The sequence below is a fragment of the Chanodichthys erythropterus genome, chromosome 24, assembly GCF_024489055.1.
Source record: "Chanodichthys erythropterus isolate Z2021 chromosome 24, ASM2448905v1, whole genome shotgun sequence".
NCBI classification, from domain to species: Eukaryota; Metazoa; Chordata; class Actinopteri; order Cypriniformes; family Xenocyprididae; genus Chanodichthys; species Chanodichthys erythropterus.
This window is the reverse complement of record NC_090244.1, coordinates 19,659,114-19,947,471: the sequence shown is the minus strand read 5'-3', so window position 1 is coordinate 19,947,471 and position 288,358 is coordinate 19,659,114. Positions and strand designations below refer to the sequence as shown.

The window sequence follows — 288,358 nt, the reverse complement described above, 5'->3', positions numbered from 1 at the left end:
TCCTCCAGGACGACATCATGGAGCAGGTGGATGTTAGAGACCTTGCGCTTCTCCACCTTCCGTTTGGGGATGCCCCACAGATGCTCAATAGGGTTTAGGTCTGGGGACATGCTTGGCCAGTCCATCACCTTTACCCTCAGCTTCTTTAGCAAGGCAGTGGTCCTCTTGGAGGTGTGTTTGGGGTCGTTATCATGTTGGAATATTGCCCTGCGGCCCAGTCTCTGCTCATTCATGGTTCCCTCAATGAACTGTAGCTCCCCAGACCATGACACTCCCACCACCATGCTTGACTGTAGGCAAGACACACTTGTCTTTGTACTCCTCACCTGGTTGCCGCCACACACGCTTGACACCATCTGAACCAAATAAGTTTGTCTTGGTCTCATCAGACCACAGGACATGGTTCCAGTAATCCTTAGTCTGCTTGTCTTCAGCAAACTGTTTGCGGGCTTTCTTGTGCATCATCTTTAGAAGAGGCTTCCTTCTGGGACGACAGCCATGCAGACCAATTTGATGCAGTGTGGGGCGTATGGTCTGAGCACTGACAGACTGACCCCCCACCCCTTCAACCTCTGCAGCAATGCTGGCAGCACTCATACGTCTATTTCCCAAACACAACCTCTGGATATGACGCTGAGCACGTGCAACTTCTTTGGTCGACCATGGTGAGGCCTGTTCTGAGTGTAACCTGTCCTGTTAAACCGCTGTATGGTCTTGGCTAGGGCTGGGCGATGTATCGAATGCTTTTGTCACGATATGTATCGCCGTCGATATTGAACGCGATATTGCGTGTCTTATCAGTGATCTACGGCTCTGTCCATTAATGCCGCTCCATTTGAAAGCAGGTGATGGCGATTTAGCGGTAATCAGGGAACCGGCTTTACTGAAGAAATGCGCATGACAAAAGCATTCGATACATCGCCCAGCCCTAGTCTTGGCCACCGAGCTGCAGCTCAGTTTCAGGGTCTTGGCAATCTTCTTATAGCCTACGCCATCTTAATGTAGAGCAACAATTCTTTTTTTCAGATCCTCAGAGAGTTCTTTGCCATGAGGTGCCATGTTGAACTTCGAGTGACCAGTATGAGAGAGTGAGAGCGATAACACCAAATTGAACACACCTGCTCCCCATTCACACCTGAGACCTTGTAACACTAACAAGTCACATGACACCGGGGAGAGAAAATGACTAATTGGGCCCAATTTGGACATTTTCACTTAGGGGTGTACTCACTTTTGTGGCCAGCGGTTTAGACATTAATGGCTGTGTGTTGAGTTATTTTGAGGGGACAGCAAATTTACACTGTTATACAAGCTGTACACTCACTATCTTACATTGTAGCATTTTTTTTTTTTTTTTTTTACACATTTCTGTTCTTTTTCATTTATAAAGTTGTGGTAATTTGGCCTTGTGGCACCTCAAAACTATGCCATTCTAACGGTTTTCGGTGACACAGCATGACATCTCCTTTTGTCCCTCGTGTGCCCTTTAAACGAGGAATGTAAACAAGCCAAGATTAAAGTCTGCAAAGTTCCCACGATTCCACGCATACCTGCGGCGCACAAAACTTCCCCATTAGAATACCTAGCATACCTGAGTCTGACACCAAACCCAGCCGGTCTACACAGAGAGAGAGCGAGAGAGAGCAAAGCAGTCTCACTGAGAGTACTGGACCACACCTGCTCTTAATGCACTTAAAATAACAGTAACACCCCACACAGTTTCTATAAATACATATCTGAAGAAACCTCAAACATTACAATCCAAGACACTTCATGACCCAATCTTAGATACTTAAACCCTTCCAAAATCCAAAAAGACTGAATAAACATGGTGATGTAATCAGAGCAGCTTATACTTCACAGAAAGTTTTAATGTCTTTTTTCTTGGAAGTTTGTGATGCAACAGCAGGTAATTCCCTATAAATTAACTCTCATCATTACGTTCCACCAACGCACAAGGAGAATCGTTCCATTCACAAATGTGGACAAACAGCAATCACAACATTTCTGAGCTCAAAGGGATCCGCCCACCGCGCTTATGTGACTCTGAGCCGCACACTAACATTTAGCTCAGAATATATTTGAGGAAGACAAGGTGACTCACCTGTACTGAATTTCACCTGGAAGGTAAGTTTACACTGCCATTTCCCTGAAATACAGCATGTCATTAGGATTGGAGAGTTTTCTAAAACTAAAGCCTTCTAAAATTGAATGAAGTCAAGCACAAAGGTGAGGTGAGGCCTAAAACAGATGTGTTTTTAAAAATGATATTGTTCTGGGAGACTTAATGGAGTTCTGAGTAATGTTTCATTTAAATATCAACTTTGTCTTAGAAGTTTATCTTAAAATTTCTTGAGAGAAAATACAACAGACACAAATGAGACATACAGTATGATTGCAGAGCTAATATTAAATCAATGTGGAATTTGATTAGAAAGTTCAAATTGAAATGTTTGACGTATGATATTAGATTTTGGTATCTTGGCAAATCTGAGCACAGTTTGAGATCCTGCCAGGGGCCAGTTGCATAAACTTAGCCACTATGTTAAGACCAGTGTTGGGGAAAGATACTTTTAAAAGTAATGCATTACAATATCACGTTACTTAGTTACTTTTTATGGAAAGTAATGTTACATTACTTTGGCATTACTTTTTCTCACCTGGGCTGGGCTTGCTTGTTTGTTTTTTAATAACAAATTAAAAAAAGTTATATTTTTGTCAAATGTTAAGGTCCTTTCAGACCAAATGTGAAATGAATAAGCCTCAGGCTGAAGGAAATACATATTTGCCTGTACAGTAAAGATGCAGATCAAACAAACCATTGGCAAATAAAGTGAGAATAAATACATAAAGTATATTTGTGTAATTTAATATATTTAATTACAGGTTTCTGTATAATGTAAATGAATGGGAAAAAAGTAACTTGCGTTACTTATTTGAAAAAGTAGCTTAGCTATTTTGTTGTAAATTGAAAAAGTAATGCGTTACTTTACTAGTTACTTGAAAAAGTAATCTGATTACTTAACTCAAGTTACTTGTAATGTGTCACCCCCAACATTGGTTAAGACTCGGTCTTAAGAACTAGTTTGACCAACTATCAGTTAGACAAGAGGTAATCTTACTTTTCCGACTCAAATTAGACCAATCTACTTTCTTATGTAACTCACTTTAAAAAAAAGTTAGGACTAGTCTTGAAGAAAACATTTAAGGCCACAGCTGAGATCTTTTCTGAAACTTCAGAGGAAACATGTGACATTATTAGGATCTTTTGCTCAAGAAAGAAAGAAAGAAAGAAAGAAAGAAAGAAGCAGAAGACTTGATTTGCTCTCCATCTGATCTTATTGTTTTCTAGGAGAAACAATGTAGTTATTAAAGAAATCTTACAATTTTGTTTATAAATAAAATGTCTTTATATTACAGAGCCAATACAGTCAACTCGGTGCTAAATAGAGATATTGTTATACTTAATAAAATTATATAAAACTATAGTATATAAAATATGCTCTCTCTCTAATGTACACACACACTACCAGTCAAAAGTTTGGAAACATTACTATTTTTATTGCTTATGAATTAAGTCTCTTATGCTCAATAAGGCTGCATTTATTTCATAATAAATACAGAAAAAAACAACAATATTGTGAAATATTATTATAATTTAAAATTATACTTTTCTATTTTAATATACTTTAAAATATTATTTATTTCTGTGATGCAAAGCTGAATTTTCAGCATTGTTACTCCAGTCTTCAGTGTCACATGATCCTTCAGAAATCATTCTAATATGCTGATTTGATACTCAGTTATTATCAATGCTGAAAACAGTTGTGTTGCTTAATATTTTTTTGGAACCTGTGATAATTTTTTCAGGATTCACTGATGAATAAAAGGTTAAAAAGAACAGCATTTATTCAAAAAATGAATCTGTTCTAACAATATAAATCTTTACTATCCCTTTTTTATCAATTTAACAAATCCGTGCTGAATAAAAGTATTAATTTCTTAAAAAAAAGAAAAAAGAAAAAAAAATTACTGACCCCAAACTTTTGTACAGTAGTGTGTATTGTTACAAAAGATTTCCATTTTAAATAAATACTGATATTTTTAAACTTTTTATTCATCAAAAGTATCACAGGTTAAAAAATAATATTAAGCAGTTCAACTGTTTCCAACATTGATAATAAATCAGCATATTACAATGATTTCTGAAGGATCATGTGACACTGAAGACTGAAGTAATGATGCTGACAATTCAGTTTTGCATCACAGAAATAAATTATATTTTAATGTATATTAAAATAGAAAAGCATAATTTTAAATTGTAATAATATTTCACAATGTTATTGTTTTGTTTTTTTTTGTATTTATTATGACATAAATGCAGCCTTAATGAACATAATTGAACATCTAAAATAGTAATGCTTCCAAACTTCTGGTAGTATAAATATAAATAATATATATAATTATATTATATATAATTTATATTTATTTTTTAAAAATAATAAATAATATTATTAAATCCACCTGATACATATTAATGTTGACAGATATGGTGACCATCATCCCTCAGTTTTAGCATTTATATTCTGTAGGAAAGTTGACATCTTTGAAAGCAACCGATATAATTAATAATAATGTGGATACTGGCATAAATGTAATGTAACCTGACCATAACATTTCCTTTGTCCTCAGGTGATCACTAGTGACTGCTGTTAGTTAAAATTCTCATTCGAGAAGATCTATTCAGTATTTCTCATGATGGCAGGTAATTAATAACAATACACACATAAATTAAGGTAAAGATAATAATATAAAAGGAATTTGATATAAAATACAGTATCATGTGCATATGATACATGTTTCCATGATGGGTAATCCCTGAAATGCAAATGCAAATAAAATGCAAAATAAAAAACAAATTGCTCTATGGGGGAAAATGAGCTTGATTAATAATGCATCCGTGTTTCTTTTATATTTCCTCTTATTACAGACCATGGTATGCCCTGCACTGGGTCAGAAGCCAACTTTTGCATGAATGGAGGAACATGCTTTAAAATACCTTCTGTGTCCACACCCACCTGTGTGTAAGTGTCTTCACGAACAGAAAATCTATTGTTTTATCACTTCATCGTTTAGCATACCTTTTTAATGAAGTGTTTTGCTTGAAAACCTTTCCCTGTCATGCAGCTGCAGTGCGAACTATGAGGGCAGCAGATGTGAGCAGTACCAGCTGTTCAGTTTCTCACACAGCAGTGAAGAGAAGGGCATGATGGCCGCTGTGGTCATCATGGTCCTCCTCATTTTAGTGGTGCTTGGTGTGGTCATCTATTACATCTACAAGTGAGTCACGCGCGCTTTTGACACTGTTATCAACATAACAAAGACACGCAGGATAGATTACCACAGAAAACTATTTCTCGTCCCTCTACTGATTACTGTAATGAATTTACAACGGAAATCGAGATAATTTAAAGTAATATCACACGAGCAGGCCGCGAGTAATCAGTGCTGATACTGCGCGTGCGATATTGCTTGCTTTTATCAGCAGTTTTGTAAACATATATAAAATATTGAATAACTTACATTTTGTCATAATATCACTAGTTGCTTGCACCGTTTTTGCTCCGCCAACGAAAGTTGTTCCAAACGAAGCCACAGCAGAATTGTTTGATTCGTTGGTTGAACGAATCGTTTGAGTGAACGAATCAGCACGTGGCACTTAAACGGTTAAGTTAGTTCACCCAAAAATGAAAATTCTGTCATTTATTACTCACCCTCATGCCGTTCCACACCCGTAGGACTTTGGAACACAAATTAAGACATTTTTGTTGAAGTCCGATGGCTCAGCGAGGCGCATAGCCAGCATGACATTTCCTCTCTCAAGATCCATTAATGTACTAAAAACATATTTTAATCAGTTCACGTGAGTACAGTGGTTCAATATGAATATTATAAAGCGACGAAAATATTTTTGGTGTGCCAAAAGAACAAAATAACCACTTATATAGTGATGGCCGATTTCAAAACACTGCTTCAGGAAGCAGTAATGAATCAGCGTGTCGAATCATGATTCGGATCGCGTGTCAAACCGCCAAACTGCTGAAATCACGTGACTTTGGCGCTCCGAAGCGCTGATTCGACACAAAAGATTCATAACGCTAATTTGAAATCGGCCATCACTATATAAGTCGTTATTTTGTTTTTTGTGGCGCATCAAAAATATTCTTGTCGCTTTATAATATTAATATTGAACCACTGTACTCACATGAACTGATTCAAATATGTTTTTAGTACATTAATGGATCTTGAGAGAGGAACTGTCATTGCTGGCTATGAAGGCCTCACTGAGCCATCGGATTTCAATAGAAATATCTTATTTTGTGTTCTGAAGATGAACGCACGTCTTACTGGTGTGGAACGACATGAGGGTGAGTAATAAATGACATTATTTTCATTTTTGCGTGAACTTACCCTTTAAAATGGAAGTGGATGTGCCAATTTGTACTTTAACAAATATGTTTCAAAAGTATAGCCACATGCATGCTAACAGGAGTGTTTGGAAAAAAGATAACATTTTAGTGTGGAAAAAAACCCAACAACAAACCTTTTTAAAGTTCGTAAAGATGATGGGTAGGCCTATCGAAACCTCGAAAATGAAAAGCAAGACGAAATTATTTTTTGTGGTAATCCTTGTTTTCCTCATGGAATAAAAAAATATTCTCAGAATTGCAAGTTCATATCTCGCAATTCAGACTTTTTTCCCCTCAGAATTGTACGTAAACTCACAATTGCAAATTATAAAATCCGAACTGAGAGCTATAAACTCAAAATTCTGAGGGGAAAAAAGTCTGAATTGTGAGATAAAAAGGCACAATTATCTTTTTTTATTTTTCTTATTTCATGGCACAAACAAGCTCATTTAAACCCCAAAAACCTGCAAGAAGTAACAGTTCTCTTTACTATCCATTTATTCCCAGAATAAAGAAAAATACCCGGAGCCAACCAAAACCTGAGGAGTACTACAGAGTCAAATCAAACACGAATTCTGCTCAAACGGTGTGAACTCGACATTGGATTTGATGTTGCGGACCTAGTAACATCGCCCCCTTGTGGAAGCCTTGAACTCAATGTGAAAATGTGTCAAATTGCACACAAAATATCTTTCTTAATGTTTATACATTTTGTAAATACTTCTGTCAGTTAAAACATCTTTATTTAAATACGTAAAAAAGGATGCACATTCTAGAAACAAACTGCATGTCAGCTGCTCAATGGAAAGCAATACATTTCAAAAGCAGCATCCTTAAGCATAGATTTTTCATTTTAATTAGATATAGAAGACTTAATATTATTTAATATACTGGTCACATGTGCCATGTACATATACTATTTTTACAATGTGCTGTTTTTGTGTTGGCTGAAACTTTGAAAATTTTGTCTCTTAAAGGGATAGTTCACCCAAACAATGAAAATTGTCACCATTTTTTCACCCTCATGTTGTTCCAAACCTGTATGAATTTCTTTCTTCTGCTGAACACAAAAGAAGATATTTTGAAGAATATGGGTAACCAAACAGTTGTGGACCTCGATGACTTCCATAATACTTATAATAACTTAATTTTTGGATGAACTATCCCTTTAAATTCTACTAGATTAAACTGAAATTCCTTCATCCTGTTTAAATGTACTCATATCATATAAGCATGCTACTCATATTTCTGCAGTATGTAGTATGTACACTGTGCACAGTATGCAGGTTTTCTGTATGAAAGTTGTACTGTGCAATATACAACAGTGCAATGGGCATGTATCCCACAATGCAATGTGATTCCAGTGAAATGTACTGATGAATGAACCAGATGGATTTAAATTAACTGCAATTTTCCCAGCACTTTCTTGTCTCACTAATAAATCTAACTGTTAAATGTAAACATACTTTTAGATGAACTTCAATTCAAAATAAAAAAAATATTTCAAATCATGTGTGCAAACATGAAGCCTGTTTTATTTTACATTAAGCGAGCTGATCAAGTTGTCTTAGTCATGTCAATTTGTTTCTATGAAACAAAAGTTAAATGTGTCCAGAATTGTTATCATAGTTTTAATGACAATTATATAAATATCAGGGGGGCATTAGGTGGGGTAAAATGCCCCCATAGGTGTCAAAACTATTTGCTTTATACATTTACAGCAAAATCTACTACTACTATTACCACCACAACTGAAATAAATCAGTTATTAAGTCTTAACCACAACCAATAATTATGAATTACAAAATTATAATAAACTATTTGAAAAGTATTGATAGCTGATGCTAGCTAACTAGCTGATGCTAACTTGAGGTAATTTTCTAAATATAAAGTCTAAATATTTTTATTCAACCACCTAGTTAGATTACATTTGATGTAAAAACAAAGGATTTGATGTTCAGAACAAAGTAACTACAGTAAATATACTTTAATTATGAGATACTTCTTCATCACTCTTGTCAAAGTACAATAGTCCATAGCAACAACAAAGATGTATCTTGACTCCATCTAATGGTTATTTTGGGAAGCAGAATGTGTTTACATAGGCCTATATTTTCATTGTCATTAAAAACTATCAGTGTTAATGTTTTCAGGTTTCTGAGACAATAGTAAAGAGCAACAGAAGCTGACATTTCAACATTCACAACTTTTTTGTATTACAAGCTGAATACTCAACATGTTTTCTTCAGTCTCAGCACACGCAAGCTCAGCTCTCAAGTAGTCTACGGAAGACCAACCAATAACCAATCACATCGCGAGAGAGATCACGTTCTAGCTAAAGTTCTAAATTCTTCATTATGACGAAATTGGGATTTGAAGAAGAAATCACCCACATGGTGTCCAATGGTGGTGGTTTTCAATCCTACATTTTCTCTGTCTCTCTTATCTGACACACTTTGTTCAGTTCATGGAGTATTTATTAAAGCGTTAGGACCAGGATTGGTCTTATGGTCTTATGTGATCGTATGGATACCAGCAGTGAAGATCAATAGAAGACCAACAAACAGTAGTGAAGAAGACCAACACAGCAGTGAAGATCAATAGAAGACCAACAAACAGCAGTGAAGACCAAGAGAAGACCAACAAACAGCAGTGAAGACCAAGAGAAGACCAACAAACAGCAGTGAAGACCAAGAGAAGACCAACAAACAGCAGTGAAGACCAATAGAAGACCAACACAGCAGTGAAGATCAATAGAAGACCAACAAACAGCAGTGAAGACCAATAGAAGGCCAAAACAGCAGTGAAGATCAATAGAAGACCAACAAACAGCAGTGAAGACCAAGAGAAGGCCAAAACAGCAGTGAAGATCAATAGAAGACCAACAAACAGCAGTGAAGACCAAGAGAAGACCAACAAACAACAATGAAGACCAAGAGAAGACCAACAAACAGCAGTGAAGACCAAGAGAAGACCAACAAACAGCAGTGAAGACCAAGAGAAGACCGACAAACAGCAGTGAAGACCAAGAGAAGACCAACAAACAGCAGTGAAGATCAATAGAAGACCAAAACAGCAGTGAAGATCAATAGAAGACCAACAAACAGCAGTGAAGACCAAGAGAAGACCAACAAACAGCAGTGAAGACCAAGAGAAGACCAACAAACAGCAGTGAAGATCAATAGAAGACCAAAACAGCAGTGAAGATCAATAGAAGACCAACAAACAGCTGTGAAGACCAAGAGAAGACCAACAAACAGCAGTGAAGACCAAGAGAAGACCAACAAACAGCAGTGAAGATCAATAGAAGACCAACAAACAGCTGTGAAGACCAAGAGAAGACCAACAAACAGCAGTGAAGACCAAGAGAAGACCAACAAACAGCAGTGAAGATCAATAGAAGACCAACAAACAGCAGTGAAGACCAATAGAAGACCAACAAACAGTAGTGAAGAAGACCAACAAACAGCAGTGAAGATCAACAGAAGACCAACAAACAGCAGTGAAGATCAATAGAAGACCAACAAACAGCAGTGAAGACCAATAGAAGACCAACAAACAGCAGTGAAGACCAATAGAAGACCGACAAACAGCAGTGAAGACCAAAAGAAGACCAACAAACAGCAGTGAAGACCAATAGAAGACCAACAAACAGCAGTGAAGATCAATAGAAGACCAACAAACAGCAGTGAAGACCAATAGAAGACCAACAAACAGCAGTGAAGATCAACAGAAGACCAACAAACAGCAGTGAAGATCAATAGAAGACCAACAAACAGCAGTGAAGACCAATAGAAGACCAACAAACAGTAGTGAAGAAGACCAACAAACAGCAGTGAAGATCAACAGAAGACCAACAAACAGCAGTGAAGACCAATAGAAGACCAACAAACAGCAGTGAAGACCAATAGAAGACCAACAAACAGCAGTGAAGACCAATAGAAGACCAACAAACAGCAGTGAAGACCAATAGAAGACCAACAAACAGCATTGAAGATCAATAGAAGACCAACAAACAGCAGTGAAGGTCAACAGAAGACCAACAAACAGCAGTGAAAATCAATAGAAGACCAACAAACAGCAGTGAAGACCAATAGAAGACCAACAAACAGCAGTGAAGACCAAGAGAAGACCAACAAACAGCAGTGAAGATCAATAGAAGACCAAAACAGCAGTGAAGATCAATAGAAGACCAACAAACAGCAATGAAGACCAAGAGAAGACCAACAAACAGCAGTGAAGACCAAGAGAAGACCAACAAACAGCAGTGAAGACCAATAGAAGGCCAAAACAGCAGTGAAGATCAATAGAAGACCAACAAACAGCAGTGAAGACCAAGAGAAGACCAACAAACAGCAGTGAAGACCAAGAGAAGACCAACAAACAGCAGTAAAGATCAACAGAAGACCAACAAACAGCAGTGAAGATCAATAGAAGACCAACAAACAGCAGTGAAGACCAATAGAAGACCAACAAACAGCAATGAAGACCAATAGAAGACCAACAAACAGCAGTGAAGATCAATAGAAGACCAATAAACAGCAGTGAAGACCAATAGAAGACCAACAAACAGTAGTGAAGAAGACCAACAAACAGCAGTGAAGATCAACAGAAGACCAACAAACAGCAGTGAAGATCAATAGAAGACCAACAAACAGCAGTGAAGATCAACAGAAGACCAACAAACAGCAGTGAAGATCAATAGAAGACCAACAAACAGCAGTGAAGACCAATAGAAGACCAACAAACAGCAGTGAAGACCAATAGAAGACCAACATACAGCAGTGAAGACCAATAGAAGACCAACAAACAGCAGTGAAGACCAATAGAAGACCAAAAAACAGCTGTTAACACCAATAGAAGACCAACAAACAGCTGTGAAGACCAATAGAAGACCAACAAACAGCAGTGAAGACCAATAGAAGACCAACAAACAGCTGTGAAGACCAATAGAAGACCAACAAACAGCTGTGAAGACCAATAGAAGACCAACAAACAGCTGTGAAGACCAATAGAAGACCAACAAACTGCAGTGAAGACCAAGAGAAGACCAACAAACAGCAGTGAAGACCAAGAGAAGACCAACAAACAGCAGTGAAGATCAATAGAAGACCAACAAACAGCAGTGAAGACCAATAGAAGACCAACAAACAGCTGTGAAGACCAATAGAAGACCAACAAACAGCAGTGAAGACCAATAGAAGACCAACAAACAGCAGTGAAGACCAATAGAAGATCACCAGAAGACCAAGAAGAGTTTTCTCAGAGGGTGATGGAGGGTCTTTGTGTTCTGCTTTGTCATGGGATAAGTGTTGTGGATGGTGGGGGAGGTGTCCCTCCACGCCATAACTATGGGAATGACCCTTGGTGTCAGGTGGCGTGGTGCCCTCAGTCCCTTTGACCAGGTGAAGCACTCTTACTCTTAAAGCGAAACCCTGCTTTATATCTCTCACAGCAGTGAAGATCAATAGTGTAAGCTTTGCTAGGTGGGTGTCGGATGGGGTCCACTTCAGCTTCTTGTGGGTTGTAGATGCAAGCACGGGAAGGGGCAGGCCAAGCCCCTACCTGGCTGTGGTGAGTTGGACGTGGGCCAAGGTGATGCTCACTGCAGAGTCAAATCAATGTATCCAGCTCAACCTCTGTGGACTTAATGGGTGGAGCTTAACCTATTTAGGTTTAAGGTGTGGTGTGGAAATCCACCCATTACGTCTAGAGAGTGAATGAATAATGTTTGGTGCTGTGTGTGTGTGTGTGTGTGTGTGTGTGAGAGAGAGAGAGAGAGAGAGAGTGTGTGTTTCCAAAGTCTGTTGTCAAAGCGGTTGGGTAGCTATAATTACATTCCAGAAATGGGAGCGTTTAGCGGAAGTTCTACCCGGAAGACTCTAATGCACGTCATTGCTCATATTCTAACCAATCATTACACGTCACCTGAGTATATAAGTTCTGTTCCCACCCACTATCGTGTTCGCAGATACCATCGCCGGCGTTCAGTTCGCAGTTGACGTTCCTCACGACGCATGTACAGGACTATAATTGTGATTATCTAAATATTCACACAGACAATGTTAGCGGTAGTCCGATGTACTACAATGTGAAAACGTTTATTTTAGATGGGATATAATGCTGCAGCGTCATTTAAGTACACGTTAGCCTATCACTTTGAACATTCATTGAAGCGGTCGCACTATGAGAGTGATCGTATTCACCGTCTCAAATTTCAGAATGTGCAGGTCCACCCGCGGATTCCATTTTCGAATTTCGTTTCAGCAATATCAAAGGGCCTAGCTATCATCAAAGCAATCTTCAACATTCTCTCGTCATCACTGCAACAGCCACTTCATCCCAGTGATAAGTATTTCCATCGTTTTATGCATTTTGATGTCGTTGGGTGCAGGCCCGGATTAAGAACACATTGGGCCCTGAGGCTATAGCAACACCAAGGGCCCCCTTTCATATGATTGCCAAGCCACAGTGTCTTGTACCACAAGAATTTTTTTTTTTATTGTTATTATTTTTATATTTTTACAAATTTCATTTTATCAAATCATTTTATATAAGCACAAGCACACTAAATATTCCATGCTATTTTACATATTTTAAAATATATTTAACATATAAAATATTTAACATATTTTGAAATTGTATTGCATATATTGCTGAAACAATAATTCTTTCCTCTTATTAACACAAAATAAACTATTTTGAAGAACGTGGGTAACCAAACAGTTGATGGTCCCCAGTGATTTCCACATTTTATATATATTTTTTTCCTACTATGGAAATGAATGGGGACCAGCAACTGTTTGGTTACCCACATTCTTCAAAATAGTTTATTTTGTGTTCAACAGAAGAAAGAAACTCATTCAGGTTGAAAACAACTTGAAAGTGAGTATGATGACAGGATTTTAATTTTTGGGGTGAACTATCCCTTTAAGGACAAGGGTCCGCATGCTAACTATTAGGATGCTGTCACTTTAAGACGTGCACGCGTCCCATTTTCTCAACTCTCTTCAGACATAACCAACTTTGTTTATGTAAACCTTTTGTGTATTTGACAGTATTATAGCGCAATCAGACGTGAAACATGAAGTCCAGTAGTCAGGTGCTGTTTGACAGGCTTAAGTGTGTGTGCACGCTTCGGGTGTATGGGGTCAGAAAAAGCGCATCTCAGAACAGCACACGAATGACATGTTTAACTGGCAGGGCTTTAAAGCACATGCAAATAAAGAACTTTTGTGATTGCGAATAAGTGCAGTGTCCCGTGAGTAACTCTACCGCTGTGTTAACATGTGATGTGAATGTGTCGAGGTCGAGTTGTACGGATGCGGCACCAGAACTGCAACTGATAGAATGTGCTTCAAGGGCAGATAGTGGAGACAAGTCACTCGACATTGGTGTTCGTCAAAAAACAGTAGGAAAGTTAATTCGGGATTTTTACACGGGTGATGATGATGAGAGAAAAACACTGACATTGTGAATTCAAACGGCAATAAAATCAATCGACTCGTAAACTGTAAATGTTGAAAACACCTTACGTTTTCATGAGAAACAATTACTATCCGAATAGGGCTTAACTCGTTATAAGAATAATAACTTGCTGCAGCTGCTATCTCACCTTCTTCAGCGTGTAAAGCACACAGATCGGCGACGGTGTCGGTGGGTGAAGATAATTGTGAGCTGCCGCTGCGCGCGGGGTCTTCCACTGGCTCGGATGTTTTATGTGAACCGAAGAAGTTAGTTTTGGTATTTTTGCTGTAAGATTTGCATCCCTTTTTCTCCCTTTCAAGCTTATTTTTCCTTTTTTGCGCACCACTTTTTTAATCATTTGAACACCAGCGAGGCTGAAAAAGCAATAAAGGCCAATTTTCTAGTCTACATGCGATAGCATAACGCAAAGAGGCGTTTCCCGATGTCATGGCACGAATTGTAAAGTGATTTTGATTGGACGATGATTTATCAGTCAGGCACATTTTCCAATCATTTTTTCTTGTTATTTTATTAGACACAAATCAACCACCTATGACTTGTCAATCTCATTTCCTACAGCCAATCAGGGGCCCCCTCTACCCGCGGGCCCTGGGGCTTCAGCCCCACCTAGCCCTTATGTTAATCCGGCCCTGGTTGGGTGTATAATCATACTCTTTTGCTCTTTACATACATCAGCAGAGCCGTACAGTGCAGTAGCACGCATTTGTTTGAGACGGAACGGTGCTCGTTCGCATTGTTACATTCATAGCATGTCGTAATGATCGCATGAAAGCGGAGTTGGACTCGTTGTCTAACAGCAGAAAGAACGACAAGCTTGGGTATGCATGGCGCATAGTGTCGAGTGTCTTCCCTTGTAACATTAGAGGCAGAACATCATTATTTATGTCCCGCGTGGTAATAAGGCTATGTCATATACTGTATATAAAAAATTACCTGTACGTGTTACTTTCTGCAGTTAAAGTCTCCGTCTATGTCCTGTGTGATCAGCTTCATGCACGTGCACCAGATTTTCTTTGTGAAAAAAGGGACAGTCGATTTCATTCCATAGTTATTGCGTTATCTTTCTGCGACTAACGTCATATATCGTGATATGACAAATCAAGATTATTTGAATAACCCTTTTCGGAAAGTAACCTAATTCTAGAACATTTAGGGTGATTTAAGTGAAATAAAGGGTATTGACATATTGACATATTTCAGGTAAGTATTCAGATCCAGGAAATGATTAGTGTAAATAACACTGCATAGTCTTTACTCTATTAAATGAATTCAATTTACCTGTGCTAAAGGCACAATCTCGGCGCGGAATCGCGGGCGCGATTGCAACAAGAGACCGATTTCAGTGCCACATGCGAGTCCCAGCCTGCATTTCCAGGAATAGGAACGTCAAATCATTCTACTGAAGTAGGCCTACTTGCAAGTGCTTAAATACTACTCATACAGGTAAGTTTATTTTATGAATCAAAACTGAGGTAACGCATCGCTGTTTAACTTGGTCTAACGTTACACTATCACATTAAATTGCACTTGAGTGTTAAAGTTGTAGACTGCTATTCTATTAGTCTGTTGACCGTAAGCAAGATCAACAGCATGATATTCTAACATTCCATCGTGTTGAGCTATCTATGGTGTTGAGCTACATAACATTAATTCATCTCGTGTACTTTTGCTCACCTGTCTATTAATGTGCTTGAGCGGCATCTGTTGAGTCGAGTTAGTCGCAAAGCTGCTGCATTTCGTAAACGCCATGCTGACGTTATCGCTCCAATTCTTATTCCAAGTTTGCTTGCCATGTTCCATAGTGTTGGATGAAACAGCGTGCCACTAGACATCACGCAGCTGTCAATACCATAGACTGGTCAATACCTGTTTCCACGGTTACTATCAAAGACTATAGAATAACACAAGTCGTGTCACTCGTTTTGTTTTGAATGGGAGAAAGTGTATTGCGCAATATGGCGGAATATGTCCCGCCTTCTAAATAAGGTCCAATCGCTGACTGCTAAAGTCATAATGTCACAGCAGCGCCAGAAGCACCGGTTTCTATAGAAACGGTCAAACGCGCGCCTCAGAAAGGAGGCACGAGACGCGCATTTAGGTCTGCGGCTGTCGACATACGGAAGCTGTAAGCTTTAAAGTCTCGTTCTCACTTCTGAGATTCCCGCTACAAGCTCGCAAATACGTGACGGCTCGTGAAAGTAAACCGTTCGTTTTGCTTAATTTTAATAAAGTGATAACCTGAAGAAAGCCTGCAGTATTTCTATTGGAATATTAAAAAAAAAAAAAAAATCTTAACATTGACAAATCATGTAACACTAAGCCTACTAATTTTCATAAATACACATGGTGAAATAAAAAGGTATAAAATGATATGTAAAGTCTATAATAATTTGAAAGAAATCTTTTAATAGGTTATGATATTTGTTTGTGATGTTATGTTGGATTTATTGTGCATTAGCCACTTATAATATGCTGGGGCGGTCAGTTGAGCAACAAGTTTGCAGCATATCTCAATTCTTAAACAATGCGTTCGGTGTCCTTGTGTCCTTCCGAGTTCGTTCTTTCAAGGTCGCTGGCAAGACCGGACTCCACAAGAACGCAAGTCTGCAACTCTGTGGCCTGAGAGGCATTTCAAAGATGGCCACCGAGTTAAATGACTGTCTTAAAGGGACTTATTACTTCGCAGTAAGATCGAATGCGTGGAACCCCTATAATGATACACATCAGTTTTCTTCACGTTACCTAAGCCATATGCACTGTGCGTACAAGGACATTTGACATAAATCTGCATGTACGTGTCTATCCAGGCAAAAATAGATGCATAGTGAAAGCAATCCATCTGTAACGTGTGCGCACACAGAATAGCGCGTAAACTGACAGGACCTAAACGTGCAACTATGCTATCCTTGTGTCATAACTTGTGGGTGCGCACATCGCGACATATCTAAAGTTATATATTGTGCTGCCTACTACACATCGACATCAGAGTTACTGTGCTCCGTAGGCTACTCCGCACCTGCCTGGTCATAAGCATTTCACTTGTGCTCATTGTGCCCCTTCTGTGCAGGGCACTCCTGAATACCTCTTTTCTAAAGTATTGAACAACGATGCTCATGGTGTTATACTTTTGCAAAGGTTTGCTAGCTTCAGCCAGGTTTAGCATTGTCAAGTAAAGTGCTTCCCTTTCACAAGGGCATCGTACAACAAGGTTTCTCAATCTTTATCTGCCCCATGCATTAAGTATTCTTGTACTTATGTCATGTCAAACTTAATTTCTTTGGGGGTTCTCTTAGCAGGTTCTGACAGTTAGACAAAGTTCTCTCTGCTTAGTTCTATCTAGCTGGGGGCGGGAGTCACGCCTAAGCATATTGAATGAGTCTTTCCTATAGAAAACATATATACCTTTTCATTATTTACTTAAAATGACTCATGCTCATTCACTCATTGTAATCACATTACGTCGTTTATTGGTTGCTAGTTACTAGCGGTGGTGTCATTGTTTTCTACTTTATCTTCAGCTTCGGTCTTCACAAATGTGTAGCCTACCTTTTATATCATTGGCTTATTGCCTTACATAGAATATATCACAGTATCATACTAAATTGCCTATTATTGCTTTGACTCTTAGCATTATAGGTATATTGTTGTTATCAGGCTTACTGTTGACATCTCATTAAATCGCCTATCATTGCCTTACATTGTATGGCCTCTCATTGCATTCACATTTGATGGCAATCATAACTTTTAGCTACATGGAATATTGTTGCTATAACATTAAAGGTTTAATATAATGGCCATCATGACAGGTCGTCGCCATCGGGCATATCGTTGCCATCGGCCATCGGGCATATCGTTGCCATCGGCCATCGGGCATATCGTTGCCATCGGGCATATCGTTGCCATCGGGCATATCGTTGCCATCGGGCATATCGTTGCCATCGGGCAAATTGTTTGCATCGGGCATATCGTTGCCATCGGCCATCGGGCATATAGTTGCCATTGGGCATATCGCTGCCATCACATCAAATGGCTTATTACCTCACATTAAATGGCTTTCATTTTGCATCGAATGGCATATCGTGGTTCTACATATATCTTCATATAATTAAAACCTGTCATGGCCACCAGGTAGTCTGTTTTATGTAACTCCAAGGTCTTCTCGAATTGGCCTATATTGACTTTTCAAGGTACAGGACCTTTGCAGTCTTTACATGTAAATCAGATTAACGTAGCCTCACTTCATATCCTTATCAGTCAATATTATTCATTATGTATGCCATTTATTCGTCATAATTTAATACTAGTACATTACTAATGCAAACTACTGGTGGTGGTGGTTTCATACGATTTAATATCACTCGTTATGATTTCCCTATACTCACTCAGGGTCAAGTGAACGCTATCTCTATGGACCATGGTCCTCATATGCAGTCTTCTAGTATCGCAGACTAACTTGTCTTTCTGACCATAGCATCAAATCACTATTCACATCACTGGTATTCTTTTGTTAATCTAGGATTACCAAGGTAATGTTTATAACAAGCATTAGGTAAGGTTATAGCTTATCATAAAATCCTATATTTAAATCTTCTGTGGTAAGTATCCTATTGAGACAAACTACCTGTTACGGCGTCAGTTTCTATTCCTACTATTTACATCTATATGGCTTGCTTTATTCGGCATATCAGGGTATCTCATTCATCCACTCTGTCTTCCCCTCACTATGGCCTGTCGCGGCATCATACATGATCTACATGACATGTTTATACGCTGACCTATCGGCCTACTTTGCTTTCATGCTCGACCTAATGTGGCAATGTTATGGGCTATGCGGCATTCTTGACATCCTTAAAGCTATGACATAATGATTCTTTCTGTTAATGATTAAACATTCATTAATGTCTGTGCATTCATTATCTCTTTCTCTTTGGTAATATTTAGGAACGTATTCAAAGAATCCTCCAACTGGTGCGTATTTCATTCACATTCCCAGTTCTTTTGGGGGTAGGCTCCGCCCCTGCCTTCATCTTCAGGCAGGATCTGCAAACGTCTGCTACCCTCCGGATTGTACTATGGACGGGGCCTACGCCAAAGAACTTTATCATTTGTTTGATATTTACATTCATACTGTTGAATAAATTGTATTTATACGTTTCTTTGCTTCCCGAGTCTTTCTGGTAGAACTGTCTTTACAAGGCTGCGTTCCCAAACATCCACCTCCGACAGCAAGATAACCTGACTGTGTTTATTGCGTTTCATCAATGGTGTCTACTGACTGCAGCAACATTTATTTTTCTTTCTGATATTTGGCACCAGTTTCTCCAAGAGACTCACTGGATGGAAACAGTGCTATATTCGCAAAAGTTTTATGCGATATTCCAAATATTAAATTTACAACCTTGGATGGAAACATAAAGGGAACAATAATAACAAACGATAGTAATAGTAATAATAACAAAAACAGCAAAAGTAATAGCAACAAAGTAACTTAATAATAACAACAAACATAATACAGTAAAAACAACTGAAAAAATAAAAACAAAAAAGTAGGCCTAATAACAACAAAAACAACTATAATAACATCAATAATAATATTAGATACGTCAGATACGTCTATTTAATGTGCATGTTTACATCTGGAAGACATTTTTTTTTTTTAGAGCGTTTGCTCATCTGCAATATGTCTACAGGACGTTTCCGTCAGATGTCAAATAGACGTTTAGACGTAAAATGTCTTTAAGAGGTTTATGATTTAGAATGTATGTAAAACTGACATCTTAAAGACGTCTATCAGATATAAACAGCAGATGCTTTCCAGATGAAGTGATCTTTAACAGACATCTTGCAGACGTACATGGAAACGTCCTATAGACTCTGAAAAATCTTCAAGACGTAAACACGCACATTAAATAGATGTCTCAGAGATGTACGTGTGCTATCATGGGAACAAAAAGAGAATAACAACTATTATAAAGAATAAAAATGGCGGTGATTGTTGGTGAGTAATTCACAAACAGTTGATGACTATAATACTTAAAATGATTTAACTGCTAAACTAGTTGTGCATACATGTGACAAATTAACCTTTTGTATATTAATTCATATTGACCAATAACTATAGATTCTATGTAAACTCTATAATCTAGTATAGGCCTATAAACTAATGAGTTAAAAAAGAAGCTGAATTTATTTAAAAAATATACAAGAAATCCATTGCTTGTTTTATGTCTGTTTAACTTATTAAAGTAACCTTTCCTTTGACTACTTGTTGTTTTCTGACTGAATTGGTAATAGAGAGAATATCGAAAGTCAAATGAACTTAGTTTGACTTGCCAAATGATGAAAGTGATGAAAGTGCTGCCATCTAGTGGTGACCACTAGCATGACCTATTACTAGCTCTATCTATCTATCTATCTATCTATCTATCTATCTATCTATCTATCTATCTAACCCATTAATAAATGTGATGAATCACCATATTGTGAGCACTGCATGCCGAATGTAGAAGGAAAATGAAAAGATCAGATAAGGAGGCCGTCATAAAGGTTTCTATAATACTTTTTTATTCATTCAGCATATAAGACAGTTCACATATGTATAAAAGCTATCAAAATGAGCACTTGGCACAAATGTTCAATTAAAACTGAAGCATGGACACACCTCAGCATTGTAAACAAAGAAGCATCCTGATGTTCACCACAAATATCTCAAAAGGACTACAAAAGTAACAGTGCCATCAAGCAGACGCGATATCTTCGTCCCTGGCCTTGTCAAATGTTTGTGCAATCTTGAGCGCGGTGGTATTGAGCCCCACTGATTGCATGTTAGTGATGATGGTCACCACCACCCCCTGTGGAGGAAGCAGCTTCTGATTGGTGGGCTGCTCTCTCTCTCTGGGCAATACCAGCAGGACGCTACTCGCACCCACAGCGCCCCCTGTGTGCGAGACGTAATGTCTGCGGTTGCGGCACTGCCCGTATTTCTGCTGTTTCTCCACGACCAGCCAGCCCTGGGCGTACAGTCCGTCTTTGTCCCACGATGCCTCTGTTTTGTCCACCGGTGCCCATATGGCTTTGGCTGTGTGGGGTTTGAGGAAGCCAGGAAGCAGCCCGTCTGTGTTCTTCAGTTCGGCCATCTGATAGCTGTAGAGCAGAGCGTTACCGAAGACCAGAAGGTCACTCACAGTGGAGAGAAATCCACCTCCAGCCCATTTGTACGAATTGTCCACATAGGGGCAGTTCACAACACGGCCCTTTTTGTTTAAGTGGTAGAATCTGCAGAAAACAGGGAAGGTGGTATATAGGTCAGTGATAAATAAGAGTGTTTAAGAAAAAGAAGAGGAAAAATCCTTTAGAAATTGCCATTGGGCAAATCAAAATGTTGGTTTTAAAATGATTTTGAAAAACTTTTATACCATTTTCAAAACAACTTTTAAATAATAACTCTAAAAACATCATGTGGTGTAACCATCAATTAAAAAATAATTATATATTTTCTTTACACCTTCAATACGTCAGTGTACACATCTTAATTAGCCTATTATTTTCCCAAAAAGTTTTAAAATATATATATTTTTTAGGGTAAAACATTTTTATTTACAATTAATATAATTATTTATTCATAAATATCAATACTTTTTTGGGAAGTCGCACCACATGACATTTTGCAGCCTGAAAAAATTTTGTCTTATTTGTAAAGAGGTCAAATTATCTGATATTTTAAGAGAATTGCTAACCTTGACACTTGTCTTCTCTATGATATCATTTCCTGTTTTACTTTTTTTTTCTCTTCATGTTGCTTGCTACACATTTTAGTATTATTTTTATACTATTATAGTATTTTTTTAACATTTTCAATAATATTTGTTTTTTAGATTTATTTTTTTGCCATTTTTGCCTTTATTATGATAGGACAATATGTAGACAGGAAGTGAAGTGGAAGAGAGAGAGGGGGACAGGATCAGGAAAGCTCCACGAGCCAGGACTCGAACTCGGGTCTATCGGCACCAACATATTTAGAATGATATTTTAATAAAGTTCTGATATTTGTATTTTATTTTATTTGAGATTTATTTCAATTACCAAAAACTATTTTTAATAGTTTTAGTTAACAATAATGTCACTGTTCCATATGACTTGGTTGTATCAAATGGTGATTTGGCAAGCAAAATATTTTTTTTAAATATTCTATTTACTGCAGTTTTTAACTTTTTCTTTTTAACATTTATTTATGTGTAGATTTGTATCACCCTAACATTTCAGATTTTTCTCAACCCAGCGAATTTTTAAGTATAGGTGTGTTCACGCCATGTCGGAATTACCGTAATTACAAGATTCCGACCACATCCTCGTTGAACCTCGTTGAACGTTGAATAATTACAACTTGTAAACTCCAAGAGCTTGTACCACCTGACAGCTGCAGATTAATTTGTGTGGCGTGAACGCAGCATGTGTTTGAATTGTAATGCCTCTTTTACCTCGAGCGGTTGTATATGATTGGGTCGTTTTCGTCTGGTAAGGTGTTAAGCATGCCCAGCTCACGAAACATCTTCATCATGTGGTCGAGGAAGCGCTGATTTGCTGCTCTCTCCACCACGGCACTCAGCAGGGTGAAAGCATGCGTGGAATACAGGAATGTAGAACCTACAGGGGTCATATAGGAGAGAATAAGGTCAAATTACAACATCTGCAGACAATATTGACATGTGCACCAATAATGTGATTATTTACAACAATCAGAGTAAGGACTTAATTGCAGTAAGATGTAACTTCCCTTCACTTCCCTTTACATGTAATTTTCATTATTCGCTAATAATTATGGTTATTTTACCGCCATTATTCACATACCCCAACGCACAGCATAAGTGATCAACTTACATACAGTCGGTGTGTTACTGGCCATAGTTTAAATCATCTGTCAAATATAAAACACATTTCTATGGCCATGTGTTATACACATTACATGTGTTATGTCCATCTGGCCAATCCAATCAGAACATAATCGACCAATAACAACAGACTGGGCCATCTGACCAATCATAGAAGAGTAGACCAATCACAACATGCTGCATTCAACACATCGTAAATACCGTATTCTCAAGGTGACAACATGTGGCGTTCTATTCGGAGCTGTTCACGTCCTTGGACTGGGATTTATGTGTTTCTATGGTAACATTATCAATACCTAACTAATCTGCAATGGACAGGTGGTACAGGTAGAAGCCCATCTTAAGAACGGTAATTACAACATGGCGTGAATGCACCTACAGACTGGGTCAACTAACCAATCAGAGCAGAGTATACAATACAAAACAAACTGTTCCATCTGACCGATCAGAGCAGAGTAGACTCTCAGAAAGGAGGGGTTTAGAGAGACTAAATCCTTTTTCTAAACGTTTCAGACACTGTGAGAAAAGAGGTGATTCTGTAATATATATTATGAGAAAATTAGTGTTTTTTGACATTGGATGCATATAAAGCTATTGTAGTATACCTCCAAAACAACATTAGGAACCTTTAAATAAAATAAAAAAACAAAATTTGCATTTTGCAGTTATGGATACCACAATTATGTCCTTAATCGCATCAATTTGAACAAAGTATTGTGTTTACTTGAGGTAAAGTTTTAAGGAAATATTGCCTAAATCTCATTATAAATTCAATCGACCCTTCACTAGTTTGATTGACAAGTGATCTAACCAATCATAACTCCGAATCCGCCATTTTGTCCAACAAAGCAGTCAGGAGTTTAACCTCGGTGGACTTGAACTAGAAAAATGGTGTGCATTGACTCCTTTCCGCATTTGAAACAACATTCCTTCTGATGTTCATTCATGATTATCTGATGCTATAAATTAACTAGTAGGAAGAGATGATCGGTTCAAGAGCCGCTTGAGCTGAGGCGCTACAGCGATCTGTCACGACACATTAAAGAACCACAAAAACGTTTTTTTATTGTTCGAATTTCTTAAAGGTGCCCTAGAATAAAAAATGGAATTTATATTGGCATAGTTAAATAACAAGAGTTCATTACATGGAAATGACATACAGTGAGTCTCAAACTCCATTGTTTCCTCCTTCTTGTGTAAATCTCATTTGTTTAAAAGACCTCCGAAGAACAGGCGAATCTCAACATAACACCGACTGTTACGTAACAGTCGGGATCATTAATATGTACACCCCCAATATTTGCATATGCCAGCCCATGTTCCCAACATTATGAAAGGCATTAGACAAGAGCAGCCAGTAAAGTCAGGGAGCAGGCGAATTAAAGGGGTGGCGCGCTGCCAAAATCAGTGTATAGTTAATGATGCCCCAAAATAGGCAGTTAAAAAAAATAATAAAAAATAATCTATGGGGTATTTTGAGCTGAACCTTCACAGACACATTCAGGGGACACCTAAGACTTATATTACATCTTGTAAAAAAACGTTCGATGGCACCTTAACAAATTACACAGTTTGAAAGCTGGGACTTTGTTTAATATCATAAGTAACCTGCTCTGTCTTGTCTGTCGACGTGTTGTCAGTGTCCTCTTTGCTCCGCAATGTATTTTTCACTGCGTGTGGTGTGAGAGCGCCATGGCTTGTCTGAACAAAGCAACAGTAACTAAGGGGGGGTGTCAATACACACCATTTTTCAAGTTCAAGTTCACCGAGGTTAATCTTCTAACTCCTGACTGCTTTGTCAGACAAAATGGTGGATCCGGTATTATGATTGGTTAGATCGCTTGTCAATCAAACTCCCGGCGAAGGGTCAATTGCATCATGAGGGAGCATGTAAATGTAGTCAATGTCCATCAAGATAGTCAAGATATTTTGCTAAACTTCTCATTTTGAGAAGTCAGGTTTGAAATGCCATGAGTTACTAAATGATTCCTTTAAAAAGATGAAGATTTCAAGGCAAGATGCTCTAAAAATAAACCAGAATCATCTAAAATCAGGCATCATCACACATTACCAGCACTTTGTTCTGTGTGGAATGAAAGCATACCTGGTTTAAATATCAGAGGATCGTCTTTGAACAAGTCCAAAGCCTGGATGACATTCTCAAAGTTGTCTTTGAGGTAGTACTCCTCCTGCTCAAACTCTTTCTTTTTCTTTTTGCTTTTAGCGCTGTTGTCCTCCGCTTTCGGCTTCTCTTTGTTTTCAGCTGAGCCCTTCTCTTCTTTCTTCTCCAGGGGCTTCAGAAGGCGCTTTGCTTTCTCCTTGTCCTCTCTCACTTTTTTGGCATCTTTTTCATAGTGACGGATGCCACTCAAGTGAGACAGGAGCATCCGAGGTGTTATTGTGACCTGGTTTAAGGATGAAGGGAAGAATGTTAAGCCAAACCAAATTCATTATTAATACATTATTATATATTGTTTATCAGGGAGAGGGGCAACGTCGGTCCTGGAGTGCCACAAGCTCCAGCCCCAATCAAACACACCTGAACAAGCTAATCAACGTCTTCAGGATTACTAAGGCTGTCTGAAATCGCCTACTATACCCTTAAATAGGGCACTATTTGAGGGGACATCCATTTGTAGTGATGTCCAAAATCATAGTGGATGTTCTCGAGTGCACTCATTCAATCCCACAATGCACTGCAATAATGAATGTACAACCGATGCATACCCATAATGCACTGTTGAATGAATTCCCCCGTCTGACCAGAAGATGGCGCCCAGACACAGCCTAAGTGTACAAGGCAGCTGAGCTTTTTATTAGGGTTGGAGATAAACTCCAGGACCAACGTTGCCCAACCCAAGCATACATTTTCATAAGTAAACTGAGTAATAATTTGCATAAATTAAATTATTTTTAAAATAAATTTAATTAAAAACCTCTTTTCTACTCACATTCTCTCCTTCGAATTCCTTCTGTGGGAACTCAGGGACGTATTTTTGGACGGGGGCATCTAGATCAATCTTGCCCTCCTCCCAGAGTCTGGCGACGGCCGCTGCGGTCAGAGGTTTACTGATGCTGGCGATTCTCATCACAGTGTCGGGACCACAAGGCACTCTGTTCTCCAGATCTGCATAGCCAACGCCTCAGAGAGAACATACACAGCCAGGGTTCACAAAACAGTCTTCAAAGTTTTCATTTTAAGCACATGCAGAGGAAGACTTCCTACCTTCACACCAAACGTGGCTGCCATCCACTGAGACTCCAATAACCATCCCAGGAGCTCCAACTTCATCCTGAAAAATTATTTGACTTATCTGTAGGCCATTCTGCTCTATAAACTTTAACATTTTGAAAATAATATTACTAATATTAATAAATATATATCATATTGTATATAAATGAACATTGATTGACACTTTACTATCCCATGAGGCCACAGGAGAGGATTTGTTTATGGCAGTGAAGCGACGCAACTGACGCTGGGAGGTCACGTGATAAGGGCAACATGGCGAAAGATTTTACGTACTACACACATTTATACAACATAGAAATTACTATTTTAGTGGTCACAAAGTAATTACTCATTCAAAATAAGTATCAAGAGAGTATGCAATTTCAGACACAGCCATATTGTCAAAAGAAAAAAGGAAAAAAAGGGGGTGGGTACTTAATAAATTCACTAGTAGTTGATTGTGAGAAATGTGTGGTGTTTATGCGGGCTAAATGATTGTAGGCGTCTGACGTCATATGTCTTTCACCAGAAGATGAAGTTATGACAGATTTGATATTTATTTAGAAAATAGATTAGACTTCAAAAGAATATTTTTAATACAATAGCATTATACATATGGGTCAATGACGTGACGGGTCATTTTTTTGTCCAAAGGCGTTCATAACAATATAAAAAACATAGAAAAAAATATAACTAGAACTTTTTTATTGAATCCAAAAGGTTTTAATTATATTTTTCTACATATAAAGGTATTTTAAAGATTTTGAAGTGTCAAAAGGTTATTCGGTTTAACCGTCCAAAGGCTAATACAGCCATTTCATTTGTGATTAAAATATCTTAAAAATGTAATAAATGGATATATTTTTTTATTCTGGCATGATTTTATAACATCATATATCAAAATAGTGCAAAATGGTATTAAAATTATGTGTATGTGTAGAAAGAATGTCCGGAAAAATTTATTTCATTGATGTCATTTGGAGTAACCAATATAAAGGGACCATTTTCGATCAAGTCATGCGATCAATATCATGTGACAGGATGTGACATCATTCAGACACCTGCAAAGGACCACAATGTCATGAAGCAAAGTAACTAACTTTGAAAATTAATGTTTTCACTTGCTCATACGCATGTCCCGAAACATCAAGTCATTCGGTACAACCGCTATCAAACATGGAAAATGTTGTAATATTTTAAAAACTTGTACTAAATATAAAATGTTTGATTATCCTTTTGCTAGATATCAGACTGTTAGCATTGTTTGAAAATTTCATCATTCGGTAAAACCAAAATTTTGGTTAAACCGAATGACTTTTTTGGTTACAAATTTTGTCCATCTTGTAAAAAATGACAAAAGCAGTGTTAATTGATTATAAAAACCACTTAATCTCATTGTTAACACTTAATAAAACTTCAAAATTAATTGTTTTTTTAATCTTTTAAAAACTTTATTCGTCAATGACCCATATATCTACAGTAATAAATAGAATATATACATAATTATATTTGTTAATAAAACATTATTTCATAACATATTTAAACATACCAATCAATAAAATATATAGTTTATAAATATAACTGAATAAACTGATTAAATAAAGATTGAGAAATACAAATAATATGAAAAATGTTTTTAATATTTACAATATATTATAAATATCACACTATTTGTGTTTTTTATATAATATAAAATATAAATATTACATTATCAATATTACAGATATTAAATAATAAACTTTAAAGTTTGTCAAATATATGCCAAAGTACAGCAGAGCTTGTTGACAATGTAATGTTCATCATACTAAAAACTAAATGAAAAATAAATGACATTACAACCATAACGTATTGTGTAAATGAAGTGTGGTCCTGATACCTGTACCTTTATCCGCTGCAGCAGGTCTCTGCTGGCTTCAACAGCAGCTCTATACTTCTGAGCTCCGTCTGTCTTCTGTACGCTACATTCACAGTGTTCAGAGGCAGAATCTCGATACTTCAAGCCCAGAGCCAGAACAAACCCCGTCCCGACGCCGAACATCCATAAGGCCGTGTGTCGGGTGCTGTAGGACGGGATGACAGGTCTTCTGCGCGTTGAAATCAATCTCTTCATCAGCTGATCTCTGAACTTCACTCTGGATGTCAACAAAGACACAAAGGGCTCGGATTTCTGAACACTGTATTTACATTTTTGGCATATGAGACCCCGTGATAAACACAGTAACCGAGACATGACTGTTTTACGAGTAATGATAATAATAATATAAGGGAAAAGTGATAAAATAGTTTATAGAAAGAGAACAGCAAAGAGTTCCCGTATGAAGCGGCGACAGACAGCTGACCAACCGACTATTTTACAGAATAAAAGTCCATCACTTTTAATATGTTGTTATTATATTTAAAATGAACAGATTTGAATTTACATGCAAAAATAATTTAATATTTATTTTTTAAAGTATGTAATTAAATGTAAAATCAATTTAGTTTATGTACAGCACATTGACAAACTCGTGATTTTAAAGGGTTAGTTCACCCAAAAATGAAAGTAATGTCATTTATTACTCACCCTCATGCCGTTCCACACCCGTAAGACCTTCGCTAAACATCGTAACGCAAATTAAGATATTTTGGTTGAAATCCGATGGCTTAGTGAGGCCTGCATAGCCAGCAATGACATTTCCTCTCTCAAGATCCATTAATGTACTAAAAACATATTTGAATCAGTTCATGTGAGTTCAGTGGTTCAATATTAATATTATAAAGTGACAAGAATATTTTTGGTGCGGCAAAAAACAAAACAAAATAACGACTTATTTAGTGATGGCCGATTTTAAAACACTGCTTCAGGAAGCTTCGGAGCACAAATGAATCAGTGTATCGAATCAGCAATCCAGAGCGCCAAAGTCACCATTTCAGCAGTTTGACACACGATCCGATTCATGATTCGATACACTGATTCATAACGCTCCGAAGCTTCCTGAAGCAGTGTTTTGAAATCAGCCATCACTAAATAAGTCGTTATTTTGCCTTTTTTGCGCACCAAAAATATTCTCGTCGCTTTATAATATTAATATTGAACCACTGTACTCACATGAACTGATTTAAATATGTTTTTAGTACATTAATGGATCTTGAGAGAGGAAATGTCATCGCTCCCTATGGAAGCCTCACGGAGCCATCGGATTTCAACAAAAATATCTTAATGTGTGTTCTGAAGATGAACGAAGGTCTTACGGGTGTGGAACAGCATGGGGGTGAGTAATAAATGACATTATTTTTATTTTTGGGTGAACTAACACTTTAATTTTTATTTTAGTTAAATATAAATTTCACAGGTCTTCCTGCCTGCGTGTGAATTTCTGTTATTTTTCTCGATCGGATAGTGAAGGAAATTGGAGCAAATTTCCAATTTTTTTCCCCCATAAAAATAAGCTATCGTACTCCACTTTTTACATTTTTTTTACAGTTAGAATGAACAGGGAAGAACAAAATACGTATACAACATCCATGAGACGTAAAGGTCTTTTAATTTGAAAACTGTAGAGGCATTGAAAACCAACTTCTGATTGGCTCATATTTCAGCCGTTAGCCAATCAGATGTGTGAATTCTGTTCCGACAGCATTAGAGCTGCTGTCAACAACAACAAACAACGGACTGTTGAGTTGAGAGCAGCTGCTGCTTGGACAGTTTCAGGACAAATATTAATAAATATGCCACATAACACAGCCTACAGGCAGTTTAGTGAACTCTAGTTCATTGTTTTGGGGTTATTAACAAAACCAATCACTTAACAAATCGCTTTGTATTATAAAACGACCGCCGGAACCCACATGCTCATGTTTTCTGCTCCAATGAATTCTGAATTATTCATTAATTTTGTATGACTTACCTCTGACCTTTCACAATATCTGTGTTTTAAGGACCAGCTCACCTTGCCAGGAGCTCCGGAACGCATGACCGTGTTCAGAACAGAATACATGGAAAAGTCACAATATTTTAATTAATTTTTCTATACACTCAGTGGATTCTTCGAGCATTCAATTTCCCAAGATATGCTGAAATAGTCAAGCAAGACCCTGCATCTGTCCAGCTCTAGGTTTATTGACAGTTTGAAATAGCTGCAGTCAAAACACTGATAAGCCCTAAAAACATCACCTTGACATGATCATGAAACACCACTGCAAACAGCACATGTTGCATAAGTTTTAACTGCACAGTCTGGTTTTGAAATCATGCGGTTTTAACACACAGAACACATTCTGTTGGTTCACGTCCTGAATTGTGACATGCCACACCTTCCAACTGCCAGTGCCAAGACGATGCAATTAAAATCTTCCAGTGGGATATTTATGCAACAGAAGCTGCGAATGTCTGGTGGTACTTTGGCCTATAAAGAGGACTTATAATTTTTAACTTAAGTCCAGAATGTGTCTGAAGTTTCAGCTCAAAATACCCCACAGATTATAGCTTGTCAAATTCGCCCCTATTTGGGTGTGAGCAAAAACACGTTTTTTGTGTGTCCCTTTAAATGCAAATGAGCTCCCGGCCGCTTTCCAGAAGAGGGCGGAGCTTTAACAGCTCGCGCTTCAGTTGCTCAACAACAACAAAGCAGGAGAATCTCATGCAGCCAAAATGAGGATTTTCAGTAAAGGTGTTCAGCCTTACATTGTTCAAACTGGAGTTGGACACTGATGGAGAGACTCAGGAAGAAGTTACAATGAAACTGGACATTTCTGAATGGTTAGTGGATAAATTTATGTAGCTGCTGTGGAGTTGAAGCAACTCATCGACTAGCATGTGCCGTCATGTTAATCTTTTGTGCAAATCCAGACCCTCGTTTGTGAAGCAGTCTAAAATGACGGCATGGTAACAACACTTTACTACAACTCGCCCCCTTTGTCGTGTGTTCTCGGGGGCGGGGTTTATGTAAATTTTGGGGGTTGTGATGTCACCAACCCGAAAAGAAGCTCATTGTAGTCCTACCAGCCGTTTACTGTAGTCCTTAAACAGCGAATTCTGTAAAAGAAAATATCTCCCTATGCACTGAACTTTGAGCGTCGTAACTTTGCAGATGTTGTTTATGCTCTAACAGAAACATTACACACTATTTCTCACTTTAACTAATCAAACACCCCTTTAAATTTTTCCCATAGCAACTAAAAAAAAAAAAAAAGTCTTTAAAAGTGTTTTAAGCAATGAATCAAGCCAACGAGCTACAAAGTGAATCATAACATTACAAACTTTTATTTGAACAAAAATGTGAAAATCAGATAAAATACAAAAAGGTACAAAACAGTGTAATTAATGGCTTTAAGTGAGGAAAAGAACCACAATCCCATAAAGCATTGCAAATTAATTTAATTAAAAATGCTGTTTTTCTTAAACTACTCATTTAAAAATGTTGAGTATATGTATAGAAGTAATACATTAAGTTTATTGCAAAATATGCAAATGTATTCAAACGTTTAAGTTTTTTTCCCCCTTCATTTAAAGGGTTAATTAACCAAAAAATGAAAATTCTGTCATTAATTACTCACCTTCATGTCGTTCCACACCTGTAAGATCTGTAAGATTCAGAACACAAATTAAGATATTTTTGATAAAATCCAATGGCTCATTGAAGCCTCCATTGACAGCAAGATAATTAACACTTTCAGATGCCCAGAAAACTACTAAAGACATATTTAAAACAGGTCATGTGACTACAGTGGTTCAACCTTAATGTTATGAAGAGACAAGAATACTTTTTGTACTCCATAAAAAACAAAATGACTTTATTCAACAATATCTTGTGATGGGTGATTTCAAAACACTTCTTCATGAAGCTTCGAAGCTTTACGAATCTTTTGTTTCGAATCAGTGGTTCAGAGCGTGAATCAAACTGCCAAAGTCATGTGAAACATTGAAAATTTGAAACACTTATGACGTAACAAAGCCTGATTATATCATTTGCTTGTTTCAACTCTCCGATTGGTGGAAACTTCTGTACAGCATCATGGGTAATGTAGTTTTTCACCAGGAATTCTGCCGTTGAAGAATTATTTTAAAAATAAGTTGACGCCTTTATGAGAAGCAAGTATCATCGATTAACAACCTCATAGCTCACATTTCCCTATGGAGAAACATTTTTTACTTCTGGACTGTAGACTGTATTGCCATAATAAGAAAATAAGGCTATAGTAAATATATAAAGGCTAACAGAGAACAACATTCAGAGCAGAAGTGCAGCTATTTACTCCTCAAAAACAGACCCCAGGCTTTAGAAAATGTCAAATGGAGTGGTTTTATTTATTTTAGCTTTGTACATTTATGTATGACATACATTTAATACATCACATTTAAAATGTCTAAAATGAACGAGGCACAACCAAATATGATTTCATCATATTTTTCGAATTCAAAATGAGGACATTTTGAACCACATGGTTTTTTCGGCGTAAGCGAACTCAGAGCGTTTGCAAATAATGTTGCCTGACATCCTGAAGCAAAATGGGAAGAAAACAAAAATAAATAAAAGTTTGAGTGTAAATAAGTCCCTTTAGGGCTAGATATTGGCACAGAGAATGATATCCAAATTAGAAAGTGTACATAGTTAATCATAAACCTCTATAAGCTACACACTGCTAGACATCTGCCTTCACAGTAGCACCAGTATACACAGGACAACCTAATCCCATGTACACTATAAAAGAAAACCTTTCAATTTCATTTCAACTTGGCTTTAGACTCGACCGTGTCCACTAGAACCGTTATGTGCATATATTGAATTAAGTGCAACTGCTGCTAACTTTGTTTCATTTGTGCACAATCAGAATAAAATTAACATGTACCATGATATTACATAAAAAATAAAATAAAATACAAGGAAAACTAAAGCTTTTGTAACAAATGGCACATGTTATTCAATCTGATAATTGTCAGGACGGGAAAAAAACAAAAAACAAAAAAACAACCAATACAAAATGCAGACATCATCATCATCATCATCATCATTATGTGACCAGGATTCACATGTTATTCAGCTCCAATAGAGTCTGTTCCAACATCTGGTTCATATCGAGGTTCTCTTCTTTAGCATGTGAGAGTTTTTCTGTTAGAACATCAAGTGAAAGACACGTTAATATCAGTGCAAAGCATTTAGGGAATAACATGCAGTGGATACCTGGAGCATGTTCATTCAAAAACGGCAGGCATAACTGTCAGACTCTTCACTGCCTATAACCAGTGTGGGGGAAAGTTACTTTTAAAAGTAAGGCGTTACAATATTTTGCTACTCCCTTTAAAAAAAAAAAAATAAATAAAAAAATAAAAAAAGTAACTAATTGGATTACTTAGTTACTTTTTCCTCACCTGGGCTGCTTGTTTGTTTGTTTTTTTACCCCAGAAGTTCAATTTTTGGCCTCGTCATGAATAAGCCTCAGGCTGAAGGAAATGCAAAATCACGCCTGTACAGTAGAGGGCGCAGCTCAAACCTTTTAATTGTAATGCTTTACCCCCAACACTGCCTATAACAGACTTCACACACTCAATTCATGCTTTCATTTAAATAACCATAGCAGAGTACATTATATATATTTATATACACACACCGATATACATGTGTTAATACTGTATATAATTCTCTAACACAGTTAAAGAGTGCTGACTCTTGCATAAAGCAAAAGGCATTAAATGACATCCTGATTAAAGTGGTAACCATCCATTATCCAAATGCTGCCTTCAAGTCCTTCTGGGACGAGTTCGTAAGTTATAATTATGATTTTGGTTGCACTAAAAGACACTTTGGTCAATTTCTCTTTCACTGAATGACAAATTCAGGACTTTTTTCCCCCTCTACAATGAAGAGCAAAGACAAATCTGTAATTTATATAATATAAATATTACATTTATCAATTATTATTGGTGCTTTATTATACTGTTTTTGCTATTTAATATTTTTGTTGAAATTATACTTTTACACAGAGTTCTTTAAATAGAATTCAAATAGATTTTTTGAAACATAAATGTATTTACTGTCACTTAATTGAATGCATCCTTGATGAATAAAGGTATTAATTTCTTCTACTGTTTTTACAGTAATTTTGTTCAAATAAATGTAGTTTTGGTGAATTATTCCAAAGTTTTGTCTGGTAGAGTGTTTGTTTATAATTATTAAAATGTGCATAAAAGTGACAGATCAACATTTATTTTTTGTTAATCTTTTGTTATTTTGTAAATATGATCTTTTCAACATGACTTGAAGGCAGCAAAAGTGTAACTTTGTTACAAAAACATTTCTTGAACTTTCAAATCACATCAGCATTCACTTTAGACACCATTTGGTGATAAAACAAACAAAAGTCCACACTAGTTTTAGTCGTCATTCAAGGCCATTCTTAGCTCATTAGAGAGAAGGCGGTTTTTCTCGAGTTGCTGGTAGAGACGGTCTACAGGAGCGGGCAACGCAGCAGGTTAAGACAAGAGAGAGAGAAACAGAGAAAGAAAAGAGTGAAGAAGAAATGAGAACAGCTGGAGGGATTAGTTAGTAACATTTCACTCAGACTGAAACCAACCTGGGAGGAGGTGTTTGTGATGGGATCAGACAGCAGGGACCGCTAGGTTTGTGTAAGAGCTCATGTATCCACTAGCAGGGCTCGACAATAAGGACGGCCCAGTTTAACAGAACAGTCATACAGTGTTGTGTGGTTGTTGGTGAACAGATGAAATTGTCAAAAAAAATGACCTGAGACAGTCTTGGAAGTGCCAAACAAATTATTAATCCAAAGTAGCAAAGTAATAACACTCCATCCATCCATCATTCTAACTCATTTAAAACACATTTATCTTCTTAGTGTGTTGAATAAGGAAATATCAAAAACATTCTGGGTGGAGGGTCCCGAGGACTGCAGTTGAGAAGCACTACTATATAGTGTGTATATTATACCAGTGTTCCTCAACCGGAAATTATGAGCATGCAACATCGTAGTTACATTGTCAATTAAGCCATGAAATTACCAAAAAATACCAACGATTTACATAACTGGCGTGTCATGCGTTAGCTGGGAAGGATTTGCATGCAGGTATGATGTTTATTCTATTCATCAGGATCAGTGTCCATATGTCTTATTAACAGTTCATGTTAATGTATTTGCCTTGGTAACTAGTTTCAGTAAGCTTCATTTTCACTTTGGGCTATTTTTTTTATTTTTTTGATGACTGTAGTGGCTCATGTAGTGGCTTATACTGTTTGTTCATCAGTGTAAGTGATATTCTTACAGTGTACAGTCAAACCAAAATTTATTCAGACACCTTGAACATTTCATATAGTTTTTTTTTTTTTTTTTTTAAAAAAAGGTAATAAAATATGACAAGATCTCAGAGTTAAACTGTGTCAGAAAACAATTAAGCAAAACATGGTCAGGTCAAAGTGTCTGAATAACTATTGGTTCCAAATTTGTATTAATTTTACTGGTAGTCCACCGTAAGAAGTAGTTTTGGGTATAATGTGTCACAGTTTACTTTATCCTTACTTACATAAATGAACTAAAGTGTCCTGCAGCCACTAGTAAAAATATATCAAACACATCTGAATAATTTTTGGTTTGACTGTCTGTGCATGTTAAATAAAGTGGTACTTCTTTCTAATAAATACTTCAAATTCCTAAAAATTTGGGTCGTGGGTTAATGACCATAGGAAAATGTGTGTCCCATGTCCAAACCTGTTGAGAACCACTGTACTATACTATAGCAGCTATTATTGCAAATTAAAATAACTACTAAAATTAATAAACTACTTATTGTAAGAAAACATAAAAATGTAATGTAAATGAAAACATTTTCACAAATGAAAACCCTAATAAAATTTCTTTAAATGTAACATTTAATGGATTTTTTTTAATACTGCATAAAATATGTTGCTAAAACATACCATTAATACATTTCTGTGGTAGGCCCAGTGAAAATGCCAGCAGAAGGAAAAACCTTATTGTTGATCCATAACAAGGACGGGATGAGATTCAACCTATTAGAGTCTAAACTCTCCTACCTCAGTAGAACATGTAAACAGCAGATTAGGAGATTTGAGCCGAATGTCAGAAAACAAAGACAATTTCTGTCTTGACTACTAATTCTAATTTCAAGTTAAAATTCAGTTTTATTGTTCAGTGACACCTAGTCAATTGTTAATTTACATACAAAAGGTTCAATTAAATCTTGAAATATTGTAAATTCTTTATTAAGTTGTATGTGCAACAAAGTATTTGAAAATTGTTAATGTTTTGGAAATAAATCTGTTTCATTTTTTAAAGTTGTGTTCAAAATAATGTGATACGGATCATATTGTGAAACCAGTATCGTGACCTATCGAATCGTGAGATGAGTCTCTCTTTACACCCCTAATAAATAAATAAATAAATATATATATTATATTACCGTCAAAATTATAGGGCTGTCAAAATAACGTTAAAAAACATTAATGTTAAAAAAAATAACACAGATCAATCCATTCCGTATTGACCTTTGCACCTGGAGTCGTTCTCGTGCGCGAGCTCTTTCAAAGTAAGCACCGTCTTTGCACTCTCTCTACCTCACACATAATAATCTAAATCAACTGACACAATGCTAAAAGTTCGTAAGACCGAATCCATGTTTCACTGACATAAACCACACTTTCAGTAAACAAAAAGAAAATCCTATCCAGTGGTGAAGTGTTTTCTGTGATGACAAACCTTTTACGATAGATTCGCACGCAACGCGTCAACGTCCGCTAATGTCCAATTCGCGACCTAATGAACATTCATTTTAATGAATCATGACAACAACTGATCTGTCCACAAGGTCTATAATGAATCATTTACTTGAACAACTCTGAAATTTAGCAAGAGTGGTTAGTAAAATTAGCCTTAATAATCCACAGTATTTTCAGGTTATTTATGTGTAGTAAATTAGGCCTACCTATAAAATCAGTTAGTTTAGACTGGAGTGAGGTGAAACCAGAACAAAGCAAGTTGTTGTTAGTGAGGTGCATTCAATTGTATATGGTAGAAAATTATATTATTAGTTAATATAACTTCTAAATGCTACTTTTTAATACTTTTCAGGTTTAGCAAAAAAGCATCTTCTCTTACAAAGCTATAAAATCACTTTTTTTTTTGCAAAGAGGGCAAGAAAGAATTACAGTGAGAGTGTCGGGTACTTTATTGTCAGTATTGTGCTTGCAGATCACGTGGGTAGGGCATTTTTTACTGTTTGTGTGGATGACCATGTCTGTCACCACCGAAGACCATTTTTGACCAGGGAAAAACCCTGCATTGATTCATTTGAATTGAAATATGTAATACTTTCACAGCAAAAATTATGTATGCAATTAATTTAGATATAATTAATCACAGAGTATGTAATTAATTAGATTAAAATGTTTTAATCGATTGACAGCCCTAATATATATATATATTAAAAATTCCCCACTTTCTGTGGGATTTTTCTGTAAAATCATGAAATATTAAAGATATATCTATTATATATCTAACACTGTTCTTGTTCAGCAGAAAGTGGGAAATTTGTTTAAAATATCATTAATACCCATTTTCTAACGATTGTATAACTGTTTTTAAAGCATTATGAGCAGCTAACATGATATTTTCATCTTCAGATGTGGCTCAGACCTGCTCTCTTAATGCAAGTCTATGAGATCTCTCATTTAACATGTACATTTTGGTTTAGGGATACTTTCAAAACCCCAACCCAAAGTATTAGCGATGCCAGCTCACGAAACCTATTTTTCCTGAACGGTGAGAATAGGTTTATTGTCACAGGTTAAAGTTGCGGTCGACGCATTATCTTTTTTTAAAAGTTTACTACAAGTGCAGTACAAGCCCGACAGGTTATCATGCGGTTTAATGAACAGATGTTAAAACAGAAGCGACCGTCATCTACTTCCATGACAAAACTTGATTAGAAACCCACAGAAATTTGAATAGTAGGAGAGAATGAATTTGCCTGATATGTAAATATACAGAAACCAACTTGCAGAGCTCTAGGAACGTTCCCCACATGAAAAGACATCGGCTTTATTAAACACTTGAGGAACAGAACCTGGCTTTCACCTCTCTGAATGTCCATAACATCTCATATAATAACCATAGAGGACGTCTACCAACGCTTCTGACTTTATTAGAGCCACAGCAATAAAAGCACATAGAAATGAAAAGGAAGAACAAAACAGGGAAAAAAAAGAAGGTTTACATAGTTTTACATAAAGATTCTGTACAATAAGAGATGGGCAACAAAACACAATGATCGATGAAGGGTGGGAAGCATATAAGAGGGATGAGAGGAAAAGAAAGGCTGGAAAGAGCAGAGTGATGTCGTTCAGCCAGCGGGAGGCGTCTTTGATGAACAATTTATCTGCACAAGGGGGAAGAAGTAAAAAATGTAGTGATGGAAGGGACAGAGAAAACTACAAAACACAAGAAAAGGGAAGAAACCACCACACACTGGAGCCACAATGCTTACCGTCCGAAAGGGACGAGGGATATTTATTATAAAGAGCCTCCCGTTAATCTCTGATAGAGTTAGAAACGTACGCTGAATCGCCATAGAGGGGAGCCACACAACCACACGGCTGTCTTACCAAGCAGCACACGCTCCTAAAGAACTACTACATAGTGACACGACATCTAACATGATGTCGACAGATGAGATCAGAAGCCACTGGGCCTGTCTTCTGAACAGAAGGAGACCTTGTTAGTAGATGAATTTTACACCAGAGGAGAGAAAACACCACAAACACACACAGGAAGCCACCAAGCATGAAACGCTTCCCACTGTACAACTGTGGTACATTTCTGAATATACATCACATGCTTTGTTAAGACTTCACAGTACTGCCAACAGGGCTGGGTGATATAGTGAATCTTTAGAGGCATTTCATATTATTCGGTTTGTGTTATATTAAGCAACATCCTAAATATTATTTTAAGATAGTAAAATGGCTTAAAGGGTTGGTTCACCCATTCATGTCGTTCCACATACGCAAGACCTTCGTTCATCTTTAGAACACAAATTAAGATATTTTTGATGAAATCCGAGAGCTTTCTGGCCTCCGATAGGCTATAAGACTATTAATCAAGGCCCAGAAATGTAGTAAAGACATTGTTAAAATAGTCCATTTGACTACAGTGGTTCATCCTTAATGTTATGAAGCGATGAGAATACTTTTTGTGCGCGAAAATAAATAATGAATTTATTCAATTTCTTCTGTTCTGTGTCGCATGCGTGTGATGCCGACCAATAATGAGCCAGCATTCTGACATAGAAGCCGGAAGCGCCAGAGACAGAAGAAATTGTTGAATAAAGTCTGTTTTTTACGCATAAAAAGTATTCTCGTCACTTGATAACATTAAGGTTGAACCACTGTAGTATCATGGACTTTTTAACAATGTCTTTACTACATTTTTTGGACCTTGAAAGTGCTAATTGTGTTGCTATCTATGGGGCTCTCGGATTTGATCAAAATTATCTTAATTTGTGTACCGAAGACAACGAAGGTCTTACGGGTGTGGAACGACATGAAGGCGAGTAATAAATGACAAATGTTATTTTTGGGTGAACTAACCCTTTAAGTATGAGATTAGATGGGTGACTTAAGACAGCAACAATATCAGAAAGTCTGATTCATTTTCATGAATCAGTACTTTTTTAGTGAATCTGTTTGAACAGATTCTGATTCTGTGATTACATTGTCACAGAAATCCCAATGTTTTCGCAAAAAAACAAAAACCTACCGTTCAAACGTTTGGGGTCGGTAATATATTTTTTTATGAAAGAAGTCTTTTATTCTCACCAAAGCTGCATTTATTTGATCAAAAATACAGTAAAACAGTAATATTGTGAAATATTGTCATCATTTAAAACAAAGACTATAGAATAACACAAGACGTGTCACCCATACTGTTTTGAATGGGAAAAAGTGTAACGCGCAATATGGCGGAATAAGTCCCGCTTTCTAAATAAGAGCCAATCGCCGATTGGTAAAGTAATCACGTCACTTCAGCGGCCGTTAGAAGCTCCGGTTCCTATAGAAACAGTCATGTGTGCAAAAGACGTGCATTTAGGACTCTGCATTCGCTTGATCCAGCCTGAAAAATACATTTTTTTCCTCATGATTCATGCATTTAGAAACAAAATTTATGAGACCGTTGTTGTCAGATTTTATTTGTGATTTCAAATATGAAAGCTTGGCAAACAGCTTTGGAGAATTTGATGTTTCCCCATTTAAAGAGATAGGAGATGCTCTCGAATGCCCGAGAGGCGTTTCAAAGATGGCGGCCAAGTGAAATGACTTGTCTTATAGGGACTTTGTTTAAAACCACGGTTTTAAACTTGGTTTTCTTCTAATTATTATAATCAATGTTGAGAACAGTTGTGCTGCTTAATACTTTTGTGGACCGTGATAGATTTCTCTTCTTTTTTTTTCTCTCTCTCAGGATTCTTTGAATTTGAATGTAAAAAAAAAAAAAAAAAAGCAAATTTTTAACATTCCTAGCTGAATAAATGTATTAATTAAAAAAAATAATAATAAATTTAAATTAATAAATCGTGCTGACCCCAAACATTTAACCGGCAGTGTCTATAGATAAAAGCATATTAATATGCTTGCTATATTGATATTTAAAAAAAAGAATATTTATTCTGTGAATTTCTACATGTTAAATATTACTATATAATTTAATACAAATATATATATATATAAAAAAGTTAAAATATTTAAATACTCATATAAACACAACATAAATATATAAACTTTTAAAAGCTATATTGCCCAGCCCAAGTACTGACCAACAAAAGTTTAACCAAAGATTTGAGATAGTTAGGAGTCGCCATTTTCTGGCAAGATTATTTTGAATAAAGTGACAATAGTTATGAATTCAAAAAACAAAACTCCTATACACTGACTCTACAAGCAATGGCCACAACAATTTTACACAAGGAAGAATTTGCAATAAGCAAACGACTTGACACATAAAATACCTATAACACGGACCATGTGTCTTGTAGAGTTACAGAGATAGCAGAGTATTTAAACAGAAGAAAGAGTCATAGTGTGTGAACTGAAGGTACAACACCTTATTTAGAGAGGGGGATTATGGGTAATGTGGGAGGGGAGGGGCACAGGCACAGGCAGAGACCGCAGATGAATTACATTGAAGTCATGTCGTTGAGAGCGTGGTCCAGCTCCTCGCTGATGGCTTTGTACTTGAGTTTCTGGGAATATAACTCATCTATCGGGTTTGATGGAGGGGAGGACAGAGGAGGGTGGACAGGAAGAAGTGGAAGGGGTATAAAAACAGGTGCAGGAGTGAAGCATCCAGTCCAGCGGCAAGACAGGCCCCAATGAACGGAGAGACAGACAGCGAGAGAGTGATGTGAAGAGTGTGGAGGGAAAACAGAAAATAAAGTTAACGAGGAATGGAAAGGAACTGAAACAAGACGCATTCGTCAGAGCCACTCGCTCACAGGTCACCTGTCTCGACTAGCGAAAATTAACATTTCGCCTTTATTTTCTCACTCATGTCATTCAAAACCTGTATGACTTTTTCCCATCAGTGGAAAACAAACATTGGAAAATGCCCAGAATGCTCGTTTCCTGCACGCCGTAGTTCCCAAACCTCATTTAACTCAAATATGGCTTGTCTAGATGTAATTGGTTTCAGAGTTTCATGTCATTGATGTCTTGAACAGTGTTAATTTTGACAGCAAATTTTAATATAGTTTTAGTCATAGTCTTTTGACTAAAATGCCATTTAGTTTTAGTCATATTTTAGCCATCGGAAATTGTTTTAGTTTTAGTCGACTAAAATCTAATTAGGTTAAAGGTGCCCTAGAACATTCTTTCACAAGATGTAATATAAGTCTAAGGTGTCCCCTAAATGTGTGTGAAGTTTCAGCTCAAAATACCCCATAGATTTTTTTTAAATTAATTTTTTTAACTACCTATTTTGAGGCATCATTAACTATGCACCGATTCAGGCTGCGGCCCCTTTAATTCTCGTGCTCCCCACCCCCCGAGCTTGCGCTTGCCTCAAACAGCATAAACAGTTTACACAGCTAAAATAACCCTCAAAATGGATCTTTACAAAGTGTTTGTCATGCAGCATGTCTAATCGCGTAAGTATGGTATTTATTTGGATGTTTACATTTGATTCTGAATGAGTTTGATAGTGCTCCGTGGCTAAAGCTAACATTACACACTGTTGGAGAGATTTATAAAGAATGAAGTTGTGTTTATGAATTATACAGACTGCAAGCATTTAAAAATGAAAATAGCGACGGCTCCTTTCCGTGAATACAGTAAGAAACGATGGTAACTTTAACCACATTTAACAGTACATTAGCAACATGCTAACGAAACATTTAGAAAGAATTTACAAATATCACTAAAAATATTATGCTATCATAGATCATGTCAGTTATTATTGCTCCATCTGCCATTTTTCGCTGCTGTTCTTGTTTGCTTACCTAGTCTGATGATTCAGCTGTGCACAGATCCAGATGTTAATACTGGCTGCCCTTGTCTAATGCCTTGAACATGAGCTGGCATAGGCAAATATTGGGGGCGTACATATTAATGATCCCGACTGTTACATTACAGTCTGTGTTATGTTGAGATTCGCCTGTTCTTCGGAGGTCTTTTGAACAAATGAGATTTACATAAGGAGGAAACAATGGAGTTTGAAACTCACTGTATGTCATTTCCATGTACTAAACTCTTGTTATTCAACTATGCCAAGATAAATTCAATTTTTTATTTTAGGGCACCTTTAAATTGTAATGCATTAAGCATTTCTCTAACAATACACAGACCCAATACACTGATAGGTGAATCTGATATTCTCCAAACTATTTATGTTCACCTAACTGCACTTTGCTCACCAAAGCGGACGGTTTTTGACCGTTCAAGTGCAAAAACACACGAAAGACTACAATTTAGTATTTTTCAGGGATTGACACACTTATCATTGAAGTACTATTATAGTTTTCGTTTAGATTTGATTTTTAGTTTTTCTGCTTTTATTGTAAATTTAGTTAAAACACAAATTACTAAAACTTATGTCTGTTTGTTTTTGCTTTTAAATGTCTAAGTTTTTATTTCTATTTGTTATTTTAATACCTCAGGTTAAGCTAAAGCTTAGAAACTAGATGAAATAAAATAAGTTTACATTTGTATATATATTTTTTTATTTCAGTTAACGCTTATTTGAAGTAATGAAGATTTCTTTGGTTTTAGGTTTAGTTAACTATATTCAATATATTTTACAAGTATAAGGTTTATTAATGTGTCAAATAATGTTCTTAGATACAGTATTTTACTATGAATTAAATAGAAGTTAAATACAGTATTATATATGTATTAAATACAATTATTATTGTGTAAACAAAATAATAAATAGATAAATAAATAATAATTATAAACCATCCCGAAATGCACTGGTCGAGCCTTTAGAGTGCGCAACAGCGCCGCTTTTCCCATGATTAGATCAGCACATTACACTTCAAATGTGCGCATCTTCCACACACGACAGCAGTCCTGACTGGATATCTTCCCAAATCGTCCCTCGCTTTCATTTTCGTCTCATTTTTATTCATTGACGAAAATTAGAGTAGATTTAAGTCAGTTTTAGTCATTCAAAACGCATTTTTATTTAGTCATCGTCTCATTTTAGTCCGTGAAAAAACTGATGAAAATGATTCGTCTTGAACGCTTTATGTAGTGCACAAGTTATGTACGCTAATGTTTTTTTAAAAATCTATGATCACCAAGACTGCATTTACTTGATCAAAAACAATAAAACACTAGTATTGTGAAAATAACTTTTCTTTTTTACTTTGTCATAATGCAATTTATTCCTGTGATGGAAAAGCTGAATTTTCAGTATCATCACTCCAGTCTTCAGATCCTTCAGGAATCATTCTAATATGATGATTTGCTTTTTTTTTCTTTTTTCTCAGGATTCTTTGATTAATACAAAGTTCATTTATTAATTTAAAATAGAAATCTTTTGTAACATTTTTACAATGTTTTTACTGTCACTTTTGATTCATTTAATGAATCCTTGCTGCATATGAGTATTAATTTCCTTAACAGACCACAAACTTTTGAACTTTTAGTGTAAATGTTTGTTTATGGTGCTTTTATTGTATATTATGGGAGTTCAACAGCATCATTTCCCATTATGGAAAAAGTGCACTGTGGGAATTTGTTTGTGAAACATCATTCATGCTCCACAGAAGAAAATGAAATCAAACAGGTTTGGAACGACATGAAGGTGAGAAAATGACATTTTTAATTTCTGGATGAACTATTCCTGTTAAGGTTCTTACTAATGCCTCCCTGTCCAGGAATTTGTATTATCACAGATACATTAACAAAGTGCAAACACATCTGTATAATTATGAAAATGAACTTGTGCTTGTGTAAATCTAAACGAGTAGAACAGTAGAAGGCTATTTAACTGCAGGCTCATAAAAGCCTAATAAAGTTGCATGTAATTGGATCGGTGTCACCTTACAAGACAATGTGAAGTCTGTGTGTGGATCTGCTCAATGAAAAGAAGTAATGCTTAATTGTGTGACTGAACCGATAAGGAAGCTGAAAGAAAGCCAGTGGGGCAGGAGGTTTGAGGAACAGCATGATGACAGAGAAATAAAAGGCTGAAAGCTTTATGACCTGAAGCGAAAGCGGCTTCTCCCTGAATACTTCACAATCACACGAATGAATGATAATTCAGGGGCTGAAATGACACTGTATGAGAGCATGAGTGAATAAAAGTCGTACCTTCAAGATCATCAATGGTCTTCTCAAGCTTGGCGACTGACCTCTCAGCGAACTCAGCACGGGTCTCGGCCTGCAGCAAACAAAAACGTTGCCCTGAACCAAGAGTAATTTCTAGCCAATAATATATTTAAATGCACTGAACAGAACAGGGAGACAATACTAGCCTCCCCTGGAGAGAAGGATGATAAAGAAGTTTGTACCTCCTTCAGTTTGTCAGTAAGGACCTTGATCTCCTCCTCATATTTGTCTTCCTTCTGTGAGTACTGCAGACATCACAAGAACGACAAACGTCACGACAAACCAGCACACATGACCACTTCACATTATACGAGCGCTTCGCTCAATAACACACTTAGGCTTTTTGTTACTGTACATAATATCCATATCTGATCTCTAGGACTGACTGCTTACACTGTCATTTTGTAAATGACAATCATGGACAGCATAGGTAACACTCAATTATATCTACTTTGGTTGTATCAGCAAAACATTTAAGAGTAGCCATCATCGTAGAAATAAATAATTGATAATGATAATAATAATAATAATAATAATAATAATAAATGTTTTAATAATCGAATTAATAATATTAATTATAATTATTATGGTTTGATAATAGTTATTACCACTATTATTAAAAACACAAAATAATTACTATTATTAAGTTAAAACGCTATTATTAAAACATCAAATTACATTTTTTAAAATAAATAAATACATAAATAAATAATGCTAATTATTATGTTTTAATAATAATTATTACCACTTATTAAAATAAATGTAATTACTATTATTAAATAAAAACACCATTATTAAAACAAATTACTAATATTTTTAATAATAATAATAAAATGATAATTATTAAAGTTTGATAATAGTTATTACTACCACTATTATTATTAAAAACAAATATAATTACTATTAAATAAAAACGCTATTAAAACATAAAATTAACAATATTTTAATAATAATAATTATGAAATTATAATTATTAAGGTTTGATAATAGTAATTATATTTGTGTTTTTAATAATAATGGTAGTAATAACTATTAAATAAAAACGCTTTTAAAACAATAATAAAAAAATAAAAAATAAATAAATTACCAATATATTTAATAATAATAATAATAATAATTATAATAATGTTATTATTATTATTATGGTTTGATAATAGTTATTACTACCACTATTATTAAAAACACAACAAATATAATTACTATTATTAAATAAAAACGCTATTATTAAAACATCAAATTACTCATATTTTTAATGATAGTAAATAATGCTAATTATGGTTTGATAATAATAATAATAATAATTTATTAAAACAAATACAATTATTATTAAATATTATTATTATTATTATTATTATTATTATTATTATTATTATTAATAATAAAAACGCTATTATTAAAAACAAATTACTAATATTTTTATCAATCATAATTATTATTATTACAAAATCATCATCAACAAAAACAACAAATATAATTACTATTAATTATTATTTAATAATTATATTTGTTGTTTTTTAATAATAGTAAGTGCTATTAAAACATCAAATTACTAATATTTTTTAATAATAATAATAATAATAATAATAATAATAATAATATATTATTTAATAGTAATATATTTAATATTTTGTATAAAGTTATAATTATAAAAAATATATATAAATACTATTTAATACTAATAATAATAATAATTATAATAATAATTAATAATAGTAATGTTTTTATAAAACAATCATTTTGTAATAATAATAATAATAATAATAATAATAGCTATTAAAACAAATTACTTATTACAATTATTATTTTATTTGATTGATTTACTTAAATCTTTAAGTTAATACAAAGAACTATAACAATAACAATATCGACAAAGATGTAGTTCTAAATATCGTTCTAAATATAAAAATAGCAGAGTTCACAACACAAATATAAATGATGACGTCACAGAGAAACAATATCGTTGGAATCACTTTCAGAAGGATTTTTTAGCCAATCTGAATCCACTAGACTTTAAAGAGCTCGAGAATTTAACACAGCGGACGACAAAACAAGTGCGCGCATAGAACGATAAACAGAACGATATCGTCCGCTGGTGTGGACGCCAATATAGTTATCGTTCTTGGAGTGAAGGGGCCTTTACACTTCCTGCTGAAAAAGACCCTGGTCTTTAGCTGGTCACCAGCATATGCTGTGTTCTAGATGCTGGTGCCTCCACTAGGCTTCTGAACCAGCTTAACCAGATTTCACCATTAACAAGATTTTCTTGGTCAACCAGAAAGCTTAAAAAAAGGCTATGCTGATGCACCAGCTAGACCAGCAGAAAAGCATTAGAAATCAGAAAATTAAGCTGATATTTTCAGCAAAGGATGTAACCCTCTGCTAAGAGGCTCATTTTGCAGACAAAGATGGATTGTGACACATAAAGACACTGGTAATCCCGGTTTGTTCAGGAGGAGGGGTGGATGGTGTGCCCGGGGCAGCAGCAGCAGCACACCTACCTTCTCAGCCTGGGCTTCCAGGGACTTCAAGTTGTTGGTCACAGTTTTCAACTCTTCCTCAAGCTCAGAGCATTTGCTGGTGTTTTACACACACAACGCAGAGGAGAGGAGGAAGGTGAAGATGAGGAGTGGGAACAAGAGGAGGAAAGGTACATTGAGAAGAGGAGGAGAACCAGAAGCAGGTTGGAAATATTGACATCAGGGAACCGGAAAAGAGGAGGAACAAAAGAAACAAAACCCAAAAAAATCAATCAAAACTGGGGTGGAGGACAACGGGAGACCGAAATAACACAGCAGGAATGTGCTGTGATGATCTGCTGCATGCAAATTGCTACACCTTACAAGAAGTGTTCGAGTAGCAGCATTCCTGCTAAGTTAGAAGGGCGTGAAACCAAAAGCTTTACAAACAAACAAAAAGATGGACCAAATCAGGTAGCAAGCAGGGTGCACGCACTCAGGTGGGACAGTTAGGTGTATGCGACCTAATGAGTCATGTGCAGTACCTGGTTTTCTGATGCCTTTAATGACTTATAGGTTTGGTCCAACACTCGAACCTCATCCTGTAATCTTCGAACGCGTCTGTTAGTGTGTGCAGGGGAAGGCCATTCCAAACGCAGGCCACATGCAAGTTAACAGTGCATGCAAAAATAAAACATTATAAAAGACAACCAAAACAAAAACAGGAATGTGAGGCAGGTATTAGCCAACAGCAAAATGGGAGTAAAATTCTTAAGGGACGTACACACAGGACACAATCTTGACAGTAACTGTCGGTATGTGCGTCAGATGCACACTTCAGAATCTCAGCAGAAGTAGACAGTCATCCAGGTATTTTTCGTCAGCTGCTTTATGAATACTTTGTGCTCTGACATACTACTTATTTGATGTACTATATAGTGGATTTCAACAGTTACCAATGGGTTGAAGGTCCAAACTGCAGTTTCAATGCAGCTTCAAAGGGCTATACACGATCCCAGATGAGGAATAAGGGTCTTATCTAGTGAAACGATTGGTCATAAAAAAAAACAAATTTAAAACAATAAAAAAAAAAAAAATGTATATTGAGTTATATAGTTAAAAAGTTATATAGTGTTATATAGTGAGATAGTACCATGGTAGGGCGAAAAACTCAACATCGTTGTTTTACCTTTTTTTCGTAACGGACATTTGACTTGGTCTTTGCACATTCGCTTTGTAGACACTGGATTGGACCAATCCAACATGATTACATAATGCGTGGCGCATCGCAGAGCTAGTGTAAAATTAGCATTTGTGGTTAAAAAGTATATACTTTTTTTTTAGAAAATGACCGTTCATTTCATTAGATAAGACCCTTATTCTTTGGCTGGTATCGTTTAAAGCCCTTTAAAGCTGCACTGAAACTGCAATTTCGACCTTCAACCTGTTGGTTGCCACTGAAGTCCACTATATGGAGAAAAATCCTGGAATGTTTTCCTCAAAAACCTTAATTTCTTTTCGACTGAAGAATTGTAAATTATCAGACAATTTTAATTCTAAAGTGAACTAATCTAATGGACCAATCAGAAAAAGCAGGGGGCGGGACGGACGGTTTTGAATTTGACTGTGCGGTTAAAAATTGGTTTGGGCGGGTGGACCAGTTTGGCGGTTTTCAAAGTAAATTATAAGTTACTGGTTAATAAACAAAACTGAAGTGTGCATGTACTCCATAAAATCAGTCATGACGTTACTAAAACAGGCCCACCGCAGAGTTCGCTGGCACTGACGTCGCTGATGAGCACGCACTTTTAGCCAATCAGCGATCAGGTTTATCATGATAACTTTCAGCTATATATTCAAATGATCGCTATTCCAAAGTGGCATAAATATACAGTTGTGTCGACAGTAAAGAGTGGGAGTGTGACCTAACTCTCCAAACATGGATTACACCTGTGGTGGGAGATGACTCGAAGGCTCTTTATAAATATAGCCAACTCTGAGAGCAGTTGAATGACTTAATTGAAATCGAATATGGAATTATGACTACTGTCCATCGTCATGTGCACACTGGCCTGATCAGGACATCTGCAGTTGTCCCAGTTAGACAACTGCTGAAAGAGGGTCAAGTCAACAATTAATCAGTTTTGGCTGTGCAAAGTTCTGCGTTATGTTCAACAATAGCCGCTTTTCCACTGTCGGGCCAGGGCTAACAGCGTGCCGGGCTGGGCCACAGACCTTAGGCACAGAGGCCAAAATAAAGTTGCGTTTCCACTGTCGGTCCGCTAGCTCCGCAGCGCTGATCTAAAAACCGCCCTTAAACACACCTCCCTTGATCAAACGTCACACAACCCAACCCATTTCAGCGTGTAGACCATCACCTGACTAAGATTAGCTCCACCTTTCACCTGGACCACGTCTCAAGCCCCAGCTGGCCCGCTTTGGACCAAGGTTTTCGGCGGGCTGAAAAACCCATGCCTTTGGCACAGAGGAAGCACCGAAGAGACACGATCAAGCCCCGGAAGTGACAGTGGAAACGCGACCGGCCCTGGCACACACTAGCACACCCGCCTTTGGCCCGGCAGTGGAAACGCGGCTATTGTGTACTTCAAGAAAGACACACTAGCTCTGTTTAAAAACTTAAAGTGCATTATTATTATTATTATTATTGTCACTAATTTTCTGAACACGAATGTCACATTTTCGGCTTTTAAGTGTGCGTGTGAGGTTTAAAATCTGTTAATTTCTTGACTGCAAATATTTGACATACTTAATAGTTTCTACTTGTTTGGGTAGAAACATTTTTGCCATTTGCTAAATTTTCTTTTACTGTGTTTGCCATGTTTTGATCCGTTTTCCTGTTGTATTGTTCTCTTGGAAGGAGAATTGATTCATTTTTATAATTTAATTATGTCATCATTATTTAGTTTTAAGGAGTAAATGGTACTCTAACAACTTGGTTGTCATAAACCATAGAATTCAATCGCATTCTTTTGGCAGTGAATGATTTGGGCGGGTTTGAGCGAGCTTTTGGGCTGGAAATTGTTGACCCGATCTGGCAACACTTAACATTTATCTGACGTCAGAAGAGGTTCTTATTACAATTGACTGTTTGACAGAGAAACCAATGTTTTATTAGGGCTGGGTGATATATCGCATGAGATTGTCATGCGCATTTCGACAGTAAAGCCGGTTCCCTGATTACCGCTAAATCGCCATCACCTGCTTTCAAATGAAGCGGCATTTAATAGACAGAGCCGTAGATCACCGACAAGCTACACAATATCGTGTTCATTATCGAAGGGGATTCATCTGCGATAATGAACGTGATATTGCATAGCTTGTCAGTGATCTACGGCTCTGTCTATTAAATGCCGCTCCATTTGAAAGCAGGTGATGGCGATTTAGCGGTAATCAGGGAACCGGCTTTACTGACGAAATGCGCGTGACAATCGCATGCGATATATCGCCCAGCCCTAGTTTTTATTATTATTAAAAACTTTTTTTTAGCGACTGCATTTTGCATTCTTTTACTTCAGAAAAGTAAAAAGGTTAGCTAGCTAGTTAGCATCATATGAATGTGTCCTGTGTGTATGCGTCCTGACATAAAATCTGTGAAGTTGTGTGAGTGTGTGAAGAGAGTCGGGCACATGCATATTGAATATGAATATGTATATGTATAGGTTTGTGCAGACATGCAAGAGGCTGCGGGAAAGCTTCGTACCCCTCATTCAGCTCGGCACGTTCCTCTGTGCGCTCCAGCTCAGCCTCAACGATCACCAGCTTACGGGCCACCTGCACACACACGCCAGATCATGGGACAATTACACACTTGTACTTGTAGCCAATTAAAGAATGAAAAGTACACTTTCTACATATTAAACAAAAAAGACAAAACCAAAACACAAAGACAAAATGAAAACAAAACAAAAACATGAAAAACAAAACAAAAAATCCTCAAAGCTATATTTAATCAGATTACAAAATACAACTAATCTTTCTTAGAACTGCAAGCATCTGCTTGCTCACACTTTAAGTGTGAAAGGTCATGTGACAAGGCAGGAAGTCATTTGTTTCTTTTTTTCCTGTGTGTGCACTGAGGAAACCTGCCTCCTCGTATTTGCGGTCGGCCTCCTCAGCGATGTGCTTGGCCTCCTTGAGCTGGATCTCCTGTATCTCCATCTTCTCCTCATCCTTCAGAGCTCTGTTCTCAATGACCTTCATGCCTCTGGAAGGAGGAAACAAGAAATGAAGTGAAAGGAAGAAAGAAATCTCTCTATGACTCAATCTGGATCGATAACTCGCCACAAATTACATTCACAGCCGCCAACATGTCTGCAGCCAAGCTCTGCTAAATCATTGTCTTTGATTTCAGAGTTTTCTTGAGCTGTTGGTTTCTAAACCCATGTTTTCTCATAATGTCAGAACAGTCACTGTCAGAACAGATGAATGGGATGGAAAAAGCACTTAAGAGCTAGACCAGGTCTCGGTACAGAGTGGTTCTATGCAGGCGCACTGCGCCGGAGACAGAGGGCCTCTTGTGTGGGCAAACAAAGGAAGGGAAACGCAGCCTAGTGCCTCTACAAATTGCTGTTTATTCAGAAACCCACTGGCTCTACGCAAACAGCTCACGTCACTTGTTTAGGCCAAAAAAAGCATCACACAATGACAACCATCTGCAATAACCTTGATTTTATACTATATGCAGAGGCATTTCAAGATAGACCGATAGACAGATAAACTACGAAGTTACTACTCATGTCGGCTCGTGGTCGTGGTGATTAAATTACACGGACTTCCCTCAGCGCGCACACTAGCAGTCTTTATGCAGGGCACCAGATGTGCGGTGCAGGCTAGGAAGTGGCAGCATGTTGTCTTTTCAATAGCAATACAGCGGTGGAGCCCTTGCACACAGTAACCACAGTTAGTGCGAGAGGGGGAGGGACGGGGTGTGGACCAGATCAACTGACTTGTTCTGCTTAAGTGAATCAGGTTGACAGTCCTTTAGAATGCCACACTTGATTGCTTTGTACTCTACAACACCACTGTATGCTATAGCTCTGCGTACACACATAATGTATAGGGCCGGGCAGTATGGACCAACTCTTATGACATGGCCATACGTAATTACTAATTACCATGATAATGATATGCAGTATATCACGAAATATAGTTTAATTTTTTTTTTTAATTTGGACAATCCAGATTGTTAAAGCTGCAGTCCATAAGTTTTGCCTCTTTGTCGCCATCTCTGTTTGAAACCTGCAACTGCAGTTATTTGCGGAATTATCTTTACGTGCGTTGTGCATCGGCACGGCTCCTCAGCGCGGATTAATCTAATATTTGCCGTCAGTCACCACATCGGTGTGGATGCGGTGCTGCCAATGATGATTAAAACTAACAATCGCTTAACTCTGATCATGCCAAACCATGCAAATTATTATTACTGTTATACTTCGTTCTCAAATTGTTAATGTTAACAACATCAGCATTGCGTGAATTACCTGTAGATTTAAATTTCTGTAGCCACTCCACAGTCCAAAGTCTTTTACTTTTGACTACGGGTGAATCTCCAGTTGTGACTGACAATTGTCATTTGGACCGTTCTGGATTACAATCCGCCATTAAAATGATAAGTTTAATAACTCCAGCTGCTGTGAGAAAAGTCTATAAATGATCCGTCATCCTCACATACGATATAGCCTACTAGCTGGGACTCCTTCATGTAAACAGATGTGACTTAATGACGCAAAGACGAAAGCCCACCAGTACCACTCGAAACTATTACAAGCTTACTGTTGTGAATTAGCCTAAGGTAAGGAGATAGTTTTGAACACTGGCTGGTTATGTACTTGATTTTGGATGATTTTTAACCAAAAAAGTTACAGACTGCAGCTTTAAATTGAAGTATTGAAAGGTTATTCATTTAAATTCCTTTGATTTCTGTTTGTACTTTGGACAAGATGAGATTCATTACAAATTAAATATGTCTGACATGAGCTAGGGCTGGGCAATATAGGCAAAGAGTCATACCTGTATTTTTTGGCTAAATGGCGATATGTGGTATATATCTCAGTATTTTCTATATGTTTCTATTTGCATTTAGAAAAAAAAAAAAATCTTATTTAACATCCTACCTAATGTTGTTCAACAAACAATATTCATATTGAAGGCTGTTAAAACAAAAATAGTGAATGTAACCATGTAGTCTGTTATATGTGTGCAAAAAGGTGAAAATTACATTACAATCTAACATTGTTACATTACAATCTAAAATTAAAAATAATCCTTTTTTAAGCAGAAGTTAAATTCACTATACTAAAAATGAAAATAAAAACAAAAGCACACACTAATTAGCCATATTAGCCTATATTTTGATTACCCCATTACAATAGTCACTTTACAGTTACTGCTATAATAAAAATACACTAACTTGTAGGTTTAAAATTCTGCATATGGCACATATGTTGTTCAACAACAAATATTTTAGCAAAATGTATATTTTAGTCAGAATTATGGCGATCCTATTGCGCTCCGTCTGTTTGGCGCGTACGCGCATGGCGGTGCTCGTTCATGGAAGTCTATGAAGTTTAGAGGAGATTCGCTAGCAGAAGGCTTGTCCACTACTGGCATCAAAATGGAAATATTTGCATGACTATCTAACATTTACAGATGGAGAATATACCTATGAAATTCAAGTTATGCGCTGAGGAAAACACCACATCTCAAACAAATTAAAAAGCACGAGTATCTGTCAGTCTCAAAGCATCGGAGCAAGCCACTTTAAACTATACGTGTTAACTATATATCTTAGTCTTAAGAGTTACTTTTAAAGCCTTAAATATTAAGCATGTCTCATGTTTATGACAAATTGTATTATGCATTTCCTCTGCAGCAGCTCACTTTCCGCCTCTTTTTATTTTTTAGATGTGCTCGTATCAATGAGCATGAGCTTCACATTAAACACTCAAGTTAAAAAATAAATAAAGAGAGAGAGAGAGAGAGAGAGAGAGAGAGAGAGAGAGAGAGAGAGAGAGAGAGAGAGTGTGTGTGAGTAAATTAAAATTAATTTGGATTCACCCCAGTGACTTAAATAATTTGAATCATTCACCAAAGAGATTTCTTCAGTGATTCATTCAAAGATCCAGAATGAGTGATCCATTCATTAGGTTTGCTTTGTTCACAAATGAAATGCTACGTTCATTTGGTTTGCTTACAAATGAGTTTCTACGTTCACACGGTTTTCTACGTTCACACGGTTTTCTACGTTCACAAAGGAGATTCCATAATCATTCAATTCCATTCACAAAAGAGATCCCGTGATCATTCGATTCACTCACAAACATGATACTGCATTCATTCACTCACTATCGAGATACAGCGTTCATTCAATTCACTCAAACACAATATGGTGTTCATTCGGTTCAGTTCCTTCACAAACAAGATATGGTGTTCATTTGGTTCACTCACAAATGCAATATTGGCTGCATCCGAAATTGCATACTTCCCTACTATATTAGTAGGTGAAAATCAGTATGTGACAAAAGAATTATGTCCGAATTCACAGTACTCATTAAAGAGTAGGAAAGCACCCGGACGAACTACTACTTCCAGCGAGATTCTTAAAGGTGCCCTAGAACTTCTTTTTAAAAGATGTAATATAAGTCTAAGGTGTCTCCTGAATGTGTCTGTGAAGTTTCAGCTCAAAATACCCCATAGATTTTTTTTAATTCATTTTTTTAACTGCCTATTTTGGGGCATCATTAACTATGCACCGATTCAGGGTGCGGCCCCTTTAAATTCTCGTGCTCCCCGCCCCCCGAGCTCGCGCTTGCCTTAAACAGCATAAACAGTTTACACAGCTAATATAACCCTCAAAATGGATCTTTACAAGATGTTCGTTGCGCATGCTGCTTGCGTACATCGGATCATGTGAGTATAGTATTTATTTGGATGTATTACATTTGATTCTGAATGAGTTTGAGGCTGTGCTCCGTGGCTAACGGCTAATGCTACACTGTTGGAGAGATTTATAAAGAATGAAGTTGTGTTTATGAATTATACAGACTGCAAGTGTTTAATAATTAAAAATAGCGACAGCTCTTGTCTCCGTGAATACAGTAAGAAACGATGGTAACTTTAACCACATTTAACAGTACATTAGCAACATGCTAACGAAACATTTAGAAAGACAATTTACAAATATCACTAAAAATATCATGATATCATGGATCATGTCAGTTATTATTGCTCCATCTGCCATTTTTCACTGTTGTTCTTGCTTGCTTACCTAGTCTGATGATTCAGCTGTGCACATCCAGACGTTAATACTGGCTGCCCTTGATCATGGGCTGGCATATGCAAATATTTGGGGCGTAACATATTACATATTGTTCACGGGAGAAGATTTGTGAATGGCAGTGAAGTGACGCAACTGACACTGGTAGGTCACATGATAATGATAAGGCAAATGTATGTACGGATAACATTCATGCTAGACACTCATCTCATACTACATAGAACATACTTTAGCAGTCAGAGTAATTACTTATTTAAAATGAGTATCTACTCAGAGTATGCGATTTTTTTCCATAGTGTTCATTCGGTTCGCTCACAAATGTGATACGGCATTTATTCGATTCAATTAATTCACAAATGAGATACGCCGTTCCTTCGGTTTGGTTTGTTCCCAAACGATCGATCCAGAATGTGTAATCCATTAATTGGGTTTGGTTCATTCACGAATAAAATACTCTGTTCACAAACACAATACAGCATTCATTTGGTTCTGTTTGCTCACAAACGAGATTCCGCGTTTATCAAGACGTTTTGATGAGTGCGGCTCCAAGTCAACATTCAGACTCAAAGATGCAGATTTGTCCAATTGGTGCAACAAATGAAATGGTCCTCAGCTCACATTTAAAATGTTTTATGCTATATTCAACCTTCAAAAGGCAAGAAAGAAGTGCTTCAGAAAGGAGACACTTCAATGAAAAGCAAGCAAGAATGATTCACTCAAGTTCTGCACAGCAATAACCTTGCAAATATATCTACATCTAACAGATTTCATCTACAGTATTTCACCACACAACGGTATAGACTGCACTATTCCATGCTTTCTGTAAAGCGGGTGTCAAGAGTGCTGTACTAACCTCTCGCTCTCATCGGCAGCCTTCTCGGCCTCCTCCAGCTTCTGCAGGGCAGTGGCCAAACGCTCCTGTGCGCGATCCAACTCCTCCTCAACCAGCTGGATACGTCTGTTCAGGGAAGCTACATCACCCTCAGCCTTAAAGAGCACAGAGGAACTGCTATAAGTGCTCAAGATCAGACAAAACTCCAAGATGTTCACACACAATTCACATAGACAGTGACACCCAAACCCCACAAATGCTGACCTATCCCATTCAGTGTAAAGAACTTGTCAGGCTTGCATTTGTAAGTATTCAGTAGGGAGGCACGATGTGTCGTCCAATAATCGGTATAGGGCGATATTTTCACTATCAGCCACCGTCTAATTGTTTAAAAACAGTCTATAATCAGGGCCTGTATATCAAAAGGGGGCAGAAAATGTGTAACTCAAATTAACAAATTAGGGCCGTCTATGGGAAAATGCAAAATTGTGACATTAAAGCAGGCTGTACTTGATCCTATAAATCACCCATAGTTCAAGCTAGGGTTGCTAGGTCCGCAGTTTTCCCCTACACCAAACATTATTTGTAACATGCATCCCATCCAATGTTTTATCAAATATATTTGACTCTAAAATTGGTATAAAATGAAAGCCATGTGTCTAACCAAATTTGAAGTTGATATCACAAAAATTGAAGTTCTTATGAGATTTTGTTTAGGCGCTGTACCAAAAATAGAGTCGCCGACATGCTATTGAATATTTTTAATACATTCTCCTGCAACAAATTTATCAAGTTCAAAACAATCAGATACGGAACCGTGAGACTCAGATATTTCCAACGATATGCGTTGTCAAGATTAGAAAAGGTTTTGATTCTAAATTAGTTAAATTTTGTAATCCGAAACCTGAAACCACCCATTATGGGAGGAGCTCGCGAAAGGATATCTGCAGATATCATACTGAATAACTGGCTATTGGTATCAGCAGACAAATTTAGTATTGGTGCATCTCTAGTATCTAGCGTAGGTTGTGATGACAATGTAATTTGGTGCTACTCTATACTCACTAGCTTTCATTAAGACCTACTGAGACGGAGCATTCCTTCGGCTGTGGTCGCACACACCATATAACACGTAATGCTAATGGATGAGACAGGACTAGGCCATCAGATCATTACCGAGCCTTCGGGACAACGTTAACAGGCTGCGGGAGGGAGTCCCGATGGACCTACATGGATTACACTGTCAAAGACCAAACACACACGACCAGTGGAGAACTGCAGGCTGCTCCTGCTAACTGGCAAATACAGAAGCTGGACCATTTCAAATATAATTTAGCTGACTGCAGTGAAACTCAATTCTGCTTTATGAAGCTTGTGCATTTAAGCAGCAACATTTTGTTGTAGTAAGGCCTCCTAAGGCAGTGGTTGGCTGTGGTATACAGAAATTGGTATGCAGTTATGTTCTCACAATGCTAAATGCGAATAATAAAACACAATTAACTATAGCCTCGTTTCCACCGAAATTACCCAGAACAATTCGTCCAAGGAACTTTTTTTTCCCCCTCAGACCTGTTGCTGTCTGCGTTTCCATCGCGGTCTAAAGTACCGTGAAGATTAGTCCGGTGATGTAGAACTGCGTGCGACTTTCCAGTTCCCGTTGGATTTCGTCCTCCACACATACGCTTAATAAAGACTGAACCTCGTCGTCGAGCCATCGGTCGTATTTTTAAACACTATTGTTGATTCGAATAGCAAACAACTCTTACTGCATGCGCCACAACAGACTTTTAAAATTGCTGCATGGAGTCAACCAATCAAAATGCTGTGTGAACTCAATCAGCAGGTTCAGCACCCAAGTCCCATCCCCGAAAGTCCCTGAAGTACTACCTCGTGAGCAGGGACTTTCTGAGGGGGAAATTTTTACCTGGAACTTCATTTAGACCCTGGTTCCTGTGGTCGAAACACACCGAGAACCACCCCAAAGTCCTCAAAGTTCCTTGGGAAAGTACTTGCGGTGGAATCGCGGCTTATATTATTCATGCATAGTAAGGATAATAGAATATATAGGAATTTTTTGCACATATTTTGCAATGTGACCAATTCCCAAAACTAATGACTCTGAGTCAGTTGTTTTAATGAAGAGTTCAAAAAGACAAACTGACGGTTTGAATTAGTCTGAAATACTAACTTACAGCATTAGCGGATACAGAATTACTTCAATACACAAGCAAGAGATTAACATTATGTTTTGGGAAAATAAATTGCACCTAAGTCGCACAGGGTTAAAAAAACTAAACATAAATTGCATTAGTTTATGTATGCGTCACACTTTATTATTAAATTCAGAAATAATAAATGTATTTTTTTTTTTTTTTTTAATTGTTAAAAAAAGATATTTTTAAGAATAACCAAACAATTAAGGGGCACCATTGACTTCCATAGTATTTTTATGTTCCCATATTATGGAAGTCAATGATGTCCATATTCTTCAAAATATATTCTTTTGTGTTCAGCACAAGAAAGAAATTCAAACAGGTTTGGAAGAACTTGAGTGAGACAAAATTTTAATATGTTTTGGGTGAACTATCCCTTTAAGTCCCAGCCCACAGATAGGCAAAGGCCTGCCACTATAGGGAGCTACATAGGGCAAAGTACATGTTATATTGTCAGCTGAGATATGAAAAACTAGAAAGCAACACAGATAACCTTGACGGACAGCATTGAACGTATACATTTTCCTTCTAGGGCCCAGAGACTCAAACATTCTCATTTAGATAAGATTGAGACTAATTATTAATGCCAAGCTACTACAAGAAACAAGAGCTGTGACTTTATTTCTGCACAACTAAGGTGAGTCCCACAGTATATGACAATGCAGACTGGCCATATAAGGGAAACCGTGCAAATGGCTCTTCATCAGATGTCCATGCAGAGCCTGAGGCAGCAACACCGCCGGTTCATTACGATAAAACCACTACATAAACAGTTCCAGGATCACTACTAAACTGCTGTTGGCTATTAGCCTAAAATGATTGCACTCTGGATCAATGTAAATGGTCATCAAACAAGGACCCATTCAGAGCAGAAGCCTACAACTTGCTTAACTAACTGGATTATAACCTGACTCTCCAATTACAACAGTCAACAAGAGACTGAAAACAGTCATGTACAGGGATGTCATCAGCAATCTCAAAGTTTTGGGTGAAAACAACACGGTCTTTGTTGTTTAAACGTCCTGTTTCAAGAAGTCCGAATCATTTCTGCGAATCGATTCTTTCGAGTGGTTCGATTCAAAGAGCCGGTTCCAAAACGTCTTACTAATTATTTTCTGACTCTCAGACTTAATTGCCATTTTTTTTATATTAATTTTTATTAATAAGGGTTTTTAAGTCCCTGTTCAGTTTATAGCAGCTATAAGTCAAACATTATTATAATTTGCACTGAAAGCCAAATTTGAAGCTATTGATACGATATTGAACAAATCTAAAAATTATTTCTAAAATGAATTAAATCTCTTGGCTTAAAGTTTTTGCTATTTATTAAATGTATTTATATAAAAATATGTTTGTTTTGTTGCACGATGACAACGTCAATTCACACCAAGTTCACTCATCATTTGGCTCACTGGGAATCGATCATGTTCGAACCAAATGATTCCCGTCCATTAATTCGCTTTATTATGAACCGGACCGGTCCAAAACAGACAAATCTCGCAGTGAATCAATGAAATATGTTTTCGAAGGTTTTCAGTCCAATTGGTGAATCATTAAGACTAAATTTGTGGACAGGTTCAACTGATTCATAAACGAGATCCGACTCAAAAACACGACTCGTTCGGATACGAGTTGGACATCGTTATTCAGTTTACATGCGTCAGTCTATAATCACATTGGCAAACATTTAATTCGCGTCTCCCACTTGTTATAAGTCTTATCTTTTAAATTATATAAAAAAGGTCGTGATGCACATATTGCGTTTAACTGGCTTGCAAACATCGCGCAGAGGGCGTCTGAGAAATTCCGCTACGTTAATAAAGCACATCACTGTGCGCACTTCTATCATATCCGCTCTCTGCGCGACTGTCCAAATTCACTTATTCCCGTCGGAACGCCTGGAACGCGCGTGACGCTACACTGCAGCGCGTCGCATTTCATCACATGCACTTCATACTTGATATAATTTGACATTCTTACTGTTTCTCTGGCTTTCCTCTCGAGCGCCAAGTCCCTCTGCAGTTTCTCCGCTTTCTCTTCAGCACCGTCTGCTTGATCTTGCAAGAGTTTTATTTTCCGTTTGACTGCTTCCAGCGATGTACCCGCCATTATTTACCTAAATAACCCCTAAAAGCCTCGTATTTCAACGCGTTTCCTTAAGTGCACAGCTCAGAGACGCTGCTGCCCCTGATCTGTGTGTGTGCGCGAGGACGCGGAGCGACGTTTACAGATCACACCGGAAGTAACAATGTTTTCATAGGCGAGCCTCAAACGACGTCATTACCACAAACTAGGGCTTATCTGATCAAACGGTATTTCCATGTGAGACATGCAAGAGGTGAAATCTGTTTAATGTGTTAACACATATTTGTGTTACTTAATTAAAGGCGCAGGTTATTCTAAAGTCATCTGGAGGATATAAGACACAGTGACAGACGCCACCTGCTGCACACCTGAATGAGTTAATCAGCAGCCTGATGGTTCACTGATGGGATGCTGCTGCTGAAACTGAGCTGCTAAATATGGAACGGCTTCTAGAGGAGGGGGTGCACCGTTATGGGCCTCCAATCTATTTGTTTTGTCCTGTTGCGCCCTCTATAGGGATCATATTGGAAGTCATCGACCAGAGCTGAAGCTGTTGTATTCTTGTCTAAACTATTTGATATTGTAATACATTTTTAAGTGACAAAAATAATATTATAATAAAGTATCATATATATATATATGTATATATATATATATATATATATATATATATATATATATATATATATATATATATATATATATATATATATATATATATATATTGTTTCAAAATATATTCATATTTTTATTTGAAACTTTACAACTAAATTTCACACTCTAAGTGTAGTTCTAATAAGGCTACCTGAATATATATATACAATGTTGTCAAAACTTTGGATATTTGCAAAAAAAAAAAAATATATATATATATATATCAGTGGAGTTCTGAAATGAGGAGGCACATTTTTTATTTATTTATGAATCAATGTAAATTCATGTGCATTACTCTTACCGTTGACACATCTTCCTTGTTAAATGATCATTACTTTAGAATAGAAAAAAAAGAAACCAAATACAATTCTATTTTGTAATTTTACATTAACAATGTATTGTAATGTTCTGTTTATCAAAACCAAGTCAATCTCATCTAGTGTTTTAAGCATTTCTACATTCATTCCAAAATAATAACTAAAGGCAATAATAATTTAAACAACATATTTTTATTTGTATATTGATGTTTTTCTTTTTAATTGTAAACTTAGGCTATTTTGGATCATCAGTCATGCTCCGTAAACACCGTCTGTCTCAGACACAAATTGTATTTTTAATTTCACCAAGCTAATTGCATTAAAAACCTGCAGTCATCATGTTTTGAGTCCATTTCAAGTTTGATTTTGACGTAACATAAAGTAGCGATATCTAACTGGGTGATCTGTTTACTTACTTTTCAATTAGTCTTCCCATTGACGCCATCATTTGTTCATTCAAACTGATCCGCGGAATGCGCACGTCAACGAGAGGCGGGATTGCCAATGGAGACATTGCCTCCTCTCACGTGACTTTCCCCCATTCATTCTCAATTACCCCCCACAAAACCCACCACACAGGGAGGCATGACTCCTGCTGTAACTTCACCTGCGGGTGTCGCTGTTGGGCAGTGTTCCTTAAGAAATACGAGTGACTTGCGCTCTTTTTAATGTCATAATTTGTAATATTTGTGTTGTTTTATTTTCTCATCCTATTTTTTTTGAGGAGGCACTGCATGGCTTTTAGGGGTTATTTAGGTAAATAATGGCGGGTACATCGCTGGAAGCAGTCAAACGGAAAATAAAACTCTTGCAAGATCAAGCAGACGGTGCTGAAGAGAAAGCGGAGAATATACAGTCAATATATTTTTACTAGTGGGTGCAGGACTCTATAGTTCATTTATGTAAGTAATGACATATAACTATAGAGTCCTGCACCCACTAGTAAAAATATATTGACTGTATATTCAACTGTTGACTAAAAGCTTAAGTTTAATTGATCCCAAGCTTAGGTTACAACCTGTAGTCACATTTTCAACCATTTTCAATTTAATAGCATAGGCTACTAATATATATATATATATATATATATATATATATATATATATATATATATATAAAATCTCATATAATGATTATATATATATATATATATATATATATATATATATATATATATATAAAATCTCATATAATGATTATATATATATATATATATATATATATATATATATATATATATATATATATATATATATATATATATATATATATGTGTGTTTATAATAATATCTTAGTATAAATTTCGCGCTCTTGGTGTAGTTCTGTGATTGTACAAGAGGGGGAGTCCTAGTGCGCACTATCCAAGACCACAGTGAAAAAAGTATTTTCACCAAACAAAACTGAGTGAAAATGTTTTACGATTTTACTGCTCACAAATAACATATTTCAATGAACTTAATTTTATTTGAGATATCTCTCTTAATTATTGAATCAACGAAACAAAACGACTCGGGTTCAAATGATTCTTTGAAGCTTGATGCTCGGAGCACGATCATGCAAAGCTATGCAAATCAATAGGCCTGCTTGACTAGACTTTGGATTATCTACTCATGCAATACTCGCAATACAGTTTAGTTTTGAATCTAAATGAATACATTTAAAAACAAAGACTTCCAGTCTTTCTCGAGGGCAGAGCCCAAGGAGTTGAGCTGAGTCCTGACCATATAAAGCAGTAGGCTAAATATAACAGCCAGTCTGCTCTCTCTCTCTCTCTCTCTTTCTCTCTTCTGTCTTGGAATGCACGTCTTGTAATTTAAATCGCGACTCGTTTATGTTTGCTCACCCATAACACCCCATGTTTGGTCAGAGGTATGCGGATTGTGTTTATATTACCATGCCATAGGCGACTGTTTGACCTTATAGATTACGATTATTATGTCACTCATACAGTGCACGGGCTCAAAACATAATTGAGAAGTTTCCTAAGTGCAACCTGGGTCCGAAAACAATATCCACAACCATCTTCAAATATGATAAATGACAGACATGCTTTGGGCCTAAAAAGTGGCATGCCAAAAGTGTGAGGAAAAGATGCGTGATGGCGGTGAAGCTCCATATACTCACATCTGCGGCTTTCTTCTCAGCCAGCTCCAGTTTCTCCTGGGCATCTTTAAGAGCCTCGGAATATTTGTCGAGCTCATCCTCAGTGCCCTTCAGTTTCTTCTGCAGTGCTATGAGGTCATCCTCAAGCTGCGCGTGTTTGAGTGATTGATTGACAGCAGTGAAGAGCGGGAAGCAGAGTGCGCGCGTGGTGTGGCGGCAAAGAGACCGACAGAGAAAGAGACGGAAAGAAAGAAAAGTTAGGAAGATTCAGACAGGAACACACAGGACAATACCTTGGTTGCGACTTCGTCGGCGGTCAGGAGCTTCTCCTCGACGCTCTGGTACTCCTCAAGCACTTTATCACGCTCGTCCTCGGTTACGCGCAACCTCTTTTCCAACTGAATTAGTTCATCTTCTAACTACACATGCATAAATGACAGTTTTCATAACAAATGAGGTAAACTTTTATTACAAATGCTATTAAAACACTAAATATGTCTACTTCAAATACTAAACATGCTATATAACCTTTCGTGATCTGATATAGAGCTCAAAATATAGGCTAGGCTACTTTTTGTGATAGGCAGAGGATTAAAGTGTCAGTAATATCTGCCTGAAGAGTTTTGAGAAACATTTTAAAGGGAAACACAAGGTTTTAACTTTGAAATGACTACACTGTTAAAAAAAGATCTCAAAAACTGTTGACTGAAAGCTTAAGTTTAAGTGATCCCAAGCTGGACTACAACCTGTAGTCACACATTTTTAACCATACTAATAATGAAAATCTTGTTGAAACATTGAAAACTAAATAAATTCGAGTAGAAATTACAGAAATATTACTTATGGACTTTATATCACAAGGGTTAATGAATGAATGGCTGCATATAACCTACATTTCCCTTCATTATATGAATGACAAAATGGGGAGTCAGTAATTATTACGGTAACACTAAGTAGATAACATTTTAACTGACAATGAAATTTTACACTTCTTCCGTTGCTAATCCACTCAGGCGCAGTAATAATCCGTTTATCAAGTAGCCTAGCGCACGAGACCGACGCGTGCGCGTTATGGATAACTTTTTAAAGTCCTCATTAAAACCGCAGACCTGTTTGCTCCTGTCCTCCGCTGCCTTTTTGTCTCCCTCAGCCTGCTCAGCTCTGTCCAAGGCATTCTCCTTGTCGAGCTTGAGCATTTGCATCTTCTTCTTAATGGCATCCATGGCTGCTTATGGGTTGTTCAGCTGAAACAGATAAATTTCCACAGAGGAGTGACGGTCAGAAGCGCTTGGGACTGAACGCAGAGCTGGAGTGCGAGCGCCCGCTCCTGTGCGCGCTCTCAAATACGTACTTTCACGGGAGGGGTTACTGAATTCCTCTGGACATTCAATACTTTTTTGGAAACAGCCGCATTGGCCTGCTTCTCCATGCCCCGTGTATTTTTTATGGATCTGTGTGGCGATTCGCTGCTGCTCGACATTTGACCGTTTATATGCCTATATAAGGGGTGTGATGGGCAAGGCGAACTCCTTGAGACGTCTTCATACTGAGCGCAACGGAATGGAACAGAACGCACGCAGTCTTCGACGTGACGCTCTGTTATAAAAACGCAACGCTCATGGTGACTTCCATTGGATGCATTTTTATTTTGAAGGGTTCACTTAAAAGAAAAAATGTCGCTTATGACTATAGTATAATATATCATACATTAAATAGAAAGAAAGAGTTTTAAGAAATACATCAGATGGTACACATAAATCAAATGAAAATTATTTTTTATTTTTTATAATTAGAAAGAATTTATTTAGGCATTTATTGCTATTTTTAATTTCTGTGGCATGTTTGCCACTTTCAGTGGCATTTTTAACCTCGATGACCTGAGGTTATTCCAAGGGTATTGCCCCTGTAATAGGGCCTACTGTATGTTATTTGGGATAAAAGGTCCATCAACCTCAAGAAAAGTGTTGGATCAAGAAAAAAACTCATATTCTCACAATTCTGGGCCACTTCATACTGATAAGGTGTCATTATCTCATCATAACTCCGATGATAAGCTTTATCAGAACTCAAACATGCCTTTGCTTCAACACTTCTTCACTATATGAATTTACAAAAACTCTGCATGGGCTTAAAATGTCATTAACAGACTCAGCTACATGCCTTTATGTATCCCATGATAGATGCAAGAGGAGCTTCAGTTTGTTTCTTTGGGATATTGAGTGGACTGACATCTCTCTGTTATCCTTCAGTCTGTCCTTCTCCTCCTTACAAGCTTCTCAGAGTATTTTTAGGGCAGTCTTAGTGCCCATGCACCTGGTCCAGTCTGTATATTTCAAATTTCAAAACACTTAGACAAGTGGTCAAACATAATGTGATAATTCCCTAAAATAACCCCAGTCCTATAATACCCAGTTGTCTTGCACTAGTTCTGCTCTCTTGTAATTGTATTGAATAGCACAAAGTTGTTCTTGGAGTTTTCATGAAAGGTTTGATGCCATCTATTCACCCCCCAAATGTTGTTGTAATTCTATTTTGCCTGTGTTTTGATCTGGACATTGTGTACTCTTTCAGAAGATGCGTAATATCCCTACCATGTAACAGTCAAAACACGGATTGCCATGTTTTTTGACATGATTCTGTCAATGGCGGGGAAAGAGTCTTATGTTTATGACAGAAAGAGTCTTATGTTTATGACAGACAGACCCCTATTATGTCACTTCCTGTTATCATTTACATCACAGTGTAACACCGTGTCCTAACCAGACGCGATGTGATGCTGCGACACACTTAAAAAGGCATCTTTTCCATGTTAATCTGAGTTTTTGTCCTAACCAGCCTGAAACAACAAAACAATGTATGGCAATGATAATATCAGGTACTGTTTATGTGCTTTATTTAATGTTAAAAGTGACTAATGTGAGTTTGAATATCATTTTGTGTTCCCAGCTTTTTAGCTGCAATGAAAACAACACAGGCTAATTCACCTCAGATCTTGAAAATAAATAAATGGGCACAAAAGAACGTTCGAACTTTCAACTCAATGCGAACAAACAATTGTATTCTATGACAAAGATTGTTTCAGTCACTCCGTATGTACTTTAAATGTTTAAATTGTGTAATATTTATGAATTTTACTATGTACTAACTTATTTCATCGTGTCTGCTGTGCTCTTGCCGAGAGAGCCCGCCCACACTCTCTTCTGATTGGCTGTGGTTTTTGATTGATTTTATCGCTTCAAATTGTCGCGTCACGTCTAGTGTGACAGTCAAATTACTTATTGCTGGAATCTTATCGCATCACATCTGGTTAGGACATGGTGTAAGAGCTTCAAAAAACTTAGTTTTTTCCATTTAATGAGGTTTGTGGTGATGGATTCGGTGCAGCTTATAATATAAACAAGCTCAAAAGATCTATGGGTAAATATCTTTATCAAATAAGTAATGACATAAATACCTCTGAGGCTTGTAAACATGCAGATCCACAAACACAATTAGGAAATTTTGGATCATTAGAGGGAGAAAGACAATAGTTTGTATTTTGGAAAACAAATATCTTAGAAGATTGGAAATGCAGTCCATCTGAAAATATTGCCCACCATATGGTTGGTCGTTTGTCAAGTAACTCATTGAGACAGACTAAAATGATTTTCTCAAACTTTTCCCACTAGAAAAAAAGTTTCTGACAGTGTGAACTGATACTTGGCTGGATACTTGTCTTTGTTCAGCTCTTGTTAAACACTGTTTATATGCGGATCATTTTGGATTAGTCCACAATCCTCCATAGTACAAATTTATAGTGACAAGCTGGGTAGAGATGAGAGTGGAAGTGTTATCTGAGACCCTATTCAGCTTTCTCCAATCCAACTAATACAAATCAGACAGTTCATATTTGAAGAAATATGCACAAATGAACATGATTATCTTATTGTTTCTCCCATCTGTTCTAGCCTATAAAGACACAGACAAGTACCAGGGATGATAAGGAAAGTTGGAGTTCCTGTTGAAAGAATATTGTTTATGTCTTCTTGTTTTTGTTTTCCTCAGGGTTTCTGATGGTTTGTCATCTCTGGTGATCTTGTACCATAACAGACCCATTGGTTTTATGACACATGCTGGAGTAATAGTGCTGGCATCAGATGCATGTTTATCTAAAGCGCTGGTCCCTCGGGATGTGACTTTAGCTGGGGAACACTGTCCTTTCCCAAACAGAGAGCAAGAACTATAAAATACACAGAGGAGAAAAGTGGATAATTGTGTGATTTGGCTTTCTTTCAATAATGCATAAAATTATAAATGTTTACCGAAACTAAATTTGATTTGTAGATAGAATTACAAGGTGACGAAGTGAGCAAACAGAACAGTCATGATAACATTTCTGTTATAAAAAATTAACTAACATGCATTAACATTTGTCTTTTACAAAGTCTAAATTTATCAAATTCAGAATCTTCAGTATCTCCTTCAGGCTCTACTAATGACTGTCCGGAAGGGGAGTCACACTTCCTATGTCTACTGAGGATTATGGAATGAAAGGCAGAGGAAACCGGAGAAGCTGACAAGAACAAGAGTCCTTCTGCATCTTCATACTTACATATAGAACCTAACATCAAATGTTAAACTGTATTTTAAGCTGTTGGCCAAATTAAGCAAGTCATTTCAGGATCTTTTTATATGAGCCAACACATTTTCATGTTTAACTTTAGTGGTTGCTATAGAAAACATGACTATTGCTATTTCTTACATATGAGTTTGAGTATTGAACTACAGTGCATCACTCATCCCACACCATTTGTGTGATAGCTCAAATCATGTGGCTAGAGATGTATTACCTTTCTAAGTAATGTATGCCTGGTGGCATAATCCCAAAGACTAAATATCATTCTGAGACTTTTGACCCGTAAGCAACCACCCCCAACACCCTAGCAACTGGATAGCAATACCCTAGCAACCACCTCTTGAGGCTCTGGCAACCACCCAGAAAAACCTAGTAACAGCCTAGCAACCATCAAGCAATGCCCTAACAACAACCCCAGAACACCCATACACCCTTTAAGTAACTGCTAATCAATGCTTTAGCAACCACCAGGAACTCCCTGGCAACTGCATAGCAACCACCTAGCATTCCCTATTAACCACCAAGAAAATCTTGCATCTGCCTATTAATCACGCAGAACATCCTAGTAACTAGCAACTCCCAAATAACCATTCATCACAGCCTTGCAACTACCAATCAACACCTCAGCAACCATCAAGTACCCTGGTAACTGTCTAGAAACTTGTAACCACCCAGAAACTTGCAACCACCTAGAACACCCTAGCAACACCTTAGCAACCACCAATGACCCTGGCAAATGCCTAGCAACATCCTAGTAACCACCTAACATGCCTTTGCAAACATCCAGAAACACCCAACAACATCCAAATTGCATACCCTAGCTACCACCAGAACACCATAACAACCAAACAAGTAAGGCACTAGCAACCATAAAAACTTATCACCTAGCAACCACCAAGAACACTATGAAACCTAGCAACTACCCAGTACACTGTAGCAACACACTAGCAACCACACAGAACATTCTAGCAACTGCTTAGTAAACAACAACCACCCAGAACGCCACAGAAACCAACTACCAGATCCCTAGCAACCACCCAGAACACCCTAGCAACACCTTAGCAACCACACAGAATATCCTAGTAACTGCTTAGCAACCACCCAGAGCCCCACAGAAACCAACCACCAGTGCCATAGCAACCACCCAGAATATCCTAGTAACTGCTTAGCAACCACCCAGAACACCCCAGAAACCAACTACCAGTGCTCTAGCAACCACCCAGAACACCATAGCAATACATTAGCAACCACAGAACATTCTTGCAACTGCTTAACAACCAGCAACCATCCAGAACACCCCAGAAACCAACTACCAGTGCCCTAGCAACCACTCAGAACAACCTAGCAACACCTTAGCAACCACATAGAACATCCTAGCAACTGCTTATGCAACCAGTAACATCCCAGAACACATCGACCTAGCAACCACCCAGAACATGCCAGAAACCACCTAGTTCCCACACAGAACACCCTAACAACCCCCAGAACATTATAGTAGTCCCCTGGGATTGGGAACTTACATCACTCTGACATTATAGTGGTGATATTTGCATGGGCAAGTACCACTCACTTTTTCCTCAGAAAATGAAAAAAAAAAAATGTAGACACAATGAAAAAAAGAAATGAAATATTATGAAAAAAGGTCTCCACTAAACTAATCTAAACTAATCCACATACAACCGCATGACCCTCACTTTATCTGTTTTTTTCCCTTGCGGCAGGAACCAGCGAAACACCCCAGAGAATGCATTCTCAATGTCAAATGGGACCTTCTAAGCCTCTCAGAAGTCTCTTGCCCCCTCTGATACCATCTGAGGAGCTCTGGGAAATTGCAGTGTATATATAGATAGATAGGATTAACCAGTACCATGCTGGGGTAAATTCATTCTAGACAGCAAATGTTGGTGAGAGGCAGAGGAGCAACTTGACCCAACCGCAACTTGAGTCTCCGACACACACATATCAAGGGGGTGATGACATGCACACATAGACTCGCTTCCACTCTGTCATGCCAGTGAAATCAAACCCTGACATAGTTATCGCTGGAGGAATGACCACACACATGTGCATTTAATAACCAGCTCATGTATCGCTTACAATAAGGTTTCACCAACCCAGGTTGAGTTAGTATACAACATATTGTATATGACATTAACAGCTAGTTTAGCAAAAAATGACAATTCTGTCCACATCTATTCACTCTCCTTTTATTGGAAATGGAAACCCATACAATTTTTCTTTTCCCATGGAACACAAATGGAGTTATTCATTCATATTCAGCGATATATGTTGGAACCAGAGACTGATTCAGAAGAAGAGGAAGAGCAAATTATTCAGGATTGTCTGCAAGTCAATGTATCAGAATAGTAATGCGTTTTATGTATCGCTCTCAACAACATCAGATATATAACGGTAATTAATATGATTAGCCTTCTGCTTGACTATGCTATCAAACAGCTAATAATGTAATGCTAATATTACACAAACCATATTCCCATTCGCCATCTCAGAGTCAGTCAGCTGCCTTCTAAAAATCAGCATCCTTACAAATGCTTTTAACATCATAGAAAGTCAGTGGAGAAAAGCCCTGCCCGCATGTTGACGGGATTGGTTAAATGTTTGTGGCAAAACGCGCAAATAACCACTCATCACAGCCTTGCAACTGCCAATCAACACCTCAGCAGCCATCAAGTACCCTGGTAACTCTCTAGAAACATCTTAGTAACCACCTAACATGCCTTTGCAACCATCCAGAACCGCATAGTATCCAAGTAGCATAACCTTAGAAACCACACATAATACTCTAACAACCACCTCATGAGGTCCTGTCAACTATCTAGAAAAACCTAGTATCTGCCCACCAAGCAACCACCCAGAACAACCTAGCAACCACCAAGCAATGCCCTAACAACAACCCAGAACAAACTTGCAAATGATAAGCAACTGCTAATCAATGCCTTCGCAACCACCAAAAACTCATTGTCAACTGTCTAGCAACTACGCAGTAAGAATTAACATCTGCCTATTAACCACCCACAACATCCTACCAACTGCCCAGCAATTCCATAACAACCACCCAGCAACTGCTGATTAACACCTCAGCTACCACCAAGAACCCTGGAAAATTCATAGCAACATCATAGTAACCACCTAACATGCCTTTGCAACCATCCAGAAACACCCAACAACATCCAAATTGCATACCCTAGCTACAACCAGAACACCCTAACAATCAAACAAGTAAGGCACTAGCAACCGTAAAAATGTATCACCTAGCAACCACCAAGAACACTGTATGAAACCTAGCAACCACCCAGAACACCCTAGCAACACCTTAACAACCACACAAAACATCCTAGCAACAGCTTAGGAACCAGCAACCACCAATGACCCTGGCAAATGCCTAGCAACATCCTAGTAACCACCTAACATGCCTTTGCAAACATCCAGAAACATCCAAATTGCATACCCTAGCTACGACCAGAACACCATAACAACTAAACAAGGCACTAGCAACCATAAAAACTTATCACCTAGCAACCACCAAGAACACTGTATGAAACCTAGCAACCACCCAGAACACCATAGCAACACCCTAGCAACCACACAGAACATCCTAGCAACTGCTTAGTAAACATCAACCACCCAGAACGCCACAGAAACCAACTACCAGTTCCCTAGCAACCACCCAGAACACCCTAGCAACACCCTAGCAACCACACAGAACATCCTAGCAACTGCTAGTAAACATCAACCACCCAGAACGCCACAGAAACCAACAACTGCGTTTTTGAAACTGTCTTTGGTACACTGCAGTTTTAAGGAGAAAATACCCAGCAATGCCGCTGACTGATGAATTTGTACATGGTTTGTCTTGAAGCATATTAAAAAAACCACATAGACATATAAACAACATTAAAACTTGATTTTCACCACAGGGGAACTTTAAGAATTTGTTCCCATGACTCAATTCATATCCTTGTTTTAGCACATTGTACCGAACTGTTCCCTCATTTAAAGGTGCGGTAGGCGATATTTCAAAAATACTGTTGGATCCCAAACAAACACACCCCTCTCTTTATTGCTCCGCCTCCAAAACTCACCCTCCACTCCTAACCACCCTGTCTCGCACAGCAGCTCCAGATAATCAATGACACTCAAACCCAGTGTTACTCACGTGTGGAGCGGAATCAAGCAGCCTCCGTGTCTGTTTTCAGACCATCCCGCTTAGCTCTTTCCAGTGCTGAAAAGCTTTTCTAATATTAACGGGTCCTAAAGATCTTGCCCAGTCATAACCCCTCATTCCAGTGATAGTCTTCCGAGATTTTCTTCAAATCTCCCTCTTGCTCGTTCTCTCTCCTCGACCGTCATACTAATTCTAAGTGGCCAGTTGCAGCTTTCATGTGGTTAACTACTACTGTATATAATGACTGTTGTCCAAGGTAGCCAAATTACTAAATAACAGAAATGTTTTTCTTGAATCACTGCAATACAAAAACCAACAGGCCAATCAAACCACATTAAGGATAAAAGACTCACAAAGATGGACTTGTGGAGAGAGGCGATCCCTTTATGGGATATCTACTTAATAAACCCTGGCATAAGGGGTCTCATGTTTAAGCTGTTGGTATCCATTAAGGAGACGTGCAGCATTTCGCTTCCACAAGCTGTTTGAGAGAGATCAGAGATGAGGTGCTCTCTGGGAGAAATACCTGGTGGGCTCAGGCAGATTTTCGCACTGAGTGCCAGAGCATTTCTACTGTAAGGTCTACGTGACTACAGCCCAAGGCAGAGATGAGTATGATAGGGGAGGATTCTTTTATTATTTGGCACTGATCTTAAATTGTTCCTAAACCCTGCCAGCAGTCTCACTGTCCGCAGTCCACACACAGTCGGCAGCTTCCTTCTAAATCAGGAAATTTAAAATTCTTAAACCAAGCTCCTAGTTATTTCCCCACAGCAATTTAAAGTAGAGAATTGTGTTGAATTTGATTAAAATATGTAGGTTTTTGCGTTTTGTGTGGTTCATAGTGCAGTTTAGACACTTCTGGAGTGTTTGGCTTCGCATACTGAATGGGATATTACAACAAAATCACATTAAATATTATAAAAAATTAAATGAGTGACCACTGAAAATTGTTAAAGAGCAGTTGATTCGTTTGGTATTTGCATGTTGCTCAGCTAACAACTTAATACTCCTAATAAGCAGAAAAAAACAATTTCTCACAGCCAATTTCATTGGTCAATTCAATCACAGTCACTGGACAAATTCAGACTGTTTTTTTTTAATTGATACTTTTTAAAAATGCTTGCATTTACAATCACATTTCCCTTCATTTTCTGAACCGTTTTTATTTGTTTGTTTTGTCGTCACAATACATTCTGGAATTGTTGCATTCCTAAAAAGAAAATGAAGTCTTATAGACTAGCACAATTTTACTGACTGCTTTAGAACTGACTTTGTGTCATGTGCGTAGATAAATCCTAACATTATGGAAGAAATAGCTGCGAGTTCTGCCAAGGGAAGTCTGTGCGAAAATGACACCAAAAATGCCCGTCTTGTCCTCTGACCATAATGTATCTATCACAGCTTTCATTTTATTCTTCATTATGATGTAGCAAGACAGTATTTCACATGAACAGCCTTTAAATTACCAAGCAGACAGTCACTTCGCAGATACATGTCTCTTACAATCATTTTAAGCTGTTGGCCAAATTGTTATCTGTCAGCAAAGCAACTCCCTGGATATAAAAATGGAGAGGAAAATAAGCAGACAAACTCCTCTGCATTTCACGTCATTCATGATAATGTGAAAAACAAGCAGCTTTGGCAATGGAATGTGATTCATTTGAGAGCTTTCTTTTTTTTTTTTTTAATTCTGTTTGATGCGGGCGGCAGCCATAATGGTTGAATAGTTGCGGGCTAGTGAGGGTTCCTCCCTATGAAGTGTTTGTTTGTGTTCCACTAACACAGATGGAGAAAACTCCAGCCGTATCGCATGCAAGACAGACCACCATGATCTTGCCAGAAAGATGAATTCAGACGAAAGATGACGACGATTATTCTCCTCAAGTATCTTAAAAGATACCTTGATAACTTGAAAAGAAAAAAGTTAAAAAGACTAAAAATCAAATGTTACTTGTCAATCGACAAACTTAGCTATGAAATCAGCATAGTTCTCCAGAGTTAAACACTTGGACTCTATTGGGAAGGAGTCAACAAAGCAACTATGGATAATTTGCTTTACTTTGCATCCTCAAGATAAGAGATTCCATGACAGCATCAAGGCCGGATGAAGACAAGGAATTCTCCTGCACTGATGTGCCTCATTTGGGAGGTTCGCTGATTCAAGACAATGTTTTCAAGCTGTTCTAGTGATAAACTGCACTAAACTCTTCCCATCTATCTATCTATCTATCTATCTATCTATCTATCTATCTATCTATCTATCTATCTATCTATCTATCTATCTATCTATCTATCTATCTATCTATCTATCTAGTCATAACAGCAGAACAATCCGGTCTGAAGCCAGAAATAGATGCTTGAACGGCTTGGTTCCTCTTGTGAAATTGACAATGAGGCAATTGAGCATGTATGTTAGTGTACGTAGCTTGGCATTGACAGATCTCCATCAATATTTGTCCATTTTTTCCATTCCTGGATGTCAGTAGGTGAAAACTTTCCATGTCTGCAGTTGAAGCAAATCTTCCCATATATGGAGCTGGGTGCTTAGAGCTGACATGATGAGTTCTTATGTTGAGTTTACGGCTTCCTAAATAGTTTGGTTTCCATTTCACTGAGCCATAAAACCTCTGGGTATGTGCTCATCTTCATTATTGACCATGCGTCTTATTCATTTCACCCAGTCAGGACAAATCAAATAGGGCTAAATGAGGAGACGGGATGGTTTACCTGAGGATACATGCATTTTTGAAGTAGCTCTTTACTGACTTGTCTGTCGCAAAATCAAGTGTGCTGCCTACTGTGCCTTGACAGTATTCTAAGGCGTCATCTGGCATGATAATGCTCTAAAAGTTTGCATCTTTACATCATTAGATCACATGTATATTTCATGGGGAATGCAATCCAAGAATGCACTGCGATTAATTTTTTAGTTGACGAATTAGCCAAGAGAAATGTTGAATGTTGGAATTCAATATTGAAAAAAAACATTAATGCGACTGTAATTTGTATGCATTGCACTTATTAGTCCTAACACACTAACACTTAGCAACATGCTAACACCAAACTTCATTGGAATACTATTGGTTCTCTTGCAGATTTTTCATGAAAAGTGCAATTTGTATGCATTGCACATTAGCGCTAACACACTAACACTTACCAAAATGCTAACACCAAACTTTATTGGAAGACCGTTGGCTCGATCTCCTGCAGATTTGTTCATGAAGAGTGTGATTTGTATGCATTACACATATTAGCACTAACACATTAACTTAGCAACATGCTTACACCAAACTTCATTGGAATACTATCGGTTCTCCTGCAGATTTTTCATGAAAAGTGCAATTTGTATGCATTGCACATTAACGCTAACACACTAACACTTAGCAACATGCTAACACCAAACTTTATTGGAAGACCGTTGGCTCGATCTCCTGCAGATTTGTTCATGAAGAGTGTGATTTGTGTGCATTACACATATTAGCACTAACACATTAACTTTATTCAAATGCTAAGAGCATACTGGACGCAAACTGTATTGAACACATTACACATTAGCAAATTAGCACTAACACATTAACTTTAACAACATACTAACACTAAACTCTTTAGGGATATATTGTTGATACTCCCATTACTTATCATGGAGAGTGCCATTTGTGAATGAATTACCTTCAGTGATAACATATCTAAGTAGCATGCTAATGCCAAATTCTCTTAAAATTTATTGAAAAATCTCTTGTGAACTTATTAAGAGTGCCATCTGTGTGAAAAATCCTCAAAAATACATCTTCCAAACGAAAACATGCACATCTGACAACTTCATGGTGTGGTTTTGAGTGAGTGAAACACACACTTACTTGGACACACAGACAAAATGTGTTAACGGTGACTTTGCGTCACAACTGCAAGTTGTTTTGAGTGAGACATACCAAAGGAACCCACACCTCTTGACAAGCTGTCTACTCACCCCAGATCAGGCCCCCGTGACCCTGTCAGTATTTGTTCAGATGTTGTGACTGTTCTCGCGTCAGTCTCAGTGTGGGGTTCACACTTCCTGTCAGGGAGTTGGAAGAAATGGGAGAGAGGCCAAGATCAGCCAGAGGAATTCATCTAAGATCAACTCCTCTGCTGACTGTACTGAACTTAGTCATAAAATCTGATGCTAAGCCTGTGATGTTTTATGAAAACTGGCAAGATATGTTAACAGTCAGCAGTGTGGTTTATAATATCTCCTCAAAGCTTTGAGGAGGAAAACCTCGTTGTGAAAGAGATGAAAGAGGATGTCTGATGATGAAAGTCTGAAAATCAAGGGTCAGATTCTTTGAAAGATCTCCAATCAGATAGGGGAACATGGGTAACATTTATCTTTGATAGAATGGAAGACAATAAAAAAGAATAGAAGAAAGTAAAATGAATTCACTGAAGCAATTTATTGGGGTATTCATACCTGCAAAACCTGTTTTGAACTGTTGGTTCATCCTCAACAAAATTCTGATCTTGCTATTAATTTGTCATTTAACTGATGTTTTGAGGCAGAAATGGGCTTACATACATTTAACTGTATTTATTTGGGATTTGAACCTACAACCTTCCATCAAGAGCACAATGATAATGAATTACTTGAACCTACAGCCTTTCAGTTTCCAGCCCAGAGCTTCAACCATGACCCCAACCAGCTTGCTATTGACACTGCTATTTAAACATAAAATATTGAAGCTCTGGGGTGTCAAGGCTCATACAGTATAATCCAGACTTCAACAGCGATAATTTCGGATTCTGCCTTTGACTGAAAGCAACATGTTCTCTAACCTGCTGTTCGGTCCCTGCAGGCTCATTTGACTCCTCTCAAAAGTGGGCCATTTGTCGAAACGAGAGATCTATTTCCTCTGCATATTTCCAGAAACTCAGCAAGCCCTTGTTCACTGCTGTTTATTCAGCTTTAGTAGCTTTTGGGTGGGGAAAGCCACAGCAGTGAGACTGAGAAGGAAAGAAAATGCTTACGGCAGGCCTTTTCTTCTGCTGAAAGATGTGGCTTCTTTTCTTGGCAAAAACCTTTTGGATTGGGAGGTTTCCTTTCTTAAAGCGAGACAGTAAGGTGTTGCATTACACCAAAGGTTCCAGACTAGCACTTATGAACAAACCGTGCACTATCGCTGCCAACATCTCTAAGCTTTTGTCTCTGGTACTTCTCAAAGTGCTGATCTACCTAACTCAGACCATCCATGCGGGTCAGACTAAATATTCCTGAATGACCAACAAACCAACAAACCTTCAACCATACATTATAATGTTGTGATGTGATGGCTAAATACACTTGTAGCATTTAAACTGACCAATGCTATTTGTGAGGTGTTGAAAGGCGAATATGCTGGTCCATAAAATGTTTGTGAGGACAGTTTGATGTGCCATTCTGAGATGACATGAAGACTGGAGGGTGTGTTCAGATGATTGAAAGCTTTCTTCAAACCAGTGCCAGGTTTAGGGTGCTAAAAGACGCTAGCTCCTCACCCCAAGTATTTGGTGTCTAGCATGAGCTCGAATCCTGATATATCAGTGGCATCACTGCTGACTCAGAAATGCTGACACCTAGTCACACCACGGTTAGTGGAACAGCATGGATGCTTCCTTAATATCCGATAGCCGACAGCAGAAATCAGACCACGGTTATAAAATGTTTTAAGGTGGTGGACCACTTCAAGATTAATACGACAAGTTGGGACCACTGGTAGCAGGAAGTGTGGCAAATACAAATGACTGACGTTGTCCGTTGCACAAAAAGGTACCTTACGAAACTGACAGACTTCTGAGGCAGCGTAATGGTTTAATGATTAGAGAGAGCTTCAGTGATAACTAAGCAAATATTTAATTACTAATTTCTCGCTAGAAATAACAGTGGGGAAAAAGTGGGAAAAGTTGTCAAAAATGTACATTTTCACACAAACTGACCACCAAACGCAACTTTCAGATGCAATTCATTAGTTTAACTGTCACAGACAGTTAGTGGAATGCACAGGATTGTGGAATATCAAAGGATCCATCTATGCTGCCTATCTCAGTAGACAGGAAGTGAAGCTATCACTGGATTTGGATTTACCTTGATGCCTTCCTAGCTTGGAATTCAGCATTTTTAAAGGGTTAGTTCACCCAAAAATGAAAATAATGTCATTTATTACTCACCCTCATGCCGTTCCACACCTGTAAAACCTTTGTTCATCTTCAGAACACAAATTAAGATATTTTTGTTGAAATCCGATGGCTCAGTGAGGCCTGCATAGGGAGCAATGATATTTCCTCTCTCAAGATCCATTAATGTACTAAAAACATATTTAAATCAGTTCATGTGAGTACAGTGGCTCAATATTAATATTATAAAGCAACAAGAATATTTTTGAAAAAAACTAAATAACGACTTATATAGTGATGGCCGATTTCAAAACACTGCTTCATGAAGCATCGGAGCATAAATTAATCAGCGTATCGAATCATGATTCGGATCGCGTGTCAAACCGCCAAACTGCTGACATCACGTGACTTTGGCGCTCCGAACCACTGATTCGACACAAAAGATTAACAAAGGTCTTATGGCAGAATTATGAGAGAATTTTCATTTTTGGGTGAACTAACCTTTTAAGCTTTCTGACACAGGTATTACCATCCCTTGGTGTGAATGCTAATATTGTTATAATTATAATTATTTTATTCTTGGTGTGATCGGATCTTTACTCCAGTCTGTGTCTGTACCGATCTGTCTGCTCATCTCCATCTCTCCTTTTCTACAGCTCACATGTTTTCAGCGGGACGGTGTCCCAGTGGGCCCCTGAGGCAGGTCAGTGGGTCGGCCGTCTCAGCTGATCCATAGACCAGTGGTTATTAATGGGATCCTCAGACCAAACGTCCCCCACAGGTGCAGACACCGGGCTGCAAAAACAAATAATACATATGTTCCCTGCGGTTCCTCAAGGGCAGTTTGGAGAAAGTAGAACCAGACATGAAGAGTGTGAAAAGACAGGTATTTATATGCATTCTGTGATATTTAGACCAGAAGAACTGAAAGCTATGGAAATGAACTCATAAATGTTCATTAACTGTACCTGTTATTTTAGTATCACTGAGATACTATTATTGTTTTTATTAATATTTTCAGTTAGATTTTGTTTTAATATTTTCACAGTTTCATTTTAATTTTCATTAAAATTTTTGTAATTTTTTTTTTTATAATATAAGTTTATTCATTTTTTATTTCAGTTTTAGTTATTTTAGTACATCAGGTTAAACTAAATGAAAATGAGAAATGTTGCCTTGTTTATCTGGTTGAATTAAGTTTTAAGTAAGTTTTTTGTACATACATAAAAAAATGTTTGTTACAAGTTTATGAGTTTCAAACCTATTTTATTTACTTGAAAGTTAATGCATGAAATTAAGTTTGATATTTAGTGTAATGATTTGGTCAGATCTCTAACCCAAAGTATAAGCAACAGTAATAGTGATGCTAAACTTAGCAAATGCTGCTATAACACATGAGAGCACCCTGTATTTGGAAATGCTCTCTAATGACCTCTCACAGGAGATCTCAGACAATAAGCAGCATCCCATGAGTCGCGCTCCTCAGGGATGACACCACAAGGAAATTGGGCAACCCCTTTCACGAACGAGCCTAAAATAGTCATGTGTACAGTCCGGATCATTCCACCTCGCCTGCTGAGTTTACTCTCAAAACACGCACCTCTCCAAGCAGATTTCTTCTCGTCTACACAAAGAAGACTGACTGTGTTTAAAAGGCAGTTCTTGCTGACATTATTCATGTGATCTCATTCATGTCGTTGTCTAACAGGATCTTTCACCATTCAGAATTGATCTGAACTTGAATTATTTTAAAATGCAGGATGCAGAATGTAATTCAAATTGAAGGAATAAGAAATGGAATGAAATTGATATATTTTATATATATATATATATATATATATATATATATATATATATATATATATATATATATATATATATACTATATTGCCAAAAGTTTTGGGATGCCTGCCTGTACATGCACATGAACTTTAATGACATCCCATTCTTAATCCGTAGGGTTTAATATGGAGTCTGCCCACCCTTTGCAGCTATAACAGCTTCAACTCTTCTGGGAAGGCTTTCCACAAGGTTTAGGAGTGTGTTTATGGGAATTTCTGACCATTCTTCTAGAAGCGCATTTGTGAGGTCAGGCAGTGATGTTGGCGAGAAGGCCCGGCTCACAGTCTCCGCTCTAATTCATCCCAAAGGTGTTCTGTCGGGTTGAAGTCAGGAATCTGTGCAGGCCAATCAAGTTCCTCCACACCAAACTCACTCATCCATGTCTTTATGGACCTTGCTTTGTGCACTGGTGCGCAGTCATGTTGGAACAGGAAAGGGCCATCCCCAAACTGTTCCCACAAAGTTGGGAGCACGAAATTGTCCAAAATGTCTTGGTATACTGAAGCATTAAGAGTTCCTTTCAATGGAACTAAGGGGCCAAGCCCAACCCCTGAAAATGAAGTTTGGAGGTCTGTAGCTATTGACACTGCAAAAAGTCGGCAACTTCTGCGCACTGAGAGCCTCAGCATGCGCTGACCCCGCTCTGTGATTTTAAGTGGCCTATCACTTCAAGGCTGAGTTGCTGTTGTTCCCAATTGCTTTCACTTTGTTATGATACCACTATAGGTTATGATACACGGGGCAACTTTTTGAGCAACGTTGCTTGGGCACTTTCCCATTGAGAATGAGCAACAAATTTATATCTGGATACGTTAGATCGGTTGAGAAAAATATATTTTTACGCTAGTAAGTTGTCATGCGTCAACCCAAAACAGGGAATTTACCTCATATATTGCTTATAATAATATCAACAACTGTCCAAAATAATGCATGTAAGCTGCAATTAAGCCACTGAATGTTTTCAGTTAAATACTAAAAAGACGGGGTTAATTTAACGTCTGTAGTAGCTTAGGCTGTAGGGCATATGGCACATGAATGTAGCTTTTATTGCGATTGACACGGGTTCGAATCCGCCTTTTGCTGAACTCGCTCTTCTCCCTTTTTCTGCCACAAATCAGATCAGAAAGGCATTTATTTTTAATAAAAATGAAGAAAATATTTGAAAAGTTGAAATAAAGTGCCTATAAGTGTTTATAATAAGGTATTTATTGGGTTGGCAATAGATTTGCTCCTCTCTGATTAGTTGCTGCCAACTGTCTGTTGCCCTAATTAGTTGCCCTGTGTCTCATCAGGTTGCCCGTTGATGGCAACATTGCCCAGCAATATTGTTCAAAAAGTTGCCACATGTATCATCACCTTAACAGTTGACCGTGGAATATTTAGTAGTGAGGAAATTTCACGAATGGACTTATTGCACAGGTGGCAACCTATCACGGTACCACTCTTGAATTCACTGAGCGACCCATTCTTTCACAAATGTTTGTAGAAGCAGTCTGCATATCTAGGGCTACATTCACACTGCAGGCTGAAACGACCCAATTCAGATTTTTTTGCCCCTATGCGACCTGTATCTGATCTTTTCATGACAGTCTGAACGACACAGATCCGATCTTTTCAAATGTAACCCAGGCCACTTGGGTATGTGGTCCTGAATCCGATACGTATCCGATCTTTTGAAATGCGACCTCCGTCTGAACGGCCAGACCACATGTATCCGACCCGTACGTCATTGATACGCTACAAATAGTAGGCGGGAACGAGAAGATAAACAACAACCATGGCGGACGATGCTGCTGAGACCAGTCAATGGAAGGGAAGCGAGGTCACAGATTTAATTAATATTTGGGGTGACAGCTCTATTCAGGCCAAACTCGAGGGCTCTTATCGGAACCGGGCGGTTTACGAAAACATTTCCAGCAAAATGGCCGAGTGTGGTTACAGACGATCCTGGCTCCAATGCCAGCGAAAAATAAAAAGCCTCCAAGCCAAATAGAAGGAGGTTAAAGCCTGGAACAAACGAAGTGGCCGTCTACTTCAGCAAACAACAAGTGACGTCGTTGACCGTTGCGTACTCTTCTGCGCATGCGGGTCACTTTTGGGTCATTTCACGTTCACACAGGAGATCACAAAAGGTCGCATTTAATTGAAAATGTGAACGGCCTTGCAAAAAAATCGAATTTTTTCAAAAAATCGGAATTGAGCATTAAGCCCTGCAGTGTGAACGTAGCCTAGGTGCTTGATTTTATACACCTGTGGCCATGGAAGTGATTGGAACACCTGAATTCAATGATTTGGAGGGGTGTCCCAATACTTTTGGCAATATATTATATACACACATACATTTTAATAATCTATTTAATTTAATAGTAAGAAACATTACATGATATCAATAATCAACATTTGAATATATATTTACAGTACAGTCCAAAAGTTTGGAACCACTAAGATTTTTAATGTTTTTAAAAGAAGTTTCGTCTGCTCACCAAGGCTACATTTATTTAATTAAAAATATTATAAAACATATTGTGAAATATTATTACAATTTAAAATAACTGTGTACTATTTAAATATATTTGACAAAGAAATTTATTCCTGTGATCAAAGCTGAATTTTCAGCATCGTTACTCCAGTCTTCAGTGTCACATGATCCTTCAGAAATCATTCTAATATGCTGATTTGCTGCTCAATAAACATTTATGATTATTTTCAATGTTGAAAATAGTTGTGTACTTTTTTTTTTCAGGATTCCTTGATGAATAGAAAGTTCAAAAGAACAGCATTTATCTGAAATACAAAGCTTCTGTAGCATTATACACTACCGTTCAAAAGTTTGGGGTCAGTAAGAATTTTAATTTTAATTTTTTTGAAAAGAAATTAATACTTTTATTCAGCAAGGATGCATTAAATCAATCAAAAGTGGCATTAAAGACATTTATAATGTTACAAAAGATTAGATTTCAGATAAACACTGTTCTTTTGAACTTTCTATTCATCAAATAATCCTAAAAAAATATTGTACACAAATATTTTGTACAATTGTACACATTAAATGTTTCTTGAGCAGCAGATCAGCATATTAGAATGATTTCTGAAGGATCATGTGACACTGAAGACTGGAGTAATGATGCTGAAAATTCAGCTTTGCATCACAGGAATAAATTACTTTGTGAAATATATTCAAATAGAAAACAGTCATTTTAAATTGTAATAATATTTCACAATATTACTGTTTTTTACTGTATTTTTAATTAAATAAATGTAGCCTTGGTAAGCAGACGAAACTTCTTTTAAAAACATTAAAAATCTTAGTGGTTCCAAACTTTTGGACTGTATATATAAAATTTATACCACTGGTTCTCGAATCTGATTGGCTGAGATCCGGTTTTCTATTGATAACAGCACTCCTACCTTTTCACCATTTGTATCACTCCGCTTGAAGAGACTGTCATGGCTGGCGAGCAAATCCACCGTATTTTTACAAATACTACACTTGTAGTACCACGAACTGAGTTTTTTAGGCGAGAATGTAGTTGTTTAGACCTGAAATATGTGACTCATATTTAATCATAGTGCCTATTTTACAGTTTGTTTAGACATTTCAGGAGATGCAAGCTCCAGGCGGTCAGCGGCCGTGCAGTGCTCGTGTACCCGCCGAGAACAGCTTAATCCGGAACAGTGCTTCATCATATAATTACAATTTTATATTAAATTTCATTAAAACTTTAAATAACATTTTAAAAATACATAACTAAAATAAAAAATATTTAAAAAACAGTGGATATTTCATCACAATGTCATACAAAAACATTCTACATATCAAGAAATAAGTCATAAACCTGTGTTGAACTGCAGTGAAGTAAATTATTCTTCCTGTCATTCCACTTTCAAATCCTGTATACAGCATGTGTGGCCAGTTTAATTCAAATTCACAAATTCTGTTTGTTCTCTAAGGTAGTGTGTGTTTTAGATTAGCACAAACAGCTACAGAAATTCATTAACAATGGAAATATGGCACAAAGCAAACTAATGTGGGCTATATTTCATTCCAAGTCAAGAGTGTTGCTTAAAATTAGTCAAACAGCTGTGACAACAATGTCCCCCCCCTCCTTTTTTTTTCTTTTCTTTGAGAGAAATTCCACTTGCAGGCCTAATGTGATGTTAAGATTACTGGAAAATAAAACCACCATGCACTTGAGTTATCATGAATACCTGAACAACTCACAGCAGACGGCTGATCTTCACACAGGTTTGTTTTGCAATTAAAAAAGTGAGGACATTCCATAGACGTAATGGTTTTTATACTGTAAAAACTGTACATTCTATCCCCCTACACTACCCATCACAGAAAACATTCTGCATTTTTACATTTTTAATAAAACTTTGTTTAGCATGTTTTTAAAGCTATTTTTTGTGTTGTAATACCCCCATATGTCATTATTACCCATGTCATTATACAAATTTGTCCTCATAAATCACATAAACGCGTACAAACACACACACACACACACACACACACACACACACACACACACACACACACACACACACACACACACACACATTTTAATTGAAAAAAAAAAGCCTTAGATCGCAAATTTAAAGTTTGACACACTTTAACTGCCATTCCATTGTCTAAACCCCCACTTACACTAGTTAAGTGGCGTTTTAAAATGAAAACGATCCTCGTCTACACTGGTGTTTCCACATTTTAGAAACGATCTCCGTCTACACTACACGGCTGAAAACGCATGTCACATGACCGTTCATGCACACTGGGCATGCGCGTACCTGTTTAAACAGTTGCCTCCTGCATGTAGGTAGTATTGAAATATTCAAAGTTTAACTGCACAATAGCTGCTAAAAATGACAACAAAGCCAGCAAAGATTGCAGTTCAGTCTCCATGTTATTGTTTACACGGTCGTCAAGGATACGCAGAGCGAATGTAGGCAGCCACGCCATCGCTTTCAAAAGTCTCTGTTTTGGTCCGTTCATACTGAAATGCAACCTCAGCATTTTTAAACTAAAGACACCGGCGTAGTGTAAACAACAGGTGTAGGTCGGTAACTGGGGCCGAAATTTCACACATAATTGTTAAAGGAACACTCCACTTTTTTTGAAAATAGGCTACTTTTCCAACTCCCCTAGAGTTAAACAGTTGAGTTTTACCGTTTTCGAATCCATTCAGCCGATCTCCGGTTCTGGCGGTACCACTTTTAGCATAGCTTAGCATAGTTCATTGAATCTGATTAGACCGTTAGCATCGCGCTTAAAAATGACCAAAGAGTTTTGATATTTTTCCTATTTAAAACTTGACTCTTCTGTAGTTACATCGTGTACTAAGACCAATGGAAAATAAAAAGCCCCTGTGAGCCCCTGCTTGCACAGGGTGCGTGCCTTGCAACCATGGAGACGTTTGTGAGAGACGCTGCGCAATATCATTGCGCCTGCTGCAGCCATGATACGGCAGCAAAGTTCCTTGATTATTACGCCTGAATGAGAGTATAGTTCCTAGCCATATCAGCCTAGCAAATCGCAACTTTTCATTTTCCGTCGGTCTTAGTACACAAGGTAACTACGGATAAGTTTTGCTACGGTTACGCCTGTCGTTTACACTACGCGTCATTTTTGAACCTCGAAAATGGAGACTTTCGAAAATGCTGCAGAGCCCGTTTTAAGGCTGATTTAAGGTGCATTCCCGCGGCCTCGTAATTCCTGTAGTTACAAGATTCTAGCTTGTAAAAAGCATTCACGTCCTTGTAGAGCTCGTAATTACAGCTTGTAAGCTGGGAGTTTTCTGAAAGCTCCCAGATGTACCACGTGGCCGCTGTACCACCTGACCGCTGCAGATTGATTTATTAGGTGTTGATAGTGGTGCCATGGAAATGCATAATTCCCAGTCCAAGGACCAAAAGGACGTGAACAGCTACAAATATAACATTACGTGTTGTCATTTCAAGATTCTGGTAAATATGAGGTGATGTGAATGCAGCTTTATACTTCTGCGTCGAGTGTACGCCGTAGTTACGGCTTAGGCTGTGCGTAGCATCAAAGACTATAGAGTAACACAAGACGTGTCACTCGTATTGTTTTGAATGGGAGAAAGTGTAACGCGCAATATGGCGGAATAAGTCCCACCTTCTAAAGCCAAGAGCCAATCGCCGACTGGTAAAGTCACGCGTCACTTCAGCGGCCGTTAGAATCACCGGTTTCTATAGAAACAGTCAGACGCTCGCCTCCGAAGAGACGCGCATTTAGGTCTGCGCGTGCGCATTAGCTTGATCCAGCCTGAAAAAAATAGTTTTTTTTGTCATGATTCGAGCGTTTAGAAACTAAATTTATGAGTCAGTTGTTGTTAGATTTCATTGGTGATTTCAAATATCAAATTTAATCGTAAGGTTGACGAACAGTTTTGGAGAATTTAATGTTTCCCCATTCAAAGAGATAGGAGCTGCATGATGCCCAGGATGCCCGAGAGGCGTTTCAAAGATGGCCGCCGAGTGAAATGACTTGTCTTAAAGTGACTTTGGTAGCATAGGACGTAGCCTGACGTGCACCTCTTCAAAAATGTAACAACGTGTCAATTCTATGCGGACCGCAAGCGCTCTGATTGGTCTGCTAGAACCCCTCCCTCGGGTCAAAATACTGGCGCGGAGCACTCGGAGAAGAGCGAGCACTTTCAACTTCACTATGAATGAAAAAAATAGGCTAAGTACTCTGTTTCAGGACACATGAAGTCAAACTGCAACAAAAAACATTACCTATTTGCCGCTTCTGTTTGTAAGATTCTCTGACAACGTACATGACGAGCTGCTTCTTCTTTGGCTTTTGTCTTGATACTCAACATGACCGCGGACACCGCCTCCTAGTGGTCTGCATGTACGTCGACGCGGACAACGACGCAGAAGTATAAATGAAAACAGACGCATACGGCGCAGAGGCTCCGACGTAGGTCCGAAGTATAAACAAAGTCCCTTTAAGACAAGTCCTTTCACTCGGCGGCCATCTTTGAAACGCCTCTCGGGCATCCTGGGCATCATGCAGCTCCTATCTCTTTGAATGGGGAAACATCAGATTCTCCAAAACTGTTCATCAGCCTTACGATTTAATTTGATATTTGAAATCACCAATGAAATCTAACAACAACCGACTCATAAATTTAGTTTCTAAACGCTCGAATCATGACAAAAAAACTATATTTTTTTCAGGCTAGATCAAGCTCATGCGCAGACCTAAATGAGCGTCTCTTTGGAGGCGCGCGTCTGACTGTTTCTATAGAAACCGGTGATTCTAACGGCCGCTGAAGTGACGCAATGACTTTACCAGTCGGCGATTGGCTCTTATTTAGAAGGCGGGACTTATTCCGCCATATTGCGCGTTACACTTTCTCCCATTCAAAACAATAAGAGTGACACGTCTTGTGTTATTCTATAGTCTTTGGTATAAATCAGCCTTTAGTTTGAAAACGCTGAGGTTGCATTTCAGAACGGACCAAAATGGAGACTTTTGAAATGGTGGCTGCCCACGTTCGCACTTCGTATCCTTGATGACCGTGTAAACAATAACAGGGAGACTGAACTGCAATCTTTGCTGGCTTTGTTGTCATTTTGTGCAGTTAAACTTTGCATTTTTTTTTTAATACTGCAGCTACCTACATGCATAAGGCAACGCAGGAATGGTCATGTGACATGCGTTTACAGTTGTGTAGTGTAGACAGAGATCGTTTCTGAAAAGCTGTGGAAATGGCAGTGTAGACGAGTATTGTTTTCATTTTAAAACAAAAATGCACTAGTGTAAACGGTGGCTGAGAAACACATTTTTACTCAATGAATATTACAACACTTCGTTATAAGCAGCTTCATGAGCTGTAAGATAGACAGAAATGCGACCGCTGCCCTCTCAATACCAGCGCCATTCCTGTGGTACGACTACAACTAAACCAAGCCTCTGATTTCACAAAAATGTGTCCTGCTAATAGGAAACAGACTAAATGTGATGCTCATGCTAACACTAAACAACAGACATAAACAATAATTAACTGAGAAGATTTTTACAGACTACTTTTATAAAGAGTAGGTCTATAATATTTTTGTCTGACTGGAGACAAAGCATTCGCAACAAGATACAGACTTGTTAACTATTGTTAAATTTCTAATTTTGAATGATTTCACATGAAAAGGTTAATGCTGAAACTGGAGAAATCATATTTTCCCACCTCAGACCGAAAATAACTGGCCATTTATTGGAGGAGCTTCAAAGTAAAAAAAATATGGGTTTTTCAATTAGCCTACTTAAAAAGTGCTTTACAGTTCATCTTGCTTCATGCAAGAATGTGGGTTTCTGTGTGCAACCCTCCGAGTTCACACAGAGTTCGCGTCAAGGTTTCCCATCATGCCTCAGTGAGTCACCATGAAATAAAAATGGACAATACTTTTTCTTCTGGAATATTGCAGTATTTGTGTCCTCATAATCAAAAAACATCCCATTTCTCTTCTCTGATGACGAACTGTGAGATGCATAAGTGTAGAAAAACCTTTCTAAAAAGTACCTGCTAAACATTTTTCTCAAGAGTGTTTGATTAAATCCCATTCAAAAGCCAAAACAAACACCCTCCTTTTTCCAGCAGCTTAATATATGATGTTCATTAGACAAGTCGTTTGGACTTCCTCTGGCCTTAATACCTAGAATGGGAACACATGAATGCTAATAGAACAAGACTAAATAATGCATGTATATGTTTTAGTCTCTCCTGATATCAGCAATATCATTTGAGTGTCATATTCCAGTGAAATCCATTAGGCTATTATTATTATATTTACGTTAATTCTACTTTATATTCTTCCATTTTGCTCGAACATACTGTTCTCTTATAGTTCACTGTCTGGAGTCGAAGCAAAAACTGCCACATGTCCTTTTTTGGTCACACAGACTGTAATTTGGCCATCCGCAATAATTCCCAGAATGACCGTGACCGCAACACATAAAGGAGCAACAGCGACACCTAACGGACAGAATGTCTCACATCTAGATCTACACAAACAGCGTCAAACATCCATTATTAATACTGCAGGACATATATTAATGAAATAAGATTCAGAAAATGTAAGAGAAAGGATGTGAATATATTTCAGTGACTAAATGTTTATAATCGTCGAGCATTTAGCGAACACTTGGATATAATTACTCTGTCCACATGAAAAGAGAAAAGCGACAGATTTAGTCTGTTTCGGTGGAGAATCACATTAAAAATACACAAGGTCACATTTATAGACGCATTTTAAACTTACCACAGCTGGTCTTCTATGGAGTTTCTTTTGTGTCTTTTTTATTCAAACAAACATATTGTGTTTGAGAGTAAAACTAATCATTTTGTAATTAAAAAATATATATATTGCAAAAAAAGTCTTCTTAAGGTTCAAAAATAAAAAGTTGATAACAGAATTATTTGCAGTGCGTGTAAATCTTTAAAAACCTTTATTTTTTTTTGCACTTCGAGAACTTTTCATCCCAAACCCACACATTTTGCTTTCTTTTCTGCTGAAAAAGAAAAAGAAACTCCATAGTCTTCACAGCAGTCTAGACGAAAATGCAAAGGTTTTTAGTCTAGGATATGCTAAATCTAAAGAAAGGTCCGTGGATGGTTGCCAGGGGTTTTCTTTTTTCCCTTTTTTTGTCATGTTTAAAGATCCAGTTACACTTGAAAAACATTGGTAAAATTAATTCATATAAAAGCCTAATATGTATTATTTGCATTTATTTTTCAAGCTAATTTATTAATGCTATCAATGCTGTTTTATTAGCATTACTATATTATATATATATAGAATAGAAGTTTCGTCTGCTCACCAAGGCTGCATTTATTTAAGTAAAAATACAGTAAAAACAGTAATATTGAGAAATATTACAATTTAAAATAACTGTTTTCTTTTTGAATATGTTTTAAAATGTAATTTATTCCTGTAAAGCTGAATTTTCAGCATCATTACTCCAGTCTTCAGTGTCACATGATCCTTCAGAAATCATTCTAATATGCTGATTTGCTGCTCAATAAACATTTATGATTATTTTCAGTGTTGAAAACAGTTGTATACTTTTTCTATTCATCAAGGAATCCTGAAAAAAAAGTTCAAAAGAACAGCATTTATCTGAAATACAAAGCTTCTGTAGCATTATACACTACCGTTCAAAAGTTTGGGGTCAGTAAGAATTTTTATTTTTATTTTTGAAAAGAAATTAAAATTTTTATTCAGCAAGGATGCATTAAATCGATCAAAAGTGACAGTAAATATATTTATAATGTTACAAAAGATTAGATTTCAAATAAACAGTGTTCTTTTGAACTTTCTATTCATCAAATAATCCTGAAAAAAAATATTGTACACAAATATTTTGTACAATTATACACATTAAATGTTTCTTGAGCAGCAAATCAGCATATTAGAATGATTTCTGAAGGATCATGTGACACTGAAGACTGGAGTAACGATGATGAAAATTCAGCTTTGATCACAGGAATAAATTACTTTGTGAAATATATTCAAATAGAAAACAGTTATTTTAAATTGTAATAATATTTCACAATATTACTGTTTTTACTGTATTTTTAATTAAATAAATGCAGCCTTGGTGAGCAGACGAAACTTCTTTTAAAAACATTAACAATCTTACCCATCCCAAACTTTTTACTGGTAGTGTGTATATATATATTACACTAAAAATGTATTTAAAAACAAAAACATGCATAAAAAATGCTTTCACAAATTATAGTTTGTTGAAACTCTTTATTTTCAGGGCAATACAAAAAATACTTTCGTGACCAGATAAATATTATACATACAGCATTTTAATGTTCATTATTATTATTAATATTAATGTCACTATGTCAGTTGATTAAAGAAAGCCCTAACTCTATTTCAAAAGAAGGCGATAGTTCTTGCTGTTTTCTTCGGCTCCACTGAAAGACACCACATGTTCAACCACATATTGCAATATCTTCATTATAGCTATAACTTGAAGTAAACAAAAAACAAAACTTCATACATGGTGATTTATTGAAACGAAAAGCAAAATAACCTTGTACTTTTTTGGGACATTTTAATATCCTTTTTCACGTGGATAAGCTGAAAGCAGTCAGTGCTGATATAACGAATCACGTACTTCCTTTTCCTACTCGTGGTTTGTTAATTTGTTGTGAAGCTATACATCTAAAACGTCTAAAGACTTCATTGTACGGCAGTATAGCGGCCTGCCAAGGCAAGTGCATCTTTAGGCTTCAGTAGGTACAATATTGCAGAACAGAACCAAATAGCCGCCCAATGGACATTAGATTTAGTCGCCACATGCGGCTTAGACTGGAAACAACGCTGTACACACCCAAAGCTAGTTTGAACAGGACAAAGGACATCTGCTTCACTCATCTGCTTTATCGCTCAGTATTGGTATCTGAGACACTTTAAATCCAGATCAGTGGAGTGAAATCTGGTCCACAAGCAGCATAAAAGAGCGACTTGCACACTGAGCTACTGAAGAAGTCAGAATAAGGCACTATGACACAATGCAGTCCAGATCTGAAGAGTCACAACAGTCAGTTCTCATCTTTTAAGTGCCGCACATTATTCTACGCAATGCAACAAGAAATAAAACAGGAAGTACACCCTCTTAAAAGACTCCACTGTGATTTTCTTACCAAAAACATACACAAAGTACACGTTAAGCAGAGAGACATGTTATTAGCAGGTAAGACTACACTGACGAAGCCACTGAATCCTATAAAGCTACTCATGTGCCGTTTCCTGCTGAGTTCCTAACAGCCATGCAAGCACAATCTCAAACAGGAAGTAGATTTTGAGATGGATCTATTGCAAGTGTGAGCGTATCCATGTTTTATAAGAACAGTGATATTTGGAAGTACAACACTGAGATTCTGGCTGCATTCAGAATGGAATACGAGCGCTCTGCATACTGCACAGTATATACTGTACGCTGTCTACTATAGCATGTGAAACAGTCTGGATTATTAATATTAAATGATACACATTTAAAACGGTAGTATGCTACATTGTCGTCACATGACCTGTTTGGCACATTTTTTAAAACACCTTTTGTGTAAATGTTACTTCTTACGTGGCTCTAGAGTAGTGTTGTTAAAAGTATTGACTTTGATACCAAGTCAGTACTGAAATTTTAAAATGTGACATTTTAAGCAGATTCTTAAACACCTCTGATTGGCCGTTGTGTTCACGCACTCATCAGATACGTCTGTGATTGGCTACAATAGAGGGCGTCTACCAGCGGACCGGTCCTGCTTTCAAAGGCTCCCGTGTGTATCCGTGTAAGCGCTCGATGAAGAGCGTCATTGGTGTCCATTTACAACATGTTTTTGAATCATTGATCACGGTAGCCAATCACAGACATATCTGATGAGCGTGTAAACACAATAGCCAATCAGAGGTGTTTACGAATCTGCTCAACAGCGCTAAAGCATCACATTTTTAACATTTCAGTACTGACTTGGTATCGAAGTTGGTACTTTTGACAACACTACTCTAGGGCTGGGCAACTCTGGCCCTCGAGATCCGTGTTGCCAAGTCTGCGGTTTTCCCAGTGGAACTGGGGATACTTTTAAGCTGTTGCCGCAGGTTAATTTTTTTCCGCTGGTTTATTTCCACCCCCATATGTACAATTTCGGCACTCCAACACTCTCAAAACATCCCCAGGCATACAAATTCAATAGATAATTCGGCCGCCCAATGGAGAAAATCAAACTACTTTTGTTGCGCAGACCCTGCTTGAGTTCTGCTTTCCTGCAGAGTTTAGATCCAACCTTGATCAAACTAACCTGCCTGTAGCTTTCTAGTAATCCTTTCTAGTAATGTCTTAAAGGAACACTCCACTTTTTTTGAAAATAGGTTCATTTTCCAACTCCCATAGAGTTAAACAGTTGATTTTTACCGTTTTTGAATCCATTCAGCCAATCTCCAGGTCTGGTGGTAACACTTGTAGCATAGCTTAGCATAGTTCATTGAATCTGATAAGACCGTTAGCATCTCGCTCAAAAATGACCAAAAAGTTTCAATATTTTTCCTATTTAATAGCCATATCGGCCTAGAAAATCGCAACTTTTCATTTTCCGTCGGTCTTAGTACACGATGTAACTACAGAAGAGTCAAGTTTTAAATGGGAAAAATATCAAAACTCTTTGGTCATTTTTATTCTTTATGCTAAAAGTGGTACCGCCAGAACCGGAGATCGGCTGAATGGATTAAAAAACGGTAAAACTCAACTAGGGGAGTTGGAAAATGAGCCTATTTTTTTTAAAAAAAGTGGAGTGTTCCTTTAAGACATTGATTAGCTTGTTCAGATGGGTTTTATTAAGGTTGGAACTAAACTCTGCAGGAAAATGGATCTCGAGGGCCAGAGTTGCCCAGCCCTGCTCTAGATGCAGGTTATGATCGGAATGAATCAGGGCCGTAATCACCATAGACATTGAGGGGGACAAGTCCCCGCCCCCTTAATAATTAGAAATGGCAAAACTGTCCCCCCAATATTTGAAATTCTTGCACTGCTCTACTGCACTTCATTACACAGATCTCTGTATGTTGTTAGGATGACAAAAAGATTACATGACAAAGGTTACAAAAAGTTTTTAAGTCTCAGCAGTCTAACAGTGCACGTCAATGTCAAAATGATTGAGATGGCCAATCAAATCAAAGTAGGCGGGGTTTAGTGTTACTGTGAATTCCAGCTTGAAGCGTTAGTTTAATGTTGAAAGAGAGTGAGGTAAATAGCGAAACATTTAATACTGTTTTGCGACTGAAATGTTAAAAGACCGACAGTAACATCAAGTGATGCAAACTACTCAACTTTTTTCTCAAATATGGCTGTTTTGAATTGAAAATATGCATTTACGCGATTCATGTAATTCCTAACCAAGTGTGACAAGACATCAAGCATACATGTGTGCATATTTTAATGCAAATAGTCCAAAAATTATTTTTCAACTAGAATTAGAACTAGAATTTCCTTCACTGTTCTGTTTATATATGCTTTTTTTAAAAATTGGTCCCCCCAAATGTTCGAGACATGGTTACGGCCTTGGAATGAATTGCTAGCATTTTGCATACTACACACTTCATAGTATGCAATATATACTGCCTACTTTTTTTTTTAAATAGTATGCTAAATATTGTGCAGTATGCAAACACATTTTTCACATTTTTGCCCAATTTCGTGCAAAAAATTCAGAAATTTTGTCGCATATAAAAGATATGCACTATGCCATTTCAAATTCAGCCAAAATTGAGACTTTACTATTACTTTTTGTTCATTCATTACACTGGAAATTAAAAAAAAAGAAAAAAAAGAGGGATATATTGTTCCACAGAGTGTACTGTTTCCATAATGCACATTTCAGTAAATATAGTAGGTCATTTGGTTCCAATGCAGAAAATTTGCATACTGTGCAAAGTATGCAAACTGCAGAAATAGTATGAGAAGTATGCTATACTGAACATAGCTTTTGTGTTTCGCCAAACCTTGTTCCTGTCCACCTGACTAAAGGTGTATTCATGCCATGTTGGAATTACCGTAATTACGAGATTCCGACTTGTAAAAAGCGTAAACTCTGACTTGTACTACCTGACTGCTGCAGATTAATTTTGGTGTTGATAGTGTTGAATTAGTCCGAGGATGTGCTCAGAGTAGAACATCATGGGTTGACATCTCATAATTACGGTAATTATGACATGGCGTAAATGCAAAATAAGTTTAGACATACAGAGGAATCATGGGAAATGTAGTCATAAGATCTGGGCTGATGTACAGTATGAAGAGAGGAATGAATGAAACTATTCGCATGAATTTAAAGAGCTGAAAGACATGATACTTCCAAATTTTTATCCAACTTCCAACTAAACTAAAAAGTTCTGCTATCAATAAATAACACGACAAAGCGCACCGGTACATTCTTTCCTTATAATAACTACTTATAATTCATAACCTTACTAACATAATACATGTCTAGAGTGGGATATGAATAAATCGAGCAGTGCATTCTAGAGGCGTTCGAAGCTTATTGTCACATGTGAGTCAGAACTCAAGCAAATAATGAAAGCTTATGGTCTGACATCATACTTCATAGGTGCAAAGTAAATTTTGTCTGGTTTTCGGCTGCTAGCTTCAGATTTTAATAGTTTCACATTGTTTGCATTATAAAACATGATGTACTGACATTAGTTATTGAGATTCTTATGGTAAATTATCGCCAAGCAGCGGGATACAATTGATACATAAAACACAGTCACACGCACACACACACACACACTCAAACATACCTCTAACAAGTGCTTTAAACCTTAATACATGACTAAAAAAAACAAGAACAGAAAATATTAGCCCTATGTAAGAGGAAATGCGTTCATACCCCAACATACAGCCAATCAGTGGCGCTAGTCCCATGTGAACCAATCACATGTAACTTCAACAAATCACCTGACAGTTACACAACCAATGACGTGTGACATCTCTACCCCTTCATGTGAGGAGCAGCCAATCATTTGTAACAATCATGATCTGATGATAATCACGGCCAGTCAGACGTCAGACAAGAAGTGTTCAACTCTGGTCTTCTCGCAGTTCGCTGGGCAGAAACTTGTATTGCTGCTGTCGGATGTGGGCGAGTTTCTTCCGGGCTTCCTCTAACTCCCTCTCCTTTCTTAGCATCTCCTCCTGTGCTGCAATGATCTGGAAATAATGCAAAACAATTACTCACTGAATGGGCATCATTCATAAAAAATGAGTAGAACAAATTTCCGCGTAAATCATTTGTAAAACAATCCTTGTGTAAAGTGTTGCACTGCAACATAATTTAAAGGGGAACTATAATGATACCCCACAGATCATTTATTATAGCTTGTCACATTTGTCCCTATTTGGGTGCGAGCAAAAACATGCTGTTATTGTGTGTGTCCCTTTAAATGCAAATGAGCTGCTGCTCCCGACCCGCTTTCCAGAAGAGGGCGGAGCTTTAACAGCTTGCGCTTCGGTTGCTCAACAACAACAAAGCAGGAGAATCTCGCGCAGCCAAAATGACGATTGTCAGTAACTGTGTTCAGCCTTATATTGTTCAAACCGAAGTGGGACTCTAAAATTTCCTCGCCCCCTTTGTTGCATGTTCTTGGGGGCAGGGTTTATGTAAATTTTATGTTAGTGATGTCATAATGAACTTAAATAGTAATCAACTACCCCTTTAAAAACAATGTATATAAAATTCCTTCTGCTCATGTTTTATGAAAAAATGTGACATGAATGAGAATGCACATGAATGCAAAAAATGTGCTACACTACCTATATTTTCATCCAAAGATGCGAATTTAACTTGTGCGCAAATTTAGAATTTCGCATTAAAACATTTGCGTATAAAACATTGTTTCCATCCAGTGAGTCGAAGATAACAAAATCGTCACTTCCTGATAAACTGGTGCTAAATATCACTAAGAAAAATGGAAGTAGCTGTACTACTTTGTATAATTATTTTCATATATAATAAATTATTTGCACTTCAGAGCACGCAGACGAAACAATAAACGCTGTCATGTTTGTGAACGCTTCTGGAAGGGACGATTATACCGAATCACTTTTACGACAGACTTTGCACAGGCATTACAGAATGACCAAAACAGCATTTCGGATGCTGTTCAACGAGATCGGTCTGCTGGTTGGTCTGGTTATGCCTTCCCATTGCAAAATCAAGTTTTTTTTTTTTATGCGTATCAAGGAATTTATTCGGTAAAAGTGTTTCCATCATAGTTCATGCATGTTTTTGTATCGCAAACATTTTTTATCTAACTCGTTTGAGCACATACCTTAATGCGCATTTTTAGAATTTATGCACATCTTGGCGTTTCTATCCAGCGTTTTTTATGCAATATCCCAAAATGCGCATAAAAATAGGTGGATGGAAACATAGCCACTGCAATTACAACGAATTTATTAGGGCCCGAGTGCCGATGGTGTGAGGACCCTATTGTAATTGCTTCTCCGAATTGAATCGCATTTTTTAGGGCCTAAAAATACCATAGTCTGATAAGGGTTTCAGAATTAGGTGTGGCAAAATGGCTCGATAGCGCCACCTACACAATTTCACTTAAGCGTCCTTCACGCTACGTTTCACGGACAAGTATAAAATTCGGTAGACACATGTAACAGCCAAATACCTACAAAAAAGAAGAAACATCCTAAAACATGCTAGCAACACTTAGCTGAGTGCTAAAGCATGCTATAATCATCATGAAACAGGACGTTGTTGTAACTCAAGCATACAATGTCCAATCTGCCTCAAACTTCACATTTGATAATAGTCCTGTCCGATTTCAAAACACACCTTCATGAAGCTTCGGAACGTTATGAATCTTTTGTGTCGAATCAGCGGTTCGGAGCGCCAAAGTCACGTGATTTCAGCAGTTTGGCTGTTTGACACGCGGTCCAAATCATGATTCGACACAAAAGATTCATAACACTCCGAAGCTTCCTGAAGCAGTGTTTTGAAATTAGCCATCACTATATAAGTCGTTATTTTGTTTTTTTGGCGCACCAAAAATATTCTCGTCGCTTTATAATATTAATATTGAACCACTGTACTCACATGAACTGATTTAAATATGTTTTTAGTACATTTATGGATCTTGAGAGAGGAAGTGTCATTGCTGGCTATGCATTCCTCACTGAGCCATCGGATTTCAACCAAAATATCTTAATTTGCGTTCCAAAGATTAAAGAAGGTCTTACGGTTGTGGAACGACATGAGGGTGAGTAATAAATGACAGAAATTTCCTTTTTTGGGTGAACTAACCCTTTAATGTGACATGGATGCGCGCGAACGCAACTGATAATTTTGTTTTGCAAAAATTATTTACACAAATTCATTTGGCTTTTGTTGCTTGAATACAACAAATGCGGATGAATACAATGTACGCAAGGATAGTTTACATCAATTATTTTCTCTTGTATCTCTGATCAATGCTTCTGTTTGTTTCAATCACGAATGAAACAATTTACTTAAGAATCGTTTTACAAACAATGTGCACAGAAATTCATGTTCATGAATGAGGGCCAGTGTTTGTATACAATGTTAAAGTCTGAAATCTAAAAACTGATCTCAAATCAGTCCTGCGGATTGTTTTAAACCAGTTTTCTTATGTGAAGCCAGCCAAATAGTTTGTGGCACAATGATGCATAAATAACGCTTACATATTACAGCTTAAAATGCCAGGGAATGTTTTTCCTTCCAGATTTTTTCCTTTTCCAAATTAATTTTTCCTTCAAGTCCTGTCTCAGTGATAGGGAGAAAACATTTCATATTCTTTAGTGGAACATGTAATTTTAGCATAACTGTGCTGCAAAAAAGTGAGACTGGATCTGCAATAAGCATCCACTTATTTTCCAAAGAGAGAGTGACATTTTTGTGGATTTAAGGAATGGCATGGATGGATCAAGGCCTGACCTTCTGAAGAAGGACTGACTCAGTGCAAAAAGCTACTTTTTGTTGTGCTGGCAATGATTCCAGGGTTCATGCACACACTCACGCCATCCACTCAACGGGATTTCTCAGATGTTCCGAATATTGCAGTGCCCTCTCAAGATGAAGACAAGACATGAAGGCATACTGGGAGGAAGGAAGCTTTGAACAGGCAGACACGCAGTCTTTAATTAATGTGCATCTGGCCTGGGATGAAACGTGAAAATAAGCTGTTTGCGGATACAGCAGCCCAGTGTATGATGCCAGCTGTGGACGCTTGGTACAAACCCACAGCTTTCAAATCCCGCTGATGTCTTTGTAGATCCATAATGCAGTTCCAAATGTCAAATCTCTTTTTAACCCCCTGGAGTCTGAGGCTGATTTGGGGTCTGGAGAAGTTTTGACATGCCCTGACATTTGTGCTTTTTTCAGTTGTTCATAAACATATTAATGACAAAAGTGTCATTACACTGTATTCAGCACAAACTAGGCTACAATAATATGTGAGGAACATGTATGTACATGTTTGTGTTTTTGAAGGAATAACGTTTATGCGTGGTCATTGAAAGAACAAAAAACTTAAGTCCCTGAAATAAGGCCAAAAAAAATAATATTAAATCTGTGTTCACAAGACTTCTGGGTATTGGATGTTGTAGACTAGAGCTTTTGCTTCAAAATGAGGTAAAAATTATGCTGCCTGCTTGTTCATATAAAACAATAGAGAGATTTAAATTTTCTAAAACATCTTTGGTCAAGAAACACAGTATGCGTGGAGGCGTGAATCATCATGAATAATGGGCCATTCTCACCTGAGAATACAAAAGAATCACATAATAATGACCTGAAATGACTTGCATATTAATGAGGCCTTTCAGTCTGGTAGGCTGTGAAAAACCCCTCTGTTGATCATGTCTCAAAGCTCATCATAATGTAAATCAAACATACAGAAAAAACAGCAATACTGTGAAATATTATTACAATTCAAAATAATGGTATTCTATTATATTCTTTAAAATATAATGTATTTCTGTGATGTAAAGTGTCTGAACAGTTATGTTACCTCTATGGCATTTCATATAGGCTTTTAGCTTAAAAGCATGCACATTTGGAGAAATACTGATGGATTCTCATATGTTTCTCAATTTTCTATACAGAGGAGTAATATTTGTTCAGGATTTATTGTCATTACTATGAGCGCTGGATACTGTGTTTTCAGTTCATACTTGCAGCCGGAGGGCGCTCTGTGCACCTTTAGTCCACAAATGCCAATGCTAAAGAAGAATAGGCAATCCAGGAACTAACCGAACTAACAGAGGCCAGAGATCGCTAACTATGGCTATTCAAAACACTTTTCAAGACAATAAATACACGATTGAGATGATGAATGCATGTATTGACTGAATTTGTGTCTGAATAGCGCTCCCTCCGTGGGCATGGCCGCATTAGCGGATGATGAGCTGAATCACGGACTTCTGACATGGCTCTCTTTTCATACAGATTACATAAACACAGAAGGTTTGTTTTCGATTTGACTTACATGATTTAAAACCTGACATTTCAACGTTTTTTAAGACATAAGTCTAATTTTTTTGTGATTAGTATTCACTAAGTTACAGTTCATTTTCTAAGAACTATCAGATTGGACTTCGTTCAGAGGGAGACGAGAGATCACGCATCATGTTAGTTTTCTTTATTTTGCAAAAGCACAACATTTTGTTTTTACTCTGAGTGTACACAAATAAAAGAAGACATTCCACAGATTAAAATGGTGTATAACTCTTAATTGTATGTGCAACATTGACAGAGTATTTTGAGTCTCTTTCACACTGGTAAGAAAAAAAACGCGGTGGTATCGCCGGCGATACCCTCAGACCTCAAGAGTGTTAATAGAGTGGCATCACTTCGGAAGTAAAGGAATATTCAAAAACTGTTGGAGACAAAAAGATTCATACTGTGTGAACATGAGAAGAAGCCTCACCTGAGCGATTCCTCCTACGAATTTCGTTTTAACCACAACACTGTTGTCTTCGGCTTTATCGAAGGCTGCTTTCTGCGCCGCCTTCACCAGGTTGTCAGACGCTCTCTTGACTGCGTTACCAGCAGCCTGTGCAAACACAACGTTTTTACTGAACAGACTACAACTTAGTAGTGGTTTTCCAAAACCACTAACTTTTTAAGCAAATGGTTTCAAGATGATTTTTAGTAGATGAAGTTCCCCTAACACATATGCCTCTAAATTCGAACTAGCCACAAATACTTTAGTTTTTTTTTTTTAGCTTAGGTCTCATTTTTTTGTATACAAGTGATTATAACCTGTAATCTCCTCATGGCCTCTGAGTCCTGGTCAGCTTTGACTTTACAGGCCACCAGCAGCTGGGCTGTGGAAGCCGCCACCTGTTTGGCAGAGGAAATGAGCTTCTCTTCGCTGGCGTGACCCTGGACTGAAGCGTTAGCGGCCTCACACAGGTTACTGGTGGCGGCCGCAACCATCCGGGCCTACAAGAGAGAAGAATTCCAATTAATAATGTCATTTATCTGATGTGTTTTTTTTTGTTTTTTTTTAAAGTGACTAACAGTAAATCTATTTCAACTTACTGCTGATATTAGACCCTGGGACCACTGGCCGTCATCTACTGCATTGGCAGGGATGGAGCCCACCTACATGAAATATCAAAGATTAAAAAGGAGCAGTGTTATTTCAGTATCATTTATACAATAATAGTAAAATGTATTATTAATATGTAGAATTTGCTTTTATTTTTATTTGTTCACTAAGGTGGCTCCCCGAAAACGAATAGTTCCCCTAAGACCGTTATCCTGGTTGCATTCGCACTGCCAGTAGGAACTCTGAAGAGACGTAAGCTGCGCTTGTTGTTTTGACTTTTATTTTGACGCCGCTGAGAACACCAGAGCCTTAGCAGCACACAGCACTCACGTTCTCAGTCTTCATTAGTTTACAACTGTCTAACAGCCTGTCTAATATCTATATTATTAGATATAATTGTTATACAAAGAAAGAACACAGTATATGAAAAAGTACTAGCGTTTGCCATGTGGTTGATGTCCAATGTCGCTAGCTGAGCAGAAATACATAATCATGTTTTGTGTGGTCCCCTCAAAGTTGTGTTGGATTTTCTCCTTAAAGGATTAGTCCACTTTTAAATAAAATTTTCTTGAAAATTTACTCTCCCCCATGTCATCCAAAATGTCCATGTCTTCCATGTCTACAGTCGAAAAGAAATTCAAGTTTTTGATGAAAACATTCCAGGTTTTTTTCTCCATATAGTAGACTTCAATGGGCACAAAACAGTTGAAGGTCAAAATTAGTTTCACTGCAGCTTCAAATTGTTCTACACGATCCCAGAAAAAATGGAAAATTATATAAGTTTTAACCATAAATGCTCATCTTGAACTAGCTCTCTTCTTCTTCTTCTTCTCTATTTGAATTCCAGCAGTGTAGACACTGCTAAGTGTATTACTGCCCTCCACAGGTCAAAGTTTGAGCTAATTTTTATATGCAATATGCTTGTTCAATAGTATATAACAATTAGCTCAAACTTTGACCTGTGGAGGGCAGCAATACACTTAGCAGTTTCTACACTGCTGGAATTCTAATAGAGGAGAAGAAGAAGAGAGCTAGTTCAAGATGAGCATTTCTGGTTAAAACTTATATAATTTTCCATTTTTTTCAGAAAATGAGTGATGGTTTCACTAGATAAGACCCTTATTGCTCATCTGGGATCGTGTAGAACAATTTTTGTAGCTGCAGTGAAACTCATTTTGACCTTCAACTGTTTGGTGCCCATTGAAGTCCACTATAAGGAGAATAATCCTGGAATGTTTTATCAAAAACTTTAATTTCTTTTCCATTGAAGAAAGAAAGACATTGACATCTTGGATGACATGAGGGTGAGTAAATTATCAGGAAAAGTTTATTTAAAAGTGGACTAATTCTTTAACTCTAGAGGTCCATCTATCATTGTTTTCCATGTTCACAGAGTTAGTTTGTGGAGTAAATATATAGTCGAGAAACTGTGCGTGTACACAGCTTTTAAAAAAGTAGGAGCTAATGTAGTTCCCCCAAAAGGAGTTTCTAGTTTCTGCGGTGTGAACACAACAAAATCCGGGTACTTCAGCCAATAGTTCTAGAAACTATGAAAAGTGCGAAAGCCCCTAGTAATGCTCTGTTTAGTTGAACGAAACTACACAGCAAAATCCCAAGAGTTAAATCAACTCTGATCAGATTACATTTGGTTACCCTCTCAGATTACCCTCTCTACTTGGTGTTAAAGTAACACTTAAGCAGAGTTAAAGTTAATGAGATAATTAAGTGATTAATTACATTATGATTGAACATTAGTGATGAACACCTGCTGTTAACAAGCAGAATCACTGAGGAGAAACACAAGAACTACAACTGACTTCAGCCACAATCTTAGATGAACTCAACTGAAGATAAAAGACATTAAATCTCTCAAGATCTGATTAAACAACTCCACAAACAGCATATTATCTCTTTAAATTTAACTCTGAGGATTTTGCTGTGTATGAAGCCCCTCCTTCTGAAAAGCACAAATGTGTTCTGATTGGTTGGCTGGACCAGTGTGTTGTGATTGGTCAACCACTTCACGCATTTCAGAAATGTCACTCCCATTACCATATCTAAGCTACGAATGCACCTCAACCAGGCCACGCCCTTTTCTTTTACATATGCATTGGGAAATAATGATTTAAATGAGGAATTTTGTGACGTTTTTGTTCCCGGAAGGAAACTCAAGACTACGATCGAGGCGTTTCAGGGAGTTCAGAGTTCATTTAGAATAACTCCATTTGGAGTGACTTTGTGCTTTGTAACTTTGCTCATTATTTGAATTAACAAAAACATTTTATTTATAGTTTTTATTAACAATAACAATACTGAAAAAAGAAAAAAAAGTGATAACTCTTGATTTTAGTACCTTGCCCTGTGCTACAAGCTCTCTCTGAGCGGCCGAAGCAGATTTGACCAGAGCACTGGTTGCTGCAGCAATAGATTTCGCTGCTTCCAGGATCTGCTCCTCAAAGTCCAGAGACTCATCGGCTTGCTGCAAAAATAAGAAAGGAAGAGATGTAATAAACTGTGGATTGTCAATTTTAATAACTGTAATGAACACTCTTAGCTCACTGCTGGTTGACATAGCTAGTCATGAAACCATTATAATAAAGTTAAATTTTAATAAAGAAGAAACGCATTAGCTATGCTAATAGATGGGCAAGAAGCCTCTCACCAAACCCTTACTTCAGCAGAATGAATACTGCAAAAACAGCACAAGTATTATGGTAATATTCTATTTGGAACATACCCTTTATTTCACCATGTTCTTAATAGAATACTAGCCTAATGCATACTGTACAGTGATAAATGTTTCAAACAGAAGTATGCCACAGTATGTGAAAATACAGTTAAAAGTTTAAAGTCTGATTACATAGTGATTAGAGATGTTGAAAAACGTACTTATAGTACATTTATTAAATTGTAAATGACTGGTTACATTAAATGCAATGTTGGATATAGTACCCATTCAGTGCGCTCTTGTTATATACTGAACCATTTATGAAAATTTGGTCATTCTTTGCATACTGCACACAGTATACTACATACTGCATTAATAGTATGGGTAGTATGGCAGTATGCTATTCCAAACACAGCCAAGGCAATGAAAGGGAGAAGATGAGATGTACAGTAGACAAAGTGATCTGAGGGTGACACCTTGTGGCCCAGAGATGACACTTCTTAGGTTCACTATGTTCAGAATCAACAGCGTCAAAAGAAACTGCACAATTCTAACGGACCTAAGACAAACCCTTGTGTGCCACCATCGAAAATCGATCTGTCAGCCACAAAAACACACACACACACACACACACACGTTCATGAACAAGTCATAAACAGAACACACACAAGTCTGGAGACAGAGCAGGACACTGTAGGAATATGTTTGATATATAGTTGGACAGAATAACAACCTAATATATCAAACATATCAAACAGAGCCCTGCAGAAAGGCTTCCAGGTCTACCTCACCTCCAGAACATGGGGAAAGAGAGGAGAGGATAGAAGAAAACAAGAGAGCAGGGCATGCCGGGATAGCAGGGAAAAGACAAGGATGTATAGAAGGGGGAGGGCTAAAGAGGGAAGTGAGGAATGAAGAAAGATCAGGGGAAATAGTGAAAAACGCTCCAGGGGTGATTATAAACACCAGTGACACTGTATCCTAACGTATTGAATTTCAACCTGACTATAAAACTTAAAAAAAAAAAAAAAAAAAAACATGTAACAGTGAACAAGCATGTTCATGTGACCAAAACCAGTTCAGAATGAGTCTTGGGGTGTGATGCAGAGCTTCTAATGTGAGGTAGAAATGTGAGACAAAATGTGAAATGGGGTTTATCAAAGTATTTAAAGGGTAACGTAATGAAAAATACACAATGAATGTCTGAATGGACTGAAGGTGACAACATTACAGAGACTCCTGTTAATTCTTCCTTCCATATATACCTGTTCTGATTAACACAACACAGTAAGACAGACAAATCGAAAGAGAGAACGAGAGACAGACAGACTGACAGAATGACAGACAGAATGTAGATATGACAGCTAGATAGACATATCACTAAAGAGACAGACTGAATGATATGTAGATAGATAGACAGAAGGATAGACAGAAAGACAGACAGATAGACAGAAGGATAGACAGATGATAGATAGACAGATAGATAGATAGATATAGATAGATAGATAAAGTACACAGACAGATAGATAGATAGATAGATAGATAGTCTGTCAGACAGACAGACAGACAGATAGATAGACAGATAGATAGATAGACAGACAGATATAGTACACAGACAGACAGACAGACAGACAGACAGATAGATAGATATAGTACACAGACAGACAGACAGACAGACAGATAGATAGATAGATAGATATAGTACACAGACAGACAGACAGACAGACAGACAGACAGACAGACAGATAGATAGATAGATAGATAGATAGATAGATAGATAGATAAATAGATAGACAGTACACAGACAGAGACAGACAGACAAATAGATAGATAGATGGACAGATAGATAGATAGAGATAGATAGATAGATAGATATAGTACACAGACAGACAGACATATAGACAGACAAATAGATAGATAGATAGATAGACAGATAGATAGACAGATAGACAGATAGATAGACAGATAGATAGATAGATAGATAGATAGATAGACAGACAGACAAACAAATAGATAGATAGATATAGTACACAGACAGACAGACAGACAGACAGACAGATAGATAGATAGATAGATATAGTACACAGACAGACAGACAGACAGACAGATAGATAGATAGACAGACAGACAGATAGATAGACAGATAGATAGACATACGTGTGGATGTGCCACAGCCTGAGAGACAGCAGGTGAATGTGTGTAATGTGTGTGTCTGACCTCAGTGTGATTCCCTACCGTCCACCACAGTGACCCTCCGTACATGTGTGTGTATATTTGTTTAACCACTGTGGTAACAAATGTTCAGACATGTTCTATTGTGTTACACTGTTAATTTAAGTTTAAGTTATGTTGTAATATTTGATAGCATTATAATATTTTATATTTTCTTCTATTATACAGATGTTTTTATTATTGTTATATGTATGCTTTGGCAATATTGTATTATTTACAGTCATGCCAATAAAGCAATTTTGAATTTGAATTTGATAGACAGATAGATAGATATAGTACACAGACAGACAGACAGACAGACAGACAGACAGACAGACAGATAGATAGATAGATAGATAGATAGATAGATAGATAGATAGATAGAGACAGACAGACAGACAGACAGACAAACAAATAGATAGATATAGTACACAGACAGACAGACAGACAGACAGACAGACAGACAGACAGACAGACAGACAGACAGACAGACAGATAGGTAGATAGATAGACAGATAGATAGATATAGTACACAGACAGACAGACACAGACAGACAGACACAGACAGACAGACAGACAGACAGATAGATAGATATAGTACACAGACAGACAGACAGACAGATAGATAGTCTGTCAGACAGACAGACAGACAAATAGATAGATAGATAGATAGATAGATAGATAGACAGACAAACAAATAGATAGATAGATAGACAGATAGATAGATATAGTACACAGACAGACAGACAGACTGATAGATAGACAGACAGACAGACTAATAGATAGATATATAGATAGTCTGTCAGACAGACAGACAGATAGATAGATATAGTACACAGACAGACAAATAGATAGATAGATAGATAGATAGATAGATAGATAGATAGATAGATAGATAGATAGATAGACAGACAGACAAATAGATAGATAGATAGATAGATATAGTACACAGACAGACAGACAGACTGATAGATAGACAGACAGACAGACAGACAGACAGACAGACAGACTAATAGATAGATATATAAATAGTCTGTCAGACAGACAGACAGACAGACAGATAGATATAGTACACAGACAGACAGACAAATAGATAGATATATAGACAGATAGATAGATAGATGGATGGATAGTCTGTCAGACAGACAGATAGATAGATAGATATAGTACACAGACAGACAGACAGACAGACAGACAGACAGACAGACAGACAGACAGACAGACAGACAGATAGACAGATAGATAGATAGATAGATAGATAGATAGATAGATAGATAGATAGATAGATAGATAGATAGATAGATATAGTACACAGACCACATACCGTATAGAAATACCGTATAAAGATAGACTGACAGAGACAGATAGAAAATGATAATAAACAGATAGACAAATCAGTGGAGAGAGACAGGCATATAGATAGAAAGACAAATACACAAGACAGACAGACAGAACTAACCACAGTTAGACAGACCAATAGACAGATTAACAACAGACAGATAGAATGATAGACAGACAGTTTTTGGTCTGTGGCAGTAAACGTTGAGTTTGCTTTCTGATTTTGCTACAGACTCACTGACACACCCAAGGATTTCAGCTCTGAAAGGCAAAATGTGGATGAATGTTTTTATTTTAGGTGAAAAGCATCACTGACAGCTGAACTATAATACAGATGGATGGAACAATAAAAGAGCTTCGGGGAAAATCGTTTCTCCAAAGTGCTGAACTTGGAGATGAGTTTCAGACTGACTGACTAAAAGTTCAGCACGCTCTAAAACGAAACTTCAAAATACTGAATAATTGAGATACAAGATGAATCACAGAAAACCAAACAAACCAAAAGCCATTCAGACGATCACTAAGTTCAGCGCTCACTAGACTTCAAAATACCAAACTGTTAATGTACAAGACAAATATAACCACAAAAAACCCAAACAAAGAGCTACACAGATATAAAACACCACATCCTGAAGTCTTGAGGTCCTAAAATTACAAAAAAAAAACCATCACATCCCCTGAATACAAAATAAGAATGAAACATTCCCGTAGCCTTCGGTGGAAGTGATCTGACACAGTTGTTTTGGCAAGCTGATCACGGCAGTGTATGTGTGTTTGGATTCAGAAGATGGATGGAAGGATACCTTTGGTTTGGCTCTGGGCTTCAGCTGCTCCAGTTTCTTGGCCGCGGCCTCGATGGACGCAGCAGCACCAAGGAGCTCCGTCTCCGCTATCACCGTGGGGTCTTCTGGGTCCACCCACTCTGAACCTGAGAGGATGTATAAACAAAGTCAGCATGACCTTCGTTTTCAATTCACTTACCATATGCATAATACACATGCATGGAAAGAGTGAACACATGATTTAAAAAATAAATAAAATCATGCAATGGGGATTTGAACAAATAACCTCCTGTATGGAAAATTCACATGCCACCACAAGACCCTTACAAAAATCACCATGAGAACTTTCCATCGTTACTACAGTAGTTGTTTCAGTAGTTATGTCTCAGAAACCATCGACGAATATGCCTGGCTGGCACATATTTCACTTCAAAATCAAAAGAAAGTAACTAAAATTATATTTTGATAAAAAAAAAAATTAATCCTACTTTTATTAAAGCCCCAAAATGTACAGTGTCCAAGTCTCAATAACAAAAAATAATAATATAAATGAAATTAAATCCACCCATGTTTAGTAGTAGACTATAGTTGTATAATCTAATGAGAATCACCACATGGGAATAAAAAAAGAATAAAAAAAAAAAAAAAAGAAAAACATCAGGACAATTATGGAGGAAAATGTACTTAAAGTGTTAGTTCACCCAAAAATGAATAATTTGTCATTTATCACTCACCCTCATGTCGTTCCACACCTGTAAGACCTTTGTTCATCTTCAGAACACAAATTAAGATATTTTTGATAAAATCCGATGGCTCAGTGAGGCCTGCATTGACAGCAAGATAATTAACACTTTCAGATGCCCAGAAAGCTACTAAAGACAAATTTAAAACAGGTCATGTGGCTAAAGTGGTTCAACCTTAATGTTACGAAGCGACAAGAATACTTTCTGTGCGCCAAAAAAAACCTAAATAACGACTTTATTCAACAATATCTAGTGATGGGCGATTTCAAAACACTGCTTCATGAAGCTTTACGAATCTTTTGTTTCGAATCAGTGGTTCAGAGTGTGAATCAAACTGCCAAAGTCACGCCCCCCAGTGGTGAACCATTGACATTTCGAAACACTTATGACGTAACGAAGCCTCGTTTACTGAAATAACATGAGTTTGATACACGCTCCGAACCACTGATTCGAAACAAAAGATTCGTAAAGCTTCATGAAGCAGTGTTTTGAAATCACCCATCACTAGATATTATTCAATAAAGTCGTTATTTTGTTTTTTGGTGCACAAAAAGTATTCTCATCACTTTATAACATTAAGGTTGAACTACTGTAGTCACATGAACTGTTTTAAATATGTCTTTAGTAACTTTCTGGACATTGAAAGTGTTAAAGGAACACTCCACTTTTTTTGAAAATAGGCTCATTGTCCAACTCCCCTAGAGTTAAACAGTTGAGTTTTACCGTTTTCGAATCCATTCAGCCGATCTCCGGTTCTGGCGGTACCACTTTTAGCATAGCTTAGCATAGTTCATTGAATCTGATTAGACCGTTAGCATCGTGCTTAAAAATGACCAAAGAGTTTTGATATTTTTCCTATTTAAAACTTGACTCTTCTGTAGTTAAATCGTGTACTAAGACCGACAGAAAATGAAAAGTTGTGATTTTCTAGGCTGATATGGCTAGGAACTATACTCTCATACTGGTGTAATAATCAAGGAACTTTGCTGCCGTATCATGGCTGCAGCAGTGCAATGATATTACGCAGCGTCTCTCACAAACGTCTCCATGGTTGCAAGGCACGTTCCCTGTGTAAGCAGGGGCTCACGGGCGCTGCGTAATATCATTGCACTGCTGCAGCCATGATACGGCAGCAAAGTTCCTTGATTATTACGCCTGAGTGAGAGTATAGTTCCTAGCCATATCAGCCTAGAAAATCACAACTTTTCATTTTCCGTCGGTCTTAGTACACGATTTAACTACAGAAGAGTCAAGTTTTAAATAGGAAAAATATCAAAACTCTTTGGTCATTTTTAAGCACGATGCTAACGGTCTAATCAGATTCAATGAACTATGCTAAGCTATGCTAAAAGTGGTACCGCCAGACCCGGAGATCGGCTGAATGGATTCGAAAACGGTAAAACTCAACTGTTTAACTCTAGGGGAGTAGGAAAATGAGCCTATTTTCAAAAGAAGTGGAGTGTTCCTTTAATTATCTTGCTGGGAACAGAGGCCTCACTGAACCATCGGATTTCATCAAAAATATCTTAATTTGTGTTCTGAAGATAAACAAAGGTCTTACGGGTGTGGAACGACATGAGGGCAAGTAATTAATGACATTTTCATTTTTGGGAGAACTAACCCTTTAATTGTCATAAAAAGGTAGAAAAATAGATCATTAAAAAAATCAGAAAAACATCAGAAAATGGTCAGGTGATCATACTGGATCTTTTAATGGACCACAGCTGAAGCCTGTAATGGATTCTAAGTCTTGCTTTAGACAAATTTTTAAATACAAAAGGAACAAAAGAGGAAACCCAAGAAAACAAAATGGGGCCCAAGACAAAGCCCTGAGGGACGCCACCACAACTTTAAAAACACACTGAAGAAACAAGCGCAACGAATGTTTGAAGCGAAATCCCAGACCATTTATCATTTTCTTGCCAAATATATATTTTTTTCTTTTTATTTCATTTTATATATTATGCTAAAAAAGATGGTCACCATGGAAAGTTTTGGTAAGGGCAGCAGTTTTTTTTTACTGTATGATACCCTTAATTACTCAAGGTAAACACTGTTCTTAGTGCTGACTGACAGGTTATTACAATCACAGTCATTAATTGTCTAGATGAACGTGCACATCTTTATGTTAATAGCCATTTATGGAGCAAATATGCTTTGCAATACATTCTCTCCTTTACCATCATTTAAGAGGCACTAAAAGACGTCTGCTTTGTTCAAACAGCTTGTGAAAACAGATGGCAAGAATGTGTTTGAGGATTATGTTAAACCTGAGGGAATTCAATTCTATCCCTTCTTCTCTTTTCTCTCACACTATAACTCATTGTAAGTGTGTGTGTGTGTGTGCCCATGCCGGTCAGTTACTCAAGTCTGTATGTGTGTGGCCTGAAACTGGAGAAAAACAACACTGTGTATATCATACTCACCTCCATCTGTGGCAGAAAAGGAAAAAACAACAAAGCAGTGTTATAGAAAAGAGCACCATCAGCCCAATGCACAAATTCAGCTCAATTGACCTGCAGTGTACCTCTCAAGTGCATATGCCATTACCATGAGATTTGTGCTCACGGAAAGCTCAGCGGAACACGAAAACCCGTCATTCAAAAAATTTTATATATTTGATTTCCTTCATTATAATAGCCGAAATTGCCTGTTAGTTTGTTTAATTGCAAGGCCTTCAATTGTTTGTTTCCATATCTGTTAGAGTGTGCTCACCTTTCATGGCTTCAGCAGTCTGGATGAGCTCCGTGACGGAGCCCGCCACTTTCTTGGACAGTGTGACCAAATGCTGTTTCTGTTCGGCCGTGGGTTTCTGCAGGACCTGTGTGGAGTAAACAGACAAGGTTAATCACAGAACACATGCACAAACACATCCTGTAAAAACTGTCGGCGCGGCCACTCACGAGCAGGACGTGTTCGAGCAAGTCGATGTATCCGGTGGTACACTCGATGCCGTAGAGCAGAGCTTTATTCCTCACATCCTCGCCCACTTCTGGGTGGTACGCGGCTTGCTGCAAGACACCAATACAAATTTATGGAATCTGCAGAATTTTGGAGCTAATCTGTAGTTTTATCTGACTTTGTGGACTGAAGAAAATGCAAAACATCATGACAACACTAGAGGGCGCAATTTAGGAGTCAAAAGTAGGTTAGTGCTTAATGACATTGAGAAATAGAGCATTGATTGTACATGGAGCAAAACAATGTGTGTGTATATAAACATATTTTGTTGGAATTCAATCGTTTATGGATTACCAACATACAGCTGATCAGCATGCAGTGAGATTGTGTTTGTGTGAGTGGGCATATGTGTGTGCGATGGTGGATAAACACCTTGCAGGTGGTCAACATGTCGGAGATGGCTTTGCGGCTCAGGTTGGCAGTGGATATCACGTCCTCCTGCTGAGCAGAGTTGCCTGCTGCCACTGCTTTGGCCGTCGCTACGGTGATGCCCTTGGTCATGCGGATGAACTCTTCTGGGGTGGTGGATTTCTCCGGAACGTCCTTGGACTGGAAAACCTTGAAAACAGATGATGCAATAGTCGGGCAAAGGAAGAAATATTTCAAACATATCTATTTCTCTTTATTGAATCTTACATTTTTAGAATCAGGGCCGGTTTTCTGTGCACTAATACAGCCCTGATGGTCATTTGATAAAAAGATGACTAAACCAGAAGATAAAATTGCTTTCCTGTATCGCTATCTCAATCAGTGTCTGATAAGTGGAGTAGGGACGCCCATGGGAGAAGGAGAACGAGGAGCAGGTGGAGAACAGGCAAATGCTCACATGGTATATTACTCTGTATTACCAGTTCATATCACAGATGGATGGGTTTTTACCTCTGTCTGAGCTAAAACTAATTAAGCTGGACCTAATTGGTACTAATTTACAGCCAGATTGTAATTCAAGTTGATTGTATTAGCATATCTTAATTAGAATCAAAATGAACATGACATAACCGACATTTCCAATATATTAACTAGTCTCAAGTGCTTAAAAGATGTTCACACAAAAATGGATTTACTCATCCTTGTGTTGTTCCAAACCTGAATGACTCTCTTTTTTGGGGTGGAACACAAAACGAGATATTTTGAAAAAACATCTCAGTGTTTTGTTTTGTAAATATAAATTCAATGGCGTCAATTGTTGTTTGTTCAAAATTACTTCTTTTGTGTCGACAGAATAAAGTCATTAATGCAGGTTTTGAATGGCAAAATGACAGAATTTTCCTTTTTGAGTGTCTATTTACACTAAGTGCAAATAGCGTTTCTTGTTGGCAAATGCTATTTACACTAGCTCCGCCCACCAATATCTGGTTGGGCCACTTAAGTTTTTAAAAATACGCACAAAACTCAATGTCTTCAGTGGCGCAGCAGTAACGATTAAAGGATTAGTTCACTTCCAAATAAAATTTTCCTGATAATTTACTCACCCCCATGTCATCCAAGATGTTCGTGTCTTTCTTTCTTCAGTCGAAAAGAAATTAAGGTTTTTGATGAAAACATTCCAGGATTATTCTCCTTATAGTGGACTTCAATGGCCTCCAAACGGTTGAAGGACAAAATTACAATTTACAGCAATCCCAGATGAGAAATAAGGGTTTTTTTCTAGAGAAACCATCGCTCATTATCTAAAAATAAAAATTTAAATTTTATACGTTTTAACCATAAATGCTCATCTTGAACTAGCTCTCTTCTTCTCTATTTGAATTCTGGCAGTGTAGACACTGCTAAGTGTATTACTGCCCTCCACAGGTCAAAGTTTGAACTTATTGTCACATACAATATGCTAGTGCAAGTATATAACAATTAGTTCAAACTTTGACCTGTGGAGGGCAGTAATACACTTAGCAGTGTCTACACTGCTGGAATTCTAATAGAGAAGAAGAATAAAGCTAGCTCAAGATGAGCATTTATTGTTAAAAGAAAATGATTTTTAAGAAAATGGCCGATCGTTTCTCTACATAAGACCCTTATTTCTCGTCTGGGATCATGTAAAACACTTTAAAGCTGCACTGAAATGGCTTCAACCGTTTGGAGGCCATTGAAGTCCACTATATGGAGAAAAATACTGGAATGTTTTCATCAAAAACCTTAATTTCTTTTTGACTGAAGAAAGAAAGACATGAACATCTTGACATGGGGGTGAGTAAATTATCAGGAAATTTTAATTTGAAAGTGAACTAATCCTTTAAGGCTTGCAGACCTGGCTTTTAACGTGATTGACGCAGATTAGAATCTGCCTTTTGCCAAGCTCGCATTTACTTTCAATAAATATGATAATAATGTTCTAAAAGTGGAAATAAACTGTGAGCGAGTGTTTAATAATATTAAAAGTGTTTATTGGGTAGGATTAGAGGAAGGTGTAGGGTTTTTATTCCCCCAATAAGGCAGCATCCATTTAATAATTTTAATAAATTTACACTTTATGATATTATTGCATCCTGTTAATGTACAATAATACTGAGGTGCAAATAGTATCTGCCAATATAAAGTATAGATAGCATCTTTTCTCTTATTGCAAAGAACTGATACTTTTACATGCTGTAAATAGAATATCGCTATTTGCACTTAGTGTAAATAGCTTATCGCTAAGAAAATGCTGCTATTGTCACTTAGTGTAAATAGAATATATTGCTATTTTCACTTAGTGTAAATAACATCTACAGCTATTTGCACTTAGTGTAAATAGCATATATCGCTAAGAGAATATGATATTTTGATTTAGTGTAAAAAAATAGTATAATAAAAGTATAATAGTAGAAAAACTGATACTTTTACATGGTGTAAACAGAATCTATCTCTATTTTCACCTAGTGTAAATAGCATCTACAGCTATTGTCACTTAGTGCAAATAGCCGCTAGGGCTGGGTATCGTTCAAAAATTTTCGATACCGAGACGATACCGATACCTTGACTTCGATACCGATACCTAAACGATACCTTTTTCGATACCAATTTTATAAAATCTGTTTAAACAAGATTACATAACCTCAAAAAAAAAATATTTGGTTTTATATTTTAATTTTGTTGACTTTTTCAGACTCAAAGACTCATCTCCTGAGCCACTGCGGGGAATAAAAAAAGCACAAATTAACAAAATTTACCCAACACAATAAATCAGTGCAAATAGTTTTAATAAAGTTTAGTTTTCAATGCAAAAATTCAGTATGTGAGGCTCTTTTTAAATCACTCAGCAATTGTTCTTCTTCAAAAAATTAATTATTATTAACAAGATCAAAGCGGAAGTAAGAGTGACGCAAGTTCGTTGAAATAAGAGTTCTGTGTCTTTATTAAACAGCGTTCCGCTGTTTCTGCAGGCAGTGCTACACTTTTGTTTTCTGTTAACAGTATTATCTGTTCGTGAACCGGCTGCTCACATAAACAGCCGTTTCTCACCCGTCCATTCGGAGATAAACTGAAAACGAAACCGTTGATTCACTTGCCCTCTCGCACATAGGGTCTCTCTTGCGCGTATAGTTTTATATATTTAGATATAAACAATAATGTAGCGCAACGTTACTTGCTCCTCAACGAGACAGCGAAAGCATTTCTCCGCCCCTCTAAGTTACTCGGCTCCATTCTGAGGTACCGAAATTTGGTACCGAATGACAAGACACTTTTCGATACTCGATAGTATCGAGGCAGTTCGATCGGTACCTAAAAAGTATCGAGTTCGGTACCCAGCCCTAATAGCCGCTGCCATATTTTAAAAGTGGAATGCTCAGTCTCTCTTGGAATGACTCCAGTAAGAGTTCAATATTCACACAAAGAATGTTCCGTACAGTGAGTTCCTGTTTAATGCATTCAATAGTGGCTTCCAGAGCCCTCGTCCCGCGAGTGGCCTCATCTTCCACAGCTTTCACAGTTTTCAGCAGAGAGGTCACGTTCGTCACCATCACCTGTAACATCAGAAAACATAGGGAGGTCAAAGTCTCTGACTGGCTAAGAACCTATTTTTATGCTTTATGTATGACATCTCAAGTGAGCTCAACTAGAGAACGTCAACAGCTTTGTGACCAGTTTTTCACCTGACACACTGAAATAAGGTCAGACACAATGTTATGACAGGAACAGCTGTATCAAATAGCTCAGTGAAATACCTGGTTCTGATCTTTGTAAGGTAAAACATTGAAATCTAAATCATCAAAACATCAGAAAATGATCAAACTAGACCTTTTAACGGACCACAGCTGAAGCCTGTAATGGATTCTAAATCTTGTTTTAGGGAAAGTTTTAAATATAAAAGGAATAAAAGAGGAAACCCAAGAAAACAAAAGGGGTCCTAAGACAAAGCCCTGAGGGACGCCACCACAACTTTAAAAACACACTGAAGAAACAAGCGCGATGAATGTCTGAAGCGAAATCCCAGAGGATCTGAAGTCGCCATATGCTGGAGGAATGTAAAAAAACTTTCTGCGAAGATCACTTAAGTATGCTAAACAAAACATATCATGTTGCATGTATGTGAAAGTTAATCCCAGAGGTTTACCAGCGCCAGGTGAATGATTAAAGGATTAGAGAATTCTTGAAAACATGTGGGGGACGCATTCATTTCTGTTTATACAAGCCTTTATACGATAAACTGTGTGCACTGATCCACAGCATAACTGCAGAAGCAAGCACCATTTCAATTTTCTTTTAATTAGACTTTCAAAATTAATGATTTATGCTTTGCTACATGGCAATAATGGCCTTGGAGAGGAGACAGAAAAAGGAAGAGAGGAAGGGAAGTAAGCAGTCCTTATGCCATCCACACACACAGAATGGTTTTGTCCCCTGCAGTGTGGCCACTGAGTCACTCACATACACACTGAGATACACACTATGATCACTGTAAGATAGGTTTTGATTTGTGGCCACACACCAAGATGACAGCGAGCGAAGACAGCACTCGGCCAAGAAAATGAGAGACAGGGCCAGCTGTTAGACAGGCGCACACACACACATACACACAGAGCGATAGTCATCAGAATAAGATATGACCCTCACTAGGCTGCATAATGGCTTTCTTACAAACAGGAACATACAGACACACATACAAAATCTTCAACCAAACATACCTTGGCGGCACTCTTCAGCTGATACATGGATGGATCGTCCGCTGCTTTGCCCGCGGCACATTTAGTGGCACTAATCAGCTCAGCCAAAGCTTTAGCGACGTCTCTGACTGCGTTTATCAGGACCACCTGAAAGAGATAGAGGGAAGACTTTATCACAACCACCTTTAGTCATGATATGCCATCGGCTTTATCCAGTCCCATAATACACTGCACTCCTTCAGGGATGTCAGAGTGGGAGTCTTTATCAGAACAACCTGTATAATAACATACAAAAGATTATGATTTATTAATCCTCAACGGACAATTTAGATGTTGGGCAGAGATGTGCCATCGGCTGTTGGAATGAGTCAGAGAGTATCTGCACCCAAATGTTGAGACACTTGAGAGGAGAACTAATGATATTCTCATTACACTGAGTCAGGGTGCCAAAAAGGACAAATATAGTCCAGGATAAAAATAAAGGAGCAGACAGAATTAGAACACTTTGGCATTTGGTGTCGTCTACTGAAAATCTTATGACAGATTAGAAAGATGCACCAACAGCGAAACACACACCTGTGTCTCTGGGTCCTCTGAGCCCATGCTCGCGGCGCCCAGTTTGACCACGTCAGTGAGCTGTGTGATGGTCTTGGCAGAGGACTGGGCTGCCTGGGCTAGTTTGTCCTGGCTTGATGCAGCACCAGACACAAGCAGCTTGGTGTCCTCAACCAAGGCTTTAGCAGTTTTCAGTATGTTCTCTCTGAAGAGTGCACAAATAAATACGCTTCAGATCATTTTTGGGCTCTATTCTATGGTAGCTTTAATAGAACAAACCTTTCACATTTTATGTATACGATGCCGAAACTGTGCCTGGTTCTCACCTGTGGTCTGCGAAAGATTCTTCGTTCTCTGCGTTGAGTGTGCCGGCAGAGGCGAACATGATGGTGGTGTCCAGATCAGCGATGATGCCGGAGACAGAACTGGCTGCAGTTATGCAGGCCTGAGTTCCTTTATTACCAGCCTGCAGGGCTGACAACACCATGGACACCTGCAGGACAGAGTGAATCACACTTTATTATAAACTCCATAGGCAGAGTTTGGGTAGCTTTCGAATCCTGTAGGACTTTTCTTGGGTGATGATAATTAAATGGATTTTTCGTTTATTTAATTTTAATTTATTAATTTTTTTATATTTAAAAAAGTATTTTAATTTTAGTATTTTAGTTTAGTTTTAATAGAATGTTTTGATTAATAAATTATAATAATATTATTTATTCATTTAATTATAAATATATATTATACTATAAATAATAATATATTTAGAAGGTTGTTTAATATATTATGATTACAAAATTTCAAAAAGTTTAATTACAAATACATTAATATAATATAATATAATATAATATAATATAATATAATATAATATAATATAATATAATATAATATAATATAATATGAGTAGCCGTGCAATGTGGCTGTACATCAGCACGGCTGTGATTCGGCCGTAGGTAACCGCAGCGTGCTGATATACAGCCATATAGCACAGCTACGAGTGTGATATTGCCTTTATACAACAGTTCGACGGCACAAGTGTGTAAATAAGTAAGAACAACAACAGAGTGTCTTTAAAACCCTCTTTTGTGCAGAACTACCTCTTTCCACCACAGATTCAAATCTCAAGTTGACCAAGTCTCTGTTACTAATTCCAAAACATCACTTTAGAACTAGTAACGAAGGAACGTTGAGTCCCTCCATTGAAACTCATTGTATTTCGTACAGTATTATTGAGAGAGAGAGAGAACACCTGAGCGAGCATTACCTGTGTCTGATATAACATTCATTCTTCAGGTTGATGTCCATGATATTATATCCATCATAAAAATATGTCTGAATGTCCGCTGAGGGAATTGATCTTTGTATTTGTACTTTTTACAGTTACGGGAATTTTCCATAACAGCACTAAAACAAAGTCCTTTGTTTATAAAATTCCCTTTCAATTTAAAAGTTTCCTGCGACTGACTGATTCACTCACTCGTACGCAACACTCATTGTCGCCATCTAATGGCGTATTAATGTAACTTTCACTCAATCCATATTACACGCTAATGGACCCTTTCTCAATACCAAATACAACATATTATTTATATAAAATAATATTTATTGAACAAAAATATTTAAATAAACAACAATAGCCAGTCAATGTATCAATCAAATGTATAAAAGCAGGGCTCTACAGGATGTAAGTTAAATATAGCCTAAATATTACATTATTAAATTTAACAGCCGAATTCTATTTGCTCATGAACAAGTAATAGATTAATAAGACCTGTTTTATATACCTAAAATTAATTATATCTCATGTTTAACCACTATATATTCTCTGCGGGTACACGAGCACTGAATGGCCTGGAGCTCGCATCTCAGAAAACGTCTTAACAAATTGTAAAATAGGCGCTATGATTAAATATGAGTCATACATTTCAATTCTGAACAACTACATTCTCACCTAAAACTCTTAAAACTACAGTTCGTGGTACAACAAGTGTAGTATTTGTAAAAAATATGGTGGATTTGCTCGGCCACCATGAGCTTCAAGCGGAGTGATACAAACGATGAAAAGGTAGGAGTGCTGTTATCACTAGTATATTGCACGACTGTCAGCCAATCAGATTCGAGAACCAGAAAGAACTGTTGAATAATATAATATAATATAATATAATATAATATAATATAATATAATATAATATAATATAATATAATATAATATAATATAATATAATATAATATAATATAATATAATATAATATAATGTTCTTACAAGTTACGATAAAAGAAATACAAACTGATCCTAGATCTGTAAAAACACAAATGCTGAGAGATTTACCATTTACTAACACTTTAGAAAGAGAGAGCGAGACCAACAGAGAGAGGTAGGGAACGATGGAGTTGTCTTCACAAGTAGATGAAAAGCCATAAGGGAGGCATTCAAATGCAACCATCCCTATTCACTTTTAATACAGAAAGGTTTGAATTGAATTGAGCTAGTGGGGGACTCGGACACATTTAAGCAGAGCTCATTTAAAGCAGCGAGGGGTCACAGCACCACCACAGTAGGGGCAGAACAAACTCCAGCTACTGAGATGTAATCAAAGACAATATGACACAGTGATGAATGTAATCTACTATATACAATCTCACAAGAAACACAGTGGGGGCTTCCTGCATTAATTCGAAAATATGGTATAAAAACAGTTGGAACACAAAGAACGAAAAGTGTAGTCAGAAAAAGGGCAGTCGACTCTCATTGTGCCTACCTAGAGCTTGAGAAGATTATTGTGACTGGTAAATCATTCTCACCAGTCACCACAATGCTACCTACAATTTTATTTGTATTTTCTCAAGCCCATCTAGACAATGTTATGTCTACCACTGACATTAAACTCTAAATATTGACAGAAATGTTTGATGTCACTGCATGCTAGAATACCCTGGAATTTTTTTTTTTTGCTTTGTCATCAGGTTCATGTCAGTTTTGTGAAGGCTGACGGTCAGCAGCAAAACTATTTATAATCCATACAATATGATGAAATCCTGAAAATACATTAATTTTTTTAAATAGTTTAATTTAATTTCATTGCTCATGCAAACATTCTAGTGTGTTATGAGTGGTTGCCATGGTGTTGCTATGCCATTTGCTATGGCATTGTGGGTGGTTGCTAGTGTGTTGCTATGTGGTTTGCTAGGGTGTAGTGGGTAGTCGACAGGGAGGAACAAGGATGTTGTTATGCTGTTGCCGGTGTGTTTTGCATGGATGTTGCTTTGCTGTCGCTACGGTGTTGTGGGTGGTTGCCATTGTGTTGCTATGTGGTTGCTAGGGTGTTGTGCAGGGTAGCAAAAGCATTGCAGTGCTATTACTAGGGTGTCATGGGTGGTTGCCAGTGTGTTGCTGTGTGGTTGTTTGGGTGTCATGGGTGGTTAACAGGGAGTTACTATGTGATTGCTAGGGTGCTGTGGATAGTAGCAAGGACACTGTTATGCCGGTGTTAGTGTGTTGTGAGTGGGTGCAAGGATGTTGTTGATTGTTGCTAGTGTGTTGCTATGTGGTTGCTAGGGTGTCGTGGGTGGTTGACAGGGTGTTGCTATGTGATTGCTAGGGTGTTTTGCAGGGTAGCAAAGGCATTGCAATGCAATTGCTAGGATGTTGTGGGTGGTTGCATGGGTGTTGCTATGCTATTATTAAGGTGTTGTGGGTGGTAGCCAGTGTTTTGCTATGTGGTTGCTAGGATGTTGCTATGCTATTGCTAGGGTGTTGTGGGTGGTAGCCCATGTATGTGGTTTCTATGGTGTTGTGCAGGGTAGCAAAAGCATTGCAGTACCTTTACTAGGGTGTCATGGGTGGTTGCTAGTGTGTCGCTGTGTGGTTGCTAGGGTGTCATGGGTGGTTAACAGGGAGTTGCTATGTGATTGCTAGGGTGCTGTGAATAGTAGCAAGGATGTTGTTATGCCGGTGTTGGTGTGGTGTAAGTGGCTACAAGGATGTTGCTTTGCTATCGCTGGTGTGTTGTTGGTTGTTGCTAGTGTGTTGCTATGTGGTTGCTAGGGTGTTGTGGGTGGTTAACAGGGTGTTGCTATTTGATTGCTAGGGTGTATTGGAAGGAAGCAAGGACAAACTGTAGCTATGTCTTTGCAAGGGTGTTGTAAGTTTATAGAATTCTTAACCTTACTGAACATAGCATACAAAATAAATCAGCATTATTTAAAAAATGAAACAGACTTTAAATACAAGCACCATGAACCTTTAACTCTTTCCCCGCCACCACCTGCGTTTTCACAAAAATTTTGTCCGTTGGGCTCATTGTTTTGTTGTATGAATATCTGAACATGCAATATATCAAAAGAAAGAACAGACCCTCTGCTTCTAAACAAACAACAAGAAAAAATAACAACAACCTTATTTTATTGTAGCTTCATGCATTCCTTTTTTTTAATCAACACTTGAATGTGGGCAAGTTTCATAAAAAACACATCATTTTGAGCAAAAAGCTGAGAAAAATCCAATTTTTTGTCAAAGAGTTCATCCAGAACGGATTCAGAGTGATGATCAAAACATAGATGGACTAAATCAAGTTCATCAACACCCAAAAGCTTGCACAGTCCTATAGCTCATTCTGGGTCAACATTTCATTCAGGAACGTTAGGCAGTTTTGATTTATATGCTGATTAATGTTGATGATCGTGTTAGCTTACATGTGCATATGATCACATATGCTACTGCTTGTTTCTGCATCTTCTTCGCCTGTGTTTTGATCAGGAGATTCAGTACTTTTTCAGAAGATATGTAATAGCGCCCCCTACCATATAACACTGAAAACACAGAAAGCCGTAAAATCTCGTCTTTGGCAGGAAAGCGTTTTCTCATAAAAGACGAGAGAACTCATTAATGGAAAATAGTTAATTATAGAGTTAATTATAGACATTCGGTTGCGATTTTCCTTGATAAAAATGTGATTAAAACATAAACAGAGTACAAAAGTAACGGCCTCCCACAATAGCAAGCAAGCCTACCTTTTCAGTGACGGCACGGGCATATTCGATCAGCTCTCTCTTGGAGAAACTGTCCGTCGGGCTCATCTGCAGGGCTCCAGCCTTCTGAACCAGGTAGATGCAGCCGTGACCCAACTCCTGCACCCGAGACTTGATCTGAGATCCCACCTGGAAACACAGCAATGATATCGAGTTTAGGAAACAGTTGGCATTCAAGTGAGATTGAATCTGGGTCGAAATCTGAATGTATTCATCCTCTGCGACTGCTCTAAAAGCTACTGCCTCTGTTCAACTAAGCTCTATCCAATAATTAAGAAGTGATTGTGACGGCCTTTGAGGGGGCCCGACAGCACTGTATGTTCATTACCTGACACACAGATCCATGGGTGGGCGGCTCTTCATTATGAATATCACAACGGGCTTTTAAGGCTTGTGGGGGAGCGTGGTTGCTATGGTAATGGCAGCGGCCACTTATGTAAAAACACTAGGGAAGAGAGAGCTGGTGACTACCCTGTCCACGTGTCAGGTTCCTTTTTTTTTTTTTTTTTTTTTAATGTGGATAGAGCAAAGGTGTGAAATAAGTTGGCTGGTGTTTGCACCTTTTTTCACAGGCTTAACGGCACACAAAGTGGAAGTATAAGGTTTGCTATATATGCATGACCAAGGCGAATGTGTTTGCACGAATTAACATGGTGTGGAATGAGTTTATTTTTATTATATTTAAGTGGTTATGATACACAAATGTGGATGAGATTTAAGAGTGAATAATGACTAAGATTTTGATCTATTCCTCACACAAATTTATCAAATGGCTTTAGAAAACTTGGAATATAGTGTACAAGTGTCAATAAAATGGTCTGAATGAGTTTTTTGTTTGTTTGTTTGTTTATGTAAATTGAGAGTAATTTTAAGGTTCATAAATTTTTTTCATATATATTTTTAAAATGACTTTTTTTCTGAATTTTCTGCATGTCATAAAAATACTAGTGCTGCCAATCGATTAAAAAATAAAGTAATTAAATTGCACATTTTTCTGTAATTAATCACGATTAATTGCACCTAACATTAAAGTTTTTAATATATTTTTATATTGTAATAATTTCACATTTAATCTCCAAATTAATCCAGAATCAAAACAGTTATCAAACACTTCACAGTCTTTACTGCATAATTTAGATTAAAATATAGATACATTTTTATTAAAGCTACAAAAGTTATTCAGCTAAGAGCAGTGAGTGATTTTCTTTTTCTTTTGTTCTTTGATTAACATTAATGGCAGATTGTAGCAGGTTTAATTAGGCTGCTGTCACTTTAAGAGCTGGGGCACATGACGCGGATCTGCATCCTATTTTCTCACAATTCTTTGTGTTCATGTAAGATTTTTTTAAAACTTATTTAATGCTTACGAGGATACATGACAAAATGCATTTTGGCATAATTTTGTGTGTGTCCGAGACCTCAATGCGGCTGGTGTTAGTAGGTAGCATAACTCGACAGTGGTAAATGCTACCAGCATCATATTCATGTGGTTTGAGGGTTTGTTAACGTCCTTACCTAAACCTACCCTTAAAACAATGCAAATATAGTGTTGGTAGCACAATCTGATAGGTAGCATTATTCGTCAGAACACCGGCAAACGGCGCTCCAGTACCGCACTGCGTCTTGCCGCGCTTGAATGGTTAAAAAGCATTTGCATGAATAAGAGAGTGATCACATAATGTAACGCTAGCTAAAGGATGATGGAAAAAACGGATGCTGCGTTAATTGCGTTAAATATTTTAATGCGTTAAACTGAAAAAATTTATTGCATGCATTAACGTGTTCATTTTGACAGCACTAAAAATATGTATAAATACAACTATATAATATATTGTTTTGATTTAAATTTATTTTATTAATTTTTATCTAATATTAATAATAATATAGTGCACAAGTCATATGAATATGAAGTTTGATGGGGCTTTCATTGTATGGAAAAGATCCATTTTGACTGCTATCCATTTTGAAAAGATCCATTTTGATCTAAACATCTCTTTTTGTGTTCTTCAGCTCTCAGCTGAGCTAATTCAGTTTCATTTTTAGGTGATCTGTTCCTTTAAATCTAGAGTTTGGGCCATCTGCGTGTCTATTATCGTGTGTGTAAAGGAGCATTTCTCAGATCACAGGTCCGGTGGGGGTAGACGCACTAACTGGACGGATCCTCACCTCCTCTGGCTCGGCAGTGGCAGCTGCCAGACGGCCTTGTTGTGCCAGCTGGCTGTAATCCACCGTCACCTGAGACGCCAGTCCACCCAGTTCCTCCGGACAGGTCACTGACTTAGTCATCTAGAGTAACATAACAGAACACGTGATATATGCACGGTGGTACGTGAGAGGATGTGGAAGCATTTTGAGAGAGCGTCCTCACCATTTCCTGTGCAGTAATGGCGATGGCTTTTGAAAACTTCACCATGGTGGTCTGGTAATCTACAAAAGTGCCGTCAGGCTCCGGCGGAGTTCCTTCATCCATCTGAGAAATGGAGAGACCCAGATAACAGTGATGTAATGCTGGAACGAGTCCTAATACAAATTACAGTCTTCACGTGGCTCATGTGCACGAAGTTGCGATCATTCCCGCAGAAAATGATCAGAGTGCAGATATTCAATTGACTGCCATTGTCTTCCACCATGAGTCATGACAGTATAATGAAAGATGCAGAGATGATAAATGGAGATGTTGTGCCAATTCAGTCTAATGATGAGATACAGAGACAGCTGTTGTGTCTGTGACACATTTACATATGAGAGTGCCAGCTAAAGATGACTTTGATGAGAAAGCATTCTAGAGATTTCTAATAAAAGAACCAAAAATATAGATTTTTAATAAAGCATATTTTTAATGTTAATATATATATATATATTAGCAAGTCTGCTTAATCAATTACCAAAGAAGCATGTCAAAATTATTCAGGAAAATAAGATTTTCTTATCAAGGTGATAAAAATGTTGTGTAGCAAAGATGAGTACACCCTCCTAAAAGTTACTAAATAAAATGAAATAAAAATTTTCTGCTGTAAGTTTAAGGCAATGTTTGATCAACAGGTAAGTATGCTGAACCAAAACATTTAAAGAGAAGTAATTTCTTGACAATTAAGTGTTATATAGCCCACTGAATCATTCTCAGACTTGATGCTGACAACAATGGAACCACTTCGGAGAGAAATGTCAGGAGACTTATTTCTTAGCACAAAAGAGGACAGTGGTACAAGAGGATTACCAAATCATTGTTTTAAGTGTGAAAATATAGTAAAAGTAACACAGAAATTCAAAAACAATGGACTTGTGACAAGGCCCCTGAAATAATCAGGTCTTCATTTTAAGCTTTCGTTTAGTGATGAGGGATTTTTTTTGCTAGACAAAGAGCAGGAGAAATACCAAGCGAGTGTCTCAGAGCCAGCAAAAGCTATGAAAAGAGTGACTGTTTATCTCACAGAGTAAGATGCAGCCTGCAGAAATGACATGCAATGTTGTTATTGTACCTACTGTAACCAAAGCACAATAAAGTCAGTTAGACATTTCAAAAGCCCATATTTACAAAATATAGATTCTGGGAATCAATACTCTGCTCTCATGAGACCAAATCAATCATTTTGGATCTAACAGGATCCAAAATGTTCTGGTGTTGCTAGAGGAGGAGTACATTGAGAAGTGCCTGGTTCCCACAGTAAAGTTCAGTGGTAGTAAAGCTCTTATATAGGGATATATGAGTGCCGAAGGTGTGAGGGAGTTGTGCTTTATCAATGCTGTCATGAATTCCCACACCACTGTGTAATTTAATGATGTTTTATTAACAAAATTTGGGAGGAGCAACGTTCAAATAATCTGACTAATCATCACGTCATTTCATCCAGCTGTTAGCAATCAGTAATCAATATATCTACCCAATAAGCATGAGTGAAAGCATATATATAAACACAGTCAACTCACCCCTATTCCTCGACAGTTTTACAGCATCCCCTCCACCACCCCGTCTCCTCACACTTGCCTGGTTACTTTCCTAACCAGAATATGGGAGGAGTACTTTGGGTTTGGGCCAAAATACCGAGCTCGGAGACCTCTCTTCGGACAGCACACCAAATATGCATACTACTATGCATACTATTTACTATCTGATTATTTGTAAGTGTGAACTAGTGAAATACACAAACTTGAAACAGAAGATGTTACCCTTTCCTCATTCCCTGCATTGTTGGGCATTTTTTTAACATGATAATGAGGATATACATTCTCCCAAGGTGAAAAAACTTCTGTGGACATGTATTGCACTCAATCTTAACACTCTTGAGTGCCTGTGGGGAATTCTGTAGAGACGAGTTGAGCAACACTCCCCATTAAAGATCAGGGCATTTAAGAAGCTCATCATCCAGGAGTTAAACATGACAGATGTGACAATTTGTCATGAACTTGTACACTCCATGCCAAGAAGGGTCGGAGCAGTATATTCAAAATAATGGAGGGCATACTAAGTACTAGAATATTACACATTTGTTGAATTGAATCCAGGATGTACTAATTTCTGCAATCCTTAATTTAAACAAAATTGGCTAATTTACTTATTTTATGACTATTAATTACATATATTTCTCAGTTTTTATTAGTCATATGTTTAATACATTTTAGGTTTGCCATCTTTCCATGAATTGTATTAGTGATCATAAAGAAAATACATTTTTTGTATTTGTTCAGAGGGGGTGTACTCATTTATGCTGTGCACTGTGTGTGTATATATATACATACATACAGCTATGGAAAAAATTAAGAAACCACTTAACATTGATTTCTGAACTTGGAGTGGTCTCTTAATTTTTTTAATTATATATATATTATGGAGGGCATACTAAGTACTAAGTACTAGAATATATATATATATATATATATATATATATATATATATATATATATATATATATATATATATATATATATATATATATATATATATATATATATATATATATATATATATATATATACATATACATATACATATATACATATACATATACATATATATATATATATATACATATACACATATATATATATATATATATATATATATATACATATACATATATATATATATATATATATATATATATATATATATATATATATATATATATACATAAAATAAAATGACTGTTGGACCAACACCATAATATATATTTGAGTATATTGCGACTTTATATCATGCAATTCTGACTTCAGAACTCACAATAGCAAGAAAAAAAAGTCTTAAAAAAGGCAGAACTGTGAGAAAAGTACCAATTACCTTTTTTAATTTTTTTATTATATGGAAGAAACAAGCTTCCATAAATTAGAGAGTAAATAAATTTTCTCTGTCACAAAAATATAAAGAATGTTGAATATATGTATTTTTCAGTGTTAGACAGTCCCTTTTTATTTCTTTTACTTTCTTATTTTTCATATATATATTTAATAATAATAATAATAAAAATAAAATGTATTTTTATAGACATTAATGGTATTAAAAAGTTTTATATATATACCGCTAAAATATCTTATTTGGTCAATCATGTTCAGACATTTTTGTATAATGATCATTAAACTGTTTAATTAACTTTTTTGGAAAAAATTATCGTTTTCCACTAGTTTTCAAGAATCACTAACCCGTCCAATGGACTCAGCGATGGACTCCACCATGCCGCCCACCATTCCCCCCTCACTGGCTGCCTCGTTTAAGGTCACCATGATGTCATCAACTGCCTCCTTCATCAGCTGGGCAGCTTCGGCTATGGCATCATGGGTGTGGGTCGCCTGCGAAAAAAAAACTTTGTTCTTTCCAACCAAGCTATGTGAATGTGCCATTGGATTTTGTGTGCCAAGTTTGCAGATGTTTTCAGAACATGAACATGAAGCCCCCGTGCATTGTTATTTCCATGTGTCATACCTTAGGGTTTCCTCCGCCCTCTTTGGCAGCGTAGAGCATCTGTAGAGCAGATTCAAACAGGGTTTTGGTTTGATCTAGTATGTTCATCTGCTGCTGGTGGTCAGCATGTTTAGACGCCAATCCCACTGACGCCACAATCACTGGCTCAAAGTAGCTCGCTAACTGAGTCACCTGGGGAAAAAAAAAGACGTGTTAAGAATATCTGGCATGCAAACATACAGTTTCCTGGATATATTTCAGGCAAGAGTGATATATAGAGGAAACTGATGCAACTTCTTGATTTTTCAGTTATTTGTGTGATTGACAAGCCGACAAACACTTTAGACGGGAGGCATCAATATTGGTCCAAACAAACACAGCCGGACTTAATTAAACCAGGCTTAGCACACATTATTTTTTGTAGTTTTTTTATTGTTTTATAGATACGCTGTCATACTGTGATCAATTCATAATGTTTATTCTTGAGATTCAAGTGGTACTATGTGATTTACACAAAAAAGACATAATATATGGAAGTATGAAGACAAGGTTGTTGATCCAGGAACATTTCGTACTTGTGTAAATCACATTAAGCCTTTGGGCAAAATCATGGGCTGCATCTGAAAGCTTAAAAATGCTGCATTCCAAGGTAGGAAGGCATCAAGGCAGGTTCTAATCCAATGTTAGCTTCACTTCCTGTCTCCTGAGATCTGATCGATTTTGATCGACTTTTTCCACCAGCACAAGTTCATTCTATATGAATGAACTGAAAACACTCACTTTGCTCGCCCCGCGCCAGTAGACACGCACCATTATGAATGGCCGTGCGGCCTTTGCGCATTTTACTTTCGCTTTCTAATTAGCGCCAATTCGGGATTCGGTAATTGCTTGAATGGTGGGTTCATTATTATTCTTAATGAAAAACACAACAACAAAACAGTACAATGACAAACTCGCTTAAATAGGTGCTTTTACATTTTGCTTTGAAACCAAATCTTCCGCCATCATCTTGTCAGTCGAAAGTGAGGCGAAATGGGTGAAGTGAGGTGAAATCTGACTCCTGCTGCTGATATGTGCTGCGACTCTTGTTCGGCTCATGATGAACTGAGCAGACGCGTTCAGTTTTTAATTGTAGTGTCTGTTCTCTAACTGAACTAAATTATTTTTATTACTATAAAAATCAAAACGACAGTAGGGGGCGGTGCCGCCATGGGCAAGTGATGTAACACAGACTATCGCAGCAAGCTTACTCAGAAGTCTGTTTCGTGAGGTAACTTCATGCGCAAACACTGCCTGCAAAGTCATTGCCTGATAAGGCAGCGAGGCAACAAGTCAGCTGCCTATAGCTTTCCGACACAGCTGTGGATTCGCTGCAGTGGTAACATTATTTTTGGTTCCACTATTGAGATCCATGTTTCTGTTACCTTGTGTCCGAGCTGAGCTGCTTCCCCTCGCGCTGCAGTGGAGATGGGGTCAATGAGGTGGCCGATCTCCTGCACAGCAGAGGTCAGCTGCTCCTGTAAAGCCTAATGGAGGCAGAGTTACATTAGCATTAGCACAAACACTGATGATACGAGCACTAAAACATTTAAGGGGGGAAAATATAGAAAATATCAATTTGCTGATTTGAAATCAAAACCTTCTTTGCTCAAAAGTTGTTAAGGTTACTACTGACCAGCACATTTACATAGTGATGCATATTCAGTTTTCCACAACTTCTACTGTGATGAACACAAATGTGAACTACACTGCCACATGGAAGACAGCCAATCATAATAGATGTTATTTACATACACTGCCCTCCAAAAGTTTGGAAACGCCCTAGAAAAGTGGGGTTTTGGACAATATTGGCATGAAGCCTTTTTAATTTGTGATAATTTTGCACTGATAAGGGATAACACAAACTACGAAAACATATTTTATTATATAAACAGTACTATACCAACAGCTGACCCAAAAATCTTTTACAAACCTGGGCCAAGTTTAAACCAGTAACCAGGCATCACAGCTGGCAAAGGGGCATGTCTGACTTTGACATGCATATATTGCCATTATTATGTAATCAAAATGAAAATTATTATTGCTGGTCTTCAATGATAATGTCAAGTTACTTTAATGTATTTGCACCAAAAAAATTATAAGGATTTATGCTGATATTGTCCAAAACCACACTTTGCCAGGGGTGTTTCCAAACTTCTGGAGGGCATTGTATTCTTAAAGGTAATGTATCAACATTTTAAATTCTTAAAGGTACAGTAACACAAAAAAAAAAAAAAAAAAAAAGGGTAAAAATGGTCATGAAAACTATAGTGATATTAAAATTACAAATGGAACAAATTTGCCCCCCCTTTATTATAATACTAACAATATCACCAGCAACCTTTGATTGCAACAGCAAACAGCAAACTAAAATATACATTTATTTATCCCAAAAGGCAATTTGGTGCAAATCTAAACAGGGTTGTTATTGCTAAATAAAGCTAAAACTGTTAAAAATAGCTATTTTTTTAATTGAAATAAAGCTGAAATAAATAAAATATAAATATTATATTAAAAAAAAAAAAAAAAAAAAAAAAAAAAAAAAATCAAAAAATCAAAAAATGAAAATTAGAACTGAAATAAAATAGTTGAACTAAAATGACTAAAACTGAATAGAAAACTGAATAGAAATATAATAATATATGCTAAATCTAAATAAATATATAAAAAATAATTAAAAGCAAGCTAATAAAATGACAAAAGTGCATATATATATATACACATATATACACACACATACATATATATATATATATATATATATATATATATATATATATATATATATATATATATATATATATATATATATATATATATATATATATATATATATATATATATATATATATATATATGCACTTTTGTCATTTTTATATTTTCTATATTTTCTATTTTTGATTTATTTAAAATTTTAGTAACTGATTATATATATTTTTTATCAGTTACTAAAATTTAAAATAAATCGAAAATATAAAAAAGGCTTATTTAAAATATTAATACTATAAAAGTATATAAATAACACTAAAATAACACTGGTGTGGATATATTTAATAATAATAATTAGTTTCATTTTATTAAATCAAAAATGTAAGTATAGGAACATTTAAAATTGTTTATTTAATTCATGTTTAAAAATGTAGTTTGGTATAACAATAAAATAATACTTAAACATTTTAGAAGGGGGGCAGAAATGTCTTAAAATTCAGCCAAAATTTCATTGGCTTCTCCATTGTGAGAACGTTCTAGTGGCATTTTTAACTCAGTGTTTTTTTTAATGGATAAAAAATTTATAAAAATACAATTTGAATTTTCCATTTAAATCTATTTATAAAAAGTAAACATTATTAATTTTACACATTTTACTATACTTTTAAACAAAATGAAACATATTTAATTGTAAATAAATACACTGATAATTCATTTAATTTTTATTCACTCCACAGATTCATAATGCTTGGCTTCACAATACAAGCTGCTGTAGACATAATAGAAAATAACATTGTGCCAGAGCAACATTAATGAAACACAATGTTACTATATAGTGACGGTAGGTATTAGGCATTTTATTCGTTTACCTCGAGGGAGATGTCGTCTCTGCGGGGCAGACTCTGACCTACGGCGGCGAGGGACACCTGCTCAATGTCCCTGATGCTCTTGTTGATGCTGTCGATGGACTGGTCACACTCCCGCTGCCCAGGGGCCTTGTCCCTATGACAACAGAGGATACAAGGTTGCTGTGGGGTATTTTTCAGCGTAATTAAATTAGGTTTTTCAACTAAACCCGGATATTGTACATTACAGCATCATAAAACAGGAGAGTCAGCTCAGACGTGGGTGTTTTTGCTCTCTCTCTCTCTCACACACACACACAGGGCTGGCTGAGCTCCAGCTCTGATTGGTTGATCTGGGAGGACAGTATGTGGAGGGCAGCCAGGTGGGCAGCGAGCCCAGCCGCTGTTCCTGCTACTGCTGAGAGTGTTACAGTCGAGCCCTTCACAGTCACTGATCTCAGCTCAGATCTGTACGCACTCAGAGCAGAAGAGTGGATGAGTGTCTGATCTGAGTTCAGTCTCCTCATGCTACATCAATCACCCGGGACGCTCTCAGTGGAGAGAGAAACCCAGTAAGAGTCACTTACCACAAAATACAACTCAGCGACATTGGACACAGTCTATTATCCAGCTAGTATTTTATAGAAAACCCTTCAAAACCATTATTGAGGGGAAAAAACTGGCTTCTATAATAAGAAAATTCTTGATATTCTCAAAAAAAAAATGTCATAATTGTGTTAATTTTTAGGGATTCCAATCAAACTTGTTTGACATAAAACTCTTTTGCAACACTGTCATTAGACGAAAAAAGAAATCTTATAAATCTGATATAAACATAATTTATAATAAATGTAACACAAGTGTTAATTAATGTGAATGTTTTGTGTATTTATACATTATTTGATTTCCTTAATTGTTATTATTTTTCAATTTAATATATCATATAATTATTCTATATTGGTTTGTTTAGCTTATAACACTCTCTGGTTTTTCATTTCATTGGTTGTTGGTAATATTACTTCCCCCTGGAGCTGTAATGAGGGGAATAGACTCATGTGTGAGGGAAGATTTGAGAAGAGAAGGAGAGTCCATGTGTGGACTGAACAGCTGCTACTGTTAATAACTTTTGATCTTGAGTTATTTAATCAAGTGGTTTGAATTATACCTCATCTTTTGCCCGTATTATTATTATTTAACACCTGATGGAGACTGAGGCCACTGCAAGCTTTTCACATTCGACAAAAGCAGTCACAAGCATCTTTCTCAACTGCTGAATCAGGTCTTAATTTGAGTGATACAGACCTGATGGACGTAATGAGGCTCTTGATGGAGTCCGACACGGTCCGGGAATGGCCTGCCAAGATAGACCAGGTGGGTGGATCTTTGGGATTAATGATAAGTGAGCGGGCGGTCTCTAATAAGTGGGTGGAGCTGTCCAGCATTGAACGAGCCGAGCGAAGGATTGGTTCCTGGGCAGCTGAACCCTGCGATTGGAAAGAATTACAATTCAGTTTACAGTGTTATTTAATTAATTTGTTTTTAAAATCCCATAAAAAATGTGTTACATATATAAAGTGAAAATATCAACCAAAATTGTACAAATATAATATTCACTGAATGAATTAACATTTCTGAACAAAATGTTTGAGTGAATGATTCTGACTCATTCATAATGAATCAGTTCTGTAACTGAATGAATCAGTGCTTTTTAAAGGTGCCCTAGAATCAAAAATTTAATTTACCTTGGCATAGTTGAACAAGAGTTCAGTACATGGAAATGACATACAGTGAGTTTCAAACATCATTGTTCTTCATCCTTCAACATCATCCTCCTTCTCATATAAATCTCATTTGTTTAAAAGACCTCAGAAGAACAGGTGAATCTCAACATAACACCTACTGTTACGTAACAGTCAGGATCATTAATATGTACGCCCCCAATATTTGCATATGCCAGCCCATGTTCAAGGCATTAGACAAGGGAAGCCAGTATTAACGTCTGGATCTGTGCACAACTGAATCATCAGACTAGGTAAGCAAGCAAGAACAACAGCGAAAAATGGCAGATGGAGCAATAATAACTGACATGATCCATGATTTCATGATATTTTTAGTGATATTTATAAATTGTCTTTCTAAATGTTTCATTAGCATGTTGCTAATATACTGTTAAATGTGATTAAAGTTACCATTGTTTATTACTATATTCACAGAGACAAGAGAGCGGTCGCTATTTTCATTATTAAACACTTGTAGTCTGTATGATTCATAAACACATCTTCATTCTTTATAAATCTCTCCATCAGTGTGTAATGTTAGCTTTAGCCACGGAGCACTATCAAACTCATTCAGAATCAAATGTAAACATCAAATAAATACTTTACTCACATGATCCAACACATGCATACAGTATGCATGACGAACATCTTGTAAAGATCTATTTGAGAGTTATAGCTATGTGAACTTTGTAAATGCACTGTATTATAGTCGAGAGTTCGGGGGGCAGGGAATGCGCGATTTAAAGGGGCCGCAGCCTGAATCGGTGCATAGTTAATGATGCCCCAAAATAGGCAGTTAAAAAAAATTAATTAAAAAAAATCTATGGGGTATCTATATGAGCTAAAACTTCGCAGACACATTCAGGGGACACCTTAGACTTATATTAAATCTTGTAAAAATTGGTTCTAGGGCACCTTTAACTAATCGGTTGAGTAAATTATTAAATGACTCACTCATAAAGACAGTCACTTTTTTTATTCCTGAATGAATCAGTGTTTTTGAACTCATCAGTTGAGTAAATTATTTAATGACTCACTCATAAAGATAGTCACTTGTTTCGTTCCTGAATGAATCAGTGTTTTTGAACTAATCGGTTAAGTAAATTATTCAATGACTCCCTCCTAAAGACAGTCACTTGTTTTGTTCCTGAATGTTCTGAAACCAATAGGGATATGAAAGAAATACAGTTCAGTTTACAATGTTATTTATAGGGCTGGGTACCGAACTCGATACTTTTTAGGTACCGATCGAATTGCCTCGATACTACAGAGTATCGAAAAGTGTCTTGTCATTCGGTACCAAATTTCGGTACCTCAGAATGGAGCCGGGGAGAGGGGGCGGAGAAATGCTTTCGCTGTCTCGTTGATGAGCAAGTAACGTTGCGCTACATTAATTATTTATATTTATATCTAAATATATAACTATGCGCGCGAGAGAGACCCTATGTGCGAGAGGGCGAGTGAATCAATGGTTTCATTTTCAGTTTATCTCCGAATGGACGGGTGAGAAACGGCTGTTTATGCGAGCAGCCGGTTCACTACAGATACTGTTAAAAGAAAACAAAAGTGTCGCGCTGCCTGCAGAAACAGCGGGACGCGCAATGTTTTTTAGACTTGTTCTGGACAGGTACAACACACAGCAGCTTTACAGCGTTCGTCCCTCAAGTCTACAACACGCGACCGGTTCGTGACAGGCTCTAGTTCGCCTGCACGAGCACAGGCTCTGGCTCCAGAACGCGAACAATTCTGCTGGAAAAGGGGTATCATCAGCATCCTCCTGATACTGCCATACCGCGGATAATCCGCGGGTCGGGCCAAGTAATAAAAAAATAACATTCCATTTAATGGCGGGTGGATGAGAGATAAATCATTATTGTGTTGATTTTAATAAAGACATAGAACTCTCATCTCACGATAAGACGTAACGAACGTGCGTCACTCTTCCACTTTGATCTTGTTAATAATTTTTTGAAGAAGAACAACAATTGCTGAGTGATTTAAAAAGAGCCTCACATACTGAATTTTTGCACTGAAAACTAAACTTTATTAAAACTAGTTGCACTGATTTATTGTGTTGGGTAAATTTTGTTAATTTGTGCTTTTTTTATTTCCCCTCAGTGGCTCAGGAGATGAGTCTTTGAGTCTGAAAAAAGTCAACAAAGTTAAAATATAAAACCAAATATTTTTTTGAGGTAATGTAATATTGTTAAAACAGATTTTATAAAATTGGTATCGAAAAAGGTATCGTTCAGGTATCGGTATCGAAGTCAAGGTATCGGTATCGTCTCGGTATCGAAAATTTTTGAACGATACCCAGCCCTAGTTATTTATTAATTTTTTTTTTTTAAATTCCATAAAAAATGTGTGTACCATACATAAATGGAAAATATCAATCAAAATTTTCTTAAATCAAAATCACCCATCCCTTTAAAGAACATAAAACATCAAACTATTACCAATTAACAAGATGTTAAAAACATCCAAGAACCTGTTGTAAGAGCAGAATCAAACTTCCACCTACCCCAGAAATGGACTGAGGTGATTAAATTGTCAAGGACTTGTGTTTGGAAAAACACTGCAAAACTCCCATCCACACTCACTGACCTTTTAGTTTAGTGTCAAACAGTCAATGAACGGAGAGAAACCACTTGGTTTTGGCACATTACAGGCAATATTTCAAAGACCGAGGAGTCACGTAGTTCTTCATGTAGGTACATTTTACCATACTTCATACACAAAGAAAGACAGTACAAGTGAAGTAAAAAATCCACCATGTGTGTTAATGGTGAACATGCACTTGCATAATTACACACTTATTCACATATAGTTGTGAGCACCTCCAACAGACCTCTGTTGTCGTAACTTAAGCTGAATTTATAGTTCATTATAACTAGATTATTTTCATTTTAGACAATATTGACAGTTATTTTTGTTTCGCTAGTGAAAATGAAAAAAATAAAAAAAATAAATAAAAATAAATAAAACAACATGTTGCATGTCTCTCAGCCACCCACAGTAGTGGTGTTTCTTTCCTGAATGAATAAACATTTCTGAATAAAATGTTTGAGTGAATGATTGTGTGACTCATTCATTAAGACAGTCTCTTGTTTTGTTCCTGAATGAATCCGTGTTTTTGAACTAATCGGTTGAGTAAATTATTCAATGACTCACTCTTAAAGAAAGTCACTTGGATTTGTTCCTGAATGAATCAGTTCTTTTGAACAAATCAGTTGAATGAATGATTCAATGACTTGCTCAAAAAGACAGTCACTTGTTTCATTGATGAATGAATCAGTGTTTTTGAACAAATTGGTAGAATAAAGTATTCAATTCAAGCAGTGACTTCATTAATGAATTAGCGTTTGTGAACAATTTGGTTCTAACCTGCAGAAAAAGTCACTGAAAAGTGTCAACCACCAATGCACAGTCTGTCAGTCTGTCTGGAATGAACAAAACCAGACAAACCCTAACCCTTTAGATTTGTCTGTCCTCCTGCATTTGGTTTAAGAGTCAAAATTTGGCACAAAAAAGTCTGTGAAATGAGTACCCAGGCACACACACTCACACACACACAATAAATAATACATGAAATATTGTGGTATCCAATATTTCATCACCTCATGGCTTATCTGTGCAGGAATGCTGGCAAACTCAGGGTTGGAGGCAAAGGTGGAGAGATTATCCACAGCCTCTATCAGCGGGGTCGTGGCCACTCGGCACCTCTCACGGTTCTCATCTGAGAAATCCCCGTCTAAGGCCTGAGAATCAATGCAGAGACAAATCACATCTGCTAAAACACTTTAACCCATACACATAAATAAATCTTTATTGATGGTTTTAAGTTTGCAAATGGTCAGGCAAGCTTATGTCTGCATGCTAATGAAGAAAACTCAACCAATTCTCAATTATTCTGGTACCAAATGATCTTCTGCTAATTAATTGCAGGCCGTACCTTTATAGTTTTCACAAGGTTAGCTGTTGTATTGGCGACTTCTTTGGCTGACTGTACAAAATGTCTCCGGGCTACAGGATTGGCTGTTTTGGAAGATGCCAGACGACAGGCATTGCAAAGGGCAGAGGTGTGCTTTGCAACAATGGTAGCTGCTGATAGAACCTACAAAAACAAAAACAGATGAGAATGAAAGCCCAAAACAAACAAACAAAAAAAAAACTCAATACTAAAGGCGCCAAAGAGTCACCTGGGAGGGGCTGCTGGCTGGGTCCACCAGATTCTGGCAGGCCATCTGAATCGCCTGATTGGCTCTGGCAAACTGGATGGGATCGACCAATCCCTGATGACCTGACTGGCTGTTGGGGTCTGAGACGCCTACCAAATAGGAGGCCTGAAGAAAAATAAAGAAAGGCACAAAGAGTGTATTGAGTTTTTATTTATTTACATTATATTTATTAATAAATATTATATTCTAAATTTACCTTATAGTGCAAGATTCAATTGTGTACTGTAAATATTTTACATTTTTTTAAATGTTTACTTTTATAATTGTACATTAAAATAAAACAAATCCACCAATACCACCGTAGCTTGCGTTTTATTTTATTTTTGAACTATTATTTAAATTATTCTATATTATATTATATTATACTATACATTTCCCTTATTGTGCAAGATTATTTTTTTTAATTAGTTGTTTTCATAATCTTAGCACAAAAAAAAAATTACACCTTCAAAACAAGCTTCTCTGCCGACACAACTAATGTAGCGTGAACTGCAAAAATAATATTAATCAGTAGCACCGTAGCTTAATTTTCAGTTTCTTTTGTATCTATTATTTTCTTATTTATCTTTTATTTAGATGTAAAATATTATTATATTATATTATATTATAATATAAATTTCCCTTCGTGTACAATACATTATTATTTTTAAATGTTAGTTTTTATAATCTACATCAAAATGTAACTTTATTTTCCACTTTTGAAACAACTTTGCTGATAAAATCAATCCAGTGTGGACAGCAAAAAAATTTACCAATAGCACCACATCTTACTTTTCAAGATCCTGATGGATAAAATCAAGCCCACCCTACATTGTTTCCCACTGAATATTCAGTTTCACTCAGAAATGTCACTTTACAGAAGCTAAATGTGTTGCAAATGGCTTTTCATGCTGTCGATAACATCAAATGATTGATAAAGCTTATCTATTGAATTCGTAATAACATTTCTAAAGCTGCAAGTGCATTTTGGGAGCAATATCAGACACTACCAGGTCAAAAGCTCACCTGTCCCGCCGCCTCGGTCAACCCACACAGCGCTTTGGATGCTACTCCCACGCAATCCCCGAACGCTGACACATTTCCCGTCTTACAGTGCTGTGAGATTCCAGCCATGGACTCCCCGAGAACCTGTTCATTCAGATGGAGAGATGTGTTAACATTTGGAATGAATAAGATCTTTAGAGAATTTTGGAATGTTGTGATGGATTCTTAACCTTGGAATTCTCCATAACGCTCTCAATGCAGTCAAAATAAGACAGATCACTGACTGGCTCATTGGGATTGTCCAACATTCCTCGTACAGCCTGTATGTACGTGGGAGAGAGAGAGAGAAAGAGAGAGAGAGAGAGAGAGAGAGAGAGAGAGAAAGAGAGAGAGAGAGAGAGAGAGAGAGAGAGGAAAACAACCCAATTTCAAAATTGATTATTGGAGACACATATGATTTGATATAAATTCTGATTGTTCACAGACCCCAAATGTCATTATTGGCTCTATTTTAACACACAATTGACCTGTGGCCAACAGATTTGAACGTTTCACAGAGGCATCACACAAACGGCTGTTTTTAATCCGTGACAAAAAAGGCCAAATATGATCTAATGTTGATTATATACGAATAAGACCACCATAGAAGATCTAACAGCCCCCCCATCACATCGCACACAGCTCATACTGGCTGATTTATATATATATATATATATATATATATATATATATATATATATATATATATATATATATATATATATATATATATATATATATATATATATATATATATATATATATATATATATTGTAAAGTAGTGAGTGTACAGCTTGTATAACAGTGTAAATTTGCTGTCCCCTCAAAATAACTCAACACACAGCCATTAATGTCTAAACCGCTGGCCACAAAAGTGAGTACACCCCTAAGTGAAAATGTCCAAATTGGGCCCAAAGTGTCAATATTTTGTGTGGCCACCATTATTTTCCAGCACTGCCTTAACCCTCTTGGGCATTGAGTTCACCAGAGCTTCACAGGTTGCCACTGGAGTCCTCTTCCACTCCTCCATGACGACATCACGGAGCTGGTGGATGTTAGAGACCTTGCGCTCCTCCACCTTCTGTTTGAGGATCCCCCAGAGATGCTCAGAGATGCTCAATAGGGTTTAGGTCTGGAGAAATGCATGGCTAGTCCATTACCTTTACCCTCAGCTTCTTTAGCAAGGCAGTGGTCCTCTTGGAGGTGTGTTTGGGGTCGTTATCATGTTGGAATATTGCCCTGCGGCCCAGTCTCTGAAGGGAGGGGATCATGCTCTGCTCATTCCTGGTTCCCTCAATGAACTGTAGCTCCCCAGTGCCGGCAGCACTCATGCAGCCCCAGACCATGACACTCCCACCACCATGCTTGTCTGTAGGCAAGACACACTTGTTTTTATACTCCTCACCTGGTTGCCGCCACACGCTCAAACAAATAAGTTCATCTTGGTCTCATCAGACCACAGGACATGGTTCCAGTAATCCTTAGTCTGCTTGTCTTCAGCAAACTGTTTGTGGGCCTTCTTGTGCATCATCTTTAGAAGAGGCTTCCTTCTGGGACGACAGCCATGCAGAACAATTTGATGCAGTGTGCGGCGTATGGTCTGAGCACTGACAGGCTGACCCCCCACCCCTTCAACCTCTGCAGCAATGCTGGCAGCACTCATACGTCTGTTTCCCAAACACAACCTCTGGATATGACGCTGAGCACATGCACTCAACTTCTTTGGTCGACCATGGTGAGGCCTGTTCTGAGTGTAACCTGTCCTGTTAAACCGCTGTATGGTCTTGGCCATCGTGCTGCAGCTCAGTTTCAGGGTCTTGGCAATCTTCTTATAGCCTACACCATCTTTATGTAGAGCAACAATTATTTTTTTCAGATCCTCAGAGAGTTCTTTGCCATGAGGTGCCATGTTGAACTTCCAGTGACCAGTATGAGAGAGTGAGAGCGATAACACCAAATTTAACACACCTGCTCCTCATTCACACCTGAGACCTTGTAACACTAACGAGTCACATGACACCGGGGAGACAAAATGGCTAATTGGGCCCAATTTGGACATTTTCACTTAGGGGTGTACTCACTTGTGTGGCCAGCGGTTTAGACATTAATGGCTGTGTGTTGAGTTATTTTGAGGGGACAGCAAATTTACACTGTTATACAAGCTGTACACTCACTACTTTACATTGTAGCAAAGTGTCGTTTCTTCAGTGTTGTCACATGAAAAGATATAATAAAATATTTACAAAAAAGTGAGGGGTGTACACACTTCTGTGAGATACTGTGTAATATATATATATATATATAGTGGTGGGCATTTTTTTAAATCTAGATTAATCTAGATTAAAATGGCTCATTTGCATTCTGCCTAAGACATTCAGAATATGTGAGATACCCAAATTGTCCCTGCGTCCCAATGTCCATACTATCCATCCTAAATAGTATGTGAGATTAAAATAAGTGTGTGCCAAAGCATAGTATGTTGAAAAGAGTATGCCAAAAGTCCCCGGATGGTCTACTATTTCCGGTAGATTTTTGAAGTGTGGATCCGTGCACACTATAAAGGCTAATATTGCCCACAACCCATTGCACGTTGTACGAGGATTCAGTTCAGAACTACAAAACATGACGAATATGCACGATAGAGGCTGAGAGGCTGTTTGAGTGACTAATAATCAGTTCAAACTGATAGAAAATATTTATTTAATGTTATATGTTATTTTTCATCTGCAAATACCAATGTGGACTTTTATAAAGATCTGATTGGCCATTAAGTTTTAAATGCATCTTTATGCATTAATATGAGGAGAGTTCTCCACATGAAAGACTCGCGACTGCAGATCGACGTGCTGCATTTCTCTCCGATACGGTAGGAAATTAGCTAAATGAAATGTGGAGGATGTAAGATGATTGACAGGGAAGTTTACGGTGACTGGATGCGACAGAGAGCAAAGACGCAACTGTATGGCGTGATAGTATGTCCCAAAGCTTGTCTACTCTTTTGCTACACACTCAAAAGTAAGTACTTTTTGTTCACAGAAAGAGTACATACTTTTAGGGCGTACTATAAGTAGGCGAATTGGAACGCAGCAAATGACTAAAAGTAATCCGCCATTTTGTCCGACAAAGCAGATAAGAGTTAGAAGATTAACCTCGGTGGAGTTAAACTTTTGTATATTATATTTTGTATATTGACATCTTTCCGCATTTGAAACAACATTGATTCTCTTGTTCATTCATGTTTATTTGATGCTATAAATGGACTCGTAGTAAGAGATGATCAGTTTACGAGCCTCTTGAGCTGAGGCGCTACAGCAATCTGTCACGACCATGGTCACGACACATTAAAGAAAACAGGTTTTATTGTTTGAATTTCTTAAAAAACTACACAGTTTTAAAGCTGGGACTTTATTAAATATCATAAGTAACCTGCTCTGTCTTGTCCGTCGACGTGTTGTCAGTATCCTCTTTGCTCCGTGATGCATTTATCACTGCGTGTGGCATGACAGCGCCACGGCTTGTCGGACAAAGCAACAGTAACTAAGGGGGGCGGGTCTTTGCGAAGGGTCAGTTCGGCTAGGTATACATCCACGCTAAAATATCAAGGTGAAAGTCATCATAACTTGCGTAGTATAGACCCAGCTCCCAACCCAACTTTGATAATAGATTAACGGCGATATTTTTTTTTAATCGCCCGATAAGAGTCTCATTATTCTTTACTTTTATAGAAGTACATTATCATGATAATATTATCAATAAACATCTCAAATATAAAATTTAATAAACTCTTTTGACAGATTGTTTTGAAGTGACTGTTTGTTCAAGTACCTCGAGTTCTCGTAAAGCATTATCACACTCTTTTTGTCCTGGTGCCTGCTGGGTACACAGTGTGATGAGTTGATTAATGCTTTCTGTAACCGCTCTGAAACACAAAACAGCAGAAAAATCACACACAGTCAGAATGACACAAAAAGCCCTTTTAAAGAATTTGCAATTCGTTTTCAATCTCTATTTTTCAGACTCATGGAGCTATCAGCCCCTTTTAAATATAGAAAGGAGGCACTAACATTGATGTCTTACAAATTAATCAGAATCATGACAAAATGTTTTGTTACACTGATATGAGCCTAGATGTGAGTGTATGTGTGTGTTTGTGTGTATGTGTGTCAGTCTCCTCTGTCCCTCATTAAGGAAGCAGAAATCAATCTAGCCCAAAACCCTCAGGAGCTGCTGCCTTCCTGCGGTACCTGAGAGGATTCTGCAGCACAACTCAACTCTCTCTCTCTCTCTCGCACACACACAATTGTTTTTCATCATGATAGGTACTTTCCACTGACTTCTATTGTTTTATATTGAGCTATATATAACATTTTCTATCCCTTAATCATACTCCTAAACCAAACTCAAACCCAAAACCATTCTCCATTTTTAGGTTTTTTATTATGACGTTATTTATTACATCTTTTACACCGTATTTCTGTGTGGAGGCGGTTGGAACACACAAACTTGACACACACACTAACAAAAACATTCACATACAAGCAAATCCATTCACATGCTAAAAAACAAAACATTTAAACAAATCAACAAACATACTAGCAAAACACTCAAAAAACAAACAAACAAACAAACAAAAAACACCCATACGTTAACAAACATAACTCAAACACTACAAAAAATATGTGCACACGAATAAACACAAACATACATGATAAAAAGCAACATTAAGAAACACAAAACATACAATAACAAACAAAACTCACACACACTAACAAACATACTCGCACAATATCAAACAAAACTCAAGCACTAACAAACAAAACCCACACCCATTAACAAACACAAAAATACACAATGACAAACAAAACTCAAGCACTACCAAAAACAACACACACACACACACACACACACACACACACACACACACACACACACACACACACACACACACACACACACACACACACACACACACACACACACACACACACACTCGCACAACAAACAAAACCCACACACTAACAAACAAACATACACAATAACAAACAAAACTCAAGCACTAACAAACACAAACAAAACCCACACACTAACAAACAAACATACACAATAACAAACAAATCTCAAACACTAACACAAACATACTCACACAAGAACAGATAAAACACACTAACAAACACAAACATACTCACAATAACAAACACACAAAGACAAACATTCACACATAAAAATTAACAAGCACACTAACAAAGAAAACTTTCACTCACCAAACAAACAAAAGACCCGAACAAACAAATTCCAACACTCTCAAAACTAACAAACAAAAACACATTATCAAACAAATAAACACTCTCTCACACAAATGTTTGTTTTTTGATCATTAGACCTAGTATGTGTTGGTCCCCACAACATAAACAGAACTTCCATGGTTTTTATATACAGCCAGTTAAAAGTACTATAACCAAACCCTAATCCACAATCCAATGACCCTAACAGAAAACATTATACATTTTCACAATTAAAAACAAAAAAACAAACTTTACTTTATATTTAAACAGTTTTTACTAATGAGGATGCCCCCAAAAATAAGTTTTGTCAGATTTAGCTGACGAATTTGATTTGTGAATTTGAAGTAGGTATGTTTTTATACACAAAGTTTCTCATTTTGTGAAAACATTCAGCTGAATAGCTCATTCTTTGCCACAGGCTGGCCCTCAGGTTGATTGGCTAATGATCACTAAACTCTCCCCAGGTCACTGAATAAAGCTCATTCCTACCGTGCCGCAGCTGCGAGGAGGTTCTTGGCATTTGCCGCCCCTGGATCAACGGAGAGGGACTTAGCAGCCAACAGCAGCTTGCTGGATGCCATGGAGATGTTCTTCAGGTTGCCAATCACCTGGATCTGGTCATCTTTGGACTGTGGAAACAGAAGATGGCAGCTCAGCGTGCAGTCAAACTATATTGCTTTTCAACTTTATTTCAGCAGAAAAATGTGCATTTCTTTGAAAAGAGGTTATATTTTATGGCTAAAAATTTTTTTTCAAGGGATAGTTCACCAAAAATGATACAACTATAATTTTGTTTTAAACCCATATGACTTTATTTCTTCTAAGAAACAAAAAAGACTTTTCACTTTTCTATGCAGTTATAATTGGGAATAGAAGCTTTCAAGCTTTAAAAAGGATGTAAAAGTACCATAAAGTACTAGGTCCAAATGACTTATTAATGCGCCATATTTCATATATTCTGTAGCCATACGACAACTATGTGTGAGCAACAGACTGAAAAAGCCGGTAAATGGCAAATATACTATGGCTAGCGCCTATTTGTCATCATTTTCTTTTCAACAAAGCATGTGGGGCTACTGAACATTAATTACATGATACTACATAATTAATATTCATGAGAAAAATGTATATGCTTTTGTAATTTTGCTCTAAAATAACAAACTTTGGCAGTTTACTTGTTATATAGATGGGCACTAGTCTCACTGCTTATGGCTTCTGGCCTGTTCGTCCAGAAAACCGTGTCCCTCACTATCCCTCAGTCTTCCTTTAATGGGCATGTCATGCTCCATCAAACCCTTGCCTCTCCAAATTAATCAACAAAACATGCAGAACCAGAACATTAAAGATTTCATTAGGGTGGAGCGTCTTCATGCTCTCTGGGACAATTATGTGCCTGAGTGAATTGGATGAGAAGCGCTAATTAACAAATTAATCAAAACTTTAAAATGCATACAAAATTTTCTGTTTGGGTAGCTTTTTAACATACACAATCTGGAGAGAAGTATTGGGACACCTGACCATTACACCAACAGGAACTGCAATGCCATCAGATTCTAAATACACAGACATTAAAACTCTTCTGGGAAGGCTTTCCACAAGGTTTTGGAGTGTTTCTGTGGGAATTTTGCCCCATTCATCCAGTAGAGTATTTGTGAGGTCAGGCACTGATGTTGGACGAGATGGTCTGGCTCACAATCTCCGTTCCAGTTCATCTCAAAGGTCTTCGATGGGGTTGAGATCAGGCCAATCAAGTTCTTTCACACAAAACTCATCCAACCATGCCTTTATGGACCTTGCTTTGTGCACTGGTGCACAGATACGGTGGAATAGAAGAGCCTTCCTCAAACTGTTCCAACAAAGTTGTAAGCATTGCATTGTCGAAAATGTCTTGGTATGCTGAATCATTAAAGGATTAGTCCACTTTCAAATAAAATTTTCCTGATAACTTACTCACCCCCATGTCATCCAAGATGTTCATGTCTTTCTTTCTTCAGTCGAAAAGAAATTAAGGCTTTTGATGAAAACATTCCAGGATTATTCTCCTTATAGTGGACTTCAATTGGCCCTAAACGGTTGAAGGTCAAAATTACAGTTTCAGTGCAGCTTCAAAGGGCTTTAAACGATACCAGACAAGGAATAAGGGTCTTATCTAGTGAAACGGTCATTTTCTACAAAAATACAACTGTATATGCTTTACAATCTCATATTATCGCCTTGCACGTGCTTCCGCTTTCCGTATTCTTCAAAAAGCTTACGCTGTGTGTCCTACGCCTTCCCTATTCTACTTACGGAAAAAAATGGAACTGGTGCCGCATTCGTTCCGTAAGTTGAATAGGGAAGGCGTAGGACATACGGCGTAAGCTTTTTGAAGAATATGGAAAGCGGAAGCATGTGCAAAGCGATCATTTGTGTTTATAAAGCATATACAGTTATAAAATATAAGTATTTTTTTTTTCTCGAAAATGACCAATCATTTCTCTAGATAAAACCCTTATTCCTCGTCTGGTATTGTTGAAAGCCCTTTGAAGCTGCACTGAAACTGTAATTTTGACCTTCAACCATTTGGAGGCCACTGAAGTCCACTATAAGGAGAATAATCCTGGAATGTTTTCATCAAAAGCCTTAATTTCTTTTCGACTGAAGAAAGAAAGACATGAACATCTTGGATGACTTGGGGGTGAGTAAATTATCAGGAAAATTTTATAAGTGGAATAATCCTTTAAGATTTCCCTTCACTGGAAGCCCAACCCCTGAAAGCAGCCCCATACCATTATCCCTCCCCCACCAAACTTGCCAGTTGGTGCAATGCAGTCAGGCTGGTAATGTTACCCTGGCATCTGCCAAACCCAGACTCGCCCAACAGAAAAGCGTGATTCGTCACTCAACAGAACATGTTTTCCACTGCTCAGAGTCCAGTGGTAGTGTGCTTTACACCACTCCATCCAAAATTTGGCACTGTACTTTGTGACGTGAGGCTTGCATTTAGCTGCTCGGCCATGGAAACCCATTCCATGAAGCTCCCGCCGCACAGTTTTTGTGCTGCCAGTTGAAATTAGAAACTCTTCAGCTATGGAATCAGTAGAGCATTAGCGACTTTAACGCACCTCAGCACTCAGTGATCCCGCTCTGTGACTTTACGAGACCTTCCGCTTCATGGATGAGTTGGTGTTGTTGGTGTTTCTAAACGTTTTCACTTTCCAATAATACCACTCACAGTTGACTGTGGATTATCTAACAGGGATGAAATTTCTCAAAACGACTTACTGCAAAGGTGGCATCCTATCACAGTATCATGCTTGAATTCACTGGGCTCTTTAGAACGACCCATTTTGGGACTAAATTAAACACTTTTTGGACCAATGAGATTTCTCTGTGGGCGGAGCACATCATGAACTGTCTCCAAGGTCTAAGAAGGCATTGGAACTGTACCTGAGTGTGTCCGGCCATCTCAATGCCGGCATCTAAGAACTCGTCAAAGTCGTGGCTGAACTTCCCAGAGGCCACAGCCAGCTGGCTGCTGCTCCCACGTGAAGACTGCACCACATCCCCGGCCGAATGGTTCAGCTCGGCTGCCGTGTGGTTCAGGTCCGTCTGGGCCTCTTGGAAGGATTTGGAGCATGGAGGAAGCTGGAAAAACAGGAGAGGGTGAAACGTCAGAGTTTTGGTTGAGCTTATCACTCATGAAACATGATCAAAAGGAGCATTCATAAACTGCAAAAAATGTATGTAATAATGATATTTCGAAACATTTAGCTTCAAAGACCTGACAAAGAACTTACATTTTCCACAAGCAATTTCTTACTGGCCTCGCCAATGCTCCTGAGAGCCATGTCCACATCTTTCTGTCCAGGTAAGCAGTTCACACAGTTATTCAGGGAGTGAGAGACGGCCTTCGCCACCTGAAAAACACCAACACGTACACTCCCATCAATAACTCTACAAAGGCCCAGAGAGATGCAGCTTGAATCTAAAATTTAAATCAGCCCCTCGGCACAACAGAGAAATCCATGTCCCTAATTTATGCCACTGTCAGAGGCATATGCCAAGCAATATGTTTGTATCCCAAAGGAACCTGTTCGAATCAGGAGGCGCACTAGCACCTTCCAGAAAAAGGGCCGCCGAGAAAGAGAGACAATAGAAAATAGCTCTGTTTATTGGAGATAACTGCCAAGAGGGAGCTGATGGGAGATTGATCTGGTTTTAACACAGTAGCTGAAGAAGACTAAAAAAGTATTCTGGCCTCAAATAAAGACGAGTAGATATATACCATTGCTTTTTGGATAACTATGTAACCTTGTGTAAATCTTCTCGCAGATGGCCAGACATCTGTTTATTTTTCTGTTGTTTAAAGGTTGAATCTACGTCGTCCCACCTGTGCTAATCTCTGCTGGCTCTCAGCATCACCAGGGCACACCAGGGCTTGGTGGGCTTCGTGGATTAGCATGGACGAGCCCTCCATCACATGACATGCAGAGTCCAACATGGCCGCCGCAGCCTGAGGCTCCACGGTACTCGCTGCTACTCCCCTCGCGGCCTGAGCCAATGTCCTCAGAGCTTGAGCGGTTTCCCTTGCTGCCACACCTGTCGAAAACACACACACGTCTGGGATTATAGCGATTGAATAATATAGTCATGTGAAAAAGAAAGTACACCCTCTTTGAATTCTATGGTTTTACATATCAGGACATAAAAAAAATAATCTGGTCTTAAGCAAGACTTAAAATTACGTAAATACAACAACAACACATGACATATTACACAGTGTTATTATTTATTTAATAAAAACTAGGCTACTAAGCCAGCTAAACTAAGCTGTGTGTGAAAAACTAAGTACACCCTTACTGCTTCCATAGGAATTAAAAGGTGTGACCAACTCTATAAAAGCAGAAGTTCAGCAATGATCTTAGAGAAGCAATTTTTGCTGCCCATCAATCTGGGAAGACCATTTCCAAACAATTTGAAGTCCATTATTATACAGTAAGGATGATTATTCACAAGTGAAAAAGGAGTGGACGTCCCAGCAAATTCACCCCAAGGTCAGACTGTGCAATGCTCAGAGGAATGGCAAAAAACCCCAAGAGCTACAGCTCTACAGGCCTCAGTTAACATGTTAAATGTTAAAGTTCATGACAATACAATTAGAAAAAGACTGAACAAGTATGGCTTGTTTGGAAGGGCTGCCAGGACAAAGCTTCTTCTCTCTAAAAGGAACATGGCGGCTTAGGTTTGCAAAGTTGCATCTGAACAAACCACAAGACTACAATGTCTTTTGGACAGAAGAGAACAAAATGGAGATGTTTGGCCATAATGCACAGTGCCACTGTAGCAATGTTTAAAGTTCAGGGAAGAAGGAGGTGGGAACCGGCAAACCTTAAAACAAACTTTAATTACAAAGTGGCAAAGCGGCAGCCCTTCACGGACGACTGCCGCATAATAAAACACAACATAAATAGTCCAGGCCAGGTCCTCGCTCGTCCTTCACTGTCGTCACTCCTCCTTCCGTGCTCCTCCGTGAGACTCACTCCGTTCCCACGGCTCTCGGCCGATTACCGATATGTGGGATTATGAGATTGTATCTATCAGTGATCAACCGATATATTGGCTTGATTGATTAATAAAGCAATATTCTAAGATTATATTTATCATTGCGATTGAAAAATATATGCATCACACAAATTAAATGGCCGATATTTGCCATTCTGAGATTATATCTATCAGTGATCAACCAATATATCGTCAGATATTGTTTTATATTTATCATAGCGATTGGACCAATTAATCGGCTAACATTACAAATTATGAGATTTTATCTATTGTGATTGACAGATATATTTACAATCTGATTAATTGGTCGATATTTGGCATTATGAGATTATATCTATCAGTAAAAGACTCTGATAATCTGCGTCATTCGATAACTACCCTTGTAAAAAAAAAAACTATAGCAAAATCTATTTACAATAAATTTATTTCATACTAAGTATACTTCAAATCCATTAAAGGATTAGTTCACTTTTAAATGAAAATTACCCCAAGCTTTACTCTCCCTCAAGCCATCCTAGGTGTATATGACTTTCTTCTTTCTGATTAACATAATCGGAGATATATTAATAAATATCCTGATGCATCCGAGCTTTATAATGGCAGTGAACGATACCAACGTGAACGATACCAACGAGAAGCTGAAGAAAGGGAATCCATCCACATCCAAATTTAACAAGTTATGAAGTAAAATATCTAGCTTCCGCCAGACAGTCTTCCATATTCAACTTACAAAGAAAGAGTAAAACTCTAGCAGTTCAAAAAGCTTATGCTACGTCTTCCCTATTCAGCTTAACTGATGTGACGCCAGTTTACACTTTCTTCCTAAGTTGAATACAGAAGGCGGTCTGGCGGAAGCTAGATATTTTACTTCATAACTTGTTAAATCTAGATTATTACACAAATGCATAGGTTCGCTTCACAAGGCCTTTATTAACCCCCGGAGCCGTGTGGAGTATGATTATGATGGATGGATGTGGATGGAGACACTTTCTTCAGCTCATACTCGTTGGTATTGTTCACTGGATATTTATTAATGATATTTCTACGATTGTTTTCATCAGAAAGAAGAAAGTCATATACACCTAGGATGGCTTGAGGGTGAGTAATTTTCATTTGAAAGTGAACTAATCCTTTAACATATTTATTGACACATCACTAAAGACTTACTGTTATAAAATTATAATTAAACTTTATTTGGAGTATTTATTGCACAATATACATTTCTTAATTGCCTAAAAGGTGTTTTAATATCACTATTAAAGGTGCCGTAGAACGTCTTTTTAAAAGATGTAATATAAGTCTAAGGTGTCCCCTGAATGTGTCTGTGAAGTTTCAGCTCTAAATACCCCATAGATTTTTTTAAATTAATTTTTTAACTGCCTATTTTGGGGCATCATTAAATATGAGCCGATTTAGGCTGCGGCCCCTTTAAATTCTCATGCTCCCCATCCCCCGAGCTCACGCTTGCCTTAAACAGTGCATAAACAAAGTTCACACAGCTAAAAAAAATTGATCTTTACAAAGTGTTCATCAGGCAACATGTCTAATCGCGCAAGTACGGTATTTATTTGGATGTTTACATTTGATTCTGAATGAGTTTGATAGTGCTCCATGGCTAAAGCTAACATTACACACTGTTGGAGAGATTTATAAAGAATGAATTATACAGACTGCAAGTGTTTAATAATGAAAATAGTGACAGCTCATTTCCGTGAATATAGTAATAAATTATGGTAACTTTGACCACATTTAACAGTACATTAGCAACATGCTAACGAAACATTTAGAAAGACAATTTACAAATATCACTAAAAATATCATGTTATCATAGATCATGTCAGTTATTATTGCTCCATCTGCCATTTTTCGCTATTGTTCTTGCTTGCTTACCTAGTCTGATGATTCAGCTGTGCACAGATCCAGACGTTAATACTGGCTGCCCTTGTCTAATTCCTTGAACATGGGCTGGCATAGGCAAATATTGGGGGCGTACATATTAATGATCCTGACTGTTACGTAACAGTCGGTGTTATGTTGAGGTTCACCTGTTTTTCGGAGGTCTTTTAAAACAAAAGAGATTTATATAAGAAGGAGGAAACAATGGAGTTTGCGACTCACTGTATGTCATTTCCATGTACTGAACTCTTGTTATTCAACTATGCCGAGGTAAATTCAATTTTTAATTCTAGGGCACCTTTAATAAGGATTGTATGATCTTATATATATAAAGTGTAAAGTATACTTGCAATAGTTCCACTTTAACACAATCAAATATCCTATCTAAGTATATCTTTAGTTGGACCTTAGCACTACTTCCGTACAATTAAAGTGCATTAAGTACAAAATTAGTTGTTTCAATTTAGCAGACTTTAGATACACCAGTTTAGCATACCAAAAGTACAAATACAGGGTATTTTTATTTAGCACATAAATATGTAAAAGTATTTGTAGTACACTTAGCACAATATAAATATATTTCAAATATATTTTAGTAATTTTTTTTTCCACTAGCGTATCAACCACACTCTTCTCTCATATATCAACACTAGTACCTGGCATGAAAAATTTACACTGGCCATCTACTTATATCATACTCATATCCGTACAATACATTCAATTTAAACTTTTTACATTTACTGACTACATTAGTGCAATAAACTGTAATTGCAAAATGAAGGACATTTTTGAAGCACCCAACCCAAATGTCTTGTTCCAAATAAAGCTTTAAGCCTCATTTTGGTGCATGGCTGACCCAGAATGCCCCTACTGTTCCGACAAATGAGCGTGGAAAGAAAATGAGGCGCCATATGGGATCTGGCCTTTACTTATAGAACTCAAAGCGAAAAAAGGGAAGGGCCAATGCAGGCAAATTGCATCAAATTGCATTATCCAGCCAAGTAGAGCCCAATTGCTGATGGTATGTTAAATCTAGTGAAAATAAGATTAATGAGGGACAGGGGTTAGTTATACCCTTGGCTTGAGAAGCTGCAGGAGCCGAAGTGGATTTGTTTGAGCGTGCCATTAAAATCTGTCTTCAGAAGCTCTCCTGAGATCAGCGATCCAGCCAGATAGAGTAAAAAATTGATGGGAGGTGCAGGTAAGTTACAGCATCACTCTCTCTTCTCTGTTTTCATGCCTTTAATTCAGAACAAGCAGCATTGAAGGAAAAACTCAGCCAGTTTTTGAGATACTGGCATCTAGTGGATGCATTTTTAGAAAAAGAATAAACAATATTATAATAAATGTTTTTGTGTGGGTCCCTTTAAATGCAAATGAGCTGCTGCTCCTGGCCCCCTTTCCAGAAGAGAGTGGAGCTTTAACAGCTCACGCTTCGGTTGCTCAACAACAACAAAGGTGGAGAATCTCACGCAGCCAAAATGACGATTGTCAGCAACGGTGTTCAGCCTTACATTGTTCAAACCGGAGTCGGACACTGATGGAGAGACTCAGGAAGAAGTTACAACTTTTAGAATGAAACTGGACGTTTCTGAATGGTTAGTGGATACATTTATGTAGTTGCTGTGGAGTTGAAGCAACTCATTGACTAGCATGTGCCGTCATGTTTATCTTTTGTGCAAATTCAGCGTTGAAATTGATCCTCGTTTGTAAAATGACGGCATGTTAACACTCTACTATAACAACTCTTCCTCTTCTCTAAAGCAGCCCAACATGGCCCTTATGTGTGTTCTTGGGGGCAGGGTTTATGTAAATTTTAGGGTTTGTGTCACTAACCCGGGAAGAAGCTCACTGTAGTCCCTACCAGCTGTTTGTTGTAGTCCTTAAACAGAGAATTCTTTAAAATAAAATATCTCCCTTTGCATTGAACTTTGAGCGTCGTAACTTTGCAGACACTGTTTTTGCTCAATGTTAAAAAGTTGAAATCATAATCAACCACCCTTTAAGAAGATATATCTTGAACCAATTGTATATTGCTTAAGATTAAGCATATTTGGAGTTTTTATTCAGATTTTTATTCAAATGGTACATTCATTTGGCTTAAAATGCTTTACAAATCAAGAAATGTTGATGGATCGACATTTACTGTTCGTGTTCTACTAAACAACAAAAGCCTTAACTCAAAAATCTGAGGGTAATGATTGGATGTTAATAAGATGTTAATCCAGGAACATGTCCTGCTTGTGTAAATCCTGTTTGTCCTCTTGTTTGTAATACTGTGCGTTTTGTATTCAGCACAGATAGATTCTCCTGAAGTATTTTGTTTCATATGTTGTAAAGCCACATAAGTCATCTCACCAGTATAATGTTCATTGCCCTGGGCGGCACAGGTCAGTAGCTGAGCCATAGAGGAGCCCACAGCTTTAGACGTACTCCCCAAATCCTGAGCACACTTCTCCAACTACAGACACAAGCATTGTGAAGAAGTTATGGTAAAAATGGTACTGCTAACAAGTCTGATTATCTTTCTATTTTTTATGTGGTACATTTCACCTACCGATTCTCCCGGTAGTGGTTTGAGTTGTCCTTCCAGTGTGGCCATTTTGGCATCCTGTAGTTCACTCTTCAATGTCTGAACAGCATTGAGAGCAGAGTCAATCTCCAGAGGACCACATGCCTCATGAGCCTATGAAACAATACATAAAGAAAAATTTTGCATTAAAAAAAGTTCAATTGTCAATAATATAGAAATGTATAAAAAGTGAAAGTGGCATGGTATAGTAACCCATACTTGGAATTTGTCCTCTACATTTAAAGGATTAATTCACCTCAGAATTAAAATTTCCTGATAATTTACTCAGCCCCATGTCATCCAAGATGTTTATGTCTTTCTTTCTTCAGTTGAAAAGAAATGATGGATTTTGAGGAAAACATTTTCAGGACTAATCTCCTTATAGTGGACTTCAGCAGTTACCAATGGGTTGAAGGTCCGAACTGCAGTTTCAATGGAGCTTCAAAGGGCTCGATCTACTCGATCCCAGTGCAAGATGAGCATTTGTGGTTAAAAAGTATATCATTTTTATTTATTTTTTTTTGAAAATGATCGTTTTGCTACACAAGACCCTTATTCCTCAGCTGGGATCGTTTAAAGCCCTTTGAAGCTGCATTGAAATTGCAATTTGGACCTTCAACTCGATGGTTGCCACTGAAGTCCACTATAAGGAGAAAAATCCTGGAATGTTTTCCTCAAAAACCTTAATTTCTTTTCAACTGAAGAAAGAAAGACATGAACATCTTGGATGACATGGGGCTGAGTTTGACTCTCTAATCAATAAGCCACGAAAGCCCCCACACAACATAACACAACAAACACAGAAGTCGCTTTCATATCAAGCAGCAAATGGCATGACCAACTTGAACCTGTAGCAAAATCCACATAGGGAAATCTTTCGCCCTCATGCAAAGTTTCCAATCGAGCAGTTTCCTATTGTATTTTGACTGAAAAAATTAGTTGCGCAACAGTATATGTGGGCAGCACCTTAAATTATGAGAAAACTTTTCTGCTTGAATTATCCCTTGAGTAATGGAAAGACTGGAATTGGAATTTCTACACCACATCTTGTGACTTCACATCCTGTTTTTGGTCCATGTTGTGTTCATATTTCAGTCAAACTGCACCAGAATTTTTTTTAATCGAACCAAACCTGCCAAGTGTGAACACACCCCATTTATTTAAAGGTGTTGTGAGGTCTCCTGTAAGGCAGTGAACTGTGGGTACCTTCTGTGCAGCTGTGCGCAGCTCTGCCAGGCAGGTGGCCAGGTTCTTGGCACACTGACCAAGTTGCATCGCAGCTGCCTGGTCAGTTACCGTCGGAACAGCCGCTTTAGCAGACGTCACCATTTTACTTCCTGGCTGTTTGAAGACAAACAAAACATAAACGATGACAAAAAAACAATGTAAGGATCATTTAATGCCAAGTTGGGGGTGCTAAACAGACACAGAATTGTGTGTTTTACCTGCAGGAAACTCTGGCTGGCGATGATAAGGGCGAGCTGAGCACCAAGATCTTCCGGGTGGGCCTGACTGCCCCTCATTCCCTGCACTAGCTGTGGAATATGGTCTGCCACAGCCTGGAAAGCATCCACAAAACCAAAAGTCAGAATAGTTGTAGACTTATAAATGAGTCTCCTGAATTTCTCGGACCCACAATACCTTGCAACTGAACACGAGCTGCTGATGTGACATGGTGTTCTTATTGGATGCTGCTGCATTCTGGGCGGCAGCAATGGTCTGCGTCGCTGCCGCTGCGGCCTGCTTAGCTGCATTCTGTTCCAGACAAATATAAACAATGAATTACAGCATCAATTATTACTAACATAGGAAATAGTGAATGTGGACACAGTGATGGACTGTTTCTTTGTCGATTCTTTGTATTATGAAAGAATATCCCATGTGTGAGAACAGATGATAGATGGTAAGAAAGGACCTCAAGAACAAGGCCATCTTTGTTGATGTGAAGAGAAGAGAAGAGAACAGAACCACAACGCTGAATTCCACTGGCTGAAACTGTTGGTGACTGGAAAAATACCCACTATGGAAACTGGACTGCTTACATCGTGTCTTACAACACATACAGATAAAAAGCTACCTCTTCCATGCTAATATGAGTCTTGGTCTAAACAGATGCAAGAGCAAAAGAACATTGTGTAACCATTCTGAGCTCCATGATGAATGAAAGAAACTCTTTAACGTGCCCCTATTATGTTCCTAATTTTGTTTTAAAGGTCTCCTAAAATATGTTTATATGAATCCAAGGTAAAAAAAAAAAAAAACACCTTTTCTCATATATATTACAGAATCACCTCTTTTCTTACGGTGTCTGAAATGTTTAGAAAAAAGATTCTCTTTAAACCCCTCCTTTCTGAGGTCCTACTCTGATCTGATTGGTCAGATGGCCCGGTCTGTTTTGACTGGTCTACTCTGCTCTGATTGGTCAGATGGTCCAGTTTTTTGTGATTGGTCTACTCTGTTCTGATTGCTGGCTCAGCAAAAACCACTAAACCTAACCAAACAAAACAAAACAGAAAATCCCAGAAACAGAAAATCCCAAACCAAAACAACAAAAAACAAACTAACAAAGAAAAAAACAGAAGAAACCAAACAAAAACAAAACCAAACAAAAGAAAATGTTAAAAAACCTAGCAAGACAAAACAAAGCACAAAATCCTCAAACAAAGCAAAAAACAAACCAGACAGTCAATCCAAAACAAAAAGAAATGTAAAACAAAACCAAAAAAGCAACAAAAACTAACAAAACAACTGACCCCCAAAACAAAAAACAAAACCAAATAAGACAACAAAACAAAACACAAAATCCCAAAACAAAACACACAACCAAACCAAACCTAAGCAAACAAAACAAAATCACACCTAACAAAACAAAACACAAAATCCCAAAACAAAACAAAACCAAACAAGCTCCATGATGAATGAAAGAAACTCTTTAACGTGCCCCTATTATGCTCTTAATTTTGTTTTAAAGGTCTCCTAAAATATGTTTATATGAATCCAAGGTAAAAAAAACACTTTTTCTCATAATATATATTACAGAATCACCTCTTTTCTTACAGTGTCTGAAATGTTTAGAAAAAAGATTCTCTCTAAACCCCTCCTTTCTGAGAACCTACTCTGATCTGATTGGTCAGATGGCCCGGTCTGTTTTGACTGGTCTACTCTGCTCTGATTGGTCAGATGGCCCAGTCTGTTTTGATTGGTAGACTCTGTTCTGATTGGTCAGATGGCCTAGTTTGTTGTGATTTGTCTACTCTGCTCTGATTGGTCAGATGGCCCAGTTTGTTGTATGTTATTTACTCTGTTCTGATTGGTCAGATGGCTCAGTCTGTTGTGATTGGTCTACCGCTGTCGGAAATGAAACGCCCATTACCATATCTGAATTTCAGCTCCTCAGTACCTGTACATACAGTGATAATAACAGTATTGATAGAGTTGGTTTTACTGCATCAATTCAAGCCCGAGTCCTCATCATTTGGAAGTGCAGCAAAGTAGATTTGCTCTCACAACACAGAAAAGTGTCTTCTCAAACTCTTCCAGCCTCAGCTACGACTACAGTGTTTGAGGGTCAAAGTAGATGTTGTTCATGGGCAGCCAATGAAAACCAAAGGCTGGCATTATACAAATGTGTTACAAACCTACGTAGGACATAAGACTGGAATTACTGACGACTCATTTCAGGCAGTTCAGAATCTGTGATTTTCTTTGTATACAATGAAAGCTACAATATAAAAATGGCCCAAATGATTCAAACTTAAAAGTCATCTACATGAGGATAAGTAAATGATGACAGCATTTTCATTTTGAAGAGGGGGTTATAATCCATTTCATTAGAGTCTTCCACTATAATTTATTATGTTCAAATCATGTGTTAGAAGGCACACAAAAGAGCGGATCACTAAATGGGAGGTGGGATGATTATGCATGTCCTCACCTCCAGTCGGTGAATGAGTTTCTTTTTGATGGCATTCTGAGCGGCTGCGTTGGTGGCGACCCGTAACCCTTCAGCAGCCTCTCGCAGCCTCTGCTGCTGGTCTTCATTTTCTGGGTATGCGGCTGCCCCCTGCAAATACAATTCAAGTACAATTACTGCACTAGTTTCATGTACTTTACCCAATTCTGTCAATTGTTTTTAACAGAAGGCTACATTACTGCATAGACATGCAAAATTAGCTTGTGTTGGGACATTTTCTCATACTTTCCATTATATACTCACTAATATTTTAATGTAACATATGAAGTATATATAAAAGCCAATCTCCACCTTATAGCACTAAAAATGGTTTAAATTGAATTGTATAAAATGTTTAAAACTATTTTTTTGTGAGATATGTCATAATTATGCTAAATAAAATTGCATTTTAAAAATTGCATTTATTTTTTTTAAAATATAGCCACAGTAATGAGAAATAAAGTCGCAATTATGAGAAAAATTCAAAACTGTGATATAAACTCTCTATTATTAAGAAATAGTTACTATTGTGAGATGTAAAGTAACAATTATGTGAAATAACAGTAACATTTGAGATATAATGCCACAACTATGAAAAATAATCTCAATTGTGAAATATAAAGTCACAATTACAAGATATAGTCACTATTGTGAGATGTAAAGACAATTACATGAAATAAATTTACAATTACGAGACACCAAGTCAAAATTATGAAATATAGTCAAAATGATGGGAAATAAAATGAAAACTGTGAGATATAAAGTTACAATTCTGAAATTTATAGTAATTATGGGGCAAAAAATTGAGCTTAAAAATGACAAATGTGAGATAAAGGCACAACTATGGGAAATAGTCACAATTGTGAAATATAATATTACAGTTATGAGAGAATGTCAATTTCTTTTTTACTGTAATGTGGAAATAGGCTTTCAAAGGTACATAATGATGCATTTTTCATAAAGTAATATGCCTTATTGTTGTTGCATGACCTACATTGCATGCTTATTCAGCAAGTGTTGTCCAGTTAATTAATCCAATCCCATTCCAGCTGGTAATTAATCCAATAAATCCAATCTCTGACTGTCTAATGAACTAATAATCAAGATGATGTTTAAGCATTATATATTTTAATTTTTTTTATTTTGAATTTAGTCATACAGTATATACCGTAGTCATATATAGACACTGACAGTATACATTCTGCATATTACCTCCATTCAAAACTAGTATCTAATATGCCATTTTGAAGCCTTGATGTTTCTCATTGTTCCATTTTATCTCCTTGCTTAATGGTTAAACAGAAAGTGAAAGGCAATTCTCAAAGGACAAAGTTGTCACAGATAAATCCCAGACTCGGTCAACCCTGTGAAGGGAAATTTGTCAGCGACAGCAGAACTCTTGGCTATGCTATCTGCACACTTACGACGCATTACAAAACATTCAATGCAAAGAGGAATTAGGGGCCGTCTGCACCATCTCTGTTACCAAGGAAACCGTCTGTGGCGCATTCCTCATCTTTACGTTTAGTAATGGCAGTGATGTTGTGATTAATGTATCATGCATCAAATGTGCCTAACAAGCCATAAACCAGCATTTCATACGTCTGCATATTAATCACATCCTGGCCATTTATACATCTCTACGTAGCTGATGGAGATTGACAATCGATTCAGTGGTCCATCTCATCATCAGTCAAATCTAAATCATGGCTCAGGGCTCTTTCAGGTATCAGAGATGAAAAACTGATGACGAGGGGAAGCACATTTTACAGTGTGGCTGCTGATTCTGGGTCCTGGATTTTAAAACAAAATGTAAAATGGGGATACAATTGCATACATCTAGCCATATTATTCTTTTTCTTCCTTGAAAAAAGATCTGTGCCAGTACCATTGCCGCATTTTACATTGAATCAGGGTAAAATTTGATATAGTACTGAATGATTAACATGTATCAAGGGTATTGTATCGTGGTACCTTGGCATATTGTCTTCACAATATGCCAAGGTAGTCCAAAAAGTAACAAGGTATTGTCATTGTTTAGGTATAAGCATTGTGTAACCATAATACATGTTAAAAAAAAAAATCCCATGGTATGGTGGTAACATGCCACATATACAAAAACCATGGCTGAAAAAAAAAAAAAAAACATTTTTGCACAACACATGTCCAAACAAAATGTTATTACCAAGGCTCAAAACAACAAAAACCAAAACTAAACCCAACCAAATGAAACACAAAATCCCAAACAACAACAACAACAAAAAAAAAACCCCAAAAAAAACAAACCAGACAAAGCCAATCTAAAACAAAAACAATTGTAAAACAAAACCAAACAAAACAACTCACCCCCCAAAACAACAATAAAAAACAAAACCACACCTAACAAAACAAAACACAAAATCCTAAAAACAAAACAACAAAAGAACAAAACCACATGTAACAAAACAAAATACTAAATCCCCCAAAAGCACAAAAAACAAACCAGACAAAACAATCCAAAACAAAAACAATTGTAAAACAAAACCAAACAAAATCTCCCCAAAAAACAAAACCAAACAAGACAAAACACAAACAACAACAAAAAACAAAACCAAACAAAACAAAAACAACAACAAAACAACCAAACAAAACATCAAAAAACCAAACCAAACAATCAAATCAAAACAAAAACTCAAAAAACAAAACCAAACAAACCAAAACACAAAATCCCAAAACAAAACCAAACAAGATAAAACACAAAATCCATACAAAAACAAAATAACAAGATACAAAATAAATCAAACACCCAACCAACCAAAACAAAATAAGCAAAACCGACACAACACAACACAAATTTACAAAATACAAAATTATCATTTGGTGTAAATGTCATGGTACCCGTCAACAAACATGGTAACAAACCATGGTACATGTCTAAAAATCATTGTATGTAAAATCATATACTGTAAATGTCGAGGTTGTATCTTGCTTTAGTTTTCATACCTTTGCAGCTTCCACCATTCTGGCAGTGGCATCGGCCAGCAGCTTGGCAGCCGCAAGTAGTTTCTTGGAATTATCCACATCAATTTCAGCCTCAGCGTCAGAACGCATCGCATTCACCAAATCCGAGGTTGCCTGGGCCAAAACCCGCGCCTGTCGTACCATTTCACCTGTAAATGTGAAAATAAATGTTATTTAAACATCACAATATCAGCATGTTGTGTGGGCAGATTCTTATATTTCTTCAGAAAAATATACTGGCATATTCTTGGCTCCTTCTACATTATGTTCACTGTCCTTGACTTCAGTGGAAAAAATAAACCTGACAGCCATTCCACGTTTCTTTGATGTGTGTGAATCTGGCACAGCTGAAGCTGTTCTCTTTGAAAATCAATCTTTCTGCATTTTCTCTGCATATCACTTCAGGAACTGAAGCGCTCAAATGGCTGTGCACCCGTGTGACCTGAAGTACATCATTGATCAAGGGCCCTTTCAAAAGTGTGCCTACTCGTTTTCCATAAATGGACTCTGTATTTCCCAAACACCTACACAGATCCAGAAATACAAGCGTTGACAAGATTATCAAGGGAGAGAGGTGTGCGTAAGAGGTGTTTCACCTCTCCAAACGTAGGATGGATCCAGAGTGAAAATAGTAAGCTTGTTAAATCGACATGAAACAGAATTCACCCCTTTTACTTTAGTTAAATTAGAAAAAAACAAAAAGGAAGGATTTGATTTGATTCACCAGGAAATGAAAAGTGGGCTTTTCATAACAGACCCGACTGCAAGTTTGCAGCTGAATGTGGGCGACTACCCCACTTCTGAAGCACCGCCATGTTTGAGGATGTTTGTAAACTTGAGGATGTGCAGACTGGAGGTCAAGTTCACCTTTGAGAACATTTTGATGTATTTAAACAGTAATGTTTCTTCTATAACCTTATTGTTATTTGCCATTATTGCAGTTATTTACATTGAATTCTGCATATAAGATAAAAAAAATCATAAAGTAATATCCACTAATAGCCAATATTAACTAACGTTAAGGTCATGTGGCTCGAGTGATTTCAGCGAAAAAGTTGTTACAGAGGTGGAGCAAATTATTACATGAAACGGTGTAAAAAGTAACTTTTTTTTATTCTAAATAACAAGCACTGATGAATCATGCACAATACGAAATGTAACATGTATTCAGAAAGTTAATTTTGATTTCTTGTTGACTTTAAAGCTAACAACTCTGATGATGAGGACCACGATTTGTGCGCCCAGGTCGTTTATCATGTTCCATGTTTTACTTAAACAGTTGCAGACAACCCCATCGGCACCTTTTGCCATGTGTTTTTCTTTAAAAAGTTCAAAGACAGTGTGTGAGTGTGTGTGTGTGTGTGTGATTGAGACCAGATTTGATGCTCTGTAGCGGTTTTATATGAAATGTTTTCAACAACCTCTTTTGAGGATTCTTTAGACTTACGGCCATAGCATAACAAACATTCAGTTTTGAAAACAACTCGAAAACACAACACAGACCGCAGACAAAATAACTTTTAGGGACCCCACTGAGACAAAATAAACTGGGGGTCAAATTTTTCCAGAAAAACAGCAGCACTGGAGACAAGATACAAAAGATGAGCAAAGCTAAATATTTGTCAGTGGATTATAACTGAGAAATAATGTTGCTTGTGGGTCACTAGAACTAAGGCTGCCAGCAGGTTAGCGCGCAATGGCAGCTCCAAAATGAGGCCAGGAACACCATCAAAATTGTGCAATTCTGAATATGGAAAAGCTAATCCTATTGTGTCACAGCACAGATATGCTTTGTTTGGACGACGAGCCTAAAAGATATTAAAGCTCTCTTGTGTATTACTGTATGCTTATTTGACTTTGATTTACATTTATTAAATAAATTCTCTGTATCCTGGAACTGTTCTACATCCTGTGGCACAGGCCCATCTATCGCAATTTCTATTGCTCATATTTGTGGTTAGGGGGTTCAAACAATCCCTTAACCCCAAGTAATAAACATTGGCGCAAAACTCATCCTGCACTGTGCATGATACCTCAAATTGTGCGGCTTGTTGAGGAGAGATGTGCTATTACTTTTACTATAAGTGTTCAGCCTTATGGTTTTTGGTGGAGAAAGCGGGCAAAGACTCTATAAAATGACAATATTAAAACTATTAAATTACATAAAATTTCGTATCTAGGGACTAATTATATACATAATGTAAAATAATTACATACATAATGTCATAATTAGTGTTAGGTAACACATTACAATAAACGTGATTTAAATGGTAAGTGTGACGAGCAGGGCGGGCGAGAGCCGTGAGGGAACGGCGCGAGGCCGGTGACGCAAGTGATAATGAGCGTCACCTGCCAGGCGTCACCTCGAGTCTCTCACGGAGGAGCTCCGGAGGCATAAAAGAAGGAGCGACTACAATAAAGGACGAGAGAGGACCAGGCCTGGACTTTATGTTATGTTTTATTATGTTTGTGTGGCCGGCAGACGTCTGCGAGGCTCTGCCGGCATTACTTTCGTTTTGTTCTTTGTTTATTTTACATTAAAGTTTGTTTGAACGTTCGCCAGTTCCCGCCTCCTTCCCACAACTACTAACCGTGTTACATTGGTGCCAAAACCCGGGAGGAAGGAGGGACATGCTGTCGGAGAGCCCTCGCGGCTGAGGGGGATCGCGGTGCTACGGAGTTCGGGCAGCACGGGAGTGAAGACCGCGAGAGGCTGCCCGAGGCGGTGGTGCTGGAGCCAAGTGAAAGGTGGGACGGAGACCCGGATGCCGTGCTCCTGGGACGAGGTGGGGTGGCTGCCGTCCAGGAGGGAGCGGAGGAGTCGCCGCCATCCGCCGTGGGCCGGAGCCTGCTGCCGTCCGCCATGAAGGGGAGGAGCAGGGGACGGGGGACTCACTGCCGGCTGCCCTCAGCCGGAGGAGCCATCGCCGGCCGCCAGGAGGCGGTCGAGGATCGGGCCGTCCACCAAGCGTCCAGTGCCATCGCATGTGGCACCGCGAGGAAGAGCCTCTTGGCAGGCTGAGGACCGAGTGGCAGTGTGTCGGGGAACCGGACCAAGAATTTTTTTTTCTCTTTCTTTTTCCTCTCTCCCCTCTCTCGTCCTGTCGCTCCCCTTGCTTCCGTCTCCTTTCTCTCGTCTCGTCTGTCCTTACCCCCAGGTGCTGCGGCCGGGGGGGGAGTAAGCGCAGTCGCGGGAGTACCCCCCGGCCTGCGAGGGGCATTGGGGGTATGTGACGAGCAGGGCGGGCGAGAGCCGTGAGGGAACGGCGCGAGGCCGGTGGCGCGAGTGTTAATGAGCTTCACCTGCGAGGCGTGCCGGCCTCGAGTCTCTCACGGAGGAGCTCCGGAGGCATAAAAGGAGGAGCGACTACAATGAAGGACGAGAGAGGACCAGGCCTGGACTTTATGTTATGGTTTTGTTATGTTTGGGTGGCCGGCAGACGTCCGCGAGGGTCTGCCAGCATTACTTTCGTTTTGTTTGTTTATTTTGAGATTAAACTTTTGTTGAATGTTCGCCGGTTCCCGCCTCCTTCTTCCCATATTTACGAACTGTGTTACAGTAAGTTCACCCAAAAAAGAAAATTATATCATTAATGACTCACCCTCATGTCGTTCCAAACCCGTAAGCCCTCCGTTCATCTTCAGAACACAGTTTAAGATATTTTAGATTTAGTCCGAGAGCTTTCTGTCCCTCCATTGAAAATGTATGTACGGTATACTGTCCATGTCCAGAAAGGTAATAACAACATCATCAAAGTAGTCCATGTGACATCAGTGGGTTAGTTCGAAGTTTTTGAAGCATCGAAAATACATTTTGGTCCAAAAATAACAAAAACTATGACTTTATTCAGCATCGTATTCTCTTCCGGGTCTGTTTTCAATCCGGGTTCACGACTCCACAGTGACGCTGCTGAGGTGTTATCCGGTGTCCGCCAGAGCTTCGTTTACAGCCTGAGGGAGACGCATGCTGTATTCAAGCTATTCTACATTGTTTGTATTTTGGTATTGCTATATTTTTTAAAATGGTGCTTAAGTGTGCATGTCGCGGATGTCCTAATCGCCAAAAACAATGACGTAAAAGTGCATTACCAACGCTGACAGATGAAAAGATTCAATGGAATCAATTCAATGGAAAGGTTTCCAGAAGAGAAGACAATGCTGAATAAAGTCAAGGTTTTTGTTATTTTTGGACCAAAATGTATTTTCGATGCTTCAAAAAACTCTAACTAACCCACTGATGTCACATGTTTTTATTACCTTTCTGGACATGAACAGTCTACCGTACATACATTTTCAATGGAGGGACAGAAAGCTCTCGGAGTAAATCTAAAATATCTTAAACTGTGTTCTGAAGATGAACGGAGGTCTTACGGGTTTGGAACGACATGAGGGTCATTAATGACATAATTTTTTTGGGTAAACTAACACTTTAAGTAATCAGATTACTTTTTTCAAGTAACTGGAAAAGTAACGCATTACTTTTAAATTTACAACTAAATATCTGAATAATTTTTTCGAATAAGTAATGCAAGTTTTCCCATTTATTGACAGACACCTCTGTTGAGAGAGGCCTTAACTGACACTTATGTTGAGAGAAATCGGGAGTAAGTGCATAAGTATGGTTTTTCTAGACTAGTTCTAGACTAAATGTGAGCATACATTCATCTACTTCATCTCCTGCATCCTATTCTTCTTTAATCCAGAATGGCAGCACAGCTGAAAGGTTTGTTTGAGCTGCGCCCTCTACTGTACAGGTGTGATTATGCATTTTCTTCAGCCTGAGGCTTATTCATTTAACTTTTGGTGTGAAAGGACCTTTATATTTGGCAAAATTGAACTTTGTGTTGTTATAAACAAACAAACAAAACAAACATGCCAGCCTTGATAGAAAAGGAACGCAAAAGTAATGTAACGCATTACTTTCCATAAAAAAATAACTAACACAATTAGTTACTTTTTTAGGGAGTAACGCAATATTGTAATGCATTACTTTTAAAAGTAACTTCCCCAACACTGTTTATAATTTATACAGGCTAGTCTTACCTGCGTCCCCCATTGAGGTGAAAATACTCTCCGTTACAGTCATAATGGTGTCAGTTGCCTGGTCGTAGCGTCCGATTGGCTCTCCGCAGCTGGCGTAGTGGCGCACGTGCTGCAGCAGATCGCTGAGGGCCTGGCTGACCGCCCCAGCGGCCATGTTCACCTGTCGGAGCAGCTCGCCCTCCTCTGAGGCGGCGTGACACGCCTTCACACATCCCTCCACGGAACGCTCCACCAGACGTCCTGCCTCCACCAGCTGGTCCTGACACACCGGCGAGGAGATGGTGGGGCTCACCACCTACAACAATCACACGTACACCCAAAATAGATGAAAGACACTGTTCAGAATAGCGACATATTATTTTGGGTTTAAAGTGTAAGGGAATGTGTGCTTTTCTTACTGATGAAAATACAAACTTACAACAAATAGTGAAATAATATACATCTTTATTATCATGGTATATCATAATAAAAGGATTTAAAATAAAGTAGTGTATGTGATCAACTCATGTATCGCTGATAAATCAGTCACTATTAGTCCGTATTTATATATAAATACACCGATCAGGCATAACATGATGACCACTTTCCTAATATTGTGCTGGACCCCCTTTTGCTGCCAAAACAGCCCTGATCTGTTGAGGCATGGACTCCACTGGACCCCTGAATAGGGTTACTATATTTCTCATGGTGGAAAACAGGATGGATGAGCAAGGGGTGGGCAATATGACCATTTTATTTATAATATGAGACATTTTATTTCACGATATTGTTATTGTTACATAAAAAAAAATACATTTACAAACAATACGACAAATACAATAAAGATACAAAGTAAATAAACTTGTTTTTCAGATACAGTAGGTTTATTTACCATGTACACATTTATTTAACATTTTTTGATTAACATTAATTACAAACAAATATTTAATTAGGCTACTGTCCCTTTAAGAACGAATTCATGGATGTAATATACTGACATATATCCAGTTTTCACCCACCCGTTTACGTCCACTTAAGCCATAACCGACTGTATTTACATGAAATACTCCACACGATGGACATTTTGGCAACTATGTTTGCATTTGACCATTCAGGCGCAATGAGAACTGATTGCGCGCTGTCTGAGAGAATTGGATCGCGAGCACAAGGGCCAGCCTTCGCTCCACATGTGCATCAATTGTCAAACTCGCTCAAATCCTTACGCTTGCCCATTTTTCCTTCCTTTTGTCCTCAAAGTTGATGTGTTAACTTTGAGGACAAAATGTTCACTTGCTGCCTAATATATCCACTAACAGGTGCCGTGATGAAGAGATAATCAGTGTTATTCACTTCACCTGTCAGTGTTCATAATGTTATGCCTGATCGGTGTATTTGTGTGTGTGTGAAAACAAAAATCTATTAATATTATAAGTTAACCTCAAAGAACATATTAAAATGATCTAAAAAAAATCCATGTCATGAATCCGTTAAAATAAATGCTCATTTTATTACTTTAGTGTAATAGTGTTATTTACTATCTATACAATGACATTATATATCCTTATATATACACAGCCGCCTCTCTACTTTTTGTTGACCACTAAAATAAACATTTAATTTTGAATTTAAATATGTTAAACTTAAAATATGTACCTTTATCTGTATCTTTATTCTTAGACAGATGTCTTCCAGTTAACTTTCATTATATCCTTAAAAAAGGTTGTCAATTATATGTATAAATGATCAGTAGTATCTACTTCTCTACGAACTATGAAATGTACCTTTGTGCAGGCCACCAGCTGTGAGGTGGAGAGCGCGCACTGCGTGGCGGCGGTAATGACTCGGTTCTGGAGCGCTGTGTCCTCTGCCACCTGTGCCACGTTCTTGGCTTTCAGCACCAGCATGGCGGCGGCATTAGCAACGGCTTTAGCCAGGTTCATCATAATGTCCTGAAACATATTCGTCATTCAAGCAACACACTGTGAAGCAACCTGGCCCAGACTAATGAATGAAATAAACGCAAGGATAGAGTGTAACAGAATAAAATAGAGGGCAATAAAACGCTCTCGGAGGCTAACTGACTGTGACAACATCAGACAAACCACACTAAATCAAATTTTACGTGTTGAAAATGGGCATTAAAGTGTTTACCACGAGTGAAAACTGCCTTGCCAAGAAATAATGAGACAAGGGGCATGTGATTGGGATTTGATATTAACATTAAATTCAGATAAATTACAAAGTGCAACAGTGGATTTCCAGAGATAGAAAATCCCATTCCCATTTCGTTCATAGAGACATTGTTTTAACCATAAGATATAAATATTCAAGACAAACCTACCATAAACTTTGAGGTTAAAGGGTTAGTTCACTCAAAAATGAAAATTAACCCATGATTTACTCACCCTCAAACCTTCCAAGGTGTATATGACTATCTTCCTTCAGACGAACACAATCTGAGATATATTTAAAAATATCCTGGCTTCTCCAAGCCAAGATAGTCATATACACCTAGGATGGCGTGAGGGTGAGTAAATCATGGAATAATTTCCATTTGTGGGTGAATTATCCTTTTTTCCTACACTCGTAAACATCTTATACATTTGTATATACCTGTATATTTTATAAACTCAATCAAAAGAGGGATAAAAAAAAACGTGTTCATACTGCGTGAGAAGAAAATTTCTCTTGTGATGAATTTAGGGCAAGTTAATGTGACAATAATGCACAAGAAAACATGCATGAACATCAAAAGGTATTTTAAAAAAAAATTAAAAATTTGATGAAAATTAATGAAAATTTTCTCATCATTTTCTTACCTTTGACCTGACTTACTATGCAACACACATTTCCTTATACAAATATAAGGAAAAACGTATAGCATGTTACATACATTGAAAGTGAACGCAGCTATAAAGCAAGATTTTAAGTGAATAATGACTTACATTTCAGTCTGTTCCTCACTTAAAGCTATCTAATGACTTCAAAAGACTTGAAATATAGTGCTTTAGACAGGCTAACAACGTTTTTTTTTTTTTTTTTTTTTAAGTGCTTCATCTGCCATTTTGACAGCCGGTTAACCACCACTTTTACTGTATGTAAATAAGCAGCATGAACATTCCTCAAAACATGCCATTTTTTGAAGAAACAGTTCACCCTTATATCGTTCCAAATCATATGACTGACTTTTTTTTAAGTCAGGGGTCGGCAACCCAAAATGTTCAAAGAGCCATATTGGACCAAAAAAACAAATCTGTCTGGAGCCACAAAAAAATAAAAGCCTTATATAAGCCTTATATGAAGGCAACACAGGCTGTAAGTGTATATTAGCTATATTAGCCTACTATCAAAATGACTAAGTAGGCTACAAATACATAATGAGGTATTCCCGAGGTATATATTTAAAAACTGCTGAAAGCTACAGAAATAAGAAGCAAATGGATCGGTGTAATTCACAGAAACAGCTGGACTCCAGGCATAGAAACATGGATTTGCAGTTATCATTTTGTGTAAAATTTTTGGATTTTGAGGTAAAATCATACCGTATATATTGTATTGTTATATTATGTTGACAAATCATCAATTAAATATTTTCCATCTTAAATTCTGCACAATTGTGTGTTTTAAAATAAACACTGACAAAAACTATACTATAAAACTATATGTTTTAGGGCTGGACAATATGACGATATAACATTGATACAAGTGATTACTCGGATTTAAACCTACCGATATTGTAGTTATATAAAAAATTCACAGGCAGATTTGCTTTATGTATTTCCCTGGCGTCAAATCAGGCACATAATATAAATGTCAGGAAACACAACTCCTGGCTGTATGTCAATATCCATGGATTAGGTTTATTTGACAAGTTGTAAGAAACACTTTCGAGTCCAACCTTTAGTTTAATCGTTTGTTTTACTCACTTTTTCGCAGTTTCCCCCATTAAATCCAGTAGGTTCTTTTGCCACTCAGTCCAGCTGAAGGAGCACGCTTTCGGCGGGAAAGTTACGTCGATGCATGACGTATTTTTGTAGGCCAACCTGGAAGTTAGCGGCGCATGGGTTCCCTTGATTGGAAGCCTATTCATTTTTCCCATTGACTTTTGGAAAATCGCTGAAAATAAGCTCTGTGTTTAACAAAGGGTTATGACACTTACACGTTTTGTCTATCAAGATCATCTTTACAAGTTAACATAACATTTATACATTTTGAAGCCTAAATAAAGTCGTCAGATATAAAAAGCTAACAGTAGATTATAAACGGACTACAGCACACCATGGTCACGGATCAACGTTGTCACCACCAAGCTTCCTCAAACTGCATTTAAAAACCAACTCTATTTAAAAATATGTTTGCTGATTATGATCTGCGCTGTGTATGAATACTTATCCACTTTTTCATGAGAAATGCTGTCCAAATGTCCTGTTTGTCATGATGATGTCTAATGTCCCCGCCAAAGGAAGTAGTCCATTTTAGCACTTTGTTAGCAACCGCCGTTTTTAAGACGCAGTAAAAGTTATATATAACTGGTGTATTTTATGTCATAGATAAAAACGTGAAAATATTTAGAAGCTTTGTTTACCACAGACCTTATTTCAGGCGATTTAGCAAAAACCCATTCAAAAAACCCATAGACTTTACGCCGTTGGAACCGGAAGTCCTAAAATGCTAACTCGCTTCCGGGTTTTGCCTACAAAAATGCGTCATCACTGAGGCACTCTATTGAGCCGCGCTGAAACGTGTCTCGTAGGCTATGATACAAATCTTCATTGACAGAAATGTTGAAATTTAATATTTATTATAAACATTTTTACAGCATTGGAAAACGTTAAGAATGTTTGTGCCATGTTTGTCCATTTTCATACATTTTTCATACATATTTGACCATTTTCATACAAGCTCCAGGGAGCCTAGTTAGGGGGGGCGCTAAAGAGCCGCATGCGGCTCTAGAGTCGCGGGTTGCCGACCTCCGTTTTAAGTATATATATTTTTTTCCTAATTTCTATATACACATCAGAGTTTGCAATGATGTGAATGGGAAAAAAATACTTCCGGAACCGGAGTGAGTATTCATTATTATGCTCTATTCCACAAAGAAAGACACACCTGGAATCTCTCGTCGGTTTCTCCTTCTCCCATTTGTTTCAGAAGATCTCCGCTGGCCTGGCCGATGCTGCCCGCCGCCGTCAGAACAGTCTGTCTGGGCTGTGGGGTGATATTGGCACTTCAGAAATGACCCACGTATGACCACCACAATGTCTAAGAACTCAATGCACGCCTAATCACATCCTGTCTATCAGCTTTGCACTCCACTACAATTACCCTGTCTAGCACAAGCCAAACAAGTAAACAGATTGTGACTGTGCTCTGTAAACCAGAAAGGAAAAACACAGCTTAACGAGTTCATTATCAAATCCGCCTGTAAACAGCAGTGCGTTAGTGGCGGATTAGATGTGAAGGGGCCGAGGGGTTTGCGTGTTTGAATTCGTCACCTCTCCAGAAGCTGGTTCCACGGCTCTAAGCAGGTCAGACACGGCCCCTGTGAGTGTCCGGGCGGCCCCCATTAGATTCTGCCCGCTGCCCACCTCGTCCTCCATCAGAGCCGCCAAGAGCTTTACTCCCTTGGACATCTCCGTCAGGTTGGAGGAGATGGTGGTGATGGCACAGCCCACGGCAGTATAGTCCGTGTCCGTAGGGTCACCTGGAGAGATTGGAAACAGAGATGGATAAAGAGGGTGATGAAAAGTGTGAGCGATTTAAAGGGATAGTTCACCAAAAATGCGAATTCTGTCATTCATTATCCATGCATTATGGAAGTGACAGTGATGGAAATGACATTTTAAAGATTTTTTTAAGACAATAACACACTTTGTCTCGCTAAGGCTAATTCAATTCATGATATTATAAATCCTAAATACTTAAATCATAAATACTTAAATACTTAAAACTTTCTGTTTTGATAAACTAAATAAAATAAAATATTAATATTAGATGAAAAATTTAAACAAAAATTAGAAAATAATGTCTTGGCAACTAACTGAAATAAGTTTATGTACTAAAATTGCTAAAACTGAAATTAAAAAAATTTAAATATATAGAAATATGAAAAAATTCTACATCTAAAATTATAAAAACAAAAGCTGAAAATATTAATTATAGTACATAATAGTGCATAAATAATATTGAAATAGCACTGAACTTGACAAAACTACTCTCGGAAATTAGCACAATAAAAACTGATTTTTTAAAACTGTCACATGACTCGTATTTCATCTTAAGCTTTTTACTGACACGGTCGTATTCTTTGGTAACCTAATTAATTATAAATAAACTTTATTAGTGGTAAAACAGTTTGGTGTGATGGAAATGACACCACAACTTAATTTGTTTAGACCATTATAGTTGCAAACATGTAATAATGTATATTTTAATTACTGACTTTGATACTTTAAGACTGAATTTGAAAAGAAAAAATAAACAACGAATCGATAAACTGATGAATTGCTCACTATAAAACCAGGAACAGGTTCAATTTTCTTTCATGTCTTCAACACGCTCCGCTCAAATGTGCAACATGTGCAATAACGTGATCATTCATTATTAGTGAGCTCATTCCAAATGAGATCCATATGACGGCAAACACATATGCATTCCATCTATAGTGCGCACATCTACACATCACATTATATCCTAACAAGCTCTTCAGGGCATGAGAACAGATGTAAAGCAAAAAAAACAAAAAAAAAAAACAGTAAAGTTTGAACTGGGCTGCTGGCTAACAGGCAAATCTCCGCACTATCAAACAGATGGCACGAGGAGATTAAATCCAGCAAAAACCTGGTCTGGTCCGCATGGAATCTCTCCAGAACGCGGGAAGGAATACACAAATCCTGCCAAGCAGTTCAGCTTCAGGACAACAAAATTCACATTCATTAATGGAAATATTTATTAGTGCAATTGGAGAGTGATTTATTATTTAACAGTGAGATGAAACATATTTTTCCATCTTCGAGTGCTGGTATACATTAATATAAGTAGCTATTGCAAGACCTCATGTGTACATTTCTTCTAAATCATCATCGTTTTCAAACATTTGTGGTAATGGACAAAGGATATTTCTTCAATTATGTTCAACAGCGCATAAACACATCACAGGAAAATTATAGTATGTAATTTTTTGGAAAAGACATGTTCATTTCCAACATACATTTTACTTTCACCACATCATTTGTCTTGCTTAGGCTAATTTCATAGCATGTTATACTTACTAAATAGGTTCCACTTTATTTCGATGGTCCACTATGCTAACTCTCATTGTAGTATTAGTAGACCATTAGGTGTTAGATTTTAAGTTGACATGTAGTTGCAAGGTTAATTAAAGGGGACCTATAATGCCCCTTTTCACAATGTAATATAAGTCTCTGGTGTCCCCAGAATGTGTCTGAAGTTTCAGCTCAAAATCCCCCACAGATCATTTATTATAGCTTGTCCAATTTGCCCCTATTCGGGTGTGAGCAAAAACACGCCGTTTTCGTGTGTAACTTCAAATGCAAATGAGCTGCTGCTCCTAGCCCCCTTTCCAGTAGAAGGCGGAGCCTGTACAACTCATGCTTCGGATACTCCAGCAACAACAAAACTGGAGAATCTCACGCAGCCAAAATCTCAGAAATTGTTCAGCCTTACATTGTTCAGACACAGATGGAGAGACAAAACAAATTACAAATTTTAGAATGCAACTGGACATTTCTGAATGTTTAATTGATGAATTTATGTAGTTGTTGTGGAGTTAACTTTATTCAACTTATCGATTAGCATGTTCTGTCACATTCATCTATAAAATGCTGTGCAGGTGCTCATGTGGGAACTGTAGTAGGATGTTGGTATCGACCCATCTTTCATAATCAACTTTTGTGCAAATCCAGCATTGAACTGACCCTCGTTTGTGAAGCAGTCTTGCGTAAAATGTTTTTGCACGAACATAAGACTTTACCTAATTTTCCAAGGCACATTTCCTTCATAAATTAAATACATCCACTGTGTCCTCAGTGGCTCCAGTGTCTGGAGTCTATGGAGATGCTTATGCTGATTGGTTTATCCAAAATGTTTGCAATGTTAATGTGGCGCAGATATTATATCAATAGGTGCTATAGCGAGGATATAAATGTGTGGCTTTTAAAAAAAAATATTTTTAACAAACTGAAAGTTGGACATGGGAAAACCAAATCGATACATATAAGCATTTGAAATTGTAAGGCATGTGACCACAAAAACAAAAAAAACCCCAACATACTAAACATGTATTGTTTTGTATGTCAATGAAGTTACAGATGGTTTATAAGTAATTTCACATTCGGTCACATACCAGCAGTGAGGTTGACCACCGATGCGGTACCAGCCGTGATGGCATCCACTTGGGAGTGAATCTCGTGTTTGGATTCATCCACCTTGTTCTGAACCCACATTCTGGATGCCTTTTTGGGAGAAAAGAGAGGAGAGTTAATACTAGTGTACTCATGTCTTTTTTTTGGGGTGGCTTTTTTACACTAAGAAATATCAAGGTTATGTAAGCGCAGGTAAATGATCAATGACCACCTCTGCAATTATAGTCAATAAACTAACAATAATTGTACAGCAATGCCACAATACATTACTGTAATGTCACAATAACAAAAACCTTCATATGAAAAAACACATTATGAAGCTTTTACACTAGTTTGTGGCGCATTTTCTGGCTCAATATCCCTCATGGGATTTGAACTTGCAACATTCTACTGCATGATAAATCACACGCAGGGACATGCTGTACGAGGATTTTTCCTGCTAACACATAAAATCAGACAACATATGGTTTGCAGCAGTATAAACAATTGTTATTTTTGCACCAGTGCTAGAAATATTACACTTTTTTTTTGTGTGTGTCTCTGTATATTTCTTACCATGTCTTGCCCCAGTGGTGGAAGATTATCAACCTCTCCCAGGTCAGCTTGTGCCTGCTGGACAGCCTGCATACTGGTGTTGATAGTTCCCATCAGTGCTTGCTGGGCCAGACTCTGATGGCACAGGAAGTAGTCATTTAGAAGACGATATTCAGAAAAATAGGCCTTAAAGACAATCTATACAGTGCTTCCCACAGGTTTGTAATATACTTGTGGTGGTAGCCGGGTGAAAAATCCTCCTATTACCCACGGCACAAAAATGGTCTACTACATGTGACAAACAAACAATGTGTGATTTTTAACAGTATTTTTATTTATTGAAGTTCATTTTAATTAAATAACATATACATTTAATTACATACTAACATTATGCATTATTATGCATTGTAAATTATGCAAAATTACAGCATTTAAATGGTTCTCCTTTTCGTATGTTCTCCTTGTATGCTGTCATATAGTGTCTCTCTCAGTGAATGGGACACAGATTTTACTAGTAAAATTTATATAATGAATAATATATGTGTCAAATAATGTTCTTAGTCTTTTCTTCCTGTGGGGAGACTAAAATAATTTACTATGAATTAAATGGAAATCAAATTAAATACAATATATCGTGTAACCAAAATACCAATAATGCCCAAAAGAAAAAGAAAAAACTTAGCGTGTGACTTTTAATTATAAACAAGCCCGAAATACACAGGTACTCTTATTTTGAAATATCTGTACTATTGCAGGCTGATCTTACAATCGTCTAAAACATTTTATATAAAAGCCATAAAGTAGACATTGTAATAATTCATCAACTTGAGTTCATTAGCAATCGCTTGGCATAAATCTGTGCTTTTCATTGAGTGAGAATCACTTTGAAGCAGTCTGAAGCGATGTTGCATGAGCTTGTAGAAAGCGCAACAGTGCCCCCTTGTGACTTTGCAAAATGCAGCGCCTGTGGGAATGTTAGCGGTACAGTTCTGACGCACACATAACGAGCAGGTACAAAACGACTAGTTAATCAATCGCGGATGGTTTCATTATCTTGCGCGGATATAAAAGTATAAGGGGATAAAAATAATAAAAGCAAAAATGTGTCTCCAAATATACTTGGGCTGCTGTTATTATACGTGGGCGGCCCACCCAAGTAAAGTCTATGTGTGGGAAGCACTGCTATAGAAGTATGCATAAACAAACCAGATATGCATCTTTTAGCGCATTGCTGTCTTAAAAAGTAAGTCAGAACGCAACTCTTACCATCGCCACATGGGGCGGTAATTAACATTAGCTGTTTTCGTTAATTTTTAAATCATGTCAAAGCAACAGTTTGAAGAGATTCTTGTTGAACAAGTTAGTTCAGGTTAGCTAAACTGTATAGCTAGTTACCTGAATAAAGCTGCAATGACATTAGTGAAATCGTAACGAAATTTCACGGGGAAAAAGTCTAAAGAAATCTGTCACCCATGGATTCCTATTGAAATGACTAGATTTTGCCCGTGAAAATTCAAACAACCATTAATGTGAGGCCACCTTAACACATCCAGTTTAATGCCATAATCATTCATAAATATTCCGAGCCTCCTTGAGTTTGGAAGTACTTAAGTACTTAGGGACTACAATTGCAATGTATCGGTAAGTGATTTGTGCCTGCTTTGTGTATTTGTGTAGAGTATATATTGTGTAACTCAGAAGCAACCCTGGCGGGATTTGAACCCACAACCTCATGGTTACCAGTCATTAACAAATAGGTCACAGTGCATAGGTTTAACAAACACCACAGAGAAGCAGGATTATTATAGTTAACTTAAACTAAAACCATTTTTGTTACTCAAAAACAAAATAAACATTAATGAAATAAAATATGCAATCTTTATTATGATAAATTATAAACTTTACAAATTTTATTTCAGAATGTTGCAGAGGCAACATTTCTCATTTTTTGAGAGCTGCGCAATTCACTTCTCTGCTGAAGATTAAGAAATCGTTATGAAAAATATCATGAATTTAAATGCATTTACAAGGCAAGAATAAAAACTGCTGTTGCGCTTAAAGTTTGAGAAGGCAGGTGAAAAAAAATCAATGCAAGCGAATTAACAATTAAAATAATAATTTATATAGGTTCATACTCGGAATTTGTCGTCTGAACTTAACACATCAGGAGTAGTGAGTAGTGAACACACCCGAAGCAGTGGGCAGCCATTTTTGCTATGGCACCCGGGAAGCAATTGGGGGTTAGGTGCCTTGCTCAAGGGAACCTCCTGCTGGTATTGAGACTCGAACCCACAACCTTCAGGTTACCAGTCTGACTCTAACCATTAGGCCACGACAGCCCCAAACAAATGATCACCGCTAAAAAACAATCCACCTTCTCGAGCCCGAAAAAAACAGTTTGCTCAAATTAATCTTAAATCTGAAACCAGTTTCGTGCAACAGGCCTCTGAAAGCAGAACCACATATGGTGCGATCTTGACACAAACATGAGCGCAGTTGCGTGTTCTCACCAGAGGGGGCATGTGTCCTCTGTGCATCTGTCCCGTGGTGATCTGCTGTTGCGCCGAGGGCATGGTTCCCATGTTGAACATGTCGGGGCCTCCTATTGACCCCGACCGCATGATGCCAGGCAGTGCCACCGACCCGTGCTCGACTCGACCGACCCGATTAAACTGCTGCTGGAGGATGGTGGACCTACAAACAAGCAATGGCTCATTATTAGATGCTGTCAGGCTGCATTCACCCTTATATCTGTGAATGATGGTTGTTATTGTTACGGTAATTACTGACAGCCATTAAAATCAGCTGAGCAGCACTTCCCTATTCGCAACAGGAAAACAGACGCTTCAGGCACTATTGCTTAATTACAGCTCATTGTGAGAGGCCTCAATTTTTGGATTATAGTGCTAAAAGTAACATGAGTAAGTTGGCACAAGGACAGACGCAGGCACTGATGCCCGACGTCTCCCCCTCTCCTACAGAGAGAAGAGGGATGCCGTCGCCCATAACAACCACTTTCCAGGCAGCGCTCGAGAGGACATGACCCATCTGTATATCAGATTCTGACAGAACCAGAGCCCATGCTGGATAAAAGAGATGCCGGGAAGAAGTGCCATGCTTTGAATATGATGAATATTACAATTTTTTTCTGCTAGCCTGGTCAAACCAGTAACAATATATAAAAGGTTTCTAAAAATGCTTTTTGCATTTTCCAGATTTAATATGATTTTTTCCCATGACAAATGAAATCAAAAGTTAAATTATTTCAATTAAAATTATTTTTTTTATTAAAATAAATTAATTTTCTTATTAATTACATTTGATAAATCACCAAGAAAAAGCCTATTGTCAACCCCATTACCTTGATTTTGTGTAGTAAAAATCTAATAAATTGATAAATGAATATTTGTAGAAATGTAATTAAATTATTCTTTTAAGAAGCACGACTTTGATTACAAGGCTTATCATTATAAATTACATGGTAAACTGTCAACCCTGTCACCAAGATTTTGTATAGTAAGCAACTGATTATTGAAAACTGGATATTTGTAGAAATATCAGCATTAAATTCTCTTTATAGTATCATGACCATGAGCAAAAGGCTTGTAGTAAAACTAAACTATCATGATTTGTATAGTAATCTTTAGATAACGGAAATTTGGATATTCAAAAATATCAGCATTAAATGCTCTTTTTAAAAAGGACTTTGTTGTTTGACTTCGACTTTGAGCACAGGACTAGTAAATTCAAATTAAACAATCAACCCTGTTGCCATGATTTTCTATAGTGATTACTCACAGCTGGATATTTGTAGAAATTTTTCAACATTTAAATGATCTAATGTTAAATTACATAGTAAACTGTCAACCCTGTTACCAAAATTTTGTGTAGTAAGCAACTGATTATTTAAAAACTATATATTTGGAGAAAATCTGCATTACATTTTCTTTATAGCATCATGACAATGGTCAAAAGGCTTGTAAGTAAAACTAAACTGTAAAACACTCAACCCTGTTATCATGATTTGTATAGAAAACTTTAGATAACTGAAATTTGAATATTCAGAAATATCAGCATTAAATGCTTTTTTTTTTTTTTTTTTTAAAAAGGACTTTGTAGTTTGACTTTGAGCAAAAGGCTTGTAAAGTCAAATAAAACAATCAACCCTGTTGCCATGATTTTCTATAGTAAACAAGAGATTACTCACAGTTAGATATTTGTAAAAATTGTTCAATATTAAAATTATTTTTAAATGAGTCAATTTTGTAATGTTAAATTACACAGTAAGTTTCAACCCTGTTACAAAGATTTTGTGTGGTAAGCAACTAATATTGAAAACTGGATATTTGTATAAGTATCAGCATTACACTCTCTTTATAGTATCATGACCATGAGCAAAAGGCTTGTAAGTAAAACTAAACTGTAAAACGCTCAACCCTGTTATCATGATATGTATAGTAAACTTTAGATAACTGAAATTTGAATATTCAGAAATATCAGCATTATATGCTCTTTTTAAAAAGGACTTTGTAATTTGACTTCGACTTGAGCACAAGGCTAGTAAAGTCAAATTAAACAATCAACCCTGTTGCCATGATTTTCTATAGTAACAAGTGATTACTCACAGCTGGATATTTGTAGAAATTTTTCAACATTTAAATTATCTTTAAAAGAGTCAATTTTGTAATGTTAAATTACATGGTAAACTGTCAAACCTGTTACCAAAATTTTGTATAGTAAGCAACTGATTATTTAAAAACTATATATTTGGAGAAAATCAGCATTACATTCTCTTTATAGTATCATGACAATGATCAAAAGGCTTGTAGGTAAAACTAAACTGTAAAACGCTCAACCTTGTTATCATGATTTGTATAGTAAACTTTAGATAACTGAAATTTGAATATTCAGAAATATCAGCATTATATGCTCTTTTTAAAAAGGACTTTGTAATTTGACTTCGACTTGAGCACAAGGCTAGTAAAGTCAAATTAAACAATCAACCCTGTTGCCATGATTTTCTATAGTAACAAGTGATTACTCACAGCTGGATATTTGTAGAAATTTTTCAACATTTAAATTATCTTTAAAAGAGTCAATTTTGTAATGTTAAATTACATGGTAAACTGTCAATCCTGTTACCAAAATTTTGTATAGTAAGCAACTGATTATTTAAAAACTATATATTTGGAGAAAATCAGCATTACATTCTCTTTATAGTATCATGACAATGATCAAAAGGCTTGTAGGTAAAACTAAACTGTAAAACGCTCAACCTTGTTATCATGATTTGTATAGTAAACTTTAGATAACTGAAATTTGAATATTCAGAAATATCAGCATTAAATGCTCTTTTTAAAAAGGACTTTGTAGTTTGACTCCGACTTTGAGCAAAAGGCTTGTAAAGTCAAATTAAACAATCAACCCTGTTGCCATGATTTTCTATAGTAACAAGTGATTACTCACAACTGGATATTTGTAGAAATATCAGCATTTAAATTATCTTTCTAATGTCATAACTAAATAAAAAAAAGAGTGCATTTTGCAATGTCAAATTAAACTGTAAAACTGTCAACCCTGTTATTGCCAATCTTCTTACAGTATGTTTCTGAAGCCATAATTATATCCCAAATTTAATTACTGTAGCTTTATATGGCATAACGCAATTTATTAACACTAAAACACATTACTTGTTTGGTAAAATGTTTTAAATCTTACAGAAATGTACTTACAACTTATCAAACTGTAAAAAGCAGCCATTTTACAGAATGAACTAAATACATAAATACCAAGATATATTTAGTGAGCTGCTGAGAAATAGTGAAATATAGGAATGGAAATATTCACACATTTACTATCTCTATCTCTCTCTTCCAGGAACCTGATATCTTAAATGGCGTCTCACTGATGATGTAGCACTTTTTGTGAAAATAATAATCTCAAGCTCGTTTTCTCAGCACCTTGCGCTTAAAGGGTAAAAGAGAAAAATGTGTCTTTATCTCGTGATTAAAAACAGCAGAGTGCAACCCGAGCATCTACTCCAAAGTCATTAGACACCTCAGTTCCACTATCAGTCGAATACAAATGAAACACATTTTTAGCTGTGTAATCACAATGCAACTATGAGTGTGACATTCTGAAGGAGAAAAACTTAAGAGATCTCCACTGACTTTTTCGGGGATACAGATTCTTCTAGCATGGTGGATTCCTCATCACCATCCAAACCAAACCGATCTTTACTCTGTTTCTGTAAAATAACAACAGCGAGGAAAACATTTGAGTGAACTGATGACAGCAAAATTATGGAATATCTTCATGACGGACAATTTAGGATAGTTCACCCCAAAAAAGTTATTCTAACAACATTTAGGGTGAACTGTCCCTTTAATTCTCATGTGTTGCAGAGCCAGTGACTTGCTTTCTTAAGGATGATGTCAATGTATCCAGCGATGAGTTGTGAGATCTGCTCCCCTTCTGTGGTCTGGACGGAGTAATAGCTCTCCTGGTACTCACCGAAATCCTGCACAAGGCCACACACACGCACACACACACACACATATATCAGATATGAGAAGCACACATCAAGGCTGTCTTCTTGTACAGTGTGGATGGATGTGATCTTTCTATTTTAGCTGACAGGAAGTCAGCCAACTGTCCTTGGAGCACAAGTGCTGTACATGAGATGCTATAAGTGGCTCTTAATGGTGAAGCAGAACTGCACATCACACAGCAAGGTTAAAACACTCATGTAAAAGAGGATTAGGGCATTTTATCAAGGAAAAAAACAACAACTATTATTACGTTATAGCCACAACATTTTTACAATGACATTAGCTGTTACTGGGAATACAGCTCAATATGAAGCAGTTATTAAAGGATTAGTTCACTTTCAAATAAAATTTTCCTGATAATTTTCTCACCCCCATGTCATCCAAGATGTTCATGTCTTTCTTTCTTCAGTCGAAAAGAAATTAAGGTTTTTGATGAAAACATTCCAGGATTATTCTCCTTATAGTGGACTTCAGTGTTCTCCAAACAGTTGAAGGTCAAAATTACAGTTTCAGTGCAGCTTTAAAGGGCTTTAAACGATACCAGACGAGGAATAAGGGTCTTATCTATAGCGAAACTGTTGGTCATTTAAAAAAATTAAAAAAATATATGCTTGTATATGCTTTATATAAACAAATGATCACATTACAAGTGCTTCCGCCAAAACCGCACTTTCGTATTCTTCAAAAAGCTTACGCTGTATGTCCTACACATTCCCTATTCTACTTACGGAAAAAATGGAACTGCCGCCGTGTTCGTTATGTAATAATCCTGGAATGTTTTTATCAAAAACCTTAATTTCTTTTCAAGTGAAGAAAGAAGAACATGGACATATTGGATGACATGGGGGTGAGTAAATTAACATTAACAGGAGTAAATTAACAGGAAACATTTCATTTGAATGTGAACTAATCCTTTAACTCTTTTCCCGCCACGGATGGAATTTTCTGTCATTCTGTGTTTTCAGTATTATACGGTAGGGGACGCTATTATGTATCTTCTGAAAGAAAAGAGAATCTTCTGATCAAAACACAGGCAGAAACAAGCAATAAAATGCTTTGCTTTGAACATTGTAGTCTTTTAAAGGTGCCCTAGAATCAAACATTGAATTTACCTCGGCATAGTTGACTAACAAGAGTTCAGTACATGGAAATGACATACAGTGAGTCTCAAACTCCATTGTTTCCTCCTTCTTATATAAATCTCATTTGTTTAAAAGACCTCAGAAGAACAGGAGAATCTCAACATAACACAGACTGTTACGTAACAGTCGGGATCATTAATATGTACGCCCCCAATATTTGCATATGCCAGCTCATGTTCAAGGCATTAGACAAGGGCAGCCAGTATTAATGTCTGAGGTGCACAGATCCAATGATGCCCCAAAATAGGCAGTTAAAAAAATTAATTTAAAAACAAATCTATGGGGTATTTTGAGCTGAAACTTCACAAACACATTCAGGGGACACCTTAGACTTATATTACATCTTGTGAAAACTGGTTCCAGGGCACCTTTAAAAAAAGTGTGATTTTCTCAGCTTTTTGTTCAAAATGTTTTTTTTTAAGTATTTTTTTTTTTTTTTTTTTTTTTTATGAAACTTATCAACATTCAAGTGTTGATAAAAAAAGAATGCATGAAGCTAGAATAAAATTATTTATTTATTTATTTTTAGCAGAGGCTCTGCTCCTTTTTATATATTGCATGTTCAGATATTCACACAACAAAATATTCTGGGTTCCATGAAATTGTTGTGAAATTGATCAAAAATGCTGGTGGTAGCTGGCAACTTTATAAAAAAATAATAATAATAATAAAAAAAAAGGCTGCTGGGGAAAGAGTTAAGCATAGCCATGTAAAAATTTCAGTCAATATCAGAATGATAAATGAACACAACACACTCCAAGGCAGCAAACTTTAATTTCTTTCATCTTTGCCCCCCATTGTGCTATTTTCAAGTCTTTAAAGTGATTAAGCTGGATTCATGCTGGTTTATATAATTAAAAATTCCTTTACTCTTGAATTTCATAAAACAACATTTTTCTATCAATGCTATTAGTGTCTAAACGATTAGTGATGTACATTAATATTACACACACACATATACATATATATATATATATATATATATATATATATATATATACACATACATACATATATACACATATATATATATATATATATATATACACACATATATATATACAATATAGTATTTATTATATTTCATACTATATAGAACTATATATGTAAAAGACAACAGATAATATATAAATGGAATATATTATTATGAGTTATACTGTGTTATATATTAACTGTGACTTTTTTTCTCAGAATTGTGAGTTTATACCTTGCAATTCTGACTTTATAACAAACAACTGTGACTTTATATGATGAATCGTGAAATATAAATTCAGAATTATGTGATAAAAACTTAAAAATGTTTTTTCTCAGAATTGGACTTTATAACTCACAATTGCAAGTTTATGTCTTACCTTTCCAAGAAAAGAAGTCAGAACTGCGCAATTTTGACCTTACAACACACAATTGCGTTTATATCACGCAATTCTGATTTTACAACTCGCAATTCTGACTGTATATCTCACAATTCTAACTTTATAACTCGCAATTGCAAGTTTATATCTCAATTCTGAGAAAAAAAGTCAGAATTGCAAGTTTATATGTGAATTATAGTGAATATATAGGAAGAGTCAAATGAACAATCCAATCACACTGTGGCTCATGTTAAATGAAGTGAATAACGTACCAGTGTGAAGCTCTTGGGGGAAGCCGCCCACCTCTTCACAGTGGTCAGGGGCCACTCCTGCACCACCTCTTTGGTCTTCTCATCCACTCTCATCACTGACTCTTTGGTAATGCCCAGCAGACGCGGGACCAACTTATTCTTGCTTTTCATCTTCTCCTGTTGAAAAATAACACATGGCGTTTGTGTATTGTGTGGCAAGAACTGAAATATACAATGGGATCCTGATTGCGGACTTCATTTCTGTATTTATATGATTACTAAATTTGTTTTGCCCATTAATCATTTTGAAAGAAGTGTCGCGCTGTTTGCGGTTTAGTGTCCTTATTTCAACTCCGTCCCTCAGCAGAATAACGGATTGTTTAATCGCTACTATGTAAGAAAAATACATACTGCACTGGCTTTCTGGAATACTTAAATTAATGCTAAGATTGGTCAATTGTGGCCATCCTAGTATATATTATTACTAGGAAAATAGGCGAAAAATACTGATGACTCATCCTGTTCTACAGCGCTTTTTGCCCAATCAAATGCTCTGTACAATGAGAATGCCCCGCCCCCTGATACCACCTGCCTCCAATTTGCATGAGGCATAAAATTTCTACAGTTGTGATCAACCTAAAAAACTTTGGTTATTTAAAAACAAAATGGAGCTCTTCGAAATACCCTGCCAAAACGTCCTGTTTCAACAGGAAATACATCAACACAGTTAAGAAATCTGCGTGTGTCATGCAATCTTACTGCGTTTTTAAGCAGTTTTGAAGTTATCCAATATGCAATTATCGGAATACTCTGTAATAGCTCACACTTCACCCAAATGTCTATTTGAAGTTGTTTATACATTAGTACAGCATTTAACAGATGTTTTAGTGACATTTATGATTCAAAATGTATGTGAATTGACTCATTTTTGTTCAAGAAAAAGACACTTCAAATGAGATAGTTTTCAGATTCTTTGTTCCTTAATAGCCGTCATAGCGATTTATGTGTGAAATCTGGTTTACAAAATCATACAGTCGCACTTTGATACCAAATTAGAGCATCAGAAAGAGGCTCACATAGAACTGTGGTTAATATTAGCCACAAAAAGCATGCACAAATGCATTTTCACAACTTAGTACACCATCCAGGCATTTTTGGCATACTAATTTAACATTCTCTGATCTAGAGCATGCCAATCCTAATGTTGCACATACTGACATCTACTAGACATCTTCTTAAAGCTAATGTGCCACTTGACCAGGGCCTTTCTTTCATTTCCCTTTGACATTCTCTTTCTCTCACACACAAACACACACATGCACAAGGCCCAAAACAATTGCCTGCAAATGGCATCCTGCCAGAGGCCTCGGACCGCCACACAAATACATAAAAAAAACAAAAAAAACACTAAACGTTTAAATGACCTCCTGTGCCGAACATCTCAGGACTATTGTTTTCACCTGAGGGACGAAAATAACAACCTCTGATAAGAGGGTATTATAAATAACAGCAAGACCCGCTGATATTGTTTATGGCCCTCATGCGCGATTGACCTCACTTTTCAAGGGTGAGGTTTATGCAATGTGGGTAAATATAGATTTTTTTTTGGTAAATGTTCATTGTCTAATCGTCAGCGTCAGTCAGGGACGTTGCTTTTACTTATTCAAAGCAGTGCAATCTATTGTTAAGCCCTATTAATTTGAAGCCAGGCACTTAGCAACACTCCACTAATGACCTGAAACTGATCCTCGAGCGAGCCGCTTGTAAATCTTCCTCTGTGTGCCGTACAGATTAAAAATGCTTAATAGTCTTAAAAACACAAACAGAACTGGAATAAATGAAAACACATTCTAAGAACCCTGTATATGGATAAACATACACAGGCTTATTTGCTTTACTCTAATAATTAATTACAAGGCTCTCTTGAATACTTGACTATGGTTGGTTAATTGCAGAATCTCTCTCTCTATATATATATATTATAAATGGGTCAATGATGTGACGGGTCATTTTTTTTGTCCAAAGGGCTTAATAATTATAAAAAAAACAAAAACAAAGATATGACATCCAAAGTATGTAAGGTAGTACAACTAGATCTCTTTTATTGAATCCAAAAAGTTTTAATTATATTTTGCAACATATAAAGGTATATTAAGATTTTGAAGTGTCAAACGTCATTCGGTTTAACCGTCCAAAGGCCAATACAGCCATTTCATTTGTGATTAAAATATTTTAAAATGTAATAAATGTATATATTTTTTTTATTCTGGGATGATTTTATATTCATCATATATAAACATTGTGCAAAATGGTATTAAAATTATGTGTAGAAGTCATTGCTTTGTTATGAGAAAGAGTGTCTGGAAAATGAATTTCATTGACCAATATAAAGGGACCATTTTGGATCAAGTCATGTGGTCAATATCATGTGACAGGATGTGACATCATTCAGACACCTGCAAAGGACCACATGATCATGAAGCAAAGTAACTAACTCTCTCTTAACTATTTGAAAAATTCATGTTTTCACTTCATGTTTTCACATGTCCCGAAACATCACGTCATTCGGTACAACCGCTATAAAACATGGAAAATGCTGTAATATTTTAAAAACTTGTACTAAATATAAAATGTTTGATTGTCATTGAGCTAGCTAGCTAGATATCAGCCTGTTATCATCGTTTGAAAATATTGTCATTCGGTAAAACCAAAAGTGTCATTCGGTAAAACCGAAATTTTGGTTAAACCGAATGACTTTTCACATTTCTGTGATGGAAAAGCAGAAATTTCAGCAGCCATTCTTGTGTCCCAAAATGAAGGAATGGTAATGTCTGAAAATAAATATAAAACATTTTCATACAATAAAAAAATAATTATGATGGGTAACAATGATTCTATTTATTTAGATAATGATAATAGTAATTATTATGATTAATTTTCATATTTTACTATTAAAGATATGGGTCTACAATGCAACAATAACATTTATGCAAAAATTATAAATAATATTTACAATGAAAGCATGATAACAATTTTCATGACAATTTTACAGTTTTAAAGTGATATTAAAAAATATCAACCCTTAGATGTGAGTAGTTGAAGAAAACAGTGTTTCCTGTACTGCAAAATAATACTTAATAATAAATAATAAATCTTAATAACATCTTTCTGTTGTGTAAAATTAACTGGCTACATGCCGCACCATTTATCTGCATTTTAAGGCTTCAAACATGACTCATCCAATCAGAATTTAGAGTTTGAACTTTTTAATACTCACCTTCACCAGGAAAAACGACACTCCGTATGTGCGTAGGGACCTGGCAAGCTTCACATACTTCACTTTCACCTCAATCTCTGTCATCTCACCACAACTTTTGTGATCCTGGCGAGGAGATTAAATAAAAGTTGTGGGATTTGAACCAACAACCTTTTCCAAATTCCTGTCTCTGTTTTCTCTCTTATAACTTAATATTTTATCAAGGTGGGCTTTCTAAGCAAAACAAATGAATTGTCAGAAAGCAGAAATCCTTTCTCAAGCTGAATAAATGCTGAACAGGCACTTTGCACAAATGTGGCACACAAAGGTGTTCCATTTATTTTGTAAAGCAACAGAGGAACAAATCGACAAAAGCAAAAAACATTAATTTAACATGAAAAGCAGAAAGTTTTAAACATGTTTGTATGTCACACTTTTTTATGGTAATTAAAATAATTTAAAGTTATAATTGACTGAATTAATTTTATACATTTTAGCAAAACAATTTGAATAAAAACAAATGAATTAATTATCTTGGTAACTCTTTACAATAAGGTTTTATATGTTAACATTAGTTACCTATATTAGTTAACAATGAACAATACTTGTACAGCATTTATTCATGAACATTAATTTTTTTAAATTTACATTAGCAAAGGTTAATAAATGATATACAAATGTATTGCTCATATTTGTTAATGCATTAACTAATGTTAACAAATGAGATCTTGTTGTAAAGTGTTACCATTATCTACTATATTTTTAATCACCAAAAGCATATTTTGATTTATTGATTTGAATTCATTGTCCACTAATGTTGAAATTCTCCTTTGGCTTCTCATAAAAAACAATATATCAAAAAACACAATATATCAATATAAATGTTACAATATGTATCCCATATATTGCTTTAAAACACATGATTTCTCTCCCTATTAAAAACGAAACATTCCTTAGAATTGTGACGCTCAAAAATTGCATAATTTGGATCTTTTCTACAGCAGGGTGGGAATAATTCCATTATTCCATCTTCTCTGTACAACTATTGTTGTGTTTACAGCAACTGTCATCTCAAACATTCAACCCTGTTACCCAAGTTATTTAAACAAATAAATCAACCAACCAAACAATTTTTTTTTATTGATAGAAAATTTATCAATAATTACAAACTAAGCTTTGATCCCAGACCTACATTTAAGCTACATTTTCAACCCTGTTACACATTTGTTTGTAGAATTTTGTATAAAATAAAAATGTTGATATTAACTTGACGTTAAAAATGAAGGGGGAAAAGACAAACCGGGGTAAAAAACTAAACAAAACAAAACAAAACAAAAAAAACTAAACAAAAAACAAAACAAAACAAAACACAAAACAAAAAACACAAAAAACAAAAAAACAAAACAAAACAGTATTTTAATTGTATTGAGATATGTTTCAAATAGGGGTGTCATGATATAACGTTATTGACAATTAATCATCAATAACGGTATATCGTTTAAAAAAAGAAACATCATTATCATGTGCCGATAACAGTAATATTTAATATGAATAGTACATATATGATAATATGACACGTAAATAGCCTAATCCATTTTTTCAAGATTTCTATAGATACCGCAATATATCATTATTGTGAATTCTTTTGGCCATGATAATCCTGTAGTGAAAGATCCGATATCGTAAAAGTTACAAATATTAGTAACAGGGTTGCAAAAATTCTAAATCTCACAAGAATGACCGTAAAATAAAGCCATTCATCTAATATTTATCTTGACCTCCTGCAATCCATATTTTCTTGAAGGATAAGCACCTCCTTTCACTGACCATGTTTGGAAAATTTTAAAAACCCTTGATTTTTAATGCTTTCAGGCTGTTTTCTGTGTCTTATTCATGGACAGTTTCTAATAGTGTATTTTCCTGGAGTAAAGTCGACACAGGGTCACATACCTGAAAAATTCTCTTCTCCGCCCCCCTCTGTTTGATGTATTCTTTTGGTAGGAACTCCTTCAGGCTGCAAATACATTTCACATGTTTATGCTCATACTACACAAACATTTTCCCTCACAGCAGAACAAAACACATGAGGTCATCCTGGTGGGAATTACATCTTCATAACGAATGCCCACACCGATTCTTAAGGCTTCCAGACATCACTGAATTCTTGCAAATAATTGTCTGGTCTAAAATGTAATCAGATAACAACAGAGAGGGTGTGTGTTTTGTGTGTGTGTGTGTTACAGTGACAGTGTTGAATGGGCTGCATATGATACTGCAGCTACAAGGCATGTGGTCTTACTCTAAAAATCCTGGCTTGTGTTTGTGCTCCACGTGGGGACCGAATTGGATCTGAGCCTGAATTCCAGCGAACTCGCAGGCCTTATCAAAGGACACGGGGTGGGATCCGTTCAGAATGTCATCCCTGGCCTGAAACACAGACAGGAAACAAGAGCAGATGTTACAGAATGTAATAAGAGTGCTAAAAAAGATGTTACAGAAGGTGTGTGCTGTATTCGCTAAATGTTCCAAAAATACAAAAAAGCAGACAAAAACATTTGAAGGGCCGTCAACATCTTTAATGAACATTTAGAGCTGTATGTCAATGTGTATCTATATTTGTATCTATATATCACCATGAAATCAAAATTGAAAATTCTTGTTTTTTAAAGGAACATTGCAGTATTTATAATAATACACTGTATTCCAAATTATTATGCAAGTGACATATCAGTAAGATTTCAGTACAAAAAACAATTTTAGTAATGTTTGTTTGTTTATTTATCCATGTCTTTTTAGATAACTGGTATCAATCTCAGACAAAATAATTTGCCAGATCTATTGAAATCCTACTTAGAGGTTGTTCCACATTATTAAGCAAGTCACAGTTCTCATGCAATATGGGAGGAAGAAAGATCTTTCTGAAGATGAAAAGCATGAAATGGTGCAATGTTGTGCAAAAGGCATGAAAACAACTAATATTGTGTGAAACTGAATGGAGATTATCGAATTATCTTAAGATTAGTGAGTGATTTAGAGCACAGCAGAACTCGGTCAGATAAAGGCTTATTGAGGAAAGTTCCTGTCAAAAAAAATTAATTGTATTAAAAGGGCAGCTATAAAAAAAGCCAGTGTTGAGCAGAAAACAGGTATTTGAAGCTGCTGGTATCTCTGGAGTCTCAAGAAGCTCTCCATGCAGGCTGGCAGTTGTGCGTAAAAATGCATTTCAGCCACTCCAAACCAAACCTCACAAAGAGAAACATTTACAGTGGGTGCAGAAATATATTTTCAAAAAGTTTTATTGCTGTGATTTTTTTTGCAGCATGGGATAGTGCATAGTGCATTGTATTTCAGAAGGCACTATCCTCCTTTTTATACCATAGCTGAAATGGCCAGTTATGAACTCCACATATCTTGCAAAAGTCATTTAAATACCCTCCATCTCACTTCCCAATATTCCAGCCCAAATCATCACCCGCATTCTGAGTAATATTTGTCATTTTAAAGGTGCCCTAGATTTAAAAATTGAATTTACCTCGGCATAGTTGAATAACAAGAGTTCAGTACATGGAAATGACATACAGTGAGTCTCAAACTCCATTGTTTCCTCCTTCTTATGTAAATCTCATTTGTTTAAAAGACCTCTGAAGAACTGGCAAATCTCAACATAACACCGACTGTTACGTAACAGTCGGGATCAATAATATGTACGCCCCCAATATTTGCCAGCCCATGTTCCCAACATTATGAAAGGAATTAGACAAGGGCAGAACGTCTGGATCTGTGCACAGCTGAATCATCAGACTAGGTAAGCAAGCAAGGACAATAGCAAAAAATGTCAGATGGAGCAATAATAACTGACATGATCCATGATATCCTGATATTTTTAGTGATATTTGTAAATTGTCTTTCTAAATGTTTCGTTAGCATGTTGCTAATGTACTGTTAAATGTGGTTAAAGTTACCATCGTTTATTACTGTATTCACAGAGACAAGACTGTCGTTATTTTCATTTTTAAACACTTGCAGTCTGTATAATTCATAAACACAACTTCATTCTTTATAAATCTCTCCAACAGTGTGTAATGTTAGCTTAGCTTTAGCCACGGAGCACTATCAAACTCATTCAGAATCAAATGTAAACATCAAAATAAATACTATACTTACACGATTAGACATGCTGCATGACGAACACTTTGTAAAGATCCATTTTGAGGGTTATATTAGCTGTGTGAACATTGTTTATGTTGTTCAAGGCAAGCGCGAGGTCTTGGGGTGTGGAGCACCAGATTTAAAGGGCCACACACCCTGAATCGGCTCATTTCTAATTATGCCCCAAAATAGGCATTTAAAAAAATAAAAAATAAAAAAATCTATGGGGTATTTTGAGCTGAAACTTCACAGACACATTCAGGGGACACCTTAAACCATGCATTCTGGGTAATATTTGTTTAATATTTTTGAGAAAGCCTAAAAGGTTACTTTCTCGAAAACGACTAATAATATTACCCAGAATGCATTGATTTTATGATATATTACTGTTTCAATGGAAAATGGTATTTGTTTGTTTGTTATTTTTTTAATTCTCCATGGAAAAAAAGTCCCACCCTACATTTATTCTTGCTACTGAAGCCGTTTCACTCAAACATACCTCACGATAGGGAAGAAAAGATGATCGCAATTTCCCTTTTAAAATTTTTTATTTATTAAGGGGCTTGACTGGGGAAAAAAAAAAAAATCTGGGAAACCCTATCATATGGAAAATTGTTTTGTGAAGATTCTTTAAAAATCATCCTTTTGAGCTCTACAATAAAATAACAGCATATGAGTTTGGAACCATGTTATGTTTCAATAACAGTGTGGTGATGACAGTGAGTGCAGTCTAATATTACAGACGGCCTGCGGCCGCTATGCAAGCTGACAGCCCATCTGTTCAAGTGTCTCCTGATATACACCTGAGTATAGTTCAGTTTCAAAGCCGAAAGGTTGCGTCTTACAGAAAAATTGTAGTACCATACCAACACAGTCGCCAAGTGAGTATCTACAAAATAAGTGGCGTCTATTTGTGAGTTTTCAATCAATCTGGATGAAGTAATTAAAAGCATACACACTTGTTTCTGAGAGTGTATACTTGGCTGAGATTTGAGTGTGAATGGGGAATGAGGTCATGGAAGTTTTACATCATCATAAACAAGTTCATGTGTGAGTGGCCCCGCCCTCAGGACATCAACCAATCATCCCACTTCGCTCCCAGATGACATCAACATGGTAACAGTAGCAGATACAGTCAAGTGAGGGTTTATGGGAACACATCATGACATCCTCAGATATGACACGGTCACGCCCCCAGAGCAAAGCAGAGAAATCCCCTTCAGCTTGCCAAACACTCCTGAGTGCATACATGTATAATAGACTATGTGTGAGAGTGCGGTTCTTCTGTTTCTCAAAGTATGTGGGTGTGTGTGGCACCGTGTCAGAGAATTTCACGGGGGCGTGTGTGTTTACTACAGAGGAAGAGAGAGACAGAGGGAGATTGAGGAAAGGGAGGAGAAGTGTTACTCTGTGTGTGTGTCCTGACTCATGTGCACCCATTCACTAGCATTAAAATGCCCCCCAAAAAAAAAAAAAAAAAAAAAAAAAAAAGTGTCATGGTATGCCACTGTAGAGTACCATGTAAATACCAAGATAGATGAATATGGTTATAGTAGTATTATGGTGATACCAATTTTGGACATATACTATGATAATACCATGAAATCCTTGGTGGGTGTACCATGTCAATACCATGCTTCTGGTCATGGTAGAATATGATAATCAAAGTACCATGGTGATACCATGTTTTTTGACTATGTATCAAGTTACCATGGAACTCTTTAAAGTACCATGCAAATATCATGTTTTTGGACATTAATAGATTATGATAATGGTATGATAAAGTACAATGTACATGGTAAACAAATATCAGTACTTTTGTATTTATCACAGTTTCTTGATTTTACATGTTTTTAGAAAAATACCATGTATGTTTTTTGACAAGGTACTGTGGGGAATGCTGTGTATTTTTGTCACTGAAAGCATGTCGTAATTTAATTTGGAAAAAAATGTGGTTTTACAGATGCTAGAAATGTGGCATTCAAATGAAAGATTGATATCAAAGAGCACACCTAGCTTCCTAACTGACGACGAAGACTTGACAGAGCAGCCATCAAGTATTAGTATTCTAGGTTTTTATTTTGTTTTTTTGGAATTAAGTAGTAGGAAATTACTAGTCATCCAAATATTTATACCAACTATGCATTCTGTTAATTTTGTGAATTGGTATGTTTCATCAGGGTGTGAAGAATTATAAAGCTGAGTAGCATCAGCGTAACAGTAAAAATAATGATATCTCCCAGGTGAAAAGCAACGGTCCTAGTACTGAGCCTTGAGGTACTCCATACTGAACTTGTGATTGATATGTCAAATCTTCATTTACTGCAACAAACTGATAATGGAATAAGCATGATTTAAAGGTGCAGTATGTAGGATTTCTGTCCGCTAGAGGTCGCTAGAAGCCTATTCAAAACAAAGGCGTAGCTTGATGACGGCAATTTTGAATGCGGAATCTTGGAACATGTGGTCTTCATCTCAACGGACGGTGCAAAAGAATAGGGATAGGACTCGGGAAGAAATCATGATCATGGATGTGATTATTAACGTTTCTGTAGTATGAAGCAGAGCAGGACCGAGTGTTGTGGGAGCTGAACGAGGAGCTGGAGCGATTGCGCAACACACGCCTCACGAGCAGCTGAACTTTTATTATGACACAGTCGCCGGCGCCGCTTCCGCTTTTCCGGTCATGAGTATGAGGTAACACAGCTCTGCTTATCATATTAGATACATTTGAGATTGTTGAAAATTATGTTATAACATTACTTTGCGTTCGCTCAGCGGCTGCTGTGAGACACTGTTACACACTGCAGTAAGATAGATCGATTTTAGAATATTTTAAATGCTGGATGGCTTGTGTTGATAAATGGCATGCAATTAATTTTAAAATGTATTGTATGACGGAGAAAATTCTGTATTACTGTTGCTAAAAATAAAGCTGCATCTGTTATGCTATGTTAGCTACTTGACAAAATAGTGTTTTTCTCTGAGGCATGGTACTTGCTAAAAATCAAGAAAACTAGATTTAAACAATAAGACTAAACGTTATAACAATTTATTTTCTGTCTATAAATATATCAAAACAGTTGTTCCCTTGTCTATTAAAACATGAAAATATTAAAGCGTCTTTGGTGTTTCCATGGTTTCTACAAAATAAAACCGGAAACCGCGGCAAACCGAGGTTAAAATTACAATTTTCTCATGATTTACAAACAGTTGGAAACATTTGGTATATTTTAAGTACTCAAGTGAACAAAATATATAACATTGGCCTAGTGGTTTTTGGATATTTTACTGCAAAAATCTTACATATTGCATCTTTAAACCATGCCAATGCAATTCCACTAATGCCAACATAATTTTCTAGTCTATTCACAAGAACTTTGTGATCGATAGTATCAAATGCAGCACTAAGATCCACTAACACTAATAGAGAGAAACAACCAAGACCGAATGATAAGAGCAAATCATTTGTAACTCTAATTAGAGCAGTCTCAGTACTATGGTATGGTCTAAATCCTGCCTGGAAATCCTCGCAGATACAATTTCTTTCTAAAACGGAACATAGTTGTGAGGACAGTACTTGGTATAACTATGTTATATGTATAACCAAATACTGCGATACCATGTGTTTTGAACAAATGTACTATACCAGGCTAATTCCATGGTTTTCTTAAAAAAATATCTTGTAGTACCATATACATACTATATACTATGCTAAAATTAATATGGTAACCACGGTATTATCATGTTTCTGAACATGGTAGTGTGCTAATACCATATTTTTTAGACATGCACAAACATACTAATACCATGTTTTTTGGGAATTGTTTTTAACATGTACCATGTTAAGTAAACGTAATCATAATACCAAAGTACATATCAAAGTGCCACTGTAACACATTTTTAAGTGATGTATACAGTATGTGAAAATTGGACATATTGTAAATAAACATTTCATTACAAGGATACAGCCGTTTCTTTTCCATGTTTTCCATTCAAACCCAGACACACTGACCATACAAAAGGGAATACATGCTTATGCATTATTTTATATCAGCTAACAACTGCAGGTGATGGAGTAAGTGCGTGTTTGTCAGCGGGCAGTTGCTCTGGACTCCTCAGGCAGACACACTAATGCATCTGCAGCGAGTCATGTGCTCCAGAGACTCGCCTGCTACAACAGCCTCATGGCCTCGAGGGAAAACATGTACTAGTGCAGAGCTCCTTGAGTGGACACATACATTTACACTAGACTCCTCTCACACACACATTTACATACGTAAACAAGTATGCATGAAAACCCGCTGGCCGTTTTGTGCCGTCCTTATGACTCAAATCAGAGAGAGAACGAAATATGTTTGGTTTGAATGTATGATAACATCACATGTAAGACCATGTGCAAACTAAGAATGACGCAATAAAACATCACACAACAAATGTCATTTTATCAGTGTTCAGTTTTAGAGTGTTTTATCTGTTGTCTGTATCAAAATTAATGTGTTATTTTCCCCAGCCATATTATTTTCATGCATCATGTTCATTAGCTCCAGCAAAAATAAAATGTCATCCCAAGCTATAATAAGTGGTGACAAAACACTAGCATAACCTCAGGAAGTGACTAGCCATTCATTTCGATACTTATTCTTATCGCATTAAACTACAATAGAATCTTATTGGTCCAAATACATAAACAACAAACATGTTTTGCGATTTTTGGCACATCACATTCATTGCGATCTGAAAAGGACTATGCAGGTGTGAAACCTGTTTACACGTTATTTTTCCCAGCCCTATTATTTTCATTGTGTCATGTTGGCGAGCGCCGCCCACAATGAAATCTCACTGGTCCAAATTCCTATATAGATAAATAAACATCAATTATGTTCTGATTATTTGTGGTTTTTGGCATTGCAATCTGGAAAAAGGGTAATTAGGAAGAGATGTGAGGAAAAGACAATCGACAAATCAGCAGCTATGAAGATAAGCGCATTGCCTTTTAGGCTGACCAATAATTCATTCATAAGTGCAAAGGACTATTTCACTGCTTTCGTAAAACTAAAAGGACAACATCTAAATGCTTAAATGACAATGCGATAGTGGCTCTGAGAAAGTAATTAATTGTTAGAGCAGGTGGCGATGAAGAGGTTTTGGCAAACTGGTGCAATACAGTTAAACCAGCCAGAAAGACAGATAGAGGACAGACAGAATGTCAGTAAAAGATAATAACAACAAGTCAATAAAAAAGATTATTATTGTTGAAATCAAACATAATTATCAATAATTATACAAGGTGTCAGGGTGAAGAACTTCCAGGTCAAGCTTTCACTAAAACTCACTAGCCAATGAGAAGCCCTGCCCACACAAGAGGACGCATTATATTATATTTTATTTTATTTTATTTTATTTAATATTATATTATTCATAACCTGCCATGAAGGACAATAGCATCGCAAGACAAAATTTTGGTTTCTTTTCGCCAAGTTATATTGGCTAGCTCTGCCCACCGTGAATTCTCAATGGTCAAAAACATCAAATATAATCTGATTGGCTGTGAACCTGACATATCTAGTTAGGATATCGTCTGAAATAGCAAAAAAGCGAGACAGAAATGATCTTTTACCTGTACGTAGAGGAGGTTGAGCTGGACTGGATCACGAGAATCTACATTCTGATCAGAATAGAAGAACTTCCTTCGTAGAAGTAGTATCTCGCTCTCCTCTACACCCTGCTCCCGAAACGTCCGACTGTGGTCTAGCCAGTTCACTGCACATGAAACATTTGGCATTGTTAGCATTAGCAACTTTTTCAATTATGTGTATTACCAACACAGTTCAAATCCAAAAAGCATAATATGGGGGGCTATGATACCAATTATTATGTCAGTAAAAGATTTGGACTGTGTAAAGTTTCTTTAAGCCTGTAAAATAATCTCTCAGTGTGTGTAAATCTGGCGGGGCGGTTTGTTTCTGTTTGCTAATGTTTTTTTCACAGTTGCCAGGAGCCTCACAATCATCATCTGTGTGAAGTTTGGCTTTCAGCTTCTCCATCTTCCTCTCGTCTCGCAGGAGGGTTCGGTCTTTCTTCAGCGTTCCCATTCCATCCTCTCGCTTCTCTTCCACCTGCTCTTGGATCAGTGAGTACTCCTCATAATTAGTGATTCCTGTGGAGTACGAGATCATCAGCACTCTCTATCTGTCAATCTTCCAGTCTTTTTTGAGTAGTTTTTGTGGGAAACTTTGGCAAAACAAATATCATTCAAGAAAATTCTGAAAACACAGTTACTCTTTGTGCCTGGTTGTACATCATTCAGAAAACTGAAAAGAAATGTCTTATTTTTTATGTGATTTTTAAGGGCAATAATTTAAATGTAAAAAACAAAATTAGCATGCACAATAGATAGATAGACAGACAGACAGACAGACATATAGATCGATAGATAGATAGATAGATAGATAGATAGATAGATAGATAGATAGATAGATAGATAGATAGATAGATAGATAGATAGATAGATAGATAGATAGATAGATAGATAGATAGATAGATAGATTAGACCGACAGATGACAGATGACAGACGGCAGACAGATATATAATCAGACGACAGACAGACAGACAGACAGACAGACAGACAGACAGACAGACAGACAGACAGACAGACAGACAGACAGATAGATAGATAGATAGATAGATAGATAGATAGATAGATAGACTGACAGATGATAGACAGACAGATAGACAGACACACAGACAGAAAGATAGATAGACCGACAGACAACAGACAGACAGATAGGAGACAGACAGACAGACAGACAGATAGATAGACTGACAGATGATAGACTGACAGATGATAGACAGACAGATAGACCGACAGACGGCAGACAGATAGATATAGTCAGGCGACAGACAGAGAGATGACAAACAGACAGACAGACAGATAGACAGATAGATAGACCGACAGATGATAGACAGACAGAAAGATAGATAGACCAACAGACAACAGACAGACGGCAGACAGACAGATAGACAGATAGATAGATAGTCACACGACAGACAGACAGATGACAAACAAACAGACATATAGATCGATAGATAGATTGATAGATAGTCAGATGACAGACAGACAGACAGACAGACAGACAGACAGACAGACAGACAGACAGACAGACAGACAGACAGACAGACAGACAGACAGACAGACAGACAGACAGACAGACAGACAGACAGACAGACAGACAGATAGATAGATAGATAGATAGATAGATAGATAGATAGATAGATAGATAGATAGATAGATAGATAGATAGATAGATAGATAGATAGATAGATAGATAGATAGATAGATAGATAGATAGATAGATAGACAACTCTGATACTGATAACGCTATGTTATTTCTGGTACCTTCTAAGCTCAACATTCCTGTTAAATTTATATAAAGGAAGGACCCACCTATCCTGCTGCAAATGGTGACCAACAGCTCCCCTACTGTTTTGGAGTCATCCACCATTATGGTTTTGATGGTTCCGTCCAGCATTTTGATCTTCTGAGGTCTTTGTTTTTTCTTGTACTCCAGGACGTCCTGTACATGTCAAGAATAAGCACCAAAATTAAGATTAGAATTACAGTGGAAATAAAAACTTTGTATGAATGTCTGAAGAGAATGCAGATACGTCTAATAATGTGATTTACCCCATTCCGCAGCATGTAGTAATCAAGGGTGCGCCCTGATTCCAACCAGATTCCTTTCCTGGGGTCATCATCGGACAGGAAGAGCCCGTAATCTGATGCTGCAATAATTTTTACATGATTAAAACAATTCCTTGCCCCATGGAAGTAGATACCTAATCAAAGAGCTCCTGTTAGATCTACAAACATGGTCATAATAAATACAAAACTATTTATTAAACCACAAAGCAATTTGTCCATTTCCAAAAGTAAACAATTGACATTTATAAGATGAATCCAATTCATTGTGGCCATCGAGGGCAGCAATCATGCGCGCCGCACGGGATGACAGTCATATAACTGTAGCCGTGTGTATAATGAATGCACACAAAGTGGCAGAGCTGTAGACTCATCCTGAAGTGATGACTCCTATTGTGCTGATAGTGCACACAAGTCCATTTCGCAAGCTCCAATGAACAGAGAGCATTAATGTTTGAGTTTGTGGCGGTTTGATGACTTGAGTGCCGATAGAAAGAGAGAGTGCATTTATCCATCTAACTCAGTCTGAAGCAGAACTGGTGATCAGCTGAGATTGCACATAGTGTAACACTTTATAGCCCAAGTTTTGACATGATGGATACAGAAACATCTACTGATGCGAAGCAGCTGGTATAAACATTTAAATCCAAACCGCCTGAAATCCAAACTTCTGTCAAGCTCTGCAGATTTTTGCGAAATTTAGACCTAACATAAGGTACCCCCTGCCCCTAGTGTGTTTAAGAAATATTAAAAAAAATATTTCTCTAACATGTTGTACCATATTTAAACCCTTTCCTAGTTACATCAGAGATTTTTTCTTAGAAAATATGAAAAAGTATGTGCCTTCATGGCCGATTCAGATTTTTTTAACAAACAAATTGTCAGATTCTGTTACCGGTTGCAGATTTCTTTTTCCTTTGTTTATTTCTTGTTTATTTGCTCTATAACAGGCCAAACTGGCCTTAAACAAATAAACAAAAAAATAAAATCTCTAGCCATTTGAAATTAGAGTCAACCGCTGCATTTTAATCACAATCCAAACAAAGATGCTGCACACGTTTTTATTTAAATTAGATTGTATAATTTCAACCAAAAGTAAAAACAGAATGGTCTAACTTCAGCTTTCCAAAATTAAGCTACATAAGACATACCTGCACAAAACAAAAACAGCAGAAGGACCGAATAAAAATGCAAATTCACTCTCTGACAGTAGGTGGCACTTATGGAACAGCAGTGATTTCGTTTCCTTAGTTAGAGCTGTACAAAAAGCAGCGCTGTGCTTATAAACACTGCTTTAATATGCATTATATGGAGGTAAGAGGAAAAGAAAATGTCATCGCAAGTACGGAATAGAGATTGGTAGGGCTGGGTAAAAAAATATTGATTTCTCTATTTTAATCAATTCTCATTTTTACGAACCGATATCTATTCTTAGATCCCAAAAATGGATTAGTCTAGTCTGTTTTCAGTTGATGAATGAGTAGAATATGTAGCGCCTCCCATACAATAAATCACAATAATCTTTGTGCTTTGTTACTTTTGATATGAAGCAAAGTCTCAGATTTCAAAGGACGTCCATCTTATTATCAGATTCAAAAAATAAATACGCTGTTTAATGTGGCGTGACAGATCGCTTTAGCGCCTCAGTTAAAGAGAAGCGGAAGCACGGAGCGCACGTGAACATCTTCACCTTCGCTTTAATACCAGTTACAGCGCAAAATAAACATGACTAAACATCTGAAGGTATGTTAAAATATACAGTACAACCGAAATCCGTATCATGTCTCGTGTAATAGCTCAATCAGTGTTTCAACCTCAGAAAGACGTCAATAAAACAGCTTGTAAACAATGTCATATAACGTCACATTTACCTCAGAAAAACATATTCAGTGATCATAAACTCATTAGTCAGCTAGAAAAGTGAACTCTAGAAAGCAGCATTCTGATAAATATAGCTATGCACTGTTACATATTCATTATCATTTTTAATGTTCTTCAATATTTAATGCATGTTTAAATAAATAAGTTATAACAGCTGCGATTTAAATGTTTATATGTAAAAAAAACTAATTGGAGTAGAAATATGATTATGTAATTCAAAACTTTATTTATAATAAAAACATCATTGAGTGTAATTTAAGTGTTTGTATATAAATTTAACCTTCAATATTATTATAGTAGTACCAACTGACTCCCATATGTAGTTTACAGCATTAGTTAAGCGATTTTTTTTCCTCTAGAAAATTGACTGTATCTGATATACTATATCCAAAATAATCAAAATCATAATCGAATTGAATTGAAAGCATGTGAATAGTAATCAAATCGAATCGTGAAAATTGTGTCAATACCCAGCCCTAGAGATCGGCCAAAATAAATTGGTTCCAATATATGGCCAGTTGACCTGTGCATCTCTAGTCAATTTGAACAGCTACTGTCACCAGACAAAACTTCTGAAAATTTTCCTGAATGCTCTTCCCATCTGCCATTGGTCAAAAAAAAAAAAAAGATAGTCTCATCCCCAAACTCCCACCACTAGTTGTGCTGTTGTGTCTGGCTGGTTTTGATGCTCAAACAAACAAAAAGATGTTTTGATAGCATCACAGAGCCACAGCGTTGCAAATGTTGTTTAATGTTGACTTCAAAGAAGGGGGTTGTATTTCTTGTGCAAGAGTATAAAAATGGCGGGAAACATGGAGGAATGTTTTGTAAATCTTACCTTGTCCACTTTGGGCCTCTGGAACTCTCTCTCTGATAATCCGGCAGGCATCGTAAACCGGAGTTGAGGGCTCAAACTGCATTGTCTTGACCACATTGCACTGTCGCACGCAAATCTTCAGCGACAGGGCCACCATCGTGACTGCTGCTCGAATGGGAGCGCCCACTAGCACACCTGTAAAGAAAAAAATCTTTAAATTTTTCTGAAACTACCAGCACCCATCCATTCTTTGAGGTCCACACAACTACATCAAAACATGCTTTTATCTGGATTAACTGGAACAGAAGTAAATGTGAATGCAGAGATTTGCAATTCAGTTTCAACTCTAGCACTGATTAATGAAATATGCCTGCCACTGAAGATAAGAGAGAGAGATCAGAGCTTTGTGTAGGCTTACAATATGAGCTCCTTACTGTCAAGAGACGTCTGTAATGTAGTTATTAGATTAGTAGAACAGCACTGCCCTTTAAATACTGAGCAGAGGAAAATATTCTACTGCCAACTGGGTGTTTAGCCTAAGCTCACTCAACCTCTACCAAATATCACATCTATGAAATGTAATCTTTGCTCAAGAGAGAAACCTTCAAGTTTTAAAAAGCAGGAAAAGTGGTTACAGAGAGACTGAGACCAAGCAGAACATTTGTGAATTATGGTAGTACGGTTGATTTGCTCCTATAGTACAGTTCAAAGACATCAACAAGTCACAAGATCAGACTCGTAACCAACATCAGGCTCAGAGCAAAAAATGAAATGTGCTGACTCATAAACGAGATCAGATTCATACCAGAGATTTGACTCATACGAGATCAGACTCAGAGCAGAGATCACATCTGCAACAGAGATCAAATTCAGAGCTGAGGTCTGACTTGTAGCGGACATGAGATTTATACCAGAGATTTGATTCGTAACTGAGATCAAAATCGTATTAGAGATTTGACTCGCAACTGAGATCAGATTTGTATAAGAGATTTGACTCATACCAGAGATCAGTCTTGTAACAGATCACTTGTAACAGATCACACTCAGAGCAGATATTCAATCTGAAAGAGATCAAATTCAAAGATGATATGACTTGTAACTGAGATCAGATTCATTCCAGAGAGTATATTCATATTGGAGATCAGATTCGTACCAGAGATTTGACTTTCTTAACTGATCAGATTATACCAGTGGTACCAGAGGTTTGATTCATAACAGAGATCAGAATCGCAATAGAGGTCAGAATCATACTAGAGATTTGACTTGTATCAGATCTGCAAGAGATCAGATTCAAAGCAGAGATCTGACTTTATACCAGATATGATTTGTAACAGAGATCAGACTTGTAACTGAGATCAGAATAGTATTAGAGATTTGACTCATAACTGACTTAAGATTTGTATAAGAGTTTTGACTTGCAATAGAGATCAGATTCATACCAGAGATTTAACTTGTAACAGATCAGACTCTTAGCAAATATCAGATCTGTAAGAGATCAGATTCAGAGCAGTGATATGACTTATGAGTAACTATGATCAGATTTATACCACAGGTTTGATTTGTAACAGAGATCAGAATCATATAAGAGATTTGACGCGTCACTGATATCAGATTTGTATAAGAGATCTCACCAGAGATCAGACCTGCAATAGAAATCAGATTCATACTAGAAATTTGACTCGTAACAGATCAGTCTCAGATGAGAAACCAGATTCAGAGCAGAGGTCAGATATGTAACTGAGATCAGATTCATTCCAGAGATGTGACTTGCAAAAGAGATCAGGTTTATCATAAAGATCAGACTCACAAGCAAGATCAAAAATTATGACAGAATCAAATAAAACTGGATTGCAAACCTGGGTTGACACTGTAAATGTTAAGTAAATACTAAAAAGACCATCTATGCTAATATTAGTCTTTCTGTTTATCCCGAGGTTTACCGTAGTCAACCAGATCCGGGCCGTATCCAGGTGAGACCAAGGACCTGTGCCTTGACACGACCACAACACAGCCTGAAGTATCAGCAGAGATTGAGTCAACTAGATCATTCATCGTGAAGGCCTCATCCACACGACAACCAGTGGCACAGTTTCTCAACAACCGTCCATATCGGCGTGATGAATACGATCCTCAACTGAATGGAACGGATATAAATACTTTGAATGTTGCGATCCTATCGGATTTATGATAGCAACCTGAATCGTAACAAAGCACTGTTCGCCAGAGGAGAACTGGCTCCCTGACCATGCCTGTTTTTTTTTCTCCATTTTAACACCTATTTGCCACTTGTTTGCCACCTGATGTCACCTGTTGGAGGTTTGGGTTCCTTGCCGCTGTTGCCTTTGGCTTGCTTAGTTGGGGACACTTGACATTTGACTTGACTTTGACTTGAAAATCAACAGTGCTTTAATCTGCCTGCATTGACACTATTCTTTAAGAGCTGCTGTGCAGCCAAAATAATGTACCAGTTATCAATGTAAAGCTGCTTTGACACAATCTACATTGTAAAATCGCTATATAAATAAAAGTGACTTGACTTGACCATCAAAGCAACAATTCTGAACAGCCAGGTATCTCAAACAGACAGTCCATTTGACGCAATTGAGAGTAGAGTATGAAGTGAGATGTGTCTGTCTGATAGTATCTCACGAGGGCCAATCATACTTCAACAGAAGACAGAGAGGATCATTTTTTGATAATGGACTTGTGAACGAGCTCCACACAGCCTTCTCACTCAGTCACCAAGCCTACACACCCACACACACACACACCCACACACACACACACACACACAATAATAAGGAGAATAGCTCTGTATAGTCCTTTCATTCTTAGTAGGGCACACAGGGGACATGCAGACGTTTTGATGAGAAGTCCCAGAGACGACACACACATTTACACTTGAGAACCAAATTAACACTTGCCAAATGCCGCATGTGAGTAATAATTAGCTTTAGTGAGGTCTTGTAAAAGTCTTGTAAAATATCATATCATTTGACCTTTTTGTGAAAACACAAGGTTAGTTCAGGATGAAAAATGTCATTCGGTGTGACTCCCCAAAAACTTCATGAATTTTGTAAAAAACAAACAAAAACCAGCTGAACTGTACAAACAATTGTCTGACTTTGCTGATATAATGGTGTGCATAATGCAAATGACGGCAACTATGGCTCATTTATGACTCTGAGTCAGAGAGATGGAGAAAAAGAAAGACTGTGAGAGGGGAAGCAAAGCAAGGTACCACCTGCCCCCTTAATCTCTCATCTACAACCTCCCAGAAGCTCCGCACTGAGCACTCCCATTTCTCCTTCTGGCCCTGCGTGACAGACGCTGTAAAATACCTCTAATTTCTTCCCGAACCTCCAGCCAGGCTCAAAGCATTCCACTCTCACACTGCTCAACCCCTAAACAGCATGTGACTCTCTACATGCACTAATAATTGACTCCTGGGGGACACTGGGAAAGCAGGAATCACCACAAATCTGCACTTTTTCACACTTTTGAATGATTGTGATGGAAAATTTGGGGAATGGATTTAAATAAGGTAAAATGTGCTAATTTTAAGCCAAATGTCAATAGTACTCTGCTTTTCAAAGCTCACCGCCACATTGCTATGTGGTTGCTATTACTAATGGCTGAAATACACTGCAAGACTTTTAAAATCTGAACAAATTTTAAAACACTTGGCATCATACACAATGGGTACAGAGAAAAACTGGTCATCATACACTAAGCGACTGAGGATGCGGTCTTGGGTGGGTAGACAAAGGCAGTATGGACTCTACAGATTACAAGGCCGATTAGAGGCCAGTCATGTGTTTTATCTGATGAGTCAAATATTGAGGCCACTGTTGGGCATGTTCTGTTAATTTACTTTTGTATTATATTTTATGGCAACACGTAGATAGGTGTGTCATAGACTACAATATATACACGATCAGCCATAACATTATGACCACCTTCCTATTATTGTGTTGGTCCTACTTTTGCTGCCAAAAAAGCCCTGACCTGTCGAGGCATGGACTCCGTTAGACCCCTGAAGGTGTGCTGTGGTATCCGGCACCAAGATGTTAGCAGCAGACACTTTGAGTCCTGTAAGTTGTGAGATGGGACCTCCATGGATCGGACTTGTTTGTTCAGCACATCTCACAGATGCTCGATTGGATTGAGATCTGGGGAGTTTGGAGGCCAAGTAAACACCTCAAACTCATGCTCCTCAAACCACTCCTGGACCATTTTTGCTTTGTGGCAGGGTGCGTTATCCTGCTGAGAGAGGCCACAGCCACCAGGGAATAACATTTCCATGAAAGGGTGTACATGGTCTGCAACAATGCTTAGGCAGGTGGTACATGTCAAAGCAACATCCACATGGAATTCAAGGACTCAAGGTTTTCAAGCAGAACACTGCCTTTTCCCCATAGTGCATCCTGGTGTCATGTGTTCCCCAGGTAAGCGACGCATACGCACCCGGCCATCCACGTGATGTAAAAGAAAATATGATACATCAAACCAGGCCACCTTCTTCCATTGCTCTGTAGTCCAGTTCTGATGCTCACATGCCCACTTGTTGGCGCTTTCGGCGGTGGACAGGGGTCAGCATGGGCACCCTGACTGGTCTGCGGCTATGCAGCCCCATATGCAACAAACTGCGATGCACTGTGTATTCTGACACCTTTCTATCAGATCCAGAATTAACTTGTTAAGCAATTTGAGCTATAGTAGCTCTTCTGATGGAACGGACCAGGACACGGGCCAACCTTCACTCCCCAAGTGCATCAATGAGCCTTGGCCGTGACCCTGTCACTGGTTCACAACTGTTCCTTCCTTGGACAACTTTTGATAGATAGTGACCACTGCAGACCAGGAACACCCATCACAATTTGGCCCTTGTCCAACTCTCTCAAATCCGTACGCCTAATATATCCCACCCAGATCTGTCAACTCCGACAGTCCAAAAATCTGCAGAATTATGCAGACTTTTGGCAACTATTGTTGAGTTATCCAGACTGCAAATCAGGGCAAAAAAAACTGAGCAAAAGTTGTGTAGTATATTCCAGCTTAAGCTATTGCTAGTTGGTTTCTAGGGTGTGTTCTAAGTGATTACTTAGTGGACCATCCCCACATCACATCACATGATATTGGACTGCAGATATGGCATGAGTGCCCTATCAGAAGAAATTCATTACTTCAATTCTGCAGACACAGATTCTAAAAAAAAATCTAGGTCTAACAAGAAGTGTAGATGTTCAGAACTTTAAGAATGATAAACGGCAAAGAGATCTGATTTGCTGTGTGCATTGGAGAAGTAAAAGTAACCCAAACTCTTTCCTTAAACACCACCCCCGGGATTGATTTAATTATAGAGACTAAAGGTGGAATTGGGGTGGTGGAGGTTTGCCAGAGGAGCTGTAAAAGGGGTGAGGTAAGCAGCTGTTTATATAACTTTAATGTTACTTTAGTTCTATCCAAATCCTTCATTTGGAAATCTCTAGTTTTGATGCAACTTTTACTAGGACTGCAAGATGACAAAGCATATTTGCTGATAATTTGATGTTAATTTTGATTTTATCTTTTCTATTCTAGTTTTCTTGCCTTAGTGAATTGACACTGATCTGTCATTAGATTTAAGCTCCCTGTGGACAAATCTGATTGTTTTTGGTTAAGCATTGTAACCAAAGACAAAACAAAAACAACACAACAACAAAAAAGATCAAATAAATGAAGCTAAAATTAAATAAACTTTATTAAAATTAAATAAAATACACCAAAATAAAACCAAAAATAATTTGGTAAATATACTTAGAATATGTTTAAATTAATTTTGCAGTCCTAACTTCTGATTTTTGAAAACATATTTTGTCTGTGACCCTAGCAGAAAGTTCAACAAGATCAGCTAATTAGCCAGTCCCGCCTCAGCAACAGACATGAAATCTGACATGATGGTTTTCTGAGCATCATCTGCTTTTAACGTTGGACTTTAAAGTGCCTCTCGAGGGCATACTCTCTAAACAAAGCCAGAGACTCTCCACAACAGTGGTCATATTAAGTTATGCTGTTGTATTTTACAAAAAAAAAAAAAAAAAAAAAAGCAAGAAGTTTCCGGATGTAGACAAAAAGATGCACAAAAACATGCTTTGGGGTGCAGTCGTAAAAACTGGCAATTCAATTGGGCCAAGGGAGAAGATGGGGCCATCTGGAAGGGATTGTGGTGTAGTGATTTGCAGTAATAACAAAAGCAAAGAGCAGAGCCCCAGAGGCCACTAGTCCTGAATTCATTAAAGAGTGTGTGATTGGAAGGGGAGTGTACTCTGAGTTAGGGCTGTGCAATTAATCGAAATCGTAATATAATCGTGATGTGCCGATTTCCAAACCGCAGAAAGCCCGATTTTTCCACTAGCCACCTCAGTGCACAATCTGAATGCAGGATGCCTAAATCTAGCGTGAGAACAGAACAGAGCGGGTTTATCATTGAGACATAGAAGACAACACAGAAACAGGAAAGGTGAATTCAGGGCAGGATAAGGACTTGGCAAAAAAAATTAACATCTGTGGTTTGGGAATCTTTTTGGATACAGGAGAGATGATGTATCATAGAGCCAGGTAATTTGTAAGAATGTCAAACTATCGTTGTGGCAAAACATTCACATGGAACATGCTTTTTTGGTTGAAAACACAAAACTCAGACCTATAGATGCGTTTTTAAAAAGTTAAACTTCTTTTACCCTGATCACTAAGTACAAATGCATTGTCATGTGCGAGACGCTAACACAATGGTTTAGTTTACACTGCAGCTTGTTTTCACCATGACTGCCCATATCATTCAACAAAATATGTCCATCATATGCTAAATGCGTTAAAGAAAAAACTATATAAAAACGAGTTTTAGTGAGTGCCACACATCTTCTAACAAAAAATGTATGTACTATATATACATATATATATATATATAAATTGTGATTTTCATTATAATTTAAGCAAAATAATCATTATTATCAATTTAACCATTTTCGTGCAGACCGAGTTTACAGTACCATACATTTATTTACATTAAAATGTGTGTATAACTTAAAATTTTGAACAATTAATACTGTTTTTTAAAAAGGTATTGTTTATATTGTTAGTTTACAGTAAGATATACACATTTTAATCTTAAGAACTTCCAAGGGGGCCTCAAGATGACTTAAAATGACTTAAAATAAGACAAAACGAGCATTAAAATAAGTTATATTACATTCAGCTGTCTCAAAACAAAACAAGGTGTTTGTGATCTGGCATTTACTCTCAAAAGAATCCAGTCATCACCGAAGCACAATGAATCTTGGGATAGGCTAGGCTGCGTAGGATCCACTTGTTCTATCCATCATGACACTGGAAACGAAGGATGCATTTGTAGGCCGCATTAAAAGGAGCCTTCGAATTGGGACAACCTTCGTCGCGCTGCTGTGATGCATTCAGCCTAAGAATGCAGCCTCAGAATTGGGACACAGCTAATCAGATTTGGAATTGCTAAAACCAAGGTTGTGTCTGGCAAAATCAATCAGCTCTTGCCATTTTTGTGTACAATATACATCAAAGTGAATGACTAGTCCATGGCCAGTCCGGGCATATGACGTCTAAGGCTACGGTTCATCTAGAACTGTTTGGTGATGTCAGCACGTACAAATTTATCTTCTGTTAAGTCTAAACCATTCGATATGTGTTGCTATGACGAGCATTCTGTTTACACACATGACTGACAGTTAGTACTACAGACGTAATGTTTTTTTAATTGTTAAGAACTTCCTTAATGTGTTTAATGGCAGTACTGCCAGATGTCCAAATAACCCTCCCTCTCTGAACATCTAAAAGCAAAGCAGTGAGTCACAAACTTCTCTGACGGTAATGACCACACTGTGTGCGAATGTGTGTCTATGTGCACTCCCAAACCATTTTCTCATGCCCTGGTTGGTATGAGAGTCAGGCCCCATAGAGAAACAATCTGGAAGCGTTTGCACTCGGAACCGGAGCAAGAATTCTGAACGCTTTGGAAGATGGACCCAAGAACCTCCAGCTGTGATTTGTAAACATCACCGGCCAGCTGCTAGCAATGAGAGACCGGGATGGTTGCATTAAACAAGGCCTATCTTTGTGAGGCTTACTTTTATTATAAACATTGGCACCGCAACAAAGGAAGGGCAATATCAAAGGTAATATTAATGAAGGTTGAATAAATGGAGGGATGATCATAGGTCTTGTTCTTCTATATCATATTTTTGTCGAATGAAAACACTCAATCCATTTAGGTTTGGTCTGAGCGAACTTTAGTCTGGAAAGACGAACAGGATATTTTGAGGGAGATCGAGATATGGAGAGACATGAGGGCGATCTACTGCACGCTCCCTCTCAAACACACACAAACACAAGAACCCCGTATCACGGTGATCATCCGCTTTACCTAGCTGCTCTGGTATGCACTTGACATAAAGCTGCTCTTTAACTGATGACTTTCAAGAGATCACATGCAAATTTCTGACTGAAAGACTCATTAGATTGTGAAAGTGGACATGAGCTCAGAATGAGGCATTCATTAAGTATGCAAATAAATACCCAGTGATTAAATGGAAAGTTAATCCATTAACTCACCCTGATGTTGTGCCGCGGTGGGAAAGTGATGTAATCAGTGTGCGGCTGAACACTGTGTAACACCCGTAACACCGTCTATCACACCTAGCCTACCTTGAATCTCCACAAACCCCATTCAGCATCTCACTGCGTAACAATCAGATCACTGGGATCATCTGAAGAAACCGAACCAAAGCGGCTCATTATTGGACTGTATCCCTGTAATATCCTGCACATCTCCTTCACTTATTTTTTCCTCTGCTGTCTTGGATCACTCATGTACAGTACGTGCTCACCTTTTTCGATCCAGCCATATCAGTACATGCTTGTGATTTGGTTCATGTTATAGCCTTTCCCCCCACTTTTATTGACAGTGATTGGAAAGAAATAAGAAAATGATGGGAAGAAATTTGGTACTCGTAGAAGCTATACTTAAACTCACACCAGACACCAGCAATCATGTTTTAACATGTTAGATACTGTAATTTCATAGAAAACTAGGTGGTGGGTTATTTAGTAAGCAACCACCCAGAACACCCTAGCAACAACCTAACAATCGCCTAGTAACACCACCCACAACATTCAAGCAAATGCCTAGCAACACAGTAACCACCACCCAGAATACCCTCACAACTGCTTAGCAAGGGCCCTAGAAACCCTCCAAAACAACCTAGTAAACTGCCTTGAAACCACCAATCACATCTTAGCGACTGCCTAAAAACACCCTAGCAACCACCCATAACACTTTAGTAACCCCCTAGCAGCCCCGTATTGTAACAACTCCTTAAGCCCAAAGTATACTTCATTTTTTTTACACCTTCACAAGTGTATGCACACAGTCGACCGCACAGCCTTGCAAAGTATACTTCATATACTTCATGGACTGTTGAAACACTTCAGTAACCACATAGCAATGCCTTAAAGAATACCACAACAGGTTAGTATCCATCCAGAACACCCTAGCAACCATCTAACTGCAAAGCAATGTCCCTGGCAACCACTCAAAACTGTTGCAACCACATCTGACCACCACACAAAAAACATTGTTCTCATTGGACACTACAGCTGTTTACCATTCTTATGGTAAGCGATTACTGATGTTAACAGTTAGTGTGTTTAGATCCACAACCATCCACAACCCCAAACTGAAAATGATGACATCCATATTAACAATCTCAGAGTCATCAGACTGGGAGTAATTGAAAAACCATAAATCAGATGACTTTAAAAACAGCTTGACTCTCCATAAACACATTAATCAGCCTTCATAAATACAAGAGCCATAAAGAGCCTTGTCTGATTTATCCTGTACCCCAGAATCATTGCCATTGCTTCATTGCAATTCCTGTATTGTGGGTAGCTGCAGGAACAGAAGGGAGTACTATTTATCTTATGCGTGCATGTCTTGTATGCATTAAGCATGAAATTTAAGTGCATTGTGATTAGAGCAGAAATATGAGACAGGATGTACCATATGCATACAATACTCTGCCTTGCAGAGACTGGAAAACAAAGAGCTTCTTTTGTGGATCGATAGTATCAAGGCATCTGTATGGGATTCCTGTTCATAATCTATAAAGCAAAAAAACGATTTTAATTAGCAAAAAATTGGGTTATGATTTTATCATCCTTATACAACAATGAGTAGAATGACTTATGAATGGGTATCTTCACAAGTATCATGCTTAACGTGGATTACCCAAGTAGGACATTGCTGGTCCAGGAACAACATGCTGTAAGAAATTACAGACTGCCTCAATATGAATCCCACTCAACCTGATTTAAAATAACAGCATCACCCCAAAAGTTTTTACAGCTATGGACAACTGTCCAAACAATCTCTAATGCCATTTGGATAAGGTTCATCAATTGACATTACTCTGGGAAGGGCAGAAGGGCATCAAGAACCATCTCGAATGTAAAGCCTGAGCTTCATTACCATAGAAACCACAATTTTTGCATTTCTTAATTTACACCAAGAACAAATTCATTCACATTGTGTCGTAAACGGATTTACAAACTGCATTAATTTTGAATTAAGTGTGGTAGTCTAGCTTGGGTCTTCACTGCAACAGTGCAATAAAGCATCTTCACACCCTTTTTTCCTCACAATGACTAGCAATCCACATTCAATTATCAACCTATAATTTCCATCCAACCTACACCTAAAATCAGAGGGCAATGGTAGGTTGATATTGAGGTTAGGTACAGTGTGGGATAGGGTTGATTGAGTCCATGTCCAACTTGGCTACATAACATTAACCCTATCCTTAATCTTTTCAACACAAAAAAAAAATAACCAACTTCACCATCGATAAACAGACAAACTTTTTACCTGGTTACCTGGTAGTCTTTCAGTAGTAGAAGAAGAAGGTTAGTCAGGTAATTTTGAGATATTTTGGCATATCTGGCTACAGCACTGAGACACCATGGGACAGGGAGGGACATAGACAAGTCCTTAAGGACTTCTACAGATGTACCAAATTAATACACGCTCCAGCTAAACCAGGACAGAGCGACAAAGCCTGATGATCCCAAACATGATGCAACTGATTGTTTGATCATTCAGCCAGGCTTTTTGAGCAAATGAACACATTTATTTGGTTTTGAAGCCTGCAATTTGTATGGAAAGGACATTCGGCTGAGTAGATAGTGTGGAAAATCCCTGCTCTAGTTCTGAATGCAAATGACAATGGTACGTTGACCCGGAGACAAAGATAATTGTTAAATCTGTTCAAGACATTGGCTTCTTAGTTACATCAGAGTGCACCGGGACCCTGAGCGGATTTTTTGGTCTTGTGATAAAATTGCAGACACCATTGTGCTGTAATTGGGTCGATTGTATTTTAGGAGAGGTTGGCGGTCTTGCCGGAGGAGAATCAAAGAATACTGCAGACGAAGCGCGTGAAGTGGACACAAGATGAGATTCAATGTTGTGTCGCCTATCAGCAAATTGTCTCAGATCACTTTACAACCTGGCTGGAAATACTAGGTCATACCAGTGTGAGGTGATCAATAAACATGGTAGCTGAGTGAAAGTGTTCCCACCATTTTAGCCATTTTAGTCTGCTCAAGGTGCCCTTAATAGGTTGTCCTACTTTGATGAAAAATTAGGAGTTGAATCCTGGTGTGCTGGTATAACCATGAGGTTTTCTTAGCTAGTTTAATCAGCAAGACTTCCTTGGTGAACAAGCTTCACCATAAAGGGCGCAGCTCGCACCCACTGCAGCTTTGGTTGATCTGTGAATGAACGCAAACAATTTCTCTATTTCTATGAGTAAACTAAACATGTCATGATTATACAGTTGACAGTGGCTCTCACATTATATGATGTGGCAGACAACTATTTGTCCAGTGTGGTTCTGTTAATTCTGCGCGGGTTGTGCAGGTGTCAGTTTGGTTATAGAAAGGGGATGTCAAGCTCATAAAAAACAAAAAGCTGAATGAACACAACTATGTGAAGCGTCAGAAGAACATAAACAGTGCTGAATCAATGTAATTGATTACGTCAACGTGTCATTCCAACCCAACTAGACAGCATCACAGCTAAGCTGGTAACACCTATCAGCACAAAAAGCGCCAAGACCAGAATGGAAATGCAGGGAAGATGGTCTACCAGGTCTTTGCACCACTGACTTGAAGTCAATAATCCAAACCAGCTTGGACCAACAATTAGAGCAATTTAATGTAGTAGTTGTAGTAGCCAGGGATGTGCAAAACATGCTTAAACTACAGAACTACTGGTCTTAACTGGAAGCCCCATATAATTTTGGTGGTCTCAGGTTGACCTGACCCTAATTGGATGAATTTCCCAATTGGATGTCGGAGTCATTTGCATAAAAGACATTCTTAAGTTCATAAAGAGGTTATAAGCCACTATGTTTGTCTCTCTAAATGCATCTGGTTGTAGCAACAGCACTTTTCTAAGAGCATGCTAACTGGATCACCACTGCTATAAATATCTAAAAATATATTTTAAAAATCTAGATACGTAAAAAAGAAAAAAGGTCTAGATAGCTAGTCAGCCTCACTATTGTATTATAAACTGCCATTTCCAGAGTAAGGCATACTAATAGTTTACAGTGCTGTTGCTAAAAGTACTAATTAAAGCTGAAGATCATAGAAAGCAAGAGTGAGAGAGAAAAAAGAGGAAAAGATAATTAGAGAGTGTTAATGGCATTGCTGTTATAAAGAACCTCTCTCAGTTGTGCCGGTTCAGTTTTTATTCATCTATATAAGTGCTAATCTGGTCCTATGCAAGCTGACAGAAATGATGAATCCTTGTCTCTGGGAAAAAGCAAAAAAGAGGCTCTTCAGACACTAAAAATACCCCAACAATGTAGAACAAGCACCATCATCTCTCTCTCTCTCTCTCTCTCTCTCTTTCTCTCTCATTTTCCAATCCCCACCGAAATTCCCCCTCAACCATATGTCAATTTGGCCTCTTTCAAACTCACTGGATCTCACAAACTAATCAGTGTGTTAACAATGTAATGTGTTTTCAACAATTTCCAGAGCTGTTCTCATCTTCAGAGGTTCCTGTGTTATTTAGTCTGATTTACATTGATTCCTTGTGATCAAGTTGAAAGTCTACAGAGACATGATTTTCCTAACAAGCACGGGGGCAGAGTATCAAACAGTCAGGCGGGGTTGGAAAACAACACCCAAATACAGATGCTCACGACTCATAAGCATCACAAACAGAAGCGCACTCACACACCATCTACTAGTTTATAATTTTGCAGATGATTTAATCCGTGAGTTAGAGTGCACTAGAAGCACACAGTCCGATTGTTCTTACATTAAGAGATGTTCATTCAAAAATAAAAATGGTGTTCATTTACTCATGTCATTCCAAACCTGTATGACGACGACTTCTTTGGAACACAAAAGAAGTGTTTTTGTCCATACCATGTTGTACCAAATCTGTGACATCCAAAACAACATTGGACACAATCAACTTTCACTATATCTTCTTCACTTTTTCAAAATATCTTCTTTTGTGGGCACGTTTAGAATGACATTTAAAGCTCTGGGTATTCTTCGTTTTTTTACATGTATGCTAGTGTACACAATCAAACACACAGCCTTAAAGTATACTTCATTCGACTTGTACGCATACACATGCATTCGATGCATGCGCAGTTTTGAGCGATCTCTCGCCATGAGTTGCAACCCATGTAAAAATCTTTGTACAAATGAGGGTACTTTCTAACCTCTTTGCACAGTCTCGTCTATGTAGGCCTCCATTGTTGCTGTAGCTTGCATGCGTTCCTGTCTGTTCTGTTTATGCAGTTTTTCTTTGACTACCTTGTGAATCGATGCCCCAAGGGTACGGTTGCCACCTTGTGGATAAACTAATTACTGCAAAAAGCAACAACAAAGTGCATGTGTGACCTGTGCATACAAAATAAAAAAAAAACTGGAGGTACGCTTACACTACGTGTGTACTCTTCTGATGACGAAATTCACGTCACACGTCATACCTTTAAATGTTGGTACCCAAGTATTCAGGTCTCTAGCTATAAATAATTGGACATTTTATCAAACAAGTTCAGAAAGATTATCTTCAAATTTGTTTACATTTCAGTCTTGACTTAGAAATGAGCAAACAATCTGAAATTAAACCTGAATGAATAAATCACATAGAATATCTGTCAAAACTGTAAAAGATTGTTTTAATTTATTTGTGCACAACCCAATTAATATTCACAAGCTAGGCCTTTGCCATTTCGTGATGTTACAACCGGTATGTCCACTTTACAGCATTTGTAAAGTGACATCCGTGCCAAAAGCAGCTTCCTGCCCTTCAAAGTAAAACTTCCAGTTAATTAGTGTTAGGTTGTGATCCAAGGACATACTCAGGGAGAAGACTGAGTGAGAGCCCATGAGAGGATTAATTAAGACTAAGAATACATAATACATTCAGAATCCCTCCTTATCTTATTACAGAGACAGGAATGAGACACAGAGAGAATAAGTGTGAGAGAGGAAGGGAGCATATCATCTCCACCCTGACAGCTGCATATATTCATACACCCACCCGCTTGGGTTGTCATGGCCACAGTGTCTGTAGTTCTTAACCACACCTCACAGGGTAGGAGTCCTACTAACTCAAAAAAAAAAAAAAAAAAAAAAAAACATAACATCAGCTCCCCTATACTAGTCTCTCCATTACAATTCACTCCCTAACAGTCTGGATTCAGGAGTGAAACTGCTCTCTATGGTTTAACAGTACACAAAAAGCCATTCTGACTCAGTGGCTACTTAACTGCTGTTAATTCTTGACAAACAGTGTATGCTACAATCAACAACAACAACAAATATCAGGGTGGCAAATTAACACCCACCACTAGACAAATAAAAGTGTTTTTGCACAGTTTGAGCTTTATCAACCAGACGCTGTGGTAGGTGACCTGTCTCAGACCTGTCTGTAAAATGTGAATACAAAGTGAATTGGGGGATTGGATCTGATCACTTGTGCTTATTGGATGGCAACTGTATCTAAAGCAGGTGTTCACAAACTTTTGTCAGCCCGAACAATTCAGACATACTTGAAGTACCCCATAAGATTTTAAGTTAAAATGTCATTACTTTAACAACACAGAGAAAGTTCACAGTTCTCTGATGTCGGTTAATGGTCACATGACATGCAAATAAACAGATAAAATGTTGTTTAGTTAAAACAAAAATATTTATATATAGGACTACACAACCAAAAATTGCGATTATTTTGTCATATGTTGCAATTTGAACTGCGATATGATAAACATTTCACTTTGTACCTGGATTGTAAAGTGGACTCAACCCTCATTTTAGTTGTGTCTCAGTCCGCATTTCATTCATATTGGTGTTTCAGGAAGACAATCAAATCATCAACAACCACAAAAATAATAATAATAATGTTTTAACTTATATAAAAAAAATAGAAATAGATTACTGTTGTTGCCAAACGCACGTTACACTCGCAGCACATGCAGAGATAAAGTCTGCTGCATTTACTGTAAACTGAGCCACTTTGAGATAGTGAAAACCCCACCTCATGAGCTGCTTGCATGAAAACAGTGCCATCCTAAACTCTGAAACAACAGACGATACACTTCATTAAATCGCAGTCATTGATTAGTTAATTGCACAAAGTGTATCACAATTTCAGTTTTATTTTATTAATTGTGCAGCCCCATTTATTTATTTTAAATGTTACATTTGATTTAATTAAACCCTGAAGGATGAAAAGCCAATAATTAAGGATTTATGGGTACATTTAAATGATTATTTAAAATCAAAAGGTTTTAGAAACATTATTAATTAATTTGAGGCAAAATTACTCAAATGCCTGAGTATATTGAAGTCCACCCAAACTGAGGGTTCATGGTGAAGGAGACAGCCAGACCTCCCATCTCAGTGGTGGAGAACTGCAGTGCATTCTGTGATGTGGGGCGGGCAGCTGGCATTATCAATTAACCTCACAGGAAGCTTTTCTACAACTGAACACCACAGACTTCTCGTCAGGCCGCTGTCGGAGGGAATGTCAGTCAGCTGGAAGATGGAGAGAGGAGGGGTAGCAGGTTTGCTGATCTCCAGTAGCCTTCCAGCGGCTCCCTCAAGAGCGAAACATAAAAACACACTGCCAGGAATGTAATCAAATCAGGCAGAAACACTAGCCTGTTGTTCCAAGCTATTTCTGTCCTCTCTCCTTCTCACTCTCACTCATGAAGAAAAAAAAACAAAAAACAAAGGACTCAATTACTAACACTCCGCCCCTCTTTCCCTACCTCACTCCTCTCCCTCTAGTCCTGACCATTTAGATACAGTATCGCAAACGTAAACATGCCAGAGCCGTAAAGTAACTGCAAATGTCAATGGAAAGCAAGCATGCAGTGACAGTAATGAAGGGTATAGACATAGTATAACCAAAGTCCCTTTAAGACAAATCATTTCACTCAGCAGCCATCTTTAAAATGCCTCGTGAGCATGCAAGTGCAGCTCTTATCTCTTTAAATAGGGATAAAATTCTCCAAAAAACTGTTCGCCAAGCTTACGATTCAATTTCATATTTGAAATCACCAATGAAATCTGACAACAACTATCTCATCTAACAAAACTCAAGTACCTTGAAAACAAAACTCAAATACCTAAAAATCCTCATAAAAAAATAACTCAAATATAACCTCAAACAAAAAACTCAAAAATAGAACTCAAATACCTCAAAACCCTCAGCGAACAAAACTCATATATCTCAAAACTTCAGCAAACAAAACTCAAATACATCAAAAACCTCAAACAAAAATCAAAAAGAGAACTCAAATACCTCAAAAACCTCAGCAAACAAATCTCAAGTGCCTCAGAAACCTCATAAAAAGATAAAGCAAATACCTCAAAACCCTCAGCAAACAGAACTCAAATACCTCAAAAACCTCAGCAAACAAATCTCAAGTGCCTCAGAAACCTCATAAAAAAGATAAAGCAAATACTTCAAATACCTCAGCAAACGAAACTCAAATACCTCAAAAACCTCAAACAAAAATCAAAAAGAGAATTCAAATATCTCAAAAACATCAGCAAACAAAACTCAAATACCTCAAAAACCTCAGCAAACAAATCTCAAGTGCCTCAAAAACCTCATACAAATGACTCAAATACCTTAAAAATATCAGCAAATGAAACTCAAGTGCCTCAGAAACAAAAAGAAAACTCAAATACCTCAAAATGCTCAAGAAAAAAAGAGCAAATGTGTGTAGAAACTGGAACCATTTAAAAATATTTGCGGACTATTTTACAGACATAAAAATATTCTACACAAAGATATCTAGTTTACATGGCACCATGTCCTTCAAATGAAACTCAAAGACTGTGTGCCAATTATGTGGCAAATCCACTGATTATTCATCCTCGAAAGTGGTAATTTTATCCACCTGGTTAACATTAGGGGTTTAAGGGACAGATGTCCCATAGAATAGAATACAACTCTGATTTATGAGGTATGGGAATTGTTTTTTTTTTACACATATTAAATGTAAAAGGGATTTATTTTTTATTAGGGCAGAACGCCATTTTGAACCAACCATAGGTGGTGGTTTAGAGTTACTGTAGAACTAAACATTTTCATCTGTTCTAGTTAGAATGCATGTACACGTTCAAAAAAAGACATTAAGAATGTCACATTTCTAGTTTCACCGTAACAGTTTCCAGACAAATCTAACACTCTCCGCTCGCCAGCTCATAACAACAGTGACATGTTGTGCACCTTCAAAGGAGACGAAGAGAACATCTCGCATTTTCAAAAGACAGGGTTGCAGAACTGCAAGACGGGTGCCAAAGCCACTAAAATGGCCCTCAAGAGTGTTTTTGACAGAGTAACACATATAACGCAGGTCTCAGGTCAGTTTAAACAATCGTACATGAGAAGACTAAAAACACCACAGGGTGACAGCATATTACAAGTTTATCACAGGCCTCTGATCAGTTTAGAAAGAAAGAGCCAATAAAATGTCATCAGAACATGAGCTGACTAAATCGAGTCAGCTAGCCTAGCCTCTAACCCATTAGCAGTGAGCCGCACGCGAATGGCCCTGTGCAACATAAATCCCACGCTGCTTGCCAAGGACAGTAAATCACAACACTGCAATCTTCCAACCAGGGAACCAGGGTCAGTGACAAATAAAGACTGTCCATGATAAAGAAAACAAAAAGCTTTTCAAAATCGTGTTTAAAACACATGTGCCAAATTCTTAGAAATTAATTCTTTGTATTCATGTTAGTTTCATTTGGTTTTGAGAAACGTTTATACCATTTTCAACAAAAGATCTAATGAATCTAAAAATATCATGTGTAATCAAGTGAAAAGTAACAACAACATATACTCCTTACACTTAAGAATACATTAGTGCTGTCAAATAGAATAATCGCGATTAATCGCATCTAGCATAAAAGTCTGTCAAATCGAATAATCGTGATTAATCGCATCCAACACAAAAGTTTGTGTGTGTGTATATCAACAGGGGATATATACACTATTTACAAATTTTTATGTTAGATGCAATTAATCACAGTTAATCTATTTGATATATATATATATATCTTACATTTTTAATCAATAATTTTTAATCAAAATTGTATCATATATCATATATATTAAAATATTATTAAATAAATTAAAGATTATGCCAATCTACTGTACTTTTTTAAAGAATTAAATTTTTAATCAGGCTTCATTATGATATCAGAAAAGATGTACCAGTACCACTGACATTTGTTTTTATTTTATTTAATATATTTTTGAATAAATTACTGCATTTAAAAAGAATCTTCATGTAATTGGCCCACCATCCACATGGGCAATGGACAGAAAGAGAGAGAAAGAAAGAGAGAAAGAGAGAGAGAGAGAGAGAGAGAGAGAGAGAGAGAGAGAGAGCGAGAGAAGCTAGAACTGGGTCGATATTCCCTTCTGATAGTAATGTCAAGGACAGCGATCAAGACTGACTAGAGTAGGTCTTGAAAGTGAAGAACAAGAGATGTTTGGAAACATGATCGTGGTTAAACATGAGGAACAGCGAAAGGGACGCTTTGAGATTGAGTAAAGCCACTCAAGCGAGGAGTTTATGCGAGTTAGCATAAAAAAATGGTGTGGCTCGATGGATCTGACAGGTTTAGATAAACTAGATTGTGTGTACCACAGTCTTAAATCGTATAAGTCCGACTGAGAGGACAGAAACAGCTTGTGGCAGGCAGAGATTGAGTGTATTGTCTACACCATGACGTTGTATATTTCATGGCTCTGGGAAAGAAAAATATAGAGAGTGTTGTTGATCAAAGCCAGGAGAGTGGGAAGTGACTGCGGTTACATGTTGCTGGATGTACATTTGCACCCAACGGCCACTGTTGCCATGACAGCACCCCTACCTGTCTATATACACGAAGCTTGTAGAGCACAGTTGTGTAAGCTTTATCTCAAAGGTCATCTCAACTCGTTCACACAATATCGCAACATATAAATACACACACAATCTCCGATTCTAACTATTTTTGACTTTTTGCTCAGACACTAAAACAGAAACTTGTCATTCTGTCATGCTTTAAATCTGCAACAAAAAACTTAGATTGCACACTAATAATAATAATAATAATAAATAATAATAATAATAAAAATACATTTTAAGAAATTGTTGTTAAATTGTATTTTTCCTAATTTAAATTAATTAGACATGTTTTTGATAACTAAAATGTAATGTAACCATTAAAAATGGAAAATAGAAAAAAATCAATTTGGGAAAAAATAAATAATAGAATCCTATAATATAATATAATATAATATAATATAATATAATATAATATAATATAATATAATATAATATAATATAATATAATATAATATAATATAATATAATATAATATAATATAATATAATATAATATAATATAAAAGTAACATGACATGATGTAACATAACGTAATGTGACGTAACAACGTAAAATGGTGCAACATGACGTAACATGATTTAACAATGTAACATAACATGATGTGACGTAACAAAGTAACATGACCTAACATGATGTAAAATGATGTAAAATGGCGCAACATGACGTAACATGATGTAACAATGTAACATAACATAACGTGACCAATGGTAACGTGACATAACGTAAAATGGCGCAACATGATGTAACAATGTAATAGTGTTGTCAAAAGTACCGAAATTTTAAAAACGTGACGCTCTGAGCGCTGCTGTGCGGATTCTTAAACATCTCTGATTGGCCGTTGTTTTCACGGCTCATCTAATATGTCTGTGATAGGCTTCAATGATCAACGCTGTAAAAATGTTGTAAATCTCTTCACTAAGCGCTTACACAGATACACACGGGAGCGTTTGAAAGCAGGCGTCTATCGCGGATAGGTCCACTGTTAGACCCCTGCTTTCAATCGCTCGCGCTCCCACTTTCAAAACGCTTTCAAATTTAAACACTTCCGTGTGCTTTCAAATGCTCCCACGCGCTGATCATTGTAGCCAATCACAGGCATATCCGATGAGCGCGTCAACACAATGGCCAATCAGTGATGTTTATGAATCCGCTCAACAGCGCTCAAAGCGTCACGTTTTTAAAATTTCAGTACCGATAGGTACCGAAGTCGGTACTTTTGACAACACTACAATGTAACATAACGTAACAATGTAACATGACATGATGTAACATAACGTAATGTGACGTAACAACGTAAAATGGCACAACATGACGTAACATGATGTAACAATGTAACATAACAAAACGTGACGTAACAAAGTAACATGACATAACGTGGCGTAACATGAGGTAAAATGGCGCAACATGACGTACGTTAAAATGTAACGTAACGTGACAAAACGTAACGTGACAACGTAAAATGCCGCAACATGATGTAACAACGTAACGTGACAAAACGTAACGTGACAATGTAAAATGCCGCAACATGATGTAACAATGTAACATGACAATGTAACATGATGTAAAATGTTTTAACGAAGTAACATGAGGTAACATGATGTAACGTGATGTAACGTAACATGACGTAACATTATATTATATTTAAATAAATCTAAATTTTTTTTCTACACTTTTGAGAGCATCGGGGACAGAGAATTTTGATAAAATATAGTAATACTTTGAATGATATTTCACAAGTGTCCAAAAAAAGTCCTTTTTGTATTGTAAACTTGGCTTAACTAACACTTCTCTGTCCACTTGAGGTGTTCTCAACACTAGCCTCCCTGCAGAGAGCTACTGTGGAGAGTCTGGTGGGGAGGTGAAATGAGTCTGATCACATCAGACTGCTTGTAAAAAATTGAAAGAGCAATGGGAGAAAGCCATCTGTCAGCTAGCTGCATTGAAGATGGCTGGAACTGTAGAAAGGACTTGATGGGGAGATGGTTTTCTCTCTCTTTTTGTTTTCATTGATAGAACAGCAGATTGAGACAGGCAAAGATGAATAATTCCCATAGACACCTGGACATGGAAAAAAGGTGGAAATGAGCACGCAAAATAAAATGTGTTCTCACTTTCAATTGCTTTTTTTCCAGTAAATTTCTTAACATGTGTAAATATTTCTATGAACATAAAAAATATTTAACAACCGAGACAAAGTTTCACAGACATTTCCCTTAAAGGTGCCCTTGACTCAAAAATTGAATTTACCCTGGCATAGTTAAATAACAAGAGTTCAGTACATGGAAAAGACATACAGTGAGTCTCAAACTCCATTGTTTCCTCTTTCTTATATAAATCTCATTTGTTTAAACGACCTCCGAAGAACAGGCGAATCTCAACATAACACCGACTGTTACGTAACAGTCGGGGTATACGCCCCCAATATTTGCATAATGCCAGCCCACGTTCCCAACAATTATCAAAGGCATTACACAAGGGCAGCCAGTTAACGTCTGGATCTGCACACAGCCGAATCATCAGACTAGGTAAGCAAGAACAACAGTGAAAAATGGCAGATGGAGCAATAATATGATCCATGATATCATGATATTTTTCGTGATTTTTGTAAATTGTCTTTCTAAATGTTTCGTTAGCATGTTGCTAATGTACTGTTAAATGAGGTCAAAGTTACCATCGTTTCTTACTGTATTCACGGAGACAAGACTGTCGTTATTTTCATTTTTTAAACACTTGCAGTCTGTATAATGTATAAACACAACTTCATTCTTTATAAATCTCTCCAACAGTGTAGGATTAGCCGTTAGCCGCGGAGCCCAGCCTCAGATTCACTCAGAATTAAACTTTTAACATCAAAATAAATACTTTACTCACATAATTCGAAGCATGCATACAGCATGCATAACGAACATCTTGTAAAGATCCATTTGAGGGTTATATTAGCTGTGTGAACTTTGTAAATGCACTGTATTATAGTCGAGAGCTCGTGTGGCAGGAAGCTCGCGTCTTAAAGGGGCGGCGTCGAGTGAAATCAGTGCATAGTTAATGGTGCCCCAAAATAGGCAGTTAAAAAAATTAATAAAAAAAAATCTATGGGGTATTTTGAGCTGAAACTTCACAGACACATTCAGGAGACACCTAGGACTTATATTACATCTTGTAAAAAAAACGTTCTTGGGCACCTTTAACATAGCGGGGGTCAATATCAAAATGTGGCAAGTAAACCAGCTGCTTTAAAGCGAAACTCAGTAAGATTTGCGAAACTCCCCCTACAGGTTCCTTCAGTGAATCACACTGTTGTAAATACTCCAAGCACAGCTCTGGACTACAAGGACTACAACACTCACCAGCGCAGTAGTTTTGCAAATACAGTACAAGAAAGAGGAGGTGGGTAATTTGCAAATACAGTACACTCAATGGAGGTGGGTAATTTGCAAATACAGTACACTCAATGGAGGTGGGTAATTTTCGAAATTGTCTTATAAAGTCATAATATATACATTGTTTTTGAATTACCATAAAGCATTTTGTCACTCTCACGTGAACATGAACATGAGGCGAGATTGTGTCGGGTCGGCGCAGCTCAACTTGCAAGTGCTGTTTTCTGGCGTAGATGTGCCAGATGGGGTTAGTGTTCGCCTCAAACACACCACTACAAGTCAATTAACCATCGTAAGGACTTAGAAAACTATTTATGAAGGTAAAAAAGTTACTTATAGGGCTTGGCGATATATCGCATGCGATTGTCACGCGCATTTCATCAGTAAAGCCAAAAAGCCAGTAAATCGCTTTCAAACGGATTGGCATTTAATAGACAGAGCAGTAGATCACTGATAAGCCACGCAATATCGCGTTCATATCGCAGATAAATCGCCTTCAATAATGAACGAGATATTGCGTGGCTTATCAGTGATCTACGGCTCTGTTTATTAAATGCCGCTCCATTTGAAAGCAGGTGATGGCGATTTAGCGGTAATCAGGGAACCGGCTTTACTGACGAAATGCGCGTGAAAATTGCATGCGATATATCGCCCAGCCCTAGTTACTTAGTCCTCATTAAGCACTACAGTGCATCTTCATGGACTAATCTGCAAGCTCTTGCTGTGAGATGTTACTCCACTCTTCCACCAAGGCATTGCAAGTTCTAAACGCTTTTGGTGGGACACATGGTTACACATGGTTTGGCTTTCCTTCCTGTCTCCCTGATATGAGTAATTTTATTTCACAATAACGATATTACGTTATTTTTGCCTTAAGGTTATATCAACATTTTTGATACCATTGAAATTTCATAATTCTCCTCACCAATTTCAATATCACAAAAAAACAAATACTAGCCTAAATTAAAAAAAAAAAAAACCTAAAGCTTACTGAAAACAAGTAAACAGCCAGTGATAAAATAAGAACAAATAAACTAATAATAAGCAATAGGACAAAGCTACAATAGAACAAAGAAACAAATTAAATAGACCTACTCTTCACAGTGTAAATTAAATATAAATGTATTCACTGAAGCAAAGGTAATAAAATTGTAAAAAAAAAAAAATGAGATACAACAATTTTTTGTTTGGTTGTTTGTTTTTGTTTAACCCCTAATCAGAACATTTTTTGTGTGTGTGTGTGAGAAGAGGTTTGCACATTTGGATCAAGCCTTTGCTAAAGTGAGCCATCTCTCAAAATTCAAGCTAAAATGACCGATTTGACCGATTACCTGCTCAAAGTGTTCACTTGACCTGTAAACGAGTTCAAACATCCCTCTCCATGCAGCCAAGGCCTAAATAAGAGAACTTGGTCCACTCAGTGAGACTGTTAGATAAAGCACTCATGCAAGACTGGCTTCCCCTCCACTCTCTATTAGCCTGGCAGTATTCTCACTGCATGGACACCACAATGATTAATGATTGGTCAACAACCAGAGTCAGCGCTAAATATGAAAAGCAAACGCTGGGAGTCCAAAGCAAACCAGAAACGACCATTATTTTCTGAAGGCAGAAAAGAGAACTCAAAGCATAGACGTTTCCTTTCACAGTTTAGACTAAAAGCTTTGGAACAAAAATGAAAAATTGAAGTTTAAATTGGCTTCAAGAAGCGAAAAAGCAGCGGCTTGTCCTCCAAAACATTATTCACTTCACAATGTTCAAAGGAAGTGCAGTGATGTGGATAGCTGGCAAATAAGGGCGTTTCTGGTGAACAGAGCAAATGCCGAGTTGATTTATATTAAAGGAACAATGTTCCTGCATTGCCACACTGGCATAGCCAACAAAAGTTAACTTGAGCTGGTGAAGCTGGTTAACAACAGAGGTCTTTCTGGTTAAGTCATAAGTTAAGAAATAGGGCTGCATGATTTAAATAACAAAATAAAAAACAAAAGGATTTTGCCAAATATTGTGATTTGATCTCCTATTGTTAGTGTAGATATCCAGGCAAAAAGAACCAAAAGACACAAAGTCACAACAACAACAACAACAACAACAACAACAACAACAACAACAACAACAACAATATAATATTAATATCAACAACAATACTTATTATTATTATTAATAATAATCATCTATAATTATATGTATTTTTTAAATAATGTATTAGTATTATTATCATTACTACATTTTAAAAGTGAATAAATTAATTTAATAATGCATGCATTTGTTACAAAATGTTTTGTTATTATTATTACTTATATATACTATAATAAATAATAATAATAATAATAATAATAATAATAATAATAATAATAATAATAATAATAGTAGTAGTAGTAGTAGTAGTAGTAGTAGTAGTAGTAGTAGTAGTAGTGATACATTACTTGATATACTACATTATTTTAAAAAGTGATTTATTTAAATTAATAAAAATAACAGAAATAACAAAAACAACAATAATTATTACTACTACTACTACTACTACTACTACTACTACTACTACTACTACTACTACTACTACTACTACTACTACTACTACTACTACTACTAATAATAATAGCTATTATTATTTTCTACATTATTATTGTTGATTTATTTATCATTTTTGATCTAATATATTATTATTTAGATTGTTTAATTGTATAATAATAATAATAATAATAATTAATACAATTTCAGTTTTTTTTTCATTAAAATAGTAATTAGGGCTGTTCATGTGAAGCTTGCATGTATTTGTGAAGAGGTGGCTGAAAGCACCATATCATGTACCTAACAACACAACCCAATAATTACTGTAAAGCAAGAGCAGACGGTAACATTAGAAGAACAATCCATCTAACCTTGAAGTCCGGGTGAAACAAGTTTAAACACAGAGGTTTTCTCACAGTCATGTGTTCCCCTGATGAGAAACTAATAGCATGGGTTCAGTAGGTCACATTGATCAGCGCGGAGCGGGGAATATATTCCGAACACATTCCTGCTCTCTCGCTCGCTTTATGTCACTCAAAAGCAGCGGAGCGCTATTGAACAGCCAGCCTCTTAAGAATCTCCACAGGCAGACTGCATTTAAACGCCCATCTCTGCTCTTAAAGACATCTATACAATGTTCAACTGCACTGCGATGTCTGGAACGACACCAGTATATGATGCCAAAGCGGCGACTGAAATGTCCAGGGCACCTAAAAGCTCTAACTGTGAGCCAGAGAAAGGAAGTGAAGGCTTTTTGGATCTCCTCTGATACCGCCGGTGAGTAAAGAGCGAGATCGACAGGAAGAGGCTGGGAGCAGCGAGAGGATTAGCGCTTTAACACGTGAAGAGGGATGCTGCCACGCTACGTTAGTAACTCGCAGGCGGCGCTTTTTCATGCTCCACATCCGCAGGTTTCCATGGCAACCAGAGTTTGGTCCGTTCCCAAGGCTGGTGGCTGTTGTTGTGCCCCAGTCACGGTGCATGAGGCCACTTTCCGAGCCATGCACTACAATTCAGCCCTCCGGGCCTTCACCAGGAGCAACAAAAGCTCTCCACCTTTCATTAGGGACCTTTGGAAAGAGTCAAGGCTAATCCTTATTGAAGCCCAGTGTGAGTCAGAACACCTGGACCAGTAGATTAAAGTTTCAGTGTATTTTGCCTTTTTTCCTGTTTTATTCATACGGTTAATGGAGAAGGGATATGAAATGATGGGCAATAATATGAGGGACAGAAGGTCAAAGGTTGCTACAAAGATGGCGGTTTTACCAAAATCGTAATTCGCATACCATTCATCCTATATAATACACCAAGTTACTGTGGCATACTGGCTCATTTCATACATCTAAAATTTCTTGCAAATGCTTACTTTACCTTTGCTTTACATATTTTTTACATATTGTTTTCTTACAATCAATAACAAATATTTTCCAAATGTCCAATAACCCCATATATAGAACAATTATTTTTAACTATTTTATTTATTTTTTTATGCCTGCCTTTTGACACAAAAAAATGTATAAACGAGAAAAAAATATGTATATTTAATAATAATAATAATAATAATAATAATTCTATTCATGATTTTATTTTATTTTTTACAAAAGACAAAATAATAATAATAATAATAAAAGTCATAATGCATTTTATTGTTAATCTAATGATCACAAAAGCACACAAACTCTAATAACAAAAATGATGAAGATGATTTTGTCTGCTTTTATCAATCATTGCAATACAATCATTAGATTGCATATAATATTATGGTTATTATTATTATTATTATTATTAACAACAACAACAAAATATGTATGGGTCAATGATGTGACAGGTCATTGTTTTGTCCAAAGGACTTAATAATAATAAAAAACAAACATATGCAAAGACACAAGGTAGTACAACTAGATCTCTTTTATTAAATCCAAAAGGTTTTAATTCTATTTTGCTACATATAAATGTCTTTTAAAGATTTTGAAGTGTCAAAAGGTCATTCGGTTTAACCGTCCAAAGGCCAATACAGCCATTTCATTTGTGATTAAAATATCTTAAAATATAATAAATGTTATATATTTTTTATCTTTACATTTATTTTTTATTCTGGCATGATTTTATAACATCATATATCAACATTAAAATTATGCGTAGAAGTTACTTTGTTATGAGAAAGAATGTCCGAAAAAATGAATTTCATTGATGTCATTCGGAGTAACCAAAATAAAGGGACCATTTTGGATCAAGTCATGTGGTCAGTATCATGTGACAGGATGTGACATCATTCAGACACCTGCAAAAGACCTCAAGGCCATGAAGCAAATTAATTAACTCTCTCTGAACTATTTGAAAATTCATGTTCACTTGTTCATACGCATGTCGCGAAACATCAGGTCATTCAGTGCAACCGCTATAAAACATGGAAAATGTTGTAATATTTTAAAAACTACTAAATATAAAATCTCTATTGTTTTTTTTTTACACTTTTAAAAACCTTATTCGTCAAATGACCCATTTTATAAATAACCTCATAAATGTTTTTCTATAAATAATCATTTATTTTATTATTATTAATTGCATTATGGAAATTAAGTCTAAAATATTATTATGAATCTCTGTTAAAAAGTTCATGCATCATGAATGCAATGATGCATGAACTGTTAACCAATTAAGCAGAGAAGCCTATTATATTTCTCTACAGTATACAAATTGGGATTTAGCCTTCACTAAACTTTATTCTTCTTCTCCACAAAATGTTGTCTGGGGTGGCAAAAAAAAAAAACCATTGGGTTGCCCGTATGAGCACCACTACTTAATGTGTCAGAGCAAGTACACAAACTGCTACTGTAGGCCATGATTTGAACATGCGAGTGCCTCAAAAGACATCTGCCAAAAAATCCCCCTGAATGCATGTATTCTTTTATGTCTATATATAATGCATAAATTAATAAATAAAATGTACGTCAGAACAGAATGATTAGATTTGTGCCTTCTTGGCCACAGAAATCAAATCACTACAGTTGAAAAGAGAACAGACACACTGTTAGAAACAGGAAGTCAACTGACAATATGATCTTGCTGAATCACTGCTGCTGATCTAAGCACTTCATGTTGGGAGCACTTGAAAGCCTGCTTGTTAAGTAGGGCTGGGCCAAAAAATTATCATGATAAAATTTTTATATCAGTCAATACTGATAATTATTACGATAATTGTCAAATATTTATTTCTTACAAGTTTAAAGGCAGATTTTTGCTCCTGAGTGAAAGCTGCAACCAGAACATGACAAAAACAGGTGAATATTTCACAAATCTGAGGTAAAATAAATAAATAAATAAATAAAAAAATCATAATTTACAATAAAAAGTTTTTTTCTACATCAAAATATGCATTAGTTAACTTAAGTAAAATCCTTTTCAGTCTTTTTTCCTTAAAATAAATATCTTCAAAGAAAAAACTTTTTTGTTTCTACATGTTTATATTCCATTACTAATTCAATACATGTTTCTATTAATAATTTGATAAAATTCAGTATGAATATCCCACATTTCTGCCACAATACTATGTTGCAGTTAGTTTTACTACAGTAAATCCAAGGAAAATGTTGGCGATTTATAGACTGAAAAGCCTTCTAACTTGATCATTCATGGCGTAACGTTTCTCTTGTTTGTCAATGCTGTTGAGAATGTCAGCACTGTTTTTGGCTTTAAACTAGTTTAAATCACAGAGACATTGGCTTTCTTCATTGAATTCAAGCATTTCTCACTTTTGGTACATTGCACGACAATGATGTACTAAAAACGGAAAAGTTTTTTCTTTGTACAGATGACAACGTTGTCAAAACGATCCCTGTTCATATGGATTCGCGAAAATGACTAAAAATGCTGCATTCTGCTGCCAGGTCAGTAGATGGCGATGTCACTTTCTAAAGAAACACTACAAGCTTTTAGACTAAACATGCAATTTGCGTGACTTGACGTCACCGTTTTCACATATTCGCATTTTTGTAGTTTACACAAAGACAATAACGGTATCATTTTCAAAAACTTGAACTTTGAAACCCATTTTTAAAAGTTTGTGTTTTCAGGCCCCAAAAACGCTGTTGACATATAAATGACAAACAAAAAATGCATAAAAAGTTTTCTCTTTTTAGTTGAAAATGGTGTCGCATAAATGGCCCATAGATCTCACAGCGCTGTTTGGTGGTCACGTGATCGAGACCGGTCAGCAAGTAAACACATCTTTTCTAATGGGGATTGTGCGGAAGAAACTTTCGTATTCTGTAAAACAGGTCGCATTGCTTCTGGTTCAGTTCTTTTGTATGTGCTTCATTAAATATAAAGTAGTTTCTTTCCGCTTTTGCTGCATAAACATTATTTCGAACATTTATCGAGGAAAATTATATTGCGATAATCACTGTTATCATTTTTTCACCCAGCCCTAATGTTAAATAGCTAATACCCATAAAACCCCTAAATGCTTCTAAAGGGAAACGAATAATCACCAAAGAGAAGAATTCAATTGTTTTGTTTCTGTTATGCAGTCTAATTTTATAGGGGCGAAATTCATTCAGCATCTAAATGTCGACTGGCTTTTCACGACAGACGAATCAAGCTTGGTGAGTCTTTGAACACATTAAGGTCTAATTACAGGCCGTGATGCTTGTCTTCCTCCATGTGTCACTCGGTTAAATGGGGACTGTTAACAGAACAAAGGAGCTCTTGCGGTGGGGTGTTTGATTCCAGCCGACCCTGCCATTAGGGCTGGTCATTATACCAGCATGCATATGGGCAAACAGGCAGTATAGAGCTGCTGGAGAGGAGGTCACTGAAACTGGTCATTAGCGGGGGAGAGGATGGAAAGGAAATAGGTTTGAGTCTGGTGAGCTACAGCCCGAGGCCTGGTCAAGCCCAAACATATCTCTTTAACTTGATTCCTGTAATGAGCTCAGAGGCCTTCCCAATTTCCAGCATGACGCATGGACACAAAGGCCTCCCTTGGAGATAATCTGACCATTTCAATAAGTCTAGGACCAGCCTTTCCTACAATAAATCTTAAAGGGGCCACGTTGTATGTATTTCTGACACATATTTGACCCATTAGTCAAGTTATTGCACCAAAGGGGTCCACTTAAAATTTGAGAGAGAAAAAAAAAAGAAATGTATTTTATTAGTAAGAAACAACTTTTTATTGCTTTATAAATAAATATATAAAAGTAAATAAATGCTGAAGCAACTTTAGAACATTAAAAATGTTATATTTAAAAAGTAAAAATAATATAAAATTAAAAATAAATATTATTCCAAAACATCTTTAGGTTTAAAATAATATTGCTCTTAGCATCTTTAGATTTTACTTATGAATAAAGCAACATAAAAAAAAAAAAATATATATATAATATATATATATATATATATATATTTTTCCAAAGCAGCTTTACAATATTAACACTAAATAAATAAATAAGCTTTAAAAATATATAGATAATAAAAAAATAAAAAACACAAATATTGTTCTAACAGATCTTTACATTTTACTTGAATAAATAAATACATTAAAATATGAAATAAAATAAAATATTTTTTCCCCTAAGCAACGCTACAACATTAAATAAACTAATACATAATTTTTTGTAAAACTGCTTTAAAACAATATTTATTTATTTACAAAACTATATGTATAACTATATATTTGGTAATTTCCGACTATATAAATTACACTCTGTAATTTTTATAACACAATAATTTACATTTTAAATTGCAAACCACAGAATTAAAAACCTCAATCACCCAGAAGAGCAGAGATATGTCTGCCAATCAGATGGTGGGAAATGTCTGGACCACATCAAGGTCTTGACAGCAGCCAATTACACAATTCAGGAAACCTCAAAGGGTAAAAAAAACAAATAAATAAAAAAAAAACGTATTGTGAGAAACGGAAAAGGATGTGCTGGAGAAATCAAAGTGTTATCCAAAAGTAGGGAAATAATAAGAGGTATATGCTAACAGAAAGAGCAACCTTTGCACAAACAGCCCGGGAATATTTACATGTTGTTGTGACAGGATTGAGAAACCGAGTTTGAAAGAAACTGATACATGCCTACAAAACCCCTGCCACCATGCAAAGCATCAAAATGCCTTAAATCACAGCATGTCTTTCTGCGGAGGCTGGCAAACCCCGGCACTGATAATATACGAGCAAGTCTAATGCGAAGCAGCACCAAGAACTCTCTTGCAACATATACTGTACATATGTGGCATATAAAATATATTTTACTGTATTGAAATCATCTACTGTACAATGCTGTCTCTCATTGAAAACATTTTCAAATTTTATTCAACATTAAATCTGCAAATTGTGCACTGTCAACAGTGAATTAGTAATGGTTAACCCTGTATATCCACCACATACCATATATGTTTAAAACATCTCAACGATGTAGACTAAATCAGTTTGGCATTTGTGCCTGACAACTGTTTCAAATGCCAAGCGTCCTATTCGTTTTATTACAAGAGACCTTTACAAGCTCACACCCTAAACCACAATGTCAGGCAGCCTTCCAAGAACATAAAGAACTTCTGCTTCTGGATCTGAACTTATAAAGCCCAAAGTATTATATTCGGTTTTTATTGTGTACGGTTTGCGAACATGGCACAAGAGATGTAAATTTTATAATTAGCTTAGTATATGCATACTCAGTATGCTCAGCTCACAAGTTGAATTTTGTTGTACTAATTAGTTTGTCCACAAGGTGGCAACACTGGCCCAACTCATTGTTTCACAGCCGAAAAAGAGGAGTTGTAACAACAATAGCAAACTACTTTGGTGCATCTGAAATCGCGTACTGTCTGAGTAGGTACTACATTTGAATTTGAACTTACTTCCCGGCCATTTAAAAAGTAATCCAGACGTACTACATCCACCAATGCCGTCATTATCACGTGACATACAAGCGGTGTTGCATCGCTTCACCTTCATTCATAAATCCTCTCCAGTGTCCGCATGGGATAGTAAGGTGTCCATCGCTTGCACACTTCAGAATCTTGCCGGAAGTAGTAAGTCATCCCGGGACTTTTCGCCTACTAATGCAATGAATTCTGACATACCCTGTTGGCGTACTGTTTTTCACGTACTATATAGTACAGAAGTATTGAATTTCAGATGCAACGCTGGAGTAGCAACGACACTTAATGCCTACAGTGACAAGTGTTTTTGTAAGTACAAAGACATTTTTATCGTAACTTTGGTAGAGAAATAGCGCAGACACTGGATAAGGATGAAATTTTTTGTGTGAATGCGTCACGCATGTGTTCATGCGCTCTATCAAATGAAGTATACTTTAAAAAAGGCTACACGTTCGAGCCAAAACCGAAGCATGAGGACTCGGAATGATTGGGACAAGCCAATCAGAACTCTAAAAGGCCAGTGTAGTTACTGTGCAACATATCCTGTGGAAATGAATGCTCTTATATACTTCAAAACTGAAGAATAAACTGGTTCGATGTCATTTCGAATGAAATCAGACAAAACGAGGTTCATTGGAGTTTGTTCTGGAGTTTAAAACAGCTTGCCAAAGTGAACTTTCTGGAAATGTTCGCTCTGGCAGGTAAACACCTTTGAACTACCACTGGTCTGTGGTGATTACATAATAGGTAGGTGTGGCTCCGGGGCTCCGCCTTCTTCTAAAATCTTCTCTGGTTTATTTCTTCTGTTCAGTCTGTCGAGCATGCAGCACATTTTTATATAATCATCTAAACACCACTCCCAGCAGAGTAGGTGGCGTTGGGATGTTCACTAACAGTATACCACTTAAGAGGTACCGCTTCTTTAAGAACTTCGCCATGAGTATCGGGGAATCAGCTCCTGAGCTGTCAGCTAAAGGGAACAGGAAGTGATGAATTTGTGCTCTTCAATGACACACTCAAGTCTTTGCACTCTCTAAGAGCAGCAGGAGAAAAATCAGGGCTGACAGAAGAATGAAATGCTTCTGAGGAATGAGCTCTTTGTGAGCCCACTACCTGCATATTGCAACTCCTCTACTTCCTGAATCGCCTACACTTCCAGAGGACAAATCTATAACATTACATAATAATGATTTATAATCTCAGCTGCACCCTTGGGGGCCCTCGGGAGACATTCCCAATACAATTCCCTTCCTGAGTGGGACGGTGTACGGATGTCGAGGGAAGCAATGGAAAGAGCCTGAGGAGAAATGTAGAGCACTTCCTCTTATGACTCTCAGAGGCTGTCCGAGAGAACTGGAGCTCTCTCAAAGTCTGATCAGGATGAGAACACTGTTCATGGCCAGATGACATCCATTTGGCAGGAAACCTCAAATCCCGAGACACATGTTCAACAAGTTTAGGTAATCCATATTTCAAAAACACAGAAAAGTATTTTAGTTCTAAAAAAGCACTACAAATAGCCGACTAGCTGCCCAACAACCAACTAGCGAGGTTGATTAGTTAGCTTTTCTAGAATTAATGATCTTTTTTAAAAGGGATGCTAAAACTAATTTAGAGACACAACTGCAGCTCGCGCATCATATTAGTTTCCTTTATTATGCGAAAAGCACAATTTTTTTTTTTTTACTGTGTGTACACAAATAAAAGAAGAAATTTCACAGTTTTTAATGATATAACTAAGATTATTTGTATGTCCAAAATTGACTGAGAATTTACAGTCTCTTTCGCACTAGTAAGATAGAACAGAGGTGGTATTGCCGGTGCCACCGCTGATCCCTGAGAGTTAAATTTTAGCGGACTAATAATATGCTAAGCTTTTGCATGCTAACTTTAATATTTGAACTGTTAGCTAAATCCCAAAGTATAATTCAGTTTTTATATGAATGGGCAGCCTTTCAAAGTATATTCCATTTGATAGAGTGTGCAGACACCTGCACAAGAAAGTTTCGTCCTTCTTCAGTGTCTGTGCTACTTCTCTACAGAAGTTATATGAACAATAAAATGTCTTTGTACTAGTTTAAACTAAAGTTGCGCGTATCTCTCAACCCCCTCTTTATGTAGCTCATCTTTAGTAGTTTGTTGTTGTTCCAGCTCTTTCGTTTCTTTTTCAGCTGTAAAACAGCGGGCAGGGTCAAAAATTCAACAACAATCCAGCCATAAGCTACTTGTCGAAGATGAATGCAAAAATGGGGCATGCCACAAAACTATCAATCATAAAACACAGCCAATCAGGGATGCGTTTCCCAAAAGCATAGTTAGCCAACTATGATCGCAAGTTCCGTTGAACTCTGTTGGAAATGATGGAACATAGTCTCTTTGCATGCTCTCGGATAACGTACCTTAAATTTGAACGTACCTTAACCTACTTGTGCTCAGATTTTTGCCCCGATTTACAGCCTGGATGAGTAGACACTAGTTGCTGTATGTCAGAGCGAATCTGCAGATCAGGGTTGCCAGGTTTTCACAACAAAACCTGCCCAATTGCTACTCAAATTTTGTTCTGGGGGGCAAAATCCACGTTTTTTGGCAGGGTTCCTCTGGTAAACTTTGCATTCCAGGGGCTTATATCATGTTATTTTGGGTCGCTTCAACCCGCGGACATGAAAAACAACCCGCGGCAACAGTGTTATTGTATCCCAATTCCATGGGAAAACCGCAGACTTGGCGACACTGCTGCAGATTTGAGTTGACAGATTTCACAAAAAACGTGTAGTAGCTATATGATGGCCACAGATGCCAATTTTTTAGCTTCAGACTATGATTCTATCCAGTCGGAGGATATCAAACGTGTTTGTTGTTTAGAGAAGATTTTAGAATACATATTGTTTTCAATTGTCATGCGCAAGGCGCACATGTTTCTAGGTGGATTTGCTGTTGTCGGAATGACTCGAAAATCTGGTAATGTGTGATCTTCAGTTGTTTAGTATATGATGCCCAGTTTTTCTCAAAGTTGACAAGTGTATGATGCGTACTTAGGGCTGGGCAATATATCGCATGCTATTGTCACACGCATTTCGTCAGTAAAGCCGGTTTCCTGATTACCGCTAAATCGCCATCACCTGCTTTCAAATAGAACGGCATTTAATAGACAGAGCCGTAGTTCACTGACAAGCTACACAATATCGTGTTCATTATCGAAGGCCATTCATCTGCGATAATGAACGCGATATTGCGCAGCTTGTCAGTGAACTACGGCTCTGTCTATTAAATGCCGCCGCAGCATTTGAAAGCAGGTGATGGCGATTTCCCGGTAATCAGGGAACCGGCTTTACTGACTAAATGCGCATGACAATCGCATGCGATATATCGCCCAGCCCAAAGCGTACCGTTTTAAAATCTGTTCCAGTTTTTAAAAGTTGTGTATTCAAGCCTTTAATGGCAAATATGTCATATTACTGTATATCCATTTCTAAACATCCACACTCAGTCTCCCCCTCATCCAGTGTAAATTCTGACATCAATTATTCACCCTCATCTACCTCTAAACTTGTATGACTTGCTTTCTTCTGTGGAACAAAAGAAAGTCTATAAATATCGTTTCATCTGTTTTTGTCTAGTCAATGAAAGTCAGTGGGATCCAATTTTGTTTGTTTTGGACACCAATGACTTTCATTGTATGGACAAAAACAGATGAAACATTCTTCAGAATATCATTTGTATTCCAAAGAAGAAAGTCACACAGGTTTGAAATGACATGAGGATGAGTAAACGATGACGGAAATTCTTTCAGACTGAATAGTTGACTATTTATTTAGACATTCCAATGACTAGCTGCACGTTTTGCACCTAGTAGTTCGTCCTAGTAATTCAGCAGATCCTGTTCCCCTTATTCTCACTATAATTTCCTGTCCTTTCTTTTCCTGTGTCTACACAATAAAGAAGCAACACAACATTATAAAACCGTCCTGTGAGTGACTGCAGACAATGAACAGTGCTGATCTGTATGAAGATGGCATGTGTTGAACAGACGTCTCCCATGTAGCACAGAAGATTGATAAGATGTAACAAAAACCATTTGAAGACAGGAAACACAGGAAATACAGAACACCAAGAATCAATTCACATCTTTCAAGAATTCAAGACCAGAGGAATAAAAGAGACACTGTGCTAGGGTCACTGCTGGTGGCACAGTTGCTCTTTGGTGACGTCATATCCAGTCGGTACTGCAAGAATCTCTCGCTAGCGTGGAAGAAGCCCCTTGTTTGGAAAGAGCATGATACTGTGTTTCGGCCCCTGAGGAGTCACTATTCAGGGACATGATGGATGTCTGGAGTGAGCTGATTCACTGAGAACAGACGGAAAGGCATATCTAGACGGGGAATTGTGGGTAACAGAGCACTCAGAGCCGGACTGAGCCAAGTTTCTGTCAAAAGCTCAAAAATCACACCAAAATAAATCTCTAAAATTGCTCAAGGAATGATTCAATATGTCCACTTTATGTATTAAAACTTGTTGATTGCAAGTGGATAAAACAGATGTGACAGATTGAACAGATTTGTTTCTGGTTTAAGTCTTTGTTAAGCAGACAGGGACGACGTGTGTATTATGGCATTACATTAATTAGCGTTCAATTAGAATCCACAGCTGAGCATTCAGAACATCACATGGACTGAATTTAGAAGCATGACGTGTAATTCACTGGGGTCCTAAAGTCTGAGACCACCAGTGAACATGCTTCTATTTGCATTTATCTAATGGCACTTTTCCACTCGGCTCGACTCGCCTCGCTTTTGTTTTGGTTTGCTTTACCACTGCAGTTTAGTACCACTTCAAAGTCGGTGGGATTATAGACTGATATAGTTGCGCCGCCTTTACTGCCATGGATCCACTCCTCTGCTACCAATGAGTCTGCACCTTGTCTACTGACCACAATATGGCCATTTTTTTTCAAGTTGAGTGCGACGGTCGTTTAAAGCAAGTCGTTTTATAAAAGTCGTGTGAACAAATGATACTGCAGTGGCTGTTACTGACTTTAAAACTAGCGGGTTTGGTGTCTCGTGTTTCAAATCCAATGACGCTGGTAGTGACGATTCTCTCTGACCAATCGGAGATCTGCAGTGTTTACTCGTCACATTTAGTATCGGTACGGCAAACTTGGAACCTCCACTGATGTGGTACTGTTTAAGCGAGCCATACCGTCATGTACCGAGCCGTCCCATGCAGTGGAAAAGTGCCAAAAAGTGAGCTGTACCGAGCCATACCAAACTGTATCATGCAGTGGAAAAGCCTCATAATATGCCAATATTTTGAATTGTCTAATTTGTCTATAATCAAATTTATTTATTTTCCATTGATCAGCATAACAATTTGAGTGTTAAAAATAGTTTTAGTGCTGCAAGTAACAATTATTTTGCCATTTTGCTGTGTTGTTATAGTTAACAAAAACTATTAAATTTTTTTTTTCATTCATTGAAATAGATTAAATAAAATAATTTTAGATTAAAACAAACTTTTAAATAAGTTAAATTACTAAAATGACTAAAACTGAAATAAAAATAAAATCAACTAAATGGAAATATTTTAAAAATGACATTTTAATAACAAAATTACTATAAATAAAAATTTCAATAAAAATTGAAAATATAATAAAAGCCAATTAAAAATATTAATAAATACTATAATAATATACAAATAATACTAAAGTAAAAACACTGTTGTTCTGATACTTGATTTTTCTGTTTGTTAAAAAGCACAATTTATTGTACTTGAACATTATTTTATATTTTACTTTTTTTAAATAAAATAAATTTGATTTGCTTTTTTTATTTAAAACTAAAATCTATACAGCTATGCAATGCAAATAATAATCAAATCAATATTTTAATCAAATTTTATCTTTTTATTGTACATCATACAGCATCATACAGCAACTCACCAGTTTTATCGCAATAAAATACTGAATACTGCATACAATAACATCTTATTTTAAATTTAGTTCACCAATAAATTTAGAAATGTCTTGTTTTGTTTTGTTTTGTTTTTTCTCAATCCATACAATGGAAGTCAATGGGCTCCAGTGTTGCTTGGTTCCAAACATTTCACAAAATATCTTCTATTGTGTTCCACACAAGAAAGATATTCATAAAGGTTTAGAATGACATGAAAAATTTAAGACAATTTTCACTTTTGGGTGAACTACCTCTTTAACTGAAGAACAATAAAACAGGCTTCTGTTAAAACAAACTTACATTGAGATGGTGTAATATTATTGCTTTTGATTACTAAACTTATAATACAGTCTTAAATTTAAAATACAGTCTTGGCTTGACTCGATCGGCACAAACATTTAATCCAGTCAGAAACCAGAATCAAGCACTAAGACTTGCGAGACCAGCTCCTGCCAACCCTACGAAATGTCTAACCCTCAAAACACCATATCCTGCTGGTTCTCCTCATTACACCGCCACAATTAAGCTGCTACTATGAAATACCGAAGCCTGCGTGCTTTATATGAAGTCTCTGCTCGACTCTAATTAACGTGCAAGCTAAAAGCAATAGGCATTCTTGGCTCTATAGTGTTTTATAGACATTTTAAAGGCAGGCTCCATGACTACATAGATGCAAATCAACACTGTGGAAAAAGTCTTGAATTGCTTCAGGAAAACTTAATGAACCCGATCTGATAGGGAAGTTAAATCATTATAAGCAGTCGCTTATAACTTCACAGGCTCATTAAACGTCTCTGTCTCCTGGCAAAGGTAGTTGAATTGTCTAGTCATCTGTGCTCGTTATGGAGAAAGACTTCAGATTAGGACCAGAAAAGATCATAATTCATAATCTTTATCTGAACGAACAAGATTTGTCATCTTCTACATCTAAATAAGTTAAGAACATTTCGGTTTTGTATAAACAAACCACTGACGCCATGTCCTGAATGTAGAGTGCATAATTAGCTAAACGGTCAACAACTGTGCCTTGTCACCTTATTAAAGAGAGCTGAGGTCTTACTCTTATTACAGCAGCATGAAACAGACCAGTGTTTATATACACACACACAAACACAAAAATATCCCTTTGGTAATGTTTTAATATTTCAGAGGATCCTGTAAAACCTTCTCATTAAAGAGTTAGTTCACCCAAAAATGAAAATTATGTCATTAATTACTCACCCTGATGTCGTTCCACACCCATAAGACCTTTGTTCTTCTTTGGAACACAAATTAAGATATTTTTGATAAAATCTGATGGCTCAGTGAGGCCTCCATTGACAGAAAGATAATTAACACTTTCAGATGCCCAGAAAGCTACTAAAGACATATTTAAAAAAGTTCATGTGACTACAGTAGTTCAACTGTAATGTTATGAAGCGACGAGAATACTTTTTGTGTACTTATGTACTTATGACATAATGAAGCCTCGTTTACTGAAATCACGTGACTTTGGTCTTTAGTAGCTTTCTGGGCATTTGAAAGTGTTAACTGTCTTGCTGTCAATGAAGGCCTCACTGAGCCATCGGATTTTATCAAAAAGATCTTCATTTGTGTTCCGAAGATGAACGAAGGTCTTACGGGTGTGGAACGACATGAGGGTGAGTGATAAATGACAGAATTTTCATTTTTGGGTGAACTAACCTTTTAAAAATACAATCAAATCTTAGCCAGAAAAGTTCATAAGCAAGAACTGAAGAAACGGTCATAGCTGTAATAAAAACAGTATATTTTCTTCGAATAGAGAATTAATTCACATTATACTATGGGGCTGTTGAATGCTTGAATCTGATTAGTTGACGAACATTCAAAGGTGTGCAATTATTTTCAGGGAAACGCACAGCTAAAGTAGTTCCAGACAGGTCTTGACCACATTACCACATGTCCATATCACTTCAGCAAATGATTTCAGTTGTTTTAAAACTCTGCTTCGAGACGCATTGCCACCTCGGCTGTGCATTATTTTCGAATAATTCAACGGCCCGTCGTCAATTATTCCTTACGTAATTTATACACTGAAAAAAAGTGTGTTGGATTTACATGATTTAATAATGTACATCAGTCCCACATGAACCAATTAAGTTAAACAACATCACAAAGTCATGTTTAGGTGACCCAATAAAGTGGAAGGCCTATCAAAGTGATTTTATATGGTCCCCTGACAGGATTTCATTTGGTATCATATATTTTTGTGTCACATGATTGAATTATAAGATTGTACTAGCTAGCTAACAAACTATTAGCCAGCAATTAGCAAGCTAAGTGCTAAGCATTAAACGCTCCTTGAGCAAATTAGTAATGATGCTCTGTAGCGGTTCACAGCCTAAGCAAATGCTCCAAATTGACCATTAAACACTAATAAACACTATCAAGTATCCCCTTTTTCACAAAAAAAAGCACATAAAATAACACTTAATTTAAGCCTTTTTACTCTCCACATTAAGTCCCAAGCAAAGCAAGCTGGGAACTAGTTTCAGCAAAATCATTTGAGCATTTGATTAGTTCACATTCGCCCTAAATAATTTAATCTAGTAGATTGCACATTGAGAATTACATTAGAGTTACTATAGTAAAACCATAGTGCATTTTCATAAGGCTATTGTGTGCTGTAGACAATAACATTGAAAAGCTTGCTAATGTTCACATTCTAATTAAACTAATTCAATGCCCTTTCTGCTACTTGACATTTACTAATTTGTTCAGGTTTCAGATCAAATCTATTCCTAACACCAACATGAGTAAAGCTTGTACAGTGTAATCTAATACAAGTCAAAAATGCTTTCAAGCTTATTGTACCAGAAGGATATAATGAAAGCTATTTATGCGCGGCTTTATGTGACAGTATCAAAAGAACTGCTTATGCCACAAAAAGTCTCATGGCTATTGAATTTGAACATTTCCCTCAAGGGGGATATAAAGACGAGAGTCACGTCTCAGAACAAATGCCATCGGATAAAGGACGGACAGGTGGTACTGCTAAGGGGGGTATATCTCATACCTACTCAAAAACATCCCACACTTTCAGTACACTGACTGCTTCCTGTTCAAAGGGATGACTTCAGCAAAGTCCCTTTCCATTATAATGCATGAACAATACTTAGTGTATCAGAGAAGTATGTGATGTGAGAGCATAAATATAATTCCAGTTCAGAATAATAAATAGGAAACGGATTGGTGAATTTTCACAGAACCATCCCTACAAAAAAGTACCATGGTAAACATACCGTCTTCCTAAAGTTGCTACTACTGTATGTGGTAACCTACATTGAGATTTCATATTAATTTATTATAGAATTTCAGTAGTAGGAATAACTATTTCTAAGGTAAAATTCAGTTAGCACTGTAAATAGTGACAGAATCATGACACTAGTTAACCATAGTTTAGTCTCAGCCTCAGAAGTCACACCCACCAACTGTTGGCTGAATGCCTGAAGCATAAGGCACACAAAATGGGACAGTCCAGGAGTTTTGAAGTTGTCATCTGGTTGGTTGAATTCTACAGGATTTCTGGGATGTCACGTTCTTTGACGGTCCTCCTGGAAACAAAGCCGTCACAGCACCAAAAGGCAAACCCCCTCATGGAAAAAGAAGCAGTTGTGTTTCCATCTGTGACAATGAGCGCTTATCAGAATCATCTATATGCTGGATTTGATAAATTTTGGGAGACTGATGTGCCATTGTTGCAGTAAATTTGCACTACGTTTTCGAATTAATGATTTATTGGTTGCAAGTAGGTCTGCAATTGTAGGGACATCGACTTTACGTTTTCACACCCCTAAACATGTACTGAACATAATGAACTGTGATTTGCTTTACATGTCAGTCAGACGGCCTCTTGGACGGTCCTTGGCCAATGAAAGCTGCAATGGAGTCCAGACCTTCTGCCGACCGTCAGTCTAAAAGTCCGGCTATGTAAGACTAACCATAGTTAACTATCTTTAAATGTTCTGTACACTTTCAAAACTTTCAATAAATATATTCCTTGTTGGGAAAAAAAAAAAAAAAAATGGGTAATGCCAACGTAAGAGTTTGGACCATGGTAGCTGGTTTTACTGTGTGCTCCCACTAGCTTAGCTAAGGACCACCTAAACAAGCTAGTACCAACTAATGACTGTAAACAAACAGGCTAGCAACCATAACCATGCATGGATTCAAAATATCTAGCTTGTTATTTAAATATTTTTTACATATATTTACATTTGTAGGATTATATTTATTAAAGTGTAACATTTGAAGCCAACAATTTATAGCCAACTTTACTTCTGTAAAGTTTTAATAGTGAAAACAGGATATTTAGCAAGAAAAAGTAAGCTTTTAAGGAAACATTTTTAAATTAACTGGCATCAATATACTCTGGTGTTAGATAGAATTAAATTCAATTCATTTCAATTAATTAGTTGAGTAGTATTGACAAGGTTTTAAAAATGGGCAGCATTACTCAGCCTAAATCAATGCTTAAATAGCTATTTGGCTACTAGTTGACATTAAGCAAATGCTTGCACAGCCTAGGTGAAGCCAGTGATGATGTAAGCCGAAAAGAAAAGCCATTCTGGGGATAAAGTAAATTATTAAATTGAGAAAAAAATTACTATGACAAATATTTTGAATGTGCACTTAAGAATCATTCACAATAACACCAGTAACATTTTCTGAAAGTATAAAGTTTAATGTCTAGTTTCTAATTCTAAATTGGCTAAAAAGGATATTCACACAAAATGTTTCTGACTCTTTGGCAGACCACACAATGGAAAACACAGAACTCCTCTAATTAAAGTGAAAGATCACTGCCAGAGATGACAGCACCAGATATGTTTCATTGTCTATACGCCAAAAGAGACAAAGACGCTTGACCAATTACATGAAAAGTCAGTATGGAACAAGCATGAGGTCTTTCTCTTGGGATTCATTTGAGATTTAAGTGTGAGTGAGAGTGTGAGCGAGGAAAAACAGACGTCTTAAACTAAAGCTCTTCTACTTGTGAGGCAGAGCACACAGTCTCAGTCCCCATGGACACAGGTTCCTCTAATCTTCCTCTTAGATATGACATTCCCGTATAATCTAGTCCAAAGCTACACAGAGGGCCAGGAAATGAAATCAATGCGCTTTTTTGTCTCTCCATACTGGGCCACATTAGCATTACCGCTGCAGATGTTACTCGAATCTGATTTATGAACGGAACACAAGAAGGACTTTCTTTGCACTTTGGTGACTCTTTGCACCAATTTACTTTGCTTGGAATATAATAATGGAATCACTAAAAAGTCCTTTACAATTAAAAACTGCCATAGCAAAAAAATCAGCGATACTTACAACCCGAATTACGGAAATGTTGGGACGTTTTTTAAATTTGAATAAAATGAAACCTAAAAGCCTTTCAAAATCACAAGAGCCAATATTTTATTCACAATAGAACATAGATAACATGACAAATGTTTAAACTGAGAAATTTTACAATCTTATGCACAAAATGAGCTCATTTCAAATGTGATGCCTGCTACAGGTCTCAAAATAGTTGGGACGGGGGCATGTTTACCATGGTGTAGCATCTCCTCTTCTTTTCAAAACAGTGTGAAGACATCTGGGCATCTAGGTTATGAGTTTCTGGAGTTTTAGTGTTGAAATTTGGTCCCATTTTTGCCTGATATAGGTTTCCAGCTGCTGAGAGGGTTTGTGGTCGTCTTTGATGTATTTTTCTCTATTGGTGAAAGATCTGGACTGCAGGCAGGCCAATTCAGCACCTGGACTCTTCTACAACAAAACCATGCTGTAATAGCTGTAACGATGCTCGTAATAGCTGCAGTATGTGGTTTTGCATTGTCCTGCTGAAATACACAAGGCCTTCCCTGAAATAGACGTCGTCTGGAGGGGAGCATATGTTGCTCTAAAACCTTTATATACCTTTCAGCATTTAAAGTGTCTTCCAAAACATGCAAGCCGCCCATACCGTATACACTTATGCACCCCCATACCATCAGAGATGCTGGTTTTTTAACTGAACGCTGATAACACACTGGAAGGTCTCCCTCCTCTTTAGCGTCCATGATTTTCAACAAGAATGTCAAATATGGACTCGTCTGACCATAGAACACTTTTCCACTTTGAAACAGTCCATTTTAAATGAGCCTTGGCCCACAGGACACGACGGCGCTTCTGGACCATGTTCACATATGGCTTCCTTTTTGCATGATAAAGCTTTGGTTGGCATCTGCAGATGGCACGGCGGATTGTGTTTACCGACAGTGGTTTCTGGAAGTATTCCTGGGCCCATTTAGAATTGTCATTGACACAATCATGCCGATGAGTGATGCAGTGTCGTCTGAGGGCCCGAAGACCATGGGCATCCAATAAAGGTCTTCGGCCTTGTCCCTTAAACAGAGATTTCTCCAGTTTCTCTGAATCTTTTGATGATGTTATGCACTGTAGATGATGAGATTTGCAAAGCCTTTGCAATTTGACATTGAGGAACATTGTTTTTAAAGTATTCTACAATCTATTTACACATTCTTTCAAGACATCCCTTTTACAGCTAATCATGTTACAGACCTGATATCAATTAACTTAATTAGTTGCTAGATGTTCTCCCAGCTGAATCTTATAAAAAAAAAAAAAATTCAGCCATTTGTTGCCCCCGTGCCAACTTTTTTGAGACCTGTAGCAGGAATCAAATTTGAAATGAGCTCATTTAGTGGATAAAAGTGTTAAATTTCTCCCTTTAAAAATTTGTTGTGTTATCTATGTTCTATTGTAAATAAAATATTGGCTCATGTGATTTGAAAGTCGTTTAGTTTTCATTTTATTCAAATTTAAAAACCATTTATGGAATTGGGGTTGTATAATAATTGAGGCTTTAGAATTCAAATGTAAAATTATTAGCTATGTTTTCACTCAAAGTTGCACATTTAACTTGGTGCAAAATTGTAATAAAGCACTGTTTGAATAAAAAAAAAATTAAAAATAACAAAATCGTCAATGGAAATTGGTGCAAAATATCTGTAATAAAAACGGAAGTTCTTACAATTAGGGAAACCACTGTGGCTCTTTTTTCGTACAACATAAATTACTTAGACTAAATGCAATAAATACTGTCATGTTAACTTTTGTTTGTAGGAGTATGCCTGGTATTTGGGAATGCAATCATGTTAGATGCTACTGGGAAGGAATTATACCCAACCATTTCAATGACAGACTTTGGCTCAGGCATTTCTGAATGACCAAACCAACATGTGCAATGAAATTGGTCCATTGGTTAGTCCAGTTATCCAATCACATCCACTACTGAGGCAAAGTCACGTGAGTTTTTCATTTGTGCATCAAGGAATCTGTTCAGTTAAATGTGTTTCCAACGCAGTTTATGTGCATGTCTTCTTATCAGATAAAAAAACATCTGCCTCATTTGAGCAGATAAGTGTTTTATGTGCATTTTTAGAATTTTTTTGCATCTTGGCATTTCCATCCAGCATTTTATTTATATCCAAAAATAGGTGGATGGAAACATAGCTACTGACATATCACAAAAAATTTGTGATACTTAATTGAGACATCGGAATTCAAACTCAAAATCAATGATGGTTGTAATTAGGGTTGTCAAAAGTACCAGTACTTTGGTACCAAATTTTACATTTTAAAAACATAATGGTACCAGTCTTTCTTCAGTAATGCTAGTACCGGGTCAATCCAGCACCCACTAATAGATGCTGCTTTCAAACACTCCCATCTGTATTTGTGTAAGCGCTCTGTGAAGACCATCAAAGGTTTCTATTTACAACATGCTTTTGCAGCATTGAACATTGTAGCCAATCACAGACCTTTGTTGAGTGCATGAATGCAATGGCCAATAAGAGGCGTTTAAGTTAGTCAGAATCTGCTCTAAATGCCAGAGTTTGTTCAGCATAATTTCTGCATGCTCGCAAATGATTTTGGTACCAAGAACCTTGAAATTTGGCTGTTATTGTTACAGACTACTGACAATTTGGTATTGTGACAACCCTAGTTGTAATAAAGACATTAAAAGTTAAATGTAATTTAACTGATAGTTCATGATTTTAATGATTGGAGCATCAGAATTCAAACAAAGAATCAACAATAGTTGATTACCAATGGAATCACAAAACATTTCTTTACAATATAAAACTGAGGTCGCACAGTAATCAATTACTATTACAGGTAACCGCCATCTGATACACAAATTTTCAAATCTACAGATGCACCTGAAGCACAGAATGACACATATGCTTCAGTCAAGCAATTTAGCTTAGAAGTCATTATCAGTGAGTCATTAAGAGATAAAAGACCTAAAGAAACAATTCTATAGAATTCCAAATCACTGTTGTAATCAATTACGACAGCTACGTTTTACTCGCCGTAGCTGAGTAAGGCTAAGGTTGTCTGCACATCTGTGCGACAGCTGCTGCCAGCCACAGTTTAGAGGTCACTGGGTTAGGAAAGAACCTTCTGGAAAAAAGCCATCTAATCCCAGCTGTAAAGATTCCCTGGAAAATTAAACCGCAGTGTGCGCTACAGTGCGTTTCTGACTAAAAAAGGGCCACTCCTACCCACCCCACCCCCTCAAAGGATTCCTAATGATTAGTGATGCTCTCCTATAAAGTGGGGGTCGGTGGGAAGGGCAGTAATTAAATTAGTCTCTAAGCTTAGCTCACTACCTAACAGCCATGAAAGGAATCGGATATGTCTGTCCATACATGGCCAAGTTACATTTAGCAAGTTAGGAGCACATTTTAAAAAAGAAAATTAGAGGTGCAATGAAAATGCATTAAATAATGGGTAACACTTTACAATAAGGTAGTATTGGTTAATAGTTAACTAATTTAAATTAATGTTAAAAATGTATTATTAAACATCAACTAACAACGAGCAATACATTTGTTACCGTATTTATTAATTTTGGTTAACGTTAGATCATACAAACACAACTGTTCATTGTTTTTATTTTATTGATGATTAGTAAATGGCATGCTGAAATTAATATTAACTAAGAAGATTTAGAAAGTACACTAGGTTTGAATATAACTTTAAATTAGATAACAATTATGTAATTATTTATAAGACTACTTTAAACTGCATAATCTATACATATATACACGGGTCATTGACGAATAAGTTTTTTAAAGTGTAAAAAAAACATAATGGAGATAGAATTAATTTTTTAGTGTTAACAATGAGGTAATGTGTTTTTTTATAATCAATTAACACTGCTTTTGTCATTTTTTACAAGATGGACAAAATTTGTCACCAAAAAAGTCATTCGTTTTAACAAAAATTTCGGTTTTACCGAATTACATTTTTGGTTACACCGAATGACGATATTTTCAAACAATGCTAACAGGCTGATATCTAGCTAACTAGCTAGTTAGCCTGCTAGCTGAATGATGTCACATCCTGTCACATGATATTGACCGCATGACTTGATCCAAAATGGTCCCTTTATATTGGTTACTCTGAATGACATCAATGAAATTCATTTTTCCGGACATTCTTTCTCATAACAAAGCAACGTCTTCTACACATAATTTTAATATCATTTTGCACTATGTTGATATATGATGTTATAACATTATGCCGGCATAAAAAATATGTACATTTATTTCATTTTAGGATATTTTAATCACAAATGAACTGGCTGTATTGGCCTTTCGACGGTTAAACCGTCCTTTTGATTCTTCAGAATCTTTAAAATACCTTTATATGTGCAAAATACACACACACACACACACACACACAGTAAATAAAAAAAATAAAAAAATGTTATGACCCCTTTTAAGACCTCTTAAAGTGATAATTAATACATTTGTTATACCTTAAGATATTTAAGACTTATGACCTTAAATTTCAACGTTCGCACCATTGTGCGCTAAACATGTTGAGCATGTTGTTGGGTGACATGACCTGTATTCTCCATTTCTATCCTAATGTGGCTTCTCATCAAACAATGCACGTTTTAGCAACTCAAGCCTCAGTCAAACCCCCTGTGAATTAATCCAACGCAGCTCCGTTCGCATGACGGCCTCATAATTCATTACAGCCTTTCTCCCCTGGCAACGGAGAAATCAAATCAAATTGTAAATACTGCACATATTTCCATCGCTGTGATTTGCTCTTCCCCGGTTTGACGGTCATTAAATCAATGCATCTGTAATCCTGCCTGTAGCACTGATTTGGGATCAGCGATAAGGAAATTAACTCTAGCTGTGGCTGTGGGACTGATAACAGGTAAATGCTCAGTCACTTTAATTGGGGAGATTCAATGCTTTGCATTGTGTGGACAGAACACCAATCCGAACATTCCTGAATAAATCACCTCAATGCCTCAGCAACATCCTTATTAGATATTCCTTTAGATTTTACATTTCTATATACCTTTTTATCATGCAGCATTTGCCTCTTTTGAAAAGGAATGAGATGGGAGCTGGCAAGTGAAACATGAATTCGAGACAGAAGTTCAGCTCATGGCACTTACGATAGGATCTTTAAAAATGCATGTGGTGCATGAAATATTTTCTGTGGAACAATACAAATATGCACCATTATGAATCATAAATCTGAGATATATTGGAAAAAAGTCTACATGAAAGAAATGTATGGTCTTACAAATCATTAGCTTACGTTATGTTTCAAAGAAGTAATGTTTGTCTTCCCAATCTTCATAAACGGTCACATTCAGGTAATCTAACACCCACTTTTAGTAATACAATCAATTCCCGATGAACAAAATTAAAGGAAAAGTTCACTTCAGAATAAAAATTTGCAGAATTACAATTTCCTGATAATTTACTCACCCCATGTCATCCAAGGTGTTCTTGTCTTTCTTTCTTCAGTCGAAAAAAATTAAGGTTTTTGAGGAAAACATTCCAGGATTATTCTATATAGTGGACTTCAGTGGGGTACACCGGGTTGAAGGTCCAAATTGCAGTTTCAAATGGCTCTACGTGATCCCAGACAAGGAATAAGTGTCTTATCTAGCGAAACGATCAGTAATTTTCGAAAGAAAAAAAAAAAAAAATTTAACCACAAATGCTCGTCTTGCACTGCTCTAACTTATCCCTAAAATCAGAGGGAAATGATAATTGAATAACACTGTTGTGGTAGCATCTAACCCAGGTTGTAAGCCTAAACTTGATATAAATGGTAAACTTGTGCCTCAAATCTGATTGGTTGATTGGAATGTTGTTCCAGGGTCAACAAAGATGATGATCCAGGAACATGTTGTACTTTGTGAAATCATGTTCACCATCGCAGAGCAATGCAAGACGAGCATTTGTGGTTAAAATGTATATACATTTTTACTTTTTTTAGAAAATGAACAATAGTTTCGCTAGATAAGACCTTTATTTCTCATCTGGGATCGTGTAGAAACCTTTGAAGCTGCAGTGAAACTGCAATTTGGACCTTCAACCCATTGGTAACTGTTGAAGTCCTGGAATTTTTTCCTCAGAAACCTTAATTTTTGAAAAAAGAAAGACATAAACATCTTGGATGACATAGGGTTGAGTAAAATTAAGGAAATTTTAATTGTGAAATGAACTTGTAAACTGCAAACTGTTAAAAACTCACACACAATAAATTATGTATATTCATTCAATCAGACTGGAGCTTGTAAATTATGGAAAGTTCTTGCCATTTTTGTCTATTTATATCATCAGACAGAAAGAGAATGGTCTGCGGGTGTGCTGAAACTAACCAGAACTGAGCAAAATCGAAAAGATTCCATCTAATCGCAATGCCAATAGCTGTTTATCTCACAATCTTAAGACAGGTCTTCCACTATTCATTCACCATCATCCCTTTGTCTTCCAACTTTAAGTTGGAGCAGTGGATGCAGGTGGAGCGGGATAATCACTGAATCATGTCTAAGCTCGTGGCACTCCATTACAGACGGTAAACCCCACCTGTCTAAAATTCCCATATCTATCTCATGCATTATTGCATTATATGAACCTGTGAGCACGTGACCCACTCCTTTGTCTACAGGACTAGAGTGTCTGCACCACATCTCTCTCCACCCATTACATTCAGAACTGGATTTCTGCTCATTTTAGCTAGAGCTTTGGTACATGTTAGCACTTATGTCCTATTGTGACCATACAGCGTGCATTTATCTGCCACTGATATTAACACACTCATTGGCCTCAGTGAATCATAGCACCTTGTGTTCCTCTACTATTAATAAAAGGCACCCTTTACCCAGCATTCATGAGCAAAGCTCTCAAGGGGCCAACACTCTGTTCGTATCCCATATAATGAGGCAGCATGAATACGGCACACTTTAATGAGAAGAGTATTATATATTAAACACAAAGAGGAGAAACAGCCAGACATAAATGTAAAGCGACAGAGGGAAAAATAAAATTGTATATTGGTTCCAAATGAAGCCCAACTGTGTCAAGCTAACGAGGCAAGGTTATAGCTAAAGTACTACACTAAATACTAGTATTCAGACAGCAATATATGTATATTTGTACATAGGAAGTGAGCCAAAATGCCTGTATTGAGAGAAATCTGTATTGATACCCAAAAACAGAACTGTCGCAAACAGACCTCTTGTGTGGGTGCATGGAATTATGGGTAAATTTAGCCAAAAACCCATGTATGGAATCCACCAAATAATACATCATCCCAGCACTGTCTTTTTAAACGTGTTTTGGGATGTGCTAATCCTAATCCTGCATACTATATAGGATAGATATTATGCAAATTGGGATTCAGCCTATTTGTTTGATTGCGCCCCTGTGAATTGCCTGAATTTCATGGAGATTTCTGGCTTGGAGATGAAGGGGGATAGCACAGATTTCCTTACTTTCCTTAAATTTTCATTGGTAATTAAAATTCAGACTGAGTTTGTGAGAGGAAACCAATGCTTTGTCCCTTTGCATTGAGATTCTGTTTCAAACAGGCAACTGAATGGGAAAACAAAACAACGTGAGGTCATATCGACACGAACTTGGAGGACATGAGGGTAGCCTGAGGGTACCTTACCTATGCATGTTTAATATCAAATAATAGAAGATGCTAAACAATGTCACCATTTACAGATAAGTTACAAGTCTTGGTAATGCAGTGAAAAATCCTCATCTGAGTATCAAAATTCCAAGTCAATGCCACTACCATTAAAATATCATGATTCGCAATACCAATTTGGATATTGCAGCAAAGCCTAATATGCTACTGAACACACTCCTTTGTTGATTATTAATATACAGTACAACTATTAATAGAATAAATTAGGGCTGGGAATTTATCACATTAATTAGATTAATTAATTACGGAAGAAAACGCATTAAAATGTTTAACGCATTTAACCCTTTAAGACCTGAAGGCTTTTTTTTTTTTTTTTTTAGCAACATACACAAAAGTAAAGACTCATAACTCCAAAACTGTAGAAAGAAGAGTGAAAATGTAGGTATCATTTGATAGAACTCTTTTTAAATTTTTAGAAAACATAAATTACATTTGGACATTTTTATGCTGACAAACTGCTGATAAAAAGACAAAAAAATATATAATTTTTTTTTTAATAATATTTCATTTTTTTATTTGACGTGGAATAACTCAGGAAGGCAATAAGATTCTTTTTTGGTGATGCTCTCCTACATGTGAGCTGCATCTGGTTCAAATTTTGTGGTGATAGCATAATGTATAGTTGAATAAAGTGTTATTCATTTTTTTGTAGCTAGATGGCGCCCATGGGTGGTAAACTTCGGTTTAAAGGCACTTCTCAGCACACAGTTTTTCAAAATGGTTGGATGCATTAAAAAGCTGAGTTTCTAAGCTTTAAGATGATACCTATTTTGTGTTATTCCATGTTGGAAAACGAACATGGATGGCCATCACTGGATACACACTGCATCCCAGAAAGATGAGAGACATGTTTCATTTTAATCTTGAGAATCTGCTTTAAATAATGATGTGTTTTTGTTGTAAAAGCATATTACTCAGACTAATTAGAGGGTGAAAACAACGCAACAGAAGCATGTTGGAGGCTTGATCTGAACGTGTAAAGTCTCTGGTTTGGTATGCAAAAATAATTTTTGTGCTACCTATATGGGTTCAAATTTTATTGGCTCTTGAAGGGAGTCACAAATGGAAGCGCGGGCGCTCCATCCGGTTTTAAAGGGTTAACTCACTTGCCCCACCCCTAGACCTACATAGGTCATCTGACATTACATAAAGTTGACTGATGATGAATAACAACAACTCACTGCGTGATATAGCCTGCCTATGTAATGTAGTTTGAATGCCCATAAAATTCAAGATATGAAAGGCAAAAGGCGATCGATTTGAAACCTTTGAAGCGTACGACAACACTAGTAAGATCAGAACGTTCACTGCAAAATTCGAACACGCTTTCCCGCTTTGGCAGCACCAATCACGCATTATAGATCAACTAACTGACATGATTTAAACAACAAATATCATTCAAATATTTAAAAATAGGTGCAGATTTATTATTAAAAATTATTCATAAAACATCAGTTGACCATGTTTACTTTCAATTTCAGACAGATAGACAGAACAACAATATTATGTGTATTTAGTAATATCACAATGCGTAAGCCAGTAACAATCAGGTAAACATAGGAACATGGACACAGGAGACTGGATACAGCTATTGAGTATGTTGTAATATGATACAGTGCCTTTCTATTTGATACAAAAGCACCTCAAAGGCAACTCACTCGTCACATCTCTTTGGTCGTCCCTCTGACCTGATAAATGTCCTCCACCCTGTTCTTCATTAAGAGCACAAATACACATCAGGCAAACAGCTCTGTACACATTCACCTGGAGAACTGAGCAGCTGTCTTCAGCTATTCTTTTTCCCAGGCATGATGTCTTTATATTTTAGAGGACAAAATAATCATAAGTACACTGTGAATGCAAGAATCCTCAGAGATCCTGACATTATCTTTTCTTCCACCCTCTCATATGCACCATATCGGGCAGCTAATTGCTCTGGCGATTAGAACGGACAGTTAAAGTAGAGGGTAATGAAAAAGCTCATGTGCAGAATTAAACAGGCCCTGCAGTGAGATTTTCCACTATGCAGAAACATCAGAACACACACGCACTATAAACAGCCCGACCAAAGAGCTTGTGAAGCAAGCCATTGCACGTTTCTCTGATATCACTCATGCAGAGTCAATTTCACTACTATCTGCAGCAGGAACAAAACCTAATTATGACCTTATGACAAGGTCAATGATGATGCAGTATGCTAACACAATACAAGTCCTTCCTCTTTCACTTTCTCTCTAAGCTATGTGTATCCCTCAGGTGAAAGCATGCGGTGTTTGCACCCATCCCATTCAAGTCTGAGAGTGAGGTGCTGGCAACACAGAGGATATAGTGATGGGGCGCAATGGTCAGCTAGTCAATAAGTTGTCCAACAAAAGATTAGTGAGGTTGAAAAGTGTCTAGATTTTTAAATTATTAAAGTTGCACTTTTTAAATATTCATTTTTAAAAAAAAAGAAAAAAAAAAAAAGAAGAAGAAGATTTGCTTTATATTCTGTTGCGCTCCATCTACTGCTCCAACAACCCCTATGAAATGTGTTCGATCGGGTGAACCACAAATCAATCCAAATCTCTAAAATCTCAAATCTTGGAACTTAATCCTAGCCAATTATATAGAGCTTCCTAAAGGCTGATTAGTCAACTAGTTGTTCAGGCAACCTATCAACTGGATGATTTTGAAAACATGATCCTATCTGACAGGTAAAGAAGCAGGAAGGGATAGGATAGGATATAAAAGGCAAAGAAATGGATGCGAAAGCAGGCAAAGAAACAGGAAGGGATGCAAAAGCATAGGATAGGATAGAATAAGATAGGACAGGACAGGACAGGACAGGACAGGATAGGATAGGATAGGATAGGAAAGGCAAAGAAAAGGTATCTGGAAAGATATGAAAGGATAGGATAGATATAAACAGGATGGGATGTGAAAGCATATGATAGATAAGAAATAAAATAAAAGAAAAAGGGATGTGAAAGAATACGATAGGCAAAGAAATAGGAAGGGACGTAAAAGCACAGGATCGGATCAGATAGGATAGGATAGGACAGGACAGGCAAAGAAATAGGAAGGGATGTAAAAGCACAGGACTGGATCAGATCGGATCAGATCGGATAGGACAGGCAAAGAAATAGGAAGGGAGGGATGCAAAAACATAGGATAGGATAGGATAGGATAGGATAGGATAGGATAGGACAGGACAGGACAGGACAGGAAAGGACAGGATAGGATAGGAAAAGAAATAGGAAGGGATGAAAAGCACAGGATCGGATCAGATAGGATAGGCAAAGAAATAGGAAGGGATGCAAAAACATCCATTTTCCAAAAACAAAGGAAAGGAAAGGAAAGGAAAGGAAAGGAAAGGAAAGGAAAGGAAAGGAAAGGAACGGAAAAAGGAACGGAAAAAGGAACGGAAAAAGGAACGGAAAAAGGAACCATTTTCCAAAAAGAAAAGATGTGAAACCATTCCATAATAGGAAAGAAAGTAGGCAAGCAGAGTACAGTGAGCAGAAGAAAGAGAGGCTGCTGCTGTTGTTGCTGGGTCAGCAACTTGTCACAGAAAAGCTTAGCAGTATTCCCAACAGTAAACACAGAACAGGCATGACATCTTCAGAAGTCTTCTAGACACTGGACAAGGACAACTTCCAGGCAGGTGATAAATGCATGTGAATCTCTGAAAAAGATTTTTAATTGCTCTTACCAGTGACAAGAGTGCATTTTTATTCCATTGCATCCTTCCGATACAAGGTGTAATCATAATTCAGTTCCTTTGAAAAATCACTGTATAGCTACAAGCACTTATGAGAATAAACATTGCAGCCATGGTGGCAATTCATTACCCGCAAATGCTGATTAAAAATCTTCAGTATCACAGAATCAATGCCTCCGCAGGAAGAACAGACAGACACCCATCGGCACCGGATCGATTTATCGTGTCTTTTCTTCTTTCTGCTTCATTCTGAATGAGCTGTGCAGTGAGCAATCCCTTAAGCGGCCCTGTCATTAACCTACGACTCCAGAGGGGACGGGCTGCCAAGTGGGGCTGTCTGTGTGCTGATTGGTGGGGCAATCCCATCCAACATGGCCCCGGGAGAACCCCATGCTAATTCTCTTAATGGACTGGAGTCATGGTGACACTGCCAAATGTACATGCTCTCTCTTAGCTGTAGAGAACAGAAGGAGCTGAGCGATGCTGGTTGATACAGAAAGGATTTGGCATGTGGTTTCTGGGTCAGTTAAAGCTGCACTGTGTAATTTATGTGCAACTAGTGGCACCAAACAGAATTACAAAAATAACAGTTCACTTTATTTCTCAAAACAACAAAATTTATCTAGAGAAAACAAGTTATCTTGAGATTTTCTTTATATCACTAAAATCTTTTCTGAGATGTTTATGTCAATTTACCATTTTTAATACAGGCCAATGCTCTGTTCTTTTTAAGATTTTTATAAGAACTAATCAAAGCTACATATTTCCATATTCTGATGAAAATGCACACACAAATCTTAAACCAGCCCAAGATGGTTCCTAAAGTAGTGTTGTCAAAAGTACAGACTTTGATACCAAGTCGATACTGAAATTTAAAAAAAGTGACGCTATGATCACTGTTGAGTGGATTCGTAAACACCTCTGATTGGCCATTGTGTTCACGCGCTCAACAGATATGTCTTTGATCGGCTACAGTGATCAACGCACTAGTTTGAAAGCACACGGAAGTGTTTGAATTTGAAATCGGGAATGGAAGGGTTTGAAAGCAGGCGTCAGCGGACCAGTCCAGTGATAGATGTCTGTTTTCAAACGCTACTGTACAATACAAACGATACTGTATGAAGCGTCATATTTTTGAAATTTCAGTACCGAAGTCGGTACTTTTGACAACACTATCCTAAAGTTCAGGCTGGTTTAAGCCTGCAGGTTAGTTAAACAAAACTGAACACTACGGCTAACCAGTCAATAATTTTGAAATGAAAAAATCTGTGATACAATCTTAGAGACGCCTTTAATCTGTGTAAACTGGATGAAAAAAAAGTCTTGCTTAACAGAAGCTGCAGTTTCATCAACTCAGATTGAGGTTTCACTTTCCCAGAGTTCATTTCCACATTGTGTGAACAGTTGCCTGAGGGAATCAACCACTGCCCTTTTCCACAATGCCCCAGTGTGCGTGAGACAGTATCTCATGATCTTCCACAGAAAATTAATCAAAGGACAACGTGTAAAAGCTTTTTCTCCAAGCAGTTTACCAGAGTCTCCTCAATACACAAGCAATCTTACAAGCTGTGCCCTCCAAATCCATCAATAAATCCCAAGAGCATGCCATGTATCTTTATGTTGAGACTATACTACCAGCATGCATCCCCTGATCCCTGGGCTAAGGTCACAAAGGCTGCACAAAGCATTGACCCATGGGTCAAAATAGTTCACAAGGGCCAATATTTGTAATTGCTGTCTTTCTCTAGGGAACAACAAGGTCAGCAGTATAACAGTGATTTCTTGACTCAATACAATATCACTGAATAAATTCACCTCAGTGTGAAGTTAATGCAGAATTTAAGGACAAAACTCAAATGTATATTTTGTGACAAACTAGAAGTGAAAAAAAAGAAAACATCTGACAGACTATCTTTTCAGCTTTATTCATCTTTACTTCATAAAAAGAGAATATGAAACCTAGAAAGCAATATAAAATTAAACAATAAAACAATAAAGCAATACACCCATACACTTGGTAAATGGTAACCCAAAGGTTGCAGGTTCGAGTCTCTGTAGGTGGGGGGAGTGAATGTACAGCGCTCTCTTTCACTCTCATTACCCACAACTGAGGTGCCTTTGAGCAAGACACCTAACTTGGATGGGTGAAATGCAGAGCACAAATTCCGAGTACCATACTTGGCCATCTCATGTCACTTTCACTTTCATATCCAAATGCAGAGACAACTATAACTACTATATTCCTGAAGAGTATAACACTGTCTCTGAGGTTATCAAAACATTTCTATATTTGTTTAAGTGGTCTGATGTGTCAACATATGGTTCAACCAATGGTGTGCCATTGGGACGGGACGGGACTACCAATTTAATTGCACAATGGCAGATATGGAAATCTTTGGAACTTCAGCATGTTACTCTTCCCATACCAATCAAGCTACAAACATATCCAGAGACAATAATATCACTTGGGGTGTAATCCTTTGATTTTGGCCCGTAAGTAACCACCTAGTACCACTCATAAAACACTAGCATCTATACAGAAATGTGCTTAAAACCACTTAGAACACCTTAAGCGACTGCAAGGAAACATCTTGGTGAACCACCCGTGATTTCCTAGAATAGGAATCTTCAGCCCTGCTCCTGGAGATCCAATGTCCTACAAAGCTGAACTCTGACTTGCTACAACACTCTTGTCTTTTATTTTCAAGCAATCCTGATTAGCTACCTTGATTAGCTGATTAAGGTGTGTTTGATTAGGGTTTAAGCTAAACTCTGCAGAACAGTGGGTATCCAGGAGCAAGGTTGAAGATGCCTGACCCAGAATCATGTTGTGGTGTTTTATTTCTTCAGAAAATGTAAAAAAATAAAATAAAATAAAAACTGGTTACCAAGGTCTTACCAGTTACAGAGCTGATTTCTACCTTGAAGTCTACACGAGTCTTCAGCACATATACAAAACATACCACAGATGGTGATAATGATGATGGCAAAACAGCAGTGTAAGTGGAGTAATTTCAGAGAGGAAACATAAATATCTTTATCTTCGACACCGTTGTCATCACCAAGATGTTCATTGCAATCATATTCACCTTGATCCTTATAATCGACATCTGCCAAACATAAACAGCAACGTCTTCTAACAATAAGTCTCTAAGAGTAAAACTCCTGGCAACTGTACAAACGTTCCAAAGTTGATCAAACAGCGACTTCCTTGACTGACCCATTTCCCAACACCCCATACTCCCTAAGCAGTAACCCAGCAACAGACTCACAACACAGCTACATAGATAGAGTTCTGTAATCACAGAGCACTGCCCGAACACTCGGACACACTCTGTTGGTCTTCCCTTTATTTTGCTTACTTCCGATCCCAAACGAGCCCCCTTGGAGTGTTCTCCAACTGTGAGGAGAGGTGAGAGGAAATGAATGGAGAGCTGGAAAATGTAAATGAAGGGGAGAGAATCATTTCAACATTGAGACCCACAGAACCGCACCCCCACACCCCAGTGCAGTACACTTCTGCTGAGTTTAGATCTTCTGGAAAAACATTGGAAAAGAAAGGCAAAATGATTGGAGGTGTGGTTCTGAGACCACAAAAGGACTCATGGGAAAGATTTTGTCATCTCGACTTTGATGAGAGCTGGCACGCACGCAACTACTGCTAATGGTTTTAGAGTATAGTGCTGTAAATATGCTGAAGTCCCCTGCTTTCAGGCATTATTTATTCAATTGCACAATTTTCATCGATTGCACTTGACGCAAGCAGGCAAAACAGACCTAAACAAACAATACCACATTGTCCTTTTCTACTGTACACTACAAATCCACAGAAAACCAGAGCTAACAATAACACAATCCACACAGAGACATTTACAAGCAGGACCCGGCCAGACGAGGAACCATTCAATGAGGACGACTCACATGGACAAGCCCGATTAACGCTCTTCTATTGAACCTAAACAGCCTAACTGGGAACAAAAGATACAGCACTACATTTATTCCTGTTATCTACTGGCCTGTGAATGAAAGAGCTCATTTTAACTGCTTGAATCATAGTCAACACAGATCCTTGCAATTAAAATAATTAAAGGAGCTCATAAATTATCTTTTAGTGTTAAAGACAATATGATTCACAATGCATACAGTGGGGGAAATAATTATTTAATCCCCTGCTGATTTTGTAAGTTTGACCACTTACAAAGAAATGAAGGATCTATAATTTTTATGGTAGGCTAATTTTAACGGATAGACAGAATATCAAGCAAAAATACATTAAAATTGATTGAAACTCTTGTTGGCAAGCACAGAGGTAAGACGTTTCTTGTAGTTGGTCACTAGGTTTGCACACATCACAGGAGGGATTTTGGTCCACTCCTCTTTACAGATCTTCTTTAAATCCTTAAGGTTTCTTGGCTGTCAATGGCAACTCGAAGTTTCAGCTCCCACGGATTTTCTATAGGATTAAGGTCTGGAGACTGGCTAGGCCACTCCATGACCTTGATGTGCTCTACTTGAGCCACTCGTTTGTTGCTTTGGTGGTATATTATGGGTCATTGTCATGCTGGAGGACCCATCCATGACCCTTCTTCAGTGTTCTGGAACTTCTGGCTGAGGGAAGGAAGTTCTCATCCAGAATTTTGTGGTACATGGCCCCGCCCATCGGCCCCTCATTGCGGTGAAGTCATTCTGTACCCTTAGCAGAGAAACAGACCCAAAGCATAATGTTTCCTCCTCCATGCTTGACTGTAGTGATGATGTTTTTGGGCTAATAGTCAGCATTTCTCTCCCTCCAAACACAGAGAGTGGAGTTGATGTCAAAGAGCTCAATTTTGGTCTCATGTGACCACAGCACTTTCTCCCAAGCCTTCTCTGATTCATTTAGATGTTCAGATGGGCTTGTCCATGTGCCTTTTTGAGCAGGGGGACCTTGCGGGCACTGCAGGATTTCAAGCCATTGCAACGTAGTGTGTTACCAATGGTTTGCGTGGTGACTGTGGTCCCAACTGCCTTGAACTTGTTAACAAGCTCCTCCTGTGAAGTTCTGGGCTGATCCCTCACCTTTCTCATGACCATCCTTTCCTCATAAGGAGAGATCTTGCATGGAGCACCAGACAGAGGGCGATTGATGGTTATTTTGTATTTCTTCCATTTCCGAATAATCGCACCAACAGTAACAGTTGTTTCCTTCTCGCCAAGCTTCTTGTTGATGGTCTTGTAGCCCATTCCAGCCTTGTGAAGGTCTACAATCCCTAACAGCTCTTTGGTCTTGCCCATGGTGGTGAAGAGGTTGGAAAGGAAGATACAGATTCTGCACACTGGTTTCTTTGACATTAAGAGTACTTTCTTAAAGTGACAGGACTAATCTGTGTTCCACTCGGGCACATAACCAATCTGTGGGAGCCAGAATTCTTGCTGGTTGGTAGGAGATCAAATACTTATTTCACTCACTGAAATGCAAATCAATTTAAAACATTTATATAATGTGTTTTTCTGGATTTTTTGGTTGATATTCTGTCTCTATCCGTTAAAATAAACCTACCATAAAAATTATAGACCCTTCATTTCTTTGTAAGTGGTCAAACTTACGAAATCAGCAGGGGATCAAATAATTATTTTCCCCACTGTAACTTCCATAATGTGGTGTATTGCCGAGCGACGCTGAATATCCACAGGAGAAAAGGTAAGGTAGGACATCATTCATCCATGGAGGTTTGACAGGATTGTGAAAATTAGGCTATGATATTATTGAATAATATTGTTATTCCCACCCACAAGGTCTTGATTGTCACCATAAAAGTTAGGTAAATTTTGATTTTCTGTTGTCTTTAAAGAGATAGTTCACCCACAACCAAACCTGAATGTGAAAACAAAATGAATGTTCATAAAATGGAAGTCAATTACAACACTGACTTTCATTGTATGTACAATTTTTTTTTAAATTAAGTCATACCACATAGGTTTTTTTTTAACAAAATGAGGCTGAGTAAATTACAGAAATGTCATTTTTGGGTAAATTGGCTTTTGAAGGCTTCTGTTATAAAAGGCACCCTGTGGACTTGGGGGGTGGGGGGGGGAATTCATCAGACAAGTAATCAAGAATCTATGCTGGGATGAAGTAACCTAGCGTACCAGTGGGATGGAGAACCCAAAAGTTGAACTAAAACTAAACAGTACATCCATAAAAACACCCACATATTCATGCTCATTTGAGGACAATCTCCAAACTGATTCTCTACGCTGACAATGAGCCATGAACCCTTTTGTCTTCTGGTCCATCGACTAAACATTTCCTGAGGAATTCCAAGCAGGCCTGTTATTCTTGGAGATGAAACAACTGCAACAACAAAAAGAGGGAAAGCACTTGCTAATTGATTTGCAGAGGGAAAGGGAGAGTCAGGCTAGTTAATACAAGACAGCTTATCGTTTAGAGCTCTTGAATCGTGTTAAAGGGAAGTTACCAACTATTACAATGAATAACATTACATTGGGTGATCATTACCCAGTTAGACTAACTTGCAAGAAACTTTATCCCTCCATCTATTGTATTTATAATAAGGTTTTCTGTGCAGAAAATACAAAGCTTTATCAGATAAGTACGGCTCAATTCAGAACTGTTTATGAAGTATTTTGTAAGAGCTGTCAATAATGGTAGAAAACATTAATTTATCAAACCAAAACACATCAAACTAAACTGATAGTAAACCAAGCAAATCAACCACAGCCTGTTAGGATTTCAACTAATTACTCAGAATCAATTCCATAAGTGAAGTGACTAAATTTTATTCAATTAGCCTAATGAACCATATTCAATAAAGATTATAATCAAGAGCCTCAGAAATCAGCCACACAAAACGTCACCCCACAGAATCCATTTCAATATGTTCAGCTTGGCTGCCAACTATATTGGTCTACCACCATGATTTTCCCAGTGTGCCTAAGAGCTTCAGAATCCTATGGAATACTTAATTGGGAATTTTTGGAATTCTCTTCTGGAGTATTTGGTAGTCACAACGGATTTAACAAAATAATTCGCACAAAAAAATTATAATTCTGTCATAATTAACAACACCATTTTGCTTGAGTTTTTTTTTCTATAGAACACAAAAAGAGATATTTTGCATAATGTTCAAGTTGCTCTTTTCTATATAATAATAAACTGGGACCAGTGGCTTTCAAGCTCTAAACAACCACCATAAATTTATTTTTATCACTCATATACTGCCATATAATAGTAAAATAGCAAAAGACTATCTGCTGACAGAACTGTCCTTTTTGGATGAACCATACCAATAACTATAAATAAATTATTGATTTTTATCCTAGACTAATCCCCTATATCCTTTATGGCATAACCTAGGATTAACATGACATTATTAGCACCTTGCTAATGTCCAAGTACTAAGGCCTGCAGGCCTATTTAAGAGTATTATTTTAAGCTTAAAATGTGTATCAGATTAGCCAACCATCCACAACCTTTTTACTAATTTTAGAGGACATCCTTACACTAAATAATCCAAGACATAACAGCCTAATGTAATCCAAAGCTATTTGATAATGACCTCCTTAATAGCAGGCCCTTGATCCAAGTCAATGCACAAAAAAGAAAACATATTCAGAAGACATGATTTTAATTACACCCTCTCTGTGAAAATACATAGTGGGAATGTACAAGAGGAAAGCTGATATGACTCACATTAATTACCCGATCATATTACCTCATCCCAGCTTCAGAGGAGTATAGAATGAAGTTGGTTGCTGGTTTTTACAGCGTCTTGAAAGTGCTGCTTTCAGAGTACTCTGTCTCAATCGATCAATACATTATTGATGGGGCGTCACAGAATTGGTTAGTCAGATTAAGAGGAAATGCTAGGACTAAGCATTAACACAACAGTTCTCTGAGTTCCTGATCTTGAATAAAACCACTACATGAAACAAACATCACTTTTAACATTCAGAAAGCTCTCGTCACTTAATTGCTTATAATTTAAAAGCACAAGGTCTCCAGAAGGATGACACATAATTGGCAATGAGCAAAATACAGCTGCTTTGAGCTTGCTCTTTTCCAACACAGTAAGAAATATGAGGAATCCTGATACTAGGATTGCGCAAAACAAGATAGTTTCAAAATCGACTAGTTGGTGGCTTGTTTTGCATAATTATGCTGGTTTCACAATGATCGGACACATTTATATGGGTATATTTAAATAAAATGCTTTCTTCCGTTCAAAAACAGCTGGAGCCCAATGGTTTGGAACAGAACGAAGGTGTCTCAGGATGTGTTTTTATTGTTAAACTATTTTTAAAGGATTAGTTCACTTTAAAATGAAATTACCCTAAGCCTTCCTAGGTGTATATGACTTTCTTCTCTCTGATGAACACAATTAGAGTTATATTAATAAATATCCTGACACATCCAAGTTTTATAATGGCAGTGAACGGGGCCAACGAGTTGATGAAACATGATGAAAGTGGCTAGATATTTTACTTTATAACTTGTTATATGGATATTTTTCTTACACAAATGCATGGTTTCGCTACAGAAGGCCTTTATGACAGATGGGTGTACTTTCTTGAGCTTCATACTCGTTGGTCCCGTTCACTGCCACTATAAAGCTTGGATGCATCAGGATATTTATTAATATAACTCCGATTGTGTTCATCAGAAAGTCATATACACCTAGGATGGTTTGAGGGTGAGTAAATCTTGGGATAATTTTCATTTTAAAGTGAACTAATCCTTTAACTTGAGAACGTTCATGGCGACGCAACAACCGCAACAAAAACAGTGACACCGAGTAGAAATGGGAACGTGCATAAGACTAAACGTGTTGAGCTATATAACAACAATTCGTTTTCTGTCTATTTATAAATCTATATAAAAACTAGTGGTGAGCATAGATTAATTTTTTAAATCTAGATTAATCTCAATGTAATCTTGGAATTTATCTAGATTAAAATGGCTCATTTGAATTCTGCCGAAGACATTCAGAATATGTGTGCTACCCAAATAATGAATAAAAGTAATCCGCCATTTTGTCCGACAAAGCAGTCAGAAGATTAACCTCGGTGCAGTTAAACTTGAAAAATTTTGTATATTGACAACTTTCCGCGTTTGAAACAATATTGATTCGCTTGTTCATTCATGTTTATTTGATGCTATAAATGGACTCGTAGTAAGAGATGATCGGTTTACGAGCCTCTTGAGCTGAGGCGCTACAGCAATCTGTCACGACACAATAAAGAGCAACAAAACGGTTTTTATTGTTTGAATTTCTTAAACTACAGTTTTAAAGCTGGGATTTTGTTTAATATCATAAGTAACCTGCTCTGTCTTGTCTGTCGATGTGTTGTCAGTGTCTTCTTTGCTCCGCGATGTATTTTTCACTGCTTGTGGTGTGACAGCGCCATGGCTTGTCAGACAAAGCAACAGTAACTAAGGGGGGCGGGTCTTTGCGAAGGGTCAATTCGGCTAGGTATACATCCACGCTAAAATATCAAGGTAAAAGTCATCAAAGCTTGCGTAGTATAGACCCAGCTTCCAACCCAATTTTGAGAATAGATTAACGGCGATATTTTTTTTTAATCGCCTGATAAGAGTCTCACTTTAACGCAGCACGTTAACGCCGATAATGGCCCACCGCTAATAAAAACAGTTGTTCCCTTGTCTATTAAAATGTGTAAATATTAAAGCGTCTTTGGTGTTTCCATGGTTTATACAATATAAAAGCGGAAACCGAGGGTAATGCGGGTATGACGCAATTGACATGCGACTCCTCACATGTCCCGGAGCCTTGGTTAAAATTGCAATTTTCTCACGATTTACAAACAGTTGGAAACATTTGGGATATTGTAAGTACTCAAGTGAACAAAATATATAACATTGGCCTAGTGGTTTTTGGATATTTTACTGCAAACATATTACATATTGCACCTTTAAATGTGCTAAAAATGTCAATACTAAAGATTAAATACAAAAAAAAATCTATATTGAATAATCAACATTACTATATTTGAGTAGTCAGTTGTTGGACTACTAGTCAATTAGTCAACTTTCATGAGATATTCTTGTACAGAGTCTGAAATATCTCTCTTAATTTGCTTCTTGGATCATTTAAGAGCCAAAGCCAAACCTGACATGAATTTTTATTTTCAGCAATTCCTCATTTTATTCTTTTTTCATCCTCTGCGTGTGGTGTCACTGGTGTCGTACATTTTATCTGATGTACTTGGCAAGCAAAAACCCGCATCCCAGATTGTGACATTAGAGGGAGAGCTAATTATAACCTCACATATGGGATATACAACCAGAGGAAAGCAGGTGTTATCTGCATTTTCTCTTTTCTGATGATATGGAAACAATTTTTAAAAGTTTTATAACTTGCATAAGATTTCAGTTAATGCAAAGAGCATGACCAATTATAATTTCAAACATGATTTCATACTTTTAACTTGGCAATTTGACCAGTTTATACTAGATACACAATCGCATGTTCAAAAGTGGCCATACGACCAATTTTGAGATCATGGGAAACTTGTTTTATCAAGATGCGATCTTTAACTCATGCAGGTGAAAAAAGAAGCAGAACATAATCAATGCACGTAATGAGCAATAACCTTTACCATCAAGCTCTCTGTCCATTAATCTTGCATTTTAATTCCCATCATGCCCTTTCATCACAAAAACACACATCCTTCCTCTTGTGTCAAGTCAAGTCAGAGTAGCAGAGGCCTTTTTACTAGTCAGACTTCATGAAACAGAAGGATGCACCCAGTCTTGGGGGATCAAAAGACAGTTTAAAGAAATAATGCACCTGGATATAATTTGAATCATGGATGCATTGATATTAAAACTATGGCTGATAATATTAAGCCGATAATTTTATGTTATGGCCGATGTTTAAATACTGTACATGAAAATTCTTTTTTATAATAAAGTGGAAATAAAACATGTAAAACTGAAATGAATGATTTTAAAAGCTACAATTGCATGTAAACATAATATTATAATGTACTGTATGTAAAAAATTATGTTCGTTTTGGGATTTACTAAATATTACATTTAACTGTTAACTAATTAAATAATTAGTGTTTTTAAAGATTATTGAATTGTTAAAATGTGATATGGAGCCATATCACATGGCTACTTGTATGATATTGCTTTTATACCACAGTTCAATGGAGCAAGTATTTAAAGGTACCCTAGAATTAAAAACTGAATTTGCCTTGGCGTAGTTGAATAACAAGAGTCTCAAACACCATTGTTTCCTCCTTCTTATATAAATCTCATTTGTTTAAAAGACCTCCGGAAAACAGGCGAATCTCAACATAACACCGACTGTTACGTAACAGTCGAGATCATTAATATGTACGCCCCCAATATTTGCATATGCCAGCCCATGTTCAAGGCATTAGACAAGCCAGTATTAACGTCTGGATCTGTGCACAGCTGAATCATCAGACTAGGTAAGCAAGCAAAGACAATAGCGAAAAATGGCAGATGGAGCAATAATAACTGACATGATCCATGATAACATGATATTTTTAGTGATATTTGTGAATTGTATTTCTAAATGTTTCGTTAGCATGTTGCTAATGTACTGTTAAATGTGGTTAAAGTTACCATTGTTTCTTACTGTATTCACGGAGACAAGACGGTCGTTATTTTCATTATTAAACACTTGCAGTCTGTATAATTCATAAACACAACTTCATTCTTTATAAATCTCTCCAACAGTGTGTAATGTTAGCTTTAGCCACGAAGCACAGCCTCAAACTCATTCATAATCAAATGTAAACATCCAAATAAATACCATACTTACGCAATTAGACATGCTGCATGATGAACACTTTGTAAAGATTCATTTTGAGGGTTATATTAGCTGTGGGAACTTTGTTTATGCTGTTTAAGGCAAGGGTGAGCTCCAGGGGCGGGGAGCACGAGAATTTAAAGGGGCCGCAGCTTTAATCAGCGCATATTTAATGATGCCCCAAAATAGGCAGTTAAAAAAAATACAAAAAATATCTATGGGGTATTTTGAGCTGAAACTTCACAGACACATTTAGGGGACACCTTAGACTTATATTACATCTTTTGAGAACACATTCTATGGCACCTTTAAACAAATAAGAAACAACAGAGTGTCTTTAAAAACCCTCTTGTGTGCAGAACCACTTTCTTCCACCACAGATTCAAATCTCAAGTTGACGGTTTAAAAGATAAGCCCAAGCCTCTGTTACTAATTCGAAAATGCCACATTAGAACTAGCCGCGGAGGAGAAAGAGAGAGCGTGTGATTACCTACATCTGGTATAGCTTTCATTCTCTAGGTCAAGTCATAAATTCATAAAAAATAATAAATCAGTTTGCCGTGTCCATGTGTGCCAATGAAAGAGATATTTTTGTTGTAGAATCCTTTTAATGGTTAAGGGAATTTCCAACACTATCTCACGACTAATCTGTACGTATTTTACGAGGTGGCTAATTCATACGAATTTGAATGACCTCACTCAATACAAATTCATATGATGTGTCTAAACCCCAGGGATGGGTAGGTTTAGGGACAGGGTTAGGGGTAGTTCATTCATAGGAATTCATACAAACTTGGCAACTCGTAAAATACGTACAATTTAGCAAAAAATTTACAAATTACAAACTGTTTACAGTTACTTTATAACTTGTTAAATATGGATATTTTTTTACACAGGCCTTTATTAACCCCCCGGAGTCGCGTGGAGAACGTTTATGATGTATGGATGCACTTTCTTGAGCTTCAAACACGTTGGCCCAATTCATTGCCATTATAAGGCTTGGACGCATCAGGATATTTATTAATATAAAGTATTGAAAGTCATATACACCTAGGGGTGAGTAAATATTGGGTTAATTTTCCTTTTAAAGTGAACTAATCCTTTAAAACTACATTGAGTGATACAACAACAGTAGTATTTCAAAAATAATCATGGGTTTTCTCCTCCACCATTGCCGTTCGCTGGGAGAAATGCTCCATCTAGAACGTGCAGAGACAAGCGGAGTGATACAAACGGTGAACAGTCCCTGTGCTGATGCTGGTGGCGCCTCTCAGCCAAACAAATTCGAGGACCAGAACTAACTGTTGTTATAAAAAAATATACATTATAAAACTTTTCATAAATGCTCTTGCTGAATTATGCTTTTTATGTTAACGTAAATGTCTAATTTGCACTGTATGTACGTAAACATCATTAGGATTTTATGCTCTATCAAACGTTTTCATTCTAATTACCTTTGGCTAGAGTGTTGCTGCAATGACATCCGATGGTTTCGCCATAATAAAAATTCATGTCTTCTTAAGAACAAAATATAATACTAAGAGGTCACCAGCTTGACCTCATATGACTGTGACAAAGTCCAGCGCATACAGAAACATCCCTTTTTCCTGTCAAACAGCAGTGCTAATTTCCTTTTCCTTGCAGCAGTGATGGCGGCCTCCCTCTGTGTATCATCTGACACTGACATAGATTCAAAAATTGCAAAGCAATTTATGCAAAATCAATCTGAAAGTTAACGTATTCCAGGGCAACACAAATCTGTTTTTTTTTTTTTAAAGCAGCTAAACAAATAGGACTAAGGGCATGATTGATTGACGATGTTAATAGATTGTTAAAACTAGGTCAAAGTGTATATTATATGTGTCACAGTCACACTGCATGCGTCATCCTGCCTCAATCAACGCTGCTCGCATGCATGTGATGGTGGTGATGAATAAATGAAATGCACTTACAATCAATTGGATTACATTTAAGCTGTATTGATCACACCAAATTATCAAATCCAGGTCTATTGATCCAGATTAAGGTAATTTTGCTAAATAGAACAATATGCTCATCCTTGCTAGTCCAGTCCCTTATACACTGATATGCACTGCTCTAACGTAACATTCATGAATCTCAAGTTGACATGTCTTTGAAGTACAGTACGGATTCCTAGGGGTGTGGCACTGCACTAGAGGAAAACATGGATTTCTTCAAAGAGCCTGAAATGCCAGATATATATTGATATGACTTCCACACAGTCCATGTATTCCTTTATGTGTGATTACCTAAGACAATAATCCATTTCAGGCTATTAACTGTCGAGAAGACTGCCGTTAAAGACTTTAAATAAAGTGCAAATACCATGTCTCTCTTAATACTGCTTTCTGAAAAACAGATGTGTGTGTAACGCTAAAGTAAATATGAATACATTATGTTGTAGGCATGAATGCATTTTGGATTGAGGATTCAGTGCATAATCTTGTGATAGCTTTCCTGGGAGATCTGACATAACATAATAACATAAAGTTTGTTACAGTGTTTTTGCAATCAAGCAACTATTAGGCTCATATGACAGTTTAATGTAATGAGAGGTATAATTAATTTACAAATTGCTACATACAAATTTACAGCTTTAAGAGACATATTTCACCACGGATATTGAATAATAATTAAAACAATTATTATTCCTAGGTTTTTGGCCCGATCTGTACCAAATTCACCATAAATGTAGTCTCAAGTGCCAATGTCGATTTTTTAATTCAACATGGCTGTCTGAAGCTGGTGAGATATGAAGGGTGTGGCCTATATTACTTTAAAAAAAAATATATATATATATATATATATATATATGAATTTTTGTCATATGCACAAGCCATAATAAATACATACCATACCATAGTACATGCCATAACTCTGAGGACACTGAGGTCAGCTGGTGGTGTTGTAATAATAAAAAAGCTTAAATGGATTTATTTTTTTAATAAAAACGGCTGCCATAAGCCAAATTAATACGGTTATTATTATCATTTCATTTGTCCAGTTTGTTGTTGCCATGATTTAGATCAGGGGTTAAGAGGAAGTTTAGAGAAAAATTGTATTCAAAGTTTGAAGCCCAAAAAAAATGCATCCATCCATCATAAAAATAATCCATAGGCCTTCTAAAGTGAAGTGATGTGTTTTGTAAGAAAAATATCCATATTTAAAATGTTATTAACTATAATAACTAGCTTTCGGCAGATGGCCGTACGCATTGGTTTGCTCAGAAGAGTAACCCCTGACCCGATGCATGACGCAATGAAAAACGCGGAAGCACAGTGGATAGAGCATAACAAAACACCGGTCACGTGTTAGAAGTCTAAAATGAACAGTTTTTAAGAGAAATGTCGGAGGATTTCGATATAAAAAAAAGAGGAGCTTGAGTTTGTTGCAAAGCCATATTTGTTTAAAACGCGTGAGGCGTCTAAGCTTACGATACTCCTACATCCTATGCCATACATCACGACACGGGTTACTTTTGTGTGCCGCTAGTCGACTTGTGAGGTACGGTCGTCTGCTAGAAGCTATTTAGTTCATACATTTTTAAATATGAATATTTTTCTTACAAAAACCCATCGCTTCATTTCAGAGGGGCTTTATTAACCCCCTGGAGCCGTATGGATTATTTTTATGATGGGTGAATGCATTTTTGGGGGCTTCAAAATTGCGCCCCCCATAAAGCCAGGATATTTTTAAATATATCTCCGATTGTGTTTGTCTGAAAGAAGATAGTCATATACACCCATGTTGGCTTGAGGGTGAGTAAATCTATTCTATTCTAAATTCAGTCAAGGTTATCGGTTCAATAAGTATCTGAGTTATTGACTCGAGAGACGCTCGAACCGATTCCTTCAGGCCAGTTTGCTGAGCCGGTTCATTGAAAAGATCCGAATAAAAAAACGATTCGTTCACATCGCTACATTTAAGTAATTTGAAAACAGCTTACGCTGGCACCTTGCATGTAAATAGGCCATCATTTCCAAAGAAATCCATCCATCATCTGAGAGAGGGAGGCTACGCGACCCCGTTCCTCGATGTCGCCGTAGGACTTCATGCTACCTAAAATCAACGCGACTAACTAAAACATATCCAGAAAAGGTAAAACTGTGTCAAGCAACTCTACATGCGAGAACAGCTGAAATTACCCTTGAATTTACAATAACAGCAACGTACATTTAAAAATGTCAACAGGCAAAATTCTGATAGATAATCATGATGCACGGTCAATCCACTCACATGCAAGGAGGAATAAATCACTGGCATCAAATTCACTGACAGATTGCAGAATTCAAACATCACGCCGCACGAGACTCAACACCGCCCATTCATTCGGCTCCATCATAACATGTCCACCATAAATCAACACCAAAGCGGCTTGAACTCCCAAAAAAAGAGGAACTACACGTGCGATGCCTCAAAACGGTTCATTTGCAAATAAGAACAAGGGGGAAAATCACGATTTCTTACCTAAAAGGCAGCACGCGCTCTCGTGCGCGAGAGATGATTGAGTTGATTTAGAGGCAGCGCGAGCTGAACTGCGGTCCTGCCTCTGGAACACGAAGCCCCGCCCCTCTTGTTACTAGGGTCCCCCATCGAGGCAATATGATGTTGAGATAAGTCCTTCAGCTGAAGTGCGATTATTGAGCGATTCGTTGCCTACTATCAGTGTTACACGCCCAGATATTCAACTGAAGACATACATGCATAAATCTGTGTGTGTGTGTGTGTGTTTGCCCGTGCAACTTGAGCTGATCTCTAAACACCTGGACCTTTAAATGTGCATAGTGAAGTAATAGGAATACTTGGCCTAATATCTAATATTTAAACGTGTGAGTGTGTGTCTCTATCTATCTATCTATCTATCTATCTATCTATCTATCTATCTATCTATCTATCTATCTATCTATCTATCTATCTATCTATCTATGTAATTTATATAAAGTATACGTGTGTATGTTTGTATATATATATATATATATATATATATATATATATATATATATATATATATATTGTTAACAATGACACTAAATAATATATATATATATATATATATATATATATATATATATATATATATATATATATATATATATATATATATATATATATATATATATTTGATTCTGATATCTAGAGATGGCCAAAATTCAGTGTGTGTGTATATAATATATATATATATATGTATGTGTGTACATTTGTATTATAAATAATAAAATAAATATATAATAAATAATGCAATTTATATAATCAAATATGTGTGTATGTAAATATATGAAATAAAACATAAATTACAATTTAATGATAGAAAATGATATGTACTCTACACAAAATTAATTAAAATATTTTTTACATAATATTTACACACAAAAACTGTCTGTACTTTTTGGAACTGTGGAAATAATGTGAACGTTTCCATTTCTGTTTTCAGCAGTTGCTAATATTCTCAGAATGGTCAAATATCACACATGATATAGTACCTTTTTTTTAATTTTATTTTTTTATGAGGTCACTATTACTGCGACTAAATATGCCAATACAATGTACAATGTGTCAGACTGAGATAATGTACTCACAAATGCATAATACTTTGTGGTATTTTTTTCCCCCCTTAACATTTGAGTGTTACTTGTATAATTCAGATGTAAAGGGAAAAAATTGACAAGTCAACTGTTTCTTTTAGAGAGATTCTCTGGTTCCCTATGTTAGTGATACTCAGAGAGAGCTGTCATCAAACATTTATAGGCCGGTCCCTAAAGACTTCACAGACGTCTGTCTGCAGTCTGTCTTGTACACAGAGTGACCTTTATTGCAATGACCAGCCCGGGACATTATGAAGTATGTATTGAGTATTTCTCCTGAAGCGTATGGACGTACACAAGCTATGATTTAGTTTCTGTTCGTCTTTGTGTATGTGTATGTGTGCGCACTGTAGCTCATCTGGATCTGTGGCTGTAACTGATAGTGTTGTCGTGGTGATGGAGCTTGAACTGCTGCTTGTGTACATGATGAATATGCAAGCACAGCTAATGAGGCTAATAGAGCAGAAAATTAGATGTATTATTAGAGGTTATGTACTGTCGAATGCAAAAAAAAAGAAAGAAAAAGAACTAAAAGGTGTGCGCGTAGTACTCACAGATGGACCAAAGGAAAACAAGAACTCAACTAACCAGCATCCCATATGAACCTGCATCTGTTGCTATATATATATATATATATGTATTGCATATAATTTACTTTTACTTCACTACCACTATACTTGAAATATAGATATTATTTCCATACACATGAACAAACAACAAATATAAATGCAAAATATATTATGGATTAACCAAAATGAAGGAAATATAAATAAAGAGGCGGTCATCAGCACAGCCACAGCTTATCCTCATGCCCCTTTGACCTCGAAGAGTCATTTGACGGAAAAGCATTAGTCCCCATAACTGACAGGATGCTGTCCTCTAGTGTTCACACTAAAAACTGCAGGTTTTCAGTGCTTTATAAACATATGGGTTAGAGGCCCTCTTTTCCTTTAATGGGTTATGGGTTGTTTTTGAAGCAGTAGAGAAACAGTTCTCAAGATGGTATTCTGAGGTCGCATTTAAAGGTGACCCTAAAACACATGATGCTCATTACATGGTGACCCATGATAATCATTAAAACCAGATGCTGCTCACAGGGAAGGGACCTGTTTGGAAGAAGAAAAACAGGAGGAACTGTGAATGAGGGTGAGGGTTTGTGTGTGTGGTCCTGGTAAACCCTACGTTATGAGGACAAAATGTAAATCATACAGAATGATATTTTTGGAAAATGTAAATATGTAGAATGTTTTCTGTGATGGGTAGGTTTAGGGTTAGGGGGTAGAATATACAGATTGGACCATATAAAAATCATTATTTCTATGGAAAGTAGCAATAAAACATGAAAACCCAACATGTGTGTGTGTGTGTGTGTGTATGGTATATGAGGACACACATTTATATAATAACATAAATGGTTTACAAGGACACACTTTATTTATTGATTTATTTGGTCACACTTTATATTAGGTGTCTTTAAATACTGCTGCTGCGATTGAGGTGGGATACAGGTAAGGTTAGGGACAGGTTTAGTGGAAAGGGAAGGTCAACAGTGTAATTATAGATGTATTTACATAAATTAATTACAGCTTTAATTACATGCAAATATAAGCACTATGTAATAACGTGTGTATACTATACGTGCATTGTATCAAATTATGAATTTAAATGTTAGTTCATAGTAATTAAAAATGAAAAATTCTGTCATCAATTACTCACCCTCATGTCGTTCCAAACCCGTAAGACCTTCGTTCATCTTCGAAACACAAATGAAGATATTTTTGATGAAATCCGAGAGATTTCTGTCCCTCCATAGACAGCTACGCAACTGTGACACTTCAAAAAGTTCATAAAGAGATCGTAAAACTAATCAATATGAATTGATTTTCTGAAGAGACTTGATCACTTTATATGATTTAATTTAGGCTTTTATTCACATATAAACATTGATCAGTGAACATAAACAGAAGCTCAACCGAACCTGCTTGCAACAAACCTCTTGCAGAAGCTCAAACGTGCTGCGTAACACGAGAATAAACCTCATTGGTTCTCGCACGCATCAAGCAAACATGTTTGAGCTTCCGTTTTCCACAACTGATGTGTGAGTTGATGAATGTTCATATGTGAATAAAAGCCTAAATTCAAGGGATGTGTCTTTAGCGTAATTTTTTAAGAAAAGCCACGAAACTAGTCTGAGTCGGTATATATCACACAATCATATTTATATAGCAATTATTTCCTGTACAGCTGTTCATAATCTCTAAATGACTTCTAAGTGCTATTTAAAAAGTTTGATCAACATTGAAGCACTTGTTTACTTCATGCTTTTCAAACATTAGAGTAAGTCTTTCCTGCTGTTAAGGCCTTAAATATTACTCAATGTGATCACAACAGTTCTTAGAAACCATCAAAAAGGCATCACTACACTCTAGGATCATTACGTCTGCCCAACATCTATGATTCTCTAAGGTTACTGCAATACCCCCTTGAACTTTGACCATGAGCTAACAGTAAACAAAGACATAAATATCAAGCATGACGTCGAAGACAGCTGTAGTATGTGAGAAAGAAACTGTAAATCATAACCAGTACATAACCAGAGGCTACTCTGCACACATTTTATCAAAGTAAATAGTCAGGAAGTGTCTGTTGGAATTAGTCTAAATCTAGATTTTACAGAGATGTGTGAATATTAAGAATATTAAGTGAAAATTAGGGAACTATACAGCAGATCTGACATTCAAATTTTGCAAAGCTCCTCTGTATCCTGCCACAAGAGGGCATCATTGAAATGTCTGTATTAGTTAGTACATACTAGGTACTTAATATAAAGTGGGACCAATGTTTCTGTAGTTTCAGCAATGCAGTTAACATGTGGACTAACGGTTCCAACAATATGAATATAATATGGTTCTGAAAATATAAATAATCTAATAATAAAAAGACTAATCACACAATCAGCAGGCCCCTTTCCATTAGGGATTAATGTGCCTAGCGTGTGGATGAGTTTGTAAGCTCAGTAAATTTGCTTTAGACCTTTGTATTTGCTGACCCAGATACATCAAAGTCTGTATTCCGTAATTGGTATAACTAATATTGCCATCGTTGCATGAAAAATGCCAGAGGCATTTGGATTTGCATCATTTACAGTTATCATTAACCTATAACCTACATCTAATATTACAGTTTCTTGCACAGAGTAATGGAAAGTCAAACACACACACATGCCAAATGTGCTGGATTTCATTGCAATTTGCTTATCAAACTGGCCTTTAACTTTTCCAGTCTTGGGTTGCTTAGATTAAAGTGTTGTGGCTTGCGAGTTTCTATAGGAACCTTTAGCCTTGAAAGCAGGGCAGCCCTCTCTTACCACTTGTGGGCGTGATCAAATAGCCCTTCTCTCCACCCACAGTGCTGTTCTGTATAAAAGGCCAAGAGCCCTTCACATGTGTCACAAAGAGAAGCCGGTCTAACAGGAGAGAGTCTGAGCCTGCTGGTTAGAGACTCTTGGCTATCACCCTGAAGACCTTGTTTAATGCAGCGTATAGAACAAGGACCTGTCTGAACAGACGCTCAATTCCTCCACCGGAGAATCAAGTACACAAGGTAAGCAGCATACAAAATGTTTTGGATATAAGATAGAAAGCCTTTTGCACAATTTTGATATAAAACTAAGTGGACCAGACTTCTAACCTTACATCCTTCCATTTTTGCAGTGTTTCTAACCTGAGTCCAAACTGACTTCCCATGTGGGTGGTAGATAAGATCAGAGTGTCCGTCGAAAGGACCAACCTGCCAATTCCCATAACGGAATACAGCTTCAAAATCGGAGACATCATGTTTGGAGACAAGTCATCCATTGACAAAGCCAAGAGAGTCTTGCTGTGTCCAAACATCATTACCCCAGACACCATCCCAGAGTTCTGCATTCCCCCCAAGATATCAAGCCCAGTGGAGGGCAAGAGTATTGAGCAGGGGAGGCCGACTCCATGTATCCGAGTGTCTCCATGTGAGAAAGAAAGTCCAAAGAGAGAGGCCAATAACCGAGAGCTACCCAATAACCATATCATCCAGGTGGAGAGTGTTGACGATGGGCCATATGACAATGGCTGTAGTGATGAGGAAACCACCAATGCTGATCCTCAAAGCCAGGCTGCGCTTTCCCTGCCCCACTTGGCTAAAGCTCAAACCTGCTATGGCTTTTGCACCTTGCTGGAAAGTCCCCACACCAGGAGAAAGGAGTCCCTCTTCCACAACGACCCTAACTCAAGTGGAATCCCCTTGGTTCTTCCCCGGAGTAGGTCAAGCACTTGCTCCAAATCTTCCATGCCATCATCCCCCATCTTGCCATCTTCAATCTCCCCTTCTTCCTTTAGCCTGAACACTCTTACTTCCAGACTTTCTCCAAAAGGCTTCACCCTGCACCGACAGGGAACTCTGGATAGCGATACTACCTCCTCGGCAGAATCTTCCCCCTTCAGTTCTCCTCTATTGAACAGATGCCCACCAAAATCTTCTCTCCTCAAAGCACTTAACCATGAGAAAATCCTCTACCGCAACCTCCGCAAGGCTGCCATGTCCAGAAACAATTCCTTATCGACGGATGAGGGCAGTTCCACGGACAACAGCCCCAACATCATGAGGAGAGCATCCGACGGCCTTGTAGAACCTCTCCAGTGTGGTTTCGGCTTGGCGCCTCCGGCTATCTTCCCCATGGACTTGGTTCTGCACCGGGAGAGGGTGATGAAAGAGAATTTGGTGCCTGTAGGAAGGGACGGGACCTTGCGGCTGTCAGCAGAGTACTGCCCTGAAAACCAGAGACTTCGTGTCCGCCTCATTAGTGCTGAAGGCCTGTATGCTCTATCAGTGGACCCTAAAAGCATTAATTGCAGTGTTAGCCTCTCTCTCATGCCTGGAAAAATCCAGAAACAGCGCAGCACGGTCATCAGGAAGAGCCGCAATCCAATCTTTAATGAGGACTTTTTCTTTGATGGTATATCGGAAGATGATCTCTGCCAGAGGTCGCTTCGATTCAAAGTCGTAAACAAGATGTCCACAATGAAAAGAGACTATATTCTGGGCAACTGTGATCTTCCTCTCTCAAGCATTGTCACATTATAAATTCAACTGATCCAAATTGCTTAATTTATTTTGTATGAGTGTGTATTTGTATGTATTTCATTGTGTTATTTATTGCCAAATCTGTTTATCTGCCAAAGACTTCTTTTTTATTAAATGGCAAAAACTGTATCAGTCTTGTGGTCTTCTGTTCTTGACGGGAAGCATAATTTTAGGTATTCAGTCAACAAATGATCATTTATTCATGATGAGAACAGCTGTGACTGAATCAAAGCACGGCAGCCCTAAAAGGTTCCTCATTTCCGTAATGGCCTCCATTTTTCCTTGTCTCATCTTGAGCGGCTTGATTGCCGCTACTCTTTGACGCATAGCCTTTTAAATGTAACAAGATTTTTTAAAATGCAATACAGATGTTGATTACTTAATTTGATGGAGAAAACACTAAACAATTGCTCTTGTGGCAGATGAAAACATATTTGTATCAGTCAAATAAGACTGCCTTTTAACTCTTTCCTCAGGCAGAGTACACCTTGTAAAGTAAATCAATGTGGCTTCCTTTTTTCCTTCCTCACAGAGCCATTTCTCTGGGAGGTGTTGGTAATAGGCAGGTTTTAAAAATGGCCTGTCTGTGGGATCTGAAATTCACAATTACAGTAGCAGCACCTTAATACTCTGCTTCCTCAGGGCTAAACCTAAAAGAGCAGTAGTAAGCCTTTTGAGACGTCAGTAATACCTAAATGGTGGGGCTTACCATTCACTGATCTTTCACTGGAAGAGGTAAATAATAACAAGGCGGCACTGATTGCAAAATAACTCACCTTCTCTGATTTCCTATAAGCCTGTTGTTTCCTGCTGACCTTTGCAGGGATTATAACAGAGTAACTTGAGACAGAGATGGCTCATGCTCATTAACCACCAAACCCCCCCACCCCCCACCCCTTTTTTTTTTTTCCTCTCAAACAGGCATGCTGACTAGGCCAAGGCTTGCCAACTTGGCAAGCATTTAGCATGAGTAGAAGGAAGGGTATGATTTCCGCTGATCTAGAACCAGTTAATCCCACTTAAACCCCTATACTTCAAGAGCTAAACTGATTCCAGATCAATATGAAAGACAGATTTCTAAGAATAATGATGAAAAAATCAGGTTTTAGGTGCACAATATTGGGGTTGAGATTCAAAATGTCCAACAACTTTAAAAACTGCATATAATTACCTTAGTCATGTTAGTTAGCAGTCACAGAAAATGTTGCTGAAGATCCGGACAGACCCCTTAGACTCTGATCATTTAACTTTAGAGCAAGTATAATGCTCTGTCCTGCGCAAAAGCACTTTGATCACATAACATGTTGAAGCACATGGGTTTGTCATGTGCTTCGCTGGCAGAACTGTCGCATTTATGCATGTCCATGAATACTTGAAAACAAAACCGCATACAACCTGCTCTAGGTTATTTGCGCTCTTATGCATGACATCAATATGCAGAAAGAGAGATATAGTGGGAATGAATGAAAGATGGAAGTCAGGCCTCTTAAAATATGCACATATCCATAACCATCAGAATATGCATAACATGTTTAACAGATGCTCATAGATGACTGTTTTAATCATTTCATTAAGACTAATCTAGTAACAGTTGTTTAGGAGGCAATTAATAACCAAATGTGACTACATATAATTATTCATTATTATATATTTTTTTTGTTTATATTTTTGGTAACACTTTAGTTTTGGGTATATTTCTTACTATTCACTTATTAGCATGCATATTATTAGGATAATGGCGGTTTATTAGTACTTATAAAGCACATATTAATGCCTTATTCTGTATGACCATATTCAATATCCCTTAAAGATACGGTAGGCAATTTAAAATAAAATAAAATAACATAAATAAATAACAGTTTTTGTTATACTGGTTGAAACTCTCTTCACATCCTGATAGCAATCAATAAAAGAAGTGGTCTAAATATTAAAAACATGTACATCTTCTGTGGAAGTCTCAGGACCAAAAAAATGTTCATCCAATCATGCATTCAATGTCCTACCTCCGCACACCCTGCTTGCGCAGACATCATACATCATCAGTGCATTTCATGAGGCTATGCAGAATTGTAGACAGACAGTCACAGAGTGCCACAAACAAACAACAGCACTTTTTACAATCCCTCCTGAACCAAAACAACAAGCTTATCCTGCCTTCACGCAACGTCATAACCGTAATTAAAAGATGGCAACCCGTGACATTCTACTCTGAGCTGTTTACATCCTCAGACTCGGATTTATGCATTTCTATGTCAACACTATCAACGCCGAAATGAACCTGCAGCAGTCAGGTGGTACAGGTAAGAGCTCTCTAAGTTGTTTACAATCATTATTATTGTAGTGTTATGTGCTGTGAGACATGAGGTAATTTGTGTGCGTTCATGTGTTTTGAAGAAGGCGTGGCTTTTGAGATGCTCGTAAGGGAGGGTGTTGCTAGCCTCTCTCCTAAATTGCCTACCCTACCTTTAATACCTAAACTTAAAGGTACTCTAAGTGATCCTGGGTGGAGTAACTTCCTGTTGACGTTCGAAGTGTTGTCAAACAAAACAGAGGCTAGCTAGACCCTCCCTCCTCCTCCTCCTCCTCCCCTCCGTGCTTCCTGAAACAGTCATGAACGCGCATTTAAAATCATTCTTGTCGGTTATTTGCTGGAGCATGTTTATTATGTTTCGTGGTCCAGGCTGCACCAGTTTGTTTTTATTGCCATTTTCGGAGCTTGTGGCGACTACAGAGACCGCGTTTTTTTACAGTGTGTTCAGGGGACGGCAGCTAGCGGATAGTGAGATGTTTGCTGTATGTGACAAAAAATGTTTTGGCCTAAAAACGCGTGACATCACTTAAAGCACCTTTAACAACTACCTTACTAACAAATAATGAGCAGTAATTAGAAGTTTTTAATAGTTAATAGTTAGTTAATAGTGAGAATTGGACTCTAATCTAAAGGATGACCATATTTTTTATTTACTTAACCAAATAATGGTATTGGATTAATTTCATGAAATCGTAACTCAAAATATAATTATAAACTAGACTTTTGCATTTTCTGTATATAAATGTTATTATGTTATTATGTAAATGTATTATGTTTACCTGTGCAGTGGCAGTTTCTGCCACAATGCTAGGATGTTATGGGTGGTTGCCAGGGCGTTGCTATGGGTTTTTTAGGTGGTTGATAGGGTGTTTCTATGTTGTTGCATGGCTGTTTTGGGTGGTTGCTCTATAGTGTGCCTTTTTTAATGCACATTTTTTGGAACTTTTTTGCTTGTTTTATTGTCTGTCAGTCCAATCATGTTCATAGAATTGTATAATTAACTATAATTCATAATTTACTGTAAATATCTAATGTGCAAGCTGGAAATGCATGTAAAATGCATAAAATAGCACAGCAGATTTGCAACAACTTATTTGCTTACTATAACAGAGCAAGAAATGACACTCTGCACTAGTCCTCTTTAGAGAAGTGGCAGTTAGACTTCATTCACATTTTTTCCAGAAAGTCCAGGCTTACTCTGTAGAGAAAATGAGAGAAAGAGCTCACAGTTGCCAGGCAACTTCTTTCAGCATGGTTAGGCCCGACGTCTTGCCACGTCGAGCTCTGCACAGTTAGACACTGTCAACAGCAATCACTGCTATTTGTTTGGCCTTCCAGATGAATTAACTGTTCTTTTCTGTCCCCATTCTGGATTATTGTTCAGAAGGTTTTTTTTTTAATTATTATTATTATTATGTACTCAAATCAAATTAAATTGAATTAAGCATTTGATTTATGAGCAACCAGCCTGGCCGAGCACATCTTCTTTGGCATCAATCAAAGTAGATTTGATTACCCAGTCGTTTATTTTTTACATATAATTTCTCTATTTGAAACCATTGTTTATTTACTAAATATATCCACTTTACGTTTGCTGTTTGTTGCATTGGAGAGTCAATTTAAATTATTAAATTGTCTTTGCTTGTACTTCCACATAGCTAAGAGGCCCGAAATACAGTTCTTACCTCAGCAGTCTATTTATTATAGTCTAGCTGGTTGTTTTTAGAGAAAGTAGACAGGACCATAAACTTATTTTGTGGAGTGATAACCATTGCTTTCAACAGCACTGATGTATCATTAAGAGCATCCGTTGCTATTTTAAGTTAATGTTATCTGTAGTTAAATATTAAGCTAAAAGCTCTTAGTCTGGCTCTGGGGATGAGCGCTATAAAGAAGGACTGAGAAAATGCAAACTAAGACAAATATTAAAACATTTAGTTTTAAAGGTTAAAAGAAAAGTTTTTAAGTAAAGTGCCCCAGCACTTCAATCATTTACAGGTCAATTGAAAATTGACAACACTGCCATATTTAATGTATTTTAATCTCTGATAAAAGCAAACAAAACAAAACGTTAATGTAGTTGCTTGTGTAATTATTTTTATGACCTTTGAATGTTTTTTGTTCATATATCCAAAACACGTTGGCCACAATTATTGGCACCCTTTTATTCAATAGTTTTTGCAACTTCCTTTTGCCAAGAAAACAGTTCTGATTCGTCTTCTATAATGCCTGATGAGTTTGGAGAACACCTGAGGAGAGGTCAGAGACCATTCCTTCATGCAGAATCTCTCTAGATCCTTCAGATTCCAGCTCCATGTTGGTGCTTCTTCTCTTCAGTTCACTCCACTCATTTTCTTTGGGGTTCAGGTCAGGGAACTGGGAAGACTATGGCAGAAGCTTCATTTTGTGCTCAGTGACACATTTTTGTGTTGGTTTTGATGTTTGTTTTGGATCATTGTCCTGATGGAAGATCCAACCACGGCCCATTATAGGATTTCTAGGAGAAGTGGTCAGGTTTTGATTTTTTATCTGTTGATATTTGGTAGAATCCATGATACCATGTATCTGAACAAGATGTCTAGGAACTCCAGCAAAAATAAACAGGCCCACAACATTAAAGATCCAGCAGTATATTTAACCGTGGACATGGGGTACTTTTTATCCATGTGTGCACCAGACCCATCTGGTGGGTTTGCTGACAAAAAGCTCTTTTTTGTAGTTTCATCTGACCGTAGAAGCCGGTCCCGTTTGAAGTTCCAGTCTTGTCTGACAACTGAATATGCTGGAGATTGTTTCTGGATGAGAGCAGAGGATTTTTCTTGAAAACCTCCTGAACAACTTGTGGGGATGTAGGTGCTGTTTGATATATATATATATTTTTTTTATCGCTTTCTGAGACTCAAGACTCAACTAATCTCTGCAATTCTCCAACTGTCCTTCAACTGTCTCCAACTCTCAATCCTTGGAGAGTCTTTGGCCACTCAAACTCTCCTCCTCACTTCACATTAGGATGATTTAGACACATGTCCTCTCTCAGTCAGATTTGTAACATCTTTAGTTGATTGGAACTTCTTACTTATTTCCCTGATAGTGGAAATGGGGATTTTCAATGCTTTAGCTATTTTCTTACAGCTACTTTCTATATTGTGAAGCTTAACAATCTTTTTCTGCACATCAGAACTATATTCTTTGGTTTTTCTCATTGTGATGAATGATTAAGGGGATTTGGCCTTTGTGTTTCCTCATGTTTATACTCCTGTGGAACAGGAAGTCATGGCTCGGCAATTTCATGTTTATGATGACCCTGGTGTGCTAAAAAAATGTAAATATGACTGGGAATATACTTCAGAGATATTTTACTCATAAAAAATTCTAGGGGTGCCAATAATTATGGCCAGCATGTTTCGGAGAAAAACATTTATTTCATAATGTGACTTTCCCCCCACTTTCAATTCTTTTCCTTCAATGAAAGGTTAGATTTTTACTCATTTTATGAATTAAAGATCAAAAGGATAAACAATGCAGATTTATTTTTACAGTCATCTTTGATCATATTTACCAATAATTCTGAGCACCACTGTATTAAAAATACACAGTACATGTATACTATGTACACACAAACTTTTATTTTCTATATGATTAATCGCGATTAATCGTTTGATAGCACTAATAAGTAAAGTTATAGTTTTTATAATGACTGCATATTTCAATGTGTGTGTATATATAACAAAACCATCATTTGGAAATAAACTTAACTGGAATAAATCCCTTTAGGGTGATGCAAAACCACTTGTCTGGGTTTATTTTGCAATAATGACCGGCTCACTGTACATTATCCCTTACTTTAACAAACATGCTCCATGTTGCTTCGAGTCTTTCCAATAATTCATTATGACGGCCTTGACAGAAGCCCCCTCTTGTGTTTTGTATTAGTGACGTACATGTAATCCCCCTCTGGTGAGCACATAAAAGGGAAAGACCACTGTGCTATTGTGCTTATTGTTCAGGATGCTTTGTGCAATGGGTTTTCTCAGCCTGGGTTAGCGTCAGCATTTCCTCTATTGCACCCGCTGCCCCCTTTGCACATAGATCTGAACAGTGTTTATGGCTTAACAGGCCATTTCAATAGAGTCTGTGTGGGAGCTGATATATCGGCCATCTTTGTATTCCATGTTGATTCAGCTGGCACCGTTGTGTTGCAAATAGGGATTTACAGGTGGTTCCCACTGCCTGTTGGTGGCTGATTGCCACGTGTTGGATTGCTTTTTAATATCAAAGTGTGCCATGATTTCTCTAGGACTTTTCCCACTAATCTAAGGATTTAAACATGATTTTATAGATATTTCACTCACAAAGAGTAATTTATAGCTGAAGAAATATTTTTAAATGAGCATAACTCAAAAATGTATATTAGCTAGAAAAAAACATGACTTTTAAAGATTTTTTTACTAGTGCTGCCAAATCGATTAATCGCGATTAATCACATCTAAGATAAAAGTATGTAAATATATATATACAGTCAAACCAAAATTTATTCAGACACCTTGAACATTTCATTCATTAATACAGTTTATTCACTATTGTTTAAAAAATGGTAATTAAATATGACAAGATCTCAGAGTTAAACTGTGTCAGAAAAAATTTATCTTAATTATGTCAGATAACACTTAAAGATGCAGTATGTAGGATTTCTGTCCACTAGAGGTCGCTAGAGGCCTATTCAATACAAAGGTGTAGCTTGATGACGGCAAGTTTGAGCGTGGAATCTTGGGACATGTGGTCTTCACCTCAACGGACGGTGCAAAAGAATAGGGATAGGACTCGGGAAGAAATCATGTTCATAGATGCGATAATTAACGTTACTGTAGTATGAAGCAGAGTAGGACCGAGTGTTGTGGGAGCTGAACGAGGAGCTGGAGCGATTGCGCAACACACGCCTCACGAGCAGCTGAATTTTTATTGTGACACAGTCGCCGGCGCCGCTTCCGCTTTTCCGGTCATGAGTATGAGGTAACACACCTCTGTTTATCATATTAGATACATTTGAATGTGTTGAAAATGATGTTATAACATTACTTTGTGCGTTCACTCGACAGCTGCTGTGAGACACTGTTACACACTGCAGTAAGATAGATCGATTTTAGAATATCATATTAAATGCTGGATGGCTTGTGTTGATAAATGGCATGCGATTAATTTTTAAAACGTATTGTATGATGGAGAAAATACTGTATTACTGTTACTAAAAATAAAGCTGAATCTGATTATACTATGTTAGCTACTTCACAAAATAGTGTTTTTCTCTGAGGCATGGTAAAGCGTGGTACTCGCAAAAAATCAAGAAAATTTATTTAAACAATAAGACTAAACGTGTTGAGCTAAATAACAATAATTAGTTTTCTGTCTATAAATATATCAAAACAGTTGTTCCCTTGTCTAATAAAACGTCTTTGGTGTTTCCATGGTTTCTACAAAATAAAACCGGAAACGGAGGGAAACACGGGTATGACGCAATTGACAGGCCCGGAGCCTTGGCTAAAATTGCAATTTTCTCACGATTTACAAATA

The 288,358-nt window shown here is 37.2% G+C and overlaps 5 protein-coding genes and 1 long non-coding RNA gene across 28 annotated transcripts; 3 read left to right on the top strand and 3 right to left on the bottom strand.

The window, feature by feature from the left end:
• The first annotated feature begins 2,057 nt into the window (after positions 1-2,057).
• Positions 2,058-7,880, top strand: LOC137015453 (pro-neuregulin-4, membrane-bound isoform-like). Its single transcript, XM_067380440.1, has 5 exons — positions 2,058-2,127; positions 4,693-4,765; positions 4,991-5,084; positions 5,188-5,340; positions 6,978-7,880. Exons 2-5 carry the CDS (start codon positions 4,756-4,758, stop codon positions 7,060-7,062), a joined length of 342 nt encoding a protein of 113 aa, XP_067236541.1. The 5' UTR covers positions 2,058-2,127; positions 4,693-4,755; the 3' UTR covers positions 7,063-7,880.
• A 12,629-nt stretch (positions 7,881-20,509) lies between these two features.
• lactb (lactamase, beta) lies at positions 20,510-30,115 on the bottom strand. Of its 5 annotated transcripts, none has more exons than XM_067379450.1 (7): positions 30,008-30,115; positions 27,961-28,210; positions 26,073-26,184; positions 25,798-25,988; positions 24,951-25,251; positions 22,436-22,601; positions 20,510-21,233 (listed from the first exon to the last, which is right to left on the bottom strand). In XM_067379450.1, exons 2-7 carry the CDS (start codon positions 28,186-28,188, stop codon positions 20,696-20,698), a joined length of 1,536 nt encoding a protein of 511 aa, XP_067235551.1. In that variant the 5' UTR covers positions 28,189-28,210; positions 30,008-30,115; the 3' UTR covers positions 20,510-20,695. The 5 variants fall into 5 exon arrangements, with proteins under 5 accessions (XP_067235551.1, XP_067235552.1, XP_067235549.1 ...); XM_067379451.1 differs by having other exon boundaries at positions 29,966-30,047; XM_067379448.1 differs by lacking the exon at positions 30,008-30,115 and having other exon boundaries at positions 26,073-26,139; positions 27,955-28,544.
• A 2,220-nt stretch (positions 30,116-32,335) lies between these two features.
• On the bottom strand, positions 32,336-65,277 carry tpm1 (tropomyosin 1 (alpha)). 19 transcript variants are annotated; one of them, XM_067379180.1, is made up of 10 exons: positions 64,974-65,244; positions 64,158-64,283; positions 63,886-64,011; positions 56,514-56,647; positions 51,472-51,589; positions 51,086-51,156; positions 47,407-47,482; positions 45,091-45,153; positions 44,891-44,960; positions 32,337-33,166 (listed from the first exon to the last, which is right to left on the bottom strand). In XM_067379180.1, the coding sequence occupies exons 1-10, from the start codon at positions 65,085-65,087 to the stop codon at positions 33,084-33,086; spliced, it is 981 nt and encodes a 326-aa protein (XP_067235281.1). In that variant the 5' UTR covers positions 65,088-65,244; the 3' UTR covers positions 32,337-33,083. The 19 variants fall into 19 exon arrangements, 13 of the variants coding, with proteins under 13 accessions (XP_067235276.1, XP_067235280.1, XP_067235278.1 ...); XR_010893887.1 differs by lacking the exons at positions 32,337-33,166; positions 47,407-47,482; positions 63,886-64,011 and adding exons at positions 37,949-38,460; positions 41,181-41,336; positions 47,910-47,985 and having other exon boundaries at positions 64,974-65,273; XM_067379173.1 differs by lacking the exons at positions 32,337-33,166; positions 47,407-47,482; positions 63,886-64,011 and adding exons at positions 37,949-38,460; positions 41,258-41,336; positions 47,910-47,985 and having other exon boundaries at positions 64,974-65,264.
• A 14,117-nt stretch (positions 65,278-79,394) lies between these two features.
• LOC137014643 (uncharacterized) lies at positions 79,395-128,869 on the top strand. The gene is made up of 3 exons (XR_010893880.1): positions 79,395-79,677; positions 112,197-112,335; positions 128,734-128,869. It is a non-coding gene; the product is annotated as an uncharacterized lncRNA (long non-coding RNA).
• On the bottom strand, positions 91,404-274,346 carry tln2b (talin 2b). Its single transcript, XM_067379062.1, has 57 exons — positions 274,247-274,346; positions 202,953-203,126; positions 200,219-200,316; positions 199,979-200,108; positions 198,538-198,690; positions 198,151-198,293; positions 190,681-190,808; positions 190,332-190,395; positions 188,403-188,507; positions 185,147-185,302; positions 182,248-182,349; positions 182,000-182,076; positions 178,340-178,523; positions 175,851-175,964; positions 175,277-175,385; positions 172,407-172,615; positions 172,021-172,119; positions 168,693-168,860; positions 166,933-167,227; positions 161,872-162,038; positions 158,872-159,000; positions 156,579-156,692; positions 156,383-156,496; positions 156,144-156,278; positions 154,923-155,051; positions 154,724-154,826; positions 149,298-149,506; positions 148,705-148,824; positions 148,355-148,552; positions 145,415-145,554; positions 143,469-143,562; positions 139,834-139,923; positions 139,625-139,747; positions 138,581-138,724; positions 138,334-138,495; positions 137,999-138,139; positions 133,906-134,087; positions 132,628-132,760; positions 130,435-130,536; positions 129,032-129,202; positions 128,752-128,898; positions 125,486-125,587; positions 125,284-125,403; positions 123,100-123,246; positions 118,416-118,582; positions 118,111-118,294; positions 117,556-117,681; positions 116,278-116,394; positions 112,826-113,011; positions 112,396-112,503; positions 112,208-112,313; positions 108,771-108,895; positions 104,104-104,229; positions 101,741-101,803; positions 101,459-101,641; positions 101,124-101,249; positions 91,404-96,372 (listed from the first exon to the last, which is right to left on the bottom strand). The coding sequence occupies exons 2-57, from the start codon at positions 203,086-203,088 to the stop codon at positions 96,244-96,246; spliced, it is 7,632 nt and encodes a 2,543-aa protein (XP_067235163.1). The 5' UTR covers positions 203,089-203,126; positions 274,247-274,346; the 3' UTR covers positions 91,404-96,243.
• Positions 274,347-278,828: 4,482 nt separating this feature from the next.
• On the top strand, positions 278,829-280,594 carry c2cd4a (C2 calcium dependent domain containing 4A). The gene is made up of 2 exons (XM_067379983.1): positions 278,829-278,964; positions 279,075-280,594. Exon 2 carries the CDS (start codon positions 279,106-279,108, stop codon positions 280,477-280,479), a length of 1,374 nt encoding a protein of 457 aa, XP_067236084.1. The 5' UTR covers positions 278,829-278,964; positions 279,075-279,105; the 3' UTR covers positions 280,480-280,594.
• Positions 280,595-288,358: the final 7,764 nt, after the last annotated feature.

Excerpts from the sequence above, each read along its gene's own strand:
- lactb (XM_067379447.1), bottom strand. The coding sequence starts at position 28,308 with ATGTCTCGGTTACTGTGTTTATCACGGGGTCTCATATGCCAAAAATGT. Across the intron at positions 26,185-27,960 it reads ACCTGCTGCAGCGGATAAAG|TTTATAGAGCAGAATGGCCT; the intron begins GTACAGGTATCA and ends AAAATGTTAAAG. Across the intron at positions 21,234-22,435 it reads ATCATATACAACCGCTCGAG|ATTCTACCACTTAAACAAAA; the intron begins GTAAAAGAGGCA and ends TGTTTTCTGCAG.
- tln2b (XM_067379062.1), bottom strand. The coding sequence starts at position 203,088 with ATGGTGGCCCTGTCGCTGAAGATTTGCGTGCGACAGTGCAATGTGGTC. Across the intron at positions 178,524-181,999 it reads GAATCTGTATCCCCGAAAAA|GTCCACCATCCTCCAGCAGC; the intron begins GTCAGTGGAGAT and ends GCTTGTTTGTAG. Across the intron at positions 167,228-168,692 it reads AGCTGGTGGCCTGCACAAAG|GTGGTGAGCCCCACCATCTC; the intron begins GTACATTTCATA and ends TGATTGTTGTAG.
- tpm1 (XM_067379180.1), bottom strand. The coding sequence starts at position 65,087 with ATGGATGCCATTAAGAAGAAGATGCAAATGCTCAAGCTCGACAAGGAG. Across the intron at positions 56,648-63,885 it reads CTGAGAAGAAAGCCGCAGAT|GCTGAGGGTGATGTAGCTTC; the intron begins GTGAGTATATGG and ends GTGCTCTTTAAG. Across the intron at positions 51,157-51,471 it reads CCGACCGCAAATACGAGGAG|GTGGCCCGTAAGCTGGTGAT; the intron begins GCAGGTTTCCTC and ends GTGTGTGTGCAG.
- c2cd4a (XM_067379983.1), top strand. The coding sequence starts at position 279,106 with ATGTGGGTGGTAGATAAGATCAGAGTGTCCGTCGAAAGGACCAACCTG.
- LOC137015453 (XM_067380440.1), top strand. Across the intron at positions 5,085-5,187 it reads GTGTCCACACCCACCTGTGT|CTGCAGTGCGAACTATGAGG; the intron begins GTAAGTGTCTTC and ends CCTGTCATGCAG. Across the intron at positions 5,341-6,977 it reads GTCATCTATTACATCTACAA|AATAAAGAAAAATACCCGGA; the intron begins GTGAGTCACGCG and ends ATTTATTCCCAG.